The sequence below is a fragment of the Calypte anna genome, chromosome 4 (genome assembly GCF_003957555.1).
Source record: "Calypte anna isolate BGI_N300 chromosome 4, bCalAnn1_v1.p, whole genome shotgun sequence".
NCBI lineage: Eukaryota > Metazoa > Chordata > Aves > Apodiformes > Trochilidae > Calypte > Calypte anna.
This window is the reverse complement of record NC_044247.1, coordinates 931,211-1,152,500: the sequence shown is the minus strand read 5'-3', so window position 1 is coordinate 1,152,500 and position 221,290 is coordinate 931,211. Positions and strand designations below refer to the sequence as shown.

Below are 221,290 nucleotides of genomic sequence, written 5' to 3'. Positions count from 1 at the left end.
GGGGTGTTGTTATGGGGTGTTGTTATGGGGTGTTGTTATGGGGGTGTTGTTATGGGGTGTTGTTATGGGGAGTGTTGTTATGGGGGTGTTGTTATGGGGTGTTTGGGGGGTCCCTTCCTGCCCTTCCAGCCCCAGTGCCCATTGTTGGATTTCCTTTGTCCCCCTCCATGTCCCTGGGACCCCTCCCCTCCCCCCCAGTGGGTGCCACCAGCTCCCTGCATCCCAGGGGGGTTTGGGGACTGGGGGGATGGGGGGGAACCCCCTCTCCTCATCCCAGCCCAGGTGGGGTCTTTCTGTCCCCTCCCTCCCACCCCAAGAGCCCAGGCAGGAGGGGCTGAGGCTGAGGTGAAGCCCCCAGCCCCGGGGGCTCCTTTCCCCCCCTCCCAGCAGCACCACTTTGCTCCAATCCCGTTATTTTCCTTTCCCTGCACTCGGATTTTTGTTTAAATACAAAAATGACCCCAAACCCCAGGGTCTAAACCCCTGAGTGAGGGGGGGGGGAGGTTGCAGGCTGAGCTTTTTTTGTCTAAAATGGCTTTGACACAAACGTCTGAAACCTCTGAGGGGCTCTGGGGGCAGAAAGATGGGAGGAGGAAGAGGCAGAGCCTGGATCCAGGCAGGGGAAGGGGCTACAGGGGAGGTTTTGGCTCCATCTCCACAGCAAAGATGAACAAATTCATGATAATAAAGGGAAAGGGACCCTGCTTCCCTCTCTTGCTGTATCTTCATCTAGGAGGAAGCAGATGGGTGCCTGGTTTTGCTTCATTTTCCTCCTGACTCAAAAGGGAGGAAGGGATGGGAAGGAGCAGGGCCTGAGCTGAAGTAAAAGAGAAAAAGAGCCAGGAAAAAATTTGAGAGCAACTTTAGTGGCAGAAATTCCCCCAGCACCCCATAACATCAAACCCAAAGTCAGTGTTCTTAATATTTACTTTATTAGAGCTATAAAACCAAGTTAAAATGACTACAACTTCCACGTCTGGACAACACATTTCTGACTTCATCGACCAAGGACAGAGCAGTGGCCCAAAGGGCACAGAACCAGAGCCCAGCTCCACAGCTGGGTTAAGACTCCTCCTCCTGGGGCAGCAGAGGCAGCGCCCAGGTGTCCAGTGCAAAGGTAAAATTCTTTCCAGATTAGGGATTAAACTGTACCCAAAGTGTTCACAGCTCAGTGAGCAACCTGAACAAATCACCTCCACTCACTACAGAAACTCCAGAGGAAAAAAAGAGTCCCCCACACATAAATATTTACAGAGTTGGACACAGTTTGGAGCTGCTGATGCCAGGGGCTGTCAGACAGGACACACATCAGGCTTCTGCTGCAGCAGGAGATCCCAACACTTTCTTTTTTAAGAAGTCACCAGCACCGTGGTGTAAGGAAGGAGAACACAACTGAGTCAGGGGCATCTTCTGGGCCCCTCAAGCCAGCTCCTCTTTGATAGGGGTGCAGCCTGAGAAGAAGCTGATGTTGCTACTCAGCATCCTCTTCTTTTTCTTCACCAAAGGGATTTGGTTCTCTTGAGACTCCTCATCTCTCAGCAGGGAAGCAGCAGTGCTGGGTTTCTTCAAGAAAACTTCTTGGTCTGTGATGTCTTTCAGGACCTATCAGAAAAAGAAGATAATTCTGGAGTTGGCTCTGAAGAAGTCAGTCTGCACCTCTAGTTGCCAGGCGAGCATCAGGAGTGACTTCACTTCTTTACTCAGGTTAAAATTCCAAAGAGAAATTCATGGGCTGAGCAGGAAGAGGAAGGATCTGCAGTAGCATTCAGGGGACACACATGGGATATTGCTCAGCAGCAGCAACATTAGAGCTGCCAGAGCTCACAATGGCTCAAGAACAGTAAGCTTGAACATTGATCTGATTTTGTCTTATAATCTCTGCAATTGCCACTTCCCTCTTGCTGGAAGCTGAAACAGGACAGCATGGCAAGCCTGCCTGGCAAAGGTTTCATACCAAAACTTAATAATTCAGACTCAAAACCTAAATACAAGTGTGGTCTGTTCAGGGTTTTCTAGCAGCAGTCCCTCGTTTTGTTTTTTGGGGCTTTTTTCCCCTCTTCAAGAGCCACCACACAATGTGCACACACCCACTGTTCCCCAGAGTTTCAGCAGTACCTTTGTGGTTGGTGTGACACACACAGGCTGGAAGAAAGTCTCCCCTGCAGTCACTTCAGTTGGGTCTTCAAGTTTGAAGGAACCTTCAGAGTCCCTCGTTTGGTCCTCACACCCTGTGGCATCCTGAGGGACAGAACTGGTTGCTACAACACCCATCCCTTCCTCCCTTCCCCACCAACAGCTGGAGAAGTACCAGGAGTCCCTAACCCACCTCAAGGAATTATTACAGAGGTCTCTGAGACCCAGGAGTAAGGCAGATATTTTCAGCAAGAGGTCTAACGAACCTTCTTGATGCTACAACCCTCTCCCCTTTTTCTTTTTAAATAAAAAAAAAGAATCTGGAGTGAAGTTTTTGTGCCATCTGAAACTAAAAATCACAATTTTGATTTACTAAGTGCAAAGGAAAGACTTGAACTGTCTTCAGAGCAGGGCTGACACCTGGCAGTAGGTAAATCCCTGGTGAGCTGAGGCATCATGCAAACTTCTACACCTCCTGCAAGAGCTTGGTTCTGCTGGGGAAAACTCTTATTTAATTCCCCCAGATGAACACTGAATGGTTTGGGTTGGAAGGGACCTTAAAGCCCATCCAGCTCCCACACCCCCTGGATCAGGCAGCTCAAGGAGTTCCAGTCACCTTTACAAGAGTTTCAGAGCTGCTTTAGCTGACAAACTGCACCTGCAGCCCAATCCCCCTCAGCCCCTCTGCTCCAACCCCCCGTGCAGTCCAGGTGCTGGGATCCATTCCCAGCAGGATTGCAGCACTACTCACTGGGAAGCTGGGATCTCTGTTCCTACACTTTGCAGGGTCACAGCTGCAGCCTTCAGTGCAGCCCACCTTCTGCTTCCTGCAGCCACACTGCCTGTTCCCACACCAGCCCTTGCAGGAGCACTGAGGAAAAGGAGGAGAAGAGGGATGTGCAGGAATGGTTTTGGGGTTTCATACAACACATCCACTGCTGCCAGCACCTGGAGCAACCTAAGGGACATGTCCCCAAGCTGCCATGAATCTGTGTGTCATTGTCAGTCCTGCAAAACTGAGTCCTTTCCATCTCTGGCATCTGTATCTCCAGTTCCTCAGTCCCTAAGCCATCCCAAAGGTTCCAGGTGCAGTGTCACAGAGCAACATTTGCACACAGGAGGCAAAACCCAAGTTCTGGGGTCCTGCAGGGTGTGTCAGGGCAGGGAGGTTCTTTGCTGATCTGGGGATGTGAAGCAGTAGCAGGACCAGCTGCCCAGCACTGTGGTTCTGAAGGGAGCATTTGGGTTCTGCTGGGCTATGGCCATGGGCTCAGAGGAGCCAAACGTCAAGCACAAGCCCTCCCTTCCTGCAGCATGCACCAAAAGAACTCCCCAACACCCAAACCAGCAGTACTGTAGCTCAGGACTTACCAGGTTGGGAAGCTCCAGTGAAAGTAACCTTAAAACTCATTGGCTTTCCTGTGGCACTTGCTGACAGTTTCAGACATTCACTGGTGGAATATGCAATAATGACAAGCCAGCCCTTTTTCCCCAAAAACAGCCCCCACAAAGGGCTGAAGGTGCTGTTAGGGCTCCCTGCTGTGCTGCTGTCTGAAACACACAGTGCTGCCCAGCCACAGCCAGGACACCTCTCATGGCAGATGACCCATTCAATGAAAAACTGCTCAGGAAGGAGCTGCTGACTCTTGGCAGCTTCTGCTCTGTCAGAACATGTCCAATAACCAATGTCAGCACCTACACTCTCCCTGTGTCTCTGTACACACACCAGATCCTCAGGGGTCCAGGCAAGTGAATCCCTTACAGTTAACAAGAAGGCAAAAGATAACTGGATCTTACCCCCACCATGCTTTTCTTTGTTCCTTTGACTGCCTTCACTGGAACCCAGTCTACATCCTCCACCTCCCCTCCAGACTCCTCTGAGTCAGAGAAAAGTTCTTCCACATCCATCCTGGGGGTCAGGGCTCGGGGTTTGGCTGTTGTTTGCCGTCGAGTCTTTGGCTACAGAGAGAAGTGACAAGGGCTGAGGCTCAGGGGACACAGCAGGGGGGTTACATGTCATCCAGGCACTGCAGAGCCACCACCAAACTCCCATTCCCCTCAGACACCCAAGAAGGCTGCAGGGTTAATAAGGAGACCAAAGATCAAGCTGCCAGGGATTACAAATCCAAGCTACCAGTTTCAACTGCTGGAGTTTGTAAAAAGGTTTACTTGATAAACCCTTGGAAAATGATCAGGTTTGTGTCACAGTCTTGGCAAAATAGTTTTACTCCATTTATTCCTCCCAACACCAAGATCTGACTCTTTTTGCAAGGCACATGATTAAACTTTCATGATTAAACAGATGCCTTGCTCCATGATTCAGACTGGAAATGCTACAGACACAACACCTGGGTTATTAAGGAAGATAAAAGTCAGACACAATTAGGCTGAGGAACACAGGAGGGAGGTTGTGGTTGGTTTTTGAAGAACTAAACTGGTGCAAGGGATTTTCAGAAGAGTTCTTTCTGAACACACAAAACCAGACCCCTGGAGGACTGCCTGAAGCAGAGAAGAGGCTCCTCCAATAAGCAGAACAAGATGCCTTGTAAAAAGCAGCTTGGGAGAAAGAAACAGAGAGCATTAATTGCCAGCTTTTGAAAGAGAACCCAGGTACAACACAAGGATGAAAAGTGGGGTGCAGAATCTTTACCTTGGGTGGAATGTACTCAAAAGGAGAATCTGGGGACTCCAAAGGGGTTTTGTGAATGTGTCCAAGCTTCTGTCCACTGGCAACTTGGAGGAGCAGCAGTTTCTGTCAAGGGGAACAAAAATTAGCTTGGTAAATTCCATTAACCCAGCTGCCAAGAAGCTCTGGTGATTTGTGTCTGTCCTGATCCCTACCTGTTTAAGAGTGTCATTTTCATGGAGAAGTTCTTGGTTCTTCTCACAAATCTCCCTCATTTTCTGCAGCTCTTCCTCCTGTTGGCAAGACAAGAGGAAATCCACAAGGCTTACACAGGGGTAGCTCCAGGAGCTCTCTGGAACAGATCTGTCTGTTTGGATCTTCCTTGCAACACCAGCAGGGTTTCTTTCTGTTCTCCTACAGGAGATCAGCTCAGACCTCTAAACCAGGCAAATCATCAGAGCTATCACCTTTATTTATGCAGAACACTTCAACACAGAGAGAATGGGATCCTCTCAGTGAGCACATAAAACCTTCCTCTATTTCTAAGGCTTCTCTGAATTAATTAGTACTGATTTTGCTTTAAGACATCACTGAGCATGCCCTTCCACAGGGGCTTGTTACAACACAATTCTCTTAGCAAAAAGACAAGGTGCAGCTTGTAACGTGTCTATGATGAAGGTAAAGTTCTTCCAAGTAAGAGGCACCCAAATAAGCTCACACTCCCCTCAAACCACACCCAGACCCTCTACCTGGAACCTGAGTCGTTCTTGCAGCTGTTTCTCTTGCTCACTCAGTGAGTCTTCTAATTTCTTCTCTGCTGCTTCTTTTTGCTGAAATTGGCTGAGCAGGTAGAGAACCTAAAAGCAACATAGCAGAGGCAAAGAGGGATGATTTCATAGAGATATCTTTCAGCTCAGACATTAAAGAGCTTAACAATTTCAAAAAGATTCTTTCTACCACTCTGAGCATAATTCTGGCCTGATCTACCTAAAGTCACCTTGTGCTCAGGTGTAACAATCTCACTTATTGCAAGAAGTTACTGAATAAAACAACTGGCACAGGACAGAAGATGAACAGGGAGGTTCCTCAGCTTTTGTTAGTTATCCTGCAAGACTCTCAACAAATCTTGGTCAGATAAACAGGAACAGAGCAGTCTCAGCACATCTCCTTTGCCTTTATCTCTAAGAAGATCTGGGAATCAGAGTGCCCAGACACAGGAGCTCAAGATTTCTATCAGTTATACTCTACCTTCTCCTGGTGTTGTTGTTCCTGCACCAGAAGCTGATTTTGGAACTCAGCCTCCACCTCTGCTAGGTGGTTTCTCTCTTCCAGCAGCATCTTTTGCACATCTGAGCAGGTGGCTTTGCTCTGCTGCAGGCTGCTCTCCAGCTTGCCCTCCTGCACTTTTGAGGAGACCAGCTGCAAGACAAAAGCAAGATAAATCACTTGGGTCCATGAGTTCCATGTTTCATGATGTCTGTTAGGACAGAAATGCTGCAGTCTGAAGGTGAAGCATTTCTTTTTGACTTCCCAGCCACTGGAAGAACAGGAGCAGCCACCAGCAGCAAAGAGACTGAGTGGGCAATTGAGAGCAGACACCTGACAGCCTGTGTGGAAATGCAGAGCAGAGAGCACCAAGCCTCATTAACAGGTCTAGATTAATCTCCTCCTGCAGCACCTGAAATCTGACTACTGGGGGACTCCAAAATGAATGCTCTGCCATGTTACCTCCTCCCTTCTTTACCTTGAATTCCCAAGCACCAGGGATTGCTGTACAATTCTCATTGAGTTCCCTTCGTTCTACCTCCCTCAGGCTTGTTCAAGCTTCTCCCATCCCAACATCCCACTGCTTCCACTCTAACCTGAGAGTACTCCTCTTGTTTCCCTGCAGATTGCCTACTTGTCCAGGAGGTTCTTCTATTTATGCAGTACATTTATTCTCTTCCACTTCCACAATTTGTCTCTTCCTTTTTACTATTCCCATGCAAGCTTTATGTAAGCCCAGCTTTAGCTGATAACCCCCAGACTAATGTCTATTCCATTTCCCTCTTCCCTGAGTTGTTCTTTTTATTTTTATTTCACTTCTCAAACTGATCATCTATAGTACAGAAGAATATTAACCAGAAGTTGTGAGGGGAATAAATCTCACCCAGAGCACGAGCGCTTCGCTTGAATTCCTCTCTGCTGTCCTGTGGCCTGTTAGCCACTTCCTTTCAACTCCTGGCTAAGCAGGCTTAAGAGTTGTAGTTTTTAGCAATAAAATAGGGAAAAGAAATCAAATCAGACTTTACCTCTGCCAGGAGATACTTCAGAGCACACTTAGCCTCTAGGATTGTTGCAATGCTGTCCAAGCGCTGCTTTGCTCGCTCCCCGTTGTCTGCATCCAGGAGCTTCTGCTGCAGATCTGCTATCTGGGCACTCCTGAGGGAGGGCAGGGAGAGGGACACCAGGTGACAATGAGCAGAGGGGCACCAGGTGACAATGCAGGAGAAAACCTGGGCGAGTGTCTGGCCTCAAATTACAGTTCCCACAATATTAAACAGAAGAGCTCCAGGTACAATTTTGACTGTTTCAAACAGCAGCTCAGGTCTGCAGTGCTGTGCCAGGGAGTTCCTCATCCCCTCCACACTTCTGGTTACACATGTGGCATTCCCCTCACAAACAGCCAAGAAAAAAAATAAATAAAGAGCAGCCTTAGTGACTTAGTGTCCTCATATCCCCACATGAAAAAACCACCTGGTCTTCCATATCATTTTTAGTGCCAACACACAACCTGTTTTCCTCTCCTGTTTCACTGGGGGGCTGTGACTTGAGGGAACAGAACACAAGGCTGTGCAAGTCAGCTTTGTCCAACAGCTTACCTGAGCTCCATCTCAGTTTCCAGGCTTTCTATCTGCTTGGTGATGGAGATGTCAGCCTCTGAGATGGGCAGGTCTGCCAGGGTGTAGGTTTGTCTCTAAAGAACCACAGCAAGGGACACAGGGGAGCAAGAGGTGAAGAAATGCAACACAGGGGGAGTTGCCAAGAGGAGCAAAGAGGAGCCAGACTATTCCAAAAGCCTCCCACTATCTCTCCATAGATTAAATTCCATTGCTCCTTCCCAAAAGGATCAAGTCTTTCCTAAGGGGTGTGAGACACTTGCATCCATCAGATAATTAACACTGATTAACAAGTGACTTCAGCAGCTCTGTCCCCTGACAGAGGACAGGACCAACATGAACCCTTTCTGGCAGAAGGGGAACCACCTCCATCCTGACATCCCCAGGGAAAAGGTCAAACAGGAGTAAGAGCCTGTGAGAGTTGTTGCTGAGGTGTGGGACAGGGAAAGTGGCATTGCCCTCTTCCTTACTCTGAGCTTTAGAGGGTGGTTTTCTCCTGCCTCTTTCTTCTCTTTAAGGTGGAGGAGCTCCTGTGCCAGGATCTTCCTGTCCTCCAGAAGGTCTGTGAGGTGCCGTCGAGCCTCTTCAGTGCTGACAAGAACCTCTACTTCATTTGCAAGCCAGTTCTGGAGAAAAACACCACCAAACCTCAAAAAACCAGTATAGTGGTTGGCTGCAGTCTCAACTTCAGGACTGAATCCTTCTCTAAAATGCCTTCACAGATACAACTGGACAACCACATCAATATGGAACTCTGTGTTCCTCCCCTCTGCTTTCCAGCCACCAACCCCACAGCACCCACTGAGTTCAGGGAGCTCAGTGTGCCCCTGGTTGGGATGCACAGGACATGGCCACCCACTTTTATCCGTGAAGCAATTCCTTCCATCCCCCTGTTCTGACTCTCCTTCCGTTTCTCTGCAGCCTCCCGTTGCTTCTGCAGAGCGTCCTTCAGGCGTTTGTTAGCAGCTGCTGCCTGGAAAACATTGCCCACAAAACCCCAAAACAGTGCTGACCACATCTGCCAGGGCTGAAAACACGAGCAAGCCAGACACTGAGACAACGAGGAGAGAGCACAAGGGTCATAAAAGCAGAACAACGTTAGAATGAAGACTACAGCCCTCGACTTTATTTCCTCTGCTGAGATTCCCAGGTTAAAGAGAATCAGTTTCTGGGCCTAACAGTAGAAGAGAAAGCATCCAAAATGGTTTCAAGATTAATTTCACCCATACAGTCATCCCCAGTTCTGAACATCCACCATCCAAGTTTATTTTATGCTTTCTGGCTTGCAGCTCTGCAATATCTTTGCCACAGCAGCCCAATGCTCAGAGGGTGCTTCACTCTTTAAAGAGCAGATTTAACTAAAACCCCTCAAAGGCTACAAGATTGGGGTTTTCCTACAGGGAGAGAAGCTCCTTCCTCCAGGGCATCGCTCTGCTCTTAAGGAAGTTTCTGCCTATGGAATGGCAGCCTCCAACCAGACTTTGCAGAGCCTTGAGGGGTCTTTAGGGGTCTCCTTACCTCTTCAGTTTTGCGGCGCAGGACGTTAGCCTGCTTCTGGAAATCCCTCTCTAGCTTAAGGAACTCGTACTGTCTCTTCCGATCCTGCAGGGGAGTTGTGGAGAGGCAGAGGGGAAAAATAAAATAAAAATATGTCACATTCATGCCTTTGGCCAGTTTCATGTTTCCTGGAAAAGAATAATTGTATTTGCTGCTCTGCAATGCAAATGCTTGGTGATGATAATGTCACTGATCACCACAAGTTTAAGCCATGGGGTGTCTGTGAGAACAAGTGGCTGTCAGGCTGAAGGTGGCCAGAAATGTCCCCACACTTCCCATCAGAAAGGTTGAGGGTTCTGAATGCTGGAAGAGGCTGCAGACCAAAAGCTGAAGGCTTTGTCCATCCCCAGGCACTGGGGAACAAGCTGCTTGCAGCATCTCCTGTGAGACCAGACTCCCAGGCACAGATGTGTTGTCCATTACACATGAATGCTACAAGCCAGCTGGGTTTCATTAAAATTCTGCTTACCTGCAGATTCAATATTCCTTTGAAAGTTTAAATGCCTCCTATTCCATGGCCAAATATCTACATAATAAATAAATATATTTGCCTTCTGCTTTAGAGCTGAATCAGGACAACTGTGTTGATAGCTTTAAGGCTGCCAGACACAAACAAGTGAGTCAATTTACCACAACTGGTGAAAGGTGGCAACCAGATGAACTGGTGTTATCTTCAAAGCATTCCCCAGATGTTCTTCAGATGCAAATTAAACAAGGCCTTGCAGCAAACACTCTAATTGTTTGTTTTACCCTTCAGAGAGAGGTAAGGTTTGGGGGCTTATTGTTTGCTCACCTTTTCTTTCAGCTGGATCACTTCCTTGTCCTTCTCTTGCTTCCATTGCCTGAATTTCTCTGCATCCTCTTTCATCCGACGCATCAGCTGCACCCTTTGGTTTTTCATTTCCTGAAGAAGAGAAATAGCTGCAAGAATTGGCCAGTACTTGCATTTTGGGCAGTTTCAACATACATTCCCCCCCAGTGTGTCTGGCAGGGTTGTGGAGTGGCAAATGGGAAAGATCAGAGTGTGCTGAGTACACTGAGTGCCCAAGGACACTCTCAAAGTGCTAAAACTCAGGAGTTAATTTTTTTAAAGGCACAAAGGGAAGAGAAACACACCCACAGTATACACAGGGAAACCAAAGTGAAGTCAAGTGATCTGACTGAGGCAATAAATTATCAGAACAGCCAGAAGACACTCTGGACTTCTCTCAATCCTGCAAGCCTCTGTAGTCACCAGCCACCATGGTCATGAAGCCAGAGGAATCTAGCCAAAAAAGTGTTCTCAGTCTCACAAAAGAGAAAGCAAGTGCCTTTGGTCTGGAACCTGCTCTGTCTGCACTAGAACAAGCCCAAGAACTTCATGCTGGAGTTACCCACCCTGATCTCCTGGTTCAGTTTGGAGACTGTGCGTTCTGTGGATTCCTTCAGCTTCAGGAGCTTGGACTGCTCATTCAGCTTTCTCTTCAGCTCATTAATTTGCCCTTCCAGTTCCTGAAGCCTCTTCCGACGCCGCTCGCTCAGTCTGAGGGGAAATGACACTTTAAAAACAGCCCCCCAGTAACTGCTGTCCTCAAACAAGTCTTCTTTCCAACTTCAGAGACACCTTTTGAACAAGGTGTGCATTATGTGTGTATTATCTTTCCCACTGGTGAGAGCCCACTGTCAGCTTTCTCTGCAATCCACACAGCTCACCAGGGAAGTTAAAGGGATGTACTGGCATCCAAATAAGAGTTTTTACAAACAGAAGTGCAAGACAATTCTCACAGGTTCATTAACACAATTTTCAGTGCTGGAAGACACACAGCTATAAGTGACACTTACTTGGCTTGGTTGACATCCTTCTTTGCCATATGCAGAGCAAGGATCAACTCCTCCTTTTCTTTTTGTAAACTGCTGACCTCCAGTTCCAGATCCTTGATGTTAGTCTAGAAAGGACAAGAGTAGCAAGTGACCAGATCAAAACCTTGAAATTCCACCTGAGACAAAGCTTTAAGACAAGGAGGCTTCGAGAAACCAGGTTCCTTTCCAACAAGTTGTAAACCACCTTATTTCAGAGATGGGAGACCCAGCACAGCTGGTGAACAGTGGAAGCATTCCAGAAGAGTTCACCTGGTACTGGGACTGAATGGGCTCCAGCTGGCTGTCGTTCTGTGTCATTTTTTTGGCAAGTGCCTCTTTCAGAGTCAGAGCTTTATTGAGCTCAAGCAGCTCTTTGGACATCTGTGCTTGACGGAGGGCATGTTGAGTGGTGAAGTCATCTGAGGACCTCTTGGTGTCCTGGCCCATTTCTGCTTCCTGGAGGAGACAGAGCAATGAGCTGGAGAGGCTTAAAAGCTCTTGAACCACGTGACCAGTTTTTGCAGAACACTTCAGATTCACTTTTTTTCATAAAAAATGAAGACATTCAGAAATGAGGTTATTCATCTTGAACACAATGAGCAAATACAGGTGTAGAAATGCAGCACATACAAAAGGGACACATTATTTACCAGACATTTGGAACAGGAAACTAGCACAGGGACAAAGGGGGGAGAAGTGATGATGAAAAAGTGCCCTTTTTGAGGTCTGCACTGCCAGACTTCCCTCACTTACAGCTGTGCCATCCTGTTCAGAGTTTGCCACCTCTGCAGCAGCATCCATTGTAGCAGCATTTTCACTCTATGGAGGACAAAGAAGAAAATTCTGGTAAAAAACAGAAAGCTGAAGAACCCTGGGTTTCATTAGGCATGGGCTCTCCTCTCCCTGGATTCAGTCTCACCTGGAACTGAACCAACACTTGCTGCAGGCTGCGAATCACCTCCAGGTTCTCTTTGAGCTCCTCATCTTCCACAGTCTCTGCCAACTTCTGCAGATCAAGCTTGCACCTGCAATGCAGCCATGGGAATAATTCCCTGAGCATTGCACAGCACCTCCATGTCACACATGCCAACGAGGAACAATTTTCCCCATTGAATACAGAAATGAGGTCTGGCTGAACAAACACAAACTGACTGTACCCAGTTTATCCCAACAACAACAAAAAATTAATGCTGAAAGACATTTCCTCAGCAGGGACAGGGTGTGGAAATGGACTTACACAGCATGCTGTTGAAGTTGTTCTAGTTTGGCATTCATCTTCTCATTTTCTTGTTCTGTCTAAGAGAAGTCAGAATTATGCAAATTGTAGGAGAAGCAAGAAAGGAAACCAGAAAACAATTTATTTATAGCAAAAGACATGTTGTCAGCCTGGGCCAAATCAATGTACTGCAAGAGCTGGCATGATCACTGCCACTAACTTGTTAGCCTTAACACCCTGCAGGGAATTAAAACAAAGGAGAGGAGGGTGGGGAAGAGACCACATGCACAAGTGCTGGTATTTAGAACATAAAACCAAGAAAAAAGCTGAAAGATTCAGGTCTCCTTTTCCCCACTGAAGTCACCACATGCTCTCTAGGTTCTGAGAGGCTCTGGAAGACTTTTGGTTGTGCCTGGCAGCTGGATAATTGAAATAAATGTGAAAGGAACATTAAGGGGATTCCTAATGTGACATTAGTACAGGAACTGCTATTGATTTATCAGCAGCTCAAAGGGGAAGTCATGGAACTTAAAAGCTCTTCCTGGGGAGCTGATCTTACCAGAATGATCCTCTCCAACATCTGTGCTGTCTGACCTGCTGCCTCACTCAGCCCTCGGCTCAGCTTCTGGTTCTCCTCCACCAGGGACTGGTTCTTCTCCATCAGGGACTGCAGACTCTCTGATGGTGCCATGCTACTGAAATATGGAGTTTGTTTGTGAACATGACTTCACTGGAGGTTTGTAACAGCACTGAAATGACTGCAAAGCTTCCTAAGTAACTTCAAATAAAGATAGGTTGCAGCAGATGAGCACAAATAACTGTAAGGACTCTAATCTGAATTAAAACCAAAATCTAAGTACTGCTGCATATCAGAAGCTGCTATTGGCAAGAGAAGAATTTTTTATTTTTTGCACAGTAACAGTTTAAGCCATGGCAAGTCTAAACTGCATGCACATGGGTTTTGAAGCATCCTCAGAAGCCAACACCTACACAATCCAATTCTCCCCTAAAATTTGAGGCTTTAAGAAAAAAGGAGGTGGAGGTACACTACATTAGAGAGCTGAAGAAAAAAACAAAAAGAGGTCTGAGAAATAGATATTTAGAAGACATTTCCTGGTGCCTCTTACAGCTCCTGCACCTGATGTTTGCAAGCTTAAGGGGTTTGCTGCAAAACTCAACGACCCACCCATGGGTGGAATTTCAGTGAGCATGACACAGAGCAAGGGGAGGAAAGATAATTGTCCAGATCCTACCAAAAAGCAAGTGGTTTGCTGTACTCTCACTCTACAACAGCATGGGGAGCAAATATATGATTCTATAAGGGAGCTAGAGCCTTTGCTGGTGTGACAGCCATCAAGATACCATGAGCACTGATGTAGAAACCTTACTTGATAGACACTGGGAGGGCTCCTCCATGGGCCTGGAGCAGTAACACCTGCAGCTGCTGTACCTGGAAAGACAATTACTGCCTGTAAATCTCTCCCATACAGTAACCAGGTGATTGAAGGAACATTATTAAGATCCTTAATCTTAATGACTGAGAATCACTTGTTCCAACTGGCCTTTTACCACTGTAGCCTGATTGGCAGGCAATGATTTGTTCAGAGGGAAAGAACTGTGTATCACAGTAAGCATTGAGTAGTTGCTGTAGAGTTAGCAGAAATGTTCTTTTCCTCACAGCACTTACACAGGCCTCTCCAGACCAAAAGAAACACAAAATAAATGATTTGCAGACACTGTGTAGCTAAGCACCCTACATCTTTGCTTTGCTGTAGAACTGGGCTTGGTTAGAGCTGGAACCATGGAATCATTTTGGTTGGAGCAGATGTTGAAGATCACCACATCCAGGCATTAACCCAGTACCTGCTGCTTCAGATGCTGCAGCTCAGCTGCCTGGGGATCAAGGTTGACAATTGGTTTGTTTTTTATTTTCCTTGCTCTGTCAGCATAACGCAGAGTATTCAGAGTTTCTTCCATGTTGGAATCTGCTGGGCTCACACAGGCAATCATCAGAGTGTGGCTGTTACCACCCAGAGAATCTGAGAAGGAAAACAAGGCACAGTCAGAGCTTTGAGAGAAAACAAGACTTAGCAGGAAGAAGAAATCATCACTAAGATATCTAAGAGCACAAGTCCATGCTACAGCTAGAAAACACTCAGCTGTAGGACACAGCAAATAGCTGCTGTAGGTGTGTGCCTTTGGTATCTTTCTGCTCTGCCCCAGAGTTACTGCCCAAGGAAGGTCTCTGCTCAGATCATGAAGCTCCATGGCATCCCAGCCTCTGGTTTTACAGACACACACTTGCTGCATGAGATCTTTCAACCACAAAAAAATCCAGCTCTGCATAATTCAGTTTCTCTTTATTAGGTATTTTCAGAAATGGAGACACTGAGGAGCATAACAACAACAGATCTCTGCTTCCAGACTTAACTTCTCACCTTCCTTCACCCTCCCCCAAAACAGTCTGGATTTGCCCACTTTCATCCCATCACACAGGAACTGCAAAAAGAGCAAGACTCATTTACAACTAAGTCTATCTCTGTGTGACTGAAGAGTGACAAAAAGAGGTCTGGTTTCACTGAGAAGAGGAATTAAACCAATAAAACCAATCCCTTTATCAAAGCAGCTCCCATTCTGAGCTGTTTTGGTGGTTTTTTGCTCCTTTCAGGTGCATCAGTAGGCTCAGGCTGTACCATCCCCTGTCTCTTACCTTGCAGCAGCCTTGTCAACTTGGAGTCTCTGTAGGGGACAAACCCCCCCTTTTTATTTTCCTCCCCAAGAGCACTGATCACATTGCCCAGGCAGAGGAGACCTCGGTTGATGTTGATACCTGCACAGAAACACAGGTGGTGAGGAGAACTACTCAACAGCTAGCAATTTTTTTAAACAAAAAACCCATTAATTAACCTTTATGATGTTTTTTTTTAAAAGAACTGCTTTGCTTTTCCTGACAAGGACTCCATTTTCTAACCCAGCTGGTGAGAACCCCAGGCTATACCAGTCTTTGTCCTACAGACCTTCTTTTAGTCTGTCTCCCTCAGCCTTGGTCTTCTTTTGCCTCTCAGAGCCAGCAAGATCAACCAGGTGCAGCTTGGAGTGAAAGCTGCTGTTCCTATGGCAGAAAGAGATGGATTTACTCTCTCAGGTAAACATAAAAATAAAGGTGCAGTTCAGTTACTACACTTGAGCTACCAGGCTGAAAAACCTATCACATATCTGAGACAGCCAAAGAAAGAGCCTGCCTCAAGAGTAACCCAGCTGAGCTGATCCAAGACCAAAAGAGAATGACAAGACTATGAAACTGGGTAAATCTGACTCCTAACAGTGCCAGGAGTGGCTGCATGCTCACACTTACTTGTCACTTTTCTTTTTCTGGTCAATACAGATAGTGAAGATGGCATGGGAGCGTGAGGACTGGGAGTTCATTGCTGTGGAGGCCACAGTTCTGGAGTTGTTCCCTTGCTCCAGGCAGGACACAGTATCCTGGGCACAGCTGACACTTCTTTCTGTCAGCCCTACAATCTGTAGCCAGGAAAAAAGCATTATTTATCCTCTACACCCCAACCTACAGCAGAAGAATTATCCTTTGAGCTACAGCAGACAAAGTGAAGTCTGTGTAAATGTGTGTCCACAGGAACCACTCAGTTCCAGCTATGGATTCCCTAAACATTTGGTCTGAACTGCTCATCAGTAACCAAGTCACATCACCTCCCCCTCATCCTACTCCTACACACACACACACACCCCAAATTCCTCTGTGTCTGCCTGAGCTCAGTGAAGGCACCTGAAGTACAACATTCTCTGACATTCACCTAAGTCAGAGCAGGACTTGCCAGTGGCTTTGTCCTGGATGTGTAACCCTCCTGCTATTCCTCTGTGTATTCAGGATCACTGAGACCTCAGTTTTGAGAGAAATGTGTAGTTGTGATGATCTCATAAGCACCAACCAAAGAGCAGTGCTCAGGAGTCACAGCTGTTTCCCCAGAACACCCCTCCTCAGCCCTGTCACCCCCTCATGCACCCACTCCTGAGGGCAGCAGACCTTGATGCCTTCCTTGGGATCCTCCCGTATGCTGATTTGGGAAGATCTTTCCCTGGATGGGCACAGCAGGTCCAGAATATCCTCATTGTAGATCTGCAAGCAGCAGGACAGCAGCTCAGAGCCAGCAGCCTTGCCAGAGAGGGATTTGCACAAAGAAGGAGGTACAATCACACTGAAATTGGAGCTGGGATCCCCCGTGCACTTTGCTTAGAGGGAAAGCCCCCTAGGACCCAGAATGCAGCTTCTGACAGGACCTGATGTGGTCTAAGGTTGTGATTTAAGCAGGAGGTGGCCTCATTAAAGCTCACCTCACAACTCTGGAATTGTTGGGAAAATTAAAAGAACTTTTTACCTCTAGATAAGAAACTTTGAGGACAAATTCCCAGTCCTGCCTCTGCTCCTTCTCCTTGAAGAGCAGCTTGATGACCCGAGGGATGACCCCCACACTGGGCTCATCCTCCTGACTGGCAGTGTAGGTTCCTCCCATGGAGTAGGTTTTTCCAGACCCTGTCTGTCCGTAGGCTAAGACAGTAGCATTATATCCTGGGGGAACAAAGGGCACCTGGATCAGGCAGACACCTGGGGACCAGAGGATGCTTTGAGGAACAAAGCTACACCCCAGCAAAGACACCCTGCTGACCTGTCACTTCTCACAGCAGAGACACTGCAAAGCTCCCCAAAGCATGGATAGAATTATTGTTATTCCAGCTCTTTTGCAAGGCTGCTCCTTTACTAGAGTTAGTCATAGAAACCCAGGAGAATTTGCCTGGAGCATCCAGTGCAGGATGCCCACCAGCTGATCCTGTTGTCTTGGCAACACAATGTTGCCTCCCAGAAATAGGCTCAGGAACCCAAATGAACCCACAGAGGTCATTTTGCCAGCCCTGTGGAGCACAACAGGCAGGATCTCACGAGAGGCTGGAGTCAGCACAGAGCCTAACTTTCTGAGAAGATCCCAGGAGAATTAAGTTAGAACTGAGAATTCCAGATCAGTGCCTTCCCACACACAGCTAAGCCCACCAAAACCCCCAGTATTTTACAGCAGACCTTGGTTTGAGCTAGCACAAACCTTTGAAGATGCCTCGGATGAGAGGAGCAACAGCTGTGTTGAAGACCTCCTCTTGCTCAACAGAAGGGTCGAACACGTAGTCGTAGGTGAAGGATTTGTCAGTCCCCACCACCACCTGCCGAGGAGGAGGAGGAGGAGGAACAGGGCTGCCCACACCAGCCCGGCAGCCACCCCCGGGGTCGGGGGGGACAGGACAAGGCGGTCCCCGGGTGCTCTGGGGACACTGCCTGCCTCACCTGCGGTTCCCCGGGCACGAAGGACAGGCACATCTGGCACCCTTCGCTCCTCTCCTTCGGCACCAAGGGCCGGCAGCGCAGCGCCACACGCACCGGGATCACCTTCTCATCTTCCCTCCCCATCTTCAGTCACCCTGACCGCCCTGCCGGGGGGAACCGACCCGGGTCACGCCTCGTACGAACGGTACCAAATCGGTACCGACACGGCGGGGCCCAGCGCTGCCAACCATAACCCCCAGGGGGTCAGGGACAGCCCGGGGTGAACCACGGGAGACGGGGGAACCAGGAGAGGCCCGGGAGGAGCCTGAGGACCGCAGGGACCCGTGAGGGACCGAAGGGGATCGCAGGGACCCCTGAGGGGCCGAAGGGGATCGCAGGGACCCCTGAGGGGCCGAAGGGGATCGCAGGGACCCCTGAGGGGCCTGGGGACCGCAGGGACCCGTGAGGGGCTGAGGGGGAGCCCGGGAGGGGCCCAGGCCCCGCTGCCGATTTCCGGCCCAGCCGCACCAGGCCGGGCCCAGGCCAGGCCCGCACAGGGCGAAGGGAAGGGGACGCGGCAGCCCGCACCCTTCCTCCGGCGGTTCCTGAGGGGAGCGGAGCGGTCCCGGACCCACCTGGAGCCGCCGCCGCCGCCTCCTCCCTCTGCAATGGCGGCGCCGCAACCGCCAACATTCAAACCGAAGCCGCGCGCCGCAACCCGCCAATGGGGGCGCTCGACGTCATCAGCGCGCGCTGCAGGGCGGGGCCGGGCCGGGGCGGTTCCCGGGCGGGTCCTAGTGCCCCCGTCCCGTCCCCTCCGGTGTCGCGGCCGCAGCATGGAGGCGCGGGTGCCCTACGATGACTTCCCGGTGGTTTTCCTGCCGCCCTACGAGAGCCCTCCCGCCTGGGTGCCGCCGCACGAGGTGAGGGCACGGCGCTAAGCGTGGCTCTGGGAAGGCGGGGGGGTGGTAGCGGGGGTCCCGTTTCGGGGCGGTGCCGGCGGGCTGACGGCGCGTTGCCTTGCAGAGGGTGTTCCACCCCGACTACAACAACGAGCTCACCCAGTTCCTGCCCCGCACCATCGTCCTGAAGAAACCGCCCGGGGCGCAGGTGAGACCCCGCATAGCCCCCCCTGTCCCCGTCCGCGTCCCCATCCCCTCCCGGGGCCGTGCCGAGGCCTCGCTCCCGGGGGGAAGTGCAGGTCCTTCCCTTCCTCTTCCCTTTCCCTTCCCCTTTCCCTTTTCCTTCTCTTTCCCTTCCTCTTCTCCCTTCCTCTTCTCCCTTCCTCTTCTCCCTTCCTCTTCTCCCTTCCTCTTCTCCCTTCCCTTCTCCCTTCCCTTCTCCCTTCCCTTCTCCCTTCCCTTCTCCCTTCCCTTCTCCCTTCCCTTCTCCCTTCCTTTCCCCTTCCCCCTTCCCTTTCCCCTTCCCCTTCCGTTTCCCCTTCTCTTTCCCTTCCCTTTCTCCTTCCCTTCCCCTTCCTTTCCCCTTCCCCTTCCCTTCTCCTTCCCTTTTTTTTTCCTTTCCCTTTCCTTCCCCTTCTCCCTTCTCTTCTCCCTTCCCCTTCCCCTTTCCCTTATCCTCTTCCCTTTTCCCTTTCCCTTCCCCTTCCCATATTTGATCCCCACTCATCTCCCCTTCTCAGACACAGGAGCTGTAGGGTGAGGGTGACCCCCGAGGGGCAGCGTGTGCCCAGCAGGTCGGGCAGGTTCCTGGTGCTTCCCTTCTCCAGGGAATTGTCAGGAGGGGGTGGGAGAAGGGGAAGCTGTGTGGGTGAAGCTGCTGGTGTGGACAGGGAGCCCCCGGGGTGCTGCAGGTGAGATTGGCAGGGGAGGTATCAGGAAGGGACTGGTGCTTGCTGAAGGCTGCAGCACCAACACCTCTGCTCCCTCTGGAAGAGACTCGTGTCCCTCGGGAAGGGACAAAGGACCCAAAGTGACCCTGTCTGGTTCCTCTCACAGCTGGGCTTCAACATCCGGGGAGGAAAAGCTTCCCAGCTGGGGATCTTCATCTCTAAGGTGTGTCTGTCCTTCTGCCATCCCTTCCCCATGTCCTGTCTGTCCCCCTGGGTGTTGCTGAGCCAGCTGGGTGTGTCAGGACACTGTCACCTGCCTGGTGACACCTCTCCAAGGTCAGAGCTGTAATTTACCACACCCAGCTGCAATCAGCTGGCCCTGCACCCTTCCCTCCTCTCTCCCCTGCCCACGGGGTGCTGCTGGTGGGCTGCAGCCCTTGCTCCCCAGTTGCGTGGGGGTCACAGCCCCACTCTGCCCCTCACAGGTGATCCCTGACTCAGATGCACACAGGGCTGGGCTGCAGGAAGGGGACCAGGTGCTCTCTGTCAATGATGTGGATTTCCAGGACATCGAGCACAGCAAGGTGAGCACATCCCAGGGGCAGGGCAGAGGATTCCCTGCGTCCACCACCTCCCTCCAGCCTCACAGCTTCCACATTAAACAATCCCTGTCCTCCTGAGCACCTCTTCTCTGCTTCCAGGCTGTGGAGATCCTGAAGACAGCTCGTGAGATCACCATGCGTGTGCGGTACTTCCCCTACAGTAAGTGCCCAGCAGGTGCCAGGCAGTTCCCCAGCAGCATTCCTGTTCCTCCTTCTTGGGAAGCAGGCTGCCACACAGCCCTGCCAAGCCCACCTCAGCTCAGCAGTTGGGAGTCTGGGCTTTGCTTCAGGGATCAGGAGTGGAAAAAAAAGGACTGGCTTCAAGAAAAACTTGTAGAGCAGGGCTGAGAGACAGGGTGCTAAAAGCTGGGAGGATTGCTGGGTGGAAGTGGTAACTTCAGAGCTGTAGAAGAGTGCTGCTGATCTTTGAATAACACAGAAAGGAGTTTTGTCACTAGTTTGTCACTGTGCCACTGCTTGGGGTGTTGATCCATCCCTAAGAATGTTTAAATTCCAAGGGAAAAAAAAAAAAAAAAAAGCTCTCAGTAGTTTCTGTGCCCATAAGGTTTGTAGGTATATGCAGGCAAAAAATGGAGGTCAAATCAAAGCAAAAGAGAATTCCTCCTAAAATGGAATCTGCCCCCTAACCAAGGAAACGAGAATATGGAGCAGGGAAAGAGAGGACTTGAAACAAACATTTCAGTTCTAAAGAAAGTTGAAATAACTTGAAATGACTGCCTGGGGTGCCAGGGGGCTATCTCAAAGCCAGCTGCTACCCAGGAGGGCAGCAAGCACTGCCTCTGCTCATCAGTATAAATAGAATATATGTTTTCTCTCAGCATTTTGGCTGATTTCTCCTAGTGCTCAGAACTGGGCTGCTGCCCTTTCAGCCTTGCTTCCCCTTTCCCTTCCAGATTACCAGAGACAGAAGGAAAGAACTGTTCACTAGTTGGCAGCTCTCTGCTGGCTCTCTGGGGTAGCCTCCTGCAAAATCCTCTCCACTACTCTTCCTCAACACGTGAGATGACCCATCAAGTTTCAGCTGTCACTGGAGGTACAACTGTCCCTTTGGCTGCACTGGCACCACCAGCTCTGCCTCCTGCCTGGAGGGATGTCAGCACTGAGCAGGAAGATGGATGGGGCTGGAGTCTGTACTCCTTGTACTGGCTGTTGAGACAACCTGATGCTGAAGTGGGTCCTGGAGGGCAACTTCTGCAGCAGGGTCTGGGCTTCTCTTCTCATAGGACGTAAATTAAATGAGTGCTTTGGTTCTGGATCCAACCCTTCTTGCTAGGTGCAAGACCAACAGGGTCTGAGCATGCTTGAGCAGAGCACATTCTTTTGTCCTGCAGGAGTGAGCAACCTGTTCAGTTTCCTGGTGACATCAAATTCTTTCCTTCTCCACTGTCCTACTTCTGCTCTACACTCTGGGTTTGCTTGGGACTGGAGGAGCAGGGCTGAGGCCACCACACTAAGTCTGGTCTGCCAGGCCCCCTGTGTCTCTTTGCTGCCCAACAGCCCACAGGGTGCAGGACCAAGAGGTGTGGAACATGGAAAATCTTTCTGTGGGCACTTGGCCACCTTCCCTCCAGCGTGCTGCTCAGAGGGGTGAGGGTTTCACTGCTCAGCTTCCTTCCTTGGCTTGACACAGCCCTGTCCCTTGTTACCTGCTCCCATCACAACCTCTGAGATAAACTTCACCCCTTCCCTCCTCCCAGAGAGGAGGAGGAAGCCAAGAGCAGGGGTGGCAAGGTGTGAGCTCTCAGCAAAGCTGGGTGCAGACACGTGGCAGCATCAGTGCCAGCAGGACAGCCCTTGTCTGCCCTTCATGCAGTGTTCTCCTCCTCTGCAATAAAGAATAAAACGAGCACAGCAACCAGACTGCATCTTATTCCCCCTGGGGAAGTCTGCGTGGAGGGCTGGCTCCAGCTGCAGGCAGGGAAAAGCACAAACCCTATGAGGAGAGGCTGAGGGAGCTGGGGGTGTTGAGGCTGGAGAAGAGGAGGCTCAGGGGAGACCTCATCACTCTCTACAACTCCCTGAAAGGAGGTTGGAGCCAGGGGGGGGTTGGGCTCTTTTCCCAGGCAACTCTCAGCAAGACAAGAGGGCAGGGTCTCAAGTTGTGCCAGGGGAGGTTTAGGTTGGAGATGAGAAAGAATTTCTTTCTGGAGAGGGTGATCAGGCATTGGAATGGGCTGCCCAGGGAAGTAGTGGATTCTCCGTGTCTGGAGATATTTCAAAAGAGCCTGGATGTGGCACTGAGTGCCATGGGCTGGGAACCACGGGGGGAGTGGATCAAGGGTTGGACTTGATGAGCTCTGAGGTCCCTTCCAACCCAGCCCATTCTGTGATTCTAAGAAGGATCAGTCTCCATCCTGCTGCAGAGCTGTGGGAAGGACTCCCCTGCCCAGGGCAGCTTCCTCCCTGCCATTACTCAGAGGCAATGAGCAAGGTGCCTCCCAGCACTCACCCTGACCCCTCACTGGCTGTGGGCAAACAGGAAAGAGTGGATTCTTTCCCCAGACACACTCATGCCTTAGGTGTCCCCATCTCCAAAGCATTAATGAAAAACTGGAGGGACAGACAGGTGGTTACGGATTCCAGCTGGGAAAACAACAGGTCCAGTGACATGGGATTAGTTTTGGTGTGGGCTTCTTTTTTTTTTAAAGAGATTTGCAAAATAGAAGCCAAGAGTCAGGAGCACTGGAGCAGCTTTAGCTTGTCACAGCAACTCCCCAGCAGCTGGGGAAGCAGCCTGGCACAGGCATTGCAGGCAGCTTCACCTTTTGGAGTGACAGCAACAGCTACAGAACACCTCTGTTTTTCTTCTGTGAGAAGAAAAAAAGAGATAAAAAGCTACAAACCCATATATTTTCTTTAGAAGTTCCACTCAGCCTTCTTACAAACCTCTGGGGCCCCTGAGCAGCACCCTGTGTCACTGCTCCTGCATCCCTCTGCCCAGGTCCTGCTGATGGATGCTCCCAGGCAGGTGGCACTGGGAGAAGCTTGTTCAGCCAGGGATGTGTGCAGGGAACAATTCCCTGTTTGACACAACAGAGCCTGGGGTGTTAGCCAGCCAGTGTCCCACCCTGTCCCACCCCCTGTCCCCCTGGGGCCTCAGCCCCCACTCACAGGTGTTGGTGCCACCACGCAGGTGATGCCACACGAGTTGATGACACGGGTGTCCCACTCCTGATCCTCCAGCTCATGCACCATCTCCAGCAGCACGTCCAGGGTGTCCATGCAGCACTGTGGGGAGCACTGAGGGCTCAGGACAAGGGGAAGGAGGTCCCCTGTGGCCAGCCAGCCTGAACACCACCTCAGGGTTCCCAAAACGCCTCCCATGCCAAGGGGGAGATCCCATCACACCCCCTCGATTGGGAGAAACTGGGGCCACCAGTGCTCCTGGGTGGGTGACAGCTCCCTCAGCCTGTCAGGACATGGTCCCTGTGCAGGACAGTCTCCTCCACCAGAGGAGTGACAGAAGCCCAAGGCCCTCCCCGGCAGCAGGCCAGCCAAGGTGTTGGTGAAATAACTTTATTTAGTGTGATACACGGCTGTGGGCAGACAGTCCATACTCAGATTAATAGTCACACTTACTCAGCTAACAGCTAGGAGACAGCAGGGCCAGACACACACTCAATATTATACACATCCATCGAGAAGACAGTGGGAAGTGAACTATTTTATTTCACTAATTAACGACCCCCCCCACCCCGTTACTTAGGGTTTTCCCCCCTCCCTCCCCTTCCCTCCCTTCCCTCCCTCCCCAGGTCCGTGACTCAGAACAACACGACAGCAGAGCAGCACAACCTGCCTGTGAGGAGGGGACAGCAAAACCTGTTCTACAGCAGACATGGACACACCGACAGACATCAGCAATTCCCACACACGGGGTATATACAGAGGAAGGGATCAGCTTCCCACCGGGATCGGCACCGGGACCCGGCTGGGACTGGGGGAAAAGGGGTGGGGACACTCCAGAGTGACACGGGAAACGACATCCCAGCTTCCTCCTAAGGGCAGCTGACCCGGAGGGGAAGGGACAGGGCTCTGAGGAGCAGAGAGGTGACTTGCTGCCATGGGGACTTGCCAGCTCCTGGCCCAAGGCTGCCCCTTCCCCTCCCTCGGGTGGGTGACCCACAGCCACGCTGGCAGGGGATGTCACTGACCACCAGGAGGTGATGTCCCCACCGGTCACACCGTGGTCAGTGGCTCTCCTGCCTGCTGGCATCCCCTTGTCAGTCTGACACAGGCTGGGGTGATGGAAAGAAGAGTGAAGGGCTCAGAGCCACCCCACTGTATGATTCTCCTTGCTGTCAACAAGCCCAAGGACTTCTGGTAAGGACAGAGGGCTGAAGAACCCCCAGCAGTCCCTGGAAAGCTGTGTTCAGGTCATCAGAACCCAGAGGCAGGGGGATAGGAGGAACTGCCCAACCTCCAAGGTCAGGAAGAGACCTTGTAGTTTCAGCAACTCCCTTGAGAATCTGATTCCTCCATCCCTCTGCCCAGCTCTGGCAACAAATCACTCCACTGCTCACCTCAGCTTTGGCAATGTTGCAGCTTAAAACTACCCCAAAAGTGAAATGGCTACCAGCTCCATCCCCCAAAAAACTCCTACAGAGGCAAAAGCAGCTACCTAGGTGTGAGATACCACTGCTCTGCCACCTGCTGCAGCTCTCTGTGAAAAAGATGTAGGTGACAAGAAACAGGGGAAGAGAGCTGAGGAGCCTGCAAAGCATCCAGGGATGGATCCCAGGGAACTGTTTGCTTTTGACCCAGGTCTCCAAAACCTCCTGAGGATCAGTCCCCACCCAGCCTCACACTGCAAGGCCTCTGCACCCTCTTCCCTACAGCCAAACACTCACCAAGGTCCTCGGGATGGGAAGCCACTCCAAGTGAGGAGAGCAGTCTGTGGGATGGCTCTGCTACACAAAGGGGAGCAACAAGGCCAAAGCTATCAGAGCTGGAGGGTTTCCAGGGCTGGGTGTTACTCAGAAGTCGTGAGCAAGGTTTAGCCAAGATCATCCACAGAAAGGAGAAACTGAGGAGCTAGTATTGTCTATGCCCTGCAGGAAGCAAAAGCTTAGAAACAGGTAACCTGTATTATCCAAAAAAACCCCCCCAAAAAAGGCAAGGCCAAGTCAAACTGACTGGTTTAAAAGGAGCAGCCTTTCCACAGAGGAAGTGGGGATGCAGGACAAGGACAGGGCTGGAGTGGACAGGGAACTAGTCAAGATGCAAGGCAGTAAGGAAGGTGGAAAGCCCACCCCCAAGCTTGGTTTTTGCCTTCCCTAACTTGGTGGCTTTTCCATCGCATTCACAAGTTACATCTGAGCAGACAGGGAAGCTTCCCTCCAGGTGGGGAAGAGGGGGGAGGAGGAGGAAAAGAGAGAGTGTGAAGGGCACCAGAGTGCCAAAGTGCAACAACATAAAATAGAAAAGACAGGACACTCATTCTGCACTCAGGGCTCATACCATGCAGTAAGAGGGATGGCCGGGGCTGCTCCCCACCAGTAAACAAGGGAGTTGGCTTGCTTAGTAGATTGGTGTTCCAGCCCCCAGAGGAGGGTTGCCTAGCCAATGAGCAGTGATGTTCTTCAGTGAGACTGGCCAGTTGGGGAATGTGCTGCTGCTGCTGCTGCAGGAGGGGGCTGTTAGCAGGAGCACCCACTCTCCGTGACGGGCTGCTCGGGGGGCTTCTCTAGTTTGATGTCAATCACTGCAGGAGGGAAGTTAAGGAAAGGCTCAAGGCAAAACAGGAGGAGAGAGAACAGAGAAAGGGATGAGGATGTGGTTAGCTGTCCCCTGGTGAGCAGGGCAGGTGTTTTAGCAACCTCAAGCCTGCCTCAATAGCATTAATGCCCAGACTGTTTTGAGGAGAGCCCCATGGGACAGGGCTGCAGACAGGACAGCCCTGTGCAAAACCAGGAAAATGCTCTGGTCTTTGAAAAACAGGCACATTTTATCATGAGCTTCAGTGGAGAAAGCAAACCTTGTGCTTGCCATGAGGGGTACATTTATATCCAGGTCAGAAGCAGGGTCCTCATCACACTGACTGCTCCAGGTGTCTCTGCCAAACCCTAAATGTGCCCCAAGGCAGTAAGCCCAGCTTAACCAAGGAGAACCACCACATTCTATGGGAGCAGAAAAAGTTACTGATGGGACAGCAAGGATACTGTCTTCTTTGCTCTTCTCTGGTGTGCTGTCCATCCCAGGCAAGGCAGCAGCCACACGACGGAAAAGCTGAAAAGCAGCAAAAGGGAAAGCTGAAGGCTTGTCAGAAACAAAGAGTAAAGCATGTTAAAAATCACTGCTTTACAGCAGATCTTAGAGCCCACCTTGTTTTGTGGGTACTGTAGCAAGCAAAGCAGTTATCAACAAATAACTCTGAGAATTTTACCTGGTTTCATTAGAGACATTTAGCAGGTTTCATTAAAAGAAGTTACTCAATGCCTAGAAACCAGGCAGTTTGGTTTTACCTGTTTGATTTTACCTGTTTCTACTCAAACAGAACATGCAATTAATAATGGTTCTTCCAGGGACACAAAGAACAAACCAGCAATGTTACAGCACACAGCTCAGGAGTCAGAAGTGGCCTAGCAGGAGACTGAAGGTTTAAGAAGTCTATGGAATATCTGAGGTTCTACAGCCCATTCTTTCAGTTCAGTCCTGCTGCAAAACAGCCATTTCTGAGCAGAACAGCTGCCTCGGGTGAGCTGCATTCAAGGATTCCTATTAAGGATGTGCCAGAGCTGGGAAGGAATATTATATCCTCATAAAAAACCAGAAAATGGTTTTACATAATTGTTGAAGTCAATGCTTAGAGCTCCTCCTGCTGACAGTAAAGCAGATGCTAACACAGCACAGGCACTGCCAGGCATTCTGGGGAGAAGTGCTGCATGGAGGAATCACTGGTTAGCAATGATTTTTCCTCACAGTAGCTTGGCAGGAGCTTCTCATCCACCCCTCCAAATCCTGTTACTTGGAAAATCAAGCCACTGAGGTACCAGCAAGGTGCTGCAGTTCACAGAGAGATGGAGCTCTCTGTCCTTTGAGATATTCAAGGCCCAACTGCAGTCAGTTCTGGGCAGCCTGAGCATGAGGGAGATGATGTCCAAAGACCCCTTCCAACCTCAACTGTTCTAAGATTTTCCTCTTGCAAACAGAAGCAGGAACTTCTTCCTCTAGTGCCTCAGCATGTGCCATTATCCCACCTGATGTCAACACTGATTTTAGGAAGCAGTGTGCTAACTGTTACCAAAAGCAAAGGGAATGAACAAAATGATGCTGGAGCCACTGCACAGAACAGCAGTGTTCATCTCCCCCTGCATGTTCTGGTTTTAGAATCTCTTGATTAGCTTTAAGAGGCAACCACTGGCTTGAGAGGAAAGAAGCAGCAGCAGTGATTACTGGGCAAGCAGCATTTCAGGGGGTGACATGAAAAGATAAAAGCAAATATCTGGTGGCACATGAACCCCAAGCACACACACACACAGAGGGCTGGGAAGCTGAGGTGTCCTGCCTTTAGAGCAGAGCCATGGATCTACCTGTTTCACATTGTATCCAGTCTTTGCACTGGTCTCAATAAACATCACATTCAGCTCTTTGGCTCTTTGTTCACCTTCCTCCGTAGTGATTTGCCTGGACAAAGATGCAAAAAGAAGCAGGAAGACAGAAAGGGAGACAGGAAGAGTTAGAGATGTCTGTGAGTGAGCTGCTCCTCAGCAGAGGGTCACTTCACCACCCCTGGCAAGAGTGCAGAGTCCACCAGTGGAGACCTTGGGACCACCTGAAGCCCCCCAAGGTGCTCCAGCTGAGAAGGAAACATCCTCAGGGAAGTTCCCCAGGGAACACCTGGACTCGTGGCTATTAACACCAACTGATCAGCAGGGATAAAGTTTGACATTTCAGCCTCATTCACAGCATCCTCAAAGGAAAGCAGAATCCCCCCGTGCTGCACCTGACCCAAAGAGCAGCTTCCCAAAAGCCCAGGAGAAGGGATGTCCCTGAGGTTACAGAAAGGTTTCAGGAAGGCTCCAGCAGTGAGTGCAGTGCAGCAGCACAGGGGAGGCACCTGGAAAGGCAGCCCTGCCCAGCAGCCTGTACATACCTGTTTGACATTATATCCTGCTTTAGCACTGGTTTCAATATACATCATATTCAGCTCCTGGGCTTTTCTCTCACCCTCCTCTATAGAAACCTGTCTACAGCAACGACAACAAATCACAGAAGAGAAAAAGCAAAACGAAGAAAAATAGTCCAAAAATTTTCTAAAGGGAAAAAAAACAAACAAAAAACAAACAAAAAAATTACAACAGAACAAAAAAAAACCAAACCAAACCAAAGCAAAACACCAAACCACCAGCCACCAACTGAAGCAACATCAAGAGGAAAGAAAAAGCTCAAGAGGCAGCACCAAATCAGAACAGTGCTATGTTTAGGTCAGCTCTTTGGCCTCAGAAGTTAATTTGCAGCATCACTTGGTGTTTTACCAGGGGATGAATGGCTTCCAACACGCTGTGTTTGGTTCTGCACCCCAGCTCAGGCTGACCCTGGGGCTCTGTGCAGCCTCAGAAAGCCCAGCATGTCAGCCTCACACAGAACCCAACCTCCCCTGAAAAGCAAGGCAAGGCAGCTCCTTCCACTGGGAGCTGCACAGACACCACCATCCCAAATTCCAGCCTAAACCAGTCACTTCTGTTAAAACTCCTACAATAATTTCCAGTCCCGCGTGAGCTTCAGCTGTAGCCAGACTTCAAACATGAAGAATGTGGTTTTAGTATTTGTATTTCTAGTGTTTTTAACTCTTCTGGCAGTGCTGAGGGAACTGCCCTGCATTTGTACTATAAGGAAACAATCCAAGGCAGAAATGATCCCATTGGCTTTGCCAGTTCCACATGAAACTGGATTTTGGTAAGAAACCAGCAAGCCTCAAATCTAAAGGCCAGGTTACTCAGTTAGGAGCTGCAGGTATTTCTGGCTCCCAGGAGGGCAGAGTTGATACTGAGTGGTGAACACCCAGAGCTGGCTCAAGCAGAACATCTCTGATTTTGCTCAGTTGCTGCTGTGATTTCAGAGACCAGACTGACCCGAGGCCTCACCACCTGGAATGCTTAACCCAAAGCAGCTACACACATTCTTCTCCTATTTCTGAAGCTCTGAGGGCCAAGCTTTGCCAAAACTTCCAAAGTGCAAGGTACAGGACACCTAGAATGGCCTCCTGCTGAAAGGTGGTCTGTGTGGAGGCCACAGAACACGTTTCTGTAAGAACCATCAGCACAGGACACCCAGAGGGAGCCCAACTTTATCCTCTTCCCCATGGACTCAAACCACACTTGTTTGAGTGTGGTTTGAGAACTGTCCACACTTTTCCTGCTAGGCACAACAAACAAAAACTAACAGCATGACTTTTACAGGGACAAAGGGCAAAAAGCACCTCCTGACAACAGTCTGTGCAGCCAGGGGTGCTGGATGTTGTCAGACAGCAAAGCCACAGGGGAAAAGCCACATCACAATCCATTCTGAGCCAACATGGGGAGCAAAGCAAGTTTAGAACTTAAAATGGGACAGCATCCAACAGGGAAACAGTCAGGTCCCTACACCAGGCCCATCACCCCAAGGCAGATGTAAGGTATCAGTGCAAGATTTTCCTGTCCCACCTGCAAGGCTTTTCAGGCTGTCAGCTTTTGATCAGGAGTGTCTTGTGAACAGCCACACAGTTTGGTAAGACCTCATGTCACTGTGAGATCCAGGTGTTTCCCAGTTCTGCCTTTCTGAGATGCTTTCTTCTGCCTCAGATTAAAACTCCCCATGCTCTGCATGTCCCATGATTTATGTGAAGATAAATAATATGTGAAGATGCTTCTGCTTGAAGTGTTGGCACTGTAAGGAACTGCAGGGCTTACTCCATCTTCCCTCTGCCAACTACTCTGACACTAACCATTAAAATAAAAATCTCTCCTTATCTGCACTGTTTCTGATGTCTTCATAAAGAACAAAAATGTCTGAAAACATCAAACAAAATTTTTTTGCTAAATCAGCAGTCAAGAGAATAATTTGGAACAGAAACACAAAGGTGCAGCCTTGTGGTTTTTCTAGGAGGCTGTTAGATTGGTTATGTTATTGAAGTGGCACTGTGGGACTAAGAGTTTTAAACCCAAAATGCTTTATGACATGTCCCAAAACACTAAGTCTGGGTGATCTGGTGAGCATGAATTTTCTTCTTGGGGAAGGCTGCTTCTGCTGATCCAGTTTCCTCTCACACATCACAGTTTCTGTTACATATGACATGAAATTTATGCTCAGAGAGAAACCTTTTAGACTGATACTGTAAAACCTCATGCTGCCTCTCCTAACAAGAAACTTTACAACAAACTTAGAGCTGGCTGTGCAATAAGTTGTGTAGGAAGATTAGTTAACAAAAAAACAAAGTAAAGAAAAGAAAAAAGCATGTTTCCTCACTTTTTGCATGACATCTTTTTGGCATTATCTCAGCACAAAAAGAAAAATCAGACACAATACACTATTGTGAAACATGGCAGAGAGGATACTGAATTTAAGTGAAAGGAATGTTTTTAGGCCAGTTTGAACCAAAACTATTTGTGGACTAGCAAAAGGGAGTAACCTCACGTATAGCAGAACCAGAAACATGATTTCCATGACAAGCTGTTTGTGTTTCATCTAAAAGCAACCACTGTTGGGAAGTCAGACAGACTAACTGGCCAGTTCCTTGGGCTCCTGCCACCTCCCCTCCATTACCTCTTGTCTGCCAGGTCAGTTTTGTTCCCCACCAACATGATGATGACGTCGCTGCCTCTCTCTGTCCGAACGTCATCGATCCACTTGGAGGTTTGCTGGAAAGAATTCAAGTCTGTAGGGAAGAAGCAAAGGGGAGTGCTGAGGATAAAACTTCTTTTCAGAGAGGGGAAGAATGCCACACTTGTCTCCACATCTCCCCACAGCACAGGCAAACAACCCAGAAACCGTTTTACGCTCAGACAGAAAAACAGGGCAAAAAAACCCCCAAAAAACCCCAAAACACAGGAAAATGCATTTGTAATGCCAATCGCCTTCTCGCAGAACTTCTCACTGTAACTTATCAGTTCTGCTCACGTGTAGGGTTTCAAATAAGGAGACACCAAAGCATCACTCACTTGTAATGTCATAGACTACCACAGCAATGGTGGAGTCGCGGATGTAGCTGGGAATGAGACTGCGGAACCGCTCCTGGCCTGCTGTGTCCCAGAGCTGCAGCCGAACCTGCTGGTACCAGGCCAGGGAGAGCAGAGAGGAGGAGAGAGGCAGCAAGAGAGAAAAGAAAAGGAGGAAACTGTCCTTTAGAGAAAAGGCCATTTCTAGAATTAACTCTATGCAGTCTCCAGAAGCCCAGGTTGGCCCCGCAGGCTCCCCAGACCCCAGAGGAACTGAGTTCTCTGCCTGGAGTCACCGGGCCCTGATGAGCTCTGCTGCCCAGAGATCCTGGGGCTCCCAAAGAACTCTCCCTCCTGGCTCCTGACTGCTCACACAGTGTGGGGTCTCCACAGCACCTAGAGCACCCTGGGTCAAAGGTTTTTGGGCAATTCCCCCAGCCCAGGCACCCAGGGGTAAAACCAGCATCTATTCTCCAGCACCAAGCATCCAGAAGATGGCAGTGGGGGTTTTCATGGAAGATTAAGGCCAGCAGTAACTTAAGCTCCAGCAGAAACAAAAGCAAATGCTACACCCTGTAGGCTTCAGGTGACACAAAGGGCAGCAAGTTCTCTCTTTCAGAAAAACAAAGAGTCAGAAGCAAGCACAAATGCTACCAGAGGCACAGTGTGATCTCCAGAACCATGTCCAAACACAGCCTGACCTATTAGACGTGAGAGCTCTAAGGTCTGGGACCTGCCTGTTGGGAACAGCAAGGTCAAACCACACCCAGCACCAGGGGGAAGGCTGAACAGCAGCTTGTCACACTGCCACTGCTTCCCTACCAGCCACAGGGAACACGCTGGCTGTGGGCATTCTCAAGAGGCAGGAGTTTCACAGGGGGGCAGGGACTGTCTCCAGACCAGTGCCCTGGGCTGGGAAGAGCTGCTCAGAGCCCCTTGTTGAGCAAGGAGGGAGAGCAGCAGCTCAGAGAGTGGCTGCAAGGCAGGAAGCAGAGGCACCAATCGTTGGCTTGTTGAGAAGGAGCTGGACAGAGCACAGGTCTGCAAAGTGTCTTGCCACAGGCAGAATCAAAACAACAGCCCATCTACCTTGGCGTGTGTAGAGCTGATGGCCTGGGGCTTAAGGAAGATTAGGGCTTACAGATAAAGCAATTAGTTGCTGGTTCATTCTGAAGGCAGCCTTGATTACAGCAGCAAAAGTCAGGGCTCTCCATTAGCCCTGGAAGCTCAGGGTGACAGCCACCAAGCACCTGGACAACATTACACTGGTGCCAGCAGATCAGAGTGATGATGACAGCTTCACAACAACCTCCCACAGAGTCCCCAGGACACTTCTGCTACCCCAGACTATTACCAGTTTACCAAGGAGGTGATTCCAACACTCCCACACCTTCAGCTTCACAGTCAAACAGGCAATTAGAGGAAGAACTGACCCTGATAATGGTGCTGCAGTGAAGGGTGACAGTGCTTGAGGGAAGGCCTCCAGCTAGCATGCAGGTGCCACACGCAGCCATCCTGAGCTGACCTGACCTGAGAGCTGCTGCACTGCTCCCAAGGTTTCTTTTTTTTTTTTCCCTACAAGGCCAAGTTTGTGTTCACTGATTTTGGAGAGAAAGAGAAAATACAAATAGCACTCAAACATGACTGTGCTAATGACCTGAAAAGATGAGAGGGCTTCAAGCAAGCATTAGCCCAGGCTGTGCTCAAACTACAGCAGGGCCTTTCTTTCCCCATGGAGCCCTCCACAGGCCACTTGCATCTTGCCCAGCAGATTAACAGCCAAGTTAATTTCTGTTTTCCTTCTCATCTCCCCACACACTAGCTAACAGGCTTTCTCTGCTAGTGAAGAGTATCTTGGCTGGTACTTCAATATGCCCTGTGGGACTGTCCCTGTTTTACACTACAACAGTCAGCATTAATTTGCAGAAGGCTACAGGAGGTTCCCAAAGAGTTACCAGGGAAGACACCACAAATAGACAGCTCTTCAGAGTTCCCCTAATTGCACCAGTGCTCACCATTATGATGCCCTCAGAAGTACCCAAGCCTGTTCCTTCAGTGACACAAGAAAACTAAAAGCCTCTGGGTCACTGAGAACAAAGAGCAGTAACAAGATCAAAATGAAACCATTGTCATTATTTGCCTAAGATAAGCCCCACCAGAACTCTGCTCTTTGTTAAGCACCTGAGTTTACCACACACTTGGTCTGTGAAGCCTCACGAGGAGTTTTGAAAGAATAAAGGTGGGCCAGAGGGTTTTCATCTGCCTGACTGTCCACGTGGTGTTGGCTCTCTGGTCTAAATCCTGCCTAGATATGTCTGCTGATATTGTAGCTTGACCAAAAAAGTGGAATCAATAACAAGGAGTTATAATGAAATAAGAGCATTTATTATTTATACTGAAACATTCATGCCAACTACTTCCCTCTAAACTTGTTTAGTCTTTAGGAATTATGGTGGCTATGTCTCTTCTCTTCCAAAAGCTCTCTCCCATGAATCACCTGCTCTCTTCCTCAATGAAATGGGAGTCTTGAATCCTCATCAATCACCACAAAGCTTTTATTTACAGGGGTGCTGTACACTTCTACCTACCCTGACAGTGCTCAGTTGCTTGGCCACCTGCAGCCATCACTTGTGTTATCTCTCCAGTTCTCCAGAGAGACCAAAAAAATTCTTTTTGAGGTTTAAAAAAAAAAACAATCCACCCAAACCCAAAGAAGTAACAAGCTTTCCAAAGGCTACCAAACACCTTTCATTGCAAGCAGCACAGACACAGGGGAAGTCACAATCCCTACCTGCCAATCCTCACTTCCATCATTTAGCTCTGAGCAGTTCAACAACTCCCTGGCTTCTGAATTATGGGATGGAGCTACCACTGGCTGAGAGGGAAGATGATCAGCTGCTTCCCCTCTGCCCAGAAAAACACCTGCAAATCCTGGGGCCTGGGTCTCCTTTCAGGCATCATCACCACCACTTCCAGTGTATAAAAAGCAGATTGGAAAGCAAGGTCCCTGCAGGCACTCGGGCTCAATACCTACTTGTGATGTCAAAGACAATGACAGCCACAGCAGAGTCACGGATGTAGCTGGGAATGAGGCTGCGGAACCTCTCCTGGCCTGCTGTGTCCCAGAGCTGCAGCCTGATCTGGGAAAGGGAGAAGTGGAGGGGAGGAGGGAAAGGGGAAAGAGCAGGGAAATGGAAAACAAAACCAAAACTCAAGTGAAATAAAAACAAGAAGAGAAAAAATAAAAATTAAAAAAAAAAAAAAAAAAAGCAGCAAGGCAAAACCAACACAAACAAAAGGAAACTTAAAATGGAACAGAAAAGTGAACAGAGCCAGCTTGGTGTCCTGCCTGCCCTCCCCAGGAGCAACTCACATCCCAGTGTGCTCTTCCATGTCACCAGAAAACCAACATTTCCCTAGAAAATACCTTCTCACAGCACCTGCTAAGCACCCACAGCTCAGGCTCCCCTGCAGCCCTGACCCCAGGGACCACCTCACCCCACTCCTGGGGAACCCCCGGGGGGCACCAACCCAAACACAGCCTGGGGTGCAGACCCCCCAGGCTGCCTCTCCTCGGGCTTCCCCCAACCAGCTGGGAAGAGAAAGGAAAAATGAGGATGTTGGTGTAAGCTGGAACTGCCAGCCTGACACTGCAGAGAGAGGATGGGGCTTCTCCTGGTCCCAGTTCTCCCCGTGTGCTGGAAATGGCCTCCTGAGAGCTGGCTGCTGGGGCTGGTTCTGAAGAACCCAGTTCCACAGGTTCTGTCCCTGTGCTGGCTCCTACCTCCCAGCCCAGCCATGTTTCAGCTGAATGTATACATCTCATGATATATCAGTTGGTTTAAAGACATCTGAAACGTGTCAGAGAGAGGTGTAGCAGTCCCAGCCTGCTGCAAAACACAGCAGGAGCCACAGCTGAGGAGTCAGCTCAGGGTCTGGACTTTCTGAACTCATCTTTCCCCCTTCCCTTCCCTTCCCTGTGTTCAGCCCCTCTCTGTTATTTAGCAGCCTTTAGGGGCTCTGTGAGCCACTCAGATAATCAGGAGAGCTAACAGTATATCCAGCCCTGGAGAGAAAGTGGTATTGTCTGGAGAGCAGGTCAGGGGGTGAAGGACACCCTGACCCACACAACCCCCAGAAACACAGCTGAAAAAGCACCCGGGCACTCCCAGCTTCCCTTCACAGCTGCCAAGCTGCTTTCACTCCTTCCACCACTGCCAGCACTTCTGAAAAAATGTTATCCAAGTGGTTTCTCCCAAGCAAAGGTGAAGCTTTTTAACAGTGACTCACTGGTGAGGTGGCAGAGAAGCACTCAGGGAACTCAGCACACACACAGGGCTGAGACTCCTTCAGAAGCAACAGAGCCAAAGCACCACAAAGGATTTCCCTCCCCCAGCAGTTTGGTGCCCCTGGGCCAGCAGCTCCAAGTGCCAGCCAAACCTGAGTTAAGGACTAGACAAATACTGAAAGGCAGGAGAGGGATGGGAGGGATCTCTTCATGCACAAAAGAATCTCATGCAAGCTAAATGCTAAACTGTTTATTAACAGAGCTGTGTAACTAAAGGAGACTTTCTGTGAGGAGGAACTCTGCCACCACTGGCAATCCTGAGTAACTCCAAGACTTGGAACTACCTGGAGTCTGCTCAGACCCACTCAGTTACACCAACAATCCCAGAGGCAGAGCTGCAAATTTGGGGAGAAAACCATGGTTAAGGTCTGTACAGACACTGCCTGGCACGGGGACGCTGGTTTCACCCCACTGCTCATGAAAGGCTGACTCCTTTCTCGAGGCCCCAGGTATTCCCAAGGACCAGAAACAGGAGAGTGGGTCAGGGGGTTGATTCCACAAGGGCCCCCCAAACCTCTGAAAGCTTCTGGGGGGCTGCAGCAGCCTCTGGAGGCAGGGCTGGGGGAGGCAGCAGGCCCAGCAGCTGCCCTGGGCTGGCACAGGGGCCTCACTCACCGTGCGATCCTCCAGATACATGGTTTTTGACAGGAAATCAATCCCAATGGTGGCCTAAAAAGAAGGAAATCATCAGTAACAGCCTTCCAGCAGCTGCAGCTCAGCCCTTGCTACAGAAAACCCCTCAGAAATGTTCACAAGCTTAGCATCAAGCTGCTGAGGCCTTTTTTGCCTTTGATAAAAACAAAGCAATCTGGGTATCTGCATTTCACAACATTCTTCCAGCTTTTATCAACTGAGGCAGGATTGTAGCTTCAGGAATTCACACCACTTATCACAGGTCAGATCTGAAGGGGAATCTCCCCCTGCTCTGCTGCAATTCAGCCTGGGATGAATTACCTTACCAGAAATAATCAAAAGGTGGAGCAAATTAGAGACATAGATTAAAGGCAACTGTGCCAAAGTGATGTTTGCTGGTGGCTTTCCACTTCAGAATCTGCTGCCCTTCCAGGGAGAATCAGCAGCTCCATTTCCCAGGCAGTTCTTTCTGTCTCTTCCCACTGCTGTACAGCAGTTTGGGTACAAAGACATTCCAAGTAATTTCCTGAGTTAGATGCACTCCCAGGCACTTAAATCCAGGAGCTGTCCTAGCCAGCAGAGCCCTGGGAAACAGGAGAGAAACTACTGCTGCAGCAGAGTTCAGTGTTTCAGACAAAATTATCTCCAGTCTTAACAAACACAGGCAGCATAACATGTACTGGAAGGTCTCCAGCAGAGCTTGAACCATTTAGGATCAGAGGAGAGCACAAGAGTCAGTTTCTGTAGGCAGCAACTGGGTAACTGCTACAGTGAGCAGAGAAACCCACCAGAGCAAAGTCAGAAGAACACAGGAAGCACAGGAGTTCCAGCCTGTGACTTGTCCTCCAAAACCCCACAGTCTTAACATCCTTTTCCAGCTTAAAGTTATTCCAGTCCAAAGCAGTAACACTTTCTAGCCTGAATTATAAGAGAACACCATGGTTTAATCTTCCTTAAAGACAAGTGGTGTTCCCCTGCAGTGCTGCCAAGTGCTTTTAGTGCAACTAACTAACTAACTAATTAACTAATTAACTGACTCCTCCTGAGACCCTCAGGCCTCTTACACATCTTCAGCTTTTCACTGCAGCCTCCTCATCCCTACCCTACTCTGTGCCTGCCAAGGTCTCCCTGGCTTTTCTCTCTGCATTTCCCTGTCCAGAGCCAGAAGTCAGAAATGGAAGAGGAATAATAATAAATTAATAATTGAAAAAATTAATCAGAGAGAGAATATAGCATGGTGCCTTCTTGCACATCTATCAATGCACTCTGGCCTCAGATGCCAGAGACCAAGCACCACCACAAGCATGCTCACTCCCACACCCATCCTGACCATCACCCTCCCCCCAAAACCAACGTTTCCTCAGCACCCAAACCTGCCTTTTTTTTTTGCACACTAATTCCTGACACCACACCAGGTGCTCAGGCTGAAATCCTGAAGTCTCCTCTCCATTTTGAGGCACATTCCAACCCTGAACTGACATCTCCTGGGGCAAAGTGTCTGTCCTCAGCAGCTCTTCTCACAGGCACCCATTTTAATAGCCAGGAGGAGATTTACCCATAAATAGATGTGTAAAAAAACCCCAATCACACTACCACATACCTGGTAAGTATTGTCAAAACTGTCATACATAAACCTGGTGATCAGAGAGGTCTTCCCAACTACAAAAGAAAAGAAAAATTACTTTCAAGCAGCAGTGAGGGTAAAAAAAAAAAAGCAACAGCTGCTTAGGGGGTGGTGGTGCTGACCCTCAGAAATTGCCAACCTAAAGGATGCAAAATCTCCCAGCAAAACACCCAGCTAGAGACTCATTTGGAAAAGTGCAGGGGGATGTGAAGCCAAATCAATCTCAGTGGGTCAGAAATTAATCATGATGAAAACTTGGTCCTCAAACGAGGTGTGTGGGGATGCACGTGACCAGGAATGCTTTGCTTGCTTCAGGCAAGTGAGAAATCTGCTTCTGGAATCTGCTTTTTTTTGAGTCAGGTTTTGCTACTTAAGGGATTCTCAAGTCATGGCTTTCTAGATAAAAACCCCAAAAGAAGACACGGTGATGTGCTGGGTGCTGTTTAGCTGCCTCTGGGTGGAGAGAAAAGCAACATTCAAGACCTACACCCTTTCCTCATCACAACATTTTAATAGAGAGTCAACTTTGGTGGCTTGCTTAAACACCTGAAGTTTATGTCTCAAACATTATCAAGAAAAAAAGACCAAATCTGGCAAGAAATGGGAAGCAAAGATAAGGTCTCTGACTCCCCCCCAGAAAGCTGCAAGAAGCCAAGAAAAATTCCAGGGTGGTGGATGGAAGGGAAGAGGGCACAGGAACATGTGGCTTAGAGAGGTTGTGAAACTGTGAGCATTAGAAACAGGTTGGGCAAATATCTGTCAGCAGCCATGCTGATCCTGTCTGGGCAAGGCAGGGGAATGGGAGAACTCCTGGAAAATCCTCCAATCCCTCCGGTTCTAGGATTGAGGTGAAGTTAAAGAGATAACACAGCCCAAACCACCACTGCTTCCAGGTGAAGATAAAACCGCCCGTTTATTACGAGGCCGGGGGTACAAAAGGGAGGCAGCTGGCAGGCAAACCAAGGAAACGAAGCCGTCGGGGGAGGCACCGGCCACGCCACGCCACCGCTTCACCCATCGGTTTCCTCTCTCCGGTAGCTGCCCACACCACGGCGTGCACACACACAGCCGCAGACACCCCCACGGCGTGCACACACACACAGCCGCAGACACCCCCACGCTGCTGGGGGCGGCTGTCACACCAACAACCCCCACAACAACCCCCGCCTTCCCCACACACTCACCAAGGCCCAGCCACAACCCCAACCCCGGGGGCTGACGACGCCTCAGGTTAGGCCCTTCCCTCTCTCACCTCCCGGAGCCGCCTCAGCCTTGGGGCGGTTTCCTCAGGGAAAGGCCCTTCACACATCCCCCCCCCCCCCCATCCTCCTTTTCCTCCCCGGAGCGGGATGCCGGTGCCACCCCCCGCCCCTCCAGGCCCCGTCGCCCCTCTCACCGCTCTGCTCGCCCAAGAAGACGAGCTTGAATTTCCTCAGGGGGTTCCCGAACTCGCCGCCGCTGCCCGGGGCGGTCATGGCGGTGCGGGGGGGCCGAGCGGGAGCCGTGACTGAGGGAGAAGGAGACACCGCCGCGCGCACACGCCCCGCCGACGCTCGCTACGTCACTTCCGCCGACGTCACCGCGCCCGTTGCCGTGGCAACCCCAGCCCTCCGCTCGGGCCTACCCACCCGGTACAGGCCTCAGCCGCTGTACCCAGGGAGGGAGGGGGGGTGAGGGGGGTGTAGGCACGACCTCGGCTTCCCCACCACACAAAGCCAGCCCCGCTCGCACTCTTTATTGATTATCACGGCTTTTGAGCACCATCTTAGAGGTTGTCTTGGTTTTTTCCCTCGCAAGCAGGAGAGCCGGTGGGAGGAGGAGGAGGGGGGGGAAGCTATGAGGATACAGGTGTGGGGGAAAGGTGCTACGGGTGGCTACATCCCAACCCCCGGGGCTGTGGGGCCGGGAGGGTGTCCCCAGTTGAACAGGCAAGCAGGTTAAGTCTTATTCTTTTTCAGCCTCCTCCTCCTTGTCCTCGTCGTCTTTCTCCCCCTTGAGTTTTTGGCGAGCGAATTCCTCGATGACAATGTCCTCCTCGCTGGAAGGGAGAGCAGAGGGTGGTGAGGAAGGGTAATAAGGAGGGTGACACTCCTACAGACACCCCAAACCACTCGGGGACAACACAGTGGTCACCCCAAACGCTGTGCAAGGCACAGTGGCCATGGCTGGAGGAGCTGGGTGAGCACAGCTGGGACTGGCAGTGGTTTGGAGCCTTGATTTTTGGTTTGTTTTACAATAAAAAAACAAAACTCGCAATGTTTTGCATTGTCAAGGGGAAAAGGAAAAAGGGGGGGAAGGAAAAGACATTAAAGTGGAGACTAAAAATTGTCTCCAAACAAAGATTGTCTCTTGTTGCAAAAGGCGAGGAGTGGGTGACATCAAGGGAGAGCCACGGAATTAAAAATGGGGCAAGAAAGTGGGGAAAAAAGAGTCAGCAAAATGGCAGCCAGAAACCTGGGAGTGGGAAACGACTTGGCCAAAATCTTCAGGGAGTGGTGATGGGGACAGGAGATTCCCAAATACCCTCCCTGAGCTGGGAAACTGATGGGGTTTGGTGTGAAAGCCCTGCAAGCACAGCCTGAATTTCCAGATCCTGTGTTCCCTTGAAGGCTGTAACTGACCCCAAACCTTCTCCTGACCCCAAACCTTCTCCTGACCCCAAACCTTCCCCTGACCCCAAACCTTCCCCTGACCCCAAACCTTCCCCTGACCCCAAACCTTCCCCTGACTCCATCCCCTGACCCCAAACCTTCCCCTGACCCCAAACCTTCCCCTGATCCCAAACCATCCCCTGACTCCAAACCTTCCCCTGACCCCAAACCTTCCCCTGACTCCATCCCCTGACCCCAAACCTTCCCCTGACTCCATCCCCTGACCCCAAACCTTCCCCTGACCCCAAACCTTCTCCTGACCCCAAACCTTCCCCTGGCCCCAAACCTTCCCCTGGCCCCAAACCTTCCCCTGACCCCAAACCTTTTCCTGACCCCAAACCTTCCCCTGACCCCAAACCTTTTCCTGACCCCAAACCTTTTCCTGACCCCAAACCTTCCCCTGACCCCAAACCTTTCCCTGACCCCAAACCTTCTCCTGACCCCAAACCTTCCCCTGACCCCAAACCTTCTCCTGACTCCAAACCATCCCCTGACCCCAAACCTGCCCCTGACTCCAAACCTTCTCCTGACCCCAAACCTTCCTTTGACTCCAAACGTTTTTCTAACCCCAAACCTTCTCCTGACCCCAAACCTTCCCCTGACTCCAAACCTTCCCCTGACTCCAAACCTTCCCCTGACTCCAAACCTTCCCCTGACTCCAAACCATCCCCTGACTCCAAACCATCCCCTGACTCCAAACCTTGACCCCAAACCTTCTCCTGACCCCAAAACCTTCCCCTGACTCCATCCCCTGACCCCAAACCTTCTCCTGACCCCAAACCATCCCCTGACCCCAAACCTTCCCCTGACTCCATCCCCTGACTCCATCCCCTGACCCCAAACCTTCCCCTGACCCCAAACAATCCTGCTGGGCTTTGCAGAGCAGGGCTGGCTGTGGGATGAGCAGGGTTGTGTTGGGATTCCCCAGTGTCTGCATTCCCCAGGCTGCGTCCCTGTGCTCTCTGCTGGGACGTGGGACATGGAGGATCTCATGCAGGGCTGTAACCCCAAGCTGGATCAGGGCACGGTCTCCATCTGTGGTGTCTCTGTAGGGTTTGTGTGTTAGGGGAACATCTCCTTACCTGGCTTTGTCTGGAGTCCAGTGAGCAGCAGAGCACGGGAGGCAGGGATTGGGAGAGAGAAAGATGTGGATCTTACCACAGGACACCTCAGAGTCCCTCCCAACCCAAACCACTTTATGATCAATGCTTTTTCTGACGTTGGGAGGGGAGCAGAGCCCTTTGTGGGGAGGTGGCTGCTCCGAGCAGTTCCCCTGGGAACAGGGATTCCTCCCTTCCCAACATCTCAGCACCACTTACCCTCTGCAGGCTTGGGGTGCATCAGGATGACGGGCAGCTCCACACCAACGTCACTGGGAGGGAAAACATTTCTGTCAGGAAAAACCCCATCCCTGCTCTGCAGCACGCCCAGCCCCAGGGGCAGCTCCCCCCTTACCTGGCAGTCAGATCCCCCAGGATGCTGCAGCAGTGGGAGAGAAGGGACAGGAATTATCCAGGGGCAGAGGGGAGGTGTGGGGTTTTGCTTTCAGTTCAGGTGGGAGATGAGTTATTGATGGGGCTGGAGGGGGGCAGGCAGGGAGTCTCTTTGTCATCTGCCCACCCCATGAGATCCCCCAGCACAGCCCAAGGGGATGGGGTCCCCATTCCCTGAGCCCCCATGGCCTCACCCTCCTCGGGACACCATCAGGTTGACCTTGACTTTGTAGGACACCAGGATGCCCAGCACCTCCTTGTCCATGCCGGGTCTCAGGCTAGGAGAAAAGCAGAGTGGGGCTGGGGGGTGGGCAGTGCTGCTCACAGACCCCATCACCCCCCCACAGCACTGCCCAGGGGTGTCCCCAGGGCCTGTTCCACGTGGGAAGGACATGGAGAGGACAACACAACATGGCAGGAAAAGAGAGAGGGGAGGGGAGGTCACTGGGCTGGAGCCACAGAGCAGTTTGTGGGGGCTGGGGCAGCTCTGCAGAGGGATACAGGGGTTTGGGGTGATGCTTGGGACTTGGAGAAGCTTCTCCTGTGGGTCTGTCACAAAATCCCTCTGCTTCCCAACTGGATGGGGTGGGCTTGGGCACAGGAGGTCTGGGGGTGCCTGGTGGGGAATCCAGAGCATGGGAAGCTGTAGGGGAAGGGGAAAGGCAGAGGGGGCCATGGGGGGCATCCTGCCCATCCCTTACATGGTGGTAGAGGCCAGGTTGGTGTCCTCGTGCTTGAGCTTGCCATCCAGGGCCAGGCCACGCTTCTCACGGTTGGCAGAGAGCAGGGGGGTGATGGAGTAGGTTTTGGAAAAGGTGGAGTTGGCTGCCACGTTCTCACTGGAAGGGGTGGGAGAGGAGAAGCTCAGAGCCAGCACCAGCCTGAGGGGTGCTCAGCACCCACTGGGGATGCTCAGCACCACACCAGGCAGCTGGGCTGAGCCACGTGGGGAGGTGGTGGGCGTGGGGTGGTGGTGGGCACTGGGGAGGTGATGGGCACTGGGGAGGTGATGGGCACTGGGGGGGTGTGATGGGTGGGGGGTGTGATGGGTTGGGGGTTGTGATGGGAACTGGGATGTGGTGGGCGTGGGGTGTGATGTGCCCAGGGGTGTGCCCCCACCCTGCCCTCCCCAGGCAGCTCCTCCTTTCATTCCCTTATCCAACCACTTCTTTATTTCCTCCCCTCACCATTCTCAGGGATCCTGTGGCACAAAGCAAGGAGGGGAAGCAGCCAGAGCCCCATCCCCAGGGACCTCCCCAGCTGACAGCAGCTTGCACCATGGGCAGGGTGTCCACAACCTTCCCTCTCCTCTGCTCTTCTAACCCTGACACTTCTGCTGCCCGGTGTAAAACAATCTTCCCCACCCCTTCCTTCTCACCTTTCTCTTCCTCCCTCTCACAGCCATGCCACGTCACCCCCAGCTCCCTTTTTATTTATTTTTTTATTTTTTTCACTTACTTTATCTCCTCGGTGCACACAATCTTTGTGTATTTATCCAGTGAGTAGAGGACCACGTCTGTGATCTGCTCAACTGGGGAGAGGCAAGAGGGAGCAGCATTGGTGGGGTGGCAGAGGTGCAGTCACACTGTCCCCATCCCCACCAGGGACACAGGGATGGGGTGGGAGCAGGGATGGGGTGGGAGCAGGGATGGGGTGGGAGCAGGGATGGGGTGGGAGCAGGGATGGGGTGGGAGCAAGGATGGGGTGGGAGCAAGGATGGGGTGGGAGCAAGGATGGGGTGGGAGCAGTATGGGGTGGGAGCAGTATGGGGTGGGAGCCGTATGGGGTGGGAGCAGGGATGGGGTGGGAGCAAGGATGGGGTGGGAGCAAGGATGGGGTGGGAGCAAGGATGGGGTGGGAGCAAGGATGGGGTGGGAACAGGGATGGCGTGGGAACAGGATGTGGTGGACATGGGGATGGGGTGGGCATGGGGAGGTGCCCCTTCCTGCCCCCTCTCACCTGCAATCTTAATTTTTTTCACAATCTTGTTGGTGGTGTTGTTGATGTTGACATTGACATTGATGGGGTCTCCATGGTAGAAGATCTGGAGTGGGAAGAGGCTCGGTTACTCCCATCCCTAGGGACACAGCTGGTGGCACAAGCTGTGGGACAGCCCCCAGACTGACCTCTTTCTCCAGGGAGGCTTCGAGGTGCAGGGGTTTGTCAGACATCATGAACTGCCGGGTGGTCTCTGCCTTTGGCCCTGGCCCCGTGTTTAGGGGTGCAAACTGGATCTTGCGGATGATGAGGCGCACGGAGTTCCTGCAGGGCAAGAAGCCATCACCCCCTGTCCCCCCAGCAGGGAAGTGCCAGCATGGTCTTCAGGGGGCCATACAGCTGCCTTTGGGGACATGGCAGTGTCCCTAGCCAGAGGATGCAAGCTGCAGGCTGCCCTCAGGACATGGTGGGTGGTGACACGGGGACCACTGCCTGTCCCTCGGGTAAAGTACCCCATCTAACATGGGACAGGCTGGCAGCAGCTCCTCAGCCCAACCCCTGAGCTGGGGACAGCAAAAGGATCCTCTGCAAATACCTCTTGTGGATTTTCTCCTCCAGATTTTCAGCACAAAATCCTTTGACCTCAAAGTCCACGCCGCAGGCCTGGGGGACACACACACGGGTGGTCACTGAGCAGGAGGGACTTGGGGGTGCTTCAGGTTTAGGTTCATTCCCCTCCTTCCTCCACTACATCCCTGGAGATCCTGGTCCCAGCTCCAGGGTCACCCTTCCTCCTCAGCCCTCCCCCTGTGAGCACCTCCCCATGAAAGAGCAGCAGCACCCCACAACTTAACCCCCTGACAGGGAGAATGGGGACAGGGGCTGGGGACAGCCCTCACCTTTCCCACATCATCTGGTCCTGGCTGGAGGGTGACTGAGCAGGGCAGGTTGGTGGCAATCTGGGTAGGTCAGGGAAAGAGAGAAGGACAAAAATAAAGAGGATGCTCAGAGCTGAGCTGGGGTGCACACCATGGAGGAGTGGGGTCGAGCAGCCCCTACCTCAAAGGTGAAGGGGTAAGCGTTCTCCCCGAGCTTCTTCATCAGCTTATCCTGCAAAGGAGTGAGGGTTTTGGGTGTCTGGTCCGGCACAGGTGGGAAGAGCTGGGTGGTGACAACATAGATGTCCTTCCTGAAGGACAAGCCGATGACATCCAGGTCATCCCGGCCGTAGCGGAAGGCGCAGGTCAGCGTCACGTACACTGAAACCAGGGAAACAGGGGGTTTGGGGGGAGACAGAGGGGAAAAAGGGAGGAATAAAGAGGGAGGAAGGAAGGTTGAGTCCCTCTATCCAGGGGGATTTCAAAGCTGGGATGATGTGGTGCTGAGGGACGTGGGTTAGTGGTGGCTTTGGCAGTGCTGGGTTCACAGTTGGACTTGAGGATCTCTAAGGGCTTTTCCAAACAAAATGATAAATTGAAAAACTACTTTAATAACTCTTATAACTCTGTTTTCAGGAGCTGGACCTCAAACACTAAGTATAAAGATAACAAGATATATCCTGGCTCTCTGCAAGGCACAGGTAGCTTCAGAGCTGGTGGCCCAGGCAGAAGAGGTGGGAAGAAAGACAGAGCCTTCCCCTCCAGGTCAGCTCTCATGTGATGTACCTGGCTGTCCTGTACATGTATGTCCTGTACATGTCTGTCCTGTGCCTGGCTCTCCTATACCTGGCTGTCCTGTACCTGGCTGTCCTGTACATGTATGTCCTGTACATGTCTGTCCTGTACCTGGCTCTCCTGTGCCTGGCTGTGCTGTACCTGGCCGTGCTGTACTTGGCTGTCCTGTACCTGGCCGTCCTTTACCCGGCTGTGCTGTACCTGGCCGTGCTGTACCTGGCTCTCCTGTACCTGGCCGTGCTGTACCTGGCTCTCTTGTACCTGGCTGTCCTGTACCTGGCTGTCCTGTGCCTGGCTGTCCTGTGCCTGGCCATGCTGTACCTGGCCATGCTGTACCAGGCTGTCCTGTACATGGCTGTCCTGTACATGGCTGTCCTGTACATGGCTGTCCTGTACATGGCTGTCCTGTACCTGGCTGTCCTGTACAGACCCACTGCAGGTTTAACATTACCCCAGTCCCAGGCTGCTCGTCAGCTCTGCAGCCATTTCCATCCCTCCCCCTTACACCGTGGGGATTTATTTGTGTCTTAATACCTTTTCTGTCCTTTAGGTACTCCGGGTCAACCAGGCAGACACCATCTGCAAACCAAGGGAGAAGAAGGGCTGGTGAGCTCAGCTGCCTGAGAAGATCCCCACACACTGCTTTGCCAAGCCAAATAATCTGCTCAGCAGCTGGGCAGGTGACAAGTGTGGCTTGTCCCCTCCATCATGGGGAGGGGGAGGCCTCCTCCAGTGTCTCCACCAGAAGCTGGCTTGTTTTGCAGGGTGGCTTTGACCCTTTCCCCACCATCTTTCTGGCAGGGTATTTGCAGGAAATCAGAGCTGCCCTGGCTCCTCCTGCCCTGGTGGGAAGCAGGGGTGGGCAGCACAGGGATGGGGCTCCCAGGCCCCTCGTGCTTCCATGGCATGGCCACACTCACCAACAGAGTCCACCTTTTCCACATGATCCACAAAATCCCTCTTCCCCAGGTAGAGGGAGAGCTGGAGGCAGCACCCAGAGGAGGAGAAGAAGGGGCAGGTTAGTGTTGGCCACTGAATCCACCAAAAGTTTCAGGCTCTGGGTTGTGTGGTGGGGGCACTGATCTTGCACAAAGCATTTTAGGGTTCAGCAGGGGGATTTTTTTTTTTTTAATTTGTGTTTTTGAAAAGTGAGCCCTACAGTGGCCTCGGGTCTGGAGTCAACCAGGGGATGTCAAAGGGAAGGGAAATCCAGCTGGTGTCCCTCCCATCCCACCAGCCATCCCAGGACAGCCCACGCTGTGGGGATGGGGTGCAGGGTCCCATCCTGCTGGCAGGGACTCACCTTGCCATTGGGACTGGTCTTCTTGAACACCCTGTGGAGGAAACAGACGGGTTGGGAATGCCCTGGAAGAGGATGGAAGGGGCACAGGGAGGAAGGGGTGAGGAGGGGAGGGTTTCCCTGTGCCCATGGTGAACCTCCAGGAGCTGCACCAGAGTGTGCAGGAGATGTCCTGGGGAATTCAGTGTCCTGCAAAGTGGGACCTGACCCCCACTTTGAGGGGTGATCCTGGGGTCAGTGTGTGCCCACTGAGCTGGGGCATCAGCAGACTGGGGCTGAGGGACCTCAACACACCCAGAAGAAAAGAGAAGGTGCTTTGCTGGCCCCATGGTGGTGCAGCAGGCTCATGGACCCACCTGTGGGGCTTGGTTACTCCTTCTGTTCCTGCTCCTACCCAATAAAAATAAAAAAAAATGTAAAAAGGAAAAAAAATACTTACTTTGCTCCGTCTGCCATTTTAAGTCAGAAGCCACACAGGAAAGGATCTGTGGGGAGAGGGGGAAGGTGAGGGACAGCCACAGCCATCACCAGCCAGGGGCACAGAATCCCTCGGGATTCATCCCAAGGGGCTGCAGAGCCCTCGGGCTTGGGCACTGCTGGGATGCTTGGGGTCCAGCTGGGGCACACACAAGGTGGTGGCTGGAGACCTGGTGGGGCAGCTGAGCCCAGAAAACCCCTCAGCCCTGGCTGAAAAGGGGGTGAAGAGGAGTTGGAAGGGAAAAAGGGAGAGTGATGCCCCAGGCAGGCTTCAGGAAATAGGGGTGACTCCCAGATGAGTGAGTTCACGGATGGGAAAGGTGAGAAAAGGAACAAAAGGGCTTCTGGGGTGTCAGTTTATGATTATTTTTTTCATGGCTGCAGGAAATCACAGAATCAATTGGCTGTCCTGGCTTAGCAGCAGGAACAGGGGCATTTAGTGCCCCCATCACTCATGGGAGAGCAAAGAAGCCACAAAGACTGAGAGCATCTTAACTGCCCCCTGGGCTGGGGGGGGATTTGGGGTGCATGGTCCTGACCCGTGGCCCCTCCATCCCCACAGAGCTGCAGCCCTGCCTGACCACGCTGCTGTGTTTTGCTTGCTCAAGCCTTGGAGTCGAGAATTAAACTGTAAATATTGCAGTGCCCCTCAGCTGATTCTCCAGGGGATTAGATGGGATGAGCTCGGCTGCTTAAAATTAGGCAGCTCTGATCTAAGCAGAGCTTAAGCCCAGGCAGGATTTGAAGCCCCAGGTGCACGTGGGCAGAGTTGTCTCTTTATGCAACCACAGGGATGCTGGGGATAAAAAAAAAATAAAATAAAAAAGAAGAAATTCATGTGGGGGGGTGGGAGGAGATGATCCTCTTCCCCATGGAAAAGCAAAGGATTAGTCCCAAGCACAGGATCTCTGATGCCCTCAGGTGCTGTGGGATGTGGAGCTTGGGCATTCAAGAGTTTCTTGGGCAGCAGCAAGAGAAGGTGTGAAGGGAGCAGGAGCAGTGCTGGGTCTGTTCCTCTCCAGAGCCTGGGCATTCCAGGTGATGGAAGGTGGAAAAGAGCTGAACTCCTCCTCTGCTTCTCCCAAGCCCCAGAGTGGAGAATCAGCCCCCCTTGTCTTGGCTAAACAGCCCCTTGGCCCCCTCCCCACCCATCTCAGCTAACCCAAAATCCTCCTGGACACATTTCCCCCCTTTCAGCTCCCAACCCCCCTCCTTCCAGCCACCTCTTGGCACCATCATCCCTGTCCCCACGTGTTTCCCAGCCCATCAGAGCCCAGGCAGCACTCACCTGGCAGCTGGATGGGGACTCTTCCTCTCCTCTCTTCCTCTCCCACCTCCCAGTGCCACCCAGTCACTACTACTGGGCTGCTCCCAGTCCTGCAGCTTCTTATACCCCCAGCAGTGGTCCCTCCCCTGGCATCTGATCTGTCTGGGGCTGGGTGGGGATGGGTGCTGTGTGTGCTGGGGGAGAGGTGCTGCCAGGAGGAATCCTATTAATTCCTTAATGGGGAGACGCTGCATGAGTAAGAGTGAGCTATAAATAAGGCTGCTGGAGCCCTGAGAAAGCAGCTTAAGGAGATTGGCAAAGGGGGTTTAGGAGCAAGGTGATGGTAATTAAGGTGGAAGCTCTGCTCCTGGTGGGCAGTGGGCACGGAAACCCCCAGGGGCTCCCATGGGATGGAGAGCTGTGCCAGCCCTGGGCAGGAGAGAGGATGGAGATGGCAGAGAGGGACCTGCTGGGTTTGATCCTTCCTAAATGGTCAACAGATGGACAGGAGGTGCAGGCAGCTCCTTGCATGACCAACATGTCCATCTGGATGGTCACCTCGAGGTGACCCAGGGTGGCCCAGGACATGTGGGACACTCTGGCCATGGGGATGCTGATGGGGTGAAGGTGCAGGTGGGTCCCAGGGCTGCAGCAGCAGCTCCCATGGCAGTGGGATGGCTCTTCTGGGCTATCACTGGTGCTGGGACCCAGACCTGTCCCCCAGCACCTCTGGGCAACCCGCTCAGCCCTGCAGCATTTCATGACCCAGCAGGGTGGCCTTGCCTGGCCTGATCAGCACAGCAGGAACTCAAGGTTTGCTGCTGCTGCAAATAGGAAACTGTTGGAAGCACAGAGGGGCCTCACCTTACAGCTGGCTGGCAGGGAAGTGCTTCCCACTGCTGTCCTGGGGCAGCAGCCAGCACCCGGCATCCCTCTGCTGCAGGGGAAGCTGGGGATGCTCCCAGGGATGCTGCTCCCGGGGATGCTGCTCCCAGGGATGCTGCTCCCGGGGATGCTGCTCCCGGGGATGCTGCTCCTGGGGACAGCCCGGGGCAGCCTGCAAACTGCTCCAGCAAGGCCCCACTCATCCTCCTAACCTCCAGCACCCCTCAAAGCCCCAGTTTGCCCATCCAGAACCTTTGCCTGGAGCACGTGCTTGGTTCTGGCTGAGCACTGAGGTCAGGATGGTTCTGCTCCCCACCCTGCCTCCATCCCAGAGCTCCCTGCAGCCTCCTCCCAGCATCCTGCATCAGCTCAGCCACCTTTACCACCTGGGTACCAAACCCTCCCAAACACAGCCCACCTGTGCCCACTGGGAGCTACTGGGAGCCACCAGAGCACACCAGCCCCACCAAACCCACTGCCCAGGGCTTTAGCTGTCAGCACACGTTGCCCAGGACTTGTGATCTCTTTAATTGCACACAGGAGAGCTGATTAGTTTGCAGATTAGCTGAAGCTATTTCTGCCAAGGTTGTGGGGGACACGTGAACTGTGACCTTCCCTCTGGAGAGCAGAAGAAGAGGAGGAGGATGAGACAATCCCACCTGGACAGCCAGTGCCTGGCAAAGCCCCCCCCAGCAGCAAGCCCAGGGCACCTAATCCCAAGCTCTCTGTTTGCAGCTCTTCATTAAGTCCTAATGAGGCCTCTCAGAGCAGTGCCATTCACAAAGATCCCAGGCAAGGATGGAGAGTAGGTTTTGTTATGGGTGTCTTCAGCTCAGTCTAATCCTGACTGGGTGGATTCAACTGGGGAAACCTTTACCAAGGAGGGGAAAACAGATATTTCCCCCACAAAAGATGGTGGTGAGTTGGAGAGACCACATCCCTTCCTGCACCCAAACTGTGCTGTGAACCCAATGCTGGGGGATGCAGCAGGGTGTTAAAAAACAATAGGGAAATGAGAGAGGGTTTCTTCCTTTTTCCTGTTTAATAAATGGCCAAATGCTCCTCTCATCTGCTGCATCCCACCCATCCCTCCAGGTCCCTGTGCACAGCTCAGTCTGCCCCTTCCAGCAGGGCAGGACAAACACGGGTGGCTGTAGGGTTGGTGGGGAACGTGGGGCTGTGGCTTCATGCCTGGCAGCCCTTGGTGTGGGGACAGTGTCCTGCAGTGTCCTGCCTCCCTGGGGAGTGGTCCTGGGGCTTCCCACACCCTCCAGCTCCAGTACCTCTCCTTGGAGGGGAGCCCAGGTGGAGCTGCAGCCACCCAACCAGCTGGCACCAGTGACCCCACCAGTGACCCCACATCTCCTGCCAAAACCCAGCTCCCTGGATGCTGGTGGATCTGGCACCATCCTGGCTCAGCCCTCAGCACCACAGCTGCCTTACATAAACTCCTGCAGCTGGCACCCCTGGCGGCTCAAAACCCCTCAGAGCTCCAGGTCTTCCTCCCCTGATCCAGATTAAGCAGCATGGGCAGCGTTAATCCAGGCATCTCCGTGGCTGTGGGGAATTATTGCCCTGCTGTTAAGTAACAGGAGGAAGCAGCACTGGCAGCAGGGGGCTCTGGCAGCACAGGGGTCTCCAGACCACCCCTCATTGCTGTGTGGGCCCTGGTGAGAGATGCCACCAAGATCAAGGGGGCTGCCTGACTCGGTGGCCCAGCCACAGGTTCCTCTGGAGGGTGGGAGCCCAGGAGGATGCCTGGGAAGGGGCTTCTGGCATGTCCCTGCCAGGGGGATGCAGCAGGGAGTGGTGGGGCTGGTTCCCCAACAGCTGGTGGTGCCAAGGGTGGCAGAGAGCTCAGTATGACACTCCATCCTCATCCTCCTCCTCATCCTCCTCCAGCACCCTGCTGTCTCATCTGCCCTGGCAGCCGTGGGTGGCTGCAATTAGCTGTTGCTAATCACCCCAGGGCAGGTGGAGCCTCTTTGGTGGCTCCCTCAGCACCTCTTGCCACTCTCCCCCCACGCAGAGATGCCGTGGAGCAGGACCTGCTGGAATCTAGGGTGCTCATCCTGGCACATCCCCAGCTCATCCCCAGCCAGGGCACAGCAGTGACCCTGCCACAGACACCCAGCCTTGGACACAGCACCCAGCCCAGGTCACCACCCCCCTGGCATCTCCACGGAGCTCCTAGGGTGGGCAGAGAGCTGGCAGGAGAGCAGACACCCAGCCTGGACATACCTGACCACTCTGCCACCTTGTGCCTTGCCATCAGCAAGTGACTCCTGTGGGAAGTCTCAGGAAGGTCCTGCAGCCCCCAGGATGGATGCTGTCTCTCTGCATCTTCCCTCCCCAGGGGGATGGAAGGACCACGCTGAGCCCCCCCGGCAAGGAGGGGTGGGGGACAAGGGAGATCTTGAGGCAAGGGGAGGAGTGTGCACGGGAAGGGTGCTCGGGAACCCAAAGCTCTCCCGCTGGCCAAGGAGCAGCCCCTGGGGACACGGTGACATCCCTGGCCAGCCCAACCCTGCACACCTCCCTGCCTTCCACTCCTGTGGCCGCTCCTTCCTCCCCAGGGTGGGACAATGTACCCAGAGGACTTCTCATGTCCCCTCACGACCTGTCCCTTGGGACCCCCACCCAGGATAAAGTCCCCGGGACAGTGGGATGTGTGTGTGTGTGTGTGTGTGTGTGTGTGTCTGCAGTGCCTGGCTGGGTACCGGGCAAGGAGGGACCCACGGCGGAGTGGGGACAGCACCAGCTCCTCCTGCTCCAGGAGCATTGCCCCCCACTTCCATCTTCAGTCTGAGCTCTACAGGGGCTCAGTCCCGAACCCCGCAGGGTCCCCGCGACACCCGAGGTGGCCCCGCTGTCGGGGACACTATGCCCAGGCTGGCCTCAAGGTGGCAGTGGCCACCTTTGTCCCCAGGATTGCCCGCAGGGTTGGGGTGCCAGCAGGGCAGCACCTCGGGGTGCGGGCACCACCGGGACCTGCGTGGCTCCAGTGGGGCGAGGAGGCTGCCCCGGGGTGGGCGAGGGGCCGGGGGGCTGCGGTCCCCGGGGATGAGGGGCTGTGACCCCCGTGGCTGAAGGACCCTGGTGGCCATGAGGGAAGGACTGTGACCACCATGGCCAAGGGTCCGTGGTCCCCGTGGTCCGAGGCCCCACGGAGAAAGAGCCGCGAGCCCACGGGTGAGACCCAGAGCTCCCACGTCTGGGGTGCTGCTGCTGCTGCTGCAGGTGACCCAAAAGCTGTGAGGAGGATGGACAGGACCCTGAGCCCCACGGGGCAGGCAGGGACACCCAGGGACACGGGCAGGAATGCTGCGAGCTCCTGCCCACGCCTCTGCCCGCCTCCAGCCCTGCCTCTCCCGGGCACTTTGCTCCCAGCCCCGGGGGAGCTGGAGCGGGCACAGGCAGCACGGATCAGCAACGGGTGGCTACCAGCCCCACCAGCATGGCCACCAGGCCCACGGGAGACAGGCGTGTCCCGGGAGTGCCCAACTCCTGAGATCCCAGCCCAGGAGAGCAGGTGAGCAGGGACAGCCCCACCATGGCTGTGCCGTGGCCATGCCAACCCAGCCAGGCTCTGGGGAGCCACTTTGGCCCCTCAGGGGAGGGAGGTGGGGTCCCCAGGGCTGGATGGGTGTGGGGTGGGGGTCGAGGAGTTGTCCCCATCCCTCTACCATCCCCAAATCCCTCCACCATCCCCAAAATCCTGCACTCATCCTCTTCCCTAACACAGCACTGCTTTCCTCCACCATCATCCATCCCAGTCTGGCCACCTCCTCGCCTTCATCTTCCTCCTCATCCCCCCAAGCCGCTGTCTTCTCGCAGGGCAAAGTTGCCCCCGAGCTACCAGGGCTTCGCTGTGGGTTCCTGCCCTCCTCCGGGGAGGTGGGGAGACAGGGAGGGTGAAATGACCCCCTCACCTCCCACCCCACTGAAGAAAGGGGTCACCTCGGAGCGAAGCAGCACCCGACCCCCCTGGTGTCCCCGGGGAGGAGGCACCGGCGCCGGGGCAGCGCCTGCAGATCGTGCTTTGGCTGCTCTTGTAGTCAAAGGGAAAGGATTGGAAAGAAATTAGGTCACGTTCCCCTTGTGCCGGGGCTTTGGCTGCACAAACCACGTGGCGATTAGGGACAAGGGTCCTTCTGCAGGATGTTTGGCATAGTTTCCCCCTGTTTTGCAACACCCAAAAGCTGAGCCGAGAAGAAAAGCTCTCTTTTCCCTGTGCTCCAGGCTCTCCCGAGCCCAGCATCCCTTGGTGACTTCGTGCTCCCCTCCAAGATCTCCTCTCCTCTCCCCTCTCTCAAGCTCCTGCCGGCTCCACCACGGTCCCCATGCCTTGTCCCATCCTGCTGGACACACGGTCCAGACCCTGCTCCTTTCTGCTGGCCCTGCCGGTGTTCTGGAGGACCCTCGCTGCTTCCCGTGGTGCTGGCCCATCCCAGAGGGATGCTCTTGCCGTGGATAAGGGATCCCCCACCTTGTACATCCACAAAACGGGCAGGGAAGGAGCGGGCATCACCCTCCTGGCTCCAAGTCCTTTTCCTGCAGTGGGAAAGAGCCCCAGTGCTTGCCTCAGAGCTCAGCGTGGCTGCAGTTGAAAAGCCCTCCTTGAAAAGCCCCCCCTGGAGAGGCTGTGGCCAGGGAGAGCCCTGCTGGGGACAGCAGCGAGAAGTGGGAAGGGACCTGGTGGTGACATGTCCTCAGGGCAGACTGATAGGAATCAGTAATTCAAACCACTGATTTTGATGGAGACGAAAGCTGAGGAAGCAGGAAAGCTGTAGAGATAAAGCTCGCCAACAATGTCATCTTCTTTCGCATGTTTTGTTTCGTGGTGGTTCTCCCCAAGGAAGTTTGCAGAGGAACTGTTAAATCATTGCTGAGCACTGACCCTGCTGGGGCTTTGCCACCAAGCTGTGTACCTGTGCTCTCCTCTGAGCAGCCCAGCACCCTGCAGCTCCTCAGGCTTTTTCCTTATCTCTTTCTCATCCCAGACTATTGCTTTTTATGTCTTGGTTTCTTCATATCTCAGCTGTCTGTAGATGTCTGTCACGGGCACTGACTTCGGTCACTGAACCCCGTGGCACTGCTTGAGCTCTCTTTGCATTTTGTGCACCCAGACCTTAGGAGAGGGGAACAAATCTCCTGGTGCCTCGTGTCCTCAGCAGCCTGGTGGCTTGGGGAGATGCTGGGCTGGGAGCAGCACAACCAGCACAGCACCCATGGGACCACCACTGGCACCAGCACCCCGAGGCTCAGAGTTACCAGCTGCTTCTTCCTCCTGGTTCTGGGAAAGCAGAGCAAATTCTTCTCACTGTTAATGTTTGATCAGGACCTGCCTGTTGCTCTCTGGACTCATCCTTGTCACAAAGCCAGGCAGCTGCCCATGCCAGGTGCTGGGGGAAGGAAGGGTGTTTGAAGGGAGCCCCAGGCTGGGGCTCAGCCCACAACTCAAACAGAGAGCACGGAGGTGCGTGCGGCACCGAGGGGCCCCTCCTGCAGCCCATCTGCCTGATGGCTCCTCTGTGATCATCTCTGCAAGCTCAGGAATGTCTCTCCAGGAGAGGCTCTGCAGGGCACACCCCATCTCAGGCCACACATCTCAGTGATGAAGGCAAGAGGCAAACGGGAGAGGGATGGTGAGGGAGCCAAGGGATGAAGGAGTCTGGGAGGACGCTGCCTCCCACCTCGTATCACAACACCAGCATTGCATGGACACACAGCAGCTTCCTGAGTCCTCTGTCCTGGCACCATCACCTCCAGGGTGAGCTCTGGACCAGCAGCAACTGGAGATGCCCCAGCACTCCCTTTGTCAGATGAGGTTTTGGCTTCGCCCTCATCTCTGCCAGCTGCACAATGGGTGCTGCTGCTCACAGGTTACTCATCTGAGCATCCATCTCTCCTCAGCCAGCAGGAGAGGTTGCTTCAAGGTCTCCCTGCCAGGTGTGGAGGGGCCAAGGCACAAGCACCAGTCCTTTGCTGGTCACTATGATGGTGGCAGGGGCTCCTTCAACCCTCTTGATTGGAGTGGGGCTGTGAGCTTCAGCCACCCCGAGAGGTGACCACAGCCCTTTGCCAGCTCTCCCTTATGCCTCAGCCCTGGAGCTGGGTTGTCCAGAAGGATGCAGACCCCATACTTTGATCCCAGTTCCGTGAAGGGGGAAATGTCCTGCCTGCCTGGTGAACTTGCACCATCTCAGGCTGGGACTTGGCCCCGGTGCAGCTCCTCTCCGGGGGGCTGAGCTCATCCCTCTCCTGCCGAGAATACCGGGCAGCTGGAGGCCCCTGGCTCTCCGGGGACACTCTCTCCCAAAGGCTCCTTTAACATCCCCCCAAAGGATTTCTCCTGGCCACGCCATCCCCCCAGACAAGTCTTTCTTCTCCCCCCGCCTTTCTTCTGCCGAGGAGCCCTGTGGGACGAGCGGCATTGTCAGGATGGTGCCAATTAGGCTGAGGCAGCTTCCAAGCGGCTGTGCTGGCACCGGCCGGGGGCTGCTGGTGCTCATCAAGGTCTCATTGTTCGCCGCGCCGTGGGGCTGCTGCCCGGCGGGGCCGGCTCTGTCCTCTGTCCCCGGCTCTGTCCTCTGTCCCAGGCACGCTTCCCGGCTCCACGCGGCGCGGGTGTCACTGCCGCGGCTCCGCGGGATGATGAACGGGTGTCCTGGCGGGGGGGTGGCCAAGGGGAGGATGTGTCAACCCTCCCGCAGGGCCCCGAAAGCGCCAGCTGAGAAAAACCAGAGAACCATCAAAGTGTCCGGAGCTCCTGGAGGGAAGGGGGGACACAAACACACAATCCGGCACCTTTGGCTCCCTGCCAGGCTTTGTGCCTGACACTGGCGGGGATCGATTAACACGCTGCTAACTGCTCCCCTAGATCTGGCTCTTGGAGAGCATGGATGCTTCAGTGAGGACGTTCCCACTCGCCCTCTGGACACCGACGACAGCTCCCTGGCCAGGAGGGAACACCACGGTGGAGCTGGAGGAGAAGTGTGTCTTCCAGGAGGAGTTCAAGTTCATCCTGCTGCCCGTCTCCTACAGCCTCGTCTTCGTGGTGGGGCTGCCCCTCAACTCCTGGGCCATGTGGATGTTCATCCGCAGGATGAGGCCCTGGAACGCCACCACCACCTACATGTTCAACCTGGCTGTCTCTGATACCCTCTACCTCCTCTCCCTCCCCACCTTGGTTTATTATTACGCAGACCGCAACAACTGGCCCTTTGGGAAAGGGCTCTGCAAGATCGTGCGTTTCCTCTTCTACGCCAACCTCTACAGCAGCATCCTGCTCCTCACCTGCATCAGCGTCCATCGCTACCTGGGCATCTGCCACCCCATCCGCTCCCTCAAGTGGCTGAAGACCAAGCACGCCCGTGTCACCTGCCTGGGTGCCTGGCTCGTCGTCACCATCTGCCTCATCCCCAACCTCATCTTTGTCACCACCAGCTCCAAGGACAACAGCACCCTGTGCCACGACACCACCAAGCCCGAGGAGTTCGACCACTACGTGCACTACAGCTCCTCCGTCATGGCCCTGCTCTTCGGGATCCCCTTCCTGGTCATCGTCCTGTGCTACTGCCTGATGGCCAAGAGGCTCTGCAAGTCCAGCTTCTCCAGCCCCATCCCCAGGATGCCCTCCTACAAGAAACGCTCCATCAAGATGATCATCATCGTGCTCGCTGTCTTTGCCATCTGCTTTGTGCCCTTCCACGTCACCCGCACCCTCTACTACACCTCCCGCTACTTCCAGGCCGACTGCAGGACCCTCAACATCATCAACTTCAGCTACAAGATCACTCGGCCCCTGGCCAGCATCAACAGCTGCCTCGACCCCATTTTGTACTTCATGGCTGGGGACAAGTACCGGGGACGGTTCCGGCGGGGCCCAGCCCACCGGTTCCATCCCACTCCCACATCTGACCTGGCCCTGGTGTCCCCCTCCATGGACAACATCACCGGGGACCCCCGGGGGACAGGGATGGCACGGAGCAGAGGCGGGTGCTGAGGGACCAACAGGGGGGTGACAGCAACCTCAGGAGAGCAACCCCTGCCCTGACACCCCCGGGCCCCCAAAACCTGTCCCTGCCCCAGCAGGGCTGAGGATGGGTGGCCATGGGACCTGTCCCCACCCTGCCCTGGGGTGCTATGGGAGGGGGGTGACAGCCGTGCTGGGACAGGACAGCCACCTGCCCACGGGGATGGGAAGGACCCTGAGAAAGCCATTTTGGGAGAGCAGGCTGGCCCCTGGCACACGTCCCATGTTGGGGTGCTCCTGGGGACACATGGAGGCTGGCAGGTCACTAAAGAGAAGGGACACTGGTCTTTCCCTGAGCACACACAGCCCTTCCAGTCTGCTCGGCCATGTGTGGGGACTGGACTGAACATGGGGACGGGGCCAGCACCGGGTCCCCCATGGAGGGCCTCAGGGATGTCCCTGTGACGCTGCTGGAGGGACGTGGCATGGGACAGTCATTGCCTCTCATCCCTCAGTAAAGCCCCTTCCCCTCTCCCTGTGCCCAGACCCTTTTGTCCCCACAGCAGGAGGGACGAGACCCCCACCTTGCATCCAGTAAGGATGCTCTTCCCTTGGGATTCAGGAAAAGCCACCGACCACCTCAGCGCTGGTGCTGGGACAGGTTTGGTGAGAGGGGCTGGCGTGGTGACCCCCGCGGTGACAGGAGAGCCCCGGGGCAGCTGCCCTCCCGGGTGTTTGCTTTCCCCATGTTTACCCAGCGAGTGTCTGCGCAGAGAGGAGCGGAGCAGAGGTGGCTGTCAGCAATGTCACCGCTCCCCCCGACCCCGGGCAGGCGTGGGACAGAGCTGTCCCCAACACCGGGAGCCTCAGGAGGAGCCGTCCCCATCGCCCCCCACCAATCCTGCCTGCACAGCCCTAGGGAAGCCCAGAGCATCACGGGGGTGTCACCACCCTCTACCCCCTGGCCACATCCCACCAGGAGCTCCCCAGGTCCCCAGGGGAGGGAGAGGACCCCAGGGATGTCACCTCCCAGCTCTGCGTCCCCATCCCAGCAGACACGTGCACCCAGAGAGCCCCTCACTCACCGCTGAGCCCGAAGCAGAGAGAGGAGGAGGAAGAGGAAGGTCCTGTCCCTCCGCAGCCCCAGTTCAGCCCAGTAAGAACAGCTGTCCCCGCCCCACACCTCCCATTACACCCAATTTGACCCAGGTGGACCTGGGAGCTCCTCAGTGGCACCTGGGTGGTGCCGAGGTCCCCACCAACCACGGCCCCCGGGGGCTGGGAGGGGACGCAGGTGCCGTGGTGTCCCCTCCCGGGCAGGGATTATGGCGTACGCAGCCGATGCCGCCCCCCAGCACACAGAGGCAGCGGTGGGGGGGTTGGAAATCTGTATTGTGTACAGAGGGGGTGGGATAGGATCCTCTGGGGCCACCTGCCTCCACCCAGGGCTTCATGGTCCCAGCTGAGGTCACTTCCACATGTCCCCAGGTCCAGGGGCGTCCCCCCCACACCCCGGGGGGATGTCTCCCCAGCCTGGTCCCGCTGGCCATCAGGATGCCACCCCAAAAAGTCTGTCCCATTCCCTCTTCCTGTGACACACCCTCCCTCAGCTCGTGGTCTCCTGGTTGTCTTGGGGGGACCATGCCCGTGGCTGGCCCCCAACTTCACCCCAGCACCCCCCACATCAGCCCTGGGTCCTCAGGGGACAGCTGTGTCACCCGCAGCCCCTCCAAACCCCTCTCGAGGGGGACCCTTTCCCAAACTCCCCCTCCCCTCGCTTTCTCCTCCAACTTCCCCCTCGGGTTTTGGGCTGGAGGAGCGGCGGGTCAGAGCAGGGACTGTCCCCTGCATGTCCCTGTGGCCGGGCCAGCCAAAATCCCCACCCACAAGAGCTGGGGCCCTTGTGAGTCAGGACCCGGCCCGGCAGCACTCAGAGGATGTGCAGCTCGTCCGTCTCCAACATCCCATACTTGGTCTTGTTCTCATGGAAGAGCTTGATCAGGGAGCTGATGTACATCTGGTGGTACATGTCCACCATCTCGCTGCTGGGGTTCCTGACCTTGGGCACCACCATGGGCTCCCCCACTGCCAGGAGGGAAGGGTGGTCAGGCTGGTGGCAAGGGGGGACATGCTCATCCCACGGGGGACACAGGCTGAGCGTCACCTTCCAATGCCACCCGTTGTGGGGTGTCCTCCTCCACCTTCCCACCCACCGTGGGGTGTCCTCCTCCACCTTCCCACCCATTGTGGGGTGTCCTCCTCCACCTTCCCACCCATCATGGGGTTTCCTCCCTCCTCCACATTCCCCCCCATCATAGGGTGTCCTCCTCCACCTTCCCACCCATCTGGAGGTCCCCTCCACCCAAGTGGATGCTCACCCACGGTGGTGATGGGTTTTTCATAGGGGAGTAATCCCCGGGACTGGACGGAGGTGAGAGCCCGGCCATAGAAGACACAAGGAGCAAAGCCAATCAGCTTCTGGAAGCAACTCTGGATGCTCCTCATCCAGCTGCCCTCCTTGAAGACCACCTGGTGGTAGAGGTCATTCTCCCCGAAGGTGAAGGAGGGGACGAGGTAGGCCCTGTGGAGGGGACAGGGTGGGCAGTGAGGGGGTGTCCAGGCCCCTCATCCCCCCCTCCCCGTGGTGGTGGTGCCCCCAACCCACCCGTGCTCCAGGGCCATGCGGACAAAGCCCTTGCGGTTCTTGAGGATGAGGGTGGTGACACCGGGGCGGCAGGACAGGGACTCAGCCGCCCCCCCGATGACGATGGCCACCGCGTTACCAGTGCCGTTCTTGGCCAGCAGGTACCCCATGGCACTGCGTGTCACCGGGCACAGCCCTGCGGGGACAGACACCGTGGGGACATGGGGACAGCACCTGGGATGGGGACCCCGCCAGGGAGAGGGCAAGGGATGGGGCAGGGGACAGGCAGGGTGAGGGTTGGGTTCAGGCTGGGTGAGGGCAGGGAGCTGGTAAGGGAAGGGTGGGGGAAAGGTGCAGACAGGGTGTGGGGACAGTAAAGGTGGAGTTCTGGCAGGGTGCAGGCAGGGTAAGGGTGGGGTTCAGGCAGGGTGTGAGCAGGGTGTAGGCAGGGTGCAGGCAGGGTGCAGGTAGAGTGTAGGCAGGGTGTAGGCAGAGTGAGGTAGGATGCAGGCAGGGCTCAGGTAGGATGCAGGCAGGGTTCAGGCAGGATGCAGGCAGGGTTCAGGTAGGATGCAGGCAGGGCTCAGGTAGGATGCAGGCAGGGTTCAGGCAGGATGCAGGCAGGGTTCAGGCAGGATGCAGGCAGGACTCAGGTAGGATGCAGGCAGGGCTCAGGCAGGATGCAGGCAGGGCTCAGGTAGGATGTAGAGAGGGCTCAGGTAGGATGCAGGCAGGGCTCAGGTAGGATGCAGGCAGCTGCCCAGCACTGCTGACCCCCACTCATGAGGTACTCCCTGAAGAGGGGCAGACGGAAGTTCCCGGCCAGCGTGGTGAGGGAGGGCCGGATGCCTGGGAATTTCTGCCCGAATCCCGTGGAGCCGGTGACGAAGTTGCAGAAGGCGCCGACGCAGAGGATGCCGTGGGGGTGGGAGCCAATGATGTAGTTGTGGCTGGGGGACAGCTCATGGGTCTTCACCAGCTGTGGGGACATAACGGGTTTGTGTGTGTGTGTGGGGGGGGGGGGGGAAAGGTCCTTTCAGGTGGTACCAGCAGCCCAGCACCCGGTTCCCCCTCCCTACCTTCACAGGGAAATAATCCCGAAAGTGGTTCCAGATGGGCCACCCCCGCAGGCAGGCCAGCCTCCGGCCACCTGTCAACCAAGGAGGGATGGCAGGAGGTGACAGACACCCCGGCAGGCAGCAGGACCCCTGGGGAATGCTCCCCGTGGACCTGCCACGTCCATCTTCCCACCGTGATGATCACGGGGGAGAGAAGGGAAAGAGCTCCTGGTGCTCCCCCTTTGCCGTGGGAGGGACCTAGAGAAAGGGGAAACCCCCCAGGTCCCTGTCCCATGGCAAAGCTGGGGTCAGAGGGGGCTCTGCCCATCCCCACCTCTCTCCGGGGTGTCCCAGTCAAAGATGATCCAGGCCAGGTAGAGGACAGAGATGGCCCAGAAGCTGGTGAACACCAAGTAGATGAGGACCAGCAGGCTGACAATTCCTGCAAGAGCCAAGGAGGGTGAGCAGGGATCTTCCCACCCCGCCAGGACCTCCCTGCAGCCCCCAACTCACCCAGCAGCAGGAAGCTGAGCACCCACTGCAGGACGGCGAGGCGCTGCATCCAGGAGCGGAGATTCCTCTGGGAAGGCCACGGTGCCCTCAGCAGGGTGTGCAGGGCAGTCTGGACACTGGCACGGCTGCCTGTGGGGAGGGACGTGGCACCCAGCCCAGAACCACCAGGCCATGCACAAACACCACCCCAGCAAACTGGGAGAGTCCCTGTCTGGTGGGACCCAGAGCTGCTTGGGTGGGAGTGGGAGGGAGGATGAGGAGGATGAAGCAGTTGGGTGAAGAGGGATGGGTGGGATGGGGGATGTTCATCCCTGGAGAGCTCCAGACCTTGGCAGGAGGTGACCAAGGTAGCCCAATGGAAGGGGCAGCTCGTGGGTTGGGGGACCTCATCCCAAACACTTCCAGGAGCCCGGGAGCACCAGCAGAGCCCAGCACAGAGGCACATCCTGCAGGGTGCTGAGCTCCCTGGGGACCTGGACCTCTCCCTGCCCTCCTTGGTGGGTTCAGGCTCACAGAGAATTCGGGGCTTCCTCAGCCAGCAGAGTGGGGAGGTGTGGGGCAGCCTCTCCCCTGGCAAGCAACAAGGACAGTGGCAGGGGACAGGGTGGCCCAGGGGGGCTGACCCCACCGAGCCTTGTCTTCCACAAGGAAAGTTCAGCAACCTGTGGCTGCTCCACTCCCCCCACCACCCCCTTCCCTCCAGCCAACCCTGGTGAACCATTAACCACCCCGGGCTGGGTGCCAGGATCCAAACTCCACACGTGGACCCGAATCCTCCTCCCCAAAACGGGCCCGAGGCTCTGTTCCTGTCCAAAGGTCTGTGGTGGCTGAGCCCCCCCCTGAAACCACAGACTCAGGGAATGTTTGAGGTTGGCAAGCAGCTTTAGAGCTCCTGTAGTCCAACCCCTCCCCAGTGAGCAGGGACATCTTCAGCTGGATCAGGAGATGGAGTTGTTCATAACACTGGCAAAGCAAACACCCTATGCCAGTTCCTCTGTCCCAGGAGCCTTGCTTGGGAAAAACCTCCCCAAACCAAGGTGCTGGGCAGATGGATGCCCAGGGTGAGACAGGAGATCTATCTCCATGGCCTCCCAGGCTGGGGAGCCCCAGGTCAGAAAGGAACAACCAAAACCCCAGTTTGGGTGCCTGGTGGTGGTTCAGCTCTGCCCAGCTAAATCCCAACCACAAATGGGACAACTGAAACATGTTAAACACTGGAGCCATCACCAGCAGGGAAGATGTTTCCCTCTCCCCCAAGCAGCATGTTGGGCTTCGAGCAATCCCTCCCATCCCATCCCAGTGAGGAATCCATCCCCAGCAGCCCTGGCTTGGTTAACACCCCAAAGCCCCTGGGTTTTTCCAGGGAAGCTGCAGAACTCAGCCCAGCAAACCTGTTGCTTTTTGAAGTTCCTTTTTCTACCCTCCACCCCAAGCACTCCATGAATGTTCAGACCACAGACAGAAAATGGAGAAACCTCGGGGGCTGTGCTGCCAGCCCCAGAAGTGGCAACAGAACCCTCTTTAAACCCCAAAATTTGTGCTCCACGTCTCGGAGCAGTGAGGAAAGGTGAAGGGGAATTTGCAGCACCCTGGAGCACTTTGCAGGAGGAACATTACTGAACGTGTGGTCAGAAATTTCCTCCTGGGTGTTTTCCCCTGGTGCTGCTCACCCCAAATCTCCCTTCAACACCCCCCTGTCCCCTAAGCAGTCCAAAGCAACCAGACCCTGGTGGCAACAAACACAAATGGTCTGACCAGCTCCTGGCATCACCAGAGCAGCCAAAACCGTTCAAACAAACATGAGGAATCTCTTACCACTGAGGTTTTGGGAGCAGGCTGCAATGATTGTTTTCATGGTGGCAGGAGCTCTGCACCAGGATCCCGGGTCCTGCAGGTTAGAAGGTGAGTTTGGAAATACCAGAGGGTGATTGATTGTGTATCCAGCTGCTTTAACCACCTGATCCAAGCTGAACCCTGCGCTGGAGGGGAGTGGACCTGATCCAGCCCCGGCTTGCAGAGCAAGGAGAAGAGCTGGTGGTCCTTGGGAGGATGAGGAGTCACAGCGAAGGCTGAGGAGCTGTGATGGTGATGGGCAGCCACCACTCCTCAAAAAGGCACCACTGCCAGCACTGTCCCCAGGGGTGACTGCTGTCCCCCAGGAATGGTACCGTCCAGCTTTGGGTATTTCACAAACCACTGTCATGCTCCTGCTGTGTGACTGACTCCCTGAAGGGCTGCCCAAAAGCATCATCCCCCTCCAAAACAGGGGAAGGCAGCCTGCCAGGCAGGCCCTGACCCTCAGCCCCAGCAGCCAGCACCCTCCTCTCCCACACCTCCCAGTAGGGCTCCACCAGAGGGTCCCTGAGTGCTCCCCCACGGGGCACGCTGTCCTGTGTGCCACAGCCATGCAAACAATGCTGAGAAAAACCACAAAAACTCCTGTCAAGGCATCTGTACTATGTGTAGTTTCAGCCCTTCAAGACTTTGCCCTTGAAATACCTGATCTACTTAGAAGGAAAATCCCAAACACTTCAGGCTGCCCGCTCGGGATGAGCCTGTGGAAAGGTCACCAGGCTGGGTACAAACCTCTCCCTGTGCTGTGCTCCTGAACGCTGTGCTGCAGCCTGGGGTATTCCTCTGGAATAAATTCCTCTGGAATAAATTGTCCCTCTGGCACTGCCTGCTTCCCATCCCCTGCTCCCTGGAAACCAGCCTTACAGACTCCCTCTGGAAGAGCCTAGGATGAAGAACAAGGGACTTCCACAGCAGCAAGTAGACAGCACGAGAGATTTTATTTTGCGTAAAATATAGAGAAAAAAACCCCAAAATAAATACATCCACCCACAATACAAAGAGCAGTTTCATAATTAATGTACTTTTCTTTCAAGGACTTTCTCTGCCAGGGAGAGCAGAGGCAGTCAGACCCCTCAGAAAGAGCTCCACCAGCAGGAGCTCTGCGCTGTCACTGTACATGCCCAGTGGCCTCAGCCTGACATTTAATGTTACACCAAAGCAAACTGTCATGTTTTCTCCTCTGACTCCGGTGCCTGCCAGAGAAGAAACCACGGATGGATCCCTCCTCCTATGTACAGCGTGTTTATTCCTATATCTCCAGGACACAGGCAACTCTTGCAGGATTTCCAGACCCTGTTCCTGTCAGCCCGTGTTCTGCCGGTTGCCGTACCCCCTGGGGTGTGTATCTTTCCAGTCATCCCAGTTCCGAGCTTTTTGAAGAGTTTCCTCATCATCCTCCTCCTCTTTTTTCTCCTGCTGCTGCTTCTGCAACTCTTCATCAGTTATACCTGCTGCAGGCCAAGAACAGGAGGCAGTCAGACAGTGAAGATCACTTGTCAAGTTCTCAGAGAATCAGCTCTGCCAGGAGCTGGTCTGGACAGAAAGCTGGAACCACCAGAGAGCAGTCGAGCAACCCAGTTATTCCCTCAGCCCTACAAAGTCTGCTCTGCCAAGGGTGTTTGAAAATCAGAGTCATAGAATGTCAGGGACCTCTGGAGATCATCCAGTCCAACCCCTGCCACAGCAGGATCACCCAGGGCACGGAACACAGAACACATCCAGGGGGGTTGGAAAGGCTCCAGAGAAGGAGACTCCAGCACCTCTCTGGGCAGCCTCACACTCCAGAAGTTTCTCCTTGTGTTGAGGTGGAATTTCCTCTGTTCTAGCTGATACCCACTATTCCTTGTCCTATCACTGGGGATCACTGAAAAGGGAATGGCCCCTTCCTCTTGCCCCCCACCCCTCAGATATTTATAGACATTCATAAGATCCCTGCTCAGCTTTCTCTTCTCCAGGCTGAACAGCTCCAGGTCTCTCAGTCTCTCCTCATGAGAGATGTTCAAGTCCCCTGACCACCCTCACAGCTCTCCACTGGACTCTCTCCAGTAGATTTTCTCCAGTAGATCCCTGTCCCTGGTTTACACCCTAAACACACCCCCACTCCCCCTCCTCAGGCCTCCCACATTCTCTCTTCCAGGCTCTGCTTTCCCACTCAGTACCAGGTGCTCTCTGGGGCAGGCTCTGCCCAGGCATCACTCCTTGCCTCCTGCGCTGCTCGTACCAGTCATCCACGGTCACGGTGGGCAGGCTGGGATACCCTGCACCAAACACCCTACAGAGACAGATAGACAGTCAAAGCAAGCACTTTACATCACTACAGATGAGCAGAAAAGAGTAATTTTGATTAGAAAAGACCTTTAAGATCATCGAGTCCAACCATTAGCTCAGTTCTATGGACCAGTGGTAAACACAGACAACAGAACTCCTCTGCCTCCCACTGCTGTGAGGAGTTCTCAGGTGTGTCATCAAGTGGGGCCTGAGAACAAAGGGATTTCTGCAGCCTGGGCCACCAGTAGCCCAGCCATAACAGCATCTGAAGGGTTTATTTACCCTGCTCCTCTAGGGAGGTGAGGAGCCCAAAGACTTCAAATCACTTCCCCAGCCCAAAGGAGAACACTCTGTGCTAGTGCAGCTTGCCAAGGAGCTCCCTGGGGACTGGCTTAGGCATGGCTTGCCTGGACAGATACATGGAGAGCTGAGACCAAATAATCTCAGAAACATGACAAGAAATCTGGCTGCCACCCCAAATTGTGCTTTTGCTGCCATACTCCTTGCAAGAATCCCAAAGTGCCCCAAAAAGCATTAAGATGTGGATACCCCCAGCCTCACAGTCCAAACTGGTGTTTCTCTGGCAGGTATCACAACTCCCCAGCCCCTGGGATCACTTATTTGCTAACAGAAAAAAAAACAAAAAACAATCAGAGAAAGGGGAAGAACTGCATTAGATGTTCCCCAGTCCTCTGCCCAGATGCTCAGCACGTTCTACTTTGATGCCATGCACTGCCCAAAGGTAACAACTGGTTTCCTGCACTGGAAAAGTGTTTGGGGTCGACATGACACCAGAGCACTGCCCCTCACACTGTGTCTAAAGCATCAGAAAGGGGCATACTTAGCCTGAGCAGCATCCCTGGTAAGAATGAAAGGTTTCATTGGAGCTCTGACTTGCCGAGCTGTGCCGTGTGCTGGGGCTGGAGACTGGAGAAGCAAACAACAGTCACAAGGTCATCGTGCAGATGAGGGTCCCCTTCCCCTGCTTCCCACCCCAAACAAGGCATTAAAGGACTCGTAGAAGAGCAATGCCTCTGCTGGCAGAGCAGCACCCCAAGATGGACAATTCAGGCATTAATCCAGATTAAATTATGAACTCCATCTGTGAGCTTCGACAAATCACTTCTCTTTGTGCCTTTGTTACACCCACCCTGATCAAAGCAGAGAGCTGACAGAGCTAAACCAGATCAGCTCAGATCAAAGCATGAAATATGGCTTATTTCTCCCAGGGATCAACCCAGTACATTCTGAAGCAAGTAGAGCTCATCAATCCTGAGGAGTTTACCCCGGGCACTACAGAAGAGCAGGGTTTCTGCAACACCAATAATGAAGTGCACAAACCAGCCCTGCCAACAGCGTTGGGCCAGGCCTTGTGTCACCATGTTACCATTTTTTATTTTTAGACAGACACTTCCCCAGAGTAACACAAAGCCCAGAAGCACCATCCTGCACAGGAACTGCAGGTCTGGGAGAAGCTTTCAGCATCCAGAATGGTAATTTCTTTCTGTAACATCTGGACACTTTGCAGACAAGAAGCAAAGGCTTGGAGGAAATTACAAGGGTTTGGTTTTCATTTATAAATGTCCTTAGCTCTTCAGAGGGTCTGCAAAACCCAGAGAAGTGGAGAAAAGCCACTGCACACAGACTGGCTCAGCTCTGAGACTCGATGCTGTTCACAAGCCATGACTGTCTAGAACAAGTGACAGCACCAGAGAGTGACCAATCCAAAAACCAGGCCACTGCCTTTCCAGAATTAAACCAAACCCCACCTGCTTGTGCTGTGACTGAGCTGAATTTCCATGGAGAATCCACAAAATAAAGCTTATGAAACTGCTGTGGAATTCCTCTGAGGTTCATTTACCTGTGGCACTGTTTATCATCAGCTCTAATTACCCCCAGCCCACAAGCCCCCCCGTGCAAGAGCACTCTCATACCTGTTTGGCTGCACCTCTGCTCCTCAGGATGATAATTTCTTGGTCAATACTCTCAATCTCCTCAAGGCTGGTGTTGATCCACCTCTGGATTTGCAGGATGTGAAATTCCCTTATCTGATCCTCATCTGCCTGCCCACTCTCCACACAGCTTCTCATGGAGGCCAACCTGTTCTCCAGTTCCTTCTTCTGCTTGTACCTTTCTCAAAGAGACCAAAATGCCACTGTTTCAGTAACCTTTCCCTAACACAGCCCAGACACAGTGCTTTATAAAATGCTGAATTTCCTATTTCTTGAAATATAATCAAACTTAAGACACCCACCCCCTGTCCCAACCCTCTTGGAAAAGAAAAGTTCCAATCTGTTAAATGCAGCTCTGAGAACAGTTTAAATTTAGAGGCGCCTCTCTCAATTATTTTTCCTTCTCCTAAAAGCCAAGTAATCCTTGAAAATTAAGCCTCCCAGGTAAAATTAGGCAACCCTGGCAACATTAATCTCCTGGAAAACAAACAGGACTTCAACTCATGGGCTCCTTCACTCAGAAAACCAACACAATAGCTATTTTGAGCTGCTTCTGTACAAGACAGCGATATCAAGAGAGGCCACTTTTAAGGTGGATTAAAACAGCTTTTCATTTTCTGCCTCAGTGCCAGCTGAAGAAGGAACAGGAAGAACCAGGAAAGAGAAGAAGGGCCAAGGCAGAGAAGGGCCAAGGCAGAGAAGGACCAAGGCAGAGAAGGACCCAGGGACAAGGAGCATACAAGAGTTGTTGTTTTACAAACCCAACCACAGTTTGTGCAGCCCATGCATCTTTCTGACACCAAATGCTCATTGCAATGTCTCTCCCTGATCAAGTATGAACCTGCTTGTGCCAGGACTCCTGTCTTCAGGCAGGAGTGGGTCTGACAAGCAGCCTGTCCTGACCCAAAGGCTCTGATGTGTTCTACTATCCCAAACCCAGCTCAGCCAGGTTGACTCCCTTGGAATATAAAAGACATTTTTGGATTCACACACTCTTCAGCTCACTTTGGGCCTATCAGAGCTCCCACGATAAGCACCAACTAAAGGATGGCACAAAGAGGCACCAAACCACCTCGTTTTTAAAGAGCACGTTGGTGGGACACTTCCAGCAGGGGTGGCTTTATGCTGTCAGTGGTGATTACAGAACCCATCCCCAGAGACTCTGTGCAGCACTCGCACTCCTCTCTCCAACCTCTGCACAACCCAACTCCATGAAACAATCCCGTGTTCCCCTGAAGAGGAAAATGGTTATTCCAGCACCAGGAGAAGCAGTCCCTGGCAGTCTGCACAACCCGAGCCTCTCCCTTGGGCTCTCTCCTTCCTCCACAACCGATTCCCAAAGGTTTCCCACAGCACAAAGCTCGCTCCTACCTCTGGATCTTGGCTTGCCGGTTGGAGGCCATGGCCACCAGGCTGGCCTGGGCGGCTGCGGGGCCGCTGGGGCCGGGGCTGCCGGCTCCTTCCTCAGCCGGGGGGCTGCCGGGGGGCAGGGAGAAGCTGCCCAGCCCGTAGCTGCTGCAGAGCTGGAGGAAACGCCAGAAATGGCTCCGAGCGCTCTCCAGGTGTTGCAGCCTTTTGCTGAGGTCAACTTGTTTCAGCGTCAGGGCCCCCAGCAGGGCGGGCACCAGCAGGTACTTCAGGTCGGCTGAGGCGATCTCCTCCACGTCTTCGTTCTCGCTGCGAAAAAAAAATAAAAAGAAAATCAGAAAATCCCTCCGGATAACCCCAGTCCGTTCCGAGGTGGCTGGGGATGGGGTTGTGTTCCCCAGCGGAACCTCCCTGCCTCTCCCAGGTCCCCGTTCCTCACCTGAAGAGCTCCAGCTGGGCCACCATGGCGGCCGCTCGCTGCAGCGCCTCCAGCCCCTGCCGCACCTTCTCCTGCACGCCCGGAGCCCCCGAGGAAGGTTCCTCGCCGTTTTCCACCTCCTCCCACAGCCGCCGTCCCGCTGCCAGCAGCTCCGAGAGCCGCGGCCCGGAACCGGCGCCCTCCGCCATGCTGAAGGAGCGGCCTCAGAGCAGTTCCGGGGCGCAGGGCAGGCACAGGACGCACACACACCCCCAGGGCTCCCCCTTCACCTCCCCGCCGCCATCTTGGTGAGGGCACCCGCCCCGCCGCCGCCATCTTGGTGAGGGCGGAGGGCAATGGCGTTCTATGCAGCCCCTTCTCCCCCAGCCTCCATCTCAGTTAAAACCGCAGCAAAACGGTCACATCATCGGTCACACACATAAAAGCGGTCACAACATCGGTCACACACATAAAAGCGGTCACAACATCGGTCACACACATAAAAGCCGTCACATCATCGCCCCTGCAGTCACCCAGAGTCAGCATGCAAGGGACCAGGGAGGTTGGAGTCAGGGGGTGGTTGGAGTCAGGGGGTGTCGGGCTCTGCTCCCAAGGAAGAAGTGATAGGACATGAGGAACTTTTGGCCTCAAGTTGTGCCAGGGGAGGTTTAGGTTGGAACCTTGGGGACGATTTCTCTCTGGAAGGTGGAGTCCCCATCCCTGGAGGGGTTTCTGCCCATGGAGATGTGGTGCTGAGGGACATGGGGTGCTGGTGGCCTTGGCACTGCTGGGGTCACACTTGGACTCCATGGTTTTAAAGATCTGTTCCAACCCAAACAATTCATGGTTTCTATTCTAGGATTATCCCAGCTCACCAGGCAAGCTAGACTGAGGGAGCAGGAAATCTGCGTAAGGCACTCATTCCTTTGAGATGGAGAAGGCTTTGCCTCCCAGAGCCAAATGGATTAGCTGGTTGGAAGCTCCTGAATCTCCTTGCTAGAAGTTAATCAGCCCTGGTTTTAATCTGCTGTCTCAGCTGGTCAAGAATAGGTTTAATTTACACCATGGGAGCATGAAATCAGCAAGGGTTAGTGACCAGGATCACCCCCAGCACATACCCACATGTGGTGTCCTCCTCCTGACAGGCTTTTGGGTTTTTGGGCTGCCCCTTCTGATTACAGAGCTAATGTTCTCTACACAAGTTAAAAATAAATGGTTCTTGGGAAGGAATAATTACCCAGCAAGCCCCTTTTCAGACCACAATGAGCCTCAAGCTGGAGACTACAGGCACAGGAGCTGTGATTTGTCCCCACTACCTGTGAAAAGGAGGAGTTCCCAGGGCTTTGAGGAGCTGGGGATGGGTCTGTCCCACTCCCCCAGTCCTGCCACAAGTCTCCTTTCTCTGCACTGTCAGCATCAACTCAGCATCTAGGGATCAACCTCAGTTTCCAGACAGTTCTTACCTTTCCACCTCTGGGCGTGAAACAAAGGTGCTTTCCATCATACAGACAGGTAAACAAATGGCCATGGTGTGGTGTATTTAACACACAGGTGTGGAACATCTGGCTCTGCACAAGACCTGTCTGGTGCTTCCCAGGAGCTCCAGCACTTTACACATACGTTCAGTCATCCTGGAAGGTGTGAGATCTTTTGTCCTACCAGGGTGCCCAGCCTGCTCCTCCTGGTGTCTGGGTCTTTTCCACCCTGACAGAGCAACTTGCTGAAATACAGGATTCAGAGCTGGAAGGGTTGCCAGTCTAACCCAGCTCAGGAGAAGGGATGGAGATCTGTGCCCCCTCTGAACCCCACACAGAAATTGTCCTTCAAGCTGTGTCCCAGGGCCCTCAGCCTGCAGCCTGTTCCCATTCTGGTCTCATGGCTGTTACTCATCTCTGTTGCCTTGTCCCTGCCCCTCAGAAGATCCCCGTAAGGACAATCCCCAGTTATTATTTGTCACCCTTAGGACTTCACGATGTTGCTGAACACCACAGAAATAAAGGAGAACAGATATGCAAGGGTTTTTCCTCAAAAACAAGTGTTTACTCATGCCTGTGTCTCGTGGTGTGGAAATGAAGGCAGCAGCCATCCCAAAGGTCAAAGAAACACCCCCAAATATTTACAGCAGTAGTAATGTTGATCAAGAGCTGAACCCAAGGGCAGCAGCCCCATCCCACACCTCCTCCTTGCTCTGGCTCAGCTTTCTCTGGGAAGGGCACAAGCCCAAAGCAGGTGGAGGTTCTGCCCCTCTCTGAGCTGCAGTCCTGGGCTGTCGGGGAGAAAAAGCCCAGCATGTTCTGGAACACAGAGTCATTCTTCTACCAAAATGCTCACTTGATTACCAACAGGTCCTGGAAGAAGTTGTGCAGCATCCCTCAATGAATAAAGAAACAAATGGAAAAGGAATTTTCGAAACCCACAGTGCTTTAGCAACTAAATCAAAGGAGCCCATGAAAATGACTCCTTTCTCCAGACTTCATTGTCTGCACAAGCATAACCAGCAGGGACCTATCACACTCATAGCAGCCTTACTCCATTCAAACCCAGATTAAAAGTCAAGCAGTAACCCAGAACAGCTTTTTTTTTTTTTTTTTTTTTTTTTTTTTGAACAACCCCTTTGCCTGGTTCTCACCCATTTCAGGTGGAGAGATGACTTTTCTTCTATAAAAGCAAGAGAGCCCTTCTCAGAGCTACCTTCTACCTGCCAGCTGCCAGCATCAGGAAGGGAAAGACTTCAGCTCTGGCCATGGAGAATCCAGCTCCAGGGAGCCTCATTTCCAGAGAGACAGATAAACAAAAAAAGCCCCAATCCATCGGGAGGAATGGCTAATGACAGGAAAGTCAGAGGTAGAGCAGTGAGCCCTGCCACAGCCTGCAGAGCACCAGCTGGGAGAGGGGCAGGAGAATCCTGCCGGGAATGGGCTGCGAAGCCCCAGTGGTTACAGGGATGCTCCGGGACCGTCCTTGCCCAGGTTTATCCATGTCCTGAGGGGATGCCTGGGCTTCGAGATGGGTAGGGTGGAAGCCAAGGTATAGAGGGTTCAAGAAAAGCCCTCTGGCACTGATACTGCTCTGGAAACCACCACAGGGTGATGCCAGGGTCCACATTTTAAACGTTTTGGGGTTTTTTTTGTGGGGATTTTTGGGGTTTTTTCCCCATCTTTTCACTTGCCCGGGCTGGGTGAAGGGGCTCCATGTTCCCCTGGCACCTTCCTGTTGGCTTTTCTACCCAGGCAGGGTTAAAGAGAGAGGATGGATCCAGTGAGATTGGGTCCTCCCAGCCCCAGAGGACAAGTGCAGGGTTGAATTCCCTCTGGATCCATCGCCTGATGCTGACTGCCCGGCTCTGGCTCTGGGTCCCCGGGAGCCTCTTCCAGCCCAGCAGATCTCACAAGCCCGGTAAAGCCAGGAAGGAGAGGAGGAGAAAACTCTGCATATTCAGCCCTTGACCCTGCCTTTTCCCAGGCAGAAATTCAAATGGGACCTCTCTAGGAGGGGATCACAACTCCCCGGGGCATCCCTAGCTATTGTGGCTCCTCTGCTCTACCCCAGGCGATGTGTGTTTGTAGTTACCAAATGCAAATCACATTTCCCACCCTCCCGGCTGAATCTCTCACTCCACAAGATCTTTCCCCTCTGGTGTGTGTTGTTTTTTTTTTTTTTCTCTCACCATCTCGTTTTGCAATGCCCTGCAGAGCCCTCAGCCCTCCCGGTTTCACCTCCCTCTGATCTGGCCCTGCCACAGCCAGGTGGCTCTAAGGAAGCTCGTTAAGCGATCCTCCTAATTAAGTATCCGCATCACCTCGCCCCTTAGCCTGGCTCTGGAGACAGAAACTATTTTGGAACCTGAAAAGAAAACCACCCCACAACCCTCCCATCCCGAGGCATGCCTGTGAGTAGCCCCTGAGTGCGCTTTCAGAGAGAGCTTTTTGTCCCTCAGCAGCTGGGGAGGAAGCTTTGCAGCTCTGGCTCTCCCATCTCTCTGGGAAGGTTGGATGTCAGCAGGCAGACCTAGTCAGTGGCACATTACCAGCTGGTGATGGTGATTAACTCACCCGGTAACTGCCAGCACCCCCCTGACCAGTCCAACTTCCACCACCTTTGATTCCTGGCTCTTACTCCCCATTAATCCCGAAACCTGGAGCACATTAAGTGGAGGGGGTGGCAAACAAGGAAAAAAAACCTCATTAGTCCGTTCCGTGATCCAGCAGAGGCTGTTAAAAATAATAATAATAAAATAAAAAAAAAAGCAATTGAATGGCTATGGCAATGAGTAATCGTCCAGCTGGACTCAGGGCTGTGGCCAACTCCATCCAGAGCAAACCACAAGGAAATGGAGGAGCTGGCAGAGCCCCCAGGTCGGGGTGTGAGCAGGGCAGAAATCCCCCAGGATCTGCACCACGTTTCCCTGTGCTCCTTGGGCTGGGGCTTCTCCTGGGCACCTGCCTGTTCACACTCATCCTTTCTGTCCCGGGGCTGCAGGAACCTCTTGGCACATCAAGAGCTCAGCCAAATTCTGTGTTTGGGACACGGGGGCCATCAGAACCTCCACCTCCAGCTCTCCACGCTTGCCTGGTCCAGCCCCCACTCACCAGGATCAGGAAATAATCCTGGACTGCCTCAGTTTGCAGCAACTGACTCCCGGGAAGGGGGATTCCCGGAGAAGCCAGAAGGAGCAGGTGATAGTGACCTCCCAGCAGGTTTGCCTTCCCTGCACAGCAGCTGAGGCTGGCAGATAGCTGTAATTAAAGCCAAGCCTGGGCAGAAAGTGTTAAAACAGGTCAGGGAACCAAACCACCCCCTGATTTGTCCAAACACAGGGCTTGAGGCTGTCCTTGCAGCCTGGCTTTCCCTGCCGCCAGCAGAGAGGAGATGGAGGGAGGAGGCTGTCCTAGGAAATGTGCCATGAGGATGTGCATGTAATACATTTATTTAAGAAACCAGAATCCCACTTACATGAAGTACAGAGGCTAAAGGTTCATTCCTAGCTCCCCAGGGCCCTGCAGTCGTGTCCTCTCTCCAGGCCAGAGTGCCAGCACATCTGGTATTAAAGGGGTGGGAGGAGGGGGCTGAAGAATTTAGTGGTGCAAAAAAAAAGGGGGCAGGAAGGAGACCCCATCAGTATGCCACGTGTTGGGTGGGCTTCCACCTGCAACAGAAACCCAGAGGGCAGGAGCTGCAGTGCTGCCATGGCTGCCTCCTTAATAGAAGGCTGGAAGGGGGGGTTTGTCCTGCTGCAGCCTCTGGCACAGCTCCTGTCCCTGGATCTGTCTGCTCTCATCACTCAGAGAGGAAGGATCATTACTGGGAGAACAGCATCAATCTCCCTGTGGACTGATGAGTTCTGTCTCCTAGAGCAATAACTGGTTCTGCCTGTGTCCAAGCCTGGTCTTCGCTTCAGAACCTGCAAAGGGCACTGGACCAGTGTTTGCCCCAGAGGAGGAACATTCCGTGGTGCTGGGTGAGCTGACAGCAGGAACCTGTCCCCAGAGGAGCTGCCCATGACCCCCTCACCTGGAGCAACTTCCTTCCCCTCAGCAACTCTCTCCCCCTTCCCATCCATCACTCCTGGCTTTCAGGCCACCGTCAAAAACCTTCTGCAAAGAGACAATGGCAGCTCAGGGTCCCCATTCACCCCTGGAGAAAAGGGCCTGTGCCTGTGGAGTGATAAATGGTTCTTCCCCAGTTGGAGAGGGGGAGCTGGGAGCTCCTCACCCGCTGCAGGAGGGCAGCTCTCTGTCTTGGGCTGGAGAGATGGATCTGAGGTGGCCCCCCGAGTCTCAGGCTTCCCCTCACCTCTCAGTTTGAGCTCTGCCATGGCAGTGCCAGGGTCCTGCCCTTATTTACAGACGTGTCTCTCCACCTTCCGAGCACACCTCTTGCACACCACGTAGCAGCACCAGTGGTACTTGCAGTGACACCTCTCCTCCACCTCCTCCGTGTAGGTGTTGTAGCCCCGGCCGCAGCACATCAGGTTGCAGCTGTCACTGCCCAGAGAGCTCTTGTTGCACTGCCTGTCAGGAGGGGGACACAGAAGCAGGAGCTGCAGGAGCCCTCCCTGGGATGCCAACCACCCCCTCCCATCACCAGGTGCAGGGCTCTGCTTGCAAACTGGGGGTGGAATCCAACTGATGCCACTGGGATGGTGTTTGAGCAGCTGTGGCACACTCCATGTCACCTCGGGGGCAGGAAATTCCCGGGGTGGCTGAACAGGATCAGGAACTTCTGCTGCTGCTGAATCTAACAGGCATTGCAAGTCACAGCCCCGGCTCAGCCTTCGAAGGAGGCTTCCCCATCCCTCTAAAAACTCCCCACCGTGCTGCAGTCGCTCCAGAAAGGAGGAATCTGGGAAGCACTGCAGGCTCCAAGGAATGCTGAACCCTTCTGGTCTCTGGCAGCACCCAAGAGCTTGCAGGGAGAGGTGATATTTTCCTTTCTGATGGACCCTGCCCCATAGAGTGGGGCTGACAGCCTCCCAGGGAGGGCCCCCCTTGCCTTTACCCCTCCACAGCTCTGTGAAAATCCCATCTGCCTTCCTGCCCTCCTTGGGAGTCAGGGATGCAAAGATCCCACGGCAGTGCCTGTCACTCAGGAGGTGGGAAGCTGCTGGGGTGTATTTGCAGCAGTTTCTCACCTGTCCTGTGTCCCCAGAGAGCCCAGGTGGGGATTTGGTGTGCAGTAGTCAGGGGAGTTGATGAGATAAACCAGGTCTGTCTGTTTCACTGGCCTGACCTCCACTTCTTTGGGAATCAGCTGCTTCCTGGGCCCCAGGACCCGGTGGGTCACCTTGATGGCTGCCAGGTACTTGGACTTGAGGTCAGAGGCAATGTCCTCCAGGTTTGCCAGCCCCTTCCAGCAGGTCTTCACTGAGCAGGAGCCTGAAACACCGTGGCATTTACACCTGGTATCCAGGGAGTCACTCAGCACCTGCAGAGGACAGGAATTCAGCTGAATTTGCTTCCTCCTGGTTCCCACCCTGCACACCGATTCCCCAGAGCACCCAGGGGAAGCTTCAGGAGGTGCAAGAGCTCTGCTGCCACCTCTGAATGATTATAATGGGGCAACCAAGGGCTCAGTTCCCCCTGAGTTAAAAACCCAACCCCTGGGGACCCGGTGGCTATCTTGGGGAAGAGAAGAGAAGAGAAGAGAAGAGAAGAGAAGAGAAGAGAAGAGAAGAGAAGAGAAGAGAAGAGAAGAGAAGAGAAGAGAAGAGAAGAGAAGAGAAGAGAAGAGAAGAGAAGAGAAGAGAAGAGAAGAGAAGAGAAGAGAAGAGAAGAGAAACCCTGGAAGCTGGGACAGGGCAGGATGGGCCTCGGCTCCCAGGAGAGGGAAGTACTGGAAGTACTGGTGTGAGCCCTGGTGCTGGTCATGGGGGGGATGCTCAGGGAGGGACAGCAGTGGGGGATGTCTGCAAACACCTGACTCCATTTTAACCATTTCTGGCTCCATTTTAACCACTTCTGACTCAATTTTAACCATTTTCTAGCTCCATTTGAACCACTTCTAACTCAATTTTAACCACTCCTGCCTCCATTTTAACCATTTCGTTGCCTCCTAACTTTAAGGACAGCATCCCAACAACCTGACCTGGAGTCTATCACCCCACACGAGGGCACCTCTAACCCCCACCCCCCTTGGTGTTCTGCCGAACCCCGATGGGTCCCGGACCCACCTGCCTCCCCCGCAGCACTGTTATGCAAATTCATGGCCTTGAGACGCTTGTGTCCCCAGCCTGAGGGATTTTAAGGGGCTGTCAGCAAAAGCAGCGCCCAGCTGGAGGCCGTAGCGCAGGTTGTCCCCGCAGCCACCCCATCTGAAATCCGGCCCGGGGACCTCCGAGGGGACGGGGCCGCAGGAGCAAGAGGGGGAATCTGTCCCGAGGTGCAGGCTTGGGCGATGGAGTGGGTGAGGGCAGCGGCAGCCAGGGCGTAGACAAAGGCAGATTCCCGAGTTCCTGGGGAGAAGAGGGGGAGATTTCCTTCCTTCCTTCCTTCCTTCCTTCCTTCCTTCCTTCCTTCCTTCCTTCCTTCCTTCCTTCCTTCCTTCCTTCCTTCCTTCCTTCCTTCCTTCCTTCCTTCCTTCCTTCCTTCCTTCTTCCTTCCTTCCTTTCCTTCCTTCCTTCCTTCCTTCCTTCTCCTTCCTTCCTATCCTTTCCTCCCTCCCCCTCCCTCCCTCCTCCTCCCTCCCTTCCTCCCTTCCTCCCTTCCTCCTCCTTCCTTCCTTCCTTCCTTCCTTCCTTCCTTCCCTTCCTTCCTTCCTTCCTTCCCTTCTTCCTTCCTTCTTCCTTCCTTCCTTCCTTCCTTCTTCCTTCCTTCCTTCCTTCCTTCCTCCTTCCTTCCTTCCTTCCTTCCTTCCTTCCTTCCTTCCTTCCTTCCTTCTTCCTCTCCTTCCTTCCTTCCTTCCTTCCTTCCTTCCTCCTCCCTCCCTCCCCTCCTCCCTCCCTCCTCCCTCCCTTCCCTCCCTTCCTTCCTTCTTCCTTCCTTCCTTCCTTCCTTCCTTCCTTCCTTCCTTCCTTCCTTCCTCCTTCCTTCCTTCCTTCCTTCCTTCCTTCCCTTCCTTCCTTCTTCCTTCCTTCCTTCCTTCCTTCCTTCCTTCCTTCCTCCTTCCTTCCTTCCTTCCTTCCTTCCTTCCTTCCTTCCTTCCTTCCTTCCTTCTTCCTTCCCTTCCTTCCTTCTCCTTCCTCCCTCCCTCCCTCCCTCCTTCCTTCCTTCCTTCCTCCCTTCCTTCCCTCCCTTCCTTCCTTCCTCCCTCCCTTCCTCCCTCCCCTCCCTCCCTTCCTCCCTCACTCCCCAGCCAAACCTCTCAAAGGTCTCACAATGATAATGAGGGTGTTGGGTTTTATTGTTGGGTTTTTTTCCGGGGTTTTCCCATTTTTTTGGGGTTCCATCCCCCTCTTTTTTTTCTTTTCTTCCCCCCCCCTTTTTTTTTTTTTTTGTTTTGTTTTTGTTTTCACTTTGTTTTTTTCTTTTCCTTCCAACAGGGTAAACCCCAACCTGCTCTGTATTTTAACCTGTGCCCCCCATTGCACTGTGCTGTCAGGGATCAGCCTCTCCCCCACCTCTCCCCCCTCCCTTTTATTTATTTTTTTTTAATTCTTTTCTCTTTTTTTCACCTCTGGCAGCTGTATTTGTTTGCAATGGAAGTTACTGCCCGTCATCTCCAGCAGCTCTAAGTGGCACAGCATTAAGAGCAGTGTAATAGCAGCAAGTTTCCCCCAAACACGTATTTAAGGCAAAATCAGGTCCCAGCAGCTGAGCAGCAGCACAGCACGCTGCAGGTTGTGCCTGCCTGGGAAGCAGGAGGAGCAGGGGAAGAGCAGGCAGAGCATCCTTTACCTTTCAGCAGGTCAGGACCGAAGCTGGGGGCTCTCTGGATGGAGGAGCAGTTCCACCTCATGTCTCCAAAAGTTTTCTGGCAGAGGCTCTTGGTTCGTCGGGCGGCCCGGACGATGCTGCCCATCACCTCCAGGTTCCTCCGGCACATCTGGAACTGGTCCGGGGCCACCAGCCCGGCCAGCAGCCGGCAGTGGTGGCTTTGGTTCCAGGCCACCCCGCTCTCCGTCAGCCCCCTGCGGGGGACAGGGTGGGAGTCAGAAGGGGGGTGGGGAACCCCCGGTACCCCTTCCAGGGACCCAGCGGAGAGGGGGAGCCCCCAAAAGGGGGTATTGGGGGGTAGGGGGGTACTCACAACCACTGGATGGCCGCGGAGAGCCCCAGGTGGCAGAGCAGAGCGGCGGTGGTGGCGGTGGGGTGGCCCATGTCCCGAGATGGGGACAGGGATGGGGACAGGGATGGGATCGGTGCCAGGGATGGGGCCGCTCCCTTTTATAGCCGCGGTCCTGCCCCCCCGGGGAGGAGAACAAAGGAGGTTTCGGTGCCATTCACAGCGGGTTAGGGCCGTAGGAGGGGAGTGGGGAGGAGAGGGGGGGGTGTCACAGCTTTAACGGGCTGCAACCAACCCCAAAACAGCACCTGGGGAGGGATGAAAGGGCGAAGCACAACAGGACCTGCCCGATGGGAGCTGGGGGGGCTGGCTCTGGAGTGGGGAGATTTGGGTCTGGAGATGGGGGGTTTGGGTCTGGAGATGGGGAATGGGGGGAATTTGGGTCTAGAGTTGGGAGCAGGGAGGGGTTGGGTCTGGAGATGGGAGCTAAGGGAGTTGGGGTCTGGATATAGGAAGTTTGGGAAGCTTTGGGTTTAACAGTGGGGAGCTGAGGGGCTTTGGGTGTGGTGGTGGGAGCTGGGGGTTTCAGGTCTGGAGAAAGGGATCTGGGGGGCTTTGGGTCTGGCAATAGGGATCTGGGGGGCTTTGGGTCACGTCCTCACACTAAGCATTCAGCTCATACCTCTTCATGCACCTTCTGCACAAGGCGTAGAGATGCTGCACACAGCCCTGGAGCTGGGGTGTTCTCCTTTGGCACCTTCAGGAGAGCCCCTGGATTCCAAAGCAAAGACATGGAGCTGCTCAACCACATCCTTGTCACTGCCTGGCAGAGAAAGAGAACATTAGTAAAGGATAAGAAGGGGCTGGCACAGGCTGACAGTAATTTCTGGCTTTTTTTTCTTGTTTTCTATGCAAGAAACTTTAAAAAAAACCCACATTTTTGATCCATAAAGAGGGAAAATCTCAGCTGTCTGCCTCCTGTGTCCCTGGAGCTCCAGAAGGCCAGCAGGATGCTGCAATACCCAGGGCTCCAGATGGCTCTGTGTCCATCAGGGCTGGGGACACTGCTCTCACCAGCCTGGAGAGGACCCAGCCAAAGGGCTGAAACTGGCTGAGCATGGGGAAACCCTGTCCCTGGACACTCATTGCACAGCTCCAGCCCCTTCCTGATGGACAGCCAGGAATGGGGAGAGCAGGAAGGGGCACATGGAAGAGCTCAGCATGCAGCCCAGCAGCAGGGTTTGCAGTGCCTGGGTTCAGGGTTCAGGCCAGCTCTGCTCACCAGCCCTCAAACTGAACGTGTGGTCAGAGCAGGATCTGACCCAGCCTGGGGCTGTCTTGAGCTGCTCAGCACCTCAGACCCCAGCCCATCACAGGCATTGGGCTTTCTGGTGCCTCCAGCACCCCAAAGTGCCCGGGGGCAGGAGCTAAAGGACTTTGCCTTGGCTCTGGGCTTTCTGGATCAGGACTAATGCTTTGGTGTGTCCTGCTAATCCCAGGCTCCTGACAACAGCAGAACCAGCTTCCCTGGAGCAGTTTGCCTCCCTGGAGCAAGAACATGAGCTTAAAGTCCACTGACTGTGTGACAGAGGGCCCAGAAGGGAGCTTGCCCTTTGTGGGTACCACTGCACGAGGCTGGTGGCAGGGACCAGTTTACAGCTGGCAGAAGTGATGGAGCCAGGGAAACAGAGCCTGGCTGGCCAGGAGCTGCTCTGGGGTGACATTCCCTCTGCTCACACCTGCTTGTCACAAGGTGCTGTGTTTCCTTGTGGTTTAGTTTGGTTTTTTTCCTCCTGCATCTTTCCCTGCCATACATAGGAAACCCAAAGTGCAGCCTTGCTGCTGAGGAGACCTTGAGGAACCAGGTGGGCTGATGCTTCCCAGGTGACATTTGAGGGACAAGTCCAGCTGACACCAGCTTCTTTTGGAAACAGCTCCAGGTTGAAGACCTCCACTTTGGGCTTTCATTTTCTCCCCCCCTCTAAAACTTCCCTTTTCACTGGAAGGTGCTTTCCCTTTCCAGGACATGCCCGGGTGGTTGGTTAGCACCAACCCCCATCCCTGTGACCTCCCTTTGGCATCCCATCACGTGCACCAACCCCAGGACAAGCAGCTTGAATTGTTGACCTTCCCAAACCACTCCCTTGGGATGAAAAGGCCAAGGTGCATTGTGCTGGAGCAATGGCCCATGAGGAAGGGTCCTGCCAGCAAAGTCCTGAGGTCGCTCCCAAGTCCCAGAGAGAGTCACAAGGGGCTTAATTAAAGGGCAGAGAGAAAAGAGATGCTGCATTCAGTGGCCCTGCAATCAGCTGGCTCCCCTCCCCTTCACCTCCCTCTCCCTGCTGCCTGCGCTCTGACACCAAAGGGCTCTGAACTTCCAGCAAGCTCCTGTCAGCTGTGGGATGAGCTTTTCAGCCCAGAGAAGGAAAGATTCAGGATAAAAGCAAATTTGCCAAGCTGCTCATCAGGGCACACAGCTTGGCTGTCTCTGCAGAGGGCACCTGGAGGTCAGCAAGCAGCAGCCATGGATTCCTGCCCTGCTCTGGACATCTCTCTGGTTGCATTGCCACGGGCTGGATGTGGGACTGTCCCATCACTGTTGGGCTGGGAATCACTGGTTTAGGGCAAGAGGAGATTTTCTCACTGCAGCTGGGACTTAGAAAATTGTCCCTGCTTGATTCAGGGTGGGAGATGCTTTCCTGGCTCTGGAAAGCAGAGCTGGAGAGGGCAAGGGATAACCCAAGCCTGTAGTCCCTAAACACCAAACCTCATGTTCTGGTGTTTGTCTCCAAAATAAAGACTAAGCTGATCAAGATAACAAGTCTGCCTGGTTTTACAGGCTAAGAGAGCAATGAGGACACTCTCTCCTGTAGCACATGCTGCTCCCAACCTCTGCACACCAAGCATCAGGTACAGGAGAGTCCTCCAGTACCTGCCCAGGGCCTTCCCCAGGGTCTTCAGCCCAACTCAGCTGTTCCCTCATCATCCCAGTCTCCTCCAGCATCCCTCTTACCTCAGGAACCTGCTTTTTGTTTGGCTCCCGTGGTACCTGGGGCCTGGTACTGCTGTCCCATGGAAGATCCAACCCTCTGGCTCCAGTCCCAGGTGGCACAAGGCAGAGCTGCTCCACCAGGCTGCTCCCACACCTCTGCCTGGGGAAATCCCAAAATGGGGGCCAGAGACTGTGGCTCTGCACCTGCCTGGGGATCCAGGCTGTGAAATGGGAGCATCTTGGGGACACTGGGAGCAGGGCTGGCTGTGCCCATCCCAGAGCAGGCTCTGCAGCACACTGAGCTGGGGGGATCCAGCTGCAGAACATCTGTCAGCATCTGCACCCCCCAGCCCAGCAGGGATGCTGCAGGAGGCAGGAGAGGGGTTGGAAAGCAGGGGAGACCCTTGGGGGCTGCATTTCCCCATCTGCCCCGTGACAAAGTCCCCTCTGGGGGAAGGTCTGCAGGCTGGAGGGCTGGTGGCAGTTCCAGGCTCCACCAGAGAGGAAGAAAGTGCCACAAATAACAGCCCTGACCTCAGTGAGGAGGCTGGAAATAGCTGCTGGGGAGTTCTGTTGAGTCAGAGAGCAGGGGCTGTGGCAGGGACAGATAATGGCAGCAGTGGTGACACAGCCCTACAGAGGGGGGGACGTGAGGGCTGATGTCCCAGAGGTGACACGTGAGGACAAACCACAGCCACCAGCTCCTTCTGCCACCCCAAAGCTGCAGAGCAGAGGCCAGGTTAGGCAGGAGCAGGAAAATCCCCCCTGGGCATGGGGTGAGGACAGGGGCTGAGCAGCACACACTGCACAGGAGCAGGAAGAAAACCCCAAAGAGATGATACCTGCAGCATCCTGAGGTCAGGCAGCCAGGGAGCAGCACAGGCTGCAGCTCGGGAAGCAGAGGAAGCTCTGGCTCTTCTCTCCATGGAGAACAAACCAAACCAAACCAAACCAAACCAAAAAAACAAAAAAAAACAACAAACAAACAACCAACAACAAAAAAAAAAAAAAAAAAAAAAAAAAAAAAACAAAAACAAACAAACAAACAAAAAAACCACAAAAAAAAGGGGAAAAAGAAATCCAAGAAAGAAGTCCTCGAAGTCAAGCCAGTAGCAGGCAAGGTAGTTTCCACACGAGTTAGCAGAACAGCCAACTGGAAATTTTTGATAAAATCTGTTTTTCTTTGAAAACTGCAGATCCAGGGAAATGTGAAGGCTTGCCACTGGAAAGAATGAGTTTTGCTGGATTTCTCAACTAGTTCTCTAGAAACCTTGGAACTGGTCACACTATTTCAACCACTACTGCTTTTTTTTTTTTTTAAAAAACACCAAGATTTATACTCCTCCTGCCTTACGGCTGGACACAAAACTAAACATTTTTTGCATCACTGCTTTATCTGTTTTCAACATCAATATTCTATGGGTCTTTCACCCTCATTTTGATAAAGAAAAAACAAAGCTTGAGATCCATGACATCCCTGGGGTAAGGCAAGAATTTCTCCTAGACCATGGGAAGTTTGGGTTGAGGAGCAACCCTGGTCCCACCTCTCTGTCCCCTGTGCCAGGACCATCCTTGGCTTTTCCAGGTTTTCTTGTCTCCTTTGAAGCTCATCAGCAAATCCAGCAGCTCTTTTCCATCCCTCCTACCCCAAGCTCCCAGGGAGCTTTCCCTGCAGGATAAAACCAATACTGGGACCTTCCTCCTTTTTTTTTTTTTTATATTTTTAATTTTTTTTTAGCATTCTTTAGCAGGTGCTGTAATCCCCCAGAGGAAACTTCAGGCATCAGGGACATGGCACAACCTGTCCTGGGATGCCTTGGGCCATGCTGAGGCACAGAGCATCAGATCAAAGGGAAACTGAGGCAGGGATGGAAACATGGGGCACCCAAAGGCACTGGGGGGTCCCTTGGGAGATGGGTGCCCACCACGAGCTGTACTACAAGTTCACAGCAAAACCATCAGAAGCTTGAGAGGGGAAAAAAAGAGAAAGGTTCAGTGACTGGGATTCTAGGTGACTTCCCAGCCCTCTCAGCCAGCAGGTGTGGGGACGAGCAGGAAATCCCAGGAATCCCAGAGTGGAACCAAAGAGATGTGAAAGGGAAGGGGTTTCATTGCAGCCTGATGTCCCCCCCTCCCCAGAGCTGTCCCCATGTCCCCAGGGCCTGGCACCCAGGACAGGGACAGCAGAGCAGGAGCATCCCAGGACAGCCACCACCATCCCACCCAGCACCTTCTCCTGCTCTCTCTAGCCAGGATCCCAGCTCCCCAGAACAAACATGAAGATGCTCTGAGGAGCCAAAGACACCAAGGACAAACTCTGCCGACACTCACCTTGGGATGGAAATGGAGATGAATCCAGCTGGAACATCCTGAGCCCACCCGGAGGAGCTTCTCCCTGGCAGAGCAGGAGATTGGATTTTCCTCTCTCCTTCCCACCACCTCCAGGGTTGAGCACAGGGCTGGTTCCTCCCCTGCACCCACAGCTCTCTTGGGGGTCATTTTCAGCCCTCCCAGCCCCACAGCAGGGCTCAGGGGGCAGCTGGGCAGGGAAAGGCAGCAGAGAGGTGGGCAGGAGCCAGCAGAAACTGTTCCCTAACCCTGTAACCATCCAGCCTTGCAGGGCTGGGCTGGGAAAAGCCTTTGGGAGAAGGAGCTGGAGCAGGAGCAGGAGCAGGAGCAGGAGTAGGAGTAGGAGTAGGAGCTGGAGCTGGAGCTGGAGCTGGAGAAGGAGAAGGAGAAGGAGAAGGAGAAGGAGAAGGAGAAGGAGAAGGAGAAAGGAGAAAGGAGAAAGGAGGAAGGAGAAGGAGAAGGAGAAGGAGAAGGAGAAGGAGAAGGAGAAGGAGAAGGAGAAGGAGAAGGAGAAGGAGAAGGAGAAGGAGAAGGAGAAGGAGAAGGAGAAGGAGGAGCTGATCCCAGGAGCTGCTGAAGAGGTGGGGAGGGGCTGCTGGGCAAGCTCAGGAACTCCCAGGTGGCACCAATGGGGAGAGCTGGGGTGGGTTCAGAAGGGGTCAGATCAATTCACCCAGCCCAGGCTTTGGTTTCCTGTGCTGGGTGAGGAGAAGGTGGGCTGGGGGGCAGGGAAGCCACCCCTAGCACCTTCCAGACCCTTTCATTCCTTGTGGGGAGCTGAGCAAACGGGGACATCTTCCTTCTGAAGGAGGAAAGGTGACCCAGAGAACACCTCTGCCAGCCCAGAGCTCAGCACCAACCACACTCCCGTGAGCAAAGCACACAGGAGGAGATAGGAGAGAGTCTAAAATACACTAATATTACACATTTATTAATAATAATGAGAGTTCTGACCATCGCTGCAGTTCCTGCTGCCCAGGCCTGGGCTACACTTTGGTGACACTGTCTGCTGGCTTCACCTGGGCAGGTTCCTCTCGTTTGGGACAGTGGGGGAAGACCCCCACCCTCTTTCTGTGGAGCCCCACGGGCCCTGACAGCTTCTGCCCCTTCCTCAGGAGGCACCAAGCCCCGGAGCTGAGGATGAACAGGCTGAGCACAGCCAGGAGCACAGCCAGGGACCTGCTGCCCTGGGGACGTGGGCACAGCCACCAAGGACTGCTGCTTATCCGGGCTGAGAAATTCCTGCTCTCATCCTGGTAGGTGCAGAGGGTTTGGTCCAGGTCCCTGACACCCACCCCAGCCCCCTGCAGCGTGTCCAGCCAGGCCAGGGAGCAGCAGCTGAAGGGGTTGCCAGAGACGGCCACGTCCCTCAGGCTCTGGGGCCAGCTGGCCAGTGCTGGCTTCTCCAAGGTCTGCAGGAGGTTGTCACGCAGGTCCAGGCTTTCCAGCGGGGAGCAGAAGAGCCCTGAGGGCAAAAAACTCAAACGGTTTCCTGCGAGGTCCAAGGCTGTGAGCACACGCAGGCAGGGCAGCTCTGCCTCGCTGTTGTCCATCCCGTTGCCCCTCAGGGAGAGTTTCTGCAGGGAGAATTCCAACCCCCCCAGGGCTTCCTGAGACACAGACAAGTCCCGGTTCCCCGAGAGGTCCAGGGAGAGCAGTGAGGTCTGGTGGAAGGCGTAGGGCTGCAGCCTGGTCAGGTTGTTCCTGCTGAGGCTCAGGTGCTTCAGGTGAGAGATGCCGTAGAAGGGGGTGCAGGTGCCTCCGGGGGCTGGAGGCTGAGATTCCCCTCCCGGGTGGCTCCCGTGGCCCTGACAAGGCTGGAGGCTGTTGGAGCCCAGGTCCAGAGCTTCCAGCAGAGGCAGGGAATCAAAAACCCAAGGGGGCAGGAGGCGGATGGCATTGCCATGGAGATCCAAGCAGCGCACGGGGAGCGCAGCGCGGCTCAGCCCATCCCCGGCCACCTCCCGGAGACAGTTCCTGGCCAGGCTGAGGCTGTGCAGGGAGCTCAGGCTGCGGAAGAAGGGAACGGGGAACACCTGCAGATGGTTATAGCTGAGGTCCAGGTCAGCCAAACGTGTCAGCCCGGCGTGCCAGGTCCCACGGAACCTCCCCATCTCCTCATAGTGAAGCACAAAGTCCCCCGGCTGGCGTGAGCCTGGGAGCAGGGAGGCAATGAAGTTGTTGGAGAGGTTGAGGTGTGTGAGATAATGGGCTCTGGGGAGCTCTGGGAAGCAGAGGAGTCTGTTATGGCTCAAGTCGAGCACTTGAAGCAGGTAGGGCTCAGCTCCATCCTCCGAGCTGAAGAGCTCCAGAGCATTGTGGCTCAGGTTTAAAACTCGCAGCTGCCTCAGGCTGAAGCCAGAAACACAGTGGAGGGAATTCAAAGCCAAGTTCACCACCTCCAGCTCTCCCAAAGCCTCAAAAGCCCCCTCCTCGATCTCCATGATGTAGTTATTGCTGAGGTCGAGCTGGCGCAGCCTGGGGGTGCTCCAGAAGATCCCAGCTGGGAGCTTGCTCATCCTGTTCCCAGAGAGATGGAGGCTCCTCAGCCCGGTGAGGTTGGTGATGAACCAGGCTGCCATGTGGCTCTCCAGGCTGTTTGCTGACAGGTCCAGGACCTGGATGTTCCTCAGCACCTGGAGGGCTCTCCCGTTGGCGTGGTAATTGTGGTCCAGGTGGTTGGAGCCCAGGAGCAGAGTGTGCAGGTTGGGCAGCTGAGCCAGGCTGAGGTCTGACACAGCTTCCAGCTGGTTGGAGCCCAGGTCCAGGTATTCCAGCTGGTTGGAGCCCAGGTCCAGGTATTCCAGCTGCCCAAACCCTTGGATGGAGTCACTGGTCAGGTTCTGGATGAAGTTGTTGGAGAGCTCCAGGTACTTCACTCCTTGACCAAGCACCTCTGGGAAGCTTTGCAGGCCAGCTCCTCTGCAAGACACCTTCACGGGGCTCTGCTGGGAGACAGGAGAAGCTCTCAGCACTGAGGGGGCTGCAAACCACAGCTCCAGCTGAGAAAACTGCCCCAGATGGGCATGAAGTCCAGGATGGCAGGGGCCCAAACCACCTGAAGCTGCTGCTCTGCCATAAAGCCTGTCCCCAAGGGCAAGGTGGCCTTTCTGAGACACTGTTTCTGGTGGTGCAAGGAGAAGGCTCAAGCCTTTGGCTCCCCAGGACCAGTTCGGAGCATCCCTGTCCTGTCTGGGAGGAGGAAGGGCACTACCCTCATGGGCTACACCTTCCATCTCCCTCCAAACTGGTTTCCTTTGCCAGTTTGGAGCCTGGATGTGAAGCAGCTGGTTTCTGCCCCCATTTTTGTCGTGGCATGGGGACAGAAACCAGCTGCTCCCATCTACCTCATGAAGAAGATCCATGGCAGTGGTCTGAATCCCCATGGGACCCTGCTCTCCATCCTGCCTCTTGGCAAACATCTCCAGCATGGTCCCAGTGACCCTGCTGCCCAGGAGGTGATGGGGATGCAGCCTTACCTGCTGGCAAAGGGGGGGCTTGGGCCTCACCTCCTCCTTGGACTGGGCTTGGAGGACAGAAGGGATCAGGCAGAGCAGCAAACATCCTTTGGGAGCCAGCAGATGTGCTGCCAGCCCCATCCTGCTCCCTGTGTAAATGATCTTCAGGATGGGATGGGGGAAGGAGATAAAGGCTGTGGGTGTTGGCAGCTACGGAAGTGGGAAAAGCAATGAGGGGGGTGGGGAAAAACGGTGCAGAAAACCACAAGGAAGGGAAAGAGAAAGAGTGGGACAGGGAGGAGACAAAGCTGCACCTGGAGGGGACAGCTCAGGTGATGGATTGAATGCCAGGAGGCAGAGGTGGTACCAAGGAAAGCTGAGAGGTTCAGGGGGAATTTCCCTACCTGGAGCTGCTCTTCCTCCACCTCCTGCCCTGTCCCAGCTCCCCCAGGCTGCTGGGGACACCAGGAGCAGCTGGCCAGGGCTCCTCATCCATCCTGATTCCCACGATCCATCTGGATTCCTGGCACCTCCAGGCCCACAGGTGAGCTCCTGGTGTCAGCAGGTCACAGCAAATTCCCCTCCCAGCCCCACCAAGGGGCCTCCTGCATCCCCCTCCTCTTTCTCTTCCAACTCTGTCATGCCTGCAGGTTGCTGTGTCCCCTCCTCACCCCAGGAAGGACCCAGATGGCAGCTCCAGGTGGTATCTGAGCACCCTTTGCTGCACCCAACCCACAGAGACTTTTCTTTTTTTTATTATTTTTTCTTTTTTCAGTGACATCCCCATGTCCTCATGCCACCCAGCAGTGACACCCTCCCTGGGACATGTCCTGCATGGGGCACTCTGCAAAACACACATTTTGGGGACTTGGGCTCATAGTGGACAGTTGTGGACAGATTCCTTCCCATCCAAAGGAGCTGCTGGATGGTTGCCCCAGGATGGATTTTGCTGTCAAGCTGCTGCTCTAGTCCTAGATGTGGCTGGCAGGAAAACAAACAAACAAACAAAAAAAGTAATTATGTGTAGAAAACACGAAGAAATATACACCCCCCCCCCACACACAGAACTGCCCCCAGCTCTCCCAGCAGCTGTGGGGGTGATGAGCACTTTGTCCCCTCTGAAAAGAGCTTCAGCCCGGTGTCACCAGCCAGGGCATGGTGACAAAGCCTCTCTGCTGGCCAGGGCATGGTGACAAAGCCTCTCTGCTGGCCTGGGGGGGTTATCTGGGAGCAAACCCCTCCCCAGGTGTGTTGGGAGGTGTGGGGGGGACATCTCCTCTGTGCAGATGTGGGATGCTCCGAGCCAGGGAACCACCGACCTCTGGATGAACCTCAGCTCCCCGAAAGAGGAAGGGAGGAAGCAGCACACCAGGGATTCCAGCCCCAAGCCTGGCACCTCCTGGCCTGGGGAACCCCAGCCCTCTCCTCCCTGCCTCCTGGATTGCTGGGCACAGGTCTGCAGAGCGGGCAGGGCGATGAAATCAGCTGAAAGTCCCCGATTTTTGGTCAGGGACTTCCCTGGAGAATCCCTGGGCGTTTGCATCCCAAGGCTGTGAACTCCCTGGGCAGGAGTGGGGTGAGGAACCAGGAGAGGTGTCCCACAGACACCCCCAGGTTCTCCATGCCCTGTGCCCACCAGCAGCATCACAGGGATGGGCAGAGCCTCAGCTTCCCTCCTGCCAGCCACAGGGCACCCCCTGCTCCTCAGCACCCCAGGTACAGGGGGATGCCCTGCATCCCACCCCCCCAAATAATCCCAATAATCCTATCCCACCTTTCTTTATCTTCTGCTCTCAAATCTCCCTGTTGCACAGAGCAGAAAGTAATGAAGCAAATCTCATTTCTTTGTGTGCTCTGAGAACAGGACGGGTTCTGCTGCATGAAAATGCCCCAAAATCAGCACCACAGACTTCCCACAAGCAACCCCATTAAAACCCTGGTTAAGTCTTTCCTACAGAGGCTTTTTACATCTGCATTTTGCATCCCAGGAGAGGTCTGCAAAGGACAAGAGGAATAACCAGCAGGGCAGAGGGGCTGCAGGGAGGGGATTGAAGCCCCCACCCCATGTTAAGGAGGTGGAAAAGCACCTGGGTACCCAGACACCCCAACCCCGAGCTCCTGCCCAGCAGGGATCACCCCGAGGCTCTTTTCCTCTCCAGGGACCCTCCTGGTTTGGCCTGGGGAAGGAAATCCCACCCGGGACACCGAGATCAGGAAAAACCAAAAAAGCTTTATTTGCAAAGAAAATACTGACAATTTACATAAACTTACATCCTAATTTATATACATTATGTATATTTTATATACAGATAGTGTCTTGGATAAGGATGTCGAAGCACAAACAGCAGGGAGACCACAACCTGGGTGGGGAAGGTGCTGGAGGGACTCAAAGGCTGAGCACTTTGGGGAAGGCTACAGCCTTTCCTGGAGAGAATCCCTCCCTCCAAGGGGCCCTGAACACATCTGGAGGTGGCTTCTCTAGAAACTGTCCCTGCAGAGAGGAGCTTGGGAGGGAGGAAGGCTCGGGGTGATGTGTTCTGTACCCAGGGCTGAGCAGCAGAGAAAGGGGCTGGGGGGCAGGAGAGCTGCTGGAGGGGAAGGTTGGCACAGGGGAAGCCAAGGGGGAATGGGGTTTGTGTCCCCCATCTCGGGTAGGCAGAGGTTTGCCTCTGAGGGAAATGCTCCTTTCTGAGCCAGAGGAGGAGCTGAGAGACATCAAAACACAAAGACAGCAGAGGGAAAGGCTGCAGCAAAGCCCTGACCCCTTGCTAACATCCTCCTGCTGCTCCTCCCAAGCCTTCTCCACTCCAGACAAGGGGAAGAGGCCCTGCAGATGTTGGGACAACACCTGGAGAAGCCTCCTGTGCACTGTCACCCATCAGTAACAAAACCTTGGTGCTAGAGGGGCCCAAGGGTTTCGGGTACCCAGACTCTGCCAGAGGACTGGTGACCTGCCCAGCCACCACGGGGATGGACACAGCTCTGGGTACCACAGGTGACCTCCAGCCAGGTACTCCCTACTCCCCATCACCCCCTCTCCAGCTAAGCCACACCAACCTCACACATCAGTACAACACCAGCATCCAAACCAGCCCCTCAACACCTCCCAGGGCCAGAACTGCTCCCTGCTGCTCCCCTCCTGCAGCCCAGGACTGGAACCTGGCAGGGAAGCAGATGACAGATCCTGCTGGTGGGGCCCAAGGGATGCCAAGCCCATCCCTCACCCCCTCCCCAGCCACTGCCCTCTGGATTCCTGCCCCTCAGCCTTGCTGCCCAGGCTCCATTCTAAAGCACTCCTGTTAATGGTTTGCTTCATGTTCTCACTATCCACAGCTGTCCTGCTTCATTCCTGTCAGAGGAACATGTCCCCCTTCATCCATTTTAAAGGAAACAAACCACAAAGAGGAGCCGAGTGCCCCCGAGGCTCTTGCTGGGCTGGAAAAGGAGGAGAACATCTTGAAAAAGAGCTAGCAGGCCATTTTTCATGCAGCTGCTTTCCAAACTGCACGCCTCCTGTGAATAGCCAGCCTCTTGCCAAGGCCGGGTGCCCCCCAGAAACATTTATCTCCCAATAACAGCAATACTTGGCAAGTGAGATCACTCGCAGGGGATGGGGGGAAGCCAAGAATGCTTCAGCCTGGAGGGACCCTCCCGAGGTCACATCAGCCACTGGGACTCAGCTGCTCCCTGCAGGTGATCACCAAACCCAAGCTCTGCTTGGAGCCCTCACTTTGGGATGCTGGCTACAGAGGCTGAGGCTCCAGTCCCCTCCTTAGCAATTAAAGAGGAAAAAAAAACCGACAAAAAAACCCCCTAAAAAACCCCAAACCATGCTCCCAACCCAGTTAAAAGAAAACCAAACCCCAACACCCCGGCACAAGCAAGGCAGGACACAAAAGAGCAATTAACACTTCAGCCTCTTCCCCAGCCCCAGCACATCCTCTGGCTCTGGGTCTCCCCAGCTGAGGGGAGGGACTGGGAGAGAGTTGCTCAAGAAGCCAAAAGAAACAATAGTGTCCCAGCTCCTCTATTAGTCACCAGAAATCGAGTTATGACTAGACTCAGCAGGGCTCAGAGAAAAGAAAAAGTGGTGACTTCATGCTGGACCAGACTTTTTACATATAATTATTATTAATTTTTTTTTTTTTTTTTTTTTTTTTTGCTACAGACTCCATCACCACTTGTTAGAGCATTTTAGGTAGAAGGGTGCCAAAAGGAAAGGGGTGGGAGGGAAGGAGGATAAAAAACACATCTGAAAGCAGGGCAGTTGCTATTAAAACAGGAAAAAAAAAAAAAAAAGTAAAAATAAAAAAAAAAATTCCTGTTTGAATATTTTATTCTTAAACATGACAAACTTCTTCAGAGTGTTTTCACAAGTACTTGTGTCTGCTCTACGGGGCTCGGTGGAGCCTGTAGAAAAGTGTTCTGGTTTGCAAGTTCATTAAAAAGACCAAAAAAACCCCCAAAACCCCAGAACTCACAACAAAAAACAAAAAACAACATTCCCCCAGGATAAAAAAAAAAAACCAAACCAAAAAACCCAATCAGCCCCCAGCCCCCCCAGAACCCCCCATTGCTGTGACAGCAGCAGAACTTTGGGGACAGGAATACCTCTGGGGTGCTGGCAGGAGCTGGAACCAGTGCCCAGCATCATCTCCTTTGGTCCTCGCTGGGCTGGGCAGGCACCTTCCCAGCTGCTCCTCATCCTCCTCCTCCTCTCCAGAGCCTTCATCCTCCTGGGGCAGTCAGTCCCTGCTGCTCCCCAGCTCCAGGCACCAGCACCTCTGTGCCTGCCCAGCTCCTGAGGATGGATGTAAACACCACTGCCCCCCCTCCCCTCCACCCTCCTGCTTCCCCAGGGGGGATGTGGGAAGCAGAAAGCCCCCTGCCCACCCTGGGGAGCCTGCAGGAGAGGCTGCCCGGGACAGCAGGGCTGGGACTCTGCCTTCTCCCTCCAGTGCCTGGGATGCTCTTTGCTAGTGCAACAGGAGAGCAGAGGGACCCCCCCAATCCCCACGAGCCTGGTGTGAAGATCACACAGCAGAGATCAGTGCAGTAATACTTGAAATACTGAGACAAGGCAGACAGACAACAGCCTTTCTTCCTCACAAAACACTTTTTGTTTGTTTGTTTTGCTTTTTTTCTTCCTTTTTTTTTTTTTTTTTTTTTTTCCCCCCCCGACCAGCTTTGGGATCCAAGTCTCCAGGCGAGTCAACAGAAGGCAGCTGTGCTTCCTGCATTCACATATAGGAATAAATAGCTCTGGATCAGTTTTTTCTTTATGGCTGGATTACAGAACCCCTGCAATACTGATACACTTATGAACAGCAGCACTGTGCAGTTCTGTCAGCATCCTTGGACGTCCCCAGTTCATCTAGGATGCTGGAGCATCCCCTAGGCGTATGGCCCCAAAGAAAGTCGTGTGCTTGCTCATGTTGATGGAGATGTCAGCGTGGACCATTTTCACAGCAATCTTCTGCCTGGCTTTGAGGAGGCAGACACCAGCTGTGTAGCAGGTATTGAAGTTGGTCTTGCCAGTCTCAATACTCCGAGTGCATTGCAGAAAGGGCTTCTCGTCCACCACCACCTCATAGCTGGCAAAATCTGTGAAGTTTATGTAGTATACCTGATGTGAAGCAGGAAGAAGGAAGATGTCAGGGGGTGTAGTTGTGCACCAGGAACAAGTTCACATGCCTTCCAGTGTCAGTATATACGTTCCCTCCACTAGCAGTCCATTCCTTGGCTCCGGGACACCTACACTGACTTGCTCAAGGCAGGAAGAGCCCCAAGCCAACCAGCCATGAGGAGACTCTGGATTCCACTTCATGCAAGTGTCTGTGAACCCAAGGCTCTCAGCCTGAGCTACAAATCCTCACGTTAGACCCTGCTTAGCAGAGCAGCAACAACAAACCTGCACAGGCCCAGGCACAAAACCCTGCAGCTGGCCCTGTCTGCAAGGGGCAGCTTTTCACCCAACAAACACAACCATTTGAGCTGCAGTCCTCTTTCACTTACCTGCCAAGTCCTGCTTTCTGGGTCCCTCCTTTAGTGATGACATCAAAAATGCCCTAAGATGTGCTGGGATTTGTCACCTTTGTCACTGGGCTGGAGGTGCTTTGGGGGGCACGGGTTCTCACAGGGAGGACACTCTCCCACCCTCCCCAGCTGGGAGGGAAATGATCTCCTCAAGTCCCCAGGACTCCATCACTCGTTGCTTAACCCACACCCCAGTTCTGCAGAACTGCAAGATGCATGGGAGAGCCCTGCCCAAAGAGGAGCCAGTCCCAGGGAGCTGCTTCTTCCCAGCAGAAGAAACCCAGAGATTCTGGAAGCATCTCCTGGTCCTGCTGAAACACCCCGTGAGCACAGAACCTCCACAGGACTGAGTACCCCTTTTCCTTGATGGGAACAACAGGAGGGGTCAGAGACCCAACGTGGGGGTCAGCAATGAGCACTAAAGCACCTGGGAAACAATTCTACTGAACTGGTAGAGTTACTTTTCTGGCCCCATCCAAACCAGACTTTAAGTCCCAGTACTTAAAGGGGGCTACAAGGAAGAAGGAGACTCCCTGCTTCCAAGGAATCCCATGGACAAGCCCAGGGGCAATGGGCACAAGTGGCTCCTGGGGAGATTCTGATTGAACACCAGAGGAAAGTCACTGGAATGGTGTCCCAGGGGAAGTGGTGGATTCCCCCACTTTGGAAAGTTTGAAGTCTCAGCTCAAGAGGGTGCTGGGACATCTCAGATCAACACTGATATTAGAAGGTTTGGGCCAGATGATCCTTGAGGTCCCTTCCAACCTGACACTCTGTGATTCTGTGAAGAAGGTGGAGGCCAAATGGGAGTTAACTGGGCTGTGTCTGTGCCAGTCACCCAGGGCCAAGATTCCTACCCTTACAAAGAGTGACACAGCTTCCCAGGGACCATCCAGTTGTTAGGGTTTTACACCTCCCCTGAAGCCCAGAGCCCTGCATCCTGCTGGGCCCCTTCTTCTGCAGGGAGGGTCAGATGGGACTGCAGAGGCAACACGGAGGATTAAAAAAAAAAATAACCAAACCAACCAGGCATTGGTGGCATGTGTGCTCTGCCCAAGGTGTCCTGGTAACTCCTCTCTTGTCCCGGCAAAAGGAGCGACCTTGGACTTGGGGACTCTTAAGGTCTTCCTGTGCCACCCATCTCCTCCCAGAGCACCAAGTGGTTACAAGGACAGACAAGTTGTGGCATTTGGCAGGTGTCTGGAGCCCTCTCGTGGTTCATGCAAGGCTTCCACCGGAACACAAGAATAGGAGTTAGCCTCGGACCGTACTCACTTCTACCTGACTATAGATGAAGTAGGTGCCGTCCACCAGTACCTCCAGCTCCCCGCTGCGGGCATGCAGCTTAAACACCTTGGGGTTCATGGTGATGCGAGACCAATCATTGAGCACTCCACCTGAAAGATCTCAGTATGAGAAAACGGCGGTCACTCAGTACCCGTCAGAAGGAAATGCCTGGGAGCACAGAAATACAGTGACATTGCAAGGGACAGACACCAGGGGGGCACCCACCCAGCTCCCACAGACAAGGGGTTCGGGGAGAAAAACCCAGGATTAAAGACTAAGGGGGCTTGAGCTCCTCTCTAGGGCCAGTGACACCATCCCTGATGTCCATCCACCTCTTCTCTTCAGCCCACAGCACAACTGAGCAGGAGTGCCTCTCCTCACCTCCCCACCCACAGCTCCTGCTCATCCCCAGGGCTGGGGGGTTGCCCAGCCCACATCACCCCAGCTATGGGGCAGGAGTTGGTCCACAAGGCTCCTGTAGCCCTGTCCCTGCTGCACCAACCCTTGGGAACATCACCAACCCTTGGGAGCATCACCAACCCTTGGGAGCATCACCAATCCTCGGGAGCATCACAAACCCTTGGGAGCATCACCAACTTTTGGGAGCTCCACCAAACCTCAGGAACATCACCAACCCTTGGGAGCATCACCAACCCTTGGGAGCATCACCAATCCTCGGGAGCATCACAAACCCTTGGGAGCATCACCAACCCTTGGGAGCTCCACCAAACCTCAGGAACATCACCAACCCATGGGAGCATCACCAACCCTTGGGAGCATCACCAACCCTTGGGAGCATCACCAAACCCTTGGAAGCTCCACCAGTCCTTGGGAGCTCCACCAATCCTTGGGAGCATCACCAACCCTCTGAAGCATCACCAACCCTTGGGAACATCACCAACTCTTGGGAGCTCCACCAACCCTTGGAGGTGCAGCCCTCTAGGTCTGGGACAGAGGTAGGAGCACCAGGATTGCTGCCCATGCTCCCTAGGGAGGTGCAGATGGTAACTCAGGCTGGGACAAACCCTGTCCAGCCCAGCCAGGCATGGTGAGCAGGGAGGCAGCAGTGAGCGAGCCCCAGCTGCTGGCAAGGAGAGCAGGAACTTGAGCAGAAATTGGCTATGGATCTGGGGAAGAAGGAGGAGAGCAAAGAGCTGCCTGTGGACATGAAATGGCTCAGGGACCTGGGTTATAGGATGGACCTAGACCCAGATACCAGGCTACAGGGGCAGGATGGGCTGAGCTGGGTTTTTTGTTGGTTTTTTTTCAGTAACTGCCAATATCATGAGATCCTTACCATTCTTCACTTGGATTGCAGAGCCTTGGCCTTGAAGGTGAACCACAGCTGGCTGCAGAGGAGATCAGGGGGATGGAAAATTAACAGGAAACATTTTAGGGTCACTCACCACCCCTCCCCAGCCCTGGACAACAGCCCCCCAAGGTCATGAATGCTTTTCACAAACCAAGAAAGAAGATCTGAGCAGCTGACTACAATGTGTTGAAGTGTTGGAGAAGAGGCGAGGGGGCCAGGAATATTTCTTTTCAGCAATAAAAGGGTGAGCTCAGGCAGTGCACAGCCAGGATTTAGCAGAGGCAGGAAGGGGTGAGGGTTGCTTCTTTTTTCAGAGCTATCCCAACAAACACAGCACCAGGAAACACAGCCAGGAGCAGTGACACAGAGCCAGCCAAAGTGGGGGGGTTTGCCCAGGAAAGTAAAAGATCAACCAACCTGGATGTCTCTGGAGCCAGCCTTGTCTGTGGCACCTGCAAAAGAGGATTTCCCATCACTGCAGAGCAAGCTTGGAAGAGCTGCAGTGAACACCACTACACACCAAACTTCTCTCACCCCATAATCACCATTAAACCCCATTTTGGGGGTTTTTTGGGGTGCACTAGAAGGGGGTGGGTTAGTAGGTCAAAAGAGGTTCTCCTGCCTCTCTCCTCTGCCCTGGTGAGGCCACATCTGGAATATTGTGTCCAGTTCTGGGCCCCTCAGTCCCAGGACAGGGAACTGCTGGAGAGAGCCCAGCACAGAGCGACCAAGATGCTGAAGGGGCTGGAACATCCCTCAGTGATCTTTTGAGGTCCCTTCCAACCCCTGACTTTGTGATTTTGACCAGAAGGACAGCGACAGCTTAATGTCAGAAAGCACAGAAGAAATGAGCCCTCCTCTTTTTGCCTTTTTTTTTTTGCCAGTTTGGGTGCCCAGAAATGGGTCCCCAGCAGACCTCAGCGTGATGCTTCAAAGCAACCAAAGCGCTGAAGGTCTTTGCTCCTCCTCCTCTCCATCCTCTCTCATCAGGTACCACCTCACCCGTGGCATCCAGAGCTGCTGGGCTCCTAGCCCAGCCCCCAGGGCTGCAGAACATCTGCTGCTGCTCTCCTGGTGCAGGGACAAGCCCTGCATCACCCAAGTGCCACACAAGGATGCTGGCACCACCAGGGTGGGACCCTGCACCTTCTGCAGAGGCTGCAGTTGGGTTCTGGGGTTTTTGTGCTGTTTGCACCTCCTGCCCTGAGCAGGGCAAGGGACAAAGGGATTTTACCTGAGGGTCCCTGCAGTCCAGGTGGTCCCTGAGGGCCTGGTGGGCCGGGGGGGCCGGGTGGTCCCATCACGGTTGTGCCGGGAATGCCCGGGATGCCAGGAATGCCAGGGGGACCCTGGGGCCCAGGAGGACCTGGTGGCCCTTGGGGACCATTGGGCCCTGGAGGACCAGCCTTTTTCCCTGAAAAACAGGAGAAAAAACGTTAGGTCCTCCACACGCTGAGCTCGGGATGGTCTTTACCTACAGGGAAACCCTGGGAACGAGGAGATTGGGGATGGTTTGTGGTCAGCTGGAGGGACAAGGGGAAGCACCCACCCAACCCCAACCCCCTGGAGCTGGGGTGATGCACCACCAGGACAATGGTGCTGGCAGGACACCACCAAAAAACCCAACCCAAACCAAAATTAAATGTGATAACACCATAAAACTCAGAGTGTGCTCTCCAGGGCTACAGCTGGATGTAACCCAGCTCCACGAGAGCCTCCAGGATTGCTCCCAACACCACAGTCATCATTTCTTGTTAGCTGGGCTTGTTCAACACAGGGTTAGGGTTTCAGAGTTTTATTGGGACAAACTTCTCCACCATAAAACTTTATGCTGCTTTTGAGAGTAAATATTCCAGTTTTGGGTTTTTTTTTTTTAATTTTTTTTTTTTTCCCCACAGAAACAGAAACGAAGCTTCTACCCAGGCCTCAGCCTCCCAGCTGTCAATTCTGAGTCTGTATCCAAGGATGAAAAGGGATTTGGTGGAGCACAGGCAGGCAGAGGGGACTGGGATGATGGGCTGGAGCCCCCTCAGTGCCTGGAGTGCTGATGGGTTCTGGTTCAAGTTGGGTAAAGAGAATTCATAACCAGGTGCTACAGGCACAGGAAGGAAAAGGAAATCAAAACTCAAACTTACCCTTTTTCTTGTTTTTAACTGAACTTGAACCTACAAAGAAAAAAGAAGAAAAACTGGTGAAATTCCATGATTATTTCACCTAAGAAAGCCCTGACTGACCCCCACCCCCACCCACCTAGAGGGTGCCTCTCCAGAGCTGGAACAAAACCAGTAAGAGACCTCAAAGCTCCAGCCTGCAGAAACCCCAAGACTCAACAGAAACCCTTTAAAAACACCATCCCTGGGCAGCAGATTATTTTTCAGGTGGACAACCCAAATACCTCTGAGCCAAATTGCTGAAAAATCATCATGAAAATCCTAAAAAAAGCCCAAAGCAAAGAATGAGAACAAAGTGGCTTGTCCAGACAATGGGAACACACGAAGGGAAAATATTTATAGCAAAGCTGAGGAGCTGCACGGCTTCTTGAGCAGAAGATAAAGTGTGAAACACGTCCCATTGCTTCCTCAGAAGTTCATCAGGGATGGGAATGAACTGCAAAAATCCCCAAATATTTCTTTGCTGTTCATTGGTGAAATCCCCCTAAGAGCTGGGTTTAAGCATGCACTGAGGACTGAAATCACCTGGAACTGAGCTTTGCTTATGATGGATGGGAAGCAATGAGGCTGCAGTGCTAGAGAAAGACAAATCTGTACCAGTCAGTACAAAAGTGCCAGGTTGCCATGGCTGGTTGGAGGAAAGATGAGGAAAGGAGCAGAGCAATACCACCTCACTACTGCCTGTTCAAGAGGAACAGTAACTTGCCCACATTCTGCTGTAGGGTCATGGGAAAGTTAAGGTATTATCCTTAGAATCTGTTATATCTGCAAACTTACTGCTATTTTATTAATCCATATATTCACAGTATTAAACCACAGAGACTGGACAAGGCATTGGTTTCTAACATTCCAAGTCCCAGTATCTCACTGGGGAGCAGCCCCAAAGCCACCCAGCACCTCCACCACTGCCAGAGGAGCCACAAAACCCTTTTCTGTTTGGCAGGTTCTCTTTTTGCCTTTTCTGAGCTCCCCCAATGCAGAATTTTGGTTGGAAAAGCCCTTTCAGATCCTCAAGTCCAACTGCTAACCCAGCATTGCCAAGGCAACCAGTAACCCACAGGTTACCAGTAACCCACATCCCTCAGCACAGCATCTCCAGGGCTTGGGAGCCTCCCCAGGGCTGGGGATTCAAGCTGTGGTCACACTGTTCATCTCCTCCAGCCCTCAGCTTGGGCACCAGCTAGTTAAAAAAAACCAAAAACAAACCAACAAACCAACAAATAGGCTGGGGGATGTCATTTAAAAACAAAAAACCCAACAAAAAAAAAGCAACCCAGGGCAGCAAGTGAAGAGGGAGTGCTGTGTCTGTGTCTCTGCAGAGCTGGGAGTCACGAGAGTTTATTTCATGTTATATATATCACACCATTAGTGCTATAACCAGAGTGAAAGTACAAATAGCTGCGGCCAGCCAGACACATTTGAAAGGGATGGAACCAATTAGCTTCAAAGATGAATGGGGAGGAATGAGAACCACATGGGACGTCAGTGTTCACAGTCCATATTACAACACACGCATCTGTCCCAGGCACGGCAGAGAGAGATGTTAGGGCTCTGCAAGGCAAGCTCTCAACAAACACAAAATACTTCTGACATGGAAATAAAACAAAACACAAAAAAACCCCCAAAAAACCAACCCCCAACAAACCAAAAACCAGGATTATTAAGCCTTGGGAGCTTCTGAGCCTCTGGGGTTTGCATCTGTTCATCCCCCAATAGGAGGGGGTGGATGATTTAATTGGAGCACAGAGACATAAGGTTCATCCCATCCACCAGCAGACAGGATTTGCCTCAGTTTTGCCCAAAATGGTAAACTGGCTCTTTCTCAATTTAGTTTAAAATGGTAACAAAGCCTCTTGCTGACTCTGAGAAGCCACCCAAACCTCAGATCTACGTTCAGTGCAAAAGGAGCCGAAGCCTGGGGCCTGAGAACTTGATTTGCTACCCTCAGGTGCTGAGAACACAGAACTCCTTCCTGCCATGCTCTTCTGAGGCTACACCCCAATCTTTCAGAAGCAAAGCTGCTTCAGTGCTGGGTGTGACCTGCTGGGTACCTGTCACCTGCTGGAGCAGTCACATACCTACAAGTCAGGCAGGCATAAGCCCTCCCTAGAGCCTCCTCCTACTCATCCCACCTCCCCATCCCACTCCTCCTGCAGAGACTCCAAGCCTTTCCCACCACCCATCTTTACTGGGATTCATGAAGGCCACTACATGACTTGTTTGCAAGGAAGGTCCATGAGAAGAAAGCTTTTTCTCACTCCAAGGTGCATCCCATAGGCACAGGCACATCCCATTCCTCTATGGGATCCAAATCCAAGCTCCAGGAGGATACCTACTGCTGCTCCAGAGTCCACAAGTGCTAAACTTGAAGGCAAAGGTATGAGGAGGAAAATGAAACTCTTTGTGATAACAAACCAGCCCCCCTGGTTGCCTTCTGCTCCCAGAGCCACCCCTGGGGGTACCTGTGAGGAGAAGGCTCCAACCAACCCCACCAAGCTGCTGTTCCCAGCAGAAGCACCACGGGTCTCAGCAGTGAGCCAGCTCAGAGGCAAGCTGCTCACTTCAGCTGAAGCAAATCTTGGCAGTAGAGGAGGTTTTTGTTGTGCACAGCCCCAGCTGTGGCCCAGCAAGCAGCAGAAGGCATCTAACCCTGCTTCAGGGAGCAGGTTCTAGCCCCCAGCTCCTGCAGCCCCAGCATCTGCTGGATCCTCTCCAAGGGCTTCAGAAAAAAAACCAGATGGTGATGCAACTTGAGGATATTACATATGACATGTTTTCTCTTATAAAGATTAAGAGAGTTTACTTCTCCCCCCCTCCCCATTTTTCTTTCTGCACGCTACACACTGCTGTGATTTACTATAAATACGAAAATATCAGAAACTTCTTTAGGACATGTGCTGATATAAATAGTAGACTAAAAAAACCCCTGCGTTCACTTATTAGTTATGTGTGTGGATTAACAAGAAATAGTTTAAATTCCTGCAAGTTCAAACTGGTTTCACGGATGGGACCAGCCCTTTGTCATTATGCTGATTTTACCCAAAGCTAAGGGAAGGGTGAGTGCTGCAGAAGTCAGACAAGCAGAGGATGAGTCCCCAGGAAGGCTGCTGAACCACCTCAAAGTCTCAGTGACCAACAGCAGAACAAAACCAACGAGTGCCACGATCTGATCCTGACAGCACCCAAGCTCCTTTCAGAACAAGGACATCTCCTTCAAGGTGTTCAGCCAGTTTGGGAGGGGCCCATTGCAGCAGCCACCCCATCCTCTCCAGCACCTTTCCAGTGCTCACTGGAGCTCCTCGGGATCAGCAAGGCCCCTTTCCTATTTTCCCAGCACATCACCAACCTTCTGACCCAAGCCCAGCTCTGGTTTGGGGGAGCTGTAAGAGCAGACACCTCCACCTTCCCATCAGGATTCTGCCCCCCGAGACACGAGCAGAGGGGGGCACTGGGAAGGGATCCTCCCCCCAGCTTACAGATAAAACCAGAGACCAAACCTGGGTGATTAATGGGATGTTAGCATCTTCCAGAAAAGCCACATCACTTTGCACTCATTCACAGAATAAACATAAGGTGGCATTATCAAGGCATGAAGTTTCAAGAGGAACATCTAATTCTGCAGAGGAACACAGAAGCAGGGAGCTCTGTGTGACTTATCTAATATGCTCATTTCCAAAACTACACTGTCTTTGTGTGCTGGGGAAAAAAAAAAAAAAAAAAAAAAAAAAAAAAAAGCATTTTCTTTGAAGTATGAGCTCCTGGCTGTAGCTGGAAGAAGAATATTAGATTTAATGATCACTGCTCTCAACAGCTATGGAAATTTGTGTAAAGTATTCTTCCAAACCCTGCTAACCATCTGGTTTAACAAAGAGACCACTTGCTAAATCTCAGACAAAGCTCTGCTCTGAATAGTGCCCAAATCCCCCAGCCACTTCTGGAGGACAGATCACTCCCAGAACCCGAGTTCCTGGCTATTAGCTGGGACACCAGAATTCCTGTAGAAGGCACAGAAGCCAAGCCCAGCACCCAGGCTGTGGTGCAGCAGGGAAGCATCCCAGGACCCAAGCCCTGCTGAACCTCAGGTCACGTTCAGCCCCAGGGCTCACACAGGCTGTTCCCACCTCTCACCAAGCTCTGACCACCAAGTGCCTTCCAAGGAAGGAAGTTCTTGGCCACTTGGGGCTTCTTAAAAAAGAGAAGCAAGGCAGGAGTCAACCAGTCCTGTCGACTTGCCCAGATGTTAAGAGCAGAGGCACCACGATGACAATCAAGCAGCAGCTCAGCCCTTCCTACCCACTGACCCCCCCCTCTCCATTTGACCCGTTTGAAGGGGGGGGTGACAGAAAGAAAACCTCAAGCACTGAACCTCCAAGCAATGGAGAATCTCCTGCCTTCTCTGACAGAAGCTGTCCCAATAAATAAGATCAAACCACTGCACTTGACTCAAACCTCCACGACTCCCTTGTTTCGTTTCCAGAACTGCTGTAATGATATTTCCTTCCCTCAGGTGGGTAGGAGATATGTAAGGCTTTTCAAATACTTTTTTAAGTGCAGCATTATTAATGCCAGACGATGGTGGAGCTGGGGACAGAAGGATGTTAGCTCCCAAACACATGCTTAATCTAGAACATGTGCTTTGGGGGGAGGTTTGGAACCAATATGTTTTCAACATTTTCAGGAAATTTGGTCTATCCAGATGAAAGCTTCTTGGACCCTGCTGAAGCATCAGTCAGTGATACAAACACTGAAAGAAGACAAATTTATTTTCCTTTCCCTGAATAAGAAAGTGCTTCTTCCCCACTTCCAGAGGAAAAGGCAATGGATACTTCAGAGCAGCTTCGGTGTTATTAGTCCATAATACCAGTAAATATGAAACATCATAAATCTAGGGAAATATCCCAGAAGTAAAACACATCGTGTGCTACTCAAAACTTCAGGCAGGACTTGCCAGGGTGGTTTGTAGGTTGTATGTTTTTTGGAGGGTGGGATGAGGAAGAGAGGTCTTCTGCTAAGCATGGAGGAAAGATGCTGCCTGCAAGCACAGGCAGAGGGCTGAAAGAGGGATGTGGTGTCCCTGGGACAAAGCTAGTACTCATCCCAATAAATCAGAATATACTGAATAACTACAGGACAGACTGGGGAGCTCATTGTCCAAAGTGGGGGAAGGCTCAGACCATGCTGTCTGGTACATCAGTCTGGGAGGCAGAGCCCAGGGCCATTTCCTCAGCCCCCATTTCTGTGTCTCTGCTTTTGTTTCCATTTTGTTTCCAACTCTTCAAACTTCATGTGTGAACACAGTCACCCTTAATTGTCTTTTCCTGGTTTCATCTCTAGCTGAGATGCATCCCATCCCCCAGCAGTCCTGCCTGGTCCTTCCTCCCACAGCAGTACCAAGAGTCATGCCTGGAGGACACCCCAGCTCTACCTTCCTTGCACTGAAACCTCTTTCTGCAGAAAGCCCAGCACTTCATTTCAGGAGTCTCTGCTTGGTGGTAGCCCTGTCATGCTCAGGAGCTATGGGCTGGTAAGTCCCCAGAGCTGATTTGTAGCTGACACTTCTGAGACCCCACCCTGCAAACACTCGAAGCCCATCTCTTCCCACCCGGGATCAAGAAGAGCTTGCAGCTCATCTTGTCTCTTCTGAAACCCTCTCTTGGCTACATCCCCTTTTCTGGGCTATTCTTCACTTTTCTGGGCTGTTCTTCATCTTCTTGAAGGACTTTTCACATCTCCAGGGGAAGCATCTCACCCTGAGGCCTTTCCTGACACTCCTAGGACACTGCTGCTTGGCCAGGGGGGCTGAGAAGAGCTTGAGCATCAGCACCAAAGCCTGAGAACCATTTCTCTTGTGGTGAGATAGGCATGAGAGTGGCTTTCTGCTGCCTCACTGCTCCTCTCCTCTGAGCAATCTGTCAAAGGAGAAGCCCCCAGCCATGTGCCAGCCAGATGATCAGCTGCTGCTCCAGGAGCTCCATGGATCAGTAGCCTGCTCCCTCGCTGGTTCCTCTGATCCCATGCACCAGACCCCAGCTCAAGCCCATCTGTCTGAAAACAAATGGGGAGAAGTCACAGCTCAGCCCTGGCCCAGCCCTCGAGTCCCTGGAGTGACCCCAGAGCCACAACCTCTCCTCCTCAGGCAGCTTCAGACCCTGGCACATCTCATCACCCAACAGGTCTGGGGTTTTTGTTGTTGTTGCCATTGTTTGGGGGTTTTTTTCTGCTTCTACCTCTACACAGATTTCTGCCTCTTTGACAATTAAAAATCAGGACCCTGAGGAGCCTTTTCCTTTGGCTGCTGCCCCTTCTGTGATGATCTTGGCCCTGCTTTGGAGGTCTTCTCCACCCCATATTACTCTATGACCTCAGCTCGCTTCTCAGAGATGTGCTAAGAACCACTACTCACTGCTGAGCTTCCTTACTCACTGCTGAGCTTCCTTACTCATTGCAGACCTTCCTTACTCACTGCTGAGCTTCCTTACTCATTGCAGACCTTCCTTATTCACAGATCTGTCCTTACTCACTGCAGAGCTGTCCTTACTCACTGCAGACCTGTCCTTACTCACTGCAGACCTTCCTTACTCACTGCTGAGCTTCCTTACTCATTGCAGACCTTCCTTATTCACAGAGCTGTCCTTACTCACTGCAGACCTGTCCTTACTCACTGCAGACCTGTCCTTACTCACTGCAGACCTTCCTTACTCACTGCTGAGCTTCCTTACTCACTGCTGAGCTTCCTTATTCACAGATCTGTCCTTACTCACAGCAGAGCTTCCTTACTCACTCCAGCAGCAATTCCCATCACTATGCCACATAAAGAACAGCCAGTGGGATTTTTCTGCTCTGTCCCATCCAGACCCACTTAGGGCTCAGTGGTGAGGTACCAGGAGAGCCTCGTGACACCACCAAGGCTTTACACCCCCTCCAGCCTCCAGTGAGTAGGTGCAGGCACACCACAGTGCAAATGTGCTCATGAACAAAGACCGAATCCTGCTCCCAATTAACTCCAGAGCCACTGTTGCTGGCAAAACAACCCTGCACTGCCTTCTTAAGAACACAAAAAGCCAATCAAACATAAATCTCCACCCTTCTTAACTCCACTCCCATAAAATCAGTCCCAGCCAAGTTCCTGGGGTTTGCACCAGAGCCTGTGGCCATCAGATTTCATCCTCTGCACTCCCCGTGGCCACGGGGGAAGAACCTGACGTGCCTCTTGTTTCCCTTCAGGCACTTAGGTTGGATTCCAGAGCTGGATCTTTACAGCAGAGCTGACAAACACCACCACTACTTCTAATTCAAGTATCTCAAGGCTTTTTTTGGCTTGCTGGCTGGACTCACAGGGCTTATTTTCTATACACCACTGCACCCTGTTGCTTACTTTATCAATCCCACATACTGGAGCGCAGCAATTTAAAGCGTAGCCTTACAGCTGTGTTTTTATTTTGTTTGTTTTATTCGGCTGTTGCTTAACACAAAACACTCTGACATTTCAAGTCATATCCCACTAAGATAAACAACTAACATATGTCATGAATTCCAGTAGAAATGATTCCCAAGTGGTGCTGCAGCAAGGTTTTCAGCAGCCTATGGAAGGCTCTCCTCCAACCTCTGCCGGAGGGTTCCAACACTGAACCCTCATTCCTTCCCCATCATTCCACATGGAATCCAGGGCAGGTGGGAGGAAATCTCATCAGCTCTCCCAGCCCTGCAGAACCTGACATGTTTTTCACCTTCCCCTACGTAATTCTGCCTAATTGGGTGGAAAAACCTCTGCAGTGCTGAGCAGCTGCCTGGGAGCTGATGGGCACCCAGAGATCAGGCTGGGGGCTTTTATTGGCATGAACCTGAGCAGAGCTCTGGAGGAAACCCAGGAGAGATCCCACCACTCCTTGGGAAGGCAAAGCCAAGGCCCTGCAGCAGTCATGGCACAGCAGAGCCTCGCTTGGCTCAGCCACCTCTTGAGTTTCTCCATCCATTCAGCCTTGCAAACAGAGGAATGGACTTCACCGAATCCTCCTGGTATTAAGGAGAGGGCTGAGGAGCCCCACAGTGTTGCCATACATCATGGCCAACAAAGCCTAATGAAAACGTGCCACTGCCCTGCCTCATTCACAACGTTTTCCCCACAGAGCTCCCAGGCAGTGGTGTTCCTCAGCTCTGTGCAGCAGTCCTTTTCCTCCAGCTAATGCCCTGCAGGTTTTTAACAAGTGCCCTGACAAGCCACAACTGAAGACAACTTCACAATTCCCACCACCAGCCCAGGGTTTGGCTGGGCAGTCCCACCCCAGGCCCTGCAGACAGAAAAATGAGCTCACTGAGCCCCAGATCTGCAGGAGGCAGCTGCCCATGGTCACTGCAGCAGGTTGGCCGTGCCTTGGGAAAGGTGAGGGGGATCCTCAGCTTCCCTGCAACCAGATGGGCTGGGACTGCCTGCAAAATACTGGGTGGCTGTGGCCAGAGAGCCAGGTTGTTTGCAAAATCAAAGCTGAGCTGCAAATACTGCAGACAGTGGAGCCTCTCAGAGCTGAGGATGGGACCCACCAGCTGAGCACTTCCAACCCTGGCTGCACGGCAGCCGCAGCTCAGGAGCACCACGGAGTCTGGATGCAGATCACATCCCTGCCCAGCTGCAGCATCTGCTTCTCCTCTCATTAATCCCTGGCCATGTTTTGTAACAGAAGAAAGTACCCGAGGCTCCTCACCTCCAGGGTTTGCCCCTGGCTTTTCAGAGGTGCAGCTCAGACAGAACCATCAGTGACTTCCAACAGTCCCTGCTCAACCTGGAGCTGTGAAAAAGCTGAGAAGCTCAGCTCAAGTCCCAGCAAAACCTGCAGAAGGACAGGCCCCAGGCTGAGCAGCCATCAGGACAACTCTGAGAGGCACCCAAAAGGGGAATCAGGGCAATTATCTGAAAATGGAAGTGAGGTGAGGTTAAAATTCAGCCTTGGGACACCTGAATGTTCTCAGCATCTCCCATCCCACCACCTCATCTGAACCAGAGAGGAGCTGGGGAAGGACACACAGACACCAAAGCAGCTCTGGGGATGGAACAAATCAGCAGCACCTCATCGTGGCTTTATGAACAGCAAGGACAAGGAAGCAGGGTTTCTTTTGGAACAATCCAGACCACAGCTGGAAGGGCTGGTGAAGAAGACAGGAGGCAAATGGAGATGTGTCAACCAAACCCTGTGACCCAGCAGAGTTCCTCATCAGGGACACCACACAATTAAACTTGTATCTCTCCCAGCAAGCCAGTTGCATTTAATATTTAACATCCAGTGACAACAGCAACATACCAGAAGGGTTCTGGACTCCATCAGCTTTCAGCCCCCAGGCCCTGGGGCTGGCTGCTGCAGCACATCCTCCTCAGCACATCCTGCAGGGATGAGCAGCACCCCTTGGGCTGTCAGCATCACACACACTCCAGGTACAGAAAGTGACTCCAAAAACCTCAAGAACTCGATTGGCTCAAGCCTGGATGTTAACACCTCTGCTCTTCCAGCACTATTTGGAGCTTCCTTCGAATTCTCTCTTGCTCAGGGACCTACCACATCATGCTGTGGGATGAGAAACAACAGCCTGTGGCTTCCCCAGACAGCAAAGATGGCTAATGGACTGGTCTGTTGTCCTCAAAGCAACTTCAGTATTAAAAAAAAAATTAATTCAGAGTAGCTCAAACCAAGGATTTGCTGAAAATAAAAACTTGTTCCCTCAAAAGCTACACCTAGAGCAAGAAGATCTCCTGGAGTACCATCCTCACCTTTGCTTTCCTGGTTTCCAGAAGTGCCACAGGGCTGAACCCAGGCCTTAGAAAGTGTTTTGGGTTTTGGGTTAACAGACTTGTTAAACTCCTCTGGAGCTGTCTCAGAGGAAAGGCTGGTTGGAAATGAGCACAGACACCAGTCCTTGGGCTGCAATAAGTTACCCACAGACTTATTACTGTTTCTTCATCCCTGAGAAGTGCCCGAAGTGGAAAACCTTACCCAGGCACCTGCCTTAACACCCAAGGAAGGAGCTGAAGTCCTCATTTCACTGTAGGAACAACCACTGACAGCAACATCACACAGGGAAGGGTGGAGATTTGCCCACAAAGTTTCAACCATCACCTTAATTCCCCCCTTCTCCCATTCTGGGGGAAACCTCAGAGAAATTTGGAGGGGAAAAGAGAAGATAGATGAGTAAGGGGAAGCAGGGAGTGGGGTGAGGCTTCCTCTGGGGACCATCTCCAGGAAATGTTCTGTATTTACAGCCAGCTCATCACCATGGTTGCAGAGCACAATGAGGCTCTATCGCCCTTCATACATCTGTGTTTCTGGGAATGCCTGGGATCTGGGAATTGCACACAAAGGCACCCATTGTTCTGGAGGCAGAGGGACAAACCTGCCCTTTCCAGAGGAGAGGAAGCCAGCAGGAAAACTCCCTATTGTGATCTGGATATTGAAAAATATAAAATAATAAGCCTTGCTGCATCTTCAGTGCTGCCAGGTCAGGAGGGGGATGGCTGGGATGTGGCACCTGCAGGACCTGGAGCACGGAGGGAGCCAGGCACCAGCATCAGCCACCTGCTACACCACCCTAAAGCCACCCCACAGCCACCCAGTCAGACCAGCAGGGTGAAAACCCCGACCCTCCTGGCTGGCTCATCACTTGGGATGCTCCAGGTAGGAGCAGGGATTGAGGGGAGGCTCTGCTCTCCCAGAAATTTCCTTTTCATTTCACCCAAGAAGTCATTTGCAGGGCTGGAACCCAGGAGTTCCCATCCCAGCCCTTCCCCAGCAGTGAGGACTGCCAAAGTAGTAGGAACCAAATTGTTGTCAGCTTGAGGACAGCCATCTGCTCAGCCTCTTCCCAGCTGCCATGCTCGGAATCAAAGAATGGATAACAATCACTTCTGTTTCTCACCGAGCTCAATATGAAAAAAAAATCTAGGGAAAAAAAAAAAAAAAAAAAAAAGACACACACACACACACACACAAATCCCCCAAACCAAAAAGCAAAAGCCAAACAAACCAGGAAAGCAGCACGGCAGGGATCTAACTGGGAACAGAGATGAAAGTAGGAGAAAAAGAAACTATTTTATTATTTAAAAAAAACCAACACACCAATGTTTTTTAAAGAGCCCTCTTGACATCTGCTTTGTAAATGCTCTGTCATTATTTATAACCTCCAGAGCACGGAATTGTCTCTGTAGTTACAACCATGCTACTCCCATATTTTGGCTTTGCTAGCAAAGAGCCAGCAGCATTTTTACTGGTGCTCTGGGAATAGAGATCTAACATTTCATACACAGTTTATTTAAAAGTGGACTAATTTAACATTCTTGATGGTTCCTTTTAGCACAACTGTTGCTAATTACCAGCCCCGGAATGATTTGTTAATCTGGGAGCAGCAGCAGTTCCACAGCAGCACAAATACACTGAGATAAAAATGAAGGAGGGGGAATTTAAAAAGAGAAAAAAAAAGGGAAAAATAAAAGAGAGACTTTGGAGGGGATCAGGGGATCAGGTTTGAGAGAAGCAAGAGAAATTCAGTGACAGGTGGAGTGGGGAACACAGAAGGAAGAGGGTGGGGAAGGGACAACCCCACAACTCCAGCTGCAGGAAAACCCCTTGTGAAGCTCTGCAAATGTTGGGTCTGGGGGCACGGCCAGGAAGCTGGAGTGGAAAATGAGCTGTGCTCCTCAGGACAGGCATCAGCCTCCCTCCATCCTGCCTGCAGGGCCAGAACAAGGCTGGACAGAGGGACAGAGGGACAGAGGGACAGAGGGACAGGGGGACAGGGGGACAGGGGGACAGGGGGACAGAGGGACAGGGGGACAGGGGGACAGGGGGACAGGGGACAGGGGGACAGGGGGACAGGGAGAGGGACAGAGGGACAGAGAGAGGGACAGAGGGACAGAGAGACAGAGGGAGAGACAGAGGGAGAGACAGAGGGAGAGACAGAGGGAGAGACAGGGGGACAGGGGGACAGGGGGACAGGGGGACAGGGGGACAGGGGAGAGACAGAGGGACAGAGAGACAGAGGGAGAGACAGAGGGAGAGACAGGGGGAGAGACAGGGGGAGAGACAGGGGGAGAGACAGGAAGAGAGACAGGGGGACAGGGGGAGAGACAGAGGGACAGAGAGACAGAGAGACAGAGAGACAGAGGGACAGAGAGACAGAGGGACAGAGAGACAGAGGGACAGAGGGACAGAGAGACAGAGGGACAGAGGGACAGAGGGACAGAGAGACAGAGGGACAGAGAGACAGAGGGACAGAGGGACAGAGAGACAGAGAGACAGAGGGACAGAGGGACAGAGAGACAGAGGGACAGAGAGACAGAGAGACAGAGGGACAGAGAGACAGAGAGACAGAGAGACAGAGAGACAGAGAGACAGAGAGACAGATCTGGGCAGGCAGCATATCCCAGGACATGACCTCGGAGCCTTTAATTGGTTCCAGGGCACCACGTCTGGAGGGACCCCAACAAAAATGAAGCAAACACGAGGATAAAACATGACAAGCTGGGGAGGAGGACTGAAGCCAGAGTCCTCGGAGGAGCCATGGAATGCTGGAGCTGCTGTCTGGGGGTGGGAGGATCCCAGTGATAGCTTTGCACTCCTGCAGACAATTTTTTTGGGGTGTTTCCAGCAAAAAGGCACCAAAGCAGCTTGGTTGCTGCTGGCCCCCCAGGTCCCATCCCTGTGGCTCCATGCTCTGGGCAGAGCTGTGGTTGCCACCTTCCTCTTATCCCTCCTGACCTGCTCTGATCTGCCTGAACCCCCCCTTTCCACAGCAAAAGACCTGAAAGCAGATTTTTCTAAAAGAAAAAAAAGAAAAAGGACTTTTGGGAAAGGAACAGTGTGATCCTTGACATTTATAAATGCTGGCAGCCATCCCATCCTTGGTACCAAGATGAGCAGGGCTCTGACAGCCCTGGAAGGGGATGGAGCAGCCTCCCAGCCCACTCCCAGCCTGGGATCACTCTGGTCTCTCACTGCACACGTGAAAGGACTTGAAAGTTCATAAAATTAATTCCAGACAAATATTAGAGAGGCCTCAAGTGGAAAGCACATCTCCTTCCCTCTGGGAATTTATAGTTCGTCCACTTTTATCTTCTGGAGGCTCTTTGGAGATCAATCAGCTTTCCCTTTGCAAAACTTGAGAGGAAAATGGCATTACCAACACCATGCCATGATTTTATTGATTTTTTTTTTTTTTTAAAGAAAAAAGATCTGTTGCCCTTCTCTAAAAAAGCATGATTCCTTCATGTGGGTCTAAACCAAACAGCACAAGTTACCCAGGCAAGCTGCTCTGTTTATCTATGGATTTTATGGTTGTTACAAGGTCAGTCCTCACCCTGAGAGCTGCCCCTTGTTACACACCCTTCCACCTAATAAAACAGAGACAGTCAAACAAGAAGGAGCAGCCTGGCAGCCCAGCCTGTCCTGCCAGCACCCCTGGGGAAATGACCTGAACTGCCCTGGCAATTCCCCCATCACCTTACAGGGTCAAACCCCCCTAATTTCTGAAAAAACACTGATAAAATGGAAGTGGGCCATGTTCCTGGAGGGACTCAAACCTGATCCATACAGGGAACATTAGGGAAATCACAGCATCATTGAAGGGTTTGGGTTGGAAAGGACCTTAAAGCTGATCCATGGGCAGGGACCCCTCCCACAGCCCAGGGTGCTCCCATCCCCATTCATCCTTGGACACTGCCAGGGATGGGGCAGCCACAGCTTCTGGGGGAAACCAGGGGCTCAGTACCCTCACCCCAAAGAATTTCTCCCTCCCCCCAGCACGATGGGATGGTTGGTGGGACTGTCCACAGTGGGCAGGTGTGTTGTTGGACACCAAGTCCAAGACAAAGCAGGAGGAACACAGAGCAGATACAAGGGAAGGAGTTGGATATCTGGGTGACTCAGAGCAGGACAGGGGGAGGATGATGCCAAGGGATGGTGTCAGGAAGGGAAGCAGCATCTGGGGACCATGAGGGCAGTGCCACACCACAAAGGTCTCAGGCCATCCCCCAACAAGGCCACCAACACCTGGGATTTGTGTAACACATCCTCACTTTTCTATTTATCAAATCACAGATGAATAATTCTGGCATTTTGGTGCCTTTCCCCTCTTTTAACACAAGCTCTGTGCAACTGCCACTTCCCTTCCCACGGGCTTTGGACCCACCTGAGGCACCCTGTGCCCTGTGAAAACCCCCAGAGCAGCCACCACTGCCTGGGCAGCTGCTGAAGCTCTGCTAAGGGCAAGGTCCCCATCATGGGATGGTTTTAAGCGAAGTCCAGAGGATAACAAACAGACACAGAGGTACAACTCACAGCCTGACCTGAGCACAGAGCCTCACCAGCAGAGAGGAGCCCAGGCCCTGGTTACCCAGCAGGAGGAGTTTGCAGAAAATCCCAACAAAGCAGCACTGCAGGGATCAGAACTGGGACTCCTCCCCAGGAAGGCAACCAAAACCAGAGAGAAACTATTAAAAGCCAAAGATGCTGATTTGTCAACCCTAGCCCTATACAGAATTCTGGACATAACCATGACCTGAAAGAACCACCAAACCCCACAGCAGTGTCCAGGAGCAGGGGGTTGGGACTCACCATCCGGCCCTTCGCTGCCTTTACTCCGTTTGTTCCGCCGGACACGTCTCCCTTCCTCTCCAACGTGCAGCTTCTCCTCAGCATGGAAGAAGTTCAGCAAGGCCAGCTGGAGGGAGACAGAGAAGAAGTTGAAGGCTTTTTGGCAAGGATGGCTTTAGGGGAGGAGAGAGATGGGAGCCTGCACCCAAAGCCTTTCCACCAGGGAGATGCTGCTCCTGGATTCTCAGCTCATCCCGAGGAGCTCCGTCCCTTTGGAAGCTGTTGAGGACTTGGAAAAACTCAACTTGAAGGGTTTCAGGGGGCAGAAGCATCACTGGGGAGCATGGGACATCACAGGGAGACGGACATGGGCAGCGTCAGGGGAGAGCCAGAGCTGGAAGTAATCAAATGCCCCCAGTGCTGATGCCATCACTCCTCATTTTCCTCTGCAGAGCTTGCTCAATCCTGGAGCTCTCTCCCCAGTATTACTCACTGCCAGTAAGTTTTTCCTCTCTCAAGCTCTCTTCTGCAAGCCTCATTAGCTACTGAGATTCAAAGGTCTTCAGGGACCTTTAAATCCAATTCAGTATACCACATAAATTAACACTTTAAACCTAGAGCAAGCACATCTTTATAACATGATTTTTTTCTGCCAGGAGGCAAAAATTTTATGTAGCAACCTCATCTTATTCATGAAGAAAAAACCAAACAGTTGCTGCATGAAAAGACCTCTCTGACAGTTATTAACTCCACATCCCTCATCCAGGAACTGGGATTTGGCTTTAGAAACTTCACCAGTCCTCCCAGTTCCCCCAGGGCCTGGTGGCTCATCACCAGTGGCATTTTCCCCAGCTATTTCCACTTCCTAAAACAAGGAGTTTCCCAGAAGGATAATTGGAGGCCAAACACCTTGCTCTGCCTGTTCCTGCACCCAGGGCTGCTCTGACCAGGATTTTCTTTCTGCTGGAGAAACCTTGGAGCAATTATTTAAGCCTTAAAATGCCCCCACAAGCCAAACACAGCTTAAGACAAGAACCCAAAGGCTTCAGAAAAGCTGCACCAGAGGTTATCAAGTGTGTTATTGTTCTGAGAACAAAACCTGTCCCATCAAAAGCATCTTCAGAGGAGCAGAGAAGAATAAACTCCTTAACAGGAGTTCCTCCCTAAGCCAGGGGCCAGAAAAGCCCCAGTCAGAAGTCAGCATCACCAAAGGTGCCCTGGGGCTCTTTCCTGCCTCCCCTCAGCTCACACCCCCTGCTCCCCACTCATTTCCCAGGCACACACTCTTTTTTCCAGGCTCAGAGCATCCCAGTTCCTGCTGGATTTTGTGTCTTGCTTTACTCCCCCCCCAAGCCCCAGTGCAGGCTCATGAAGCAGATCTGGGAAACCAAAGGGTTTCCCAAAACAAAAACCCCAAAGGTTTTTCCAAACTCCCAAGCTGTTGGCTTGGCTAATTTTTAATTTTATTTTTTTTTTTTAAAGCCACTTATTTAAATCAAGTTGAAATACTGTAAAAAACTCACTGCAGAAACAAATTGCATTATAATTCAGGTTAAAACTTGAAGGGAACTCATCAGCTCTGCTTGTGGATGCTGTGATGACTTGGCTCTCTTCTCCCAGCTTTACAAAACAGGGGTAAATAAAAGTCCTGAGAAGGAAGTGGTGGGGAACCAGCCCCTGGAGACCTCCCAGCTCCTACCTCCCTGTCCCTTTGGCCACACCACAGATCAGCTGCTCCCAGCACTAAGCCTGAACCCAACGTTCTGTCATCTGGAGAAGATTTTGCAGTGGCACAACAGGAGGAGTTCTACCTTCCCCCTCCAGTATAAATTGGATTTTTGCACACCAGTTTGCCAAGCTGCAGCAATATGTGGAGCTCAGCCCACCAAAATCACCCCATTTCCTCCCCAGAATCGAGTGACAGGGCCCTAAGCACACTTTGGTCACCAGTCATGTGAAACCTGAGATTCAAATGAGAGGTGAATAAAACACAAATTCAAATCCTGGCTACCAAAGCACATCCCCCAGCTACCACAGCCCCCAAACCTTCCTCCTCCTCCTCCTCCCACCACAGGTGCAGTGAGAGCATCTTCTGCACCCCAGCTCATCCTCAGAAGAGGCTTTTCAGCTCCCATCATGAACAGGGGGCACAAAGCTCATTAAAAAGAAAGACAACTGCTCAGACCCTCATAGGATCACAGAACCATCTGCCTATGACAAGAACTTTCAAATCCATCCAAACCCCACCTCCCCCACATGGCATCTTCAGCCAGAGACCAGGTTGCCTCAAGCCCAGTCCAACCTGACCTTGCCACAGCTTCTCTGGGCAACCTGGGCCAGGTCTGACCATTCTCATCCTTAAATTAAGCCCCTTCCATATGCTCAGTGGACATAAGCTCTGAGTTTAAAAGCCTTGTCCTGCCTCCACGGTCTCTTATCAGTCAGCCAAATGCTAAATATCAGCTGAACATAACATCCCCCTTTAATTGGGTCTTTTTAATAAGGCCAAGTCAGAAAGGGAGATGGCAGTGAGGGTGAAGGAGTGGAACCCCCCTCTGCTTAGAGACAACCCAACCCAAATAGCTTGTGACAGCCACTGTCACCGTGTCACCTACAGGCACAGGTTGCTTGGAGACCAACACCCTGACACCAAGCTTTCCTGCACAAGTGACACACCAGGCACACCCTGCTAAGGGACACAAGTGGTGTGAGCAAGGAGACAGAGGAGCTGGTGCCAGGGACTGCTTCAGCAAAGCTTTTTTCAGTGTGCCAGGGCATTGCAGTGATGGGATCACCCCCAGGGAGGTCCTGCTGGGGATGCCCAGGGCAGGGGATGGACAAGCTGCTTGCTGGGTGCAGCCCATGGCTGATGAGCCCTGCTCAGCCCCAGCCCCCCCAGTGCTGATGGTGGCCAAGTGCTCTCCCAGGACTCAAGGGCTCTGTTGTTCCCCAAGCTGCAGCTGCAGGAGGTCGGGGACCCCATGAAGGGCTCCCCTGTCTGCCCGGGGAAGAGCCAGAGAGGCTTTTTCCATTGCCCTGCCACATTCCTGACATCAGGGCCTGGGCTGTTGTGCCCTCAGCTAAACCCACAGACTCTGTTATTTAGGGGTGAGAAGGGGGAGGATTTGCAGAGCAGAACCAGGAGATGTTTGCACCCATCCATCCCTCCCTCCCTCCACGAAGGTGGCCGGGCCAGCACCTTGGCCAACCCACAATGGACCCTCCCACAGCTGAACACTTCCCAGCATTGTAAAAACACCCAGAAACACTCCCCACAGATTCTTTTGCACCTGCTCCCCCCCAGAAGAAGTCAGTTTAGGTTTTTGGTTTTGGTTTGATTTGGTTTTTCCCTCTGTACAGCTATGCAACAGCAAAGTTTGGAGCACTCCACATCTCCCTCCTCCCCCCCCCCAAGCTAAAGCCTTCAAGTTATCTTAATTTTAGAAACACCATGGAAATCCATTACAACTCCGCATCAAGAAAATCACTCTAGGATGTGAAAAGGTCAGAAAGGCAGGAGAGGGAAAATCCCAAGGGAAAACCATACCTCGAAATAACCCGGGACACAATAGCTGGGGTTTGCCTCACCGGAACGGATCTGCTCTGCCTTGGTTTCAACCAGCAAAATAAAGGAAAACAAAGGCATTCAGGAGAGCTGATGTGCTCAGCAGCCTCAGCAGAACCTGCTCTGGGAACAAAGCTGCTCTGGGATGTCAGGGGGGCACTGTGGGAACCCCCAAACCCCCCCAGCCTGCAGTCAGACAGAGACTTGGCTGGTTTGCAAAGGTGGAACTACCACCCACCAGAAAATGAAGAGTGAAGACACTTTTACTGATATATACAGTAATTACAGACATCTACCTGTATCTAGGATTATAAATACATTTTTTCTTCAAGGTACCATAAACCAGGAAACTTCCTTCAAGCTCTGAAACCCAGATGTATCACAGAGTTATTGCTGGATACCCAAACCAGGTGCACTGAGGAACAGAATTCTGGGATGCTGAAACCATCACTGTCTAAGAGAGCAGAGTTGGGAAGCCCAGGCCAGCATTCAGGTGCACAAGTGGGTTTCACAAGTGAAAAAAGCACATTCCTGTAAAGTCCTGCAGAGCACCAGCACCCCCTGACTTCTCCCCATGCTGCAGGACAGAGTTGGCTCCCAGTTAATCACGAGGCAGCCAGCCCAGGCAGCTTTGGATGTAACCAATAAACCCCAGCAGCACATCTTCCAGCACCAGAGAGAAAAAAAAAAAGTGAGGAAAAAAGCATGAAATCCCCCTCTTGTGTGGTTACAGCCCAATTCCCTCCTTGTCTGCAACTCTGGAGAGCATCAGGGTGAGAGCCCCAGCCTGCAGTGCCACTCACTGCCCTCCTCTCCCTGGTGCTCTGGGCAGATGGAGGCTGTGGTTCCAGGAGCAGCTACTTGGGGATCAGCACCATTGTCCTCCAGCAGCAGTTTGCCTCTGGTAACACGAGGTGCAAAAAAAAAACATGGATAAAAATGAAGCTGATTATTTTCAAACTGACTAGAAAGTAGCTCAGGGAGGAGCTTTGCTGTATTGGGGAAAAAAAAACAAACCAACAATCAACAAAACCCAACCCACTCAACATATTTTCACTCTTGGTTTTGTCATCATTTCTTCTTCCTCGTAAAAACTCGAGAAGTGGAAGAGCAAACAATTCCCATTTCAACATGGCAAGGATGTTTACACCATGTCCTGTCTGCCAGAGAAGCCCCAGCCCTGAGACCAAACCCCTGCCAGGGCAGAGGGGTGATGGGGAGAGCAGAGGCTGCACCTTCCACAAGTTTCCTTCTCCCAGAGCTGGGAACCAAAGCAATCCCATCACCTAGGGGCTGGGACGTGAGGAAACAGAAGCATCCTTGGTCTCCCAGATGGAGAAGGACCAGAGAATGCCACGGAGCAGTGGTGTTGCACCAACCAGAAACACCCTTTTGGGGTTAAATCCACAGCCCTTAACATCCCACCAGCACTTCTAAGCAGCAGATTTGGGATGGGTTTGATCTACTGAGCATTTCCTTGGGCTGAGCAGCCTTTCCAAAGGGAAGTGCCCAAGCCCTGAGCCACAGCCCGGGTCTTCCAGGCACTGTGGTGGCAGAAAATCATTAGAGAACAATAAGAGAGGAGGGAGCTTATTTCCCTAGGTTTTTATTGGTATTTTAACTTCACTTCCCAGGAAAGCCACTCTGGTTTTCAGCACAGAACATGAAACCCAATTGCCACTCACGAGTTCCAGCCTCTTTACCAGTTGGCAGCGAATTAATTGCCATTAATTGCCATTAATTGCCATCGGAGGGTCTAATGAGCCACTGACACCTTCCCTCAGACCTGAGCCCTTCCCAGGAACTTTCCATTTCTCCTTTTCACGAGTTGCAGAGCTTTGAGCACAAGCCCCAGGCAGACACCAGTTCCAATTGCATCTGAACTTCCAGCAGCTCAAACTAACCTCCCAAATCCAGAGGTTTTGGTGTAAAAATAGCATTTTCCAGGGAAAAGCCTACTTTGAAAAAACCCCAAAATTTCACCCTTCTCCTGCCAAAAGACCCTCAGCATCAAGAGAGGGTCACTCTGCTCCAGGTAGCACATCCCAGGGAGGTGCAAACTGGTGAAACCACGAGTACAGTGTGTGGAAGTCAAGGAGGAAGTGAAGGGAAACCTTGGCCCAACAGAACACACAACACACAACTCACTGTTTACCTTCTGTCAGCTCAGGGGACCTGAAACAAAAGCACCTACACCCCAACACCTTAACTTCAACACCTTCCCAGCTGGGTGTGACACCAAGACACCTGGAAAAGGTTTGGAACCAAGGAGAGGTTTGGAACCTGGAAGAGGTTTGGAACCTAGAAGAGGCTTGGAACCTGGAAGAGGTTTAGAACCTGGAAGAGGTTTGGAACCTGGAAGAGGTTTGGAACCTAGGGGTTTGGTTTATAGGGTTGTTGTCCCAAATGCTCCCCCCAAGACCCCTTTAGGGAAACTCTGCCATGGTCTGGAGACGAGCTGGTGCCTCCCGTGAGGATGCTGGATGATGCTCTGCGTGGTGCAGAGCAGGGGCTGAGCTTCCCCACGGTTACACCTGCTGGCACCAGGCAGGAAAGCTGAAACACAACCCAGATGTGAGGTGGAACAAGGTCAAAGCTGAGTTTCACACCACAGATGAAGACACCTGCAGTAAATTTTTTTAACGGGAGCGAGAGCAAGAGATTCCTGGTGCAGGGTCCCTGGCAGAGCCCTGAGCTGGGAGCAGGCTGGTGAAAAGGCTGAGAAGTATCAGTGTCAGGCCAGGTAAGGAACTTAAATCAGCTCCTGGTGGCTCCCAAGGAAATCAAATTTAGCTGTGAACCAGCACCAGGCAGGGATCTGCTCTCCATTAGCACAGATTCTCAGGTTTTCACGTTTTAATTCCCCTTCCCAGGCTTTTTGCAGCCCCGTGTTCAGGCAGCTGGGCCACCTCCCCCTCCATATGGAGGTCACGGGGTCTCCTCCTGCACACCAACACTGACTCTTTCCTTATTTTACCATTGATATTCTCCAAGCATTTGTGCACTTCTGAAGAGCCCTGTGCACACTTGCTTTGGGGGGAAACCCCACCAGCTCAAGCTTTTCTCCACCTGTGCCTTTGCTCATGGTTCCTCACCACCTGCATCTTCTCCAGTACATCCAGGATAGCACCAGGTCAACAGCAAACTCAACCCCAAAGCTCCTCAACCACCCCTGAGGTGTCCTAAAGGTGTCCTCCTTGGGAGAATGCTTCCTTTCACTGTGTTTAAAAACATCTTTTGGGATGCCTGGCATGTTCCTGGCAGGAACACTGAGCTCACCTGGCTTCCACAACCAACACAAGAGGAACCAACATGAGGTGAGGAGCCCATGCCCAGAAGCTGCTGTTGGGCTCCTCTCTGCTCAGAGTGCTTCTCCTCCACCCAACCCCTTCACCTGGCAGCACTTCCAGTCACTTCTGGTCAGACAGAACCACAAAGTCCCAAAGTTTCAGGGATGTTCAGATGAGGAACAGTCAGGCACCTCCTCTTTGAGCCCCACTCCACAGCAGACATGGACTCCAGGTGATAAATCCACCTTTTCTTCCAAGAAATGACCAACCAGCAAAAGAGACACAACCAGACCCTGCTCTGGAGCTTCCCACTGGGAACAGATTCATCACATTTGTACTTTTCTCTTTTGAAACTCTACCTAATCCCACTGCTTGAGACAGGACCAGTTACACCACAGCAGGAGCCTGGGATCATCACCAGGGTGATTCTCAGGGCAGACACTTCCAGGAGAACATTGGTCAGGTGCTGGAACTGATGAATTGCTCCTTCCTCTGCAAACTTAGTCCTGCTCTTGCTATCAGACACCCACCCATCCCCTCCTAACCTGTTTTTATTTCCTTCTCTATTTTTAAAATCTTAAAAAACCCCAAAACCCACCATTATAATTCTGAAATCTTCTTGTTCTAACCTGTACAAATAGATGAAGATTAAAACAATATTTCCCTGCTCCATAACAAAATAAACACTTCCTGTGGAAGTGCATTTTTCCTTTCAGCACAAGGGCTTTGGAAAAAAAAATCTTTTCTGGATGTTAAAATTGGCTTTCAGCTATGATTAATTTTTATGACATATTATTGGAAGGAGAAAAATGGAAGGGAAGGAAACAGGAGGAGGGAATCAAGTAGTCCAAATCAAACAGTATTACCATTAAATGAAAAACAAGCCCACTGGAAATGTAACATCTATGAACTCACAGAATTGTTCTGGTTGGGAAAGACCTTTGAGCTCATCGAGTCCAAACCTTGACCTGACTTGAGCAAGCCCAGAATGATGGATCCAATGTAAGGATAAACACTCCAGCCCAGAAACTGGGGAATAATCACCAGCAAACCATTGCACATCCATTTAAAATCCTTTTCCCATTTGAGCCCTCAATGAAAAACCCTGAAAACCAGGAATACATCAATTCCCTACTTCCCAGCTGCTGAATCCCATCCTGTGGCAGAGCAGGGGTCTGACCCAGCACATCAGACACTTCAGATCCTCAGGTTTGAGTTGCTTTTAGGAGGAGCATCCACTCAGAGGGTGGTGAAGGCTCCAGTGCCAACCCCTGTACCTGTGGGAGCACGCAGAGCAGTGCTGCAGTGCCTGCCAATTAATTCCCTACAATTAATCCCTTCAAATAAATCATGCTTTTTTTTTCCCCCCTCTTTTCCTAATTAATCAGATCCACAGCAATTAGTGTCAAAATAATAATAATAATAACAAAAAAAAAGAGCCAATGATCTCATACTAACAGGATTAAAAGCTCTGCAAGCTCCCATTTGGTTCCTGGGCACGGCGATGTCCCCAGGAGGCAGAGCCCTTCCCTGCTGGGATTCCCAACCATCCCACAAGGAAAGTGGCCATGGTGCAAGCTGGGACTCACGGGAAGAACACAGGACACAGTATGGGAACAGGGAAGGTGAGAATGTCCCCTCCAGCCCCAGCAAGCAGGAGCCCCAAGGTACCACACAGGGCTCCCGGGTAAACCCTGATCTTGGCACAAACTGGAGTGGTGCTGGTGGGGGTGGTTGGTCCCCTCCTGCCCTGTTTCCCCCTGGATGCATCAGGTCTGGAAGAGGAGACACCAGCAGCTCCCTGTGGTGGCCCTGGCACCCCCTAAAGCCACCAACACCAGGGGGAAAACCCATGGCAGAGCCTGAGAGAGGGAACATCACCAGGGACTCCCCAAGCCACCCCTTCACCTGCTGGGGAACCGGAGGAGCTCAGGGTGTCTGAGCTGGCTGAGAGGCACCAGGACGGGTGGGAGAGATGGAAAATACAGGGAGAGAGCTGGGAGGGATTGAGGGATGGGAGTTTTCCACGGGAGGTGATCTCACAGTGGGTTCTGTGCATCCCTGGCTGTGTCCTCAGCTCAGCTCAGGGCTGCCCAAGCTCCACTTGCTGCTGCAAGGACCAGATGGATCCATCATGGATCCATTTCCATGAGGAAAACAGCCTCTAGAGGGAAGGGCTCCCTCCAGGGGAGCTGAGGGAATGCTTCTCATCCAAGCACCCCCCACACTGCCCCAGCAGCTGCCCTGTGAGCAGGAGGTGCAGCAGGCACAGCGGGAGCGTTTTGGGGCTGAGCAAAGGGATTTCCTTCAAATACAGAACCCTGCAAAGGGGCAAGAGACTGAGCAGCACTTGCTGAGGCAGCAGCAAAGAATTCCCTCCCAAGATACCATCTTCATCTCCCCTCTTGCACCTAAAAACCATTCCCCCCTGTCCCATCACTCCCTGCCCTGGTCCAAAGTCCCTCCCCATTTTTCTGGAGTCCCTTCAGGGACTGGAAGTTGCTCTAAGGTCTGCTCAGAGCCTTCTCTCCTCCAGGATTAATTTCATCATCATCCTTTTCTTTTCTTTCTCCCCAGCAAACTGCTGGATACCAGACAAGGCAGAGGCTCTGCTCCCTGCCCACCTTGGAGCACACAAGGTGACCAACCTGTCCCAGCACTTCTGGGGACCCCCCGAGGCCAATGCCCACTCCCCACATCCCATCCCTGAGGAGCAGCTTTATCATTCCCTGAAAACCAGCAGAAATCCTGGACCACTGGAGCTGCCTGCCAGCTTTTTGCTCAGCTTTTGACACTGGGAAAGAGGTAAAAGCAGAGGATGGAGACCTGGGCACCACGTCCCAGGCACCTCCAGCCCACACCTTGGTAGGGCACATGCACCAGGGCTCTGTTCTGGGCTCCCTGCCTGCTCACTAACAGGAAACAGTGGCATAGTGCAGGAAAATGAGGAAAACAAGGCAAACCACCCCTCCTGCAGCCAGGGATGATTTTCCTGCTTCTCTGGGTGAGATGAGCAGACACATGGCTTGGGGCTCAGAAGAAGGGAAAAAAAAAGAAAAAGAAAAAAGAAAAAAAAGAAAAAAGAAAAGAAAACAAAACAAAACTGTTTACAGACAGAATTTTGCAACTTCTCCAAATGTCACCCCAGGTCATGTTTTGCCCATGCTGGGGACACAAAACCTGCTGGGAACCCTGTGCAGCCCCACGCAGGCCCCAGCAGCACAGGGCTGGGCAGGGACGGGCAGCAACACGTGCAGAAGAAGGACCCATAAAACCTTCTGTAGGCTTGAAACCCAAGAAGGATGGAAACTGTTTACTTTTTGCCAGGAAAAAGTATCAACTATATCCTCCCTGGATTTTTCAGACAGTTTGCTTTGGGTTTGTTTGTTGCATTTTATTGTTGGGTTTGTGTTTTTTTTTCCTTTCCCCCCTAAAGCTGAAACTGGCTTTCCTAAATCATCCTAGACAGACAAACAGGGACATCACACTGCTTCAATACCCAAACAAAAAAATCATCCCACTGGCCAAGTTCTGTGACAAATGAAGTGCACTGAAGCTTTTATTCTTCCCATAGCACAGCCTGAATCTGCAAAGAACTGGAGCTGGGTGCAGCCAGCCATGCCAGAGCCATGCCCAGGACAGGTCAAGAGCAGGACCTGGAGAAAATCCCATTCCTGAGGAGCAACCAGCTGGAGCCAGCACTGCCCAGGTCCCACCCGAGCTCTGGGGATGAGCTGATGGGGTCCTGATGTTTTTATTCCCTTGACCCTTGGGAGCAGCCAAGTTGGGAAAGGCTCCCACGCATCTCCAAAGGAAAGGGATATTTTATCATCATAACCTGAAATAAACAAAGAGCAGAGGAGACAAGATGCTGCTGGGAACTACAAAGGGCAGTTGTAAACACAAAGGCAGATAGAGCAGATGGATGTTCTAAACAATTTCTGCTGGAGCACAACACATGGGATACATCCCCAGGAATTCCCTGCAGCCAGAAGCCCCGTTGCACAGTCCCAGTTCAACCTCCAAGCACTTCACTGGAAAGGAAAACCACTAAAAGAAAATTGGTGCTATCCTGGCTCACACCAGGACACCTGCTTACCCTGAAAAAAAGTCAGGGTAATAATAAGAATAATATTGCAGTCAGAAACCCCCACACCTGAGGGTCCCCCCGTGAAGGGAAGGATGCTGGAGCCTGGGGCAAGGACCTCGAGATCCAGGTGAGAAGCTTTGGGTTTGAGTGAGCACAGGCAGCAGGAGATGCTTGGTCTGGACCACCAGGAGACTCAGCTCTGGCTCTCCTCAGCTTCTCAGGCAGCTGCAGAACTACTGGAGTTTGGTTTCTTAGAAGAGTGGAGCAGCACGGGGTGGAACATGGCCAGGGTGAGGAACCAGCCCTGGTGCTGCATCTCTTTGTCCTTACTTTAAAAAAAAAACCAAAACCAAACAAAACCCAAAAAAACCCAAACCAAACACAAAACCCTCCAGAAAGTAGCAAAAAATAGAAACTACCAATGAACCAGGCTTATAAAACAGATTATTTTGGACCTCTGCCATCATTTAGATGCTGGTATTTTGCCAAGAGCAGTGCACAGGATTTGTGCACCTCGAGAGGGTCAGCTCCTGGGCTCCTGCTCTCCCAGCTCAGCAGCCCCAGGTTTTTTTAGTTTGTTATTTTTTTTTTTAATTAAAAATTGAAAGCTGTCTGGTTCCAGCTCTCTCCCCAGGATCAGTGCAATCCATCTGCCAAACACACAGAAGCATCACCGCAACACAAGGCAAATATTTAACTAGCACGGGGTGAACCTTTTTAAAGCAGAATCCTGCTCCTCACCATCAACCCCAGCTGACTGCACGGTGCTGACACTCTGGATGTCACCAACTGAGTGTCCACATTGGATCTGAATCCCAGCTCCCCAAAGGAGTGACCTCCAAGTGCCCTATAAAAGGACCAACCCCACAAGGAGTCCAAATCCCAATCCTTACACTGATGCCATGACCCATCCTGATGTCACAGCAGCCTAGCAAAGCACCCAGGATGTGCCAGGAAATCAGGAGACCTCTCCTGAGGATCAGAGGTGAACTCCAAGCCACGTCCTGCAGCCACCAGGTCCATTTAGCAACCCCAGAACATGCCCAAACCAGGGTGTCCACTGGGCAGACCCCCAAAAGCAGATGGAGCTCAGAGGGGAGGTTCTGCACCCTAGGCTGGGGATGAACAGGGAAGAACATTTCACCAGAACAGTGATCCTGGAAAGAGACCCTGAACTATCAGTGTGCTCTTGCTTTACAGAAACTCAAACCAATTAATGCTCAGCCCCCTCCTCATTCCCAGATGCTCACACAGATCACCTGGGGGTGGGGAGAGCAGAAAGTCGAACAACTTTATGCAGCAAGGTCAACATTCAGAAGGGGAAGAAAGCCAAATCCTCTTTCAACTTCTAGAGTAAAGGAAAAGAGAGGGCAAAGAGCATCTGAAAGGGATGAAATATGTGCAGCACCCCAAATGCAACCATCCCCCCCCTCAAAAAAAAAAAAAACCCAAACAAAAAGTCAGGTAAGAAAGTGATTACACTTGGACTGAACATACAAAGCACCCTGCACCTCCTGAACCTGCTTTCTGCTGGGATGCTGTCAGCTTTGCATTAACCAAGGGGAGGAGGGATTTCTGAGCCAGCTGTTTCTGTGCAGACAGGATCCCCAGCTGCATGTCCCAACACCTACCCCTCACTCCTGCTGATCCACACCCCTCAAGTGGCTCTTTGTCAGCCACCCGAGTGTTGACACATCCTGTCCTGCAGAATTATGCAGAAATGGAAAGCAACAAAAGGCTGAGCTGAGCTTCTTTCTGTGGATTAGCTGCTCCCATCCTCCTCGCCAGGAGCTCTGCTTCTGCTGGGCATTTATTGAGATAATTCCCCTGCAGATGCACTGGGCAGGCTCAAGCTGAGCTTTAATGCACCACAACAAAGTGCTGCTGCTCTCCTGCTACACAGGGAGCTGGGAGATGCCCAGGTTTTCATCAAGACCCTCTCAAAAGTGCTTAACTCTGAGTGAAAGAGCAAGCAAATGGTGCTGCTGGGCTGCGAGTAAATGGAGGGAGGGGAAGACGTGGTGGGAGATGCTCTTCCTTCCTCCTTCTTTCTACTGGAGCATCCCCAACACATCTCACAGGGCCTCAGCTGGGCTGCAGTTAAAGCTCTGTCACCTCAGCATCCCCTGTACCTCTGGAGATCAGTTTGCCAGAATCACAGAAGCATCAGAACATTTGGGTTGGAACAGACCCTTAAGATCACTGAGTCCAAGGGTGACCCCAGCCCTGCCCAGGCCACCCCCACCCCATGTCCCTCAGCTCCACAGCTCCAGGGCTCTGAAACCCCTCCAGGAATGGGGGCTCCAGCCCTGCCCTGAACTGTCCAGAAGGTTTTGAGATGCCTGGTGCCATGGGAGTGAAGTCTTCCCATTGCCATGGTCAGGGTGGTCAACGTGTCCCACCAAGACACAGGAGCTGGGGAGAAGGAAAACGTCCCCATCACAAGCACCAGAAGCCCAGGGCACAAGAGCAGTGACACTCTGGGCACTAAATCTGGTGTCTTCATGAATTTCACAACTTTCCTTCTCTTGACAACTTGTGAAGAGACTTGAACTGTGAAGCCAGTGGCCCATTCCACTGAAAAGCAAAAACAAAACCAAGAAACAAACAATAAAAAAGAAGAAAAAAAAAAAAAAAGGGGGGGGAGGAAAGTTTTATTCCTGCTTCACAATGACAAATCCCTCATCAACCAGAAAAGGGCTCTGTTAGCAGCCACTGCCCCAGCCAGCACGATGCTCCTTTTCTTTCCAGCTTATCCCAAGACAAACAACTTGTGCAAAATTAATTCTCATTTTCTGTAGAGCAAATGCTCCTCAAGCTGCATCAGCCAGTGTCTGAAGGGCTGGCTTTCTCCTCACAAATCAAACAAAGAACTGAAAGAAAGAAAGAAAGAAAGAAAGAAAAAAAAAGTGCTTCAGACACAAAACATGATCTTTTATATAGCTTGAGGTCATCTTTGTCTTTCTGCTGGTGGAGGGACAATGCTGGTCTCAAGTGTATTGGGTGGCTGGGGCATGCAGAAAGAATACACTGGGAAGGCAAGGGGATACTTTATAATCAGCAGCATAAAGCCAGAAATTAAAAAAAAAAAAAAAAAAAGGAAAATATAAGTTTGTGCACATGTAAGCACAGGACAGTTGTGCTGAGGACTCAGCATCCCTGCTGGGCACAGGAGCCTGGCTCCTCCACCCCACAGCCTCCGTTTTGCAAGCCCCAGCAGAACAGTTTTTGGGGTAAGAATTGCTTATTGCCTTTAAACAATTTTACTGAACACCCAGCCCCGGGCAGAGCTCCAGCCTGCTCACTCCTTTTGCAGCAGGGAGTGACTGCACTTCAAGAATCGTTTCAAGCAGTTGTGGGGGGGGAGGAAAAAAAAAACCCCAACCCACACATGGGTTTGTAACACGTTCACCAGCTTGGAGTCATATGTTGCCTGAGAGACTTCACAATATCATCTGGAGAAAGAACAGCACATAAACACAGTGCCTACATAAGCAAAGAGCCTGGAAAAGGAGGGGGAAAAAAAATAAAAAAAAAAAGATTAGGGAATACTCTGGCAGGGTTTGAAAGGGTTTGGGGATCAGCTGATGGTCTGTCCTGATCAGCTCAGGTAATGCCCCAAGACCTGAGCTCTGACAGGTTTGTTTTGAGGAAGAGGGGGATGGAGGAGAGATGGGAGCTTGAAGTGACAATAAAAACAGAGAGAGCAAACCAACACGGAAAACTACCTGCTGCACAGTGACAGAAACTTCACAGGTTTTAAAAATCTCCTTAGAGCACAACCTACCCAAGGAAATGTGATTTTCATGGCCATTCCTCGAGGTATTGCTACATGCCAGCTTTTTTTTTTTAAAGCTTGCTTTAATTCAGTTCCTACCAGTTTCTCACGTCCTCTCTACAGGCAGCTCTGTGTCACTGGTTTGCAGGAGGGATTTGAGGTGGAAATGCCATTTCTAGACTGTCAAACCATCCAGGGATTGGGAGAGACCTGAAACTTCCAATCCACTTCACCAGTACCTAAACCTTCATCCTAAAATCCTTGGGACAGACCTCGGATTTAACCTCTTGCAGCATCTTCAAACCCAAACCTGTTGCTGAACAAAGCTTCAGTTGGTTTTGAACACCCTCAGGTTTGCAGAGCATTTCTCTGGGGCTGCAAATGAGCCTCCAAACCCCAACATTCCCAGGCAGGTCAGGGTCAGAGCAGACCCAAGAGAGTCACAAGCACCCCATTTTTTTTTATTATTTTTTTTTTACCTCTGCCAGACAGACTGGAGAAGTCCCAGAGGGGTTTAGGAGCCATAAATCATGGCAGCCCAGACCCTGGGGGACACATACTCACCCATTAATCTCTCCCCCAGCACACGAACAATTCAGAGCCTTGGTCCCAGATGGTACAAATTAGTCCTTACGATGCAAATCACAGCCATAAAGAAAAAAAGAAAAGAAAAAAAAAAAAAAGCCAAACAATAGAAGAGAATCCAAACTTTACCAAGAGACCATTTTCTCGCAATATAATATTACGTTAAAGCTCGCTCCATAAATCAGGGCAGAAATGCTCCTGCAGAAGATGACTTAATTTGAGGAGGAACATGTTGAAGCCTCTTCTAATACAAAAAAGACCTTTCCAGAATCACCTTACGTGCCCCACAGCAAAAAAATACACAGACTGCAACGCCAGGGGACCAGGGGAAGGGGTTGGAAGGGACCTTAAAGCCCCCCCAGTGCCACCCGTGCCATGGGCAGGGACCCCTCCCACAGCCCAGGGGGCTCCAAGCCCCATCCAACCTTCAACACTGCCAGGGATGGGGCAGCCACAGCTTCTGGGGGCAACCTGGGCACCCAGGGGCTCAGCACCCACAAAGAATTTCTCCCCAAGATCTCCTCTCCATCTCCCCTCTCCCAGCTGCAAGCCCTTCCCCCTCATCCCATCCCTCCAGGCTCTTGTCCCAAGTCCCTCCCCAGCTTTCCTGGAGCCCCTTCAGGCACTGGAAGGTGTTCCAAGGTCTCCCCATTGGAGCCTCCTCTTCTCCAGGCTGAACACCCCCATCTCTCCCACCCGAAGCAGTTAAACTTCCCTGTGATGCTCTGCACGGGCTCTTCCTCCAGCAGCCCTGCCAGCCTGGGATGCCTTTTTTTCATTAAATCACCAGTTCCAAGTGGAGAGCTTTCCGTAAATTTAATTTGAGCTAATCACTTTCTTGCCAAAGGAGCAAAACAAATCAAAGGTTTATTTTAATGCTATTGAATTCATGGCCTGTAAATTTAATTTCTATCTGTACTTTTTGTTTAAACATTTTACAGCGTTAATTACAATAAGCCATGCAAATTAGTCTGGCAGTGCAATAAAAGGCCTGTTATAACAGATAATAAACAGTTTGACCCATAAGCTCATTCAGATGCTGTTGAAGTGGGTGCTCTGACTCACAGGTTGAGATCCAAACCTGCACCCTAGGAGCAGGATGGGGATCTTTGTGGCAACTACAACGAGGAGCACTGACGCAGAAGGTCACATTCTTTCCAAAGGAAGATCCTGGAGCCAGCAGATGGCCTGAAACCAGATATATGGAAACCAAAAACCTCAATGTCTGGCTCTAGGACTCCAACTAAACTACTTCAGGCAGGTACCACGAAGCACCACTCACTATTTCTGCTTGCCCGTTTCAATGCCAAGCTTGGTGCAAATAAGTGATAACTTTACTGGAACAACTGGAATCCTCCAAACCATTCACCCCTGAACCCCCTTTCTTAGGTCTGTAGGGAAAAAACACCTGAAGTGTCCCATCTGTTCACTCCTTGCAGCACCTGGAGGACAAGCTCAGCACCCTTCTGGTCAAGGAGGTTTCCCCTTCCCCTGCTCCCATCTTGCACCCAAGGGGAAACACTGACTGAGGAGATGCAGGAGGGATGGAGGGGCAAGGAAGGGTGGAACAGGGGCAGGAGGGAGGGAAGGGAATGCAGGGCTGTGTGTGCCAGCCCCAAGCTCCAGCTCCTGGCTCCTTGGCAGGAAAGGGCTCTGCCAGCCCCCAGCCAAGCTGCCAGTGCCAGCTGAGACACCTGGAGCAGAGATCTGGAACTCTTCTGGTTTTATGAGACCTTGGAGAGGTTCAGCAGATGCAGACACGGAGCTGAGCAGCAAAGTTCTCCTTGCTGGACTGCAGGGTAAGGAGGGGATCCAAAGGACTTTGGGAATATCTGGTTGATCCTTCCCTCACCACCCAAAAGCCTGGGAAGGACTTGGTGCCTGCCAAGACACTTCCATGCCTGGGAGACTGCTGACACCCAGCCAGGGAAGACTTCTCACTTCCAATGAGGAGCAGGTGATGGCTGCTATCACTTGCTGACATGAGAGCCAGCCCAGCCTGGCACAGGATGCTGCTCTGCCCCAGGGACACCCAGCTGCCCCCCCATCCCAGGGCTGTGCAGGAATGTCCCCCCACCCAGGGCCACCACAGCTCCAAGGGTCAGATCTAAGCCCTCATCCTCCAGAGGAGCTGCTGCAGCTACCCAGGGGGATGGAGATGTGGGGAGAGCTGGGAAGGCTGCACTTAAAAACCTGTGAGCAAAAGGGAAAGCTTTCTCATGGGCGAGAAACAAGAGAGCCAGAGGAATGGCAGCACCTCGCTGGTCAGCAGCACACTAGCCTTGTTCTTTGGAGCTCACCATCCTTACCCTGCATCTGTCTCTATCCTGGCAGGAAGGTTTGGATGCTTTTTGGAAAGCCACTTGTCCCAGCATCAGCTGCAGCCACCCCCTGGTCCTCACAGCACCTCTCAGAGGTCCAGGGGTGAGGGAGCCTCAGCCTGGGAATGTCCCTTTCTTTCCTCCCTGCAGTGCTAGGGGTGGTGTGGCCAGAGCAGGAGGATGTGGGAATTCTCCTTACCAATGGCTCCTATCAGGCTGGACACCACAAGCACCCTTCTCACTTCCCCGTGTCTGGAGCACCAGCTGGGCACAAACAGCTTTGGTGCTGGTGGTTTGGCCCTAAGGGGAATTACACCCTCCTCCCACAACAGGAAATTAAGTAGTTAAAAAATATATATATAGCAACTGGAGAATGCCTGTCCTTAACAGCACCTTCAGGCCACGTCCTACCTAAGGAAAAAGGCACTGAGGGAACAATCTGATAATCAAGCCAAAAAGCTGCAGCTCTTGCTGTCCTGCCAGCACCCTGCCAGCACACCCTGCTGCCTGCTCCCCCTTTTTCCCTGCAGGGTTTCCCCCCGAGAGGAGCCCACAGCTCCCAGCCTTTCTGCACTCACCATCTCCCTACCTACTTTCCTTGCTCCAGAGGAGAAATCCTGGGCAAACAACCACCAACCACCAACTGCTCCGCTCGCACGCGGCCACGAACGCCGCGGGTTTTACAGCCCCACATCTGGCACATCAATGGCTTGCCTTGATTCCTTCTGCATGGTGCAAATGACATCAACTCATTGATCTCATAAGTTAATATGGGGTTCAAAATAAAACAGGCAGGCAGGTGTTTTTCTCTGCACGTTTGGCTTTTTGTCTCCCTTTCAGATGCGAGAATGGCTGAGGAGAGCTCGAGGGAAGCCATGGGGGTCTGGGTGGAGGTGGTGGCACGGGGGCTCAGCTGCATTTCAGGAGATCTGGTTTGAAAATGTTGGCTCAGCCACAAGCCTCTGGTGCTCCCTCGGGCCAAGGAGGCTCCTTTGCACACACATCTTCCATCCATGGAGCGGGGTGACACCGTCCCCAACCCAAACCCTGCAGAGCTCTGCAAGCACAAAGTCCACCCACGCTGCAGACGTGTCTGGAACCAAAAGCACAACCTCTGTTTGCAGCTAAAATGGAAGAGCCCTGACTGGATTCTCTAGGTATGTAAAATAGACACAATGTGTGAGGAAGAGGAAGGAGCTGAGCCTTGGGGAGACAAAGGAAACGAGGCCGAACCCCAAGAAAACGGCGCAGCGAAAGGCGAGGGGCACAGGGAGCATCCTGTCCTTTGGGGGTGAAGAAGGTTGGGTAGGTTCAACCCAAGGGTGCATGAAGAGTCAAGATGCCTCTAGCTCAGAGTTCTGGAAACATAAGGCTCATTTATTCTTCCTGGAAGAGTATGGGCAGCTGGAGAGAGCCCCGGTAGGTTCACGCTATAAAAAGAGAATGGCACAACACAGACAAGAAGGAATTTTCCATTCAGAATTAATTTGTTTTCATTAACACCCAATTCCATCCCTCACTATTAGAAGAAAAAAGCTCTTTTGTGAAAATTTCTTGAGGCTGACAAGGCCAAGGCAGGGCTGGAAATGCTCCTCCCTGTAACAATGGCCTCGCTACACGAGACTGCCCACAGGAATAAGCAATATCAGGCTTCATATTCCTGATATCCCTGGGCTTAGGAAGTGTAGGGAAGACACTTAAAAGCCAAGTTTGGTTGTGAACAGCCAAGTTATTTTGTCTTCAATATAGAAATCCCCAAACCCCCACCAGCCACGCAGGGATAGGAGCATCCTGTACTCCTTCCATACTTTAGGAAACATAAAGAGAAAAGTGTAACCCAGGTAAGGTGCTGGAGCAAGGCAGGGAACCCAGGAGAATCAGATTAATCCAGAAATAAACAGAAGAATGACTCTCCTTCTCCCCTGACGACTACCATCTAAAAACACTGAAGTGAAACAACTGCTGAGACAGCCCTGTAATAAAAAGAGGAGCAAAAATCACTTCCCAGGTTGCAAGAGAAGGGTTCTTTTGGATATTAGTGCGTGGTGTATGGATGAGAAATTTAATGGCATCTTCTCTTTCTACAGAGTTGCTGCAAAACTCTGGGGAACCCAGAACCAACTCCAGACATTTGCTCCTGGTAAAGATGCTTGAACAAGTGGAAGGGGATTCCACGGAGGAGACAAATTCAGAGGAGCTGGAGAAGGAGCCTTAAAAAGAGCCCTGGAAAAGGACACACAAAGCCCCAGGAACCCCCCTGTTTCTGGGCATCATTCTGCTACCAGGCACAGCTGTCCTGTGGGGGTCCTGTCCTGGGAAGGGCTCTCCCCACCTCTCATGGGGCAGCAGGGGATGGAAGGTCCTGTCCCAGCCCAGCTGCTGGCAGCTCCACAGCCCTGCTCTGGGGGGCACCCCAAAACCCCACCAAGCACCAAGAGCCTTCCAGCCTGGCAGGTCCCTCAGCTACTGCCCTGCTCTGCAGCCCAAGTTCTGCTTTGTTAGGGCTTTCGGGCTGGTTTTTTGGTTTTGGGTTTTTTTTTTTTGTTATTTTTTTTCTTAATACTATGTTTAAAGTCATGTATTGTTCCAAAGTTTCCTTGTTTCATGTCATTGTTTGTTACTGTGCTTGAAAGTTGGCACATATTTGTTCAATTAAAGATTTATTTGCACTATTTGTTGAATAAAGATTATTCTTGCTAAAAGCTAAATAAAGTTTCATAAAAACTCACACATCCCATAAACAAAATACAATGTCCCTTCCAAAAAACCGTTGCACAAAACATTTCAAAATCACTCCAATTCATTATACAATAAATCCACACACAAAATAACAAGACCTTGCCAGAATACATAATAAAATCTCATTACAACACTTTCAGACCCCAGCTTCAAAGCAGGAACACAAAGCCCCCGCCAGCCCCTTCGGCCTTCAAAAAAATCCCTGATGCTGGGGACGCAGGGACCTCCCCAAAGCCTCCAACACCTCCACCAGCACCCACGGGACCTCCCACAAAGCCTCCACACCTCCACCAGCACCCACGGGTGACAGATCCACAGCTCCCTGCCTCCCGGATGCTCCCGCTGGCTCCCAAGCCCCCGTGGCTGGTGGCCAGAGGGTCCCCCCTGGGGGTGCCCATGGCCACTGTGCAGCTCCTGGGGGCTGGGGATGCTCTCTCCTGGCCCAAGCATCCCATAAAAGCAGTCCCAAAGCACGGAAGCAGAAGGCGAGCAGGGCTGCCAGCAGCTTCAGGAGGAGTCAGCACAATTGCCACACGAGCCCCGAAAGCAGAGCCCAGCTCTTCATTAAAGCAACAGGCAGGGGTTTCAAAAAAAAAAAAAAACAAAACCATTAATCCTTCCAGAGCCCAGCACATTAATAATCTGGTTGATGATGGTTACGAGTTGGCTTTGCAAAGCCCAGCCAGTTGGGAAGACAAAAAAAAGAAAAAAAAAAAAAAAAAAAAAGAAAAGAAAAAGTCCTTTAAGTTTGGGATGAGGTTTGGGGCAAAAAGAAGCTGTGTTGCAATCTGCTCAGGGAATCCCAGCCACAGCTCCCAGCAAACCAGCAAACCCAGTGGCCCCATCCTCCAGCACCCCGAGGGCAGCTCGACCTGCTACAGCAGATGATGGAGATGATGTTGAAACCTTCTGTGCCCCCAAAGCCAAGGAGCCATGCCCCAAAAGCTGTGCTGCCAGGGGGGGTCACCTCGTGGCAGATGCCTCCATCCTCAAGCAACAGGCACCATCCCAGCACCCAGCTCACTGCCCACAGCTTGGAAGGGGTAGAGGGTGTTGGTTTGGTTTTTTTCCCCCCTTCATTGGAAGATGTCCCCAGAAGGGTGGTGGCCATGCCCCCCAGGAGCTAAGGCAGGCTGTGTGGATGCACTCACCTGCTCCCCCCGTCCATGTGCATGCAGTTATTTTGGAGCAGCCCCTCTGGAACTGTGCTGGTGAGAAGCCCCCTGCCTGGGTGGAGAAGCCCCCAGCAGATACCCCAGAGCAAAGAGAGATATAGGACAGGTCATGAAATCATCCTGGGCAATGCCAGAGATTCGGGACAGGGCTCTTGGGCTCAGCTGAGCAACGGAAGCTCTGGAATCATGGTAGGAACCCTGCTGGGAGGGATGAGGCTATGGAATAGCTTTCCAAGAAAAAAAAAATGGAAGTGGAGTTGGCTCCACTGCTGCTCAAACAGCGAAGGGGAAATTCAGCAGAGCACAGAGGGGATCCCATCTCCTGGCAGCCCAGGTGCCTACAGAGGGATCCCCCCCATCACCCCCACAGCTCCTTCCCTTCATTAAAATCATCTCCTGGTGGAGGCTGGGGAAGGACAAAGACTTTGGAAGGGCAAAGTGAAGAGGGGAGGGTGCAGGGGTAAGGGTGGAGGGTGCAGAGGTCCCCCTGTCCCAAGGCAGGGGTTAAAAGCTGTTCTGGGTTTTTTTCCCCTGCCATCCCAAGCTCAGGATCACTTGCATTAGTTGCTAGAGACGCCTCCCTCCCAGTTCCTCACTGGGCAGATTGTCTCACCAGGCAGAGGACTATGAACTCATCGTGGTTTCCCAATCCTGACCAGGGGCTCTGCGAGCTACTGGCAATGCATATAATAAGTTATTATGCAAATAAAAACTGGCCTCAGCCAAGTGAAATATGCTGGCTCTTCAAGTCCCATCTGCATCACAGCAAGGATCTCAATGAACTTTAAAATACTTATTGTCACCACAATGGGCAATATTATATCCCAGTTTGGATCTGTTCCTTCAGAGCATTAGCTCCCATTTGTAGATATTTTTAGATTTTCCTATCCCACTCCTCATTATGAAACACTGAGCTGCAGATTGATTTATTTCTTAAAAGCAAGTTGCTGTTTTCCCAATAACAGATTTAACAAATTTGTTCCACCTGTTCAGTTATGCTTCCAATGTCTTTTTTGTGGTTTCATTGAAGTTTTTTTTAATCCAAACCTCAAAGACTCTAAACTCAGCATTAAAAGACAAGCTCAGCATCATCACTACCACTCACAATTCAAACGCTGCTCCAAATTACTGCAAGCTTTCATTTGTAAGTTGATACAGACAGAGAGATTATTGAGCTTAATGGCTGTGGGCACAAACACACGGTCTTTGGAGGGCTTTTCTCCTACTGTACATCCTACCTCTGCTCACTGCATCCTCACCAGCTTCCTCCCCTCACCTCGGCTAACCTTAGCCCCCAGCTGCAATTGCAGAGCTCTTAAAAAAAAAATAAAATATCAAATAATGCCATAACAGTCACCCGAGTCACTTAACAAAGAGTTTTTCATTGCTTTATCCTGTGGAGCCCTGGGAAAACGCTTGGTGTGGAGATGATGGATATGGATCATAAACACCCACCTCTTACCCCAAGGTGCAGGGCTGTGATCCCGGGAAGTTGAAAGGAAGGCTCAGAGCTGTGAAAAGCTCATTAACATAATGACAAGCAGCTTGCATGCAGCCCCAGCCCAGCCAGGAGCTTTAGGGGTTAATGTTGACAACAGCAGATGCACCTCCCCAGCACAGCATCCCCTCTCTCCCAGCTGGAATCAGAATTCCTCTGCTCAAACCTCTCCTGCCAGTCCCAGCTTGGAATAAAAGCAGGGAATGCCCAGGAAATCCAGGCATGCAACCCAATCCATGTGAGACCCCAACCCCAACCTGAGCATCATTAACATAGGAGCAGTTCCCTTGGGATTTTATTTATTTTAAAGGTCGAATCCAGAGAATTCTTCCCTCCCAGGTAACGATGCTGTCACGGGGACCCCAGAGCACTGACAAGGTGACCCCTGAATTAAACCAAGGGGACCTGGATGCTGTTCCAGAGGACCCAAGGGACTGCTTCTGAGACCAGTCCATTGCTCTGCACACCCACCAGCTTCCAGGTCACAAACGACCATTCGAGAAGCCCAAGAGTTCAGCCTTAGAAAAATGACTCCTAGGTTCCCAAAAACCATTCCTCAGCAAATATTTTCACAGCAACACTGAACAGCAGAGATTTCCTGGCTGAACACGTGAGCACACAGGTGTGCACAGGAGCCAGCCAAAGAATTCTGACTAATTTATGTGCAAACAGTTCTGTCAGGGAGGTATCAAAGGGGGGGGGGGAACAAATGAGAGGAGAAAAAAAAGAAAAAAGAAAAAAAAAAGTGGGATCCTACAAGAAATAACCCAAGTCTTTTCAATCTGAGAATGTCAGAAACCTGAGAATAATCTTCTTCATTCCTAGCAGGAGACCAGGAAAAAGCAAAATATTTTCATTCACCAAAGGGATTCTCAAAGTGGGAAACACACACAGAGACTTGTCTGCAACCAGGGAGCATGAACATTGAAAACTTAATCCGATTTTAACCTAAAGCAATTTTTTAAAGCATATTTGAGGCTTGGTATTATCAAAGTAATGCTTGAGAGGGCTAAGCCTGAACCAAGGCTCACCTCTCTGCTCCCCCAAGACCCAGGAGCCAACCTCAATCAACAAAGCAAAAGTTTTGATCCTTCTCACAGATATTTACCAACACAGAAAGTGCTTCAGAAGCTAAAGGTCATGGTCAGACCCAGCATGGCATCTCCAGAGGCTTTTTGGGGCTCCAAAGCAGCTGGAGACTCCCTGTTCCCAAGGAGTCCCATGGACAAGCCAAGGGGCAATGGGCACAAGGTGCTCCTGGGGAGATTTCCAAAATTTTTCTCCATGAGGACAGCCAGACACTGGAATGTGTCCCAGGGGAAGTGGTGGATTCCCCCACTTTGGAATGTTTGAAGTCCCAGCTCGAGGGGGTGCTGGGACATCTCAGGTAAATGTTTCTATGAGAAGGGTTGGAGCTGATGCTCCTCCCAACCTGACACTCTACGATTCTTTTGGTCCTGACCAAAACTGCTTTGGATTTTCTCAAACATTTCTGCTGGACTAAAAGAAAACAAGTCTGATTTTTTTTTTTTTTTGGGGGGGGGAGGGGGTGGAAGTAGCCTGAGGGTGAACCCAAAGCTGACTGTGGTAAACCCAGTCATTCCATGGGGTCTCGGGAAACAAGGAAGAGGGAAGCCCCGCCACAGACAAACAATTTGCACATGCACTCACTTGCTTTTACCCAACAGTGAAGGCAGGAGACGTCCCTCCCCAGCCACCCTCCCTGCCTGAGTGACAGCTTTACAGTCCTGAAAGAGATTTGGAGTGGGGAACTGACAGCACAACACAGCCCGTCCAGACATGAGAGCTCAGCCCTGAGCGGGCTGCAGAGCTGTCAGCATCTCCTGATACCATCAACCCAAAGCCTACAGAGCTGCCTGGAAAAAAACATCCCCCCACCCACCAGATTCCAGGCTCCACTGCCTCCAACTGCACAAAATAAAAAAATCCAAACAGTTTCGGAGCCTGCCAAAGCAGGAGAACTTTTAAAATATTGCAAATTTGCTGCAAAACGGAGCCAGGCTGGGGAGAGGAGCAGCAGGTAGCATCCTGATGGTGACAAGGAGAGAGGAGAAGCCACAGAGGAGGAAAAGGCTGGACAAAAGCAGGCCCAAAAGATTTGACAGCTCCACCAAGAAGCCAGCTTGCCTTCCTTTCCATTTTTTAAGCCCTCATTTTGCTCAGAAGTTCACTGCAAGGGATCAGAGCCACCACCACAGGGGCCTCAAAACCATAGGCTGAGTGTGGGCTACTGGATCTCCCCCTGGGGCTACCACAGAAGGGGAATCCTCCCAGGAGGACACTACTGGGTCTCTCTCCAGGCTTGGGGGTGGAGCTGAGAATCCAAGGAGCAAGGCTGCCAGCATTCCCACCACACAATCCATTGCTGCTTGATGCTCTCCAAGAAGGTGCTGGGAGATGCAGTGAGGTTCAGTGTGTCCCTGAATCCTCCTCAGCCACAAAGCCCAACCCTGCTGATCTTCTGCAGGCTGACACCTCTCTCTTCCTCGTGGACAATCACCTGGCAGATCACGTTGGAAAAAATCTTTTGTAGATGAAGAAGTCAAACTCAGCCCAAGCCAACCACTGATCTGTCATCTCTGAAACGTGCAGCACAATTCATTGCACCTACAGCTGAAAGTCAGCCCCAAGCAAGATCACCCATCCTTGCTGCAACTCGAGCTGTCCAGCACACATCTCACCAGCTTTCTACCAACCTCCATCAGTACAGCTTCCTACACCAGCCCTTCCTCAAGCACTCATCTTGAGGTGTGCAAAGCACCAGTACACCCAGCCCAGCCCAGCACAGTATCAACCAACCCAAGAGCCACCAGAGCAGCTTCCAGGGCTGCAGGAACCAACAGGGCATCTCTTACAGCACCAACAACCTCTTACCAGTTAGGTTACCAGTCTCTGACCAGTTAGGTTAGGTTACCAGTCTCTAAACTGCTGGTAACCACCATCAAGCTTCCCCACACAAGTCCAAGATATTCAAATGCAGAGTGTCAGCCTTAAAGAAAAAAAAAGAAAAAAAAAAGAAAGCCAGGGATAAAAAAACAAGGAAGAAATTGCCCTGGGTTTTTGGTGCCTGTTGCATCCCCAGCACCCATCATCAGCCTGACACAGCCCCACACAAGATGCTGGCAGAAGGCACCAGGAGGCTGCCCAGCTCACCCCATGGATCTGCTGGCTCTTTGTCAGCCCCTTCCCCGAAGCACAATCCCTCCGTGTTTGCCCTTCCCAACCCAGCTCTTCCCTAGAGTGAGTGTTTCATCCAGGCCCGTTCTGGGGCAAGACCGAAAACGAAGACAAGGGAAGAATTTCTGGAACAGCAAGAACCCCAACACGAGGTGGGGGCCGCGGGGTGTGTTTCATGTCAGCTCCTCACATTTAATGTGAGCAGCGCCGTTTGCCCTTCAGCGAGAGCAGAGGCACGCAGGCAGCCCGACAGCTGAGGTTTCCCCACTGCAAAGCATTTCTGCCAGGACTCACAATTTGAGTCTCATGTTTCTTATGCCCTTCTTTGTACAAGAACCCTCAAGGTCCACGCTTACAATGTTTCATTACTTGGTATTCTCCAGGCCAGCCTCGGCACAGCATCCGAGACGGCATCTGGACCAGCTTCATGCCAGGGCCTTTCTGCATCCTGCAAACTAACCCTGAGAGGAAGGGGCAGCAGCTGGAGCAGAACTCGTGTTCCTGCTCTATAACCTGGACTATTCCTACTGATTTTATTTGGTTCTGGCAGAGTGCCCCTGTCCCTTGCAGCTTTGCTCTCCTCCTGCAAGCAGGACTGATGGGGTGGCAGCCCCCCTCCTCCTCTCACCCCCACTGGGAGCCAATTCCAGCCCCAGCACAGGGTGATTCCTGAGCCCAGGGTGGGGAGCTGCCTTTTGGGGTGCCATTGCCACAGCCCCAGCACCCAGCCCTGCCCTGTCTCTACTGGCCAAAACAAATGTTTGCTTTTAGCTGTTTCTAAACCCCTGCTTTGCCTCGTGGGCTGCAGTTAAGAAGCACAATGCAAAAAAATAAAATAAAAATAAATAAAATAAACCCCTTTTAATTCCAGTGTCTTTAAAACTCCCTTTCATGAACTATCTAACCACACTTGGCCTTGCTCTAATCAACCACTAAAAGCCAGGCAAACAAAGAGCAAACAAAGGTTTGTTATCTCAAAGCTCCCCAAACCTACCCCATATTTTTTTTTTTAATTGTTGTTGCTATTGTTCCTAGGGTGATTTTTTTTTTCCTGTGACAGCCTCTTTCACAATGAGAATATTGCTAGGTAAATATGTCAGGGACACCTTCCCTGTCAGCCCTCGCCTTGGGGCATCGTTTCTGCTCACAACATAAACATTTTTGCTATTTGCCAGACTTCAGATCTAGCAAAACTTGGATCCCCTGGAAGATACCTGGCCTTGCTTTTGTACACCAGCAGCAGGAATATTTAACTGCTTGAGTACCTGACCCAAACGAGTGGCTGGAAGCCACCCAGGACCTTCACTGGGACCTGACCAAAAGTTTAACTTCCCATCAGCTGTCACTGCCAGAATTACCATTTATACAACTGGTTTTCCACCATCTTCAGATACGGGAAGAAAAAATGGTTTTGAGTCAGGAGGGACCAAAAGCAGAGAAGCTTCTGCTGAGACCAAGCCCAGCCCCTTGCACCCAGCTGGGCTCAGAAGCCCAAAAGTCTTCATTAAATGGGAACAAGCGAGTCCACACCTCAGCCCAAGTCCCCCCGGGATACTTTGGCCCAATATTTTGACACCAAAGGAGAAGAACTCAAGGTTTTCTCAGCTTGCCATGACCCTCAGCCCTCACCTCCCTGGTGCATTTGCAGAGGGACCCAGTGGCCCTGGCAAGGGGTGCAGCTGGGGGGCTGTAAGGATGGAGGGGAGGGGGCTTTGCTGAGCAAGGAGAGGCACTGCTGGTCACTGAGACCCCTCCCAAACAGCCTGGGTGCTCTGCAGAGCCAGAGCAAACCCGGCCGCCAGCCTAGGGAGGAAAGAGTTGACAGCTCTTTGCTGCATTTAGTGTCATTTTCTTTGGCAGCCCCAGCCCGGCGCTGGGAACGCGCGGCAGCCCAGCCCAGCCCAGCCTGCGGGAGCCACGCTCTGCATTTAACACTTGAAGACCTCAGCATCTCACAGCTCCCCATCCTACAGCTTCACCCCAGCCCGGCACACCCCGGGGCTGCACATATGGAACCCACCAGGGCGCCTATGGACTGCCCGAGCTCCGCAGAGGAGTGCGAACAACAACAGTGCGAGACACAGCGCTTTGAAGGCGGATCCCGCACCCTGGAGGAGCACTGTTATCCCTCATCCCGGAGGGGCGGTGCTATCCTGTATCCCGGAGTGCTGTTATCCCGCATCCCGAAGGAGCACTGTTATCCCGCATCCCGGAGGGGCGGTGCTATCCCGCACCCCGGAGGCGCGGTGCTGGCCCGCATCCCGAAGGGGCGGAGTTATCCCGGATCCCGGAGGAGCGGTGTTATCCCGGATCCCAGAGGGGCAGTGCAATCCCGCATCCCGGAGGGGCGGTGCTATCCCGCATCCCGGAGCCGCTGTGCTCCTTCCCTCTGCGGAGCCGCGCACCCGCGGCTGCTCCCCCCGAGGTGCCCCGGGGACATCTGCAGCCGAGGGAGCGGCCACGGAGCCCTAAAGCACGGAGAGGAGAGATGGGACAAAGGGGAAGGGTTTCCAGCTGCAGGAGGGGAGGTGGAGGGGAGATCCTGGGGAGAAGTTCTGGGCTGGGAAGGAGGTGAGCACTGGTTTGCCCAGAGGAGCTGTGGCTGCCCCGTTTCTACAAATGTCCAAGCCCAGGTTGGATGGGGCTTGGAGCAACCTGGGCTGGTGGGAGGTGTCCCTGCCCGTGGCAGGGGGGCAATGAGATGGTCTTGTCCAACACAAACCAGTCTGGGGTCCAAGCTATGGGATTTCCAGGGATTTAACCCACCAACCAGCATCTGTGTGAGTCCTGGGCACAGAGGCTCTTGCCATCTCCTAAGGAAACACCACCTCCCAAGGTTTGGTGTTTCTCACCAGACACAAAGGCCACCTGCAGCACAGCAAGATCAGTGCTGAGCCTCCACAGGTCCAGCTAAAGGATTTCTCCTGCATCTGTTCCCTTCTCCCTCAGCATCCCTGAGCCTAAATCCCAGCACTGCACCAGTGAGAGCAGAGACTGCTGCCCAGCCCAGCTCTGGCTCAGGCTTCTGCTAGAGCAAAACAAGAGACAACTCATTGCTGAGAAGGTGCCTGGCCTAGAAGAACAGCATGCAAAAGGAAAGGGGCTTGTGGGTGTTTTCCTTCAACACGGGAAGGTCTCCATCCTCCCGTGAGCCTTGCTATCCAAACACCTTGTTTGCTGCTCAGCAGCAAGCCCTGGGATCCTCAGCTCTCCTCAGGCAGGTGGTTCAACAGCAGCCCCTGCCCTGCATCACCTTGGGGTGCTCATCCCTTGCTTTAAAAACCTTGGGTATCCCCATTTGTCCCCAGCAGTTATTGCAGCAGCAGGATTTAACCTCCCTGGGATGACTCTGCACACCCAGCCCTGCTCACTGCACCAGCATCCTGCACCCTAAAGCCACATCCAAAACATTTTGCTGCAGAAATGCCACAGAAACTCTGGCACATTGAGCCCTGGTGTGTAAAACTCCTTTCCTTTCCCATTTACCTGCTCTTTGCTATCACCAGAGCCCTAAAACCTGCATCAGTGCTGCAGGAATCACTGATCCCTAGATGTTTGTTCCAAGCTTTGCTGCCCAGGTTTGGGCTTTCAAAAATCAAGCTCCACAACCTGCAAAACACAAAGAGCTTTGGGAAGGGATGGGAGTGGGTCAGTGCCTGGAGAGGATCAGCAGCACAAGGATCCTATCCCACAACTTACTCCAGGAGGTCCACAGAGAGGTAGCCCAGCTCTGGGAGGGACGAGGGAAGGGGCTTCCCCCGCCCCAACCCTTTGGGTCCCTCCCAGAACATCCCCCAGCTTCCCAGTAAGAGTTAACCCCACCAGCCCAGCAAGCACCAACAAGCTCACCCATAGCTCAGAGGCAGCCAACCTACCAAAATCTACTAATTCATTATCACTAAAAAGATATTAACAGCTGCAGTCAAAAAAAAACCCAACAACTATTTTCTTCCCTGCTCTCCATGCACCTCATCAGCTGCAGGTCCAGCCACTCCTATTTTGCTCTGATTTTTCTGCCTGTTTTATGGGAAAGCAAGAGAACTGAAGCTTTCCAAGCAGAGATGCCACCCCTCCCGAGCTCCTACAGCCCCAGGTTTCTTACATCCTGAGAAGCTGATTGAAATGCAGAATGGCAGCACCCTGCAACAGCAGTAAAAAGGAAGATAAAAATTAAAAAAAAAATAACAATATGAGTCCAAGCTGCTCAGCCCTTTGAGCATCACAGCAGGGTAGCAACAGCTTTCAATGGTTTCTCCTATTTTCCTACCCCATGGGAAATAAAATTAATAATAAAAAAACACCAAATAAAACACTGGTTAAGGTTAGCAGTAACTCAACAACTTTTTTGCAAGGTTGAAGGAAATAATCACTCCAAAATTATTTCCTGGATTAATTTCACCCAGCCCAGCACACAGTGAAGGTGGGGAAGGCTCATGCCAAGTCTGTTTAGGCCATCAGCAACTGCCCTGAGCTTCCCTGGGAAAAGCTCCTGCAGCATCATGGATGGGAAAATACAAGGAAGAATTCAAAGATATTATTTCCTTTTCCTCTGGCCACCTTGTCCTGCGCCCCAAGAGTGATGCCAAGCACAGAGGTGATGTGAATTGCACATTAAAGGGATTAAAGGCAGCACAGAGGGACAGGGCTGAAGCCTCTTTGTCACCAAGGAGCTGCTGATGCTCTAGGAGCTCTGGGGACATGGGACTATTGGAAAGGAGGTGAAAACAGGACAGAGAGGGGTTGATCTTGCAAAGCCACACGTGCCATCATTTCTGTGCCTGGCTGCAGCTCTGTGCTCGCCCCAGCAGAACCCACAGCTGGGCCAAAGTCAAGACAGCTCTGCCAGAAGTGGCATGGAGGATGAGCCTGCCAGAAGTGGCATGGAGGATGAGCCTTCCTCTTCCTGCACCTCTCCTGGTACCAGCCAGGAGCTCTCAGTCCCTGCTCCCCACTCCTGCTGCACCTCCCCACCGTGCAGCTCCATCCCACACAACTCCACGCCGCGCCATTCCACACCGTGCCCACTGCTGCAAAGCCACTGCTCCTGCCATCCCAAACTTTTCCCAACACATTGGTCTCCTGCATGAACTCATGACTGAGATGACAGCTCTGGGGCTCAGCTCTCCAGGGTCTGGTTCCTGCCCAGGGAGTTGTAGGGCAGAGCTCCATTGCTTGCAGCCCCGCAGAGCCTTCCCAGCTGCTGCTGCCCCACTCCTCCCGCTGCAGGAGCCTTTTCCAAGGAGCTGCAGATCTCCTGGGCAGGAGGAGCTGTGGCCGAGGTGCAGCTGCAGCAGGAGGATGCTGGCACTTGGTGCTTGCAGGAGGTCCCAGCCCTGGTGCTGTGTCCGTGCCATGGTGCACGTTCGGTGCTCCGCGCTTACAAGAGGATTTTATTTGGGCTTATGGAAACGAGCTCATTTGAACAGCCACCCATCTGTGAGTAATTAGTGCTGCTGTAGTAGCATCCAGGCCCAACTGGCATCAGCACCATCAGCAGACAAACACAGTGCTTCCCCCAGAGCTCCCCACCAGAGCGCTTACAACTGCAGCAGGCAGCAGCCGAGGCAGGGCTTTTCTTTCCCTCTTCTGCAAAGGCCATTTAAACTGTTTTAAAACTGCATCCAAGCAGGGCTGGAATGCTGTGCTCCTGCACTGGGAATTCTGACAGCTCACACGTCTTCAGAGCCACGCTTACCACTTACTCACTGCACAGAGTTTACTCAGAGCTCTCCACCCACCAGAAACCCCTCAGCCCCTGGCGTGGGGGTTACCTCTGGCAGCCAGGTACCTCTAAAAATAACATCCCCTTAAAGTGCTGAAAGACATTAAAATAAAGTCATTACCATATAATAAGAGTGCAACGAGAGCTTCACATGCTCCGGAGCTCTCAGGGTTTGGCTCCCAGTCAAGAAAAATATATTGGATTAGTATGAGAGCAAAATGAGGGTAGTGTGCAGTTTAATTAGCATTACAAGATACTACATGTGTATGGGAGAGCAGAGAAGATTTATAGTATTATGTGGTAAGAAAAGTGATGTTAAAAGGTTAGAACAATATCGGTCTGGTGCAGCATGATGTACGAGGAGGTTAAGTGCAGGATAACTTTGGAATGCCACTGAGTGCTCTTAAAAAAGCAGGTTTGAGCCTTTGCCAGTTCACTCATCACAGAGTCGTGGAAAAACCCTGCAACTCTGGTCACGTGTCAGTCAAACCCTTTCCTTGGCAACAACAACCTTTTCCATCCAGGAACTCAATAAAGGCTGATAAATGTCCCCAGTCCTTGCACGGAGCTGCAGTATTTACCCTTCATGGAACGAGCAGAAAATAAAAGAAAATAAACACACTGGGAAGCTCAGCTCTGGAAAGGGAAGATGGGACAGAGCCCACCACAAGACCCCCAGATCCCCAGGCTCCTCTGTGCCTCCTCCTTCCCAAGCTGAATTCCTTTCAAGCCACAGAGCTGGGTGGGCAGGGATAACCCACCTGATGCTGACACAAGCCTTGAGACAGCAGGTGCAAAATACAGTTCATGTTTTCCATCTGCTGCTTCTCTCCTAGGTGCAGGATTTTTCTCTTTTTCCACCCGTTTGCTACCCTCAAAAGCATCCCCAGGGCTCTGAGGGCTTCCCAGGTGAGATGTGCCCTCAGCTCACCTGTGCCCGGAGACCCCAGAGTTAGGGTTATTTTACCATTTTCCCCCTTTTCAAAGGGAATTCCTAGGCTCCAAGTGGTGCCATCCCAGTGCATACACCACTGAGTTCATCTCACCTGCTCATGTAAGGAGGCAGAATGAAACACACCCAACCAGCACCATAAAATCTGTAGATCAGTCACAGAATACAACTACAGACTGGAAGAGACCTTAAAGCCCCCCCAGTGCCACCCCTGCCATGGTCAGGGACCCCTCCCACAGCCCAGGGTGCTCCAAGCCCCATCCAACCTGGGCTGGGACACTGCCAGGGATGGGGCAGCCACAGCTTCTGGGGGCAACCTGGGACAGGGGCTCAGCAGCCTCACCCCAAAGAATTTCTCCCCAAGATCTCCCCTCTTGCAGCTGGAAACCCTTCCTCCTCATCCATCCCTCCAGGCCCTTGCCCAAAATCCTTTCCCAGCTTTCCCAGAGCCCCTTCAGGTAGCCAAGGTGTTCAGCAGCCCCAGGAAATGGTTCCTCCACACGCCAGGAGTTAAAATATTCCCTGGTTCTATTGTAAAGGTTGGGCACAGGCAGGGCTGCACCTCCAGCCCCCGGGCAAAGCAGAGGCTGCCCGTGTGCTTCATTTTCCAATTAGGCAGCCGGCAGCCACTGACACGCTACACCATGTGCTTTGGGAAAGGAGGAGTTGATGGACTCGTGCCAGATTTTTGCACAGAATATTCGTAGGCATAGTAGCAAAAAAAAAAAAATTAAAAAATATGGTTTCTATTTGCGAGCAGGCAACCCCCACCGCAGCCCCTTCTCCTCAGAGCAGACCCCAACCAAACCCCTGGCAGCCTCAGGAATGTCAAGGGATGTGGATGAAGGTTACCAGAGCCCTGACAGGCAGACAGCAAACTCCTGTCACCCTTTAGTGCCCTCTGAGCTTCCTTATGCTACAGCCACGACAGCTAAAAGTGCAGCCTGAGAGGAAACCCACCCCAAAGCACATCCCCAAACACCACCTTGCCCTCTGCCCAGTGTCCTGCCTGCACAGACCCAGGATTATCCGAGATGGGAAGGCAGGAACCCCCCAAAGCAGAGCAGGTATTCCAGGGTTTGTGCAGAGGCTGCTCTGGGAGGAGGCAGATGCTGGAGAAGCCTTTCCAACAAGACCCCCTCGCTCCCGGCTTTCAGCACGCTGTCGGCTTCCAGCTCATCCCTGATCCATCACCTGCAGCCTCCCAGCTCGGGATGCAGGAACCTGAGCTGGGGATGAGCTGGAGGCGTGCTCAGGGAAAGCAGAGCGCTCCCGAGCAGCTCTAAAGTTCTTCAGAGCCTGTGACAGGGCACTGAGCAGATCACACCCGAGTGTCGGGGCTGGGGTTGAGGAGAAAGGGCAAAGGAATCCGGATTTCACATCACTGAGGTAAAAGGCACCAAGTAAGGACCTGGCCACGACTCCCTGGTTTTGGCCTCAACCCTTGGATGGCAAAGGGTGGACAAGAGATTTAAGTGTGAAAGACAAGGTGATGCCTGCCTGTCCCCATGGCAAGTGACAGAGGCCAAAGTGCCTCAACCCTTCTCCAGGTGAATGCACCCAAATAATGCATCAGGAATTACTCTGCTGCAGCATCCTGACCAGAAACAGAGGAAAAACTGTATTTTATTCCCTAAATTTTTCCCGACCTCTCCCTCAAGCAAAGCCAGTTAATGGTTTTCACTAAATAAAACAGAAAGCACAGACCAAGTTGCACACTCTCAGTGTGTTTAACCACGACTAAAAGCAAAATACTACCTGGGCCCTAAAGATTTATCCCTGTAATTTCCTTACCAAATGAGCAAGCAGGCGTTTAGAGGGCAGACAGCAATTAGTGGGGTCACTTACCACCCAACAACTGCTGGGACAGGAGGAAACTGCTGCTTCAGGAGATACAGGAGGGATACAGGTGGGGAAAGGAAGAAAAACAAATAAACAAACTATACGTTGCTTTGGTGCAATTACAAATGCCAGCAATGACACTGTCAGGAATGGTGATGGAAGAGCCACTCAAAAGCAGGTGCAGCCCTTGTTAAAGAGGCAAGAGGTGGAGACACAGGAGATGGACACCCAGGGGATGGACACCTTTGGTGCTGGTGGAGCTAAGTGCTGGCAACCAAGTTGCTGCTCAGCACGTTTTTCCAGATGACCTGGACAGTCACAACCCCCTCCACAATTAGTTTGATCCCACAGATGAGATGGGTGTTTGAGTCCTTCCCAGAGGCAGCCGTGGGCCCCTCTCGGGACACTCACAAGGTCACACGCGTTGCCTGGCCCTCACAATTCACAAGGTTTTTTGCAGAAACCTGGCATGACACGGAAAAAAGCACTGAAATGATGTTCTGTGAGGCTCAATTATTACAGGAATGAAATTTTTGGACAAGAAAGCCCCATCTAGTTTAGGAACACAGCCTTTTAATGAGCAGTACACAGTACCCTGCTGCCTGCTCTCCACCAGCACTAACGAACACACCAACAAAATCCCTTTTCTGTCCCACAGCACACCCTTCCAAAGGGACTATTTTGATTTTATCCCATCAGCCAAGGCTGAGCCTACCCTCGTGCTCCCCAAACCCCCTCAGAAGGACAGCAGCCGATGGATTAAAGCAGTGTTAACAAACTTTTCATCTCGAGGCCAAAGCGGTGATGCAACACGCTGCAGCTTCTGGGACAAAGATGTGAGCTACCACGCCTCAACCTTTGCTGTGAAAAACATCCCTTGTATCTTGAATGAGTTACACATTTGAATACCCTGTCAGATAGGGGAGTGGGGTGTTATCGAGCTGCCAAATCTCACTCCTGTCATGAGGTCATTTCTGGCCGGCAGCCAGAGGAGGTTTCTGCCAAAAGCACAGTGCTGACCACTGCTCCCCATCCTTCCCCCCTGCTCCACTCCTCCTGCCTCAGGTCAGGAAGGGGAAACAAACAAACAAATAAATAAATAAGATTAACAAAAGAAGTAAAGGGTCAGGGAGGGGAATATTCTTTGGTTTTAAATCAGCTCGTACAGCTGCCAACACACGCGGTGACTCCTCGGCCTCTTTGCTGAGGATGCTTTGCAAAGCTGAAGGCAGGGAAAGGGCTGCAGCACCACATCCACGGGGACACTGGAGTCCCCCCTGCCATGCCCTGACTGAGCACAGGTCCCTGGGACAGAGATGCCATTGATCTGATTGCTTGAAAGGATTATTTAGCCATTTCTAACGAACAGGCTCCCCATAGAGTCTCCTTCTCTGGAGACTTTCAAGACCCTTATGGATGCATTTCTGAGTGACCTGCCCGAGGTTTGGTCCTGCTCTGGCAAGGGGGTTGGACTTTATGACCTTCAGAGGTCCCTTCCAACCCCTGACACTCTGTGATTCTGCTCAATTTCTGTATGCATCTGTCTCTCAATACCCACACATGGACCCTGCTTTGGATTTACCAGCTCCAGGGTTGGAAAGCAGCTGGGAAACCCCATCCCCACCCCAAAGGTTATAAACAACGCCAATAATAACTTCTTTTTTTAATCAGGATGCTTGCAAATACCTCGTCTCATCACAGAAGGGATCCCTCCACAGCTCCCCAGGATGCAGGAGGTGGCTGATTTTAGCTGCAGAGGTGCAGAGAGGCAGGAAAACCAGTGGGAAACAGGAGAGCAGCACTAACTACTCCAGACACCACGGAGGATCTGCTGTCACAGATCTGTGCAAGCAGCACGGGGCCAGTGCCAGCAGCCGGGCTGCCCCTCCAGCCCTGCCTACCCCACCAACCAGGAACCTTTCTCCCCCAACCAACTGCTTCAACATGTCCAAAAGAATTTTTCATCTGAAGCTCGACAGGCCAGATGTAAAATAAAAAATTTAAAATAACAAACAAATAAATAAAGAGTTAGGGTAACCTTATCTGGAGCATGTCAGCTGCAGCGAGCGCCACTCGGATCCACGTACACATCCAGAGACAAATTATCTAACAGTGTAATTTATGAATGCCTCAGCTCTTTATCCTGGTATTTCATTATACGCTCGCTGGAAAGGAAAGCTCTAAAGACTAAACAGATCCAGCACGATAACACGAAAGGAACTCCAGCCGCATGCTATTACAAGACAACCTAAGAATTCCAACATGACATCAAGCCACCCCGACTCGCTTTATGTTGACACCACTCAAGTACCCAAGAGGGGGGGAAAAAAAAACAAACCAAAGAAACAACAAAACGATGTCCAGCTAGCACGGGTCGTCCCCGGTTCAATGCTTACTTACATCTCACTATGGGAAGCTGCAGGATGCCAACACCCCCTGGAAGGCGTGAGCCCGGCTTTCCCGGGAGCAGCCGAGGCCGGCGCAGCAGAACGGCTGCCAAGTCGAAGGAAGAGTTTCCAAACTCGCAGCTTTATCAAAGCTATTTTTGTCCTGCCCCCACACCACCACCACCACCACCCCCCCGCCCTGCGTGTTGATAACCAACAAGAGAAGGTCTGCCGGGGCTGGGCTCTGCGTCCCTGCAACCCCCGGGATCCCCCGCGGGGATCCCCCCAACACCTTTGGGGAGCGGGTCATCTGCTCGCAGGGCTCCAAGGGGAGGGAACTCCTTCCCTCCAGCTTATCCTGCTCGCTCAGAGGTTTCGTGCCTGGAAAAAATGAGCTAAGTTTGCGAGCGGAGGCCCCAGCTCTGCTCCTGCTCTCCCAGAGGCTCTCGGGACAGGCGAACCCCTCCGGGCACATCGCTCCCCAGGGCTCCCAGCACCGGTCCAGAAAACCAGAAGCGGAAAGCAACCTGTTCTGTACAGTTCAGACTGACACTGGGGGGGGGGGTGGGACGGAGCTGTGACTGAGCCCGAGACACCGGCCCAACGCCTGATGCATCTGGGTTGTGAGGGGGCAGAGGCAGGGGGGGACAAATAATCAAAATCACCCCAAGAGGAGAGCGGCAGTCGCGGGGTGGGATGAGGATTTCCAGCGTGAGACGGGGAGTGGGGTTGAAGGGGAGCTGAGCAGAGCCCTCCCGCTGCAGCATCGCCCCCACCCCCGGGGGGGACACGGGACCCCCGCCGATGGCTGCCCAGAGCCCGGCGCTGCCCCGTTGCTATCGTGAGCAGCACCGACACGGTGGGGCTGTCGCGACAGGGAAGCGGCAGGCAGCAGGTGGAGCGCGGGCGGCAAAAGGGAACCAAATTCTCTCCAAATTTCACTCCCGGCAGTGCGAGTTTGAGGCTTTGGGGTTTTTTGGTGTTTGTTTTGGTTTTTTTTCCCTTAAACCACGCCGAGCGCGGAAGTTTGGCGGGATGGGACGGAGGGAAGGTGGGACCGAGGGGACCCCCGGCAGGGCCTCGGCGACAAGTGCTGCCCCGCCGAGCCGCGACCCCCGCCCGCCCCCCGGCCGGCACCCACCTGCTGGCGCCGCTCCGCACCCTCCCCGGGTCTCTGGGGGCGGCCGGCGGCGGGGGGGGGAGGTCCCGGGGCTGCCGCCGTCCCGTCCCGGCGCGGAGGAGCCGCGGGCTGCGGGCCGCGGTCTCGGCGGAGCTCGGAGCGCAGCTCCAGGTAGCAGCCCAGGGTCAGGACGTGCAGAGCCAGCGAGAGGGCGAAGAAGCCGAGGAAGAGCCGCCAGCTCCCGCCGCCGCAGGCGCAGCCACCGCGGGGCCCTCCCGCCGCCTCCCCCCTGCGCTCCGCGCCCATGGCCGGCGGTGCGGGACGGTCCGGAACGGCCAGGAGCCGAACCGCTACTGCTCCATGCCCCGCCGAGCCGAGCCCAACCGAGCCGAGCCGAGCCCAGCCGAGCGCCGCGGGGCTGCGCGGCCGGGGCCGCCTCAGCGCCCCGCCAGGAGGAGGGTTCGGGGCGGGGACTGGACCCGCAGCACCGCCCATGCGGGCAGCCGGGGCGGGCAGCGGCGGGACCGGGACCGGCGGGATGGGATGGGATGGGATGGGATGGCATGGGATGGGATGGCATGGGATGGGATGGCATGGCATGGCATGGCATGGGCAGGACCAGGGCGGGCGCGGGCAGCGAGAGCGGGTGCAAGCGGAGCGGGCAGGGTGGGTGCGGGCAGGATGGGCACGGCCGGTGCAGGCAGGGCCAGGGTGGGTGCGGGCAGATGCGGGCAGGATCGGTGCGGGCAGGCGCTGGGAGCAGTCCCGCAGGAGAAGCAGGGTCGGGGCAGGGCAGAGGGGGTCTGGATTTTAGGAGATTCAATCATCGAATCGTTTGGTTTGGAAAAGACCTGTTAAACCATCCAGTCCAAGGGTGACCCCAGCACTGCCAAGGCCACCAGCACCCCATGCCCCTCAGCACCACAGCTTCACTCGACACTTTGGATGCCTTTCCAAAGTTTGGCTCTGACTGCCAGAAGCAGATTGAAAGTGAAAAGCAGCTTGGGCAAGAGTTAACCTGGAGAAAGTGTGGGGTTTGAGAAGGGAGAGTATGACCTTCAATGAAGCAGATGTGAATGAGTCCAGTTTGGGAATATATCCCTGAGAAACCACGGAGAGGGGGGAGATGTGCAGGGAGCTGCTGGTTCGTCCTTGGAGCTGGAGCACTGGCACATCTGCAGAACAGCCCCATGCAGAAGCGAGGTAGAAAGAAAAGCATGAGATCAGCTTGGTCATCTCCAAAACAATGAGGAACACGCACAGAAAATATAAATCAGACCAGTCCCTAACACCGAGGCTGAAATGGAAGCAAAAAGAAGAAAGGGTGGGACTCTTTTATCTTTTTAAAACCCCAGGACATTCAAGATATGTCAGGCAGATAAGGCCAGGGTCAGGTGAAGCTGGGGAAGGAAAGGTGGGGTAGGAGAGAAACAGCAGGGGTTTTGCAAATAGCTGGGCCTAATGCAGGTGGGTTTTAGCCAAATCATTAGGGGTTATCACTGGGGATTCCTGGGGTCAAGGAGAGCTTAAAAGACTGAGTAAAGCTGAATAAAATGCTGGGAAATAGAGGCCATGCAGCTTGGCTCAATAAACTCCAAACACTGCAAATAATCAAGGTGGTTGCTAACAGATGGAGGGTGGGCTGGGAGGAAGGACACTGAATGGGGCATTTGTTGAGGGTGACCTTGTCAGGGCCAGGCTGACCCCCTTGGTGACCAACAAAGCTGGCACCTGCCTTATCTTCATTTCACCATGCTTTGACATTCCTGCTGTGCCCTGTCCCCTCCCCTGGGTCACTGGCAAGCCCTCCAGCCCCAGATTAATAAGATTCTGGAGGTGCCACAGGCTGCAGGGAAGGTTGAGCACAGCATCAGCAGGGGCAGGGGTGGCTTGGTGGCACTGCCAACTGCTCCTGGTGCTCCAGATAATGCAGAGCATCAGGGACAGGGCAGCAAGCAGCAGGAGGGAACCTTGTCATCATCAGAGCTCCAGAACCCCTGGGCTCAGGAACTCTGGGTGGGACATTAGAGCCTGCATGCCCTGGGATGCCCAGGGACAGCTCTGTGATACCCAGGGACAAGTCTGTGATGCTCAGGGACAGTTCTGTGATGCCCAGGGACAGCCCTGAGATGCCCAGGGACAGCTCTGAGATGCCCAGGGACAGCTCTGTGATGCTCAGGGATGTTCCCTGTGATGCCCAAGGACAGCCCTGAGATGCCCAGGGCCGTGCCCTGTGGTGCCCACCCGAAGGCACCTGCTGCTCCTTGGCTTTCAGGGCTGGGCTTGGAGCCTTGGGTGCTCCCCTGCAGGTCTGGGTTCCCACTCTCCATCATCCCCTGGGCAGGGGGAGTTTTCCACGAGGCTGATCTTTCCAGGTGAAAGCTTTCCAAGTCCTGGAACAGCTTGCCTGGGAATTTGTGGGGTCTCCCTCTCTCAGTACCTCATAGATTACAGCTATAAAGATTTCTCCAGCTGCTGTTTATCCTGCCCTTGGGGAGCAGGATGAACTAGATGACCTCTCTGCACTCCTTCCTAGCCTTATTTTTCTGCAACAGGGCTTGTTTTGGGGTTTTTGTTTTTTATTTTGTTTTGCTTTTTTTTCCTTTAAGTTCCCCACAGTAATAATGAAATTGTGAGAGAGTCTCTGTTTCCTTTTATAAAAGAAATGTTTTTCACCAATATTTGTGAAGAAAAAAACTGGAAGCATTAACCACTGCCAAGCCTAACAACTCCAGAGCAAAAAGCAAATAAAAGCAAATGAACCCTGTGTACAAAATCCTGTAATCATTCTGGGGAGATTTATGGTTATTTGAATGCTTAGGGTAGTTCCTGCTTTTCAAGTCTGAGGTCCAAATTATTTAAATACATTGTCCTACTCAGACTGGCAATAGCCAAAGCTCCATGTTCAGGAGTAATTTGTGTTACTTTTAATTTTGGAGGTCAAGGAAGCCCAGGAGTCCCTGAGATGCTTTGTCCTGTGTGTGCCCATCAGACAGCTCTCTGTCACAAATCCCTCCAGCCCACACTGGGTCAATCACTTAATGTTCTGTTCACAGTAAACGAGTTCACCATTTCTGCTGGGATCTTACATGGGGCATTTGCCCCATCCTCACATCTCAGGTACCTCCCCCAGCCCCTCACCCTGTGGCATCCCCCCCATTCCAAAGCAATCCCTATAATCAATATGTACCAGCTATAATCAATATGTACCAGCCCCAACCTGAGAGGGGGCCCCGCACACTGACCCCCAAGGACTTTTATTAATAAAATACTGTTTCTCCAGCCTTTTATTTTAATTTCTCTTGCATTAAGCATCACTTCCAACTCCAGGCACTGGTGAGGACATGCACTGGGTTCCCCTCCCCAGATGTCTCCTCTCTGAGCCATGGCTGAATGCAACCAGACCCCTTCTTTTTTCCCCCAAGTTTCACCCCCTTTTATCCCGCCATCCCTGAATACATTTCACTGTATGGGTGAAGCACATCAGAGGTTTAAGCTGTCCTGTGCAGCCCAGGCTTGTGGCTCCGAGGAATCCAGGAGAGGCAGGAGCCAGAGGAGCCTCCCACTCATAAGAAATGAGAGATTCGGAATGCTTGGGTTGGGCTGATCAAAGGCAGGGTCCACAATAGGCAAATAAAGAACAGTTCTTTTTAATCAGAAAATAATATTACTTCTTTCACAAGGAAGAGGTCCCCCCACCCAAATTTCGCCTCTTTCTATCTGTTAGTTTATTGGGTCCAGCTGCCCCAGCTTTTTTATTATTATTATTTATTTTTCCCCTGTGAACAATGGAGAGAAATCTAGGAAAAAAGGAAACATTCCAAAAATAAAGGCATTGTTCCCTCCAGCCTATGTAGAGGGGCAGAGTCCCCTGGAGGGTGGGCAGGGGCTGGAGGGGAGAAGAACAAGGACACAGCCCTGATCTTAGGGGGCATTTTTTTTTCCTCTCGATTTCCTAAAATTGCTGTGCTGATTTTTTTTATTTTTTTTTCCCCCCAGCATCAGGGTGCAAGGAGCCTCCTCCCCATCCAAGCAGGACTGAAACCGCACAGGGGGAGGAGGAGGAGGAGGAGGACCTTGTCAGTCCAGGAGATCTCCCTTTCTTTTGAGATGGGTAAAAATCCCTCTCAGCATAACAGAGGGCACTGGATGGCAGAGCCAAGTGCCGGAGTCTCTGCATATGTAACAGATCAGGGGAGCTCTCCGGAGGATGTTGTAAAGGAGATTTTAGCCCATTTACATTTCGGCAACAGCTGTAATATTTTGCAGCAGCAAGAGAGTGGATTTGAACATCTGTGACCTAAAAGCTTTGGAATTCCTGCCTTTCCTTTGAGGAAAGCTCCGCTCGATTGCCGGGAAGCCATCTCCGTGTTCTGGGTGCTGACACCGAGCCCACGGGTGGCACCCGAGGGTCACAGGGACCTCGTTCAGCCCTCAGGACAAAGGCTCCCGACTTTCCTAAAGCCTCCACACCTCACTGCCATTGCAATTCTTTTGTTTCCCCGCCACCCGGTTTATTTAGGGTCGCTCTGTTCAATAACCCCGAGCTCTGCCTGGGCTGTAAAGGAGTTTTTTATTTCTGATTCCTCCAGAGGGTTCAGCCCCGTTCTGTTCCATCACGTTGTAAGAGCAACACGGTCTGAGAAACTGCACCCACCGGGTGCCCCTTCCTTGGATCTGCCCAGGAATAAGATTTTTAAATTATTATTATTATTTTTTATTATTTTTTTTTTCCTCTCTCTCCTCTCAGGCCAGCACTATCCCTCCCATCTCACTCCACTCATTTCTGATGGCACCCACCAGGCTGCTCACCCCTCTCTTCTCCCGGGATCATCCCCTTCCCCCCACCTGCCCGGCAGCTTCACAAGAGCCTTCAGCAGAACTCCTGAGACCCGGGATGAGCAGCAAACCCTCCATCCCTCACTGCCAGCTCAGCAGACCCTGCATTTGAAGCCTGAATGATGCTTTTCCTCCTCGGCAGTGTTTGCAGAGCACAGTGTGCACAGCATCACTCCAGGGGCCCTTTGGCATTATTAAACACAAGAAAAAAAGAAAAAAAAGGAAAGCAAAACTTACCACCATGTATTAACAGATAATTTTGAGATGCACTAAGAAGACTCAACAAGCAATAATAATAAAAAATAAAAGTTACACATGCTTGTGGCCTTTTTTACAGAGGCATTAAAAAAAAAAAACAACACAAAAACAAAACCAACCAAAACCCAAACAAACCCATCTGCAGTCTTGCTGTGCTTATTTTCACATGTTCTTTCCCCTGTACCACTGACTTCTAAGAATCAGCAGCACGTTGACATCTAAGTTCCCTGCACAGCCAAGCCTCTGCCTCTTCTCAGGGAAGATGGAGGCTCAGCCAGCTCTGAGAGCTCATTTCAGTGCTGAGGAGGAGGAGGAGGCTTGGCCAGAGGAGGCTACGTTCAGCCTAAACACAGCTTCTTCTAGAGAGGGTAACTAAGATGTTGCTCTTGGTTCTGTTGTATGTTTATTTATATGTTATTTGGCGATAATGAAAACCAAATGCTCGGAATCTATTCAGTTCTTAAACTTTTATAGGCTTATTGTCTTTATTTTTCAACTGTGCAACCGTCTCCCAGCCTCCCCCTCCCTCGGACACATGGCAGTGCAGTTGGTGACCCAGCCTCAGCTGGGCTCTTACTCATCTGGCTGCAACAATGATATTCCACACCACGTTATACAACCAGCCCCAGACCCACCACCTCCTCACCCCCGACCCCCCAGATCCCCCCCCCAACCCAGCCCAGGTTGCTGGGGCAGGCGGGCAGCTGAGGACTCTTCCAAGTTATTGTGCTGGGGTGACAGTCCCAGGCTCTGCTGGTGCCAGTGAAAGAGGAGATGCTGGGTGCCTCCGGGGATATACGTGATATATGAAAGACACCCGTGCAGAAAGCCCCAGAGCCTGCTTTGCCCCGTGCTTGCATCCAGAAAACTCTGCAACCAACAGCCCACGGGGAAAAGAGGGGGGAAAAGGAGGAGGAGGAGAAGGAGGCTCCACCAGAGCACCCAGCAGAAGGTGCTCCTCCCTTTGCCTCCTGCCAGAGGTTTCCCCAAGCCCCGGAGCTTGCCGGGCTGCTCCAGCAGGGAGCAGAGCTCTGGGTTTGGTGCTCTGGGAGCCTTCTGGCTGGGTAGGAGACCCCCAGAACATGCCCCTTCCCACCTCATCCAAGCAGCCCCCGAGCTCAGAGCAGGAGCAGCCGGGGCTCCCTGCACGCTTCCCTCCGCCCGTGGCCCCGCTCCATCTGCAAATGATTTTGGTCATTTGATCTTTGTCTCTGGTAATGCACGGCACAAATTACCTCTTTGGAGATGCATCCCTGATTAAATTATTAGCCACAGAATGTAAATCTCTCAAAGAGAAGCAGAAGCCAAAGAGGCTGAAACCCACAGAGAAAGCCAAGGCAGGGCGTTTCCAGGACATCTCCCATCTGGTTTCTCCTTTTGGTTGGAGTTACAGGAACAGAACCAGGGTGACAACCTGCTCTGCAGAGCTGAGCCTGGGCACAAAACACTGCACTGACTCTGTGGGTTACTTCTAAATGACAGAAGCCCAACTTCAGAGCAGGACAAGAGCTCAAGTACCACCCTGGCCTCACAACCTACGGGACCCCCAGAGCAGGGGCTGAGTTCCTGGGTGACAGAGCCATCCACAGCCTCCAGCCTGTGGATATCCCATGGCAGCAATAACCAGGGGAAGGAAAGCCCCAGTGTTTGCTTTTAGCTGCAGCCCAGCAGTCACAGATTTAAGTGAGGAGAAAGATCACAGGGCTGGGGCACAATATCCTCATCCTAACACTGCATTAAAGCTGCAATTTCCTCCCTGAGCCCAGGCTGGAGAAAACAGAGGGGCTGAGCATGGGTGGGAGGGGTTGGAAAGGGGCAAAGAGCCATTTGTCATGGCCTGGAATAACACAAAGAGTACAATTTAAACAGCTTCTTAGGCTTGTTCCAAGCAGCCAGCAGGCACACCTTTAATAAGCACCATTTGCCTTCAGGTCCAGCAGTTGTGGCTCCAGGAGCTCTGAGGAACACCAGGTTTTTAGGCTGGAGCAGCCAACCTACACGTGTGGGTTTCAGCTCGGAAGAAATGATGGAAAACCAGCAACCTGTGTCATTTTTAAAAGGGGTAATTCATTTGTGGTCTGAAGTTCACATACTTGTGGATGCGAGGGCCAGTTGCTCGGGACCAATCAGATGAAGACATCTGCTTTTTTTCAGAGAGATCTGAAGAGGTAAGACTTGACAGCTCTTTGGTGAAACCTCTGCTATCTCCTTTGTACATCTAAATTACATTTATTGATATACAAAGCTGACGTCCTGGTAATACATCTAAGAATCTCATAACCTTCTGTTTCGAATTCACAGTCTTCTACCACTTGAGCTATTATTATTTTTACCAGTCCCGAGGGTGTGCTAGGCTCTCTTTGGTACAAATTAAAGTGTCTTTTATGCAAAAAAAGCCCCAACTTAGTTTATATAAAGGAGGTTCTCTCTCTGGCTTCCTCACACCACCAACGCAGTGCCAGCTCCTCGTGCAGACTCACCCAGGATGGGTCTCCCTGGTGTCTGGCGCCTCTGCACTGATGCTCAACTTGTTCACAAGTAGGCTTGGAGGATCTGAAGTGGTGTGAGAAACAGCAGTGATTTTCCTCAAGAGAAAGCAAAAATATTCCAAGAAGCCAAATGCTCACAAGCTTGTGAACACAAACACATCGAGGGATCTCCTGACAGAGAGATCTTCCTCTGGGCTGGCGGGGGCAGAAGTGACCAAATGGTCTCCAGGAGCTGCAAAAAACAAGGTGTGGGGGAACCCTGAGACGTTTTGGAGCCAAGATCAAATCAGAGGCAAAAAGGCTGAGGGATGGAGAGGAGGGTGGTGGGAAGAGCCCGAGACTAGAGGGAGAGGAAGCCTTGGAAAAGGCAGATCATCAAATGCAACCTGGGACTTCCCCAGGGCACTTCTCCTGTTGTTTCCCCATGGAGATGAGATGGATGTGATGAGATGTTTGGGGGGGAGGAACAGAAGCAAGACCCTGATCCATGGCACGTGGCACCAGCAGCATCTTCTGTGCCTGACCCTCTCCCTGAAACGTGCATCTCTCCCAGTAGGGATGAAAGAAAGGAAAGGAACTTTTGCTTCCTTCAAAGGGCAGAAGACACTGCTCTCCCCAGCCCTTCACCCCAAAGCAATTAAAGCTCAGTCAACAGAGCTTTGGGTGGAGGAAACATCATCTGACCTTGATCTCCCTCAGTTTCCAGAGCAGACCTCAGAGGCACCATCACACAGCACCCAGCCCAGGACCCAAAGTGGGCAGAGCAGGAGAGAAAGAAGCTGCCAGGGAAAACCCATCTGGCTCAGAGCATCTAAGAAGTAAATCCACAGAAATCCACCTTCTGCAGCCCAGCCCAAAAACTCCTGCTCTGCCACAGCAAGGGGGCTGCTAATGAAAACTAAATTGAAAGCTCTTACTTAACGCAGATTTTAGACAAAAAGAAGAGAACAAAGGAATCCTCCAGGCAAAAAAAAATGTGGAAAATTATAATCATTAATAATTTCTTCAACTTCTAACTACAAGATTTTCATCAGGTTTTTTTCTGTGGTGGCATCACACTAACTTTCCAGTCACAAAACCCAGAAACCCACAAAAACCCAACCTGTTTGATCCCATAAAAAATAAACGAAGAACTTGCCAACATCAGGACTCTCTGATTTGAGTGCATCCAGAGCATCCAGACTGCCAAATGCCCAAAAACCATCCTCCAGCTCCCTGCTAGGGAGAAAATGTCCTGGACCTGCATTCCTAGAGCCAAGGAAGGGCAACCAAAGAGTTTGTCTTCAGGATTCTGAGTCTCAAGTGTTCAAATGTTGGTGTGAACCATGAGACCCTCACAAACGTTTTTTAGATCCCCAGCAACAAGTGGCCTTGATTTTCAAGAGTCCTGAGTGCTCCTGTTCCCCAGGAAGATGCAGAAGCTTCAGGGGCTCTGAAATTGTTCAGGAATACAATTACAGAACATGATTTTTGGATGTACATAGAATCACAGAATTGGCTGGGTTGGAAGGGACCTCAGAGATCATCGAGTCCAACCCTTTTACCACCATTGCGGTTGCTAGACCATGGCACATACTTCAAAAAGATTTTTTTCTTTTTTTTTTTGATACTCAGGAGTGCAAAACCCTGTGTGTGTCATCTATTAAACCAGAGAAACTCAAAGGGAACTCCCAGCTCACACCCAGAAGAGATGATGCTGAAAACCAAGACCTCACCCTCCATCCATTTCAACCCCACCTTCCATCTCAAAGCACCTCCAAGCCTTCCTGCCCCCTTCTCCAGCCCACTCAAGTGGGTTTTTCTTTGGTTATTTATTTATTTAGGTGCTTTCATTTGGTGGCCAAGCCCCAGCAGCTGCCTCTTCCATGACCCCCCAGCAGAGCCCCACTCCTGCTCTTACCTCCTGCAGTCTCAAGGAGTGGCTGAAGCTGCATCTCCCCCCAGGCCCTCAGGACCATCATCTCCAGCAGCAGATCCACTGGGAGGGTTCATGGCTCAGCACCATCACTGAGCACAGCACCCACTGCTTTCCCAGGGCTGGCACCCATCCTGCCAGCACTGCTCCCAAAGGAAAAAGCACTCCCAAGCAGCCTCACAGGGCAGTTTGGTGCCTGCTTCCTCCTCTTGAGCCCAACTAACAGCTCCAGCCCTTTGCAGGACCCTATTAGAGAGTTTCTGGAGCCCAGCTGAGGTCCAGAGCTGCTCAAATTGGGGCACATGAGGAACCACTATAGAAAACACCTGAAAAGCAAATGGAAGGGCCTGAGGGCACCAGGAATTGGCTGAGGGGGATTTAAGGGATTTAAGTGCCTTCAGCAGGAGAGGTGCTGACCCGAGTCACCTGCTGTGGGGACAGCCTGAGGGGCTGTGGGGGTTCCCCTCCAAGCAGAGCCCCCCTGGTTCTGCTCTCATGCCTCCACACTAAGTTCATGTTTCATGCTTCCTCTGGGAACCCATCTGGACTTTGCCTTCTTTTTATCCTTGGGCAGTATTAGAACACAGCACCCTCTGATAACCAAAAACCTCTCTGAAAAAAGCACAAAACAAACAAACAAAATCCCCTCTCTGAAAATCAGAGCTGCTGGAGAGCTTGTGAGAGGCTGTAGATAACTTCATGTGACTTGAGAAACAAGTGAACAGCATGGTCACACCAGTTAAGTAACGGGCTGGATAAGATTTAAGTCCAGTTGCCCAAACTGGGAGCATCCCCGTGACCATCCAGAGACCCCCAACCTCCCGCCTCTGGGTTTGGTGGACAAAGAGACAACCAAGAGGTTCTGCCCCTGATGCCACCTTCTCCCCAGCTAGTGGATACCTGGAGCACAGCACTGGAGGGATGAAAACCAGGCACCAAACCCCTGTTCCCAGGAAGGAACACGGATGTCCCCGTGTCCAGGCACACCCCGGGTGCAGGAACCTTTGGGTTTTGCAGCTGAAGGTCCCGGGTGGATCTTGGCCCTTCCCATCCCTTCCCACCCAGCCTCCTGCTCCTGGGCCAACCTCTCTGTTTGAGCAACTCCAGCAAACAGGGATTTTTTTTTTTTCCTTCTTTTTGAGCCCCAGAGGAAACCTGTCTCTTGTAGACACTGTGGTTGGGAGGAACAAGAACCTCGTGAGAGGCCTGAAAATGCCACCTTCAGCTCCTGTCAGGATAAATCCTGATAATTAGTGACTCCCCCAGTGCCTTGGGCAGCTCCAGAGCAGTCACCCCTCTCCCTGCCCGGGCTCTCCGGGTCTCCCCTCCTGCACCCATCACCTCCACCACCACCCTCCCCCTGCACCCATCTGCTTTTTCAAACACAATTCCTATCTCCATCCAATTCCATTTCTGGTTTTGATGCTGTCATTGGGTTTTTTTTCCTCCTCTCTTTTCCTCATCTCCTTCCCAAACCAAGACCTTCCAGCTGGGGAGAGGAGCTGCAGAGGTTTGTGCCCTGCCAGGCAGTGCTCAATCTGGAGCTGAGTGTCCTCTCCCTGTCGCACGCCGGGATCTGTTGTCCAGATGAATTAATTCCAGATTATACGTGGGTGTGGACTTCAGCTGGGCAAAATTTGGATACCCTGGTTGAGTCATTATTCTCTGATGAATCTCTTGGTGACAGTCTTCGCCCCTATTGTTCCGAGGTGAGCCCCATGGCAAGAAATGTGAAGGCAAGAAACAAAAGAATATAAAGAAAGGTTACGAAATCAACTTCAGTAAGGGAGGGTTATTGTCCCTCTGCTCTGCCTCCTCTGTCCTCTGCTTCAGATTGGATTTCGCAGGGGGAAAAAAGCTCCAACCAACCCCAACACCCGCTGGAGAGGAGGAGAGGGGGAGAGGGCAGGTTCTGGTGGGGTTCCACCACATCCCCCGGCACCCCGGGACCTGCACGGCCCAAATGAAAGCGCTGAGAAAGGGAGGAGGAAGAAGTTATCATCAATTCTTAACATTTTATTTCTTTACTGGGTTAAACAAGGAGCGGAGAAAACCTCTGCCCCAAAATACAACAGAACTGAAAGCATTACAGGTACAGAGACTATTGAACACAGAGAGTAGTAGGATAATATTTTTTTTTTTTTTTAATACAACTGAATTATAGCATGGGTTTGTGTTTTTTGTTGTTTTTTGTTGTTTTTTTGTTTTTTTGTCGTTTGTTTTTTGTCAAACCATCTTGGAAAATAAATGTAATAGGAACTAGTGCAAAAAAGTTCTAAACATGAAGCACAGTGTATAAAATGGCATAAGAAAACTGTCCCCTCGAGGACACAGTCACTTTCTTATGACAGAGGGGAGAAAGAGAAACAGAAGGGGGGTGGGAACGAGAGGGAGGGTCCAGGAGGCAGAGGAAGAAAGCTGGAAAGAAAGAGAAACCGGGCAGGGGGATTAGAAAGAATATTTTGACTTCAGCAGTATGGTTTGTTGGTTGGGTTTTTCTCTCGTTTTCACCTCGCCACCACGTACTGCAGAAGGACCTTTTGTCCTAGGTCTGAGCTCTGTAACCACCCACATTTCACAAGCACTTGAGAAGGGTTCGGTCACAAGCAGCCTGGTCCCACACCCAGGCAAAGCCATCCCGGGGGGGTGCCCCAGACCCTGGCGAGATCCCCCTGGGACCCCCCCAGCTGTGGAGGGACAGGGAGACCTCACCCCAGCTGCTGGGAACAGCATCTCCCAAACTGGGAACATCCCAGGGCGAGAGGGCAAGGACCACGTCCTTGGGGCTCTCTCCACTCCTCTCCCCCAAACCAGTTCTCCTCCAACCATGACACTGGCTTCCCCAAACCAGTTCCCCTCCCACCATGACATTGGCTTCCCTCACACTTCAGCAGCCCTGCCAGATGGAGTTTCTTCCCCACACTGCGTTCTTCCCCACACTGAGTTCTTCCCCACACTGAGTTCTTCCCCACACTGAGTTTCTTCCCCCCTGAAGCCCCCAGGAGCACAGGGAAGCTCCCCGGGTTTGTGGCCATCCCCCAACTTCCAGCCTGAGCATCTCCAAGGTGGGAGGAAGCTGGGTTCAGTTGGGTTGGGAAAAGAAAAAGAGATGTTGGTGAGAGGGCTGGAGAAGAAGGGGAAGCTCAGCAGGCAGCTGCCAAGGGGAAGGTGTCCATGTGGTTCCCCAGGTGTGTGACCCGGGGCTGGAGCCATCCCAGGCAGCTTTCCAGTTCCCTTTCACCACGGAGCAGCTTCAGCCTCCTGCCCCCAAGAAATTGGCTGGATGCTATTTTAAGTAGAGCTGGTTGGAATTCCTTACAAATTGCTATTCTCTCCGAATCCACTGCCACCAGTTCCAACTGCGCGAGCAGAAAAAGTGTCTTTTTTGTGTGTGTTTGGTTGTTGGTTTTTTTTTTTTTTTTTCAATTTTATTTTTTGAAAATGAAAGGTTTTGTGGGAAAGGACTGCTTTTGATCCATTTCTCAATTGGAAAAAAAAAAAGCAAAAAACTGGTCATAATTATCAATATGGCTTGTTTTGACAAGTTTCAAAATTAAAAAAAAAAAAAACAACAAAACTGTCTGGCTTGAAATGTCTTTTGTTTTGCAAACTCGAGCACGTACAGTTCCCAAATACATTTAAAAATGGTAAAACCAAACCCAAATTTCATAAGCCAAACCCTTTTTTTTTTTTTTTCTGAGCTCCAGTTTACAACAAGCGAAGCTGTCGACTGCTTGGCCTGAAAAAAGGATCAGCATAAAATGCTAACGAGGCTGGAAACCACTCCTGAGCCCTTCTTTCAAACACAAGTACAAGACATGGACACGCAGCCTGGGAAGGGACGTGGAGGAATGGGGTTTGGTCACACATCCTGGCTCTGGGGGCTGAGAGGGCTGATAAAACCCCATTTTTTAAAAAGGGATTATTTATTATTCTTATTTTTAAGGTCCTCGTTTGAAAATGATTTACCCTTCACTTCTGGCCACAGCATTTCCTTTGCTCCCATCATCCAGAATGAACAGAGGGTCCCCTTTGGGGAATCACCCTGGAGCTGCTGATCCCCCTGGCAGGGGCTGGGGGCAGCCCTGCACCCCCAGGGTGGAGGTAAAACCCTTCCTTCCCCTTCACCCAGTGCTCCCCACCCAGCACCCACCACAGCTGGGACCCCAGAAAGGAGCAGGGGGTGGTGGAGCCTGCCCCGTTTTTGGAGGATGCTCAGCCATGGCTTGGTGCTGGCTTGGTTGGTTGAGATGGAGCCTGGGGCTGCAGGGAGGGTGTGATCAGAGCCCCCCAGACTGGAAACCTTCACAGCTCGATGGTGCCTGGACCCCTGCAGCCCACCATGAGCTGGGGGGATCCAGGAGCCCTGAGCAGGGGGAGAAGGGGTGACCACGGGGTTTCGTAATGTCACCCCTCCCTGGGATGGCAAGAACTGACTTTGATTGATGGGCTGGAGGAGATGGTTATTAAAGCTCTGCCTGAACACCAGAGGCTGCCCTTCCCAACCTTTGAAGGATAATTTAAGAGAGATTTGTATCCACGGGGCAGCTCAGAAAGTCTATAAACAAATTTGTCTGGCACGTCACATGGGTTTTAACAGGGAATTTCACAGAAACCAAGTATCCCTCTATCCCGATCGTGTCCCTACCAATCTCTACAGGCATTCCTGTCCGAGGTGGGAGGGAGGTATCAAACTGGGATTTATCACAAGGTGCTGCATGCCTTGCTGGGGCAGAGCCTTCAGTCCCCACGCCGAGCAGCAGGCAGCGTCCCCTCCTGCAGACCCTGTCCCTCTGGCCACGCCACGGGCCCTGCTCCCTGCTGGCAATCACCCACCTCTCCTGCCAACGTGGCCTGGTCCTAAGGGACATGGCAATGGGAAGCTCCATCCCACCACCAAGGAGGATCCGACCCCGGGAGCAGCAGATATCAGGGATTTTCATTTTTTCTTTCAAACGGGGGCAGAGGAGCCGCCTCCCAGCATCGCCTGCAGTCCTGAGTGGCAGTGAATGAACTGCCCTGACATCTCCTATTGAAGCAAAGCAAAATGTGTTGAACAAAAACCATTTCAAGATGTTTTCTGAGTGTTGCCAAGTTACTCAACATGTTCTGCTTTAGTTGTCAGATGCTTTCAAAGCGATTTCCCTAACTCAGAGCACGAATGGTGAGGGCTCTCCCTGGGAATCTTTTGCCTGGGGCTACCATGGATCTGTATTTTCATAAGAAAAAGGCTCAACTAATGATTAATCTTCACCAGAGGAAGCAGGGCCTTTCTTTGGGATTTTTCTTCAGTTATTTTTAATTAATTTGTACAACTGGCAGTTGTGCAAAACCCAGGACTGGTGCTCCAGCCAGGCAGGACCCAGCTATCTCCTTCCTGAAGCCCCTGAGACAGCATCACCCCTCAGCTCCCCCAGCCTTGCCTGGCAGGAATCACCCCTTCCCGATGGGAATTCTTCTCCCAGCAGAGAGAAATCCATCCACTGAAGGGAAGGTTGGGTTTTCCATGTTATTCCCAACACGTGGTACCTTCACAGGCGAGAAGATCTAAAATGGTTGGACTGAAGAGCTGAAAGCACCTTGGGTTTAAATTCCTGGTGGGATAAATCCTGGTGTTCTCCAAGGTCCCAGGTGGCTGCAGGAACCTGGCTCTGGTCTGCAGGGCACAAGAGGGGCTGGGGTTGAAGTGTACCTGCAGGGACAGGGCAAAGGAAAACCCTTCCTCACCCTACCCCAGGCACATCCATGCCATGATTTAATACAAATCACATCAGTGGCATTCACTGGGATGATGTTAACATCTCCTTTCTGGTGTTTCTTTTTTTCTCTTGTAGAGCAAAGGGAAAGCTAACGTGGATGGAGGATTGTTAAGGTTGTAATGTCAGACCAAAGAGAAGATTTTTATCTGACAGCCTTATAATGCTGGACTGGGACATCCACTGCTTCCAGCTGCTCCTGCCTGGTCTGTGCACAGCCTCATCTGGATCCACTTAACGAGATTGGCAAAGTGTTGAATACAGCATATGGTGCCCTAAAACCACAGAACTTATTGACAGCAGCCCAGACTTGCTAAATAAAAGAACTCCTTCCAAAAGCCATGCTCTGTGAAGACTCAGCACTTTCCTTCCAGTCACACTAGGTAAAAATCCCAGCCCGGCGCCTGCTCCACACCCCTGCTCACCCCCTGGCACCTTCACCCCCCCTCTGCACCTCCTGGGAAGCCACCCCTTGGGAAACGTGTGGATCTGCTCCAGTTCCAGCCCAGCTGACACAACAACATCCCAGGAATCACACCCAAGACCCTGGGTTTGAGGTGGTCCTGGGATGAGACTACGGGAGGTGACACCATTTGTCCCGGGTTATCCCACCAGAACCTGAGGATACCTCGGGACCTCACTCTGCAGGAGCCACCCATCACCACACCTTGGTGCCACCAGAAACCACCACAGCCCTCACTGCCACCAACACCTGGGGCTGTGGCTCTGCTCCCTGGTGGAGCAGAAGACCTTCAAGGTGAGCAGGAGGGCACAGAGGCCCCAGGAGGAGGCTCTGGAGTCAGAGGGATGGATGGCAGAGAGGAGGGAGCTGGGGCACTGCTCAGTGTCTCAGAAGAGACAATGAGCAGGGCCAGTGACTCAGGGCCACTCGCTGACGCACCACACTGGGCTATTCTTCTCTCTCTAGATGAGTTGTTGGAAGATTGGATGCAGCCTATCTCCGAGAGAGGCGCCTGGAATTAGCTTAACTCTTGGCAGTGCATGAAAAATCTAATTTCCTTCAGCAGGGGCTGGATGGGGCTGTCTGGAGGCAGGCACAGGACTGTGCCTCCCTTCCTCCAGCTGATTGTTCCTCCTCATCATCAAAGCAGCCACAGGGCTCATTCCTCAGCAAACCAGGGAGTTGGGTCCCTCTTTGCTGAGGGACTGCACGCCCAGGATCTCAGAGAGGTGTAAACTAGACTGGAAATCTAGGGATGCTGAGAGGAATAACAGAACTAGAAGGGTCCTCCCTTCCCTGGGTGGCAAGAGCAAAGAGATCTGCTGGGGAAAACCTCCCTGCATCCCCCATGAGCATCACCTCTCCCAGCCCGGCCACCGAGGGACAGCGGGGTCACTGGCTTGGGATCTGCAGGACTTTGGTTAACAGGCAACTGTGAAGGTGTAAACATCACCCCAGAGCTCTGAGATTCAAGTCAAAGCAGAAATGAAACATTCAGCTGCCTCTCAGAGCCTCTTGGTCTGGAAATGGTTTGGAAAGGCCAGGAACCCTGTCCTTCCCAGGAGATGCCCTGTGCTTCCTTCTTCCAGCCGGGTAGGAAGCAGCTTTGCTCATGGGGCTCTGTGTGGCTTTGCTTCACCCCAACAGAGCAGTAACCCCAAAACTCTTGCAGCCCTCAACTTCTTGGATCCTCACAGGAATCTGGGATGGGTTTGAGATGCAGCAGGACATCCCCTCCTGCTCCAGCAGGCTGCAAGGCTGCAGGGATCCAGCCTGGGCTCCAGCCCCCATCAAGGAAGCAACCTAGAAACAGGGACCATCACATGTCCTCTGCAGGCAAGGGAGCAGGGTCACTTCCCCACTACAACCAGGACATCTTGCAGCTGACCAAGCTGAAACACACTTTCCTCCTTCCTCAGAATGAACTTACCCTCTCTGGTGTGCAGCCATCCCCCATGCACCAGTATTCCTGCTAGAACAGTTCCTAGTGAGTGGAGGAAATTTTGGGAGGATAAGGAAAGCAGGATCTGATGTCTGTTGGGGCTGAATCCCTGGATATGCTGAGCTCAGGTTAAAAAAAAATAAGTGAGCTAAATGAGGCACCTTGTCTGACTGGGACCAGCTGTCCCAGAGGGGCTCCTGGAAATTTCTAATGTGGAAAAGATCCACAGGATAGAAAGTACTCACAAAATCTCTCTTCCCCAGCTTTATCAGTGCCTCTTCTTTGCACGGAGATGCTCCCTACAAGCCAGATTTCTCCAGCCCTTTTCCCAGTCCTTCTGCCATCCAGCTGCTGGTTTGTGGCTGGGGCAGCATGGCAGGATGCTTTCGGATGCCTGCACCCATGCTGCATCCCACTGCCCTGCACTGCTGGAGCCACATCTCCCTAACTCCTCTCAGAGACCAGCACTCTCATCAAGCAAGCAAGCAAAAAAAAAAGGTTAAACCAAATCATCAGGACGCTGAGCAAATTGGGATGTGGGAGGTTGGGATGGTCCCTCCTGCTCCCTGCCTCCTCCCTCCCTTACACCTCCTTGCACAGAAGAGCAGGAGAGGCAAGGCTGGAGGCTTCAGGTTGGGACTGTGAGGAGACAAACCCAGAGAAATCCACAGTTATAGCACACTGCCATCCTGCTCCTCTCCCCCAAACCCACCAGCAAGGGGACAAGCCCGGGCTGTGCGGAGGGAAGGTCACACCGAGGATGATGCCACCCCCGGGGGTGGCTCTGCCTCCACTGGTGGGCTGTATCCCCGGGGCCATGGAGTGGGGGGACAGGGCTGTGCCCAGAAGGTGCTGCCTGCCCTGCCCACCTGGGATTTTACAGACCGAGGAGGAAAAGAACCAGGGCTGAGGGCTGACGATCGACCCCTCGGCATGGCGGCGGGCACCCAAGGCACTCGCGGCGGGCGGCAGTCCCGGGGCTGGGGGGAGAGGGATGGGACACACACCCCTCTTCCAAAGGGAACCCCTCCCCTCCACCCCCCCCCAGCCCCCTGCCCTACCTCCTGCTGCCTGGTGCTACTGACCGAACCCTGTCTCAGAGCCGAGTCCCGCAGCTCCTGTGCGCGTTAGGGACTCTTCATCACGGGGATGCCCGCGGCGAGCAGCTCTGGGGGGGACCCCCGGGGGGGCAGTGTGCGTCACCCCCGATCCCCGTGGCCTCCCATTGGAGGAATAGCGTGGGTGCCCCCCCCTGTCGTTGGGAAAAGATCTGGCATTCTTCTTGGGAGGTTGGCTCTGCCCTGCCCGGTCAACTCGTCCCGTGCCAACACCCTTCCCCCCCGCTCTCCCAGGCGGGCCAAGGACCCTCCGGGGCTGAGCCCCCCGCCGGCCGCCCCGCCGCCCGCCGTGCACGCTGGAAGAAGGGACAACCAAGGTGTGGGAGGAGCATCAGGGGACCAGCAACGCAGAGTCTGATCCTGCTGCTGCCCGGCGAGACGCTGCGGAGGACCGGCAGCAAGGATGAGGGAGTGGGGCTGGTGGTAACTGGTAGTGGTGGTAGAGGTGGTAGTGGTTCTGCCGCTGGTGATGGAGTGGGGGTCGTGGCGGGTAAGAGAATGGAGGGATCGGAGGGCTGTGGGATTGGGGGATGTGTCGTCCGTTGCTGTCTGGGGGGTGGTCGCAGGAGTCCCATTGCACCTCACAGCACTTGGCCTCCTCGTTGGGCAGCTGGTTCTCCAGCAGCCCTGTGGGATGGCAGAGGAAGAAGAGAGAGGGTCAGAGAGAGACAGAGAGCACCAGCAGGGCTGACCCCGGTCCCCCTGTGCCATGGGAATGGGCAGAGCCCGAGAAGCAGGACACGTGGAGAACCCAGAGACCCCTGTGACAACCAGAGATCCCCCCAGGGACAGTTCTGCTGCAAGCCTGCTGGCAGAGCTCAGAGCCCTGGGGTGGCATTCAGGACACCCCAAACACTGCTTGTAGCAGTGCAGTGTCCCTGCCTGCTCCCATCACCTTCAGCCCCTCATGGCCTGCCTCAGCTTTCAGCTAGACGTAGAGCTGTTGCTGTGTCTCCATTAACTGGTCCAGCCACATTTCCATGTCTCAGCAGTGCTTCACATGTTGCCATGCTGTACCCCCTCCCTCTTCACCCCAAAAAAACCCTTCTAATTCCTGCAAAGCCAACGGGGCTCCTCAGCACCCTGTCCCATCCCCTCACCCTGTGTCCCCTGGTGGTCCTGCTCCCTGTACCTCCTACTGTACAGATGAAGCCAGGCAAACCTCCATAGATCAGCTCAATCATTGTCTGGTAAGACAAAGGGGCCACCTGGTCTGCACCTCCAGGCAGTATTGCTTGCATGGGATCCGGTGTCCGGCACTGTGTTGGGTCACGTTGAAATACTCGGAGCAGAGCCAGGCCTTGGTAGACAGCCTAGGGGAAGCCACCAAGAAGGAGATGTCACCACCCCCGAGCACCGTGGGGTGGAAGGGGAAGGGAGAGCTCAGCAGACACGAGAACTGGGTTTTACACTGGATCTGGGTACTTCCTGACTCACCCACCTCGTTCGAATAAAACCTGAAGTGTTGGGACCCTGGAACTCATCCAACAAACTCAACCCACTGCAGAAATAAAAGTTAATTAACCACATGGAATAATGTCCCCCTACAGACAGGCACTGAGACAGATGACGGTGGACTCTGCTGAGACACTGTGGTCCCCACAGGCTCTGAAGAGGGGACAGCAAAGCAGACCAGGGGCTGCTCTTCACCAGACATTCCCCAGGTCTCTGCCTGCTGGGGAAGCTTGCTGGCCAGGAGCAGCGGGGCTGCAGCCTCAGGCTGGTCCCTCTGCCACCCCATGACACCTTCCCACCCCCTGCCCTGCTTCAGGGGAGGACATTCCCCAGCTGGCAGAAATCCATGCTGCTTCTTTGGTGGCTCGCAAGGAGCAGCCCCTGGGGGAACAACCTCACCTTACCAGGGGTATTGTTGACACTCGAAGGCACCACAGGGTGGTTCAGAATCCCCTGAGCTCACCCTCCTGTGGGTCAGACCTCTGCCTGGCAACGTTTCCAGAAGGAAAAGCAAGCTGGAGGCTCACCTGTGGCTGCCAGGCTGTGCCACAAACCCCTGCCTGGGCACAGCAGGGCACAGCCCAGATGGCTTTGGTTAAGACCAACATCTCCCTATCCCCCTTTATCTCCCGAGCATCAGGCAGGGGTGGAAATTGTTTGTCTTGGCTGGCTGGCAAAGGGAGAGAGATATCATTCTCATGGCATTCCTCTGGCTGACAGAAACCCACGGCATGGCTGGGAAGAGCACCCCCTTGTGGTGCTTCCAGCTCATCTCTGAATGTATCTCAGCCACCAGAGTTAAGGTCATGCTATGACACATCCAACTTCCTTTGAAACCAACTAGAAAAGGACTCCCCGTGATTCAAAGGGAATGAATTTCCTCCTCGGCGTGCTTAGAGAAAAAAAAAAAACCCGTGCTCCTCTTCCAGCTGCATTTTTATTTTCTGGAGGCTTTAAAAAACATCACTTCTTTGTTTCCCCATGTTTCCATAGATCCTTCTCATCGTTTGTTTGGATCACGGTAGTGTCTCAGGATTAAGCGGGTTGGGAAATTCTTGGCAAGTTATTTTAGTTTCCTTTTTTTTTTTCTTTTTTTCTTTCTCTTTTTCCTCCTCTCCTGAAAAAATGCCAATTCATGAAATTTTCATGGAAAAATGTGAATTTTTGGTGAAACTTTTAGCCACAGAAATAAAAAGAAAAAAGGCTGATCAAGGCCCAGGACACAATACAGGGAGCAAATCTTTCAGAGCAGCCAACAGCCCCTGTGGTCAAGGGCTTTCAGCTCTGGGTTGTGGGAAACCCAGCTGTGTCCTGCTTTTTTCTCCCTGGCCTGCTGGATGTTCAATGACTTTGACAAAGGAGAAATGCTCCAGGAGAAGGGTCTGACCCTGCAGGCCAGGCTGGGAGGACACAACCAGCAGGGAGAGCTTTGAGGTTGGGATTCTGCATCTGCCCAGCTGGTTCCCTGGGGCTGAGGAGGGGAGATGGACCAGGGCAGGGCATTCCAAGATATACTCACCCCAGCCCAATGTCTGTCCCCTCCCAGCCTCTGCTCCACCAGGGGCCATGTTGGAGCATGGGAGATGGTGGGGAACTGCAAAGAGGACACAGAAGGACCCTGGGTGGGGTGTCTCAGGACACTCCCCAGCTCCATGAACTTTTCTCCTTCATGAAAGCATCTACATTGCTCTGCCATGGGACCTCAACAGGAGGAAAGGAGGGTCAGACACCCTCAGTGGACCATGACTACAGGTGGGATGGAGAATCAGGAGGTATAAAAACAGGCTCCAACCATCCACTGACCGTCCAGGACTTGGCCAATGGGACACATCCTTCAATTTGTGCAGGGACTGCAGCAAGTCGCCCTGTCTCAACACGAGTCATCTGGAGAGGGGACACACATCCCTCTGAACAGGGCTGCCTCTCCTTCCCTGTTGAGGATTTCTGGACAGCTTTGTAGAGCTAGCTGACTGGGAATTTAAAATGCCTGAAGCTGGGTGAGATGAATTCTCCCCCCTCCCTGGCCAAGTCATAAAGTTTCCAGGATTAAAAACTGGCTGCGTTAACCACACCGCAGAACAGCCAGCAAACTTAAACCAAGAATTAAAGACACCAAAAACTTGCCACTTGTTTTTCATCATTAATCAGCTGGGACTTTTTCTACTGCCAGGTCTGTCTGTCACACAGCGACACGCAGTGTCCAGCCACCTCTGTCCCTGTCTCACACACACACACAGCACCGCAGGGGAATCAGCAATAAAGAGCAAACAGGCGAAGCTCTCCTCTCGAGGAGGTTGTTGTACCACAGAAAGCACTCAATCTTGCTGCCTGCAAGTTTTCCTTCCTGCTTGACCTACATTTTTCCATCCCAATAGTTTCATTCCCTTCCATCACTCCCCCAACCAGCCCTCTCTCTCCCCTGGGTGTTTGCACATTTCCAGGATTTGCAGATGCATCGTGCTCCGGTTCAGCCACAGCTTAGACAAGCTCTGCTGATTTACTCTCTCCAATTCTCTTCCCCTCTCTCTCGCCAGCCCTTTAATCATCTCTGACTCTCCTCCTGGTCACCTCACAGTGACATGAGCAGCCTGGTGAGAAGGGATGTCACCCCAGGTCCCCGTGGCTGTCACCTGCACTGCTCGGTTGCAGTCAGCGTTTCTCCTGCTCTTCCTTGTGCTCGGGCTCAGGCTCCAGCCTGGCCAAATACATACAAGTGACCTCAACTCCAAAAAGCTCTATTTTGGTGCCCTCTTCTGCATTTTTTAACTCAAGAGGACTGGCTAGATGCACCTTGAAAGCACAAGGAGTTTTGCTGCCCAGGAAGGGGCAGAACTCCAGAGGGGATGAGGACAGCCACACATTACAGCTGTGTCTGCGGGTGGGCCAGAATAGTTACTGAGGAAACAGCTTCATTCGAGCTTAATACGCCTGTCATGAAAGACATTAAGAGGAAACAAAATGAATGGGATTCCCAACAGCTACCTGTCTGCTCACATGTCACCGAGACCTGCAAGCAGCAGTCAGAGGAGGAGCTGGCTGCAGCTTCTGTGCCAAACTTGTTCCTCGCTGCCTGCAAGGGAGCAGACCCAGCAGGATGCTCAGAGCTTGTCCTGGGAGCTGCTGGGCTCTGCTCTCGGACTCTACTCCTTCTCTTTGCTGCTGCCATGGGTGCTTGATGGGCTCTTTTCCAAGAGAAGTTGGACCAGACAGCCTCGAGGTCCCTTCCAACACGTGTTCTGGATTGTGTTCTGGGATTCTATGAGCCCGTCAGGAACCTGCCCAAACCCTTCCTCCCCAGACCCGCAGTGAGCTCACTCACACCTTGCCCATCAGGGTGAAGCATCTGCCTGGACATCCACTTCCAGGTGTGCCAGGAGGAGAAATCCCTGCCTGCTCCCAGCCAGCCCCCTGGGCCCAGAGCTGCTCCTTCCCCTCCCCGGAGCCTTTCCTGGGACTCACATTTCCATCATGGCCTGAGACGAGCATCTGGAGTGGCTGTGCCTCATTAATCTTGGAACAGGGAAATGAGTACTTGCTAATGAGCAGCTCGGGCAGCTCTCCAAGCTCTGGCACATCAGGATGCAGTGCGGGAAGCAGGACACGCAGCGGGGGAGAGAAGAGCCCCCTCAGATGGCAGAGGATTAAGGGAATGCTAACATCCACGGCTGGCCAGGAGTCACAAACACAAAGCTGCAATGTCCAAATTACCACTGTATTCAATTACAGCCGCCTGCAATTCTGACATTAACAATGTTGAGCTTTTTAAACAGTTTTTGTTGTTTGTTTTGATGGGTTTTGTTGTTTTTTGGTTTTTTTCTAATGAGCCTTGCTATATGGCTGTTCTAACACCATATCTGCAACAGCTGCTTCTTTGGTCACTCCTTTGATACTTCTGGAGCTGCATTATCCCCACCTCAACCACATTCACAGCTCTGGGTTTAGGGAGGTGAATAGGAGGGGGGGGGGGTGTAGGGAAACACAACCTAACCCCAGAACCCAACAACTGCGTGTGATTAATATTTTTTTTTTTTTTGTGGTTTGTGTATTTTTAATTTTTTTTTTTTTTACTATACTGTAGAGCTGTGCCTGGCGATGACAGTGCTGGAGCCACCAATCCTCCCTTTCACAACCAGGGGAGGAAAGGACCCAGGAGCCTCTGCCCATTGTACCCCAGCACCCCAGGGCATGCAGGGGGGGCAGCAGCTGTGCAGGGGAGGCTGTGCTGGGTCCAGCACTGATCAGCATCCTCCAGGAGGGCCCCGAGCAGGGGAAATGTCTCTGCCTCCCATCTCACACCCAGGGACCTGACCTGCCAGCAGCTCCAGCAGATCCTGAGCCTGAAGTCACTTCCAGACACATCCCAAAGCAGCAGAAGTCAGAGCTACCTACTCAAGACACTTTAGTGACTTCATGGATAAGTTTGGTTTTTAGCATCTCTGTTTAGTCATCAGCTTTGGAACAAAGGTACTACCTGAAGCCCTTTCTTTTATAAAAAAAACCAAAGGGCTCCCCCGAAACGATGCCCCCTCCAAAGTACTCAAACCAAGCCTGAGACACACATCTCCCTCAAGGCTCATCTTTCAAAACAAAACCAGCTGTAAAGCCTGAGCTCCACACACCTCCCCTGCCCAAAGCCCAGCTCCCAAACCCATCACACTGAAGTTGAGTGTGATGAAGCTGCTATTGGGCAGCTCCATGCCCACCTTGGGAACACTTGGAGCAGGGAAAGACCAGGGGAAAAAGCCTCTGCCTCAGCAAACCCCCACACCTGGGATACACACCTGGAGTCCCCACCAGGGGACTTCCCCCCATGGTCCACCACCCAGTCCCCCCACGACAGACCCCAACAAGCTTTTGCTCCCATACCACTGCTGAAAAGCACTACAATTCCCATGGAATTATATCTTCCTTTAATTACCAGACTCCACCTCGGGACAGACGTGTCCATCCTCCAAGGGAGGATGCAGACAGGGCGGCAGTCACTTCCTAGCTCTTGCTTCATCTCTGTCCCCTGGCATCCCATTTCTGTCCCTTCTGGTCACCCTGTGACTTCTCCTGGCATGCAGGGACAGTGTCTGGTACAAGATGGCCCCAGCCGTGGTGGGCTGCCTGCAGGCTCTGCTGCATGACAAATTTACTGAAAGCAAACAAAGTGCACATGGAGCCTGCTCCTCTTGGAAGCAAGGACTGGATCCCATTGTGCCACGGGCTCTGTCCTGAGACCCGTCTGGCCACACCAGCCCCAGGGCACAGAAAGGGTGGGAATGAGGGGTGAGAGGGTGGCAGTCAGTCCAGAGAGTACCCTAAAGGTTCTGGCTGGGGTTTAGAGAGGAGGGGAGAGGCTCACCAGGGAGGAGTGGCCAGGATGGGAGAGTAAAGGTCTGTGTGGGAATGGGATGGACACCAGGAGAGCTGGGAAGGAGATCAGGACAAATCACTCATGGCCAGGGAGCAAGCAGCTTCTCCCTAGTATCTGGAGGGCTTTGTCCTTCGGTCAGAACCCAAGGGGAAGCTGTTCTGGGGCTGTGGATAGGGATCCTCTTCCTAACAAACTCAATCCTGTTGGCTCAACAGCACACAGTCCAGGTGCCCCCAGCCAAAGGTGAGAAACACCAAACCAGAGCAGCACCACAAGCACCAAAACAGCAAACCAAGCTCTGTGTCCTGGCCAAGCTGCACAGGGACTAAGCCTTCAGCCTCCCTGGGAAGCTCCTGACACAGCAGTTTTCCATGGGAAGGAAGCCCCATCACCAGTGTGCCACCACATCAGGAATGATTCTTTCCCCTGGTGGAGTGAGGCTGGGGGCTTGGGATGTTGAGAGGGGTCAAGGCAACAACAAAACCTGAATAATCCAGTGATAAAGTACAAGCAAGTCCAAGTACACCCACAGTCAGGCCAAGTGTCACGACAAGACAAGGATGAGAAATAAAATCATCCCCGAGCAGCCAGCCCCAGGCCAGGGGAGCAGCTCCAAGCACCCCAGTGCTGGCTGCAGGAAGAACCCAACAGCCACTCCAGACCCCAGCACAGTGTCCTGCCCTCAACCAGCACCCAAAAAATACCTCCTGGGGGTTTCAGAGCACCTGGGAAGGCAGGGGGTCTTGGTGAGCTCAGTGATGGCTTTGCTGTGGCTGCTCCAGCCAGCACAGACCATGCCCATGGCTGCAGGTAACCAGTGGGTTAGTTAGCAGCCTAGTCTGCTATCAGCCCAATTAGTTAAACAGTAATTAAAGACTGCTCTGGAGCTGCCAATGAACACGACTGAGTTGGGACAGAGGGGAAGTCAGGTCCCTGCCAGCTATTGGAATCACTTGAGGAATTCACTCCCATTAGATACTGCTGCAGCCAGGAGCTTAGCAGGATTCGAAAGTAGATTAAACATTTATAGAGATAATGAGAACATCCTGTTACACTAGATAGGATATAAAAAAATAAAGACTAGACACTTCAGTGCCACGAGTCATAAATTACCCACCAGCTGATGGGGGTGAGGAAGAAGTTTCTCCAGCAGAGTGGGTGCCTCGGCCGCCCGAGGCAGAGTTAGGCTGCAGCATCAGTTTTGGGAGGGTGTGAGTACCCAGCAAGGGCTTTTCTGGGGTGCCAGGACAGAGCTGCCTCCCAGCCCATGTGCACAGAAGGGTCTGATCCTGCCTCAAGGGATGTGTGCTGTGAGGTAACACAGCAGAGCTCCTAAACACCACCGAGCTGATGCTCGCTGCATCAACTGCAAAATTGATTTTTGCAATATGCCCTCAGGTGTATTTCCTACATACCCAAGCAGCTCAGCAGTGGGCTGCAATGCTCCAAGTGCTCCCATCCCCAGGTACTCCAGTGAGGGGGTTTCCTCTGCAGGCACAGGGCAGGGAAGCTCTGCAGGGACACAGCCTCGTGGCTCCTCTCCACCATCCAGCTCCATGGAAAGTGAGGCTGGAGACCAGGAGGTCAGAAAGAGACCCACGTCTGGAGAGGGTTGAGCTTTGCACTGCTTTCACATCGAAAACAAAATGTTTTCAATAAGCACTCTCTTACTAAGAATGAGGCCCTTGGGGGAGAAACCAAAAGGAAAAGCCAAGGGGGGAAGAGGAGCGAGGCCGGAGTGTCCGAGCATCCCCAGGCAGGCAGCTGCTGGGCTGCAGGCAGCGTGGACAGATGGCTGCTGCTCACCCAAGCAGCCTCCACGTCTCATTCACAGATCTGCTGTCCCTGAGTCATTGCCCTTCAAACGACAGCACAACCAAGCATCCTCTGCGTGGAGCCAGGCACGAGCTGCATCCTAATGGCACCCGGTGACCGCGGGAAGAGCCCCCGGCAGCCAGGCGTGCCCTGAACCTGCTGCAGCTCCCGAGATGGGACACGGAGGAAAAACCCCACGGGGTCTTGTGGATGGCTGCCTGCTACCAACACCAGCATCACCAGCTGTCCCCAGGCAGCCCGTGGTGACGGATGAGGGAGGCAAAGGGAGAGCAGGGGGGGTGTGTGTCATTTTACCAGGCAACACGTTTTGTCGCCGAGCTCCCGGCTCCCTGCCTGCACCCCACGGGAGCAGGGCTGGCTGGATGCTGTCCTGAGGGCAGTGCTGCCTGCTGGAGCATCACACTGAGCTGAGCCTGCTCCACCGAGGGGCTCGTTCCACCCCGCTGGTGGAGCACATCGTGCTCCTGGGGATGGGCACACGCGGAGAGGAATCCAGGCATGGAGAGGAGCCCAGGATCAGGGATAGGAACGCATGGAGAGGAGCCTGGGCTTGGGGACAGAAACACACGGAGAGGAGCCTGGGCATGGAGATAGGAACACACAGACAGAAGCTCAGGCTTGGGGACAGGAATACACAGAGAGGAGCCCGGGCTTGGGGACAGGCAGCAGGAACAGCCAGGAGCACACAGGCACAGAACAGGCGCTGGCACCTGCGTCACTTGTAGCTACTTGGTGACAGTTTGATGGAGACAGCTCTCTCGCCCTCCCCTGCACCATTTGCCGACCTGCCTGTTGCTGCACAGTCCTGCTGAGCCTCAGACCTGCTGCTGCCTTGGGAAACTTCTGCTCTTTTTCCCCCCTGAGCACCACGGACAGACATCAGCAGGTGAGGAGCACCACAGCCAGCCCGAAGCCAGCAGCCCAGCACCACTGAGACCAGAGGTAAATCCCCCCTGTTCACACCACCACCCAACTTCCTTTGGATTCGTTCTGCAATTTAATCACATCTAAGTGCAGGGCTGACAAAGCTGCCATTGCTGACATGGAATTGGTGTGTACTGTGGAGGTGCACACTTGGCTAAGCTCGTGCACGTGGTCTTGCTGAAGCTGCCAACAATGCCAAAAATCCTCTGGAACTACTCCGGAATTTTTTTTCACCTCATGAAATGCCACTAAAGCTCCATCTCACCGGCCAGGCTCGCTCCTATCTCTGCAGACACCAGAGCTGCTGGGTGCTTGGGAGCAGCCTGTCCCCTCCTGGGTGTTGCTGCTCCTGGTGCAGCACCCACGAGGTCACCCACGCTGAGAGAAGGGACCAGGCACCCATCCCAGGATGCAGATCTGCAGTATCCCACCAGCAGGTTCCCTGCAAGCCATGGTATTAATGTGAACCCACCCTGGGCTTCACATCCATAGAAAAAGAAGCCAGATCTCAGTGAAACCACCTTTGCTGTGGTTCTCAGGAGAGCTCCACTCTGTGCAAGGAGCCAACCCAGCCCAAAGCCAGAGTGCACCTGAGTAAGCTGCATTTTGGATAAGCCCAGCCCAGACAAACCCAACTTGAGCTGCTTCTGTGAAAGGAAAAAGCTGCTCTGGTTCCCCTGCAAGGCATCCCCAGCCCCAGGGTGTCCCTGGGATGTTGAGCTCCTGCTCCTGGCATGCTTGGCTTCCCAGAAGATGCTCAGCAGGGAGGGATGCTGAGCAGAGGCGTAGGTTCCTTTTGCTGTTTTCTGGCTAAACAAGAGCAAGAAAACAGGATCCCTGGAAGATGTTGAACCTGGGCACCCCAGGTATGCCCTGCAGCACCTCACACCAGGAACCAGCCCCTCACTGCATCACCTGCACACCCACAGCAGGGAAACACCAGCACGCTGTCAAAGCCTCAAGAGTGAATTCCTGCCCTGCCAGGCTCCCCATCACAGGCTCTCTGGTAGGGAATGGGGAAACCAGAGGCACAGAAATAGATCTGGCCTGGGTCTCAGCGGGATTCAACAGCCACCAACCAGCCCAGGCACACAGAGAAACCCTGCTCATCTAATCTGATTTGAGATGCTCCAGGTCCTGCCCAGCCTCGCCTGCCCACCAGCTCTGCTCCCAGCTCTGGCCCTGCAGCTCCTGCCTGTCAGTCCTTCTCTCTCCACAGCTTTGTTTCTTGCAACCTAATGAGTCTTTAATTCTGCAAGCTTTGTCCCATAGATCTTGATTTGTCCTGGCACTGGTAGGAATGGGCACTCTGAGGAGAGCTCTGCACTGGGGCTGTGGGAGGCAGCAGGAAGACAAGAGCTGCCCAGGAGCAAAGCTCTCACCTGGCAGTGGCTGAGCTGGAGCAGAGCTGCTTCTCCCCTCTCCAGAAAGAGGCACAAGGCAGCCACACACACCCCACAGGCTATCACTTTGGAGGAACGGGGATTTCTTCCTGCCCTGCAATTCCTGAGGGACGCTCAGCTGGAACACCCACGCCCTGGGGCTGTGACCTCCTCCAGCTCTTCTGAAGGATGAGACCAAGGTGTCACCACCACAGCTCAGTGCAAGAAGTTCACCATGCAGCAACAAAAAATCACCCAGGAAGAGGGGAGATGGTGGTGGCAGGCAGCTGCTCCCAACTCATTTCGTGGATTTTCCCTCTTGCAGCCTTGAGTATTCCCCACCTCTTAAGCACACCACCATAACTGGCACCATGACCCCAGCAGCTGGCACTCAGGTCATCTCCACTGCAAGAAGTGAAATGTGTTTCAGAAGACAGATGGACCATCAATGGTTGGACTTAATGATCTTAAAAGTCTTTTCCAGCCCAAAAAACACTTCACTGATTCTATGACCTTGTGGACCCACTCCATCCTCTCCCTCCGGGGAGCCTGCCCACCGGGGGCTGTAGAGCCAGGCTCCAGGAAACCCCATCAAACATCAAATGCAAGCAGTCAACCCAAGAAATGTATTTTCACATTTCACTGCCCCTCAGCCACAGGGATTTTTGGTGCTAGTTGTAGGAGTCATAAGTAAAACATTTTCAGAGTGTGATTTGGAAGCTGAGGGTGCTACACGGGAATCACAGTGGTGTTTGAGGGAAAGTGGGATCTGCCCAGGAATTATTTCTGAGCAGAAAATAAAAAGGCTTAGGAGAGTATTACAGCAGTGAGCAGATGAGTTACAGAGACCCCACCATTTCACAGCATTTCTATCTCTTGGGGAGAGTTTGACCCAGCCTGCCCCAAGCTCTGGGCACAGATGGCTCTGGGGTTTGGATACTGAGGATGCAGCTCACCCTCCCACAGCACCTGCCAAGCACAGCACCCCAAAAACAGAGGCAGCCCTCGGGGTGCCTGATCAACAGGGAACCAAGAGACTCAGGTGCCTCTAGCCCCCTTCCAAGTTTTTAACTCTGGGTCAAACCAGAGAGGAGTGGGACTGCTCCACTGGGGGCTTTTGTTGCTGCTCTTGTTTTAAAGCTGATGCCAGAAGGACCCAAAATCACCGGGGCCATTTGGCTGCCCAGACACTCCGTGGGTGCCATCCATGGAGCTGCACTGTTCCTTGGGATGGGGCTGTGAGGGGATACGAAGGTCTGCAGAGGGAATGCTGCGTGCAGGTGAGCTGGAGCTGCTTGGTTTCCCTGCCTTCAGTTTTGCAGCCACTGTTAGGGAACAGGAAGGATGCAAAGGGGGAACAGGGAGGATGCAAAGGGGATGCAGCCCCACAGCACAGCAGCCCAAGCACCCTCCCCTGCCCCACACACTCACCCAGCCCCAGAACTGCTATTTAAATCCTGTTTACCCCAAGACACAGGGCTCTCTGCAGCCAGGGTCCCGCTCTGAGGATGTAGCAGGAGCTTCTCGTGCCAGCTGAGCTATTATGTTTTCCTCCTCCCCTAATCTTTGCTGTCACTTGCTGTTGGTCTCCCTGCTGTTGCTCACAAGTGGATATTCACACGAGCGACACGCAGCCACGAGTCTCCTCAGAAAATGCAGCATTCTTCACCATCTGGATAGGAATTACCCATCCAGGCTGCTTCAAAAATCCCGCCAGCCAGCTTTGTTCAAACACAACCAGCAGCCACAGCCCCTCCTGAGGTCCAGGCCACCGCAAATCAGGCCAAAACCCTCTGGTCAGCACCCCGCTGGGCCAGGCTGACGTTAGCCTGGATTCACAGACAGCACACAGCCACCCAGCAGGCCAGGATGGGGCTGGCAGGAGCCTGAAGTCAGGCACCTCCACATCCACCCAAACACCTGAAATAAGTGGCCTGATTTTCACCAGAGACTGAGGGGAGCAGGAGCAGGGAGGGCTCAGGCCGGGGCGTGCAGGCTGGGGCACCCACCCTGGAGATCTCCCTCGGGGTCAGCCTGCACGGGGTGGCCCTGCTGCTCCCACCCTCCTGCTGCTGCTCCCCAAACACCTCCCTGTGGGACCTCAGGGATGGTGCTCCCAGGAGCTCCAAGGATGTGATGGCCAATGTGGTGTGGAGTGAGTGAGGAGGTGTGCTCCTCCTGCTGCTGCTCCAGCTCTGCACCATCCCAGCTCCTCTCCAGTTTTCTCACCAAGGATGCTGAGACCAGGGGACACTTAACCAAGCCTCGTGTATCCAGGGGACACTTAAGGAAGCCTGATGTAAGCACAGCTCTGTTTCTAGACACCTTGCAGCCCATGGGAACATCTCCTTGCCCAAGACCCAAAGGTAATGATTATTTTCTTATCCCTGCTTCTCCCTCCCAGGTCTCTACACCAGCAAGCACAAAGAAATTGGACTCAGGAGAGATGGACACCAATCCTGAGGGAGTCTTAAGGCTCTACAGGACAGGGTGAGGGAAGACCCTGCTTCTGCTGGGTCCCTTCCTTCCCTGTGGAAGCAGAGAAGCACCATCAGAACCAAACCACTCCTTGCAAGACTGTACACCACATACCTTGGAAACTGCTGGGGGAATTTGGGCAAGCAGGTTGTAATTACCTGGCCTGGCACCAGCCCAGAACACCAGCACCATCTCCTTCCCAGAACTGGCTCCTTACAGCTCTGATGCAGAAACCCAAGCTGGAGAGGGGCTGGTGGCCAGGATTGTGCCCTTGACAAAAGGCACCAAGCACCTCACTGTCCCCCAGGAGACAAGCAGGGTGCCAAGAGCCACCTGTGCAGCCACCACAGCTCCCAGCATCCCGCAGAACTTTCCCAGAAAAGCAGTGGTCAAGCTCCATCCTGTCCCCTGGGGATGCTTGGCCTCCATCCCTCTGGGGGTGATGCTGTAACAGACCCCGCTGCCTCTCCCCCAGGACACTGCTCCCAGGAAGGGAAAAGAGCTTTAATTATGGAGACCATCAGACTGGCCAGGGGATGATGTCTGGAGGGAAGAGAGGCAGGTGAGTCAGGCAGCTCTGAGCAGATGGAGGCTGTTGGGAAAGCTGGGAACACCCAGCAGAACCACACCAGGCTCAGGAGAGAGATGGGACCACAGCTCTCATTTTGGAGAGGAGATGGCACCGTGCTGAGGCTGGGTCTGACTGAGGGGGGAGGAACCTCATTTACCTCCAGAACCTCAACCATACCCTAGGCTGGGGACAGTCTGGGGGTAACATCAAGGGGAGGGCACATCCCAGCACCCCCAGTCTATCTCTCTGGGGAGAAGGGGTGGGAGGGCTGGGAAAGAGCTGCTGTAAGCAGGGAAGGGACTCCAGCACCATAGTTCATCTCAGGTCACTGCCTGTCTGCAGACCTCAGCATAAGGATGGCCACACAGAGCTCCTCATCCTGACACAGCACCCCTCCTGGGCACCCCCTCCCCAACAGCAGCAGGCCAGAGGCAGCGGTGAGAGGATCTACACCTGCACTCATACGTGTCACGGGGAGTGAGGTGCTGGGAGGCTGCTGAGCCCCCATTCTGCCCCCTTGCTCCCACCTACCCCATCCTGGCCACCCCAGGGCTCTGCAGCCATCCCACCAGCACTGCCAGGATGGGGCTTGGGGGGGATGAGGAGACCCCAGCCCATGGGCAGACAGGAGCATGGGTAGGAGGGCCACAGCCCCCTCCTGCAGCCCAGACCCCCAGGGCTTGGGGGGGGCAAGGGAGACCCCAGCACATGGGCAAGCAGGAGGGGCACAGCCCAAACCCTTGGGGGGCCACGGGAGACCCAGAACCCATGGTCAGGCAAGAGCATGGGGAGGGGGGCTCAGTGCAGACCCCCAGGGTTCTGGGGGGTACGGGAGACCACAGCAGCCCCCAGCCAGGCAGAAGCATGGGGAGGGGGGCTCAGTGCAGACCCCCAGGGCTCTGGGGGGTAGAGGAGACCACAGCAGCCCCCAGCCCATGGTCAACCAGAAGCATGGGGAGGGGGGCTCAGTGCAGACCCCCAGGGCTCTGGGGGCCATGGGAGACCCCAGCCCACAGTCAGGCAGAAGCATGGGGAGGGGGGCTCAGTGCAGACCCCCGGGGCTCTGGGGACCACAGGAGACCCCAGCAGCTCCCAGCCCCTGGTCAGGCAGGAGCACAGGGAGGAGGCCCCAGTGCTCAGGGGGCCAGCACGGTGCTCACCCCGCAGGAGGATGCGAGACCCCCCAATCCCAAGCCCCTTCCCACCCCGGAGCATCCTCCCCCTTCCCCGGCTCCCTACCTTGCAGTCCGTCAGGCAGGATCTGACCGAGTACTCTTCCGATTGCAAGTACTTCTCCAGCAAGAGGTCGAACTCCTCGTATTTTTCCTGAGCGTGTTGGTCCAGCCGCTGGTAGGCCTGGACGCAGCTGCTACAGGCCCCTCCGCCCAGCGCCCCGGCCGCCGCCACCACCAAGTCCACCATCAGGTTGTCCAGGCTGCAGTCCAGGCCGTCCGGGCCGGCCATCTCCCGCAGCAGGTCCCAGATCGTGTAAGTATCACAAAAGGAGAGGTTGAAGTTCCGAAAGTAAGCCTGCAGGAAGGTCCTCTTGGAGGAGGGAGAGGCGAAGAAGGGGTTGGCGGCGGGGGGCGAGCGGAGGGGCGCGCCGGCCGGGGAGCCCCGCGGGCGCTGCAGGGCCTGCAGCCGGGCGCAGGCCGAGTCCAGGTCGCCGCGGGCGGCGGGGCAGGGCCCGGCGGGGCCGGGGGCCCGGCTGAGGTTGCCCAGCAAGGCCTCGCAGCTCCCGCCCGCCGGTTCGGCCGCCAGCAAGGCCCGCGGCCCGCGGCCCCGCGGCCTCCCGGCGCCGCTCCGCTCCCGCGCCCGCAGCTTGGCCCCGGCGCAGAGCCACAGATGGTCGGAGAGGAGGACGGTGAAGAAGAGGAGCGAAGCCAGCGAGAGGCGCCATTTCTGCGCCCGCTCGGGGTCGGCCACCGGCTTGTCGCTGCGGCGCGGCGCGCAGCACACCGCCCCGCCGCCGGCGCCCCCGCGGGGGTACATCCAGGCGCCGCGGATCATGCTGCGGGGGCGGCCGGCGGCGGGGGCGGTGGCGGGACGCCCCGCGCTGCCGCCGCTGTCACCTGCGGCCGCCTCTCCGCGCCGCTGCCGCCGCCATGCCCGCGCCCCCGCCTACACACCGCCGGCCCCGCCGCCGCTTCGGCCCCGCCGCTCCCCGCCCCGGCCCCAGCCCGCTGCCCGCCGCTCGGGGGCATGCCCCGCCCGGGCTCCCCCGCTCACCCCCTCCGGCTCTCTTCTTCTCTCTCTCTCTCTCTCTCTCTCTCTCTCTCTCTGTGTCTCTCCCCCTCCCTCCCGCCTTCCTTCCTTCCTTCCCTCCCTCCCTTCTTTCCTCCCGCCCTCCCTCCCCGCTCTCACTCGGCTTTCCGCCGGCCCGTCGGCTGCGCCAGCTCGCGGGCCCCGCCGCGCCCGCCGGGCCCCATGCCCTCAGTCTGTCGCCATCTTCGGCCGCGCCGCCAACACCTTGAGGAGCCGGCGCAGCCCTGCGCCTGCGCGACCGACAGACCCCACCGGGACGCTCCCCCCACTCACCCCGGCCCTCCGGGACCGCCGCCGCCGAACCCTTCGCCCACCGCCACCTTCCCCCGCCGCTCCCGGCAGGTGCCGTGGTGCTGAAGGGACAGCTCCGCACCGGGACACCGGGACAGACCCCGGGGAAGGGACACGGCCCCTCCCGGACACCCCTCCCCAGACCCACGAGAACGGGGACCCCCCCCAGACGCCTCCCGGAGCCTCCGTCCCCGCCCGCACCTCCCTGAGCACCGCGGGGGACCGTGAGCACTGCCCTGGGGAGGGGAAGGACCCCGGAGCCCCGGTCCCTTGCTAGCTCCCCGGGAGCGTTGTCCCGGGACGGAGTGACCTCAACTACCCCCGGAGCCCCGGTCCCCGCCGACGCCCCTCGAACACCGCGGGGTTCCGTGAGTATTGCCCCCGAGGGTGGGAAATGGAACGGGGGTGCCCAGAGCCTCCCCCGAGGCCCCAGGGCACCGCGGGACCACGCTTGACCCATCCTCATCCCGTGTCACCAGTCCCGGCAGCGCTGAGGAGATGGGAGGGGACATCCCAAAGCTGCCCTTGTGCCCCTGAGGGGCAGATCCTGGGGGGAAAGGGGCTGGGGGACACCCGGCCAGCAGCCACCGTGTCCTCGGTGTCACGCAGCTCTCCTGGAGTGGACACATCTTGGGTGGCTTGCTGGGCATTCGGTGCCTGTTCACTCTCAGCCCTGAAGACGGCCCCAAACAATTTGATATCTGCATCCCCGAGGGAGAATTCTGATCCTCCGGCACCAGAGGATGCCAGCTTCCAGGGAATGTCACCTCTTTGTGTCCCAAACCCTGCTGGCACCCCATGAGGGGTTTCTTGGGCTTGTTAAACAAGAGATCATCAGAGTGAAAAACACTCACCAGAGTGAAAAACAGAGCTCTGCAAGGTGAAATCTTGGGGCACGCAGAGCACCCTGCCCTGAGGCTCCTTCTCCATTCCTGAAGCCATCCTCACCTTCAGGCACCAACCTGGCTCTCGGGACTCATTCAGGTGTCCCTGCTTCTGGGTCCCAAATTGAACCAGCCCCATTCATGCCCCTGGACTGTGCTGACAGCCCAGTAGGGGTGCTGGAGCTGGGTTCTGGGCTCCCTCTGACTGGGATCCCACAGGAAAACTCACTGATGGCTTTGTCCTCCTCCCCTTTCGTCACCCTGACCTACAAAGAAAGGAAAACCTGCTGGAAAGGGGAGCTCAGGGCTCCTGTGCATGCCCAGGGGGGTTGGAAGCTCTGCTGGTGCTCAGCACACAACAACTCCTGGAAATCCTGCCCTCTGCACTCCTCATCCCAAACTCCCATGGATTTTGCTTTGCTATGGCCACTGCTCCTGTTTAAGGTCACCCTCCTCTGAACCTGGGCCTTCAGCAATGGGGCAGTGGGGCCACCAACCTCTCCCAGGGACAGCAGAGGCCCCTCGGGGGCCACACAGCAGGAGCAGAGCTCCCACCCCTCAGTCCAGCAGCACTTTTAATCCCAAAGGGCAACGTGTCAGAAGCTGCACACACTCCAGCAGTTCTGGCTGAGGCACTGAGGTGAGAAAAATATCTGGTGTAGAGCCAGGAGAGGTTTTACAGCCGGAACGAGCAAATGTTGAACATCACGGAAAGTGATATAAGGAAAACCACAACCCGGGCTGGAGGCTGAGCTGCTCCCAGCCCTGACAGGCACCTGTGGATCCCGGAGCACAGGGCAGAGCTGAGGGGCAGCTCCCTCCTGCTCTGCCACCCTGCCCCATCCTGCCCATGGCCTGGCAGGGAGGAGGTGCTGGGGTAGCTGAGGGTCTGGGGCTCCTCTCCACTGCCTGCCTCGAGCACATCAAGGCTTGGGGCACCGGGGATGTTATTCTAGAAATAAATACCTACCTGTTCTTCTGTGTTTGCAGTGAAATGGCTCCAGTTCCTCAGGCACAGACACCTCCCTGCCTCGTGGGTGCTGTGGGAGCAGCTCCGGTGCCCACGTGGTGCAGGCAGAGCTCAGCAGGTTGGGAAGCACACAGAAACCCCTCACTCCTGGCAATAGAGCCCCAGCCTGCTTGGTAGAGCCAGGCACCCTGCCTTCCAAGGGGAAACAGGCACTAGGTACATAGGAAATAATTCATGCAGCCTGAGCACCCCTGGTGCAGGCTCTGGGTGTGCTGGCAGGGACTGGAAGCAGCAAAGAGGGGAGGAGGAGTCCAAGCTGCAAGCTCCAAGCAGCTGTCAGGGGCATCAGGGCACTGAAATCACTGGGACTGTGCTTCAGGGTTCCCACCAGCAGCCAGGAGTCCTGTCCTAGGAGTGGACAGCTGGCAGCCCAGTGATGGACCCAGCAAGGTGCCCACCAGCACCGAGTCAGGAGGGATGTGAGGGACCCCCCAGCTGGGGCAGGCACTGCTGGGATCTCGGTGTGTGTGTGGGGGGGGTGTCCTAAGGGATGCCCTCAGTTTTGCTGCATCTGAGGCCCCAAGAGCTCCCCAGTAAATCAGGTGCAACCAGATGTGACAGCCAGAAGGTGGGAAGAGAGGGATGGGATGGACCTCCTGGACCTTCTCACTGTGAGATTGGGACAGGCAAAGACACCACGGCTTTGTTTGCCACTTTGGTGTCAGACCTTGGCAGTCCCCCCCCAACACAGCCCACGGGACCCCCTGGCTGTCCCCAGGCAGTGAGGGGGCAGCTGCCCACTCCCTCTCCAGGGGGGACCCCTCCACCTCACCCCGCTGGCACTGCCCATGCTGTTCCCACTCACAAACGCTCATCCCAGGGCTGGCTCTCTGCCCTCCTGACCTCGCTGGCACCACTTGGTCGGGTTTCTGGACGTGCCCAGCCTGGTGTCACCAGTGTCCAGCCCTGCTGCTATACGGCCCCCCTGGGAGAGCCTCCCCACCACACAGCCCAGCTGCCTGCCAGACCTGCCCGGCTCCTCGGGCAAGGGTTCCTATTGCTTCAGCTCCCAAACAATGGGGGCTGTCTGGGGCTCTCTGCTGGCCTCGGGGCTGCTTTTCCCATCAGGTCCCACAGCTGGTGCCACCGTGTCACAGCCCCGTGTCCGGGGACCCGCAGTGCTCAGCCTGGGAGGGGGCTGCTGGGTGCAGGTCACGGCTACAGCAGCAGGATTGGGGTCCCAGCACCACCAGTGCTCCCAGAAGCAGGGCTGTAATGGTGGCACCTTAATGGGAGCCTGTGCCAGTGGTGAGAAGGACTCTCCAGCTGCCTGAGACCCCATACACTCATGTCATGTACCAGGCTGGAGAGGATGGAATGGCTGAGCTGCCCATCTCCCTGTTACCCACCCACTCACCAAGGACTGAGGAAGGATTTGATTTTGGTTTCCATGCAATGTTTGCAGGACAAAGGCCGTTCCCTCCCTCCCAACTGGGAGCACTTTGGCCTGGCAGCTTGGAGCCCCCCAGCTCTGCTGGCTGCAGGGGATGATCCCCTGCACCCAGCCTGGCCCAGCTGCCACAGGGTGAGGCGGCCAGAGCAGCCCCGTGTCTCCAGGAGAAAGGATCAGGGATGGACAAGGAGCATGGATCCTCACTCTCCCAGCACCACTGCCCTGGAAGTAGGTGCCACCTCTGTGACCCCCAATCTGTGCCCACCCCACTCCAGTATGGACCAGTGATCCCCACCCAGCAGGAGTGGGATGCAGCCCCCCCTGCTCTCCCTGCAGCCTTGCCCCTTCCTCCCTGATGGTTCTTCCCAGCTCCTGGCAGAGATGGGGATGCAGAGGCATCACCATGGCCCCCACGTTTCCCTGGTGTGACAGGACTCCAGTTCCTGTCCTGTTCCAGGCTCCATCACCCCTCCATGGCCCTCTGTCCCTTGTCCCCTACCTGCTGCCCCCTCCCCAGCTCTGGATGTCCTGGCAGGGCCAGGCTGGGTGGCTGCAGCCCCACTCTGCTCCCAGCTGTGAGAGCTCCAAGCCAGGGAGGGGAGCAGGGAGAGGGTTTTCCAGCCCACAAAAGCAGATGTTGCTAATTGAGCCTTTGAGCTGCATGCCAAGCCGGGGCATGGAGGCTCTGCCCGGGTTTCAGAACCACTGCCAGGTCGCTGGCTTTGAAGAGGAGAGGGGTGGGAGAGGGGGAGGCCCTGCCTGGGTATGGGGTCGGGCACACAGCCCCCAGCCAGGCTGCTGGGTCCGTGTCTGTGCTCCACTGGCTGCTGGGGGTGGGAAACTCATCCCTTGGGAGCAATGGAGCCCCGGAATGAGACTCCTACTGTCTGCACCTCAGTCGTGGCAGGTCCAGGACAGGTGACAGTGGATGTCCCCAGGTCCTCACTGACACACCACACCAGGTCCTGCCTTTGCCTGGCATCTCCCTGCTCACTCTGGGCACATGAAATCATTTTGGTTGGAAAAGCCCTTTAGGATCATCCAGCCCAAGTGTGACCCCAGCACTGCCAAGGCCACCACCACCCCATGTCCCTCAGCACCACATCTCCAGGGGTGGAAACCCCTCCAGGGATGGGGACTCCAGGCCCTGACAACCCTTTCCAGGGAGAAATTGTTCCCCAGCTCCAACCCAAACCTCTCCTGGCACAACTTGGGGCCAAAAGTTCCTCTTGTCCCATCCCTTGTTCCTGGGGAGCAGAGCCTGAGCCCCCCTGGCTCCAACCTCCTCTCAGGGGGTTGCAGAGAGCCACAAGGTCTCCCCTCAGCCTCCTCTGCTCCAGGATCAACACCCCCAGGGCCCTCACAAGTTCTCCAGACCCTCCTCCTTGTGCTCCAGCCCCATGTCCCTTCTCTGGAGATGTTCCAGAACTGATCCCAGGATTCGAGGTGCGGCCTCACCCGCACCCAGCAGCGCGGGGCGATCCCTGCCCTGCTCCCCACCCCCCTCTGCAGACCCTTCCTCAGGCAGCCCCACACTGCCCACCCCCCTCATCCTCACCCCTCTTCTCCGTCCATCGCCGCCGCTCTGCTGCCCCCCCGCGACCCCCCGGCACCCTGCAGCACCCACCCGTGTGCACCCCCGGGGACGGGGTCACCCTTCCCTCCTGGCAGTGCCCCCCACCCGGGGTGACACCCCCGGCAGCAATCCCGGCACCGACCCAGCTCCAGGGTCCCTCCCGGCAGGAGAGGAGGGACACGGGGCTTGGGGTCATTCCCGAGCTGCCAGGAGCAAAGCTGTGGCTGGAGATCCGTCACGGGGGACACCCCGGACCCCAGGGACAGTCACCTGCAGGGCTGAGGTCTGTGCTGGAGGAAGGGCTGGAACGGGGGGTGCTCACCCGCAGGTGAGGAGGGGGCTGAGGAGCCCACCCGGAGCTTAAATAGAGGAGTGAGGAGCTCCAGGTGAGGCTGTTCGGGGCTTCATGGCCCCAGGACCTGGCAGCTTCCACCCCCTTTGCTCCCTTCTCATTCTGCTTCTCCTTTTCCCACCCATGTGGCCATGGCAGGAAATAAAATCCCTCCCCCCCAAAATAAACCAAAAAACAAGCAACCCAAAAGTGGGAGTTGGAGTTAGGTTTGAGGTCAAAAAAAAAAAAGATTGGAGGCTGAAAAGAATCAGGAGGCCAAGCAAAAGGGGGAGGCTGGGGGAAAAGCAGTGGTGGCCAACAAAGGAAAAAAAGTGGTGGCCAAGAAGAAAAGAAAAAGGTGGTGGCCAAAAAGGTTGGGGGCTGAGAGAGTTGTGAAGGGATCTGAGGCTGAAGGAGTCTGGGGCAGAGTGGAGGCCAGAGATGAGTGAGAGGCTGAGAAGGAAAGAGGGGTCTAAAAAAATAATTGAGACTGTTCAAATAGTGAAAAAAAGAGGCCAAGAAGTGCAGGAGTCCAAGTGGGAAGGAGAAAAAAAAAAGGGAAAGGCAAAGAATGGGATGGTGTGTGAACAGCAGAACCTGCGGAAATATAGAAGCTGAGAGGGAGAAGGAGGCTGAAATGTGGGAGATGGGTGCTGGTGGGGTAGAGCTGGCTCCCTGCCCTCCCCTCCTGCCCGCCCGTGTCCCCACGCACCATGTCCCCACGCACCATGTCATGGAGCCGGCCGTGCACTAGAGGACACTCGAGCTCCACGCATGCAAACCCTGCCTGCAACACCCTGCCCTGCCTGCAACACCCTGCCCTGCCTGCAACACACTACCCGCAACACCCTGCCCTGCCCGCAGCAGCCTGAGAGCCCCGAGCATCCCTGAGACCCCCCAGCACCCCCCATGCCAAGCCCCTTGGGGGCTCAAACCCTGCTGAGCAAGTCCTGGCCAAGGTGAAACGGGGCTGGATTTGGTGTTCCTGCTGGAGCGTGGGGGTTCCATCTCCTTGTGCTTCATTTCAATCCAGAAACCTGGAGCGTTGCTTTGGAGGAAGGGGTTGGGAAGGTTCCCACTCAGAGTTCTGCCCTGGAGCTGATGTGGCTGCAGGGGAAACCTGGGAAACTTAGGAAACCTGGGAAATCTGGGAAACTTGGGAAATCTGGGAGATGTTCCCTTCTCCCCAGTCCCGGGTCCGTTGGCCTGGGGAGCTCTGGAGCCATCAGGACCCGCAGCTGGCATTAAAATTAAGCAAGAAGAAAAGTACCTGGGACCTCACAGGGGGGTGGGGGGTGCACAGCCCACCCCGGGGGTCCCCCCCAGCCGATCCCCAGCCTGTCCCCGCAGAGGTGGCTCTCAGCTCTGCACCCACATCCCGGATAGAGCTGGGAAGTGCTTCCCGGTGTTTAGCCTCCCTTTCACCCCTGGACGTGGCCCCCGTGGGGACCGGCAGCATCCTGTCCCCTTCCAGCACCGCCGCCACGTCCGCTGTGTCCCCTGCTGCCCTCGGGACAGGTCCCCTCGCCACGCTCACACTGTCCCTGTCCGGCACCTCCTGCCAGGGGCATCCGCTCATCATTCCCGCATGGAAAGAGCCCAGCTCAGCCCCGCAGGATGGACCCCCCTGGGGGATTGTCGGGATGAGCCAGCCCGGGCCCCGGGGCACAGGGACGCTGCTGGGGGGAGCAGAGCAGCTGTGTTTACTTTCCATCTGCTGGAGGGAACAACAAGGGATTTTTTTTTCTTTAAATTTCTTCTTTTTTAATTTTTTTTTTTTTTTTGAGTGTGTCCTTCACCAGCCAGGACCCCTCATGTAAACATCCTGATGGCCTGCCTGCAGCAGGGACAGCAGGGATGGAGGGGTGTCCAGCCTCCCCCTCTGCAGGGTTGCTCCTCTTGCACCCACCCACACACCCACCACGGGGCCAGGCAGCACAGGAGGGTGCTGACATCCCCCCCAAGTCGGTCTGGTCCCTGTAGCCCCCAGGAAAGCACAAGACACCAGGGCAGCAGCTCAGAGCATCCCTGCTGGTCCTGAGCACCCTGCCAGCCCCGAGCACAGCATCCAACAGACAAATTTCCATCAAAAACCAGGGGGCAGGGGATGGCTGTAGGGAGGGGAGATGGTGTTGGGGTGGTTTGGGGGGGAAGAGAGAAGGAGATGTCCAGGGAGCAGGGGGCTGGGGTGCCAGGACAGCAGCTCCACATCACCTTCCGTGTTCCCAGTCCTCTGCGTGCCCGTTCCCTATTACTCTCGGGGCAGGGGACAGGGGGGACAGTGGGGACATGGGGCAGACTGCTGTGGAAGAATGCAGTCAATCACTCTGCCAAGATTTCCCAGCCTTGGGTGCCGGGGTGGTGCGGGAGGTGAGGGGAAGGTCCTGAGCACACACCATCACCTCTGCCAAGGCTTAATCAGCAGGTTTGTTCCGAGTCGTGGCCAGGCTGATTAATCCAGCCTGTCTCTGCTGGGGTGCTGATTTCAGAGCCTGCTGCTGAGAGCAAATTTCTGGCTATTATGCAGAGAAAATTGTTCAGGTTCTGGCTGAATTATCGGTGTCCAGGGAAACGGAGCAATGCCTCGGTGGGACCGATGCTAATGGCTTGTGGTGCTGCCAGAGCCCCTCGGTGGGTGTCAGAAGGGCTCTGGGGGCTTGGGACAAACTTCGAGGGTCAGAGACACGTCAGCCTTGCCTTGCACTGGCTAGGGGGAGATGGGACCTGCTGCTGGCCCAGAGCATCAGCATCTCCAGCCAGGAGGAGAGGAAATGTCTGAATTTGAAGGAAACATCACCCTCCAGCTCCCAGAATTGGGCCAGCTGTGTCACTTAACATTGTCCCTTTTTTGGGACAACCAGGAAGAGGTGGAAGAGCAGGGCAGGGCTGGGTGAGGAGGGGTCTGTGCTGCAGTGGGTGCCCCTGGCCCGGGCCAGGCGTGCCGGCGGCGGTGCCTTTGCTTTGTTTACTCTGCAGGCTCAGCAATGGCTGGAGTTTGTTAAGGGGTCAGGCTGATTGGGTTGTTTTCCTGTACTTTACAGTTTCCTATGTGGTGCTTTAATAGACGTGAGGGCGCCTACAGCTACAGAGAGGCACTTTATTTTATTTTAGAAATGGAGGTAAGTAAAGAAATAAGTGCACCCAGGCATTGCCTCCCCCTCCCCGCCCGCCTTGCTCCCTCACTATCTCTCCACAGTCCCTCATCAGCTTCCTCTGGCTTGGGGGAACCTTGTTTAAACCAAGCACTATATATTTTTAACGAGCTCTGTTAATTAGCCCTGGCCCCAGCCCGCTGTGCATGGCTCCCTTGAAGCTGGGCTGGGGCTTTTCAGAGCAGCCTGGAGGCTCCCTGGTGACTCCTTCCTTGGTGCAAACACCACGATCCAAACCAGCACCCACCAAGGGGCCTTCACTCCTTCCTTAGAGGATGCTCCCCTGGGAAAGGTTTGGCTGTGGTGGGACAGAGGAGCCTGGCATGGTGCATGGGCACACAGTGCCCTCCCCTCTGCCACAGCATGATCAGTTCTCTGGTGGATGTGACCTGGTGACGTGTCCCCCGTGGTTGGTGACACCACTGCACCCGCTGGCACCCAGCCCCCGACCCAGGGACCTGGGGCTGGCACTTGTTCCTAGGCAAACAGAGGGGCTGGTATGTTGATAAGGTGCCAGCAGTGCCTTTCTCTGGGCCTTTCCCTGCTCTCCCAGGCCCTGAGGACAAACATTCCTGGCATATTTGTCATGTTCGGCTCAATACAGCATCCTTCAGGAAAAAAAAAAAGAAAAAATCAAATAAAAGAAAATCCGGTTCTTCCACTGCTCCCCTTCTGCTCTTCAGCTTTTTTATTCCAGCTCTGAATAACACACTCTATGGGCAGTCCTGGAAAGCTGCAGAGGGGGCAAGGGTGGATGGGGAGAGCCCCGGCTGCTGTCCTGGCACCCACAAGGACCCTCTGCCAGGGGGCTGCTGCCCATGGGGCTTGGCAGGGGGCAGGGACATGGGGACAGTGGCACTGAGTGGCCCTAGAGGAGAGCTGGGGAGCAGGGAGTGAGAAGTCCGAGTGTTTCCCCAGGTGTGTGTTTATTGGGGTGAGCCAGCAGGCATCTGGATCCCAAGGGTGCTCCCTGGTGCCCTGTGGTGCTGAGCCCACCACGTTGGGCTGGTGACACCAGGGTTGTCACCCCATGGCTGAGCAGTGCAGGTGGCGTGTGGTGGTCTCACCTTCACCTTGCCCCCTCACCTCGCACTTTCCCACCCTGTTCCCCTCCTTCTGTGCCCTGAAGTCCCCATCCTGCAGATGGATAACCTTCTGGCTGGGGGCTGGGATCTGCCAGCTGGCCCCGGCCATCTTCACTCCTTTCCCACTGCCTCCCCCTCGCCCCCCGCCCCGAGGAAAGTGATGTTTTTGGAGAAGAATGAAAGAGAAGCCAGGGAGTGCTCGCTGCGCTCATTCTGACGGGGAGCCAAGAACTATCAAGCACCCCTTTGTTTTTTGGGGAGTAATTATCCCACTTGGCTTTTTGCATCTCTGTCGTTAGACCCTCCCCTGGCTGGGGGGAGCTCTCTGGGTCCCCTCCCTGCTCCCACCCCTCTCCTCACACCCCCGTCCAAGGCTGACATCTCACCGGGCATCCCAGCCCTGCCCACCCGCCGTGGGGTGGCAGGAAGGTGCAGAGCACCCCAAACGTGGGTCCTGAGCCTGGGCCTTGCTCCAGGCAGTCTCTGACCGGGGGTGTTGTGGGGGCTCTTTGCCCACAGCCATCACTTGCAGTGTCCTTTAGCAGCTCCCCAGTCGCAGCCCCAGCCCAGCTGACCCAGCAGGGAACTCAGAACAGCCTTTTGTGCTTGGTTGAACACATGAAGCTGCCACTCGTGTCTCCTGTCCCCACTCCTGCACCCCCCATTTCCCACAGCCTGACCCTACAGGGGCTCTGTGATGCTGTGCATGGCCATGGCCTGGGTCAGACCAGTCTCCTGGGTGAGTTTCTCTCCCTAAACATAAGTTTCTGTAACTTCTTCCTGTTACTCTGTAATGTCCCACAGCTGATTTGCTGTGTCTGTGTCTGTGTCCCCCACCTCTCTCAGGGGACGTGGGCACAGGGCTGGTGATGGCCCTGCAACAGCCTGAGAGCATCCCCAGCCTTTGGTCACCCAAGCACTTGGCTCTCTGCCACAGCAGCTCCTCTTGCAGCACCTTTTGGAGCTCCCTGAGACCCCACTGGCAGATTTTACGAGGGTTTTTTCATTAAGATGTAGGTAAAAATCTCTTGCTTATAAATGCTGCAGGTACAGCCTCAGCTGCCAGCCCTGGCTGCTGCCAGAGGTCCGGGGTCCTCTCCAGGGTGTCAAAACGTGGCACTGGGAGTAGCTGCCAGCCAGACACATCCCTCACATCCATCCCTCTCCCACGGGAGGGGCTCAGGACCCCCAGGTACCCAGCAACAGCATCCTGCCTCTCATTCCCCCGCAGAGCTCAGCTGGGGGAGTTTGGGCTGGGAAAACCACAAGAGGATAAACAAGGATGAAATCCTTGGCATGGCCGGCGCTGGAGAACATCCCAGACCCCCCTCCCACAGCCCCCCCCTCAGCTGCAGCTGCCTCCGGGACCGGGAAACACTGCCCGGGGGCTGCAAACACTGCACGGGGGCTGCGAACATCCTGGGGCTGAACAGGACGGGAGGCATCGCATCCCCCCTGCTGCACCCCCCCCGGGGGGAATGGGCATGGGGGGCACCCCCCAGGGGCTATGGGGCAGAGCATGGAGGTGTGGGGTCCTGCTCCTGCACCCCTCTTCCCCGCAGGACGAGGTGTGGGTGTCCCCTGGGCACTGCCCCCCCAGCCGCGGTCGTTCCTCTGGGTTCCTTCACCCAGAAGAACTGGAAAGCAGCGGCTGCAAAAGCTGCTGGTGAAAAAACAAAACGAAAAGCAAAAAAACCACCATCCAGAAGTATCCGAGTCCGACTGGGTTTTCATACCTGTCGGGAGGTGGTGATGCTCCTCTGATGGGAGCTGCTGGGGAAATTCCGGGACAGTTTTACAGGGAATTTTTTGACCCAAAGACAACGGGCTTGGAGCTGGTGACCAAAGCCTGTGCCTGGAGGAAGCAGTGCTGGGGCTCCTGCAAAGCCGGGACACCAATTAGCCCGGCTGACTTAATGAGCTTCCCATCCGATGAGGACACGAGCAGGGCTTGGGTGTCCTGTCCAAGCAATGGAAGGGGTGCCAGCATCACAGGGAGGGTCTGGGTGCTGCTGGGCAGGGCTGCACCCCTCATCTGCACCAGGAAACTCATGTTCTTATCAGGAACTCGGTGGCAGAGCCCCAAGCACCGGTCCCCTGGCAGGGGGGGCTGAGCAGGGGACACACACACACACACAACCCAGCAGCTCTGGTTTGGGCTGTTCCTGGGGAACATCTCTGCCTGGAGGCTCTAATGGCAAACACAACTGTGTGCAGGGAGGTGGAAGCCAAGGAGCCTGTGCCAGGGCTTGCTACCTACTTCATACCTGGGGCCTGTTCAATTATGACGACTCCCTCCTGGGTAATGAATATTTTTAGCACTCTGCTAGAGTGATTTTAGTGCCCGGAGAGGCCGGTTCCTGGCCGGCCACAGAGGGCGGTGCTGGGGCTGCTGATGTTGTTCCAAGGATGTCTTCCCCCATCCAGATCCCGAGGGACCTACAGAATATCCTGATCTCTTTCTCTCTCGCTCTCTTTTTTTTTCTTCTTAATTTTCTCTGATGTAAGGGGGCATAAGGGCTGGTTTGGAAGTGGGGGGTGGAAGCCACCGGTCCCCTCGCTGCCCCTGCCCGGGTCTCAGGGCTGGGACAAAGGGCAGAGCTGTCCCTCCTCACCCCCTCCGGAGCCTGGGGCCGAAGGAAAGGTCCGTGCTGAGAGCAGGGAGGGGGGGGGCTCAGCCCTACCCTTTGGTCTGTGCGAGGGGCTCCATCTGGAAGCACTAAGGACGGAGGGGAAACTGAGTTTCTAATATTGTGTTTGGCTGCAATCTTGTTGTAGCGACTGCTGTTAATGCAAATCCCGTGTTGATTTTCTGCAGCTCACTTAGCTCGGTCGCAAGGCAGAAAAAAAAGAAAAAAGGAAAAAAGAAAAGAAAAAAGCAGGATTTCTCTCCAGCTGGAGACAGAGGAGGAGGAGGGGGACAGCCAAGCAGGGGTGGGGGCATCAGGGCATCGAATTCGTCCCCAGCTTCACCCTTGTGCTGCTCCAGGCAGCCTGGGGAGAGCTCAAGATTTGCAGGGCTGGGGAAAGCATGTTCCCAAAATTCCCCAGTATCCAGGGAATAACTACACACCTTAAGCCCTGAGAAAGAGAAGGGATGGCCCGAGATGCAGGCTGCACATGAAGAAGGGTTTCTGAGCCTTTCTGCTCCCCTGGGGAGTTCTGCTGTATTTATCACCCTTAGAGAAGGTTTTTTTTTCTTGAAGCCTTAAGTGGCAATATGGGACCTCAAACCCCTCTGGCAGCTCCAGGCAGAGGGATCTTTCCCACTGGCTGGGGGGAAGCATTTCTGGCAACTTGTGGATGCTTTTGGGTGGGAGGGAGCATCCCTCCAGCCCCTGCCAGCTGCCCCGGCGTCACCTCTCACCTTGGGCTGGGCTCTGGAGAGCTTCAACCCAGAGTGGGAAAACCTCCTCTGACGGGGGAAGTGAGCACCAACACCTCCATCCCAGTGTGGCCCCGAGCTCCTGAGGTGGGTGAGGGTTTTCCTGCCCTCAAAGGCACCCGCACCCCGTGTCACTGCCCCCCTCCCCACCCTGCGGGTAGGGGCAGGGTCAGCAGGTGACAATTTGAGCAAAAACTGATCCCATTCCAGGTCCTTGAAGTCATTCTGCTTTTGTAATGTGCTAATTCCCGGGCCCGGAGAATAATTGGTTCCAGATCCCGGAGCAGTTTTGCAGGAGGGCGATGGAGCTTGGCAGCAATTCCCACCTCCAGCCAGAGCAGCACCGGGAACCAGCCGGGAGCTGTGGTGGGACCGGGGCTTGGCTCCTGCTGGGCAGGGATGGGAGCAGGGAGGACACTGGGTCCCTGTGACGTGCCAGGGTGGCTGTGGGTGGCTCTCGTGGGTGCCACCCCACTCCATCTTCTCTGTGGGTACCCCCCGACCCATCTGCCCACCCTTCCTCCCCTTGCTGCAGGGGACATCTGCTCCTGCTTTTCTCCTCCTGGGCCGGAGGTGCAGCTTCAATCTTCTCCTGGAGTTCAGGAAGGTCAAAGGCTTTTTATTTTTATTTTTTTTTTCCCCCCCAATAGTTCCCATCAGGCTGCATCTTCCCCAGCCTGCATCGAGGTGAGAGGCTGCATCATCCCACCCTGCCCTTAGCTCATCCCTTGGACGGGATTTGCCCATCCCTGGGGGGTTTATTCCCCCATCTGCTGCTCCTGCAGAACCCTGGGAGCTGCCTCTGGATCTGCCCTCCCGGACACTCCTGGCCAGAGCATCTGTAGGGCGGGGGTGTAGGAAAGCTCCCCCCAGCCCCTGCCCATGTGTCACTCCCGGGGGGTCCCAACAGCCCCTAAACTCCATCTCTGGTGCCCCGGGGCTGGGCTGTGGAGCCAGGGGGGTGCACGGAGCTGCTGGTCCCCCAGCATCGACTGCAACTTCTCCCCTACACATCCCCAGGGATGTTCCCTGCTCCGTGCACCCCGGGATCAGCGGCCACGGCTGAGAAAAGGGGGGACAGAACCCACCGTGAGACAGAACCCGTGGCTGCAGCCCCCTGCTCAGTTCCAGGGGTGATGGGGGAGGACAAACACACACAGGGGGTGAGGAGCTGCCAGCCCTGCAGAGCTCAGAGCCCGCGGGAGCCTCTCTGCAGCCAGGAGCTTTGCTGGTGAAGATTGCACTCGGGCAGAGTCAGCTTACGTTTATTTTTTTCCCCCCCTCTAATAAAAAACTAATAAAGGAGAAAATGAAAAAGTAATTTTCTGGAATCCGGCAGTGTCTGCCCGGTTTCCTCTGTCCGACCCGCAGGGGTGCGGATGTGAGCGTGTGAGCTGCAGGTCACTGCCACCAGGGTGCCAGGCAGGGCACTGCCCCCCTCCCCCTTCTCCTTCCCTTTTTACCTTCCTCTTCCCCTTTGCCCTATTCCTTCCCCTTCCTTTTTCTCTTTTCTTTCCCATTTTCCCTTCTCTTTTTCTCCTTCCCTTCCCCTTCCCCTTTCCCCTTCTCCCTTTTCCCTTTTCCCTCCCCCTTTTCCCTTCCCTTCCCGTTTTCACTCCCCTCCCCTTCCCTCCTCTTTTCCCCTTTTCCCATTCCCCCTACCCATTTTCCTTTCCCTCCCCTTTCCCTTTCCCTTTCCCTTTCCCTTTCCCTTTCCCTTTCCCTTTCCCTTTCCCTTTCCCTTTCCCTTTCCCTTTCCCCCTTCTCCCTTCCTCTTCCCCTTTTCCCTTTTCGTTTCCTCTTCCCCTTTTCCCCTTCCCCCTTCCCTTTCCCTTTCCCTTTCCCTTTCCCTTTCCCTTTCCCTTTCCCTTTCCCTTTCCCTTTCCCTTTCCCTTTCCTTTCCCCTTCCCCTTCCCCTTCCCCCTTCCTCTTCCCCTTTTCCCTTACCCTTCCCCTTTCCCCCTTCCCCCTGTCCCGTTTTCCCTTCCCGGGGGGCTCAGTGCTCAGTGCTGTGTCCCAGCCCATCACCGCAGGGTCCCCACCCCCCTCCCCAGCCCCCCCTGCCCTCTCCCACCCCTTCTCAGGGGCACAAACCTCACAAACCTCTTTGTTTCCCCCCTGGCTGTTGTTTTGGGCTTTGTCTCTCCCTTAACCCCCCCCTCCCACCCCCCCGGTGTAAATCTCTGCCCAGGGCCCATCCTGCGTTATTGATGCTCTCAGCGGGACCCTTCGTGCTCTTTTATCCTGCCTCGTTAATACGAACCAGAGAGGGGGTTTTTGGCTTTCAAACCCTCTGCTCCGCTCCCGCGCCGTCCCCCGCCCATCCCCGCTCCTTGCGAGCTGAGATAAGGGGAAGATTTATAGGGGCGAGGAGGGAGGGGGTAGGCAGGGGGTTAAGAGAGAGTCGCTTTTGGGGGTTCTTTGAAGATAAATTTAACTTGTTCTTATCTGGGCTTCATGCACTCAAGAAAATGTGCAGGCTGGGGAGGGTGGCCGGGCTGGGAAGGGGCAGGGGGGTGGCTTGAGTCCTCTGCCCACTCCATTTGGGGTTCCTGAGGGTGACATTCATCACCCCAGGGAAATACCCCGGGGCCTGGGCACCATGCTGCCAGCTGGGGGTTTCTGGCAGGGAGAAGTTTCTGGCCAGAAGGCTGAGGGTTTTAGCAAAGGAGGGACACGGGCAGCACAGAAGGGACACGGAGCAGCAGGAAGAAGTGTAGGGAACATCTCCTGCTCGCTTCCTGCCCTCCCGGCAGGCACCGTTTGATTTTCCCCACTCCCTGCAGGTTGTATCTCTTGCCCAAGAGCCTGCTGGGCACCCTGGGACCACCCCAAGCTCTCTGGGATCACCCCAAGACCCTTGGGATCACCCTGAACACCCAGGGATCACCCTGAGACCCTCAGGGACAACCCTGAGACCCATGGAATCATCTTGAGACCCCTGGGATCACCCCAACCCCCCTGGGATCACCCTGAGATCTCTGGGAATCACCCTGAGCTTTCTAGAATCACCCTGAGCCCCCTGGGATCATCCTGAGACCTCTAGGACCACCCTGAGATCCCTGGGATCACGCCAAGCCCCCTGGGATCACCCTGATCCCGCTGGAACCACCCTGAGCCCCCCTGGGACCACTCTGATCCCCCTGTAGCCACCCTGAGCCCAGCACAGTGGGGTGCTGGGTTCCCAGTTTGGGCAGACCCCCTGCCCAGCACGGGGGGTGGCTCTGGTGTCCATGTGTCACTGCAAAGGTCACTTCCCCTGTCTCAGCAGGATGGTTTTGGTGCCTGACCCGTGACCCTGGTGTCAGCAGGTATCAACCATCCCCTTCAGGCCTCTGGCTCCAGGAATTTGTCCCCTGGGGGAGCCTGAAGAGCATCCCTGCCCCGATGCCCCGGGGATGGGCACCCCCAGCTGCCTCCCAGCCCAAGGCTGGCTCCCAGCCCTGATCTCCATCACTAATTTATGTCCCCGAGCTTGGGGCTGCCAGGGCTGCCTTAATTCATGGCCAGAGGGAGGGCAGATCCCTTCAGTGGGGCCATATATCTGCCTGGGGTTATCTAGGAATTCAGCCCTGCTATCACAGCCTGGGGAGGGCTGGGGGTGGTGGTGGCCGTGCCCTCTCCTCAGAGGTCCCTCGGTGCCCCGATGCTCTCCAGACGTGTCCCCTCCCTCCCTCCCGGGGTCACTGCCTGTTAACCTGCTGCAGGGCAGGGATTTGGGGGCAGGAGCAGGAGGGGCTGCATGGGGGCTCAGGGAGGGAAAGGGTCCCAGCAAATCTGGATCCTGGTGCTCTTGCTTCCCAGCAGGGATTTCCGTGGTGTTTCCACGGCCTCTGTGGCACAGGAGCTGTTTAGAACCACGGAATCACTGATAAATTTTGGTTGGAAAAGATCTTTCAGATCATCCAGTCCAAGAGTGACCCCAGCACTGCCAAGGCCACCCCCACCCCATGTCCCTCAGCACCACATCTCCAGGGCTTTAAAATCCCTCCAGGGATGGGGATTTCACCCCTGCCCCAGGCAGCCTGGACCAGAGCCTGAAAATGATGCTGCAACCAGCAACAAATGGTTAAACACCAGCTACAAGTGTTTAAAACCCTAATGGAGAGGACAAAGGGTGGAAAGGACAGCTGAAGGAGAGAGGGATGAAATGAATGGCTTTCCCAAGGCCATACCAGCAGGTCCAGGAGGTGAAGGGGTATCTTCTCCTCGGAGCAGTGATGTTTTCCATGTGCTTTGTGCTCTCTCGGTGGGGAGGGCTGGGTGGGAAGCACATAGGAAACCATTTCCTCTCCTCCAGCCTCCCCCTCAGAGGTAAAGCAGGAGCGATTCATCAGGCTGAGGAGCTCTATTTGTGTTTCAATCAACTGGAAATGAGTAAGTACCTGGCTAACAGGAGTGGGGATTTTGCATCTGGCTGTTGAAAGGTCGGGGACCCTGGGGGTCTCTCGGCTTCTCCTGATAGATGGAGGCTCCGTGCTCAGTGTCCTGTGCCAGCCCCCTCCCCACCTGGGCAGGAGATGGGGGCACCTTCCTGGAACTGGAGCATGGCCAAGGGACCAGCACGTCCCCATTAAGCCAAGGAGTGTCCCCAGGACTCAGATCCCTGAGGCAGGACCCCAACACCTGAGATCCTCACCCTGCTTCTCACTGCTGAGCCCTGGGGATGGGATCCTCTGCTCCAGCCCCTTCCCCAGCACCAGAACCCTCCGGGAGGGTCCCCACGGCCTCTCCAGGGCTGAGATGTCCCAAGGGGGAATCAGCAGAAGGTTTGGGGGGAGGTGGCAGGGATGCTGAGAGCCACCAGGGAGTCCCTGAGATCCAGAGGGGAGGACACAGGGAGCAGCAGCCTGGATGGAGAGCAGAGCTGGGAGGAAAGGGAGGGCAAGGGGAGGGCAGGGATGGGAGATTAAAGGGATGCTTTTGGGGGATTTTTTTCTTTTTTTAATTCATCTTGGAGGAGCCCAGCTTGCCTGAAGGTGAGAAAACGGAGCAGCAAAGCTGGGAGGTGAGTTGTAAGCTGAGGATTCTGTGAGCCTGAGGCAGGGGACAAAGTCCTGGAGAACATCAGAGGGAAGGGGGCCAGAAACCCACAGGCAGAGGGAGGAAAACAAAGGAGGGGAGGACAGAGTGGAGGAGAGAAGGGTGAGGGGGGGTCCCCAAACCACCAGCACATCAGAGAGCACTGGGGATGGCCAAGCTCCTCCAGGAGGATGCAGCTTGTCTGTATGGATCAGGCTGGGAACTTCCCAAGGAATAAAAAAATGTATTTCTAATGAAAATGCCAATTCATCAGCTTCATCCTGAGCAGAGCAGCACCGTTTTCTTTCTTCCACTGCAAAAAAAAAAAAAAAAAAAAAAAAGGGAAAACTTTCCAAATTGTTCAACATTTCATACTTCTCTCTTTCAAAACCCCTGAAATTAAAGTTAATGATAGGAAAACATATTTAAAAATAAATGGCTGCCACGACTGAACCAAGCCCTATGTAAGGTGAGGCAGGCACGGCTGACTGGCCTGGGCTCTCCTGGACAATGATTTCCCCTTCCCTTGCTCCTTTCTCCTTCGGGAGGTGATGTCCTTGCTCAGCAGCTGGGTTTGGATGGAGAGGGGTGAAGAGCTGGGGGGAGGGAGGGTTCTGCCCCACCAGCAGCAGGAAAAGGCTGTGAGGATGATGAGGAAGACGAGGAAGGCCCTGAGGAAGGGGGGATGCTGGCACTGGGTGGGTGGAACAAGGAGCTGGTGCCTCCAGCTGCACCTCTTGCCCATTCCCCAGCCAGCACTGGAACCAGTTGGCGTTTTGCTCCTGGCAGAGCAGGGCTGCAAAACCTCTGAGGTGTTACCAGGAGGTAAAGTCAGGATGAAGGATGTTTTAATTAAGGTCCTGGTCCCCCAAAGAAACAAAAAAAAAGGAGCAAAAAAGCTCAGTGAAAGATTGGAGAAAATGCTGGGGAGGAAATGTCTCAGGTACAAAGAGTGGGGCTGTGTGGAGGCTGTAATGGCTCTAGCAGAAGTTCTCTCTGCTGGCTGTGGAGTGAGAAGAGATGGCTTAATGGCTAATCCAGAGGAAAGGGGAGGAGGAGATGAAATGTCCCCTCCCCAGCACTGAGAGGGGATCTGCAGAGCCTTCTCAGGAAGATGAACCGTGGGACACGTTGGTGACAAACAGAGAGGGGAACCCTGAGCCTTGGGGCTCCTCCTGGGGCTCCTCTGGAAGGAGAGGGGTTTGGGGGCTGCAGGAGGCTTGGGGGAAGTTTGGGGTCACCCCAGGGCAGTGGCAGTGGCATTTCCCAGCTCCCAGACCACCCCCTGGGCAGCCAAGCTCTCTGGGGGGGCCTGGCAGCACTCACAACCTGAGGGGGAGGACAAAACTGGGACTGTCCCCCCCTGCAATCGCTGTGACACTGTGGGGGTCACGATGTCCCCTGGGGGGACACAATGGCAATGACGGGGACATGATGGCAGTGGGGGGGACATGATGGAAGGGGGGACATGATGAGGACATGATGGACACGGTGGCAGGGGGGGACATGATGGCAGGAGGGCACCCCCATGGCTGCAAATCTCATCCAAGGTCTGCACAGGGCAAAGGGGACAAGTCGGGGGGGGTCGTGCCCTGTCCCCAGGGGGATGTAGGTCCCCAGGGGGTGTCCCAGCAGGGGAGGTGATCAAAGAGGGCCTGGGATGTTCCCAGGTTTCAGCAGCTCTGGGTGCAGACAGCCCCTGCAGCCCCGTGCACTGACCCGAGGAGGCTGGGAGGAGCAGGCAGGGCTGGGGATCAAAGGGGGGGCACACAGCCCCCCAGCCCAGCTGGGAAATGGCTCTCAGGTGGCCCAGAAGGGGGGGAGGTTCAAAGGGGCAGAGTGGGCTCCATGTTGAGGGGTGATGGGGAGAGGATGGGATGGAGTGGGGTGGGAGGGGTTGGGATGGGGTGGGAAGGGATGGGGTGGGATCCACTGTAGGACTGCAACACAGAGCCCTCCCCACCCTGCACCAGACACTGATGATGAAACCTCCAAATTTTTGTCAGTCCTGACATGGGTGGGGAAAAAGGTTGAAAATGAGAATTTGGGGGGAGGGGAGGAGATTTTTAATTTTCCCCAATTCTGCTCCAAGAATCAAACTGTGCTTTTCCATCCTTCTACAAAAGGCTGCAACCACACTTCTTGCCACCTCCCTTACACCTGGGGGAGGTGTTGGCTGGTTCATGACCCATCCCACCCACTCCCCAGCTTTATCTCAGCCCTGTTATCTGCCCAAGTCACGGGTGCTGCTGGTGGGCACCCTGCCAGCCCTGCAGTGGGGTGGCATCACCAGTCCCCCCGTGTGGGCAGGCTCTGAGCTGGCAGAACAGGAGCTCCAGGAGGAGATGAAGGAGATTTCATGGCCCAGGATGGAAGGGAAGGGACAGGTCCCACCCCAAGGCTGCCCCAGCCACAAAGCTGGGGTGACACTGGGCAAGGAGCACCTGGCACATGTGGATAACACGGATGGGGATGGTGGTGCTGGTCCTGGTCCTTCTGATCTGAGGAAACTTTGGCTCCTCTGGCATCCTGGGGGTGATCCCAGAGCCCACACCTGCAGGGCTTGGCACAGGGAAAACAAAGGTGACCCCGAGGGGAGAGGGGCTGGGTGGGTCACCTGCTCTCCTTATCTCCTGAGCTGTTTGCTCCAAGATTAACTCAGAGCCTGCAAGATGCAAAAGTCCAAGGAAAAGGAGGCTGGGGGGGGACTCTCCCCCTCCTCCCCCCCAGTCTGGCTGAGTTTCCAGTCCCTGCAGATCTCTGACCTGGCTCAGAACTCATTATTCCCGGGGCAGGAGTTGGTTAATGAGCAATGAGGGGTTGGGCAGGGGGGGCTGGGAGGAGGGGGCAGCCTGGGCACACCCATGGGAGCAAACCCAGCAAGGACATCTCCAGGTGCCACCCCCAGCCTGGGGACAGAGCATGGCACAGCACCAGGAGAGGGGGGGAAAGCTCACCCCTCACCCCCAAAAATGGCCCAAACCACCCATGATGTGGGAGAACCTGGGGGAGATGCACCCAGCTCTGCTTGCTTCCCACCATCAGACAATTTCTGCCTGGTGAGGGGGTCTCACCCCAAACCTGGGTGCTGGGAGGGGTGAGATGGGGTGAGGGAGGTCCCTGCACCCCCCATCCCTGGGAGCTTCCCCTTCCCTGCCCTTCACACAGGGGCAGAGGGAGGAATAAACATCAACAGGTGAGGAAAAAAATACTGACATGAGTGAAAATAAATTCAGGACTGAAGCCTGGGTAGAGGTGGCCATGTCCATCCCCTCAGCCCCTCTCCCAGGACACCCAGTGCCTGAAGGGGCTCCAGGAAAGCTGGGGAGAGACTTGGGACAAGGGCCTGGAGGAATGGGATGAGGGGGAAGGGTTTCCAGCTGCCAGAGGGGAGATGGAGAGGAGATTTTAGGAAGAAATGCTTTGGGGTGAGGGTGCTGAGCCCCAGGTTCCCCCAGAAGCTGTGGCTGCCCCATCCCTGGAGGTGTTGAAGGTTGGATGGGGCTTGGAGCCCCCTGGGCTGGGGAGGGGTCCCTGCCCATGGCACTGGATCAGCTTTAAGGTCCCTTCCAACTCAAACTCTTCTGACACCTCCATGGTGATTCCATGATCCTGAGCCAGCTCTGCCCCCACCATCCCACAGCTCTGCTCCATTCTTCCTCCCCTCCTCTTCCTCACCACCCAGCCCCTAACCCTAACCCAAACCCTAACCCATCCCCACCCTGCCTGCCCAGGGCTCCCCTTCCCTCTGCCAAAGTCCACCCGGAGCCCATCCCGGTGCTGACAGCCCCCAGCTCCCCCCCCGGGAGGAAATAAATGATGTCAGGGAGATAAAGGGAGTAAACAGGGCCCTGCCCGTGTTTGCAGAGGAGGTGTGCCCGGGGGGAGGTGTGCCCCAGACAGTGGGATGGTGACAGAAGCCCACAGAGGGTCCCCAAAGCTGGTGCTGGGGGTGCAGCACCCACCCTTCCGCAGCTCTTCTCCCATGATGGGGCACCCACCACTTTCTGCCCCACTGAGAGTCACCAAATTTGGGTTGGGTTTGGGTTGGAAAAGTCCTTCCAGACCATGGGGTCCACCCTCATGTCCCTGGGGCAGAGGTGGGGGGTGGGCACCCCTGCAGACCCCAACCCTCCTCCTCTGTGCAGGTCACCCTGCAGCAGGGGGGTGCAGGACCCTTGGGTGGCTCCCCGAGGGGTCCCAGGGAGATGCCCCCAGTGCAAAGCTGCCAAGTAAGGGGGGCTTTGGCTTGGTGTTTGCTGAGCTTGCTGAGCCAGGAGCCCAGGGGCTGCTCCTTGGGTTCCAGGAGGGGCTTGTGGAGGGACCTGGGCAGGGGCTGCCCATGAGATGCCCCCTCCCAGCTCCGTGGGGCTGCTGGGGTTAACCCCTGCCCTGGGTCACCAGCACCTCTAGAGCTGCTGGGGCTTCTCTGGTGTCCACAGGGTGAGTCCTGCTCCAGCACAGCCAGGTCCTGGGATGCTGAACCTTTATTCTCCATCCTGACATGGGGATGGCTCAACCTCTCGGGCTCCTTGGGGATGTTGGTACCTCCCTGGGCAGGAATCAGAGGAAACTCCCACAAAAGAGGGGAACATCCCTAAAAAAAGGCACCTGGGAATATCCCTTGGTGCAGTGGAGGTGTTCCTGAAGGGCAGGAACACTTTTCCTCCTGGAAGGAACCAAGGAAATGATTAGAAATTACCAGGAATATTGCTGGAAAGGTCCTTTCTGAGGAATTTCTAGGAAGTGGTGGAAAAGCCTGAGACACGTCCTACCCTGAGGGCTTCCAGATGGGGGAGTTTCTGAACAGCATTTAGAGAGCTCAACAAAAAGGTTCTGGACTGAGGAATTTCTTGAGGGCTCTTGTGGGATTCCTGAAATGCATTGGGATGCTCCTAGACAGGCTGGAGATAAGGAAATACCGGAAAACTCCTGAAAGGTGGAAAAGTCCTGGGAAGCTTTCAGATGGAGGAAAGCCAGTGAAGCTCTGGGGCATCCCTTGAAATGTTTCAGTTCAGGGAAGTCCTGAGAGGCCCTGGAATATTTTCCTCCTCTGGGGACCACCCCCAAGTCTGGTGAAGCCACTTGGTGGGAAGCTGTTCCTGCTCCTCTGCATTGAAGCTCTTGGATAAGAACTTCACTTCCAGCTTTTCCATCTGTTTGGGGTTTTCCAAGCCTCTAGAATGTTCAGTTTTTTGGCTCTTCCAGGCTGCAGGGTCCTGGTCCATTTTAACTCTCTCCATGCAGGAGCTGTCCCAGTTTTCTGATGGATGTTGTGATGCTTTCCTCCACCATCTCCTCTTTTCACAGTGTGGGGCAGCTGCAGCAGCTCCATTTTACCTCCTGGAAGGAAAAAAAAAAGACATTTTTTTCCTCTTTTGTTCTCTCTTCTGTCTCAAAGGTTCTTAATATTCCACTTGCCTTTTTTTTGCCTCTTGCTAGTTGTTGAGATGGCTTCAAAGAGCCCTCTGCCACGGCTCCAGGGTCTCTTTAACAAGCAGTGATCCTTGCAGATCAGATGCAGCTGCCTGAAGGGTTTGGTGCCCTGGAGGAGCTCCCTGCTCCCCTGAGCTCCCCGAGGTCATTGCTGGGAAGGGGTCACTGGAGGTCCCTGGCTGTGCCAGACCTTGCTGGAAGTCTTCTCCATGGCCACTGCTGACACTCAGTCCTTGCCTCCTGCCTTGAACCAGGGATTAATCTGCAAAACCTTCTCGTGTAACCAGGGCAGCTCTTTCCTTGCCAGCCTCTGCCCAGTGACCTTGTGGGAAGCTTGGAGGAATCCCAAGGACCTCACAGCAACTCCTCTGCTCAGAGCATCTTCCAGGAGCTCAGCTGAGTTGCTCTAATCACAGGGGCAGGGTGGACAGAGCTGCCCCTCACCCAGGGACCACGGATCTCCTGGGGTACAACCCCATCCCTGCCAGGGCTTGGTGGTTTTCCTCCTGGAACACCTAAAGCTGGAGACTGTGCAGGTCCTGATGTCCAGGGATGGTGCTGGGCTCCTCAGGGCTCTGCTCTACAAGGAGGAGCTGGGATCCTCTCTCTGTCTTCAACAGCTTCCAGGAATCAGCAGCAGAGGGAGAGCAGAAAGCAGAGGAAGGGTGAGGAGGACTCTGGAAACGCTCCTTGGGCATGACAAGAGCTCTTGGGATGCTGTCAGTGGTACCTCCTCCTTCGGCCAACACCCTGCTGAGGTCGGACAGCTGGGAGGAAAGGGGAGGCCCCAGGGCCTGGTTTTATCCCATTTTTCTCTCTTCTTGAGTGAGGAGTTTGACAGGAGTTGGCTTAAAGTAAACAGAGGAGTCCCTGGGTCGGGCGGCTCGGCGGGGCTGGCAGAGCTGCTGGAGGTTGGTGCTGCCCTGGAGAGGGAGGAGGAGGCATGGGATAGTTGGGCAGGCTCTCCCAGCACCCAGAGGATGTTAGTTTTCAGACTTCATCAATAAAGCTCTGCTCCTGGGGCTCCCCGAGATGTTTATGAAAGAGATACAGGAAGGGAGGAAGATCAAACCTGCTTCAGCCAGGCCTTGCTGCCTTTATCTCTGCTTTATGAGGTGCCCAGACCTTGGCGGCTCTGTTTTAACTTGTTTGGATCTGGCTGTGCTTTATGACTATTATTCTGAAATGTTTTGACAGGAGGGAGCCTCACCCCGCTGAGCTCCTCCCCAGAGCTGCATCTCCCCGGCAGGGACAGCTCCTGACAGCCCAGATATTCCCTAAAACCAGGGAACAAGCAGAGGATGCCAGCCCTGGGGATGCTAAACCAGGGGTGGGTTCATCAGGGAGGACTCGGTCTGGTTGTGGCTCTGTGCTGGTGCCAGAGATCTGCATTTGGGGTAATTCTGCTTTTCTTCTCCCCTGCAGTGCTGTGGCTGCTGCTGGGAACTGCACTGAGCAGTGGAGAAAAGGGATCAAAGGGACCCTGGGTGTCCTGGGAGCAACAGCTCCATGTCAGGATGAGCCCACCTTGGGTGCTGGGACCCTGGGGAAGGGGCATGGGTGCTGCCCCAGCCCCTCTGCCAGGACCTGATGTGCCTGCTGGAACCCAAAGGCTCCCACCCCACCTTCTGCTGTTGCTACAGGGGCTTTCCCAACTTCCCAGCAATGGTTTTCCATCAAATATCTGGGCTTCCAGGCTGGGGTTTCCTTCCCCAGATTTGTCCTTGTGCACATTTCATATTTTTATTTTTATTTTCTTTCAATGAAAGAAACCTCCATCTGCAGCGCTGGGAGGAAATAACAATAATAAATAAACGGGAACGTTTCAATGAACAATTCCGGGGTTATTTTATTGCTTTAGGGATGAGACTCCCAGATGGCACCAGAACTGCTGGTTGCCTTTGATGTCCCCATCCACCGGGCCCGTTCCTGGAAAGCTGGCACCGCTTTGCAGGGATCCTTCCCATGGCCCAGGGAATGCAGGAGGTGCTGAGACCCGCAGCCCATTGGTTGCCGTGTGCGGATGGACCGGAACCGCCCCGCCCGGTTCCGAGCGCTGCGGAGCCGAGTGGGAAATTTCCTCTTGCTGATTTTTGCAGATTTTCTCCTCTCTTTCTCGGGCCCCGCTGCCTCCTCCCCTCCGGGCAGTGCCCGCTGCCCCTCCTGCCCCCCCTCGCCGTGGTTTTGGGGATGCTTTGGGGTCACCCCGCGGGTTGCTGCATCCTGGCGGGGGGCAGGGGACAGGGGACAGCGGGCAGGGGACAGGGGACAGGGGACAGGGGACAGGGGACAGGGGACAGGGGACAGGGGGCAGGGGACAGGGGCAGGGGACAGGGGGCAGAGGACAGGGGGACAGGGGACAGGGGGACAGGGGGCAGGGACAGGGACAGGGACAGGGGGCAGGGGGCAGAGGACAGGGGGACAGAGGACAGGGGGACAGGGGACAGGGGGACAGCAGGGGACAGGGGAAGGGGACAGGGGGAGGGGACAGGGGACAGGGGACAGGGGGACAGGGGACAGGGGGCAGGGGACAGGGAGCAGGGGACAGGGGGAAGGGGACAGGGGGCAGGGGACAGGGGACAAGGGGGCAGGGGGACAGGGGACAGGGGGACAGGGGACAGGGGGCAGAGGACAGGGGGACAGGGGACAGGGGACAGACAACTCCTCGGGCTGTGAGCCAGGGCTCCCGTTCGCATCCCAGGGGGTGTTTTCTCCATTAGGATGCTGTGGGAAGCGGTTTCCTCTCCTGCCTCCCCGTTTATCGCCGCCGAGATGGGAGCAGGAGCTCCTTGTCAGGCGGAATGTGACGTGGTTGTGGCTGGGAGGGCTCGTGGTGCCATCAGGATGTGTCCCCGGGGGCTGTGGGACAAAGGGTCCCCCCACCTTTTGGCCCCAGGTCCCTGAGGTTTTTGGGCAGCCCGGTTCTGAGCTGGGCTGCCCCATCCGCCAAGCTGAAGGTCTCAGGCTCTGGCTGAGCCCCTCTCTGTGCCCATCCCCGTGTCCCTGGGCTGCTCTCCCCGAGGAGCCCCTCACCCCCCGTGTGCAGCCCTGTCTGAGGTTTGGTTACTGCCCCTTGTGAGCCCCTGCCCGGCAGCTGCAGCTCCTTTTGATCTGTTGCTTCCTTGGCAAAGCCAAACCCAGCGCCCTCTCTCTTTATTCTGATTTAAGCATCATTTTCTTGGCAGGGCAGCACCTCCCGGGGCTGTGGGCACTGTGCCCCCCACCAACCACCCACCCTCTGAGCTGAAGGCTTGGGAACCCCTGGGAGGGCTTGGGTTGGGGGCAGCAAGGATCCATCCATCCATCCATCCATCCATCCATCCATCCATCCCCTGTGCCCTCTGCAAGCCCCTGGGTCCCTTTTCCCTCCCAGGGAATGTTGGCTGGGCTGGACATGCTTTAGAGGCCCTGCTGGAACTGATGCTGCTCACTGAACTCCTTAATTGCTTTTAGTTGTAGAGTTATTAAGGAATACAATTTAAATAATGTCAGGAGGAGGGGGAAAAAAAAAAAAAAAAAAAGATCTAAATGAGCTGAAGGAGCTGGGAGAGAAGCTTCCCACAGAGCTGGGGTGCCTCTTAGCAGCAGCAAAGCTACAGCCAGGGCCTGTCCCCCCTTCCGAGGGGTGCAGCTTTCCCCTTTTTCCTCCAAATCTGCTTGGCTGGAGGCAAAGGCTCCGGAGGTTGCCCATGAATAGTCACGGGAGAGCTGCCCGTGCTTGTGAGCTGCCCCAGCTGCCTTCCCTGCCCACAGCTCTCCCGAAAAGTGAGCTTCCTGGCAGAAAGGAGATGAGGAAAAAAGTCCAAGATTTTCCTTGAATATTCCTCATTACCCTCTGAAGACTTGTAGGCACTGGTTAGATCTGATAGGGAGAGAAACGTTTGCCCAATTATGGAGTGGAAACGATCCGGGGGGGAGTTTGGAGCCTCCTCCCCCTGTCCCAAGGGCAGATCCCGGGAAGCAAACACGGCTGGGCTGGGAGGGAGCACTGCTGGGCACCGGGATGCCCTGAGCCTGCTCCTGGCACATCCCTTCCTCCTGAGGGACTGGGGGTGTCCCAATCCCAGGGAAAGATGGGGGGGAAAAAAATTGTGAAGAAATAAAAATGTTGGTGGCTGTCTGGGGAAGTCCAAGAGCAAAAAGGAGCCAAAGACCTGCAGAAAAAACCCCAAAATCATCCCTTGATCATAGCTTGGAGAAGAAGGGCTGAGTTAGGGGTGTGCCTGGACTGGGGGAGGCAGATCATAAGGTTCATAGCAAGCAAACCTGCTGGAAAGGGCAGGAGATGAAACCCTCATTATCTCCAGCTCCCGAGCACTAATTGGGGTCACAGTGGGATTTTTGGAAGGGAATTTGGAGCCAATTGCTCTGTGCAAAGCCAACAGAGGTGTCTGGGGGATGGGGGCTCCTGGTGAGGTGAGGGATTCAGCCAGGGCTTGAGACTTTCCCAGAAGAAAGGCACCTGGGAGAGGAGATGTTCCTGGCAGCCAGGTTTCCAGAAGCTGCTCTGGAGGTGGATGTCAGTATTTTAAATATCAAATGAAGAGAGAGCAGCTGGCTGGCTGTACCCACCATCCCTCTTCTGTGGATGTTCAAGCAGGGAACTCAAGGCTTTTGCTGGAAAATGACTCAAAGAGAAGGAAAATGGGAAAGAAACGGGAGAAGAATGGGATGAGCAGGGTGGGAGCTCCTGCACCTTCAGCTCCCTTTCCCTCTGCTGATCCCAGAGGAATGCCATCACCCAGCCCTGAAGCTGGGGTGGAAAAAAACCCCAACAACAGCAACAGAGAAATGAAATCCCTGGAGAAAAAACCAAAACAAAACAACCCCAAACCAAACCAAGACCTCAACAGCTCTGCTGTTTCCTGCTTTGCATTTCCAGCAAAGCCTCCTGGCCCGGGCATGGAGCTGCAGCAGCTCAGGGATGGGGGGACCCCAGCCCCAGGGGTGTCAGGGGGTGCTGGTGGTGGGGAGGGGGTGCTGGGGGGGGAAGGGGCTGCTCTGAGCCCCATTTCCAGGCCCTGCCAGGGCTGCAGCTGGTGAAAGGAGAGGCTGGAGGCGAGACAGACAGATCACTTGATAAAGATGTAAAGTGAAATAGAGGGTAAATACAGTAATCTCCAGAACTTCCCACCGGGGTGTTAGTGCTGAGGTTGTAAATACACCGAAATCAAAGACTCATAAAACATGCAAATTGCTCTGTGTGTGTTTGTCTGTCTCCTTCCCATGTCTTTGCCCCTCACCCCTTTCCTCTGAATTTCTATCTCTCTATCTCTCCTCTCTCCATCAGCTCTTCTCTGCTCCCAGTGAGCCTGTTGGGGCGAGGGAGGGAGCCTTTAAAAGACATTTTTGTGGTTCTGGGCAGCAAGTCAAAAAAAAATCTGCTTTTTTTTTTCCCTGCCACCCCGCTCCCTTCCCCGTTCCAGACTCAGGGACACGTCACCCCAAACCTACACAGCCATCAAAATAAACATTAATTAAGATATTTTCAGTGATGTTCACTGTCACAAATTACCAGCCCCACAAAAGAAACGCTGCTGTGCAACTACTCATGATGTCAGTTTATCCCCTCTGCAATCCCTGAGATAAAGCATCATTTCTCTGCTCCCTTCTCCTGCCTTTCTCCCCATCCCGCTCCATCACTGGCAGCTCCATGGGGCTGGAGAAGCAATGCCAGCCCCCCAGGCTCCTTGGTCTGCACTGGCAAAAGGCATGGAAGGGCAGGGATGGCAGGGATGGCAGGGATGATCCATAGATGGCATGGGGAGCAAGGGTGGTCCAGGGATGGCCTGGATGTCTTGAATGGCATGGATGGTGCATGGATGGCATGGATGGTTCATGGATGGTGCATGGATGGCATGGATGGTGCATGGATGGCATGGATGGCCCATGGACAACTTGGATGGCCCATGGGTGGATGGCCCATGGATGGCCCATTGGCTATCCCATGGCTGACACGGGTCTCTTGCATGGCATGATGGCTTGAACAGCTTGGATGGCTCAGAACGTGGGGCATGGAGGGTTCAGGCAGGTGGCACAAGACCACGATCTGCCTAAATGGGAGGAATTTAGAGTCTTGGTGCTCTCTGGTGAACTGGGGTCCCCTTCCCATGCTTGGGGTGGGATGGGCTTTGGGGTGCAGGGCTGTGGGGGTGTGGAGGTGCAGGACTCAAGGGTGCAGGGCACAGGGGTGCCCGGGTGCAGGGTGCTGGTTCTGGTTCTGGGGAGGCTGCGTGGGCCGCCCGGAGCTGGCAGCGATCCGGGGCTGGCAGGGCAGGGTGGGGAAGCAGGAAAGGGAGCCCCGCTCCTCCTCCTTCCCTGGGGGAGGGCTGTGGCTCTCGACGGGAGGGTTGGGAGCACAGACAGACTCTCTGGAGCCTCCCATGTAAATCCTGGCAGGACCCAGCCAGCTCTGAGCTCATTCACGTGAGATCACCGGCTGGTTCGGGGCAGCACGGAGCGGGTCGGTACCTGCTGGGGTTTCTGTGGGGACCCTGCCCCGGGGGCTGCCCACCAGCTGGGAGAAGAGTCCGGCCCGTCCAACCCATCTCCTGCCAGGTCCCTCCTGCAGCAGCATCGTGGCCGTGGCCGTGGCCACCAGGCTGGGCAGGGACCCAGGCTGAGCCTGGGGATGGCAAAAGTGACAGCGGGGGTGGCAGGTCTGACCTTGGGGACAGGAAATGGGATGTTAGAGATGGCAGATCTGGCCCCGGGGACAGCAGATCCCACCCTGAGATCAGCAGCACTTCTATCTGCTGCCCCAGCCCAGGCTGCACCGAGATGGGGACAGCCCGGGGGCAGCTGAGGTGCAGAGCCCCTGGCAGGACACCAGTGTGGTGGGAAGCTTGTCCTCCAGGGTTTTCCCCTTGGGTAGGATACGGCCTGAGGTCTTCTTCTGTTCTCCTGAATCATTTTTCCTTTGGTGTGAAAACCGTGTGGGATATTTGCATGCCGGGGTGACTTCCCTTCCCCGCTGCCGCTCCAAAGAAAACAGATCCCTGTGTTTGAGAATCTCAGCTTACATACCATTCCTCCAGCTCCTGCTCCTTTTTGGGGCTTTTCCTTCTTTTGGAGGATCAGTGACCTGAAAATGCACTTGATGTTTTCCCTAGGAGAGGTGGATGAGGAGAGCTCCAGCATAGCTGCATATTAAACCCAACCTCCTGCCACTGCCGGCCCCGCTGCTGAGCTGCTGCCTGCTCCCCCCCCCAAACACCTTTTTAATCGCTCACCCCAGATAGCTCTAATTAGATTTTTTTTTCCCCCTGCCCTAAACAAAACCAGCAAGTTCCCAGTGGGTATTTCCAGCCCTTTCAGACCTCTTTCATCTTGCTCTGCCCCTGGAAAAGTGCTGCCCTGGACAGGGAGCATCCACAGGGACCATACCAGGGACAGACACAGGTCTCTGTTCCCATAAACGTGTGTTTTCCCACCATATTGCAGTTGGGGTACAAACCCCATGCAGTTTAGGGCCTCTCCAGCCCATTTGAATCATTTCCATTATGTTTTCCACAACACTGTTCAAAAGAGCTAAAATCTACCTGCCTACAGCTTCCCACCCAGAAGGGAAAGATCTGCTCCTGGCAGAGGTTTTTTTATCCCACGTAGCTGGGGGTTTTGGGAACTTCAGGATACTCAGGACCTTTCCCCCCCCCCCCCGTTTGCTTTCCCCCCATGCTTTAGGGCAGCTCCAGGGGTGCAGATTTCCATGCCTTTTCCCCCTCCCCCTTGGCACCCACCAGCTCTGCTCCTCTGCTCTCCCCCTTAGCCCAGGGCACAGCCAAAACCCTGAATTTCCTCCAAAAACACCCACGGGGGGTGTGGGGGGGGAAGGATTCAGCTGCCCCTTCCCTGCCTGCTCCAGGAGGCAGAGGCCAGGGCTGAGCTCAGCTCCTCACCCCCAGCACTGAGCTGGTTTCTTGCTCCCTGCAGCCCCTTTCTTCCCTCCCTGAGCCCCTGCAGGATGGGGGCAGCTCCAGGGGGTGTTGGGGCACCCAGTCCTTGCTCAGGTTCCATTAAACACCTGATAGAAGCAGGGAGGGCTGGGCCTGGTGCTAAACCCTTCCCTGCATCAGCTTCCCTGGCATCCCAGCTCCTGATCCCTCCTCTCACCATCCCCACAGCCCCCCCGGACCCTCCTTCTCTCCTCTTTTACCTTTTCCTTTCCTCACAGGGTTGTGGTTTTGTTTGGGTTTTATTTTAATTTTTTCCCTTCCCTTTTTCTTTTTTTTTTTTTTTTCCTTCTTTTTCTTTTTGAAACCTCAAATCCATGAGTGGCCACTTCTGAAGTGATAAAAATCTTATTCCTTTGCTCTCTTGGTTGGGTTTGGGTTTGGTTTTTTGTTTTCCAGGCAATTGGTGCTTACAACACCTTAATTATCACATCTCCCAGAGCTGGTTGCAGATTTTAATGCTTCCTTCCCCTGCCCCAGTGTGCAGCAGAGCTCTCAGCCCCACAAAACCTGACTCCTGGAACCCTCTGCTGCTGCATTTCCCTGCCCACTCCTTCTCCCAGTGCTCCCAGTGCTCCCAGTTTCCCCCTCACCTCCTTCCCCGGGCAGGTGGGAAGCGCTCGAGGCAGCGGTGGGAGAGGATTTTCAGTTAAAATCTGCTTTTTTTTTTTTTTCCTCATAATTTCCCTGGCATCACACAACCAGCCAAGGGCTTGCATCATGTTTAATCGTGCAGCACATCTGCAGGAGGTGCAGGTTTCCTGGAGCCTTGGCATCACCTCCAGCCCGGGATCTGCTCCTCTGCTGGAGCCTGGATCCTACTGAGCAGGCATCTCCACGAGCCCCCACCTTTCCAAACTCCCTGGTTTTTTTATTTTATTTTATTTTATTTTATTTTATTTTATTTTATTCTATTATTTTTAATTATTTTTCTTTTTTCTGCAGCAAGAGGGTTGGATGAAGCAGCTTTGGCCCCGGAGCCCTCAGCAAAGCCCAGCTCAGGGCAAGGGGCTGCTCCACCCCCCGACCCATTGGGGATGCTCTGAGACCTCCATCCCTTTCATCCCAGAAAAGGAGCTCGGGAAGGGGGTGGAATGAATCCCCCAGGTCCCAGGGTGCCTTTGGGATGAGCAGAGTGTGTATTCCTCACCCGGTTTTATCTAGGTGAGTTTTAAATAACTCCAGCAGTGCCCCCGAGGAGCCGGCCCGGCAGAGCTCAGCACTAAGCACTTTTTTCCTGGTGTTCAGCCTCAATTTCCTCCTCCTCAGCTTTTCCCACCCTTTCCTCCGCAGTTGGGAAAAGCTCTGGGGGGGCTGAAATCCAGAGTGGCTGTGGAATGGGATTTCTGGGTTGCAGAGAGGAGGAGGGAGGGGAGCTGAGTCCCCTAAAACTCCTGACACCCTCAGGTCATCCATGAGGCAGCCCTCGCCCTGATAATAGGAATAAAAACCACAGTTAATGGGGCTATTTGGAAACATTAGATAGCTAAATAAGGAATAACCCCACAGCAAATCGGTTTGTTTAGAGGTATTCTATATTTGAATCAACAATAGCCCCACAAGAAATCGTTTTGTTCAGAAACATTACAGATAACAACGAAGAACCCCACAGTTATTTAGGGGTATTTTAAATTCAGGGGTTTATTTAGAAATATCCTGTGTGCAATAACCAACAACCCCACAGGCAATTGGGTTGCTGTTCATTTACTGGGGGTTCCTTCCTTCCTTCCTTCCTTCCTTCCTTCCTTCCTTCCTTCCTTCCTTCCTTCCTTCCTTCCTTCCTTCCTTCCTTCCTTCCTTCCTTCCTTCCTTCCTTCCTTCCTTCCTTCCTTCCTTCCTTCCTTCCTTCCTTCCTTCCTTCCTTCCTTCCTTCCTTCCTTCCTTCCTTCCTTCCTTCCTTCCTTCCTTCCTTCCTTCCTTCCTTCCTCTCTTCCTTCCTCTCTTCCTTCCTCTCTTCCTTCCTCTCTTCCTTCCTCTCTTCCTTCCTTCCTTCCTTCCTCTCTTCCTTCCTTCCTCTCTTCCTTCCTTCCTTCCTCTCTTCCTCTCTTCCTCTCTTCCTCTCTTCCTCTCTTCCTCTCTTCCTCTCTTCCTCTCTTCCTCTCTTCCTTCCTCTCTTCCTTCCTCTCTTCCTTCCTTCCTCCCTTCCTCTCTTCCTTCCTTCCTCTCTTCCTCCCTTCCCTTCCTCCCTCCCTTCCTCCCTCCCTTCCCTCCCTTCCCTGCCAGACCCACCTGACCCATCCCCCTGCTCCTCAGGGATTTGGGTGGGAACAGCAGGATTCCTGGGCAGCACCCTGGTGGGGGTGACACTGGGAAGGGTGTCCCCCCCCTGCCTGTCCCACCCCACGGTGTCTGACGGTGCCACGGGGACATTTGGGGGTGGCACTGGTGGCACTGGGTGACCTTGGGATCAGCCCTGGGGACTCTGTCCCTCTGTGGCACCTCCCAGTGCCCCTCGTCCCCACCAGCACCAAACTGGGCTGCACTGGTTTGAGGCAGAGAGGGAGGATCCTGAGGGGATCCCATCAGGATCCCAAGGTGATCCCAGCATGACCCTGAGGTGACTCCAACATGATCCTCATGTCATCCCATAATGATCCTGAGGGGACTCTACGGTGATCCCGTTGTGATCCCAGCACGATCCTGATGTTATTCCAACATGATCCCAGTGTGATCCTTCTGTGATCTCACAATGATCCCGATTTGATCCCATCATGATCCTGGTGTGATGCCCTCCTGGTTCTGATGACATCCCAATACGATACCCAATGATCCCAAGGTGATCCCGAGGTGATCCCAAGGTGATCCTGTTGTGATCCCATAATGATCCTGAGGGGACACTAAGGTGATCCTGATCTGATCTCACAATGATCCCAAGGTGATCCCGAGGTGATCCCACCACGATCCTCAGTTGACTCCAATATGATCCTGATGTTATTCCAGCATGATCCCAATGATCCCAGTTTGATCCCATCATGATCCTGGTGTGATGCCCTCCTGGTTCTGATGACATCCCAACAAGATCCCCAATGATCCCAAGGTGATCCCAAGGTGATCCTGTTGTGATCCCACCCTGATCCCGAGGTGATCCCAGCACGATCCTGAGGTGACTCCAACATGATCCCAGTGTGATCCTTCTGTGATCTCACAATGATCCTGATTTGATCCCATCATGATCCCAATGTGATGCCCTCATGATTCTGATGACATCCCAATAAGATCCCAAATGATCCCACCATGATCCTGATGTTATTCCAGCATGATCCCAATGATCCCAGTTTGATCCCATCACGATCCCGGTGTGATGCCCTCCTGGTTCTGATGACATCCCAACAAGATCCCCAATGATCCCAAGGTGATCCCAAGGTGATCCGGAGGGGACAGGGCCCAGGGCAGGCAGGGAACGTTTGGGTTTGGGTTCAGGTGAGTCCATGGGAAGCGGAGTGACTCCGGATCGTGTCCTGGTTCCAGTGTCCTGGTTCCGGCACCCAGAGGGAACGGAGACTCCCGGGGGATGGAAACATCCCTGAGGCAGCAAACAAGGGGCCTGGAGCCTCGTTCCCCATTTTCTGAGCAGAACCGGAGCTTTTTGTGGTTTTTTTCCTGGTTTTGGGAGCAGGAACTGGGGAGGCTCCGGGTGTTTGT

At 53.8% G+C, this 221,290-nt stretch overlaps 11 protein-coding genes across 26 annotated transcripts; 2 read left to right on the top strand and 9 right to left on the bottom strand.

The window, feature by feature from the left end:
- Window positions 1-921: 921 nt before the first annotated feature.
- Window positions 922-17,803, bottom strand: KIF4A (kinesin family member 4A). Of its 3 annotated transcripts, none has more exons than XM_030449241.1 (30): window positions 17,598-17,803; window positions 17,362-17,476; window positions 16,645-16,835; window positions 16,293-16,385; window positions 15,606-15,772; window positions 15,268-15,362; window positions 14,961-15,080; window positions 14,114-14,289; window positions 13,639-13,700; window positions 12,810-12,945; window positions 12,272-12,330; window positions 11,954-12,059; window positions 11,788-11,853; window positions 11,305-11,490; window positions 11,017-11,120; window positions 10,573-10,717; window positions 9,989-10,099; window positions 9,157-9,240; window positions 8,498-8,611; window positions 8,109-8,264; window positions 7,621-7,715; window positions 7,051-7,180; window positions 6,008-6,178; window positions 5,509-5,616; window positions 4,975-5,052; window positions 4,784-4,885; window positions 3,931-4,092; window positions 2,885-3,004; window positions 2,116-2,238; window positions 922-1,602 (listed from the first exon to the last, which is right to left on the bottom strand). In XM_030449241.1, the coding sequence occupies exons 1-30, from the start codon at window positions 17,718-17,720 to the stop codon at window positions 1,420-1,422; spliced, it is 3,681 nt and encodes a 1,226-aa protein (XP_030305101.1). In that variant the 5' UTR covers window positions 17,721-17,803; the 3' UTR covers window positions 922-1,419. The 3 variants fall into 3 exon arrangements, with proteins under 3 accessions (XP_030305101.1, XP_030305102.1, XP_030305103.1); XM_030449242.1 differs by having other exon boundaries at window positions 994-1,602; window positions 12,810-12,942; XM_030449243.1 differs by lacking the exon at window positions 2,885-3,004 and having other exon boundaries at window positions 994-1,602.
- A 551-nt stretch (window positions 17,804-18,354) lies between these two features.
- Window positions 18,355-21,838, top strand: PDZD11 (PDZ domain containing 11). The gene is made up of 6 exons (XM_030448985.1): window positions 18,355-18,499; window positions 18,603-18,686; window positions 19,535-19,591; window positions 19,854-19,952; window positions 20,070-20,130; window positions 20,885-21,838. Exons 1-6 carry the CDS (start codon window positions 18,413-18,415, stop codon window positions 20,917-20,919), a joined length of 423 nt encoding a protein of 140 aa, XP_030304845.1. The 5' UTR covers window positions 18,355-18,412; the 3' UTR covers window positions 20,920-21,838.
- Window positions 21,839-23,490: 1,652 nt separating this feature from the next.
- On the bottom strand, window positions 23,491-39,316 carry LOC103535166 (ras-related protein Rab-6A). 7 transcript variants are annotated; one of them, XM_030449187.1, is made up of 9 exons: window positions 39,125-39,263; window positions 37,705-37,763; window positions 36,087-36,140; window positions 34,158-34,263; window positions 31,127-31,232; window positions 30,732-30,843; window positions 27,521-27,614; window positions 26,150-26,216; window positions 23,491-25,692 (listed from the first exon to the last, which is right to left on the bottom strand). In XM_030449187.1, the coding sequence occupies exons 2-9, from the start codon at window positions 37,728-37,730 to the stop codon at window positions 25,628-25,630; spliced, it is 630 nt and encodes a 209-aa protein (XP_030305047.1). In that variant the 5' UTR covers window positions 37,731-37,763; window positions 39,125-39,263; the 3' UTR covers window positions 23,491-25,627. The 7 variants fall into 7 exon arrangements, 6 of the variants coding, with proteins under 6 accessions (XP_030305047.1, XP_030305045.1, XP_030305046.1 ...); XM_030449185.1 differs by lacking the exon at window positions 34,158-34,263 and having other exon boundaries at window positions 39,125-39,316; XM_030449186.1 differs by lacking the exons at window positions 27,521-27,614; window positions 34,158-34,263 and adding an exon at window positions 28,084-28,177 and having other exon boundaries at window positions 39,125-39,309.
- A 148-nt stretch (window positions 39,317-39,464) lies between these two features.
- On the bottom strand, window positions 39,465-58,506 carry ARR3 (arrestin 3). Of its 4 annotated transcripts, XM_030449176.1 has the most exons (17): window positions 58,476-58,506; window positions 47,223-47,268; window positions 46,787-46,817; window positions 46,404-46,464; window positions 46,018-46,062; window positions 44,870-45,069; window positions 44,710-44,769; window positions 44,406-44,473; window positions 43,999-44,134; window positions 43,832-43,916; window positions 43,331-43,403; window positions 42,574-42,711; window positions 42,067-42,150; window positions 41,835-41,858; window positions 41,699-41,751; window positions 41,462-41,471; window positions 39,470-39,766 (listed from the first exon to the last, which is right to left on the bottom strand). In XM_030449176.1, exons 2-17 carry the CDS (start codon window positions 47,237-47,239, stop codon window positions 39,673-39,675), a joined length of 1,179 nt encoding a protein of 392 aa, XP_030305036.1. In that variant the 5' UTR covers window positions 47,240-47,268; window positions 58,476-58,506; the 3' UTR covers window positions 39,470-39,672. The 4 variants fall into 4 exon arrangements, with proteins under 4 accessions (XP_030305039.1, XP_030305038.1, XP_030305037.1 ...); XM_030449178.1 differs by lacking the exon at window positions 41,835-41,858 and having other exon boundaries at window positions 39,466-39,766; XM_030449177.1 differs by lacking the exon at window positions 41,462-41,471 and having other exon boundaries at window positions 39,469-39,766.
- On the top strand, window positions 52,795-57,886 carry P2RY4 (pyrimidinergic receptor P2Y4). Its single transcript, XM_008501232.2, has 2 exons — window positions 52,795-52,944; window positions 56,296-57,886. Exon 2 carries the CDS (start codon window positions 56,314-56,316, stop codon window positions 57,418-57,420), a length of 1,107 nt encoding a protein of 368 aa, XP_008499454.1. The 5' UTR covers window positions 52,795-52,944; window positions 56,296-56,313; the 3' UTR covers window positions 57,421-57,886.
- Window positions 58,507-58,761: 255 nt separating the features above from the next.
- LOC103535164 (diacylglycerol O-acyltransferase 2) lies at window positions 58,762-63,740 on the bottom strand. The gene is made up of 8 exons (XM_008501196.2): window positions 63,421-63,740; window positions 61,606-61,734; window positions 61,427-61,534; window positions 61,114-61,184; window positions 60,809-61,013; window positions 60,056-60,230; window positions 59,769-59,971; window positions 58,762-59,475 (listed from the first exon to the last, which is right to left on the bottom strand). Exons 1-8 carry the CDS (start codon window positions 63,458-63,460, stop codon window positions 59,321-59,323), a joined length of 1,086 nt encoding a protein of 361 aa, XP_008499418.2. The 5' UTR covers window positions 63,461-63,740; the 3' UTR covers window positions 58,762-59,320.
- A 638-nt stretch (window positions 63,741-64,378) lies between these two features.
- On the bottom strand, window positions 64,379-69,701 carry IGBP1 (immunoglobulin binding protein 1). 2 transcript variants are annotated; one of them, XM_030449181.1, is made up of 6 exons: window positions 69,487-69,701; window positions 69,051-69,356; window positions 67,662-67,857; window positions 66,569-66,654; window positions 65,619-65,731; window positions 64,379-64,910 (listed from the first exon to the last, which is right to left on the bottom strand). In XM_030449181.1, exons 1-6 carry the CDS (start codon window positions 69,672-69,674, stop codon window positions 64,762-64,764), a joined length of 1,038 nt encoding a protein of 345 aa, XP_030305041.1. In that variant the 5' UTR covers window positions 69,675-69,701; the 3' UTR covers window positions 64,379-64,761. The 2 variants fall into 2 exon arrangements, with proteins under 2 accessions (XP_030305041.1, XP_030305042.1); XM_030449182.1 differs by having other exon boundaries at window positions 64,379-64,907.
- Window positions 69,702-75,301: 5,600 nt separating this feature from the next.
- On the bottom strand, window positions 75,302-79,220 carry LOC103535163 (protein Wnt-11b). Its single transcript, XM_030449175.1, is given in 7 exon segments — window positions 75,302-75,476; window positions 76,097-76,393; window positions 77,140-77,177; window positions 77,179-77,328; window positions 77,331-77,416; window positions 78,798-79,030; window positions 79,150-79,220. Coding segments are annotated over 7 exon segments (1,050 nt in total).
- Window positions 79,221-85,452: 6,232 nt separating this feature from the next.
- On the bottom strand, window positions 85,453-88,566 carry LOC103535195 (transforming growth factor beta activator LRRC32). The gene is made up of 3 exons (XM_030449388.1): window positions 88,519-88,566; window positions 87,946-88,134; window positions 85,453-87,411 (listed from the first exon to the last, which is right to left on the bottom strand). The coding sequence occupies exons 1-3, from the start codon at window positions 88,564-88,566 to the stop codon at window positions 85,453-85,455; spliced, it is 2,196 nt and encodes a 731-aa protein (XP_030305248.1).
- Window positions 88,567-93,092: 4,526 nt separating this feature from the next.
- EDA (ectodysplasin A) lies at window positions 93,093-151,975 on the bottom strand. 4 transcript variants are annotated; one of them, XM_030449364.1, is made up of 8 exons: window positions 151,584-151,975; window positions 113,322-113,427; window positions 98,695-98,724; window positions 97,794-97,973; window positions 96,977-97,011; window positions 96,545-96,596; window positions 95,236-95,366; window positions 93,093-93,550 (listed from the first exon to the last, which is right to left on the bottom strand). In XM_030449364.1, the coding sequence occupies exons 1-8, from the start codon at window positions 151,866-151,868 to the stop codon at window positions 93,299-93,301; spliced, it is 1,071 nt and encodes a 356-aa protein (XP_030305224.1). In that variant the 5' UTR covers window positions 151,869-151,975; the 3' UTR covers window positions 93,093-93,298. The 4 variants fall into 4 exon arrangements, with proteins under 4 accessions (XP_030305224.1, XP_030305221.1, XP_030305222.1 ...); XM_030449361.1 differs by having other exon boundaries at window positions 95,242-95,366; window positions 151,584-151,937; XM_030449362.1 differs by having other exon boundaries at window positions 95,236-95,357; window positions 151,584-151,937.
- Window positions 151,976-164,017: 12,042 nt separating this feature from the next.
- FAM155B (family with sequence similarity 155 member B) lies at window positions 164,018-185,856 on the bottom strand. The gene is given in 6 exon segments (XM_030449049.1): window positions 164,018-170,251; window positions 170,254-170,315; window positions 170,318-170,384; window positions 170,386-170,472; window positions 170,984-171,154; window positions 185,086-185,856. Coding segments are annotated over 6 exon segments (1,377 nt in total). The 3' UTR covers window positions 164,018-170,032.
- Window positions 185,857-221,290: the final 35,434 nt, after the last annotated feature.

Bases quoted from the DNA above. Each gene is read 5' to 3' on its own strand.
- KIF4A (XM_030449241.1), bottom strand. From the start codon at position 17,720: ATGGGGAGGGAAGATGAGAAGGTGATCCCGGTGCGTGTGGCGCTGCGC. The intron at 8,612-9,156 runs GTAAGGAGACCC...AATGTTTTCCAG, and splicing joins TGCGCCGCAAAACTGAAGAG to GCAGCAGCTGCTAACAAACG. The intron at 5,053-5,508 runs GTAGAGGGTCTG...TCTTGCCAACAG, and splicing joins AAGAACGACTCAGGTTCCAG to GAGGAAGAGCTGCAGAAAAT.
- PDZD11 (XM_030448985.1), top strand. From the start codon at position 18,413: ATGGAGGCGCGGGTGCCCTACGATGACTTCCCGGTGGTTTTCCTGCCG. The intron at 18,500-18,602 runs GTGAGGGCACGG...GTTGCCTTGCAG, and splicing joins CCTGGGTGCCGCCGCACGAG to AGGGTGTTCCACCCCGACTA. The intron at 19,592-19,853 runs GTGTGTCTGTCC...TGCCCCTCACAG, and splicing joins TGGGGATCTTCATCTCTAAG to GTGATCCCTGACTCAGATGC.
- LOC103535166 (XM_030449185.1), bottom strand. From the start codon at position 39,203: ATGACCGCCCCGGGCAGCGGCGGCGAGTTCGGGAACCCCCTGAGGAAA. The intron at 37,764-39,124 runs GTGAGAGGGGCG...TTTCTTTTGTAG, and splicing joins CTTCTTGGGCGAGCAGAGCG to TTGGGAAGACCTCTCTGATC. The intron at 30,844-31,126 runs GTGAGTGATGCT...TCTTCCCTACAG, and splicing joins GGTAGTCTATGACATTACAA to ACTTGAATTCTTTCCAGCAA.
- ARR3 (XM_030449176.1), bottom strand. The intron at 44,474-44,709 runs GTGAGGGCTGTC...TGTGTCCCCCAG, and splicing joins GACCAGATGATGTGGGAAAG to GCCTGCGGCGTGGACTTTGA. The intron at 41,752-41,834 runs GTAAGGGGGGAG...TTTCCCTCCCAG, and splicing joins CTGGGGGATCTGACTGCCAG to TGACGTTGGTGTGGAGCTGC.
- P2RY4 (XM_008501232.2), top strand. From the start codon at position 56,314: ATGGATGCTTCAGTGAGGACGTTCCCACTCGCCCTCTGGACACCGACG.
- LOC103535164 (XM_008501196.2), bottom strand. From the start codon at position 63,460: ATGAAAACAATCATTGCAGCCTGCTCCCAAAACCTCAGTG. The intron at 61,185-61,426 runs GTGGGGATGGGC...CTTGGTTGACAG, and splicing joins CTGGGACACCCCGGAGAGAG to GTGGCCGGAGGCTGGCCTGC. The intron at 60,231-60,808 runs GTCAGCAGTGCT...CTGTCCCCGCAG, and splicing joins GGAGTACCTCATGAGTGGGG to GGCTGTGCCCGGTGACACGC.
- IGBP1 (XM_030449181.1), bottom strand. From the start codon at position 69,674: ATGGCGGAGGGCGCCGGTTCCGGGCCGCGGCTCTCGGAGCTGCTGGCA. The intron at 69,357-69,486 runs GTGAGGAACGGG...TTTTTTTCGCAG, and splicing joins GCCCAGCTGGAGCTCTTCAG to CGAGAACGAAGACGTGGAGG. The intron at 65,732-66,568 runs GTATGCCCCTTT...CTGTCTCTGTAG, and splicing joins AGGGATGCTGCTCAGGCTAA to GGTGTTTGGTGCAGGGTATC.
- LOC103535195 (XM_030449388.1), bottom strand. From the start codon at position 88,566: ATGACAGAGTTGGAAGAGAAAGAGGAGGGGGATGCAGGAGGCCCCTTG. The intron at 88,135-88,518 runs GTGGGGCTGGGA...CCACTTCCGTAG, and splicing joins GGGATGCAGGAGGCCCCTTG to CTGCCAACACCCACAGCCTT. The intron at 87,412-87,945 runs GTAAGGCTGCAT...GTCTCCCAGCAG, and splicing joins AGCCCCCCCTTTGCCAGCAG to AGCCCCGTGAAGGTGTCTTG.
- EDA (XM_030449364.1), bottom strand. From the start codon at position 151,868: ATGGGCGCGGAGCGCAGGGGGGAGGCGGCGGGAGGGCCCCGCGGTGGC. The intron at 97,974-98,694 runs GTAAGTTTGAGT...CCTGTTTTTCAG, and splicing joins AGTTAAAAACAAGAAAAAGG to GGAAAAAGGCTGGTCCTCCA. The intron at 97,012-97,793 runs GTAAAATCCCTT...CCTCTTTTGCAG, and splicing joins TGGACTGCAGGGACCCTCAG to GTGCCACAGACAAGGCTGGC.